This window comes from Equus caballus, chromosome 2, assembly GCF_041296265.1.
Source record: "Equus caballus isolate H_3958 breed thoroughbred chromosome 2, TB-T2T, whole genome shotgun sequence".
Taxonomy (NCBI): Eukaryota; Metazoa; Chordata; class Mammalia; order Perissodactyla; family Equidae; genus Equus; species Equus caballus.
Window position 1 is genome coordinate 39,627,182 of NC_091685.1, and position 238,391 is coordinate 39,865,572.

Sequence of the window (238,391 nt, forward strand, 5' to 3'; positions counted from 1 at the left end):
CTGACCGTTTTGCAGATCAGGAAACCCGAGTCGGCAAGAAAAATGGAAGGAGGCGAGCGAGAGCTGGCTGCGGGGTTACGGCCAGCGCCCCATGCCAACACACAAAGGCCGCCAGCCTCCCAGGATTCCCGCTTTGGTTTTTACTCTCCTGGAAGACACCCAAAGAAAGGGGAACCTAGACCGACTGGCTCCCGGCCTCCCGCTGTGATATCAGCCAAGACCCAGAACTCTGCCCTTTCTGAGAAAACCCATCCGACGGCTTCCTGGCTCCCAGCAAGCGCTGCCCGCTTCCCTGGCCTCTCTCTGAAATGGCCAAAACAGCCGCGGCTGAGCTAACAGCAGGATGTTCATTGTTCTAATAGGAGGAAAAGAGAAACAAATGTGGACTGATGTTCGTACGATAAACCTAGTGCCTTACAATGGCCCCGCAGCCCTGGGGAGCTGGCCCACTGGCCTCCCGCTCGCCTCCTTGGTCTCTCCACCCTGCTCACTTCTCCCCCAGGGGCTGTGCTTCCTGAGTCTCACGGCCAGGAGCCTTCCTGCCTCAGTCCCTGGCCTTCCCGGAATGCTCTGCCCCCAGGTCCCCACCTCGGCCACTTGTTACTCAGGTTGAGCTCACAGGGCACCTCCTCAGAGAAGCCGTCCCTGACCACCCGGCGAGAGGCAACCCTGTCCTCCAGACACTCTGCCACAGCCCCCTGATGGGGCTTCTGGCAGCACAGAGCACGATCTGACTCTGGACGGAGCTTGTTCACTGATTTGCTTATGCACCACCGTCGGCTCACTCACTGCACACAGGACCCCTGAGAGCACGTCTGTCTGAGCCGGGTGCGTCCTCGGCAGCCAGACTTGGGCCTGGCTCACCAGAGGTGTTTTGGGAAGGGAGGAAGAAAGGAGGGAGGGAGGGAAGCAAAAAGGAGGGAGGGAGGGAAGGAGGTCAGTCAAGAAAGATCTTGAGCAGCATTGCAGTGCAGCCTGGAATGCACTAGAACCAGGAGCAGGATGTCCCCTGCAGACGAACCACACAGCCCTTCACAAACGCCCAGTTACAGACATCTAACAAACAGCCGGTCCCATGGCTGTGACTTGAGGGGCTCTCCGGGGTACCCCACAGAGCAAGAAGGGGTCTGTCCACTGTGGGGTTCCCACAGCACCTTGTCCCCAAGGGAAGAGGCCAGGTCCCGGGAGAGCCAGCAAGCCCTGGTCAACCTTACCAGCGCGGATGCAGGCTTTGCTGGGCCAGCCCCAGAACCAGCCACCAATGACAATGTTGATTCCTGGGAAAAAGTGTTCAAGCTCAGTGCCCTTTCGAAGGTTCCCCATTTGTAAGTCGGAGGGGGCTGAATTTTGCAGGCCTAGGAAGGGCTTGCTTTGGGCAAGTGGCTGCGAGGGTGGACCGAGGACAGAAGCTGCCATGTGGCAAGCACAAGGCACACGTCAGGTGGCACCTTAGGGAACCTCATGACCCTGTCAGATAGGGACTGATATTCCCATTTCACAGCCCAGGAAACTGAGCTTTAGGGAGATCAAGGCACATAACCAAGACTGGCCAACTGGTAAGCAGCAGAGCTGGATTCGAACTCAAGTCTGACCCCAGAACCCATCCCCACCGCATGCTGCTACTGTCCTGTCTGGCCTGCAGAGAGTGGCCAGCAGGCCCCGCTGCCCTGCGCTTTGCTCACACCCACTGGAGACCTGCTCCTCTGGGTCAGCCTGGGCACGGTCCCAGGGCTAGGGGCCTGGGGGAAGGTGCTGGAGCCCAAGGTGGGCTTGGTCAGCTTCTCCGTGGGCCCAAGGAGCTGCCCTTGAAGCCTCTGACTCCTCACCTTGGCTTCCAGTCACGCCTTATGCACATTTAAGGTGTCTCCCTGTGCTGCCTGGGAATGTGGTCCCTCCCACCCCCACCTGCCCCACTGTTCTCTTTCCAGGACACGGAAGATATAGGAGGTGGTGGAGGAGCGAAGGCACCCAAGAAATTGCAGCCCAGAGCTGCCTCTCGCCTCTGCACAGATTTTCGTTTCTCTTCGGCCCAACGAACCTGGCGCCTATGGGACAGAGAGGACCCAGACACGGTCCTGGGTCGTTAGGATCTCACTGCTGGGGAGGAGGGGAAGAGAGACAGGCTGTAAAGACTCAGTTTCTTGTTCCATTTTAGGGAGTGGCCCTGGTCTTAGAGGTTCTAAGGACCTAGAATATTCTGCAACCTAATAGGAGGAAAAGAGAAACAAATGTGGACTGATGTTCGTACGATAAACCTAGTGCCTTACAATGGCCCCGCAGCCCTGGGGAGCTGCCTTGGGCAACAAGGGGTTTTCTCTGAACGCAACAGCTCCCGTAGGACACAGCACTATGTCACTCCGTGACTACAAGTGTTGAGGAAGAGAGGTGTGCCTGCCTTGGGGAGGGTTCCTCACAGCCTGGGAACTGCTACTCTGAGTGACCTTGTCCTCTGCTCATCTGGACGTCAAAATGGCCAGAGGTTGAAAAGGGACCCCTCAACACTGGGCAGGGCAGGGACATTCGCCCTGGCTCCTGGACCGATCAAGTGGCAGGTGTGACTGGCTCCAGGTGGGGCTGACTATGAGGTCTGGGCATGAGCTGGAGTCCCAGGGTGGGGTGGGCGAGGTCTGACCACAGCCCTCCTTCCTCCACTGCACAGGGGAGCCACAGTCAGAGGGGCTCTGGGCTGGCTGCCTGTGGTGGGGCGCAGGCCCCAAGCTATCCCTGAGGTGTGACAAGGAGGTAGGCTGGGCCCCTCACAACTCAGGCAGGAAGCCCCAGGCTCCCATTCACCCCCGTCCTCTCCTGCCCTCTGAGGCGGGGGCATTCACGCTGCTACTCTGTGACTCGTTTGCTGGGCCCAGAGCGAGACAAGCCACACGGAGGCCCGGGATTCCTTGCTGCAAAGACCCAAAGGGAGCCTTGTGACAAGAGCAGCTTTATTCTGAGCATGTCAAAGGGCAGGCCTTGGACCAGAATGTGAGAGTTACACGGAGAAAACATCCGCCTCGGGTGTTGAGGAAGAACTTCCAGCAGTGGGACGGGCCGCCCCGGCAGGTAGTGGGCTCGCTGTCCCCAGAGGCTGGCTGCCCAGGGGTCTGGAGCAGCAGGTTGAAGGGGGAGCCCCTGTCCTGGAAGGAGAGACTGCTCAGACCCTTCGATGCAGAGGTCCCCAAATCTCAAATCTCTGAGTTTCCATAGCCTTACACTTCATTTTTAAGGGACCTTATGAATTTTTAAAGGATCAAAAGTTTTGTGAAGGACCCCTGGGCAAGGGTGTGCCTCACTTCACGAAACATGGGTCAATATCCTCAAGTCAGGGCTGCCTGAGCCCCCTCAGCAGGTGCGTGGCATCCCCGGGCACCCTACAGCTGAGGCTTGGGCCCGGAGCCTGGCGCACCGTCCTTGCACAAGGCATTTCTGCAAACACTGCCCATTCACGTACACTTCTTCAGGTTCGGTGTAACTGCTTCTTACGGTGTCCCAGCCTCCAACTTTCCCCAAAATATCTGAGCAGTTTCAGAAACTACCCTGTGATTCCTGACTCAGCCCCAACTTCCTCCAGAGAGCGAGCAGGCCGGGGAGCGAGCGGAGGCTTCCCAGGCTCGGCTCCCAGCGGGTAATTCCAGGAGCCTCCGGGCACCCTGTGGCTCAGTGCCCTGGGCTGCGGTGAGCTTGTCATCTGCCCACATGTCCCTTTCCAAGACCACTTGTTTGTTGAGAGAGTCTGAAAGCCCTGAGGGGAGAAGCCAGCAGATGACGTTGGGGTAGCTCACTCCTTAGTGTGAAAGGCAAACTCCTGAAATCCAGAGTGAGTGACCGAACACTTTCTCTTTCCCGACAGTCCAGAATAAGGCAGAACATCCAGGTGAAACTGCATTGCTTTTTGACATCTGCGTTCCAACTTCGGCTGCTGAGCAGCTGGAGGCAGAGGGCAGGGCCAGGTGCCAGGGGGTCTGCAAGGGCAGCAGATCTGGTGAAGACGCTTCTTTACTTCCCAGGACAGGGCTGGTGGTGCTCACAGAGCCGGCAAGGGCCAGCAAGGGCCCAGGGTTCCCCTTCTCCACGCTGGGCGGAAGCCCCAGGGCAAAGCAGAGCAGGCCCTTCTCCAGACAGCAGCCAGGGGCACAGGGTCTCCGGCCGGGGCGGGCGCTGCAGCCACTGAGGTCTGCAGACACCTGGGTCCTGAGATGCCTCCTGCTGCAGGGACTGGTGGGGACATTCTGAGATGACTGAGTCAATCCTAGGCCCTGGGCCCACCGTGGGGGCTGCAGAACAGGAGGGTCCCCCTCAGCCCAAGTGGGGCTGGAGGCCAGGCCGGGCGCTTACCTCGGCACAGAGCCCAGTGCAGCGGCTGCAGCCAAGACAGGCCCAGCCAACAATGCCCCATCCCTCAACTTCCCTTTTGACTCAGGAGAAACAACCACAGGCGCTGGCTCAGTGCCCACAGGGGTCCACACTTACAGTACCTGGGGGCTGCTGGCACGGCAGCAAGGCCCAGTGGGTGTCACTCCTGAGGCCCAGGGCCAGGGGAGAGGGCAGGGGGTATGGCCTCCTGGCCTCTGCCTCAGGTGGGCTCTGGCCCTGCTGGCGTGTTGATGCCCAGGGCTCTGGGAGCATCTTCTGGGCAGTAGCAGAAGGCGGGGTGCCCAGTCCCTGCCATCCATCCGTTGCTCAACAGATATCTCCGTTCAGATCCAGCCCCTTGGTTGGCTCTACCGTGCAAGCCTGGGCTTGCCAAGGGGTGGGGTTGGGGGCAGCTGGGTGAGGATGCAAGTAGAGACCACCAGAACCCCTCCTGCGTTGACAGGCTGGTTGACCACTGGATGCCAGAACCTAAGTTCAGGCCAGATGGGCCTCTGCTACAAGCTTGGTGCCACCAGTGCCACCCTGGCCTCCCAGGGGACACTCAGCTGCCCTCTCAGCCCCAGCCCAAGCCAGGCCTCATTTCCCAGAGGCGGTTGTGGGCAAGGGGTCCTCCTTCCCTTCCTCCTCCACCGAGAACATGACGTCCCCGCAGCTGCCCAGGGGTGGTTCGGTCTCCTGCTCGGGGTAGTGGGGAGCATGGTCCACTTCCAGATCCTCCTCGAACTCGGGCCCCGCTGGCCCCACCAGGCCCCGGCCCTCAGGCACCTCGGTCTTCACGGTCCCCACAATCACTGTGTCGGCCTTCATGATGTAGATTTTCTCTGCAAAGCAAAAGGATGGGTGAGGTGAGAAGACCAGAGCCCCGGCCGGAGGGAAGCAAGGAGGCAGGTGGGTGTTCAAGCCTGAGCTGTGCTCCTCCTGCTGTGTGGCCTCAGGCAGAAGACACAACCTCTCTGATGCACAGTAAGCCTCACCAGTCTTAGGTGTCCTGAGGCTCAAAGGAGATAAAACAGCCAGGACCTGCATGCTGAGCAGTCAAGGACTGGCCCACTTGCTGCTTATGGGAGACGCTTGTGCTTTTCTTGGCACTTCCACGGGGATGGCGTAGTGAAGGAGAGAAGAGGATTGGGAGAGAAAGGAAGCCACGAGGGGAAAGCAGATGAAGACGGAGCACAGCAGCAGCAGGGGGCACAGCAGAGGTCAGCCTGCGTTGGACGCTGTTCCAGACTCTTCCACACGCCAGCTCCTGAATCCTCACATCACTTCTGCAGGGTGAGCAGTCTACTGTCATCGCCAGAGAGGTGAAACGACCTGCCCCAGGTCCCCAGGTAGTCAGCAAAAACCCCCAAAGCAGCTCCCGCCCCTCCTGGCCGCCCTTTCCGCTCCTATCCTCGTGCCTAAAGCAGAAACGGGGGACCAACGTGTCCCAGTGTGCCCGGGACGCTCCTGGTTTTGGTCCTGAGACCCAGGAGCCTCTTGGGTCCAGGCAAACCCAGACAGTGAGTCACACCCTACAGAGACCTCACCCTGACATCATCACCAGCAGCCTGTGGTTCGGACAGCTTTGCTAGGGGCCAGTATATTTTGGTGCTTGTTGCTTGTGCCCATCTCCCACCGGAGGCCTTCACAGCTGCGGCTGCCTAGCACATAGTAGGATCACTTGGCTATATGGTTTGGATGAATGACCAGCCCAGCTCATTAGAAGCGGGATCCCCCAGGGTCCTCACCACCGTCGCTTTTGGAGGCTTCGGAGACTCAGGGGCGTTAAGAGAGCTACCCAAGAAGCTGGGAAGTGGGAAGCCAGGCCTTCACCTAGGTCAGCTGACTCCAAGCACCCCGCTTCCCAGCTTCTGATGGCCTCAAGCTCAGAGCAGGGTCCCAGCTCCCAGCTGCTTGGCCCCAGGGCTCTGGAGGCTGAATGGGGAAGCTCAAGAGGAACTGAGAGCTGGGAGGGAGCAGGGAGCTCGGGATCCCTGCATCTCTGGGTATCCCGGTGACATCCCTCTGCTTCAGGAACCCCCGAAAGATGCTCAGGGCCCCTGTACCCTCACCCCATTGCACAATGCCCGCTCTTCTCTCCTGGTTTTTATACCCCAAGGAAACAGAGAATTGTTCAAAACAGCAGCAAGAACTAGATGGAAAAGCTAAGAGAGTGAGACTAGCTGTGGGCTGGGCCCTGCCACACCCCAGAAGGGAGAACAGGGCCTCGGGTCCCAGCCACGCGCCCTCCATCAAGGCTTGCAGGCCCCTTGTCCTGCAAACCTGACCAGAGGGGCTGGCAAAAGATGGGGGCCAGAGGTGGTGAGAGACAGGGGACCCCAGGAGGTGAGAGAGAGTGCAGAGGAGGCCAGACAGGGCTCGAGGAGACGAGAGAAAGGCATCGAGGAGAAGCGGAAGAGAGGCGCGGGTGGGTTTGCCCAGGGAGAATAAGCCAAAGCTGGGCCAGGATATTACCCCCTCACATCCCTCAGGTCCTGATCCCTCTGGCTCAGACCCCCATCACAGGGCTGCCCACTGATGTGGGCTCAGCTAGCCAAGGAGTCAAAAGAAAGATTTCTTGGACTCTCAAGGTCTAGCAGTAGTGCTCCTTTATTCAGAGAACAGCATGGGGACAGGACCCATGGGCAGTAAGAGCTGCAAACATGGGTTGAGAGTAGGGCTAAATTTAAGGCATAGGTGTGTGAGTTATCTTTTTACAAGACAAAGGAAAGATTATGTAAAAAAGTCATTAAAATGACAGTGTAGGTGGGGTCTGGTTATTGGGTGGCCCTATAACTTTAGATAAGAATCAGATCGGATCAGTTCAGGACTTCCTGTGCTTCCCAGAGGATGATACAGATCGGTATGTAGGGCAGGACGCCTTGGGCTTCTCCCTGGGGCAGCCTTGATCCTCATCACCCACCTCCCAGCTTGGAGGGGGAGGGTTTCCCAGAAGCTGCTTGGACTTCTTGCCCCACCCAGGGCTCCAGAATCCAGGGACATTGTCTTGGGGAGGTGGGAGGTGAAGGCGGGGGAGAGAATAGAGGGGGAAGTGGAGGGGAAGGTGGGGGAAGGGGCTCCCCCTGCCTGGTGCCCTGGGGAAGAGGCATGAAGCTCAGGTTGCAGTTTGGTCCCCCTTGGGAACTGGACTCCTCTGGGGTGGTGTCAGGAGGACAAAGAGCCCAAGAGAACCTCCAAGGCCTTCCCTCCCCACCACGTGGCTCATGCAAGGCTCCCAGGCCGGCTGGCTCCTGGCAGGCTGCCCACGCCCAGCCAGCCGTCCTGGGTGCCTGCTACCTCCCTCCATCCTCCCCTCCACCACTCCCGGAGCCCCACCCCACAGTTCCAGGCCCCCAGCAAGGACTCAAAGGCTCAGATTAGAATTTAGGAAATTTGAAGGAGACGCCTTTGGCAGTATTTCCCAAAATACATTCTTTTCGAATGAAACTTGCTGAAAGCTACAGTTCCAAAAGTTTCAGCTTGGTATGAAAGACTCTGCCCCAAAAAGCTCTACCCACCAATGCCTGCCATAGAAAGCGGTAGAACAATTACAAATGCCTCTTTGGTATTATCCCAGTGGTGGTTAACCCTCCAGAGAAGACAGAGATGGAGCCTGCTGAAGTCCCGCCACCACGGAGCTCACAGCCAGGCGAGGGCGGGGTGGGGTAGAGGGACGGCTGCACATACAGCTACACTGCGGGGTGCTGAGGACACTGGGTCTGGGAGGCCTAAAGTCCTGGGGCGGGAGGAGCACAGCAGAGGGACATGGGTCTAGATAGGAGAGTGGAGAGGGCAGGGAAGCCTTCCTGGAGGAGGAGGCAGATAAGCCAGATGGGCAGTACAGATTCAAGGGGGTGGTTCCCCAGGTGAGGAAGCAGCTCCCACAGAGAAACTCAGAAGTGAGACAGAGGGCTCCGTAAATTGAGGAAACGGCAATAGAGTGGGAGGAGCAGAGCTGTGGGTCGGGAGGCAGGTGAGTCCCAGGAGGAGGCAGCTCGTGACCGGCCTTGAAGGCTGGAATAAGAACCCTGGGACTCATCCCGAAGGTCAGAGGGCCCCCGGGGGGTGTGAGACGGAGGGGTCTACATTTCGCTTGAAGCACGCTGCCGGTACCGGGGTGGCGAGAAGTAGGAGAGGAGCAGGCAGACCAGAGGGAGGCCAGGCAGAAGGCTCATCTGGGTTGGAAGGCGGTTGCAGTTCGTGGGCGGCGCTGGCCTCCCGGCCTCCGAGCCTCCGCAGGGGCCGGGTGGCGGTGTGGACAAACCAAAGGTTTGGGGGTCCAGCAGATGTGGGGTCGAGTCCCCGCTCTGCCACTCAGGAGCTGGGTGATGGGGAAAATCACTCCGGCCGCTGAGCCGCAGTTACTCCAATTGTAAAAAGGAGAGGGAGGCACCGTGCTCAGAAGGCTGGGTGACAGTGGGAGGCGACGTGTGCAGGGTGCCCGGAATGCATCAGACAAGTGGCAGGTCTTATGGTCACTGGCACGTCTTCTTCCTGTCCCCCTCGGGGGCTCTTTTTTGGGTGCTGGGGGTGGCACTCACTTTTTTACTTTAATAACAGCAGGCACTAGGCAGGGGGAGACCCTTCTTCCCCACCCCTCGCCCCACCAAGACTATTTCATGAGCATATTTTATGAATTCTCAGAATGGCCCTAAAAAGTACTCCTGCTATTCCTATTTTACAGAAATTTAAACCGGGTAAGGAGGTGGTGCAAGCTGCGTGACGCACCTCGTGTGGCTTACCGCCTTCACCAGCAGCACCTCCGGCTCATGAGGGCCCAGGGAGAGGCGGGGGAGAGACCCTGCCGGCCCAGGGTCTCTGGTTCCCGTTGGGGGTCCCAGCACCCACCCCCACCCTGCCCCCTTGGCCCTGACCTCCCCGGGATCCCCCCCCAGACGCCAACTCACCGATCCTGTTATTAGTATGCTCCGTGGTCACCCGGGGCTCGGGAGGGCCCGTGGGGGACGAGGGCCTGCTGGCGGGACTGGCCTCCAGCAGCCTCAGGGTCTCCTGGCCGGCGGCCCCCACACTGGGGCAGGTCTCCACAGCCGGGGAGGGGGAGCTCATTAGCCCCAGCTCAGCCATGCCTGGTTCTGCCAGCGACACGCTCCTCCTCAGCTCCTGTGGGCACAGGGGACAGCGCACTGATGCAGGTGCCCCAGCCTCCCCGAGTCTCAGAGGGCGAGGCCCTGTGTCTTCACCTCTGCAGACCTCGGTGGGGCTCCCTCTGCTTTAAAGCTGCCACACGCCGCCCCAGGCTTCTCAGCCTTGATGACCTGGCACACCTGTGTGTCACTGTGGGTGAAGCCAAGTTGCTCTAAACTTGGACTAAATAATGAGGAGAGCAGCCTGCACCTCCTACGGTACTCACCATGTGTGTGGCCCTTGACGTATGTTAATCCTCATAACCACCCTATGAGGTGGCTAACGTTAGCACCCTCTCCTCTTTACAGATCGGGAAACTGAGGCACAGAGGGGTCAAGTAACTTGCTCGTCCTGTCAGCTCCGGAAGGCAAGCCCCCTGCGCTCATCCCCCGTGCTGCCCCGGGAGATTGCGCACAGAGCAGGGTGCCAGGCCAAGCCCAGTGAGGACCTGGTCTATGGGCCCTCGGCCCGGGTGGGCACAGGATCAGGGGTGATGCTTGCAAAGCCCCCGGCCCAGCGCCTGCGCACAAGAAGCACTTCATAAAAGAAGACGGTGTTCTTACCGGGAGGGTAACCGTTCAGAGCACACAACCCAGGGCTTGAATCCTAGCTGATCTACTTTCCAGCAGTGGAACCACCTTTCCTGTCTGGGCCTCCATTTCCTCTTTTATCTGGGAGACAACAGGACCAACCTCTGAGGGCTGAAGGGACTACTCAGGATAACTTTGAGAAAGCACGAGGCAGGTGCCCGGCTCGTGGTTCAGTGCTCCACACATGACAGCTACATTTGAAAGATTCGGGCTACTGATTTGCTGGCCCAGCTGTGAGGACAAACCTCATGGAGGAGTGAAGGAGAAAAGAGGAAACAAACACAGCCCTCCTTGGACCACACCTGGCACTCAGTGGCCCAAAACAAACCCACGGTCTGGCAGGCCCTTCTGGAAGTCCCCGGCGGGATGAGCCAGGAGCCAGAGGCGCTGTGGGGGTGGGGCTCCGCATCCTTGGCCAGGGCCCGGCTGAGGCCCCACTGCGCTCTCAAAGTTCCCTGCATGGGGCAGCGCGCACCCCAGGCGCCGCCCTAAAGGGGAACGACCCACCCACAGCTCTCAGGCCAGCAGATCTGTTAGGGAAGGAGCCAGATTTAGGGGTGCAAAGCTGGGGCAGGGAGAAGGGAGGGGCTCCTTACCGGTGATTTCCTTCTGGGCCTGGAATCTGCAAAAAGAAAAAGAGCAGAGATGTCACCAAGGAGGGTCTGGCAGCTGCTGGGTCCTGCTCCACCCGCCATGTGGAGGTAGCCGGTGCTCAGTCAGGCCCCCGGTCTGGAGAACCATCGACGGGATTCAGGGTCGGCACCCACCCACAGGCCCAGGGCTCACTTCCCAGTGCTCACTTCTCCAGTGGCAGTCGAAGAATTGGAACCACCTCTCCCGCAGCCCCTTAGCCAATCAGCATCCTGGACCCCCTCCAACCCCCCCCCCCCCCCCCCGACACAGACACAGACACACAACGAGTGGTTCAGGAGAGGCACGCGCCCCAACTGGAGCCAAGGAGGCTTTGGCTGGGTCACAAGTTGGTCTGTGGCTGCTGCCACCACCCCTGTAGCCCCAGGGTCTGGAGAGCCTAGAACTCCCCCAAACGCTGTGCGAAACTCACATGGAGGACCTCATGGCAGGGTGACAGAGGGTGGGTGACGGACCCTGAGGACGTTTTCTGAACCCTGCACCGGACATGCCCGAAGCCAGTGGATGCTGCCGCCCTTCTGGCTCAGGCCGGTCTCAGTTCAGTTTCTATTACCTGTGCCTGGAAGAGCCCAGGTGACCGCCTTCAAGGCCAGCTGCTCACCTGTCATCCCACTCCTGCAATCCCACCCTTTGGTGGCTCAGGAGGTGCTGAAGACATGATTCTTAGGGCACAACCTTTATCTTCTCATCCCAAACCTCCACCCTCCACTCCATGTTTTCCCTCATATTAAATAGGGTGCCAGGTCATGGCTGAGCATGCATTGACATTTACCCATGGCCCACTGGCCATCTGCAAAAGCTGGGGACAGTGCCCAGGCATCTGGTCTACCCCAGGCCCATCAACTCCCAGGCCAGACTATCCTGTAGGGACGCATGGCCTTCACAACCCCGCATGGGCCCTCCACAGAGACCGGGAATGCATTGCTGTTCGCTGTGCACGCCTGAGCGAGAAATCTGCTACGACGATGCCAGCGTGCCAGCTAAGCCTCCTCCAGAACTCTCTCTGATTTCAGCAGTTCTGGGAGCCCCAGCCCTGAATCCCAGCTGAAATACTTGCTGGAGGCTGAGCCTACGATCAGACGGGCAGTTTGAGCACACCGTGCGCACACTAGGTCAGCCTGGGGAACACTCTTACGTGTACCTTTTAAATGACGTCAGCAGGTAGAAAGTGTCCAGTGGGGAAATGGACCGGAATGATGGTCAAAAGAAGCACGTGTGTAAAATGACACCAATTCCTGATTTAACAAAGGCACCGAGTTTACTTAATCTGAGAACTGCTATTCCCAGCAGAGCAGTCACCTCAGGAGGCTGTGGTCCAGCCCCGCCAAGCGGCCACTGTCCAGGCCACTGTCCATTGCCCAAGCCACTGCTTTGAGGAATGCTCTCTGGCCAGAGGCACATTCTTTTAAATGATGTCAGTAAAGCCAAATCTTTGACCTTTGAAAGTGATTTTGAGTTTCCGTAAACAGCCAATGTGATTTGGCGCCAAGCCACTGGGGTGGCCAGGAGGGAAAAAAAGTGTGTGACAAAGTAACAAGACAAAATAAATAAAAACGTTAAAACTCAGACTTGGAGAGGACGTAGGTAAACAGGAAGCCAGCTGCTCATGCCCTGTGGACTGCTTCCCTCTTTCTCCAGAACTAGCTGGCAATGAAACCCCACATCCTTTGACCTGGTAATCCCGCTTCCGGGACACACCCTCAGGAAACAAACCGAGAGATAACCAGATAACCAGACCACGCACAGTCGTGGTATTTGTAATAACCCCAAACTGAAAACAAGCCAGATGCCAAACAATGAGGCAGCTTAGTGGTCTTGGAGGGAAGGCCTTCCTGGCAGAAAACCCCAGCATGACACTCCTCCCCCTCTCCCTGCCTCAGTCCTCCTCTCTGCAGAAGGGGATGGATCGTGCCAACTTTGGAGGCTTTTTATGGATATTAAGTGAGATCTCGAAAGTGAAGGTGCCCAGGGATCAACTACACTGAGAGCATGTACCCTAGATGTGACGGGATGAAAATGACACTGTCCTGTGTGCTCTTCCTCCCCAAACCCCTAACCCCAATCCACGAGACACACTCCAGTGGAGGGGCGTCCGACAACACAGCTGACCAGCTCTCCCCAAAACTGAAAGGCCATCCAAAGCAAGGAAAGTCAGAAGCTGTCGCAGCCCAGAGGAGCCGAAGGAGACACGAGGACTGAATGTCATGTGTCCTGGAGGGGACCCTGGACTGGCCGAAGGACATCAGGTAAGACAAGTAAATCTGCATAGAGGATGGGCTCTAGTTAACAGGATTGTATCAATATTGGTTCATTTATTGTGACAAATGCGCCATACTAATGTAAGACGTTAATAATGGAGGAAGCGGGGTGTGGAGTAGAGGGGAACTCTCTGTAGTATCTTCTCAAATTCTAAGTCTAAAACTGTTCTGAAAAGTGAAGTCTACTGAAAAGAATTTTTTTTTCCTGAGGAAGATTAGCCCGAGCTAACTGCTGCCAATCCTCCTCTTTTTGCTGAGGAAGACTGGCCCTGAGCTAACATCCGTGCCCATCTTCCTCTACTTTATATGTGGGATGCCTGCCACAGCATGGCGTGCCAAGCAGTGCCACATCCACATCCGGGATCTGAACCAGTGAACCCTGGGCCGCCAAAGCGGAAGGTGCGAACTTAACCACTGCACCACCAGGCCGGCCCCCTGAAAATTTTTAAACATTAAAATATTAAATAGGGAGGGTGCCCAGGATGCTGCCTGGCACGTAGTGGGTCCCGGGACGTTAACGTGGCTTGGTGCTCTGTCACATCAAGAAACAATCAGCATTCGATACTGACTCTCAGAATCAAGCATAAACTAACATAAAGGGGAACAGGCAGAATCCAGGAGGTCCCCACATCTGCCTGCAGCCGGGTTCCAGCCCACATGTGAACTTGCTAAAGACCCAGGACAAACTGCGCCAAGACCAGGGGTCAAATTTCATACGTACTTCTCCCTTAAAAATGTGGCTTCAGTCCACAGTCTTCATTTACTGATTTCCTTCTTTTTGGAATAACTACAATCTTCTCATGAACGTGTCCGGCATTGCAGGACAAGAGTCCCAGGACACGCTGGGCATCTGTGGTCCCCCTGGGACGAGTACACAGTAGCCGAGGGCTACTCTGAGGGCCGCTGGAGCTGAGCACGTGAGCTAAGCTCTCAGGCCCTTCCACCCCGTCACTCTCCCCTTGCAGCCCACCCCACTCTGGCCCCGGATCCCAGCTGCCCTGGGAAGCGGAACAGACTCAAGGAAGGAGTCTGGGGGCCGGCCCGGTGGCGCAGTGGTTAAGTGTGCATGTTCCGCTTCTCGGTGGCCCAGGGTTCGCCAGTTCGGATCCCGGGTGCAGACATGGCACCGCTTGGCAAGTCATGCTGTGGTAGGTGTCCCACATATAAAGTAGAGGAAGATGGGCATGGATGTTAGCTCAGGGCCAGTCTTCCTCAGCAAAAAGAGGAGGATTGGCAGTAGTTAGCTCAGGGCTAATCCTCCTCAAAAAAAAAAAAAAGGAACGAGTCTGGCACAGACGCTCAGCCAGGCTTGGCAACAGACACCCTTAGATTCAAATCCTGGTCTCCTTGGAGAGATGGCCAATCCCAGGGCCGGGACAGGAAGGTAGGAGCTAAGCTGGGAACATCTTAGAATAAAGAAGTGCTGAAAACACAAAAGGGTGGGGACAGAAAGACAGGGGAGCCAGCTTGAAGGGGCTCCTACTGGCCTAACTTGGGACACTTTGAATATCAAATTAAATAATGATGGCAGCAGAATAAAAGAGGAATCCGTGAGTCCATACAGGTAAAAATACATAAATGAACAAAAGGAAAGTTTGACGAGGAACCAGTGACTCACAAAGCCTCAAAGTACCGCCTCTCAAAATCTTTAGCAATTACCAAGGAGAAAAGAACCACTGCACGGTGGAAAAGCCTGCAAATGCCACCTTGAGCACCTGCTCGAGGTACACACACCAGGAGAGGGACAAAATGAAACCTGGGAGGATGGGCGCCATGAGCAGAGCTCACTCAGCATCACTCCTGGGATCTTCCCACCGAGGATGCACGATTTACCCCCGTCACGAGAAAGCATCAGACAAACCAAGGTGAGGGACAGCCACGGAATCGCTGGTGGAAACTTCAAAGGTGGCAAGGCCACGAAAAGGAAGGAAAAGTCGGAGGAACTGACCCAGGTTGAAGGAGACAAGAGACAGGACAGCCAAATGTAACACGACCCGGATTCTTTTGCTATAAAGGACATTATTGGGGTAAATGAAGAAACTCGAACAGGGTCTGAGAATCCGTTGGTGGTAATGCATCAATGTGAATTCTCTGATTCTGATAGTTCTACTACACTCGTGTAAAAATACGCCCTTGTTTGTATGAAATACTCGCTGAAGAACGGGAGATGACAAGGCATCGAGTCAGTAACTGACTCTCGAATGGTTCAGGAAAAATAAGTCCTTCGTACTGTACTTGTCACTTTTCTGTAAGTTTGAAATCACTTCAAAACAACAAATCTTTTTTCAACTTAAACCTGCCTGAAGTAACACAAAGTCATGACTATAAATAGTGGCACCAAAATGAAGGATTAAAGGAATTTCAGTGAGTGGTTCTCAACCGGGAGCGACTTCCCCCAGGGGACAGTCAGCCATGTCTGGAGACTTTTGGTTCTCGCAACGGAGAGGTGCTACTCATATCTGACGGGTCTACAGACCAGGGAAACTGCTAAACAACCTACAGGGTGCAGCACAGCCCCGCAGCAAAGAATGGTCCAGTCCCAAATGTCAATGGAGCCGAGGGCGAGACCTTTATAGAAAAACCTCACCACCATCAATGACGACAAAGCCTGGTCACACTGCTTATCAACCAAGTGGCCTTAAACAAGTTCCTTCTTCCTGTGCCTCTGGCTCCTCATCTATGAGATGGGATAACAGCAGGTGTCTCACAAGGCCACTGGGAGGAGTCAAATGAGCACATGCACGTGCTTTGCAAATGCCCACCACTAAGGACGCACACCATAAGCCAAGCCAATTCAAGAGAGGGTTGGGGAGCATCTCATGGGCACCTGCCCCATCTCTGATGCGCGGCTTAATGCACCGTGTGCTCCCCCAGCCCTAGAGTTCTAAGGCGGGGAGGGTGGGGCGCACATTCCCATCCTGCTCATGTTTAGCCCCTTCGAGCAACCGACACTGATCTGAAAGCTCGGAAGAGCAAGGACAGTTTCCGTACCCAGCCCAGAGCCACCAGGAAGCACTCAGTGAATGCTCTTTTCCCCTCCAGCACCCACTGCCCTGGAGGGAAGGCCGCATTCACCCGCTCAGTCCGTCCCCATCCCATGTGCTGCATGCTGATCCTGGCATCACCTTCCTTCCACCTCGGGCCTGGGAACCAGATCCCCAGGGACCCACAGGAAGCCAGAGGGCCAGAAACAGCCCCAAACAGGATGGCTGCCACGGAGTCCCAGGGCTGGGTTCCTTGTAGGTCTGGCTTCTCAAGGGAAGATGCTTTTTTTTCTCTCTCTCTCTTTTTTTTTGTGACAAAACTGCCATCACGAAGGTTTGAAGAAAAAAATAAACTGACGGCAATGGAAACTCTAATACTAGAAAAATGTCAAGAAAGCAAAGTGAGTTTCAATGAGACGTTGAGCCTGACAGCTCATGGAAAAAGGCTTGAAACTGTCAAAACACAAAAACCCCCCTTGCCAAGGGAACACAAGCACCTGCTTGTGAAACTCATTGAGTTCAAAACACGCCTCGGGGCACTGTGTTTTTGTGCCCAAGTCAAAAGTCAGGCTTCTGCAAGTCTCTCCAAGGGTCCCGGGGAGATCCGGGGTCAGAGGCCATGATCTGGCCTGAGGCTGACCGCTGGGCTCCTGGGTGGGCATCGGGTGGGCGGGTCGGTAGACAAAGCTTGGAGGGAGGCAGGAAGAGGGGAGAGGACTGAGCCCTCTGCAAACAAAACCTGCAATCTCAGGGACCAGTGCCTGAGCCTGCTGGTGGCACAGGCTGTGCGGCCCTAGGTCAGTCACTGACCTTTCTGAGCCTTGCCCCCTCCTGATGGAAGGAAGAGCATCAGCCTGCTTCCCCTGGGGTTCCCAGGTCAGTGAGACCCTCCAGGGGAGCCTGGTTTGAAACTAGAAAGGGAAGCTCAGACCATTCGTGTTCACTCCTTCCCCTGTGGTCAGGGCCCAGCACACAGCAGCTGCTCAATCAATGCTTGCAGCGTGCTGAGGAAGACCTTGCCCTGCCTTGAAAGGGACTGCACAGCAGAGAGAAGACATTTGGTACAAGATGGCTGGGACCTCCCCCCCATGACCAGGGGAGGGTGGGAAGGGATCTGCTGCCTGGAAGGGTGGGAAGGATCAGGCACTCTGGAAGGCTGCCTGGAAGAGCTGACAGGGATCAGAGAGCAAGAACAGGGAGGGGTTCAGAACAACTTAGAATGCAGGAAGTCCTGGCATTTCTGGTGAGGAAAAGGCCCCAGACACAGGCCGGCCTGTCAGGAAACAGCAGCCACAGTTCACCGCGTGCTTCCCGCGTGCAGGCACCGTGCACGGCGCGTAACAGGCCCCATCTCAGCTGATCCACATGCCCACCCTCTGACTTAGGTCTCACTGTCTCCACTTCACAGCTGAGGACACTGAGACACGGAGGAAGTAAGTGGCTCACCCAAAGTCACGTAGCTCGGAAGCGGTGGAACCAGGATTCCAGGCCCATCCGCCTGCCCTACTGGCCCCCTGCCCATCGGCCGCAGCAGAGAGAGGGGGTGAGGAGGGGCAGGGAAGAAGGAAAGGGGGCTTGGGAAGGAGGGAAAGAGGAAGGGAAGGCATCAGGAGGCCTCTCCTGGGGGCCCCATGGCGGAAGGAGTGGAGACGGGCGGATTGAGAAGCCTCCATCCAAAGGCTGTTCAGGGAGTGTCAGGTCACATCACAGTCCCACTTCAGATGAGGTGGTAGAGAGAGGAGAAACCACACAGAGGGAGCCCCAGACCCAGGGCCCAGAGCTGCTGCACGTCCGTGTGGCCCAAGCAGCCCCTGTGGACATCTGGACACTCACCCACTAACCCAGGCTCCAGCTTGGGCCGGAAGGTCCGGACCGGGTAGCACAGGTGGAGCTCTGAAACGACAGCGGGGGAGGGCTGGAGGGGCGGCCTCGGAGCAAGGCAGGGCGGGACCAGGCCAGGCGCCCTCCACAAGGTCCCAAAGTCACATCCACTCACTCTGCCGAATCCACTTCCTGCAGGCCCTCCGGTGGCACAGGAGGAAGGAGCTGGAGCCGACGACCACCACCAGCGTCATGATCACCCAGAAGAGCACAGGTCCTGGAACACAGAGGCGGCCCTGCACTCTGCGCCCTGAGGCCGGTGGCCCCCAAAGTCTGCACCGTGGCAGTGAGCCTGGGGCACCGCTGCAACCAGACAGGGCAGCCCTGGCCCAGACCACCTCCTCCTTCTCATGGGACACAGACTCCATTGTGGCTGCCAGGACCTGGTCCTCTCCCACGCCAGGACAGAAACCCAGACCCTGCATCTGTCCCGTCCAGCCCTCCCTCACCTGGCTCCAGGAAGCCCCTCGGGGAGGCTAAATGGTGGAGAGAAGAGCAAACCGTTTCTAGAGGTTGAGAAATTGAAGAGTCAAAGAGCCAGGATGAAGAAGGAATCGAAGCCCAGAAGAACAACGTCTGGGGACCGCGGAGGAGGGCACGGGAGATGCGCAGCCCGGGCGGCTGGCGGGTAGAGCAGCGAGGAGGCTGAAGTGCGAGTCCAGCCGGGAGCACGGGGTCTGCTCCGCACATAAACACACCTGGCAAGTGTTCCCTGAATGAGTGAACCAACAGCTCTAAGCCGTGGGCACCATTACCACGTCCATTTTACAAAGGAGGGAAACCAAGGCTTGCAAAGGTTGAGTAACTCAACTTTTAAATGGCAGAATCTGGGCTTAGGCCAGGCCAAGGCACTCCAGCGCCCACATGCTTAGACGCTCTCCAGCTATATTTCTTTACATCGTAGTACTTTACTTGCCTCCTTTTTCCCTTTTGTCACTTTTGAAGATCATGTATCTAGTAATTGTTTTTAAAGTCCACTTTTAGATATTACAACAGTAATATGTGCCAGATAAGTGCTTCTCAAACTTTAATATGCATATGAGTCTCCTGGGGACCATGTCAGCACGCAGTTTCTGACTCAGTAGGGCCCAGGTGGGGCCCATCGTTTGTTTTTCTAACAAGTTGCTGATGCCACACAACCCTGGCCCCACTTTGAGAACCGCTGGCCTGAGAACTACCACCACCTAGTGTCCGATCCTAGAACTGCAGATCCTAAAATGAACTGGGCTTGGAGCGAAGGTACGAGGAGCAGGGAAATGGGGGGGGCCACATGCTATGGCTGCTCACCACCCCGCAGGGTACAGGCTATCACAATTCTATTGGTGAGAAAATGAGGCTCAAAGAATTAAGCACCCAGTCAAAGTCATGAATTCATTCACCAAATACTTTCTGAGTAGCAATTATGGGCCAAGAAGACAAGGCTGTGAACAAAATGCCTGCTCACAGGAATTAAGGAGAATCAGCAGCAATGACAGAGCTGCAGACCCAGCTCAAGTCGCTGGAAACCTGGGGTCAACCTTGGTCCCCTCCCCCATCCAGTGGTTGCCCCAGGGGAGAAGGCTCCCTCCTCTGACCCCCTGGGAGGAAGGCCCTGCCTCCTGGGGGGTAATCATTACCTGAAACCAGCATGGGCTTTCCGGTGGAGGAGAAAGAGATGGGAGCACTCGTCAGGATGGAGGCGTCCCCCCAGGCGTGGGTAATGCCCCCTCCACGCCCCATGCTGGTCTGGGGGTCTGCCAGGGAAGGGGTGGAGCTGCCGGGAGAGAAGCCAGAGGTAAGACTGATGATGAGAAGGAAGAGGGGAAGTGTGTGCTCAGGAGTCATTTCCTTCCTAAGAGACGGTGTAGACAGGGCCTGAGTCCCCAGGTCCTCCGGCCAGTCTCTGCCTTGAGGGCAGGGGCTGGATTTCTAGGCCTCCTGGCTTTCCAGGGGGGCCAGCACTGAGCTCAGCACACATTCTCCAGATGCCTTTCAGGCTTGGCACAGAGATCCAGCCCAGGCCCCACCCCTACCCCAGCCTAGCTGCCCCACAGGCATCCCCTGGGCACGGCTGGCCAGATGGAGAGAAGGGGCCGGGGAGTCACCTGGCAGACGCCTCTCTGTCCTCTGGGTTGGTGCTGCAGTTAGGGTGGGATCCCGGGGGAGGCGGGTTGTCCGTGGTGTCCCTCTCAGCCGCACCTGCAGGGAGTGGTCTTAGAATCGGTGTCAAGGAGCCTTACCCATCAGGCACTGGCGACTTCCAGGGATGCAGCACCATGGGGCCAGAAGGACATTGCAGCCGGGAGACCCACATTTGTGTCCTGGCTCTGTCCCCTCCCTTCCTCTCTCCCTCCCTCCTTCCTTCCTTCCCTCCATGCGACAACTTTTATTGAGCGCCTGCTATGTACAGGGACTGTGCAGGGAGCTGGGACATGGTAGTGAGCAAAACAGACAAGATCCCTGCCCTCTGCCCCTCACAGACGTGACTCAGGAGTCACACGAAGGCACGTGGGGTCCCCGTAAAGGGGGACTCAACCTCCTGGCCTGGGAGGGGATAGCTGGGATGGGAGTGCAGATGGGGGTTTTGAAGCAGAGGAAATAGAAAGTGGGAAGGCCCAGAGGCGGGGGAGGCAGGAGAGCGACTGGCCCCGCAGCACTATTCCTAGTCATCAAAGACGTGGAAACAACCCAGATGTCCATCAACTGGCAAACAAATAAACAAAATGCAGTCTCTCTGTCCGCTGGAATGTCGTTTGCCAATAAAAGGAACACAGCTCTAATCCACTCGACAGCAAGGATGAACCTCAGACGCATAATGCTCAGTGACAGAAGCCCGTGGAGAACAACACATCTTCTGGAAAAGTCCAGAAAACACTGCTCTAGAGGAACAGAAAGTAGATTAGCGGTTGTCCAGGCTGGGGATGGGCGTGGGGGTTCACCACCAACGGGCACAAGGTTCCTCAGATCGTGGTGATAGTTTCACAACATTGTAAATTTCTTAAGCATCACTGAAGAGTACACTTAAAAGTAGCAGATTTTTTGGTAAATAAAATCATACCTCGATGAAGCTGTTTTGTAAAATTGGGTCTTTCTCCCCAAAGTGATGATCTTAATTAGCAATGGGATGGGATCGCTGATAGACTGCATGACGGTTCCAACCCCTCGCCCTGCCTCACGTCTACACCCTTTGCCAGGTGACTGCAGCTCCTCCAGGTCGAGGCAGGTGTCTGTGGCCCTGTCCCATTCTTGGCCGTGTGACTTGTCCAGTCAGTGGAATGGGCCGGAAGTGACAGCGTGCCTGTTCCCAGCCTGGCCCTTCAGAGGTTCCACTCGCCCCTTTCCACGCTTCCACCATTACGGTAAGGAGATTGGGCCCTGGGTGGGTAGTCAGCTCCTGCTGGTCCCAGAAGTAGGAGAAACATGCAGAACAAACCCAAACCAAACCTTCAAGCCCAGGCGAGATGGCAGAGCCGCCGCTGAGCCATGAAGGAGTGAGAGGCAAGCCCTGACAAGTCGAGGCTGCTTGTAACGCGCTCTTCCTGCCGCTACAGTTGGCTGAGATCACCAGATTTGTGTTTCAAAAGGTCAAAGTGGAGAGGCTGCTCCTCACCTCCAGCAACTGTGCTCGCACAGGAGGGTGGCCTGGTGACTCTAGACCTTCTGATTTTATTTAAGAGAAGACAGATAAATAAATATAAATAAATACATTTCAGTATCTCCTGATATTTAAACGTAGCCTCAGGGCTTTTGTTCCTCCCCAAAGCCCCATGGTTGGTTGTATATTACAGTCGTAAGTCGTTCTAGTCCTCCCGTGTGAGCCGCCGCCACGGCATGGCCACTGACAGACAGGTGGCGTGGTTCCGAGACCGGGAAGCGAACCCCAGTGGCCAAAGCGGTGAGAGGGCTGAACTTTAACCACTATGCCATCAGGGGTGGCCCTAGCCTCAATTTTTAAAGTTCCTTTCTTTTGAAACCAGCTTTATTGAGGCATAATTTATATAGAAGAAAATGTCCCCCGAGTGTACAGTTTGAAGAGTTTTGAAGAATGCGTCCTTTCATGTAACTGACTCCGTGCCAGATCTGGAACACTCCCACCACCCCAGAAAGTTCGCCAGTGCCCGTCCGCAGTCAGTCCTCCCCCCACACCCAGGCAGCCGCCGATCTGCTCTATGTCACCATACAGATTAGTTTGCCTGTTCTAGAATGCACTACACGGAATCAGTCAGCGTGTGCCCTTTGGCGTCTGGCTTCTTTCACTCGGCATCATGTTTCTGAGATTCATTCATGCTGCACGTATCAACAGTTCATTCCGTTTTATTTTTTATTTTTATTTTTTATTCTATCTTTTTATTGCTGAGTAGAGGTCCACTATATACATGGACCACTATTTATTTATCCACTCACCAGCTGATGGACATTTGGGCTGTTTACAGTTTGAAGCTATCACGAATAAGGCAGCTCTGGGTATTCTTGTACAAGTCTTTGTGAGGACCTCTAATTTCATTTCTTTTGAGAACCTAGGAGGCGGAAGGCTGTGTCACTGTGCTGACCAGACAGAATGTCTTTGTGGACCAGTTCAAACCAGCCACCTCTTTTTACAGATGGAGAGAACCACAGAGCGAGAGCTAAAGCTGGAAGGCAGGGCTCCTGAGTCCCAGCCCAGAGCATTCTCCATTGGCCCACACCGCCTCCTGCCTGGGGACGGAGCACTTTCTTACAAGCTTATGATTAGCTGCTTTTCCAGGGCAGAAAAAATTGGCCCACATTTGAAGTAGGTCGTGCCCAGCCAGTATCCCTCTGTGCCCCCACGTCCTTGGCGATGGCACCCCTTCTCTGATTTGGTACAAAGCAAACCCCCGTCCATACACACCTCCCTCTCATGATGCCTCTCAGATTTTTCCTGAAACACTCTGAAGAGAAAGTGAGACCAGGATGAATTTCCTTCTTGGATTTGTAGGGTCTTGAGGAACCATGCTCTTTGGGGGGGCAGGGAGGGTCTCCAAATAGAGCTGTGTCTTTCCACATGGCCACTAGACTATTCCCTGAGTTAGTTGAAGCCTGGAGGCCTTAGGCTATGAGCAAGATGACCAGATTTGTTAGGATAATTTCTATTTACTTGCAAATCAGTATTTGAATTCATATTTGAAAGGTCGTTGAGTTTTGAGAGTGTCGACTTGGAGAGGACTGGAGGAGCTCCTGTGCTCAAAAATACTCCCCGTGGCTACACCCCAGTAGCACTGGGAGGAGAGAGCCCGCTGGCCTCTCTCCGACAGCCTCAGGTCTGCGCTGCTGCTGGAGCCCCTCTGGAGCCCAGCGACAGACCTGCCGCCCCTCCTGAGCAGAGAGGTGCGCCCAGCACTCCGTGGGTGCCTCTCATCCCCTCTCTGGGCACCACGCCTCACCCGTGACCCTCCTCCTTCCTCCCTGCGTTAGGGACTCTCCTCTTTCCTTCCTCCTTTAAGGAGGAAGGTGAGCAGAAGGCATTGTTTAGCAGCCCCCCCTCCCCCCCTGCCGCTGTGAGGCTGCCTGTGTTCTCCAGTAAGGGCCCACTGAAGAAGAAAAAAAGACCCTACCCACTCTTAGTCCCAACTTAGAAACTAAAAAAAGATATTATTTACTAGACTAGGATATTTCTTTTTAAATCCAAACACCTGGTCCTTGGCCACTTAAAGGAGAATGGTCTCAGCATCAGGGTCGAATGGATTCTCTTTTTGCACATCCAGCAATTGCTTACAATCAGATAAATTTTCATCTTCACATTTGCACTGTAAACTTCTTGTCAGCTTTTTATTTTCCCCAGAGTTCTCAATTGCCTTTCTTTTTCTTCTTAATAAAAAAATAATGTGCCTTCAACATATCCTCAAGTTTTTCAACTCTACTACGCATGAAATTTACTGCATTCTTCCTTTTATTCCTGCAAACACTCGGAGGGGCCGGCCCTGTGGCCAAGTGGTTGAGTTCACGCACTCCGCTTCGGTGGCCCGGGATTTCGCCAGTTCAGATTCTGGGTGGGGACATGGCACCGCTCATCAAGCCACGCTGAGGCAGCATCCCACATGCCACGACTAGAAGGACCCACAACTAAAATATATAACTATGTGCTGGCGGGCTTCAGGGAGAAGAAGAAGGGGGAAAAAATGATTGGCAACAGATGTTAGCTCAGGTGCCAATCTTCAAAATAGCCAGTTCCCTGGAACTCTCTCTTCCTGCTCTGAGCTTTGTCTGTTGCACAGCTGTCATTCTGGGACTTCCTTCCTTGCTCTTCTAGGATAGAGCCTGTTTTCTAGATCCCATGGCTGCTGCTTTTTTGTTTTTTGCCCCTCATTTAACTAGATTACATCTTCAAGTAACTTTCTAAGAGAGGAGACATGGGGAAAAGCTTTCTGCCCTTTCATGTCTGAAAATGTTTTTATTCTACTTTCAAACTTACTTGTGTTTTAGCTGAGTAAAAAATTCTAGGTTTAGAACTAAGAAGGAGCTGGCACGGTCCAACAGAGAATGCTCTGGGCTGGGACTCAGGGCCTGTGGTTCTCTCCATCTGTAAAACGAGGCGGCTGGATCGGATCACAGGGAGCCAGCTTTGAATTGGCCCTCCGAGACATTCTTGCGGCTGGCACAGTGACCCGGTCGTCTCTCTCCTAGTATTTACTCATGAAAAATGAAAATGTACGTCTACACAAAGACCGGGACAAGAACATCTGTAGCAGCTTTATTCATAATAGCTCCAAACTGGAAACAACCGAAGCATACGTCAGCTGGTGACCGGATAGACAAATGGTGTGCCATCTACCACGTCTAGGTGGGGGTGATTTTCATTCATCCTGCTTTGCTCTTGCTGGGTCCTTTCAACCTGAAGTCTCACATCTTTCAGGTCAGGCACGTGGGAAAGTTGGGGCACCACCGTGCGTGCAAGGTGTGGACCACACAGCGCCCATGTCGAGAGGGCCGTGAGAAACGGAGGGCAGGACACCAAGGCTGGTGGGACGCCACGGTGGTCACTAGGCCTTGGCTGGGCTGTGAGCTTGCCAGAGGACCGCCTACTCCGGGAACACTGCAGGGACAGGCACCACCTCATGTCCCCACCACATGCCCTGCTGAGAGACTCTGCAGCAGGGGCAAGAAAAAGCACGAGCAACCAAGACAAGCCTCCTTCCTCCAGCAAAGCTTAACGTCACGCTCCCAAGGAGAAACGCTCACAGAGTCGATCCTTGACGCTCAGCAGGTCCGGAAAGCTCAGCGGGCAGCTGGGAGGCAACAGAGGGGCAACAAGCACGCTTCCCAAAGCCTTTTCTTGTCCTTGATTCTCTACTGTTTCCTTTGCATAGCATTCTGTTCTCACTTTGAGGATGTCACAACTTCTTGAATTTTACCGCGGACGCTAATTTAATTTTTTGAAGTTCTCTTCTGTTCCTGATTTATCACTGCTTCATCTGCGGCAAGTTCTTCTGTTTGTGTATCTCGTTATTCTCCTTCCTACTGCTGGCTTTCCTTACAAGTCTGAAGATCTTTACTATTCATTCCTATTTATTTTAAAAAAGGACTGTGCTGAATATTCCAATAGCTGGCGGGGTTCCTTCTGCTGTGTGTCAGTGAGTCCTTTCACGATGGGTCTCTTCTCTGAGGAGGAGGTCTGGCTGGGGACCCGGCCGAGGTTAGGGAAGGTGAGCTGGCATCTTCACTTTAGGGTGGCTTAGCAGGGGCAGCCTCCTGACGGGGCTTCCTCCCAAATTCCCAAACAAAGAGGCTTTACCCCAGAGGGGCAGCGCCACGCTGGGAGCCCTGGCTTTCCCTGGACAATCCTTCAGGGTCTTTAGCCAGAAACTTGATTCTCTTCCCCAGGGGATAAAAACGCAGGCGCCATCTGTTTAGACCGGTCAGTGCCCAGGGACACCACCGTTACAGATTGTTAATTTTTATTTTCAAGACGTTGTTGCAGCCCACTGCACTGCCTGATTCCCCACGTCGCTCCCATCCTTCGTTTCCCTTGTCTGCTCGGAGCCTACGGCCTCTCTGGGGGTCTTCTGAGCAAGTTATTCACTTTTCCCGCAGCCCCCCTGGAGTGAACTCTGGGGTGAGCGTTCCTCCACTTGGTTTCATTTGCTATCACCTTCCATCTGTTTTCTACCTTCTAGAAATTAGTTGAAATCTCTCGTCAACTGATGAACTCTTTTCCTTTTTCTCCCCTACTGTCACAGGTTTATACTCTCCTGCATTCTGGCAAATGTGCACCATCTTGAGTTGGAAGCTTCCTCATAAACTTTGTGTTGATCTATCTTGAGTCAAGGAAACAGCCTTGCAAACAAGTTAAGATTTTACCAGCCCAACAATTTGAGGAAGAAGAATTAAAAAGGAAAAAAAAGGAATCATCAGGACCTTTTACTAAAATGCCAAATTCGGATTTTATTCCACTTTCTGGATCTAACCAAAGCCAAACCTGACCTGGTTAACAGCTGGGGTTGAAGGTCCTTTGTCCGGTTGGCAGGGGGAGAGGTACCCTGTAGGGAAACAGACCTCAGCCCCTTGGTTGGGGGTGCAGACCACTTACCCTGGAGTTTGGTGACCATCCCTGGTGGGCAGATGGGGCGGGCAACGCAGCGGGCACAGGAGTTGGTGGCTGATGTGGCACAGAACATGCCAGGTCGACACTCACACACACGGGAGGAGTTCCAAGTGCAAGGTGTCTTCTCCACGAGATCATCTAAGGGACACAGAGAAGGGTCAGGGGAAGGATCCAGCACAGCAAGGGTGGGGGGACCAGAGAGCCCCCAGGGGGGAGAGAAGTATTTGCCCCGGAGCAAATGCTCATTCAACTATTCTGCTGAGCGACCTTTTGGCATGTTCAAAATATTTACACTGAGTGAAAGAAAGCTGACAAAAAAGGAGTGTATACTATATAGTTCCAGTTATAGAAAATGCAAACTACTCCATAGTGACAGAGAGCAGAGTGATTGCCTGGAAATGGGAGCAGGGGTGGGGTCTGGTGGGAGGCATGGTAGGGAGCACAAGACAACTTTTGGGGTGATGGATAATTCATTGTCTTGATTATGGTGATGGTTTCACAGCTACATACATATGTCTAAACTTATCAAATTGCACACTCTATTTTTTTATTTATTTATTTTTTTTGGTGAGGAAGATTAGCCCTGAGCTAACACCTGTGCCAGTCTTCCTCTGTTTTGTATGTGGGACGCCACCACAGCCTGGCTTGATGAGCAGCGCGTAGCTCTGTGCCCGGGATCCAAATCTGCAAACCCAGGGCCACTGAAGCAGAGCGCACGAACTCAACCACTATGCCACTGGGCCGGCCCAAACTGCATACTTTAAATGTGTGCATTTTATTTTATTATTATTTTTTTAAGATTTTATTTTTCCTTTTTCTCCCCAAAGCCCCCGGGACATAGTTGTATATTTTTAGCTGTGGGTCCTTCTAGTTGTGGCACGTGGGACGCCACCTCAGCATGGCTTGACGAGCAGTGCCATGTCCACACCCAGGATCTGAACCGGCGAAACCCTGGGCCACCAAAGCAGAGCGCACAAACTCAACCACGCGGTCATGGGGCCGGCCCCTAAACATGTGCATTTTATTATATGTCAATTGTATCTCAATAAAGCTGTTAAAAGAAAATTATCCAGAGGCCGGCTCCAAGGCTGAGCGGTTAAGTTTGCACGCTCCGCTTCAGTGGCTCAGGGGTTTGCCGGTTTGGATCCTGGGCGTGGACATGGCACCACTCACCAGGCCATGCTGAGGTGGCATCCCACATGCCACAACTAGAAGGACCTGAAACTAGAATATACAGCTATGTACTGGGGGTTTTGGGGGAGAAGAAGAAGATGAGAAGAAAAAAATATTGGCAACAGATAGTAGCTCAGGGCCAATCTTAAAAAAAAAACAAAAAAGAAAGAAAATTATCCAGAGGACAGGGGTGAGTGGGCGTGGGTACAGATGAACCAAGACTGGCCATGACTTGACAATTCTTCAAAACTGGGTGATGGTCCCTAATCATTGATCCTCTCTCCTTCTGAATATGTTTGAAATTTTCAAGGACAAAAATGTTTTTTTTCAAAATCAAAAAATAAAATCTTAGAGATTTTGTCAAAGAAAATGTATACAATGCACTTACATTTGTTTGGGAATATTTTGCATCTCTATTTATGGGTGAATAGAATTACTGCATCAGTAGATTAGACAAATGTGACAACTGAGCTCAATAAGGACACTTCTGGGCAGGACAGGAGACTTAGAGACCTCGTGTGAGAATGATAAGGGACCACAGTCTCTTCCTGCAACCTCCAGAGAGAGCGGGGCCTGGGGAGGATTTGGAGAATTTGTGCAGAGGACAAGCGTGGGCTCAGCGATGAGTGAGATGACGTGGGACAAAGACAGCCAGTGTCATTACTACAGCCATCATGATAATCAAGTGTGTGCAGGGCAGTATTCTTAGCACTCAGCCCAGATTAACCTGGTTTAACCTGTTCAATTCCTACAAGGACTCTCTGAGATAGCACTGTTATTATGCCCATTTTACAGATGAGGAAACTGAGGCACAGAGAGATTAAGAAACTTGCTTGAGTTTATAAGCTACCAAGTGGTGGAGCCAAGATTTGAACCCAGGCACCTGAGCTCCAGAGCCCATGCTCCTAGGCACTGTCATCCACTCCACGGCCTCGTGGGGCTTCACTTATGAGAGTTGAAGGAATTCTTGGGCCCAAAGCCATCTGTTGTTTCTCCATCTGACATGGCAGCTGTGACGGATTATATTTTTCCAGAAATGGCCACAGCAATATTTCTGGCCCCATCTGCTCTTCCAGAGCTCTGCCACTTATGCATCAAGGAGCATGATTTTCCCCTCCCTTGACTCAAGTGGGACTTGACTGCCTCAACAGGGAGAGAGCAATGGAAGCTACGCTGTGTGACTTCCGAGGCCAGATCATAAAAAGGGATGTGGCTCCCTACCGCCCCCATCCTTAGAATCCAGCCAGCAAGCTGTGAGGAAGCCCAAAGGAAGCCATGCAGAGACGGACACAGAGAGGAGCTGAGGTGGCAGCCAGCAGCTGGCACTGCCCCCTAGACACGTGGATGAATTAGCTTTCAGATAGTCCAGCCTCCAGCCTTTGAGTTTCCAGCTGAGATTTCCAACGTGGAAGAGACAAGCCATCCCCACACTGTCCTGAATTCTGACCCACAGAATCCACGAGTACAAGGAACGGCTTGTTTTTTGCCACTAAGTTTTGAGAAAATTTGCTACGTGGCCTTAGTAACCGAAACAGTGGCCCCCAGTGACAACAAACGGCGTTCTTTTCTGTTTGGCCTCCCTCGACTCTAGACAAGGAGACAGAATCATGCATTCCTCCCAAGGCCTCTGTGAGTGGGCTGGGGTGCTGACGCCACTGCAGCCCTGGCCTGGCAGCTCCCCTGCCTCGCGTGGCCTCTCGGATGTCACAGGGCAGTGGCTGGTGCTGCTGGGCTGCAGGGAGCCGGCCGCAGGGAAAGCACGGACAGGACGTCATCCTGCGGTGCACACAGCAGTCACTCAGTAAGTGTTTGTCGGGAGCAGAGGAGTGACCAGAGCTGGGACCTGGCAGCAGATGCCCTGGGTTCAAACCCCGGTCCTGCCACTCGTGAGGGCTTGTGGCCTCTGGAAGTCCCCCGACTTCCCAAAGCCTCACATTCCTCTTCTGTGAAATGGGGGCGATCCCAGTTGGTGCTTTGTGGGGTACTTAGCAAAAATAATGGGGCACGTTTGAAACAGGGAGGTGATTAACAAATGTTTCCTTGCAGGAAAGAGTGAGCGAGTGGAAGCTCTCTGAAAAGGGGTCGCCACCGTCAAAACCCACAGTCGTGAGCGGGAGTCACTAGAAGCTGACGGCTCAGAAACACCAGAGAGGTGAACCAGGCTCCCGAGGGCTGAGCAGTCCAGGACCAGACCCGGGGCTCCCCACCCCCAATTCCCAACCTCGCCTCCAAGACCCTCCCTGCTCCCTGGAGGGAGCCCGTGGAGGGAGGACGAGGCCCCTACCTCCTGCGCAGCTCACACAGGCCGTGCAGCGGCCGTCCCTCTCCAGGTAGTAGTCGGGCTCACACTGCTTCCTGCAGTCGGCGGACCCCTGAGGGCACGGCTGCTGTGGGGTCGGCCCTGGGAAAAGAAGCAGAGAAGCTTCAGGCCAGGCCACCCTGGCAGAGGACTCACCTCCCCCCAGAGTGCTGAAGCCCCAGCTCCACGGCCAGCTCCCAAACTCTGCACACGTCAGATCAGTCCTTCAGAGGGCATCCTGAGGCTCAGAGAGGGGAGGAATGTGTCTAAGGCCACACAGGAGATGAGCACTAAGTGCCTCCCCTTATGGCCCCTCCCCTCCAGGATCCACCATCTCGGACGCTACAGCCTTCTCCCCAGTCTCACTGCTCTGTCACCACCCTCCTCAGAAATTTGGTGGCCCCTCCTTCTTTGGGATCAACAACGAGGTAAGGATGCCTACTCTCACAGCTTCTCTTGAGCATGGTCCTGGGGATCCCAGCCAATGCAGTATGGCAAGAAAAAGAAATGAAAGTGGTAAGAGCAGAAAGGAAGGTGTCAAGCCATTATAGACAGGTGATGCCACTGAGCACACAGATAATCCAAACGAGTCTGCAGATACATGACGAGAACGAATAAGGGAGTTTAGCGATGTAGCTGGATATAATATTACTATATCAAAATCAACTGAATGTCTATATATTTGGGTTGAACCATATGAAACTGCTGTTTTCATAGGTCAGACAAATATTGGTAATTTCACATGGTTCAAAATAATACTAACAACAAAGAGTTAGAACACGAAATATTGAAAAAGATACCATGTACATCATCATCAGACACATCAAACACCTAGAAATCTATCACAGAGATGTAAATATCTCTACACAGAAAACAATGAAACGTTATTGGGAGAATTCAGAGGGCCTAAATAAACGCAGGGCCACACCCTATACTCAATTCTGCGAAGATGTGGGTTCTCTCCACACTGATCCAGAGATTCAATACGATCCCAATCAGAACCCAACAGGACATTTTGTGGAAGATTAGCCCTGAGCTAACTACTGCCAATCCTCCTCTTTTTGCTGAGGAAGACTGGCCGTGAGCTAACATCTGTGCCCATCTTCCTCTACTTTATATGTGGGACGCCTGCCACAGCATGGCTTGACAAGTGGTGCCATGTCTGCACCCAGGATTCGAACTGGCAAACCCTGGGCCACCGAGAAGCAGAACATGCGAACTTAACTGCTGCGCCACCGGGCTGGCCCCATATTTTGTAGAATTTGAAAAACTGATTCTAAAATGTATTTGGAAACGCAAATTACCAAGAACAGCCAATACACCATTGAAGAAGAAAGTTGGAGACACTGCTCAACCATCCATCAAGATTTACTGAAAAACTGTAGTAAATAAGACAGGATGGTATTCACCCAGAATAGACAAAAAGAACACAGAGTCCAGAATCAGACCCGTCCACACATGGACCTTTGATTTACAGCAAAGAAGGCAGGCAACACAGTGGGGAAGACAGTTTGTTTGATGATGGTGTTGATTCAGCCGGATATCCACGAAGACACCTTGAATACAACCCCTGCCTCAAACCATACACAGAAGGCAAGGAGCACGGCAGACGGAAACGTGAAAGGCAAAACAATAATGATCCCAGAAAACAAATGCAGGATGTCTCTGAGACTGCGGTGGTGGAAAAGACGTACAAGCAGAACGTGAAAAGCACTAGTTATAAAGGAAAAAGATGAATCAGTTTGAATACGTTAAAATTAAGCACATCTCTTCACCAGAAGACACCAGAGACAGAAGGAGAAGGCAAGACACAGGGTTGGAGAAGATATTTGAACACAGGGCTCAAACCCAGAGTTACAAGAAGTCCCACAAATCAACTTAAAAAAAAGACCAAGAGAAATGAAAACATACCTTCACACAAAGACTTGTTTCTCATTATCCATTATACCCCAAAAGTGGAAAAACTCAAATGTCCAAAAACTGTTTGGATAAACTAAGTGTGGTGTAGCTATACAATGGAAGGCTATTCAGTAATAAACACGAGAGAACTGACAGCCCCAATCCGTTGCCATGGGAACCAGGAGGGCATCCATCGGCACCTGCAGAGGCCCAGCTGCTCTGCGCAAGCCTCACATGCCCCACGCCTGCCTCAGTGGCTGGCACACAGGAGGCACTCAAAACCATCTTAAATGAGTGAGTCTTTCCATTCTCTACTCCAGCCCTCAATGCCTTCAGCCCCGGAGACCCCAAGACCCTCTTCTCTCCGCACTTGGAAAGGCCACACACAGGTTGCCCACCAGTCAGACCCCGCCGGGCTGGGAGAGAGCTCACAGCTTCTCTGGAGAAATTACCTAGATCTGGACTGGGCTTCCCCACGGAGGAGGGGGAGTTGGGAGCCCTCGTCATCTTGGAATCTTCTTCCGGGGTGCCCCCTCCAAGCAGCATGGTCCTGGCATCGGAACGTGCTGGGGAGGTCAGGGCGGGCTTGGCCTGCAGGGTGCTGTCGCTAGGAGAGAAGCCAGAGATGGGACTGATGATTCTCCTGACGGGTCAGGGAGGTCTGCACTCAGGGATAACGGTTTCTATGGAGAAGGGGTCCCCACATCTTCTGCCCACAGCCCCTGGCAGGCCCACTGTCTGCTCCTGGGAGCAAGGGCCAGGTCTCCCACATGCTCAGGGCAGGCTGGACACAAAGTAGGACCTCAAATGATTTGTGGGCTTGGGTAGAGAGGCACCCTGGAGTCCTGACACCCTGGTCTAAACCCCACCGGCACCCCCAGCCCAGCCGTGCCCTGGGCGTCTCGTGGGTGGGAGAGCCCCATGCTAAGGTCAGTGGGATGGGAGGGCCCGGAGTCACCTGGCGGGTGCCTCGCAGTCCTCTGGGCTGGTGCTGCAGTCAGGGCTAGCCCTCGGGGAAGGTGGCTCACAGATGGTGTCCTTCTCCGCTGTGCCTGCAGGGGAAACGGCACTGTCCTCAGACTTTGTATGGAGGAGTCCAAAGACTCCAGGAACAGACCTTTTACCACCACAAACCAGAGTCGGGGACAGCTGCTTGGAAAGCACAGTGGCCATCTGGTGTCTGTGCCTGCCCAGCATCCATTTCCCTTTGGGGTAAAGCAGCCAGGCTTCCCCTGGGAAATTGCTCTCCCCAGTCTCAGTATCTGTGGTTAAGGGCTGGGACTGACTGACCCTCCCTTCCAGGAGGAGCCATGGAACCAGACTGGACCAATCAATCCAATTCATTCCTCTGGCCAGGATGGACTGGTTTAGGGATGAGCACATGGCCCAAGCACACCTATGAGAGGCCACATAGGGGAGTAGAGATGAGAGATAGGAGAAGATGGTGCTCCTGGATCCAGCCATGCCTGAAGCTACAAAGAGCTCTCCCCAGACTTCTCAGTTACATGAGCCAAGAAATTTGAGATTCTGTTACTTATAACCCAAAGAGTCCTGATGAATACTGACTGGAAGCAGAGCAGAGAGGAAAACACACAGTGCCTTCCATCCAGTGCACCTGAGTTTGCCTGCCACCTCCAACACGTCCTAGCTGCGCCAGGCACGCCAAATGATTATACTAACACTCTCTCCCCATGGTTGTTAGGATAAACAGTGTCCCTAACGTGCCTATCACACTGTGTGACATACAGTAAATCCCCAATAAATAGCATGTCCTTTTCCCTATCTGGACTCCTATCGCATTGCTTAGAAAGTGACCACAGGTGTGGGGTCACAATCTGAAGGTCTCAGTGGAGGCAGGTACATGCGAGGCTGACTTATCTTGTCAGGTGACAAGACCTGGGTGTGACGTTCAAACCCTGGCTCAGATAGTCTCTGCTCTGTGGTCTTGAGCAACTCACCTGCCCTCTCTGGACCTCAACTTCCGCACTTGTAAAACGGGGCTAAAACATTCTGCCCAATGGAGCGAGAGAACTTCAGGAGACAAAGCCTACAGAGCTCCTGGCGTGGGGCTTCACTAGGAGCTGAATCTGAGCAGAAACTCCTTTCCATTGTACAGCTGGAGAGGTGAGGCCCTGAGAGATGCCCCCTGGGAGGGGCCACAGGGGGTCTAGAGGCAGCCAGGGTCTGGCGGCCACAGTTGGAGTGCTTCGAAGGCAGAGCAGTCCAACAGAAATATGATGGGAATCACACGTCACTTAAAATTTTCTAGCAGCCACATTAAAAAAAAAGGAGAAAGAAACACGTGAAAATAATTTAAATAATCTATTTCGTTAACCAAATGTATCTAAAATATTGTGCCAGCAGGTAATCAATATAAAAAATGAGATGTTTTATATTCTTTTTTATAATAAGTACTGGAAATCCAGTGCCTGCTCTACACGACAGGGGATCGCAACACGGCTGGACACGCATTAGCGCTCAGTGGCCACAAGGGGCCGGTGGTACCATCCTGGGCAGCACAGGTCTGCGGGCAGCAAAGAGAGGCCTCTGGCGCCGCCATGTGGCAGCTGCAGGAACACCACCGAGAGAGCCTCGCCCGCGGGAGCTGACCCGGCTGGTCCACGGGGCCCGGCTGGAAGAACTGAATTCAAGGCTGCTTTTCACAGAGATGCAAGAGTTTCTGAGCTGGAAGGGCCCCCAGAGGCTTCTAGTCGCACCTCCTCATTTTACAGATGGGGGCACTGAGGCCCAGAGAGGGACGGGAACACGTCCCACAGAAGCAAAGCCATACAGAAGCCCAGGTGTCTGATGCCCGGTCCAGAGCACTTCCCACTCCACCACCTGCCCCTGCTTGTAGGGGGCGGACTCGGCGTGTCCCCTAGCAGAGTGTTTTGCATGCCCCCCCCCGCCCCAGTTCCGATCTCCCTGTCTGGTGCCCCCATGTCACTCAACAAGCACGTCTGGAGAGCAGATGCTGTGCCTGGCATCTGGCTGGGCAGTGGGGAGGCGACCGTGAGCACCCCGGGCATGGTCTCGGCCCTTGCAAAGCCATGGCCCAGGGAGGGAGACGAGCACTGATCAAACCAGGGTGACACAAACACAGGGATCGATGCTCATGGAGGACACCGTGCAATAAGCCATCACAATGGAGAGGTGACCCGGTGAGAGGTCGGGGGGCCTGACCCAAAGAAGCGATGTTTGGACAGAGAGCTCACGGCTGGGTGGAGTTAACTAAGTGAGCGGGGAGGGAAGGGTGTCCCAGACAGAGGGAACAGCACGTGCAAAGGCCTGAGAGAGGGGAGAAGCTCGCACGTCCACAGAATTGAAGGCAGCGCAGACCAGGAGGGACCCGCAGGAGGGGCTGCGGCTGCAGCTGCGGCTGGAGGAGGAGGGGCCGCCATGCGGGGTCGGGTTAAGGATCACGTCCCGGAGACCCTGCTTCCGGGAGGACGTACTGGACGCACTTTCCCCAGGCCTTCCACCGAGTGCAGCCAAGGCCCGGGACGCTGTGTAGACAGGAGACTCTGAAGGCAGGGAGCAGACGGCGGACGGGCGAGGGGCCCTGGGGCCTGAGGAATGACACAGTGGCAGGTCCCCTGGGGTTTCTCCTTCCTTCGCATGTCCCAGACTTGGAGCCCAATAAGCCGGCAACCCAGAAATGCCAAAGGGCGCAGACTTAAAAGAAGAGGCCCCCCGACCTGCGCTCCTTTGCCAACACGTCGTTATCGGTAGACTAACGAGAGATACTGATGTGTTGTAGCAGGTGTGTGTGTGCGAGTGTGTGTGTGTGTGAGAGAGAGAGAGAGGGGAGGGGGCAGTCAGATTCGGTTTTGCAAGGGTGGCTCTGGCTGTCTGCCACAGGGGAGGAACTGAGGGTGGGGAATGGAAGAGAAAATTGGGAGGCAAAATCTGTGGGACCAAGGGATGGGCTGGCTGTGGGGGAAGGTAGGGGGGTGGGAGGGTGGGGCTTTGGAAAAGGACCAGGTTGGGGAAGGGGTCATGGGCTCGGTGTTGGCTCTTTTCTCCCCAGTGGTCGTGGCTCCCTCTGAGCCCGTCTCACCCCTTTCCCATGTCCCCTGTGTGGCTGTGGCACCTCTTCTGGGCTGCGGTCTAAAGCTCCCCAACTCCCCATTCCTCACTTCTGAAAGGCACTCTTGATGTCACCCACCAGGATCTGTGGCCCTTATCTCTTCTCTGGTCACTGGCCTTCCTTGTACTGTCAGAAAATTAGAAGCCCAGAGAGGGTAAGGAACTTGCCTGAGGTCACACAGCAAGCTGGAAAAGAAACCCAAGTTTCTCAGTCTTGAGCCTGGTGCCCAATCTCTTGGCTCCTCTAACTCCCAATGCCTCGATTGTGAAACAGGGAAACCAGCCCTAATCTCCCGGGAAACTCCCAGGTCAGAGACTCGAGGTTTCCTTCTTGCTTACTGGGCATCAGAGAAGTGCTTCAAGCCCCAAACCAACCCAAGACCTCTTCCAGCCAGCCCTGTGCCTTGGGCCACCAGGGTCTCTGTCAGCCTGGGACACAAGGCATGGGGAAGGGCAGCAGGGGACTCTGGGGGCCTCGTGCATCCATGGCATCATGGAGAAAGCAGACAGGATCCATCCAACAGGAAGGAGGACGTGGGAGGTTGGAAGTCACTTGGAGGTCTACATGGGGTGTGGCATCAGCACGGGTCTTGGTCCCGAGCTGAGGGTGGAGACACTTACCCTGGAACTTGACAATCATCCCTGGTGGGCAGTCGGAGTGGGGGAAGCAGCGGGCACAGGAGTTGGTGGCTGACGTGGCACAGAACATGCCAGCCCGGCACTCGCAGACACGGGGGGAGTTCCATGAACACGGCTTCTTCTCCACGAGGTCATCTAAGGGACACAGCGAAGGGTCACAGGGGACAGAGGGAGGGCGAGGCAAGGGTCCGGAGAACCCCCAGGGACGGGTGGTCCAGCATGTGAGAGAGGATGCTGCTGTGACCTTCCGCCACACACAGAGGCGGCATGCACAGCCCTTTTTTCCAGAGCGTTCCTGAGATGAGGGCGAGAGGGCAGGCCAGTCCACAAGGCTGCCTGCACCTCCCACCCCTCGCCCTGGAGAGCACTAAAATGGTATTAAGAATAGATTACGTCCCAATTTTTAAATGGGCAAAAAAGACATGGACGGACATTAAATGCCTATTTCTAACTGAAAGAAGCCACTCTGGAAAGGCTCCATACTGTGATTCCAACTTCGTGACACTCTGGAAAAGACAGAACTGTAGAGACGGTCAAAAGACCTGCAGGTACCGGGGACGGGCGGTGGGAGAGGGTGAACAGGCGGAGCACAGAGGACTTTGAGGGCAGTGACTATTCCGTATGGTACTGCGACGGTGGATCCACAACATTATACATTTGTCCACAACCACAGAATGCACAACACAAAGAGTGAACCTCACTGTAAACTAGGACCTTTAGCTAATAACATCCCAGTATTGGCTCCTCAGCAGTAACGATGGACCACACCGATGCCAGATGTTAACAACAGAGGAAACGGTGGAGAGGGGTGGAGGAGAGGGGGCAGACGGGAACTTTGTACTTTCAGCTCAATCCTCCTATAAATCTGAAACTGCTCTTAAGAAAAAGTCTATTAAGTATTTCTTTTAATGGGCAAAGGATTTGAGAAGACTCTTCTCCAGAGAAGATATACAAATGGCCAGTAAACACAGGAAAAGATGCTCAACATCATTAGTCGTTAGGGAAATGCAAATCAAAACCACATTGAGATACCACTTCATATCCACTAGGACAACTGGAATCAAAAAGACAGACAAGGGGCCGGCCCGGTGGCGCAGCGGTTAAATTCACATGTTCCGCTTCTCAGCGGCCCAGGGTTCGCCGGTTCAGATCCCGGGTGCGGACATGGCACCGCTTGGCAAACGCCACGCTGTGGCAGGCGTCCCACATATAAAGTAGAGGAAGATGCGCACGGATGTTAGCTCAGGGCCAGTCTTCCTCAGCAAAAAGAGGAGGACTGGCAGTAGTTAGCTCAGGACTAGTCTTCCTCAAAAAAAATTTAAAAAAGACAGACAAGTGTTGGCGAGGATGTGGAGAAACTAAAATCCTCGTCCCCTGCTGGTGGGAACGTAAATCAGCAGAGTGCTGTGGAAACCAGTTTGGCAATTCCTCAAACAGTTAAACACAGATTTGCTATACGATCCAGCAATTCCACTCCTGGGTATAGACCCGAGAGAAGTGGAAACATACGTCCACACAAAAACATGGACATGAATGTTGACAGCAGCATTATTCATAACAGCCAAAAAGTAGGAATAACTCCAATGTCCCCCAACTGAAGAAAGGATAAACAAAGTGTGTCATACCCATCCAACGCCAACTAGCAACTAGTCAGCCATAGAAAGGAATGAAGTGCTGACACACTCTACAACATGGAAAAACCCGAAAACACTATGCAAAGAGAAAGAAGCCAGACACTAAAAGCCACACACCACATGATTCCCTTTATATGAAATGTCCAAAGTAGGCAAATCCATAGAGACGAAAAGTAGATTCGTGATTGCCAGGGGAGGGAGGGGGGCAGAACTGGGAGGTAAGGGGTTTCTTTTGGGGGAGGTGGAAATGTTCTGGAATCAGACAGTGGTGGTGGTTGCACATTGTGAATATAATAAAACCACTGCGCTGTATACTTTAAAAGGTGAATTTATCTCAATAGAAAAAGAGTCAGTGGTAAAAATAAGCAAATAATTAAAGCAAACATCCCTGGAAACAACAAGGGGCATCCTCGGTCAGCCCGAAATGATGAGGACCTCCTGAAATAGGGAAGGAAGGTGGGATTGGATGGAAAAAGGAGACCACAGCCCAAAATATACTCAAGAGGATTATGCCGGGAGAGGCTGTGGGGCGCTCCAGTCTCCGAGTGGGCGTGTGGCAGGGGCGGGCCCCCGGAATCCGAGAGAGTGCAGCGGGAGCCTCAGCGTGACTCATTCTCCCCCCACTTCCCATGCACTTACGCCACAGAGCTAGAAGCCAGGCATCTCTCCAAAGAGACGCTCGGGCTGCGCGGTGCCCCAGGGCTGGGCATAGCTGGGAGGAAGGGACCCTAGAGACCCAGAGGCCAGCCACCAGCAGACCCTGCCCGGCAGCCCGCCCACCCACTTAGCCCCACCCCCCTGGGAAGTGGGTTTCACAAGACCCACTTGCAGACCCCCCCGAGTCATCAGACACGTGTGCCGAACTTGAAGTCACCACACATGAGAGAGAACTGGCACCAAGAAAAAAGAGCCCTAAACCCAAAAAGAACCAACACTGGAGGAAGCAGATAAAAAAGAAAAAGAACAAGCCTTCAGAATCCATTATTATATATTATTACGTATTAATTATAATATTCCCAGAAATGCAAAAGGAAATTACAGCTCTAAAAAGGGATCCCCTGGAGCACAATGCTGTGTTCATCAATTCCTGTTTCACACGGGCTCAGAGAAAGACTACATTTCCCAGCCTCCCTTGCACTTGAGTTGGGGTCATGTGATTGGTTTCTGGCCAATGGGAGGTGGGCAGAAATGTCAAAAGGCTCTCCTAGGCCTGGCTCCCCCGCAATCATCTCAGGTGACTGACCTTTCTCTCTTCCTTGCTGTAGTGACCCCAGTGCAGCCCCTAACTCTCACCTGCACCCCAGACGCTGTACTGAGGCGAGAATAAGATCTGGAGAATTCTCAAAAATCTAGAGAGAGGCAGACGAGGGCAGTGAGTAGCCATGCCTGGAAAACTCAAGAAAAAAGCCTCAAAGTGCAGCCGGTCCACCATCTCAGGCAGAGGTGGAGATGGCTGCCTGGATCGGCCAACTTCTGGAAGCAGGGCCAAGCTGTGGAAGGGAGCAGAGGCGCCAGGAGGGGTGTCCACGCCCTCCTCTGCTGGACTCTCTGACCAAGGGGATGCAGCTTCCTGCCCCCAAGGACGACACCCATCTCTGCCTGCCCCCAGGCCCGCAGCCTCCGAAAGTGACTTTCAAAAGTAACACTCAGGATTCCTCAAAAAATTAAACAGAATTGCCACATGATCCAGCAGTTGTGCTGCTGAGTATGTATCCAAAAGAAATGAAAGCAGCGACTGAACAGACGTTTGTACACCCGTGTTCACAGCAGCATATTCACAACAGCTAGAGGTGGGGGCAACCAAGTGTCCACAGACATGAATGGATAAACAAAATGTGGTCGATCCATCCAATGGAACATTATCCAGCCTTAAAAAGGAAGGAAATTCTGACACATGCTACATCGTGGATGTAGCTTGAAGACATCATGCTAAGTGAAACAAGCCAGTCACAAAAGGATAAATATCATATGATCCCACTTATATGAACTTCCTAAGTAGTGAAATTCATAGAGACAGAGAGCAGAACAAGGGTTGCCAAAGGCTGGAGAGTAGGGGCTGGAACGAGAGCTAGCGTTTGATGGGGACAGAGCTGGATGACGGCAATGGGTACCTGAAAATGTGAATGTACTTAATGCCACTGAACAGTACATGCAAAAATGATAAATTTTATGTTATGTATATTTTACCACATCTTTTTAAGAAAGTCACACTCGGTCCCCAGCTGAAGCTCTGAGCTGACAAGACAATCTAGAGCCCAGTGAGGTGGGGCAGGTGTGAAGGAGAAGTCACTCATACCGGATCAGGGCCGAAAGAGGGCAGGGCCAGGACTGCCGCCCCTGCTGTGCTGGCGCAAGGAGGAAGAGCTAACATCCCAACTCTGCAGACACACTACGCAGGGGAGAAGGGAGGCGGGAGGGAGAAGACGAAAGAAAGAGAACAAGAAAGATCTAAAGAAAAGATAGGAATATGTATAGTTTGCAAAGACAAAGAACCCAGCCTAAAACAAACAGAAGCGATCCCAGGACTGCTTCACAGTATAAAGGTAATTAATAAGAATATAAATTCAATAAAGGAAGAGCCCAAAGAAAAGACGGTTTTTGTTTTGTTTTTTTAAGATTGGCACCTGGGCTAACAACTGTTGCCAATCTTTTTTTTTTTTTTTCTGCTTTATCTCCCCAAACCCCCCCTGTACACAGTTGTATATCTTAGTTGCAGGTCCTTCTAGTTGTAGGATGTGGGATGCCACCTCAACATGGCCTGACGAGCAGTGCCATGTCCATGTCCAGGATCCGAACCCTGGGCCGCCGCAGCGGAGCATGTGAACTTAACCACTCGGCCACGGAGCCAGCCCCAGAAAAGACGGTTTTAATAAACGATGAGATAAGAAGGAAGACTGCAGAGCTACAGGAAGCCAACTAAGATGCAGAGCACCGCTATGAGAAAGCCAGGAAATAATTTAGCAGTGTCCTGGGGCCGCTGGTGATACCTGGGAGGCAAGAAACAGAAGAGATGGGACAGAAAATTGAGTTAATAGCATGGAGAAAAGATTGAGAAAATACCAGTGAGTGTACGGTAAACAGACAAAGAAATTAATGCAATTTAAGATGACAGACAAGGAAGAAAGGCAAAGACCATCAAACATAAGGATAACTGGAGTCCACAAGTTGATGCTGAGATACAGACATTTAGCAGAGAGAAAAATCTATGTCAGTTTCCCTGAATGGAAGGAAGATAGAAAAGGCCTCCCAGATACCAGGAAGAGCTGTTTGCAAACAATTACTATCAAGGCACACTCTGGTTACGTTTTTGATCCTTAAGGGTAAAGAAAGGATCGTTCTTGCCGTCACCGACAAAGGGGAAAAGAGAAAGCTGATAGCAGACCCCTCCACAGCAAGTCTCATCCCGAGAAGACAGCGCACCAAGGCCCACAGAGTTCTAGAGAAAAGACACCCCAGGAATGAGATTATACCTGCCCACGCTGTCAGTCAGGTATAAAGCCAACAGACATTCGCAAACATGAAGCAAGCCCAGGGCCGTGCAAAGATGAGGCCTGCCTGAAAAATCCACATGACAGAGAACTCTAAACAATCCAGCGATAAATCTAAAAGAAAACTTCAGGAACAGAGAAGCTGAGGTAAACGTACTCAGAGCACACAATAGATAAATTTAAACAGCAAAGTGAAGCTAACATGCCACGGGACTTAGGGCTACAGGAAAGACTACAAACATCCTAGACAATGACAAGGTAACAATAATGTGGGCAAGAGAATGGGAGGTGGGCGGGCTGATGACTTCACTTTTCACTACCGGGAGTCACGCTACTCTGTGGTCCCCCAAAACTGGAACAAGTGGAATGTGACTTTACCACAAGGGAAAGCCGTTCCCTAAATGACCCTAACCGCTTATTGATTTTCATAACCTCTTTTCTTAATTTAGAGGGTTTTTTTAAGGAACTAGTTTCTTGTGATAGTTTAATTTCTTCACTTTAGTTTCTTCTTCCTCTGATCCATTTGAATAAAATTAAATGTAATCATTTCAATGTCATAAATCGTATGATCTCATCCTCCTAAAAATCATTTCTTTCCATGCGTGTATAGTCTGTCTGGCTACTAACCTACCATCCTTCTCTCTAGAGGTACAGAGACGTGTCAGTCAGTCACTGATATGGGAGGGGCAGAGCTGGCTTTCTTCCTTATCCTTCTGTATTGTTTGATTTTTTTTTTTTTTTCCTGCTGAGGAAGATTGGCCCTTAGCTAACATCTGTTGACAATCTTCCTCTTTTTGCTCAAGGAAGATACACCCTGAGCTAACAACTGTGCCAATCTTCCTCTATTTTGTATGTGGGTTGTCGCCACAGCATGGCCACCAATGAGTGGTATAGGTTTGCACCTGGGAACCGAACCCTGGCCTCCAAAGCAGAGCTCACTGAACTTAACCGCTAGGCTATGGAGCCAGCTCCAAAATGCTGTCAATTTTAAAAATTTAAAGATATACCAGAGAAATGCTAACACAGACAAAGAGGAATGGCAATATTAATATCAAACAATAATGGAATGAAAGCCAACACATTATAAGGCACAAAGAGGTATATTTCATGTTAATAAAAGGTCCAACCCACCAAGAAAACATAATATTCATGAACACTGTCCCTAATAACATAGCTTTGACATATATAAAGCAAAAATAGGTAGAACACAATGAAAATCTGATGGAAAATGAGCATATTGGGAGACAGATTTTAACACATCTATCTCAGAAATGAGCCTTTGTGAAAGTGACAAAAATAAATAAGGATGTGTATTACTTAAATAACACAATTAACAAGTTTGATCTAATAGGTATATATAGAATTTTGTATGCAACAAACAGAATATACATTTTTCCCCCAAACGCATGCAACATGCTAAAAAATACGGAAAGTTATTAGGCCACAAGAAATCTCAACAAATTTCCCCACCCCACACCCCAAAAAACCCACACAAAAGCAAAACAAACACCAGACAGCGCACAAACCACATTCACTAACCATAATAAGAAATTCACAATAGAAGCGCTTATTGAAACCGTTCTGGAAGTGCTGCGGTCTTAGGGAAACAACACAGCTCTTGGGGTCAGACTATCAGCTCAAACTCCAGTTCTGCCACTTACCGGAGTTTTGTAACTTTGGAAAGGCCCTTACCCTCCCTAAGCTTCAATTTCCTCACCACAAAGCAGGGATAAGAAAAGAATCTTCCCCAGGGGTTTTGTGAAGATTAAACTCAATACATGAGTCCCTCCCTTGAGGAAACACGTTAACCACGTCTCTCTAAAAAGTACGGATGCAAAAGACCAAGGCTGCTATCAATTCACAAATCCAGAGGGGGAAACTGAGGCACCAGGGGGCCTATTCAGAGTACCGCCACCAAATCTTGATGCTCCCTACCTTCCAGACTCTCTGCCTGTCCCCTGAGGAGCCCCTGCCTGGAATGAGCCCGTGGAGAGAGGACCAGGCGCTTACCTCCCGCGCAGCTCACACAGGCCGTGCAGCGGCCATGGGCGCTCAGGTAGTAATCGGGCTCACACTGCTTCGGGCAGTCAGATGAATTCTGCGGGCACAGCGGCTGCGGGGTCGGCCCTGGGAAAAGAGGCAGAGAAGCTCCAGGCCAGGCCACCTCAGCAAAGGCCTCAACGCCCCACCCTCCACCTCTCATCCCTGCAGCCCTTCCCAGATCCACCCCTAAACCCCCCCAAACGTGTTAGCCCAGCTGTTGTGTTCTAGATGGAGGCACTGACACCCACGAGGGCACCTGGCAGGTGGGAGAAGCAGCACAGGGTGAGGCGCACAGAGAAGGAGCTGGGCCTGGGATTCCGGGGCTGCCACGTGCCAACTGCGTGGCCCTGGGCAAGTGACAATGACCTCATGGGCACCGTTAAGTTAATAACAGGATCTGCCTCCTAGGGTCGTCGACAGGATTAAAGAGATTGTGAGGAAACACGTGTGAGGTGTGACAGCAGTTCCCGGCACGTAGCAAGTGCCAGAGGAGCACTGGTTACCATTCCCGCACGAGTCCACTTTCACTGCAGGAACTGGGGAGCCTCATGGGGCGGACTGAGAAGCACCAAATCTCCCAGCAGCCGGTGACGCCCAAACTCGACAGGGATGGGACCGACTGTATGCGGCAAAAGGGTAGGGGGCATCCCGGATGTCGGCAGGGACGTTCACCCGCCCCCCTCCACTCCGCCTAGTGATGGTTTAGTCAGGACACCTCCCACAGCCGGCTTCCGGGAGGAGCACATGACCCAGGCTGGCCAATCAGAATACCTCATCCTCCTGGATGGGCACATGACCCAGACAGGCCAATCAGAGCACATGTTCCTCACCACTGTGATTGGCTCAGGGGCACATGACCCCGGCCAGCCAATGAGTGCATCTCTGAGAGTTTCATAAAAGCCCCCCGGGCAAAAGCCCCTGTCTACTGATGGATTTCCAGGTGAAAGGACGAGGCGAGCCCGGAGCTGCCATGTGGCTGCGCAGCGTGGGCAGGGGCCGCCTGAGAAGACGGCGATGAGATGGGAGAGACACGGACTCCTGAGGACGTCACTTCACGTGAACTGATGGCACCATGGACTTCTCCATTATCGAGCCAATTATTTCTCTTTTTCTTGTTTGGGCCTAAGTGAGTTAGGCTTCTGTTAGTTACAACCAAAAGAATCTACACCCAGAGTGCTCAACATTTCACGTGCCTTTTAGTCAGTCCAGGGAAGCCTTTGGCCGCTGCCCAGAATCATGTCTTTAAGTGCATTAAATAAAATACCTAGGATTCCAAAGGAATCCAGCCATGTTGAAATCTGGCTGTCAAAGCATTAAACGAAATAATTTAAGATACAGTAATATATGTGACACGTTGTAAACCCATTAAATAAGGTCTAATAAGTCCCACAGTTTCAGAGTAGTGATGAGCATAAACAGTATTTTGTGATATTTGCAGCAAGGGTAGTACAGTTGTAATACAATATGAGAATATCTGATTTCTGCTGACGGAAAAGCTGCAGGTACTGTGTTACTACCGTACTTTGTTGCCTTAATTCATAAAGCGAATTTTAGTTAGAAGCTAATGAAAATAAGTGAACTCATTCGGGCGCACAGCACCCCTGAAGTCTACCTGTGGACCCTTGGGGGTCCATGGACCCCAAGGTAAGAGCCCTGCTCTAGAATAACATGCAAGGACCTCTCAAAAATACTAGCTTGATCGCTGGCACCTTCTAGCTCAGAAAACTTCAGCAGGTCCCCAGAGGTCGTTCAGAGGGTAAATCTCATCCCATCACCTTGTCTAAAACTTTCAAAGGCTTCTCACAGCTCCCAGGATAGAGGCCTAAGTCCTTACCACGGTTAAGGAGGTTCTGCCCATCTATATCCCCCTTGCTATCTAATCTCTAGCCACACTGGAGTCTCCCTGTTCCCTAAAGGGGCCATGCTCCCTTCTGCCCCAGGGCCTTTGCACAGCTGGTCCTGTGCCAGGAATACTCCTCTCCACTTTCCCCTAGTAAATTCCCACTCAGCCTTCATATCATAGTCGAGGCATCACTTCCTCAGCAACTTGGTCAGGACCCCTGTTATAAACCGTCAGAGACCCATGCACCTCGCCCTCCCACACCTAACTCTGTTGCAATCTCACATTTATTTGTGGGATAAATTGTGCTAGTGTTTGAATTTCCTACATGAATGTCAGCTCCTCAAGGATAGACTTTTCCATTTCTGCTCACCAATGATTCCCCTGTCACAGGGTCTGGCACATAGTGATCAATACATGTTCTGGGCACCAAATCGATACAGACTCCTCAGCCTGGCATTCCCAGGCCTCTCTCTGTCTCCAGACTCCCAGTTTGGCATTAGTGTCCATCAATCACTTCGTGCACCCTCTGTTTCAGCTGGCCTGGGCTTCTCGGTCTTTCCTCTGGCACTCCTCCTAGGTCCTAGAATGTTGCGATGGGTTGAATTATGTCCCGCAAAAAGATATGCTGAAGTCTCAACCCCCAGGATCTCAGAATGTGGTCTTATTTGGAGAGAGGGTCCTCGCAGAGGTAATCAAGTTAAAATGGAGTCATTAGGGTGAGCCCTAAGTCAATATGACTGGCATCTTGAGCAAAAGGGGAAATTGGATACAGAAACAGACGTGCACACAGGGAACCGGCCATGTGAAGCCTGGAGTCGTGCCGCCACAAGCCCAGAAGCAGCCAGAAGCTGGGAGAGGGGCCCAAGAGCCCTGCCGACACGTTGATCTTGGACTTCTGGCCTCCGGAACCGTGAGAAAGAAATTTCTGTTCTTTAAGCTGCTCAGTTTGTGGCACTTTGTTGACGGCAGCCCAAGGACACTAAGACAGACGCTCTTGTCCAGGTTGAGGTGCCCTCCATCCCCACTGGCACCCGCCGGGAAGCCCTTATGTCCAGTCAGGTCAGGCTGAAATACCCTCCCTTCATGGAACTTTCCTGATCATCTGACTCGTCCGCATCCCCTCTCTGGGTCCCTTTAAAATCACCCCTCAGCGCAGGGGGTGAAAGTTAGAAACCCTCTCCTGCAGAAAAGACAGTCAAGGGCTCCAAGTGCTGATTCACTGGTGGACTGTTTTTTCACTCAACTCACATTCCTGACCAGCTCTTCTGCACCGGGCGCGGCCTTAGAGACTGAAGGAGTGGAGTCCCTGCTCCCACGGAGTTACACGTACGGAAGAGGGACAAGCAAGGGAGAGAGCAACGAGCAAGTTGTTTTCCACTGTGGATACAAACTGAAGAAAAGGAAGCAGGAGCTACAGAGCGAAAGGCAGTGGGGCGTGGAGTGGGAGCTCCGTAGAGCGGGGTCGGAGGCCCCTGAGTCAGAAGGGCTGGAGGAGGCAGCCAGGCAGAGGGAAGGGCCAGTGCCAGGGCCCTGAGGAGGGACCAGGTGGCTTGTGCAAAGAGCAGAAAGGCCCCGGGGCTGGCGCAGAGGTAGCAAAAGCATGTGACTGTTTATTCTAGTTTCTTTTTCCCACTTTCCACAGAGATCTTCTCCACTGAGTATCACTTTCATAATCAGAAACAAAAACGGTCAAGAACGGCTCTGGAGCTGGGTGGTGTTCTTAGAATCGTTCCCATGTGTCCTTCCACCCTGCTCTGCCTCCAGCCACATTCCACTCCCCGTCTCTGATCAGCCCTCTTCCAGATGTTCTCCAAGTCTGTGAGAACATTCCCGGCGGCCTCTCACCTCTGGCTCATTGCCAGGGCGGTCAGGCCACCCGGCCCCAGAAACTCCCCTCACCGAGTCTGGGCCGCCAGCCCCTCCAGCCTCCCCTCCCACGCTCCCCCTCCACACCCTGTGCTCTGGCCCCGTGGATTCCCTCCCAGTCCCTGAGCGGCCATCCCTGCTCACTCTAGGCCTCGGCATATTCTGTGACCTCGATCCAGAGCACACCCTCCCCCACTTTGGCCAGGCCAACCCCTGTTCATTCTCAGGACCCCTTTAGATGCCACCTCCTCAAGGAAGGCCCCCTGAACCCTCCGACCAGGTCAGGTCCCCCAGGAGCGTGTTCCCACGGCTCCCAGCAGCCCCTCCCCAGATTCCCACAGCCTGTTGCAGCAGACGTGCTTTGGAAGGGCTTTCCAGCCCACAGGGTGCCCTTCTTGGGGAATCGCTTATCCCGCCCCTGGCCCTCCAGCGTGCTCCAGGGCCGTTCTGGCCTTGGGGAACCAGAACAGCGGTGGACATCTGGATTCATCTGAGTCATCAGATGCTTTCTTCTTGTTTTGGGACTGGGGCTGGAAGATGTTTGTCAAGCGTCCCTCCCGTTGTCCTGAAGGAGAACTGCAGACGGGGGAGGGAGCTGTGGGCCAGCCAAGCTTGGCCAAGGGCAGGACGGCCAGCGGAGGCCTCCCCTCCTCCTTCCTGCTCACAGCCCTCGGAGAAAGCCTCAGCTCCTGGGACAAGACGGGATAGACCCGCCACAAACCAGCCAGGCTCTCTGCCCAGCACAGGGCCAGGCTTCACATCGTCCCCCGACACCTGGGCAGGGCCCCCACACCCGCAGGGGAGCCCCCACCTATGAGGAGCGAGTCCTGCACCCAGGGGAGGGGGGTCGAGGAAGCAGCATGCAGAAGAGGAAGCGAGTGTAGCCCCGACTCGGCTCTTCACTGGCATGCTCTCCTGCCTCCCCAAATCTGGTCAGTTGGTTGAGTGGGATGGCTACGTACGAGCCCCACCTGAGCCACTTGCTAGCACGTGACCACAGGAAAACCCCTGAACCCCGCCACGTCCAGGTCTCCGCTCTGGTTTCCTGTCCGGGTTCCACGAGCTGATTTAGGTAAAGGGCTCAGCACTGTGGCTGGCAGGGGGGTGCTCCACCAATGTTAAGCCTTGCCGTTGTTATGAAACAGTGAGTGAGCTCCCCGTCACTGAGGGTGTGTAAGCAGAGGGCTGGGGATCAGCTGTCAAGGATGCAAGAAAGGGCATTACAGGCCTGGGTGAGAGGAGGAACCGATGACATCTAAACTTCTCAATCTCAAAGGTCTCCATTTCCTTCCTCCACCAAGCCGCCCCCATACAAAGCCTGCCACACAGCTGAGCGCTGATTGCAGAGGGCGGGCAAAATGTCAGTAATTTCCCCGAGAGACGGAGGAAGGGGTTTTTGTGGGTTTTTCATTTTTCCTCTCTTTCTTGCCCGGAAGCACGGGGTCAATAAAACTCCAGTATAAGGCCCGCCCACCACACCAGCAGGAGCCCTCAGCCAACCCCAGTCACTGGGCCTTGGAGAGGGACCCCCCTCTTCCCAAGTCACAGCATCTAAGTGGAGGGAGCCTGGGACCAGGATGTCACGTTCTCTCCAAGCACTCCCGCTAGGGCCCCACCAGAGGACATGGGGAGGAAGTGTCTTTCTCCCCGTGGCTTGGATTGGGGGTCCCAAGGAAAGTCACGGAGCACTGTGGGCCACACCACTCCAGAACACTGACCGCAGTGGGCCTGGGGAGAAGCACTGTGCACCAGCCACATAGCACTGGGCTGGTGAGGGAGGGCTTCACGGAGGAAGGGGTGCCGGCATTGCAGCAGGTGGAGATGGTGGGGGAGGGTGTCCCAGCTGCAGACAGAGGCCCAGAGACTTGAAAGCGCACAGTAGGTTCACAGGACACAAAGCACAGCAGTTCCTGGAGAAAGGCGAAGGGAGAAAAAGCTGGAAAGGTGACAAGCGACCTCACCAGAGGAACAAGCAGTAAATGACTGTTGGACGGCTGGGTGCAAGAGTGGATGAGAACGGGATGGGGGAGGGTGGCCAGATGGATGGGGACGGACGGGACGGGGATGGTGCCAGGCACTGAACTGTGCCCCCCCCCAGATGCATATGTTGAAACCCTGACCCCTAATGTGACTGTATTTGGAGACAAGGCATTTAGGAGGTAATTAAGCATAAATCAGGTCATAAGGGTGGAGCCCTGATCTGATAGGATCGCTGGCCTTGCAAGGAGATGTCTCTCTCAGCCATGAGAAGGCGGCTGGCTGCAAGCCAAGAAGAGATTTCTCACCAGAAACCAAACCCCGCTGGCATCTCGACCTTGGACTTTCTAGACTCCAGAATGGGAGGAAACAGATGTTGTTCGAGCCCCCAGTCTGTGGTGGTGGTTATGGCAGCCCACGCGGACGGAGACAGATGGGTAGATGGATGCGGGCTGGAGCGGGGAAGAGGGGACTGGACGGGGAAGGAGGGGCATGGAGAGGGGGGAGGGATGGAGGGGAAGGACGGGAATGGAGAGGGGGGGAGAGGGCTGGGAGGAGACGGGAGGGGCCTGTTAGGCGCTGGAACCCCAGGCAGTGAAGAAAGCACAGAGACCCCCCAATAGACACTTTAAAACCAACACTGAACCACAAAATAAAGGTGACAAAGTCCAGCCAAGTTCTACTTTTCCCCTACAGTGATGACTTTGAACCATTTTTGGAAATAGAAGATATCAAATCCTCTCCCAAAATGTTTCTCTCGGTCCCCTGCTGGCCTGAGCGTGGGCTCCGTCTGCCTTGTGGTCTGGAACAGGCTGAGCTGGGTTCTCGCCCAGCTCCGGCCACATACCCTTGGTGACTTTGTGCATCATGGCCTGTCACCAGCCTCCAGACAGCAATGCTGGGAGCCTTAGGGATGGGTAGCTGGGCCGCCTGCCCATCCTGAAGACCCGCGCCCACTTCCAAAGGCCCAGCACGATGAACCAGCCACGCACAGTCCTCACACCCTCCGCTGGCATAACTAAGCTCCTTCTTCCCCCAGGGGTCACCGTCTCCGGAGGTCAGAGACCACAGTTCAGTTTGATCTCATGCCCCACCCAGCTAAGGCCACTGGATGAGCCTTGGGACTTTCAGTAACAACCACAGAGGATGGCAGTGCCCCATGAGCCTGTGTTGGGGGCTCAACTCCTCCGGCCTGAGCATCATCTGTGAAGTGAAAAGAACAAGGCTCACCCTTGTTCTGGAAGGACTTCCTGACAATCTACTCGAGCTGATCTTTGGGCTGGGGGTGGGCGAGCCTTCTAGGAAGTGAGCTCTGGGCTGAGGCTGGTCCCCGAGAGATCTGCAGTCCAGGTGGCCCTGGAATAAATGCGTGTTCTGGGCCTGAGAAGGGAAGGCATGCAAAGGGCTTGTAGGCCCAGAAGTGAGGGCGGCCAGCAGGGGATCAGAGACCAGGCTCCGGGGTCACAGAACCTGCGCTCCAGCCCCAGCCAGCTGGGTGACCTTGGGCAAGTTATGTAAGCTTGCAGCACCCCAAAAGCCTCATCTGCAAAAGGACACTCACAAGGGACAGCTGGGAGGGTCCGAGCAGAGGAGGCAATGCAGGAGAAGGTCTCAGACCAGCGCGTCTACAGCAAGTGTCCGGTGAGGGGCAGCCGTTAGTTACAAACAGAAACTCACAGAGGGCGGCCTTAGCGGACCTAGAGCCAATGTGACAGTGACGATGTTGGCTCCTGCCTTTCCCGCTCACCAGTCGCCCAGAGTGTTGTAACTTGAGGACAAAACCTCACCCTTGTCGCACCCCCAGCACCCCTACTCACCCCCAGGGCAGCGGTAGCAGCACTTGCCGGCAGCCTCGTCGTGGTAGCGGCTGGGGTCTCCAGCACAGGGGTCCGTGGGGGCTTGACCCTGGAGGGTGGGACAAACTGGTGAGGCCAGGCGGGTCCCAGACACCCATCCTCCCTCCTGCCCCTCAGTCCCAGGAGGCCTGGTCTCCACTCGCTGAGACTGAGCCTCGTGTCACAGGAGAGACTCAGGACGGAAGCTCCTGATGTCACATGTCCCTCCAACCCGCTCCGCCGTCGGGCTCCCCTGGCAGGTGATGGCAACTGCAGCCTCCACAACTCAGGCCCAGACCCTGGGGCCTCCCTTGACTCTCTCCTTCTGTCATGCTCACATCCAACCCATCAACAAATTCTCTCAGCCTCTTTGGACCCATATCCCCGCCTCCTCCGCCTGGTCCCAGCCCCGATCCCCTCTCCCTTGGATTAATTCAGTTGCCTCCTACCTCGCCTCTGGCATGGACCCAGCAATGAGGATTTCTGGGAAACTTGTTTGTTGATGTCTAATAGATCTCAAGTGTATACCCACTGAATTTTTACAGGGTGAACACATCTTGCAACCAGCATCCAGATCAAGAAACAGGACCTTGCTGGCACCCCAGCACCCTCCCTCGTGGCCCTTCCCATGCACTACCCATGAAAGGACCCAGCTGACTTCACACCACAGATTCGCCTTGTCTGCTTTTGAACTTGACACACGTAGAATCATACACTCCGTTCTCTTGCAACTGTCTTCTTTAACTCAACACTGCTTGGTGAGAATCATCCACATTGTTGCAAATAGTACCCGTTCACTCAATTCCTTCCCTTGCAGTATGGCATCGCATGAATATGCACAATTTATTTATCTATTCTACTCCTGATGGACCTTTGGGCTGTTTCTACTTCTTGATCATTATGAATAGTGCAGCTAGGGCTGTTCCTGTCCATATATTTTGGTGCACAAGTGTACACATTCCTGTTGGATGTATACCCATGAGTGGAATTGCTGCGTCATAAAGGATGTGCTTGCTTAGCTGTGATAGATTCTCCATACAGTTTCCTAAACTGTGCTAATGGACACTTCCCAGCAGTGTCTGAGGGTTCCGATTGCTCCACATCCTTGTCAACACTTGGCATTGTCAGTTTTTAAAATTTTAGCCATTTTGGTGAGTGTGGAGTGGTAGTTCATTGTGTCTTTTACTTGCATTTCTCTGATGAGTAATGATGTTGGGTACCTTTTCCCATGTTTTTTAGCCATTTGGATGTTCTCTCTTGTAAGATGCCTGTTCAGGTCTTTTGCCTATTTTTTAAAAAAAATTGGATGGTCTGACTTTTCTCGTTGATGTGTGGGAGTTCTTTATATATTCTGGATAGGAGCCCTTTCTTGAGTAAATGTGCTGCAAATACCTTCTCCCATCCTAGGGCTTGCCTTTCCACTTTCTTAGTGGAGTCTTTTGATGAACAGAAGTTCTTAGTTTTAATGAAATACAATTTATCAATCTTTTCTTTTATGGTTTATGTCCTATTTAAACACTATTTGCCCCCCCACTGTCATTGAGATATCCTCCCACATTACTTTCTAGAGAATGTCGCTTCACCTGTCATATTTGGGTTTCATTTTGGTGCATGGTGTGAAGTAGGGGTCAAGACACGATCTCTCCAGGAATATGCATTTTTAACAAGCCCCCCCCACACACACACATTTCCAGGCCTCTTTGGAAGTTAAGCCCCTTTGTTACAGGGGGTTCAAGAGAGGAAAGTCTCCTGGGATCGTGGAAAGGAACTTCGTCCTTCCTGGGAGAAAGAAATCGGAGCAGGGAGCAGGTTTCCTGGCAGACCTCTGACACGGAGCTCCAGGAAGGGGCGGGGGAGAGGAAGGAGGGAGCTGTGCCCACCTCTGTATCTCCAGCATCGAGATGGTGCCAGGAGACAGGAGGTGGGAGGCAGCCACTTGTGGGATGAATGGGGTAGAGGCTTTCTTGGTTGGTGGGAGGAAGCAGAAGCCATTTATCACCCCCACCCCCTGCCCCGAGGAGGCGCCTGGCCGGCCTAAGGGGCTTTGCTACTCTTCTCTCCACTCAAGGAAACAGGGAAAATTAATACACAAACCCTCCGTCCCGGTCAGAGAGCAGCAGGAGGCCCGTGTGGCTAGAAGGTGGATGCAGGCAGTATCGGTTACATCCTTCTTTTTTCCTTTTTTTGCACATCTGAAACTTCCCCATGTAAATTTGAAATAATAAATATAACCTGACATTAGCACGACACCCATCCCATGGCACTGTGTGTCTCCTTTCTCACTTAATCCAGAGCCGGGCCTCGAGGACATTCTCCTTGCCAGCCGCCGCCCAGCCTCCTCCCTCCAGCAGGCTCTCATTCTTCTCCAGGAAACCAGGGTGCTCCCGGGAGCCTCTCCAGGGGCAGAGAGCTGCCAGGACAGCCTGAGGTTGTCCCTGACCTGCAGCATGTCACCGGATGAGCTCAGAAGCCTAAGGGAGGATGAGCTGAGGGTGCCAGTTCACCCCTGCCAGGCCTGCTGCGTGTGGGGAAAATTCTCGTCTTGGCCTGAGTGTTCCCCTTCTGGCCTGCCTGCATCTCACTGATGGCTACAGACGTGAGGGTGCCGCGCGCGGACCCAAACCCTGCTCCCTCTGCCAGGGCCTGGGGGTGCAGCTGAAGGGAGCTTACCCTTCCCCTCCTGCCACCACACCCTGGACAGTGGAGGGGTGGGAGGTGCAGAGAAGGATAGGGAGCCCATGGTACTGCGTATCACTCCCCCTGAGTCACACATCTCCTCCTTTATGCCACCCCCAGCCCTTTGGGGCCAGATCACCACCCCATGTTATAGATCAGGAAACTGCAGTTCAGAGAGGTGCAGTCACCTACCCAAGGTCACACAGCAACTAAGCCAGAGAGGAGATTTGAGCTTCACTGTATCCCCAGTTCTCTCCCCCTCTCTGGGCTGGGGGCTGCCCATCTGTAAAATAAAAAAGGTCCAGGGTGCTGAGAAGGACACCATATCACATCCGTGGTTTTCCTACCAAAAGTCCACAAGCTGAATCAAATCATGAGGAAACGTCAGATAAACCCAAACTGAAGGACTTTCTACAAACAGTGGGTCTGGGCTCTTTAAACATGCCAGTGCATGAAGACAAAGAAGAGCTGTGGAATGTCCCAGAATAAAGGAGAGGAGAGAGACTTGAGCAGCGGATGGTGTCTGGCCTGGACCCTGCAGCGCGGTGGGAAGGAGACCGCTGAGACAGCTGCTGAGGTTGAACACGGACGTTGTGTTCCACCGTGTCTATCCACGGGGAACGCATGAACCGGACACTTGTTTCTCCAAGAGGCGTCCTGTGGTAAAAGAAAGGTGCTGGAGGATTTAGGGGTGACGGATCAAAACGTCTGCAAGTCATTTGCAAGCGGTCCAGCAAAAGAAGATTAATAATAGTAATAATATGTGTACACGTAGAGAGAGAGGAATAAAGCGATGGTACAAATCGCAGCCGTAGGTAACCCCCTCCAGGACGCGTAGGCGCTCGGGAAGGACCCGCAGCTTTTCAACAAGTCTGTGTAAGTCCGCGGCCTGGCACCAGGGGGCGCTGTCCTCCCGCTGTCCGGAGGGCCGGCGGGGTCTCCGCCAGGCGTCCAGCGCGAGCCCATCGGAGCCCCAGGGGGGCAGGAATAGAGGACCTGGGGGCTCCGTTCCCGCGCGGAGCTGATGGGGGAAGGGGCTAGCCCCGCTAATCCCGTGGAGGCGCTGGACCCCCGCTGCCCCCAGCCGTCTGCAGAGCTGTAGGTGGAGTCCTCGTCTGGCACAGCTCAGCCCCACCCCCCAGCGCCCGCCGCAGACGCCCCAGGCGCCGTGGATGACCTTCTCTGGTAGAGACGCTGGGGAATTTTTTTCTTTTTCTTGCCTATGATGTCAGCGTTTTAGAAGCGCCCAGAAAATGGGGTCAAAGCGATGCACACATGTTGTTGAAGTAACGACAGCAGTTACTGAACCCAACAGCCCTGTGAGACCCTACTGCCGTGGAAACCGGTCTCTGAGAGGCGAGAGACCTGCCCGAGATCACGCCGGCGGCCGGTCAGGCTGAGTCCAGGTCAGCTGACTCTTGTCGCTACAGGAGGGCATCAAGCACCCACTGTGCACAGAGAGCTGAATGCTCCTGGAACTATTGCTCCATGGGGGGGGACAACCCCGCCTTCCCAGGGTATTCCCAACCTATAACCTAGGGAGAGGTGGCATTGGGGCCCTGAGCTTCACCTTTGCTGCACTATCTGTGGTCCCCAAAAGATGGCCCTGTCTCAGGCCCCAGGCAGAGCCCTCACCCTCCACCCCATTCATTGCTCTCCCTCTGCCATCTTCCATTCACCCCACTGCCCCTCGACCCCCTGGCCCACCCACACAGGCCCTCGCCTCTCCCAGCTCCTGGCAGAGAAGGCAGCCTCGGTGTCCACAGCAGCCCCAAGAGATCTGACCCTCTCAATAGCCAGGGGCCTACCAAGTCCCTCTGGCCGTGGGCCAAGACCCTGGACAGTCCATCAGCTCTTGCTGCCCCGGGGGAAGGGGGAGAGACTGCTGGGCTGTGCTCTGGCCCCTGCCTGGGAGGGACAGGGGTCAGGAAGGGGAGAGTGGGAGGGGGAAGCCCGAGGACCAGGAGGGGGGCTTTTGGGTGGGGTTTCCCGCAGGTTCGAGGCAGAGCGAGGTGTCCACAGGGTGATGAGCTGTGCAACCAAAGGCCCATGGCCCAGGCTTAGTGGCATCAAGATAAAGAGAGAGTGGCCTGAAAACCGTCCCATTTCTCAACCTCTCTATTTTCAGGTTGGTTTGGTTTTCCCTGCAAAACCTGGTAAATTTCACTTTCAAAAAGCCCCACCTGGTTTCGGCTCATAGAGGGACCAGAAGCCAGGTGGCACCTGCAGGAGGACAGTCTAGAGCTGGGGGTCTCCGGGGAGAGTCAGATCAAAAGCAAAATACCCTAAAGGGCCAGAGCTGGGAGGCGTGCCCCACCCCACCCCGGGGATCCGCCTCTCTGTTACTCAAGGCGAGGTGCCTGGGCTAGCAGCATCGGCACCACTTGGGAACACGCTCAAAATGCAGAATCCCAGGCCCCACACTAGACCTACTGTCTATCTCACTTTACAGACAGGGAAACTGAGGCACAGAGAGGTTAAGAAACTTGCCTAAAGTCACAAGCTAGGCAGGGTTACAGACTGGATTGGCCTGAGCCATCTCGCGCAGGCTCTCACCCACCAGGCTTTGCATGGTTAGTCCTGTCTGTTTAAACACCAGTTCTACCCTCACCCCCACCAGCTCTTCCTCACCCCTCCCACCCACCCCCGCCGTCTAGACTTGACAGCGGCCACCGAAGGGTCTCCTCACATCCACCGCATCCCTCATGTCCCACTCCGTGCAGATGCCAGAGGGAGCTTTTCAAAACACAGATCTGGTCTCCTCCCCCCACTTGCTGAGGACACTCAGATGGCTTCCGACTAAACTGTGAGTAAAGCCCAGTCCTCACAGTAGCCCGAGAGACCCTGCCCGGCCGGCCCTGGACCATCTGGCCTGTGCATCCTCACCCACCAGCCTTCTTTCCATTCCCACTTGCACCCCATTCCCCACTCGCGCGCGCTCCCTCCCTCCCTCCAGCAGCCTTGAGCACGCTCTTCCCCCGACCGCCCCATTCCCCACCCCAACTCATCCTTCGGACCTCACTCATGTGTGCCACTTCCCAGGGACCCCTCGCGGGTCACCCCCATCCAGGTCAGGTCTGAGCAGGCTAAAATGAAGGTGTGGGCAGGGCTGCGTCCTTGCTGGAGGCTCTAGGGCAGAACTCATTTCCCTGCGGGTGAGACTGAGGTCCCATCTCTTTGCTGACCGTCGGCTAAGGTTGTTGCCAGCTTCCAGAGGCTGCTGCCCTCCTTGGCTCGCGTTGCCGGGCTCACGGCCCCCTTCCTCCCTCTGCAAAGCCCACAACAGTGGGTGGAGGTTGTCTCTCATCACGTCTCCCTCTTCTTTTGTATCATCTCTCTCTAACGCCGCCAGGAAAGTTCTCTGCACATAAGGACTAGTAAGGACAGTGGGCGCACCTGGATGGTCCAGGCTGCTCTCCCTATCTAAAGGCCTGTGCCCTTAATCACACCTACAAAGTCCCCTTTTCCTTGGGAGGTGACGTATTCACAGGTACCAGGGACTAGGATGTGGACATTTTAAGGGACCATTGTTCTGCTGACCACAGCTCTACTTGTAAGTAACCACTAGGCTATTCTGCCCTCCGGCTGCGCTTCATCATCTCCTAGTCCTAGAGATGGACATTGGAATCCTGCTCTCCACCCCAAGCACTCACCTGAGCTCCAGACCGAGAGACCACCTGAAATGGAAGTCATCCTCCACCCGGCCGACCTTAGACGCACCCACAGGCACACAGTCCATCCCTGGCTGCGGGCTGCATCCCTCTGGGCTGCCACGCCCAAGGGCAGGAGCCAGGTGGAGCTTCCCACCTCTGGGCTCCAGGGAGCTGAGGGGGAGTGCGCATAGCTCTGTGCAGCCCGGCTGTGTGGCTGGAGATGAAACCCAAAGACAGTGGACGTAGAAAGAGCCATGGAGGATGCAGCCAGGAGCCCCGGCTGGAGGGAGCCCCGGGAACAGCGAGCACCTTCTCTAAGATGATGTTTACAAGAACAGTAGCCATCCTCACAGAGTACCTCCCACGTGGGGTGGAAGAAGGAGGTGAGAAGGGGTCTGTGCTCAGCAGAAGAGTCCCCTCCAAAGATGTCCACGTCCTAATGCTCAGAACCTATGACTACGTCACTTTACGTGGCAAAGGTGGCATTAAGACTGCTCATCAGAACCTTGAGAGGCGAAGTGATCCTGGATGATGCAGATGGTCCCAGTGTCATCACAAGGGGCCTTAAAAGTGCAAGAGAGAGAGAGAAGAGTCCAACTCAGAGAGAGAGATGCGACCACGATGGAAGCAGGATCAGAGAGATGCTACACAGCTGGCGTGAAAATGGAGGAAGGGGCCACGAGCCAAGGAATGCAGGAGGCATCTAGAAGCTGGAAAGGCAAGGGAATGGGTTTTCCCCTGAGCCTCCAGTGGAGCACAGCCCTGCCCTCGCCTTGATCCCAGCCCAGTGACAACCATTGTGGACTTAGGGACTACCGAACTGAAAGATAATAATTTGTGTTGTTTTAGGCCACTAAGGTGAGTAATGACAGCCACTATAGGAAACTAAAACAGGGTCCCAGCTGAGAAGACAAAGAATAAACCTGAGTCCCCTCCACCACGCGCTCCCTGAAGGCCCGGTACGAACCAGGCGCTGGGCCAGAGGCTGGGGACGACAGAGACGCCGATGCTAGACAGCTGAGCCTCGTGAAGACAGCTCCCAGAGCAGGCGGACAGAGACACTAAATAACAATCTGTGGAAGAAAGGAAGGAAGGAAGGGGAACCTCGCAGGCGAGATCACAGAAATACATGAGTCGATAATGCAAAGCAGAGTAACAAAAGCAGAAAATGAGAAGGAGCTTGGATTCATGATGGCTTCTCGGAGGAGGAGCACTTCTGTTGATCCTGGAAGGATGGCTAGGATCTCGACAGAAGGAAGTGAGGGGAGGGCATCCCAGGACAGAGCAGAGGTCCAGAGGCAGGAATTCAGGGGTTTGATGGGCTGGACAGCGGGAGATGAGGCCCAGGACTCACGGCCAGCCAGGCTGCACTTACTTGCCATTTCCCACACCGTGCTCCAGCAACTGCTGGTTCAGCAGGATGCCAACAGGTGCCAAACAAAACAAGACACAAGCAAAGAACCACAGGATTCCACTTGAGAGGTTTTCGTTTTAAGTTCTAGGGCCCCTCAGAGCCTTCGAGGTGCTTACTCCCTCACTGATTCTCCAAAGAAAGTCGGGGAACAGAGAGACAAGATATTTCTTAAATTCAGTTGGCCATGGAACCGTTTCCTCATGGAACTACTATTCCACGGGAATGACTTTGGAAAATGTTGCCTTTGGCAATGGGGAGCCACTAAAGGTTGTAGAGCAACTAATATGAGAGGAGATGGATGGGATGGAGGCGAGTACGTCAATATTATCGAGGTCTGGCCTCGAGTGCAAGTTCTGCAGCTGCTCACTCCTCATTCCCACAGACGCCCCTCCTGCCCCACAGAAAGCCCAGGCTGGCTGCAGGGGCCAGCTGTTCCGATTCCAGTCTTCCCGAAAGCTCTGGGGCTGCAGCAGATGTCCGAGCTGCACATTCAGCTCACTTCAGACGTGGTAAAGTCCCGTCCCTGCCCCCAGAATAACAGAGCCCAGCAGCCACAGCCACCAAGGGACCCCTGCGGCTGCTGGGGAAAATTGGATGGTATTAAGAATAAGGAGACCCCCAGGTACTCGGGCCTTCTGTCTCCTCTTGGAGGTGCCTTGGACTCCTCCAGAGCGTCAGCCCACTTGCTGGAAGGGGCCGGGTGTTTCCTTGACATCTCCATCCTCCCGGCCCACACGTCGGGGAGGCAGGGGCCCAGCCCCCGGACTGTTTGGACAGAGAACTCGTGGCCCCCTCTCCTGACTCGGTAGCAGAGGGAGCACGCGTCCCGGGTGGGAAGGTGATGGTTCGCCTTGGGACTCTCCTGGTCCTGGAGGATTGGAACCGGTGCAAGAGACTGTGCAGCCCCCGAGCGCAGGAACCGCATCTGCAGGCCGCAGGCGATGGAATGAAGAGGTAGACGATGCCTCCCGCAGTTCTCAGGCCCCTGGGGGCCCAGAGACCCTGCGTGACACCTGCTGACGGAGCTTCAAGAGCAAGCGCCAGGCGGCCCCAACCCCTCGCTGACGTGCTGTTTGAATGGACATTGGTGAGGACTTGGCACCAGCCATGGGGCAGTGTCTGTTGTCACAAACTCTGCAGCCTGGCCGCCTCTTCTGCCCTCTCTGTAAGGCCCCTGCACCAACCCAGGTTTGGGTGACGACGGGCCCTTGTGGGCTCCCGCAGGCCTGGGACAGTTCCGCACGCAGTCCTGGTCACGCTCTCTTCCATGTCCCTTTCCCATCTGCCGCCTTGAGCACAAGGAATGTAACTGGTTCACCTTCATCCTGCATCCACACTGCCTCGCATACAACAGGCACTTAATAATGGCTTACCTTTACACGGCACTCGCCATGTACCAGCTGTTCTCAGCACTTTTCACACATTATCCCTTATAATCCTTCCAACAGCCCCACCAGGCAGCAACTATTAGTATCCCTATTCTATGGATGGGGAAACTGAGGCACAGAGAAGTGACTTAACTTGCCCAAGAGCACGAGGGTGTACACCTGGCAGGCTGGCCAAAAAGCCGTTGCGCTCGCTTACCCATGATGCTGCAGTGTCTCCCACAAAAGACTCGACAAAGGCAGTGGGCCAGAGTCGGCAGGAGGAAGCGTGTGGTGGGTGGAGGGACAGCCCCCGAGATGTCCACCTCCTGACCCCTGGAACTTGTGAAGATGTCACCTTACATGGCAAAAGGGACTCTGCCAATGTGACTAAGTTTAGGATCTTGAGATGGGGAGATTATCCCGGATTATCCATGTGGACCCCGATTTGGTCACAGGGGCCCTTAGTAGAGGGAGGTAGGAGGGGCAGAGTCAGAGAGGAGATGTGACAACAGAAGCATAGGTCAGAGTGACTTGGGGCCATGAGCCAAAGAATGCAGGCAGCCTCTAGAAGCTGGAAAAGTCCAGGGAAAATTTCCCAGAACGTCCAGAGGAATGCAGCCCAGCTGACCGGTTGTAGATTTCTGACCTCCAGAGCTACAAGATCATAAATTTGTGCTGTGTCAAGCCACCAAATTAGTGATAATCTGTTACGGTAGCAAGAGAGAACTAATATAAAATGTAACCAGGAGGAATGGAAGAGCCTACCTTTGGGTTGGAATGAATCAACAGGATAATGTCCTGACTAAAAAAACATGGGGCTTGGGCCACATCAAATGAAGTAAGGTGGCTCCAGCGAGGGAGGTGTTGATGCTCCTTGGCCAGAAAGCACCAGAAATTCTGCAGTCACTTCTGGTACCAGAGACCCACATCCGGGGCCCAAGCCCAGTAGAGAGCTCCAGACTCCAACACGCAACCCCCACTGACACTTGAACTTGGGCAAAACAGAATGCATGCTTTTCTCCCAAACATCTATCTGCCTGTGCCCAGTTTTCCCATCTCTGTAAATGACCCCACCGTTCAATCAGATGCAGAGCCCCCAAATCTGGACAGGATCCCCGATTCCCGTCTTGCTCTCTGCACTCACACCCCGTCCATCCGCAGGTCCTGTTGATTCTAGCTCCAAAGTACATTCCTGTCTCCACGTGCCCCTGTCTGGACCCCGTCAATAGCCTGGCCTCCTGCTCCCATCCTGCCTGCTCCCGCCACCCCCCAGCAGACAGAAGGACCTTTAAAACGGATCAGGTGATGTCGCTCCCATGCCCAAACCCTCTGGCCGCAGTCCACAAAGGTCCGTGCCATCCCCTACTTCCCCGCTTCCCTCTCGTACCCCTCCCGCCTTGCCCTCTCCCCCTGGCCACACGGGCCTCCTTCCTGTTTCTCCAGCTCCTCAGGGCCCCAGCTGCTCTCCTGCTAACCTCCCCTTCGTTCCTCTGTATGTGGCCACCTCCCAGAGAACAGGCCGTCCCGTTTTCCCACCTAGGAAGTCGCCTGTCCCTCTCACACCAGCTAGGTACAATCCTCTCCACTGTAAGAGTCAACATGGCAGGTGTCAGTTCCCTGAGGCTGGCAATGAAGGTACCTGCAGCATCCAGAACGCTCCCTGGCACACAGGAGGTGCCTGGTAAATGTTTGTGGAATGAATGAATTGGTAAGAACAGGCTTCGAGCCCTTGCCACAAGACAAATATACGTTGGAGGCCCTGGGTGGTATGAGTGGCCGGGAGACTCCAGGGAGACCCAGGTGACAGTCTTTACATCACCGGGAGGTGTTTCTGAGGAGGTTGGAGGTGCCCCAGTCCCAGAACTAGGACCGATGGGTAGAAGCTTCCAGGAGAGAGACTGCACTGCATCACAAGGACTTCTAAACATCAGAGCTAACCCAGGGAGGCATGAGCTGCCTCGGGAGGTGGTGAGCACCCTGTCCGCAGAGGCTTACAAGCAGAGGCTGAGTGATTACCTGGAATGAAAACCCCTGGAGTGGTGCCTGGCACAGAGCAGCTGCTCCTTTGAGACGTTCTGAATGAATGAATGCACGAGTTAATGAATGAATACTTGGATGAATGTCCCTGAAGACTTAGGCACTCAGTGAGTAACTGGACTGAGTGGGTACAAAAAGTCCCTCCCCACTGCTGAGGCCACTGAGAACGCCCAGTGGTTTTTGACCATAGGCAGCAAAGATTCCAGAATGAGGTCTTCCTACTCCGCCCTGGAGGGGCGGGGAGGAGGGAAGCTGATGAACTGGTGTTGCCCAGAGCTGCCTTTTTTTTTTACACTCTGTCCATCGGGCCTGGGGCTCTGGTCCTGCTCTATTCCTGACCGGTCCTGGGACTGTGGGCAGGACCCACCCCCGCCTCCGAGTCTCCACACCCTCATCTGGAAAATGGGGACCCGGATCCCAGTCACACACCCCAGGGTCAATGCATGAGCCGGACGAGGCCACGCTGGCCCAGGCTGGGCTGAACTAACCATGTGTACCAAGGACCCCCAGCCACCCGGGGCTCCCCGAGCCCAGACACAGGCATCCCTCGGCTCCGTTTGCCTCCTGACGATGTTCCTGAGGTGAAGTGGGGCGTTGGGGAAGGTGCCTATGAGCCTAAGGATGAATCACAATCAAGTCAAGAAACAAGTCTAGGTCAGATATGAGTGGGAGCAGAGGCAGAAACTTACAGTAAATGCTACCTTCTTCCAGCACTGACTGCTCTCAAACTGAGTAATGCCCCCCCACCCCACCGCACTCTCCTGGCCGCCTGCGAGGAAGAGGAGGCCTTGATGAAGACCAGCCAGCACCTCCCGCCCCCTTCGCATCCAGGGCCCCTCTCTCCAGGTCCCCTCGTCCTGGTGCATAGGGTGGAATTCTGCCTCCGTGCGGGATTGGAACAATCCTGGATAAGCCCCGTTTTCCAAGAAACCGGAAAGTCCTTCCTGTCCTCCTGCCCGTGCCCAAATTCCACCATTAGCACTGCACTCTGTGGGGTCACTAGCTCGGGGGAGGAGGACACATAGGGCTTATTTGTCACCCCAGCAAAGATTCATCCTTGGGAACCTGCCCGCAGGAGCCATAACTCAGAGCAGAAGTCTACATCTGGCTGGAGGAACACAGAGCTGGAAGGGCGGGGGGAGGGTAGAAGTGGAAGGGAGGCTTGGAGCCCTCGCCCTGGCCTGGAAGATGGTGACTGGGAGGACTCAGTCTGCAGAGCTCGGCGGGGAAAGGCCTTGGGCCTCCCTGTCCCGCCACCTCCCCCCAGGGGGCCTAGATGAAAAGATGGAGGATGGAGGGAGTAACCCTTCTCTCAGAGTAATCCTGGGTCACATTATAAAATCCACTCTTGCATCAGAGGCCAGATCCCTTTCTCAGGAGATAAGACACAGCAAGAAAGCATTCTTGCCTCAGGGCGCCAACCACAAAATGATGGTGTCTCCTAAACTCACAGGGTGATGAAGAAAGGATTTCAAATTGAAGGCCTGGTTTTGGATGTGTTTGTTTGCTTGTTTTTAATAAGGAACTTTCCAGATCTTTACTGGGATAGCAGAAGTGGAAGAAGGCTCGTGGGGTAAAAGGGGGGACCGAGCTGGCAGGCAGACTCCTGCCAAGAAACGACCCGGTGCCTGAGCCCACGTGACGCTCAGCCTCTCTGGTAGGCGGGAGATGCAAATTAAGACAACAAGGCTATGGCCCTTTTCACGGGTCACAGTGACAAAAATAAAAACTCCGATAAGATCAGAAGTCGGTTAGGATGTGGGGAAGTTGCTACTCTCATGCATTGCGGGTGGGAGGGTAAATGTCCAGCCATGCTGGAAGGCAAGCTGGCAGCGTGTTTTAATTTGAATGCATTTCCCCCCTGCACCTTGATATTCTCTTCTCAGCTTCTTCTCTGGGAAAGCAGCACCCACATCCCCCAAAGCATCCATACAGAGCTGCACATTTCGACAGCAAACAAACAACAGAAGGAAACTGATCACCCATTCATCAGAGACATAAAGAAATAAACCCTGGAAACTCCCATCTGGGGAAACATTATATAGCATTCGTAAAGGTAAGTGAGGGATCTGCAAGCATCAACACGGGAAGTTCTCCAAGACATAGTGCAGACATTGCAAAAGCCATCGGAGACTGTACGTGCCATATAGGTTAGTATGGTACAGTATGTGGAAAACCCTAGCTATTTCTACAAAATCAGTATAAATGTGGACGTGCATTTATAAAGGCCTGCAAAGGAAACACCAAAGCAATAAGGGCAGCCACATCTTCAAAGGAATCAGGATGAGGAGGTGTCCAAAGATTTAGCTTTGTCTGCAGGATTTCGATTTTTTGCGTTGAGGATATGTTCCACGTGTAATTAAGTACATATTGCTTTTTCATTTGAAGAGGGGCTGCACTCGACAGAAAGGAAGTACGTGCGCTCCAGCTGCTGCACACTGGCCCCTTCACATGCCTGCCTTCCCTTGGTCTCCCCAAGACCTTGGTACCCTGCCCAAACTCTCATCCTCTCCCGGGTCATCAGCAGAGGGCTTGGAGGGCTGGGGGGAGGGGGTCCCTAGCCAGGGTCATGTAACACTGTCAGCTGCCTCCACGGCCCTGTGTGTGGGGTGGGGGGGGGGGTCTCACATCATCCCATTGAAGATGGAAGGGGACATCAGCTTGTACCCACCCACCCAGACCCTCCTCCCCCTTCCCTAAGGTCGAGATGAATAGGACTGAACTCCACAGTGTGGGTCCCCCTTCCTGTAGATTAAAGGGGGTGGGCTCTGCCCCTCCCCTAGAAGCCTACCGTCCCTGCCTTTGCCCTCTGTACCGATATTCAGCAGGCACTCACGGGCGCCTACTGGGTTCTACAATGGGTATCATGGTTTCCCCTTTGGACTCTGCGCCCCGTGCTGATACAGCAGACACATCTGATTCATCTGAGTTCTTCCCATCCCGTGCCTACTTTGGTGCTGGCCACTGGTGAGTGCTCAATTTTCCTGAAGCAGTCCCCAGATTTGGTTCTGGGGCTTTCCACAACAGATGTCAGTCCCTCTACCCAACCTTCTTCCAGAGGCAGACACTCACCGCGTGCTCCAGGGCATGAAACCCGCGTGATGGTTGGCTGGACAGGGACGGGGGAAGCTAACCTGGCTGATCCAGCACCTTCACCCTGCTTCTCCTCCACACCCAACTCTCTCTCCCTGGCTGGATCCTTAGGTGGTCAGGGGCCAGCCTAGGGACCAGGGGCAAGATGCTGGGAGAGACTAACACCAACCTCCTCTGGCCAAGGGAGATGTCCCCTGGCCTGGAAGAGACGCGAGCATCAGGGAGAATGCACACAGAGGGCAGGCATTCACTAAAGGAGGCCCACCTGGCCTGCCCAGGACGCCCACCTCAAACAGCCGCACTCCTGCAGGCAGTCCCCTCTGCTCAGTTAACCGTGAATGAATGAATAATCCTAGCATTCTGCGAGGGCGGGGCGGGGGCACCCCACTAGCCCATCAGCCAACCTCCCACCTGTGAATACTTGCATATTCGGCTCCCCCTGCTTGCCACCTGCACTCTCTCACTCCAGCCGGGCAGGGAATGAAGCACGGAGCGTCCCTGTTCTCCATGCGCGGGACACTGTCCGGGGCTCAGAGCGGCCGTGGGAAGGAGCGGGCTCTGGGCAGTGGGCTCCTGTCACCCCCTTACCTGCGGGAGGGCTTGGAGCACCCCCAGGAGCAGCAGTCCCAGCGCGGCGCGGAGGGAGCGCATCCCGGCCGGCCAGCGCGGAGGGGTGGGTTCGCAGCCGGCGCCCACCTATGCGGCCTGGGAAGCGCGCTGCGCCCACGTGCGGTGCCCGCCTGGCCCAGGGCCGCGCGTGGGTAGACCTCAGGCGCCGGCAGACCTCCCTCGGCGCACCTCGTGGCACCAACCGCACGCTGCGAAGTCACTTCAAAAGTGGCCGCTCCGAGGGTTCAGCCTGGTTCTTCCCTTCCCCCACCCCCCCAGGCGCGCTGAGTACCCAGAACTGTTTCCAGGACCGCGGGTACTAGCAGCCAAGAAAACAAGAGGGGACAAACACGTGCGGCGATGACTCAGGACAAGCCACACTCCCCTTTTGCTGTTTGAATGGCCCGCCCCGGATTTAACAGAAGGGGTCGTCCCCAGCTCCAAGGAGTTGCCGCCCCGCCCAGCCGGGCTGAGGAGCGGGAAGGCAGCTCGAGCTGCTAGTGTGAGACTGGCAGGCTCCAGCGGGTCCCAACGGCCCTACGCCACCCCCACCCCAGGGAAGGGAGAGACCTGAGTAGGCTCCTGCTCCTGACCCTGTGATCAACCCACATGGTCTCTCCTGCCCTGGAGACTCTTGGGAAGGGACAGCTGGAGTCAGGAGGCTGCAGAGAAAGCCACCAACCACTCACTCCCATTCATAAATATTTGCTGTAAAATGAATCAGTAGACGGATGATAGATGGATGGCTGGGTGGACGGATGGAAGGGTGGGTGGGAGGGGGAGCCGACAGATGAAGGGATGGATAGGCTGGTGGATGGGGGCTAGATGACAGATGGGTGGCTGGATGGATATGCAGGTGGATGCGTGGACAGGTGGGGGGGTGGGTGGACAGGTGGATGGACTGACTATTCCAAGGACTGATGAACAGAAGAATAGAACATTTTGTCATCAATCTACAGATATTTCCCTGCCCCCTGAGAGTTTTCTGCCTAGAGGAGGAGCCTAGCACTCTTACCTAAAAGAAGGAAACTATATAAGACCCGTTTGAGTGAAGTTCTCTTCTGTAGGAGGAGGATTTCTCCTTCCAGTGCTTCTCCATCCATGGGTTCTCTGCTCCTTTCATTCTGCATTCCATATGTATCTACTGAGCAGCCACCGCGTAGGCTGCAGGTCAAGGGTTCATTTGCTGTCTTCTATTTGTATTTTTCAGATGTGGAAACTGAGAAACAGGCAGCCAGTCCCAGACGCTCTGGTGAAAGATGGCCAATCGTTTTATCTGAGCCCAGAATAGCCCAACGAGCCTCAGGATTCTGCAGGTCGGTCTATCCCAGAAGGTGTAAGGCCCCATCTTCCAGGAATACCTCCATCTCCCAGGCCCACCAGCAAGAGTCTCCCTTCAGGATCTTCCCAACAAAGTCTCCATAACTGACCACCGCCCACCCAACCCTCCTTGAGTTCCTGGATTCAACTTGGAAAAAGCGCCCGTGTGGTTCAGCCTCCCTGGACACCCACTTCAGGGCTCTCCCCTGGGTTCCCAGACCCGGTGTCCTGGGATGTTTCCGCTGGGACTATGTTAAACAATTAAGTTATTATGGACGTGACCCCCTGTGATGTTCACAGAACCAGACAGGCGCAGGAGCCATCCGGGATGCCTGCTTCCCAGTCTAGAGCTTTCTATGAGAGAATTGCTGTTGCTCTGAATGCATAAATGCTTACTAAACACACACGCACAACCAAACAACATCAAAACAGCTGACACAAGGGGAAATACAAATTTACATTAACTATAAGTTTTAAAAGTTCCACCTTTCTAGGGGCCAGCCTAGTGGCATAGTGGTTAAGTTCGTGTGCTCCACTTTGGCGGCCCAGGGTTCACAGGCTGGGATCCCAGGCGTGGACCTACACACTGCTGGTCAAGCTATGCTGTGGTGGTGTCCCACGTACTAAATAGAGGAAGATTAACACAGATGTTAGCTCAGCAACAGTCTTCCTCACCAAAAAAAAAGTTCCACCTTTCTAGCAATTGAAGAGATGCAAATTAAAGCAAGCTTTGATACCTTTTTAGACTCATTAAGTCATCAGGGGTTTTTTTTTTTCTTTATAAAAACAATTTTGGTAAAATCCAGCTCAAAATTTGTGGTGAAACTGGAATACGCACTCACACTCTACTGGTAAATGTTACAACCTTTTTTTCAGAAAGCGATATGGCAATTCTTAGCAAAAGTCCCCCAGCAAAAAATGTTTACAACTTGTGGCTCAGTAATTTCACCCTAGTAAAGAATAACTAAGGAAATAGTTCAAATGAAAAAAGAAAAGTATAAATACAGTAATGTTTCCTAAACATTATTTCAAAACTTTGGAAATACCCTAAGAATCACAACAACAGGGACTGGTTAAGTAAATTGTGGTACATCCATTAATGGAATACTACACATCCATCAAAAATGATCGTTACAGTGATGCTGTGAAAACCTGTCTCTCCCTCCCATCCTTCCCCTCTGTGGGCTTCTCAAGGGACCCTCCACCAAGCCGCCTCTGCGTAGAAGCCGTGCAGAGGTGGGTGGGGGTGGGGTGGGAGAGGTTCTCATCTCCTGAAAAATGATATTATTTGCTTAACGGTAATAATAGCTGCCTTTGAGTGTTTACTTCGTGCTAAGAGTTTTCACACGTTGGTTCCTTGAATCCTCAGGGAAACCCCATGAAGAAGATTCTAGTTTTGTGCCCACGCTGCAGGCGAGGAACTGAGGCACAGAACAGTGAATCAGAACCAGCCAGGCTTCGGGTTCGCCAGAGCCGGTGGTGCTCAAGGCCCTTCCCAGCCCGGCTGGGTCCCGGTCCTGGTGGCTGGCTGCACTTTGGGCCCCTCCCCGTTTCCCACGCGCCCGCCACCCACGTGCCGCCATCTCCCCTCCGTGTGTTTGCCGGTGGTGGCCCTCCACTTGGAAGTCTCCCCGGACTCCTCCTGCTTATCTTCGTAACCTGCTCCAATGGCACCTCCTCTTTGTCCCTTTCCTGGCACTGTCCCCTCCCCCCAGCCATCTTCCCAGTCAGAGAGGCCGTTTCTGTCGGTTTTTGGCACCTCAATTCTAGAACTGGTCTCACCGCGTCATGCCTGTAATGACTGGCTCGCGTATCCATGTGCCCAGGAGGCTGGGGCTCCCGGGGAGCCGGGACGCCCGGGGCCTGAGCCGGTGCCCCGCGGCCGAGAGGGGGCGCTGTCTGCGCCGGGCAGGGAGCCGCACCCCGGGGAGCCGGGCTGCTGCTGCAGCAATTGCCGCAGCCCGGGAGCGGGGCAGCTCGGCGACTCTGCAGAGCAGGCGTGGACGCAGCCGCTCGGCTCTCTGCAGCCTTCGGGCGCCTCGTGAAGCCCCTGAACGCGTGTGAAAGTGCTTTGAAGAGCCGGAGGGGAAGTCCCGGGGCCCCCGCGAGGCCCGGCAGCGAGCCCTGTTGTGGGATCGCGGGGGGCCCGAGCGAGCTGCGGCGGCCAGGCCCCCGGCTTGCAGGAGGGAGGCGGCCGGGCGCGCGTGCCGCCCGCTCCGCTCGGCTCGGCGAGGGGGCGGGAGGCGGCGGCAAGAAGCCCTCGGGAGGGAACTGGGAACCTGTGTCACCAAAGGGATGCTGAGCAAGACGCAGCGTTCCGACTTGGTTGAGGAAATTCAGGGACTTCCCCAACAGCTGGGAACCTCAGCCCCAAGTGGCCCCAAAATACCCTCGGCGAATAAAGGGATTCTTTCTGCCCCAGGCAGCGGCAGGCAGGTAGGAGGCTGGAAACTGGAGGGGGAAGGCCGCTCCGAGCCTGTCTCCTCAGATTGGCAAAGGTGCTTTTCTGAGCATCTTTCTCGAGAGCCTCCTGAAGGCAGGACTCTTCGTTTGGGGGCCTCTCTGGCTGGACCTCCACGTAGGGCTGCCTCCAGCTCAAGCCGCAGAGCTCTCCCCATCTCGAGGCCCAGGATAGGAGCTGGATCCCGGCAGCTTGGCCCCTCCCAGGGTGGTGAGAAGCCACCACTGAGGGCTAGGGGCAGGGATATCACTCCTCAGAGTTTCAAAGGAACAAATACTAGGTGAACCCCAGCAACGCACCCACAAGTGGGATACCCGGGCATTGAATCCTGGCAACAAGATTTCAAGTCAGTATTGCTATCCCCACTTCACAGATGAACACACTGAGGCTCAGAGTAGTTAAGTGTCTTGCCTGAGGTCACACAGCTTGAGAGTGGCAGGGCTGGGATTTGGCTCCAAACCTGTCTGACTTTCAAGCCTCAGCTGCCTTCTCTTCTCTCTTTAGGCACCTGTTGCCCTTGCTTTCCCCAGGAGAAAGAGCACTCATGTGGGAATCCTGGTCCGGCCATGAGACTGTAGGCAAGTCATTTCTTTTCTCCAAGTGTATTAGTTATCTGTTGCTGTGTCACTCAAAACTTAGCAGCTTAAAGCAACAGTAAACATTGTATCACTGTTTCTGTGCATCAGCAGTTCAGGAGAAAATGGACAGGTGATTCTGGCTCCGGGTCTCTCATGAGGTTGCACTCAAGATGTCAGCTGGGGCTGCAGTTATCCGAAGACTTGACTGGGGCTGGAGGACCTGTGTCCAAAACGAGCCACTCACATGGCTCTTGGGCAGAAGGCGTCAGTCCCACGGGGCTGCTGGAATGTCCTCATGACATGGCGGCTGGCTTCCTCCAGAGCAAGTGATCCCAGGAGAGCAAGATGGGAGCCATATTATCTTTTATGATCTAGTGTCAGAAGTCACTCTTCATCATTTCCAAGCTAGTCTCTTGGCCACACGGGCTGGCTCTCCCCATTGGGAGGGACTGCACAGTTGAGCAAATGCCAGGAGGCAGGCGGGGATCTTAGGGAGCATGTTTCCTTGTCCTCCAGATGTGGATTTTAACACTGCCAGGCAGCCTCCTGAGGGTTGCCATGAGCCCTGAACAAAACCGTGCACCTAGAAAGCTCTTTGGAATGCAAGGGAAGGCATGTAAAGGGCTTGCCTGCCCCCTGCCCCCCTCCCTCTGGGTCCCCAGGCCCCTGTGTGCCCCCAGACCTCTCCACTCAGGACTACAGCTGAACTGCTCATGGCCCGATGTTCCCCTTCCAGGGGACAAGTTGACCAAGGCATTCACCGTTCCAGCCAAGAGATGACTCATGCAGGTGTTTCGGGCACTGTGGCCGGCCGCCAGGTGAGAACCTTGGGGGTCAGAGGTCTTTCCTGGCCCCTCTGGTTTTGCTAGACGGGTGGCCATCTCCAGTGCCTCAGCACAGGCCATCTTCCTGGGCACACAGCTGCCGGAGGAATGCTTCCCCGGACCTCTGGCACCCAGGTCTGGGCTCAGTCTTGGCTCCAACTTGATAGGTGGCAGCTCGAGGCGTGGGAAGCTAGGCAGAGGGTCGGGAGCCCAGTTTCGAGCTCAGGTCTGCATCTAGCCGCGTGACTTCCCCTCTCCCAGCCTCTGCACCTTTGTTTGTACAATGAGGGGCTGGGATTCAATGATCTGCTTAAAAGTCCCCTTGTTCTGAGGCTCCAGAGAGAGTGAGGGAGATAGGAAGCCTGGGTCCCATCTGGGCCTGGGGCTTCTGCCGGACACTTCCTGCTCCATCTTCTAAGCTGACATAGACCCTAGAACCAGACATCCCGGGTCAAATCCTGTCTCTGCCACTTAGTAGCTGTGTGGCTTTAAGCAAGTTACTCACCCTCTCTGAGCCTCAATTTCTTCATCCATAACAATGGAGCGATGATATCTACTGTGAAGGGTGATATCGAGGATTAAACAGGTTAGTGTAGCTGCACCATGGGGATGCCCTGCTCTCACAGCCCGAGCCCCAGGAGGCTGTTAATCCTCATGAGCTCCTGGGACTGGTAGCCGGGAGGAGTTCCCGCTGTTCTTTCCAGTGTCTGACATTTCCTTCCACCTTCCAGAGAGATGGAGGAGGAAGCTAAGAGCAGAGAGGGGAAGAGACTTGGCCAAGGCCTACAGCATGGTGGGGATGACCCCGTGGGCCGAAACTCCCTGCCACGGAGTCCCCGTCTCCCCGAGACCTTCCTGCTCAGCAGGGCCGTTGTGAATGGGGTGAGTCATTTAGACGCAGGAAACCAAGCCTGGTCCAGTATTAATCACGGAATCCGAGGCATTGGGTGCAAAAAGGAAACAGAAGCAACCGATGGTGGCTGTGAGGGTGCCCAGGGGCGTGCCGTGCCGGGAGGTCCCCATCGTGCGGCCCGACAGGAGGGCCTGGGGCAGCCCCTCAGGAAGGAGAGGGTCCCTCCCCACAGCGCCGTTTCTGTCCCCAGGAGCCTCACTCCCTTCCAAGGAGCACTGTCCCCATCCTACAGATGCAAAAATCAAGGCCAGGGTCTGTCAGCTTCTTGGGAGGAAAAGAATGTGCCCAGGGCAGGGATTTTGCATGTCGCATTCAGTGCCCGCACAAGGTAGGCATCCAGTGAAAATGCAGAATGAGTGACTCACAGTGTTTACAGGGCCCCTGGTACACTAGGCCCGCAAACTGGTGATTTTTTTAAAAGCCCATGGGAAAATGGGCGCTCAGGGAAGTTGCACGCCCAAGCCACCCAGTTAGCAAGTTCTGCAGCCACGATTCAAGCCTGAGTTTGTGATTTGAGGGTGAGCCGCTCCCTTGAGGGTGGTGGTTGCCTTTGCTGTCACTTGTGTCCCCAAGTCCTGCTGTCCTGAGGCCAAGGGGCAGCCCACACCCCTGGTCGCCTGGAACCTACTCTCGGCTCTCAGAGCTGTTTGTTGTGAAGGAATATGCTCCAAGGGATTGGTTTTGTGTTCCTGTCATCCCTCCCTCCCTCCCCATGTGGGCCGGGTCTCGGGCAGTCAGGCCAGGGGAGGCTCCCAAGGACCAGCCCTGGAGGATTTGAGGGGGCCAGAGGCGCTTGTCCTCAGATCATGACTTACAACTCAGAACGTTCAAGAAGCCAGCTTCCAGGCCGGCCCTAGTGGTTAAGTTCGATGCACTCCGCTTCAGTGGCCAGGGTTTAGTTCCTGGGCGTGGACCTACACCACTTGTCTGTCAGTGGCCATGCTGTGGTGGTGGCCCACATACAGAAACAGGAAGATTGGCAACAGATGTTAGCTCAGGGCGAATCTTCTTCAGCAAAAAAAAAAAAAAATAGAAGAAGCAGCAGCAGCCAGCTTCTCTTTCCTGAAGGCTGAGAACTTAGAGCCCCGAGGAGAGACTGATTGAGTCTCCATCCACCAGGCCCCTCTGCCTGAGATTCCACCGTTACTCACTACAACCCAGAGGGGTTGAGATATTGAAGGCCCCAGTTAAAATGTAAATCATTTCTGAGGGAAACCACTTATTTACTAAGTCATTAGCGGGTGTCACCGCCCCACACGGGCTGGTTTCTCAGAAGAGCCTCCATGAGGCACAGGGCCCGAGGGTCTGATGGCCGAGTGCAACGTGGCTGCTCGTTCCCCGTCAAGAGTGTGTCGAGGAAGCTCCTTAGATTCAGACCCGAGCTTCTTGCCTCGGCCAAAAAGGCCCCCAGGTGGGGCTCCTGCCCTCACCACCTTGTCCCCTGCCCCACTCCCCACTGGCCTCCTTTCTGCTCCTGAGGCCACCAAGCTTGTCCCTGCCACAGGGCCTCTGCACAGGCCAGTCCCTCTGCCTGAAACCCTATTTCCCCAGCTCCTCAAATGCTGCCCCTGCGAGGGGACTTTTGGGGTGACGGCTGTGTTCATTGTCCTGGTCGTGGTGATGGATGCGCATGTGTGCCCAAACTTATCAGATTGCACACCTTCCGTAGGTGGAGTCTATCACATGTCAATCACTCCTCAGTAAAGCTGCACAAACACAAACTTATCAATGCTGCCCCTTCTCACCCTTCAGGTCTTGGCTTGCATGACACCTCCTCAGAGAGGCCTTCCCTGACCACCATGCAGATGTCGCCACTCTGTCACCTCGTCCTGTTTGTGCTCTTCAAAGGACCCATCAGGCCACCATCTGAAACTATTAATTTGCCAGTAGCCCGACTTTCCCTGTGGGAGGGAACCCACGGGAGCAGGACTGTCCCTCCACTGATGCGAGCAGGGCTGGGCTTCCTGCATGTCTTCTGGACGACTGAGTGACGAGGCCAGGGCCCTGGGAGGCACAGTGCACATCAGCTCTGTCTCCCACGGACCTCCAGGGGCAGGTGTGGAGGCTGAGAAGGGCAGACCCTGTTCTGAAAGTGAGGCCCCGAGCAGAGCCGCTGCCCTCGTGTCCGCTTCATCATCCACGCTGTCATCACAGGCAGGAGGGGGGCCATGCTCCCAGCCAGGAGGGACCCTGCTCCCAGCAGGTGCTGCCCATAGGTGTGTGGAGTTCATTCAGAAAATCCTTCTGGGGTTTTTCCTCCGGGTCCCTCCAAGCTGCTAGGGGTGGGTCAGCCCTGCCCCCGGACCTTCCCTCCCTCCAAGTAGGAGCCATGAGGCCTTGAGGCCTGGTGGGGCCTGGGGCTCTCCAGGCATGCAATCCTGGAGATCTGGGGAAACTATGGCATGGCCCCAACTTGGGCCTCAGCTAGGTCTGGAGACTCATGGGGTCCCCACTGGAGCTGGGACCGTGGTCCGGGCTAAGAAAAAGCCAGCAGTTATCATCCACAACCCCGGCTACTCTTGTTAGCCAGCTTCTGGTTTGCATTAGAAGCTGGCCAAGGGTGTGAGAGCTGAGGGGCATCTGGGGAGCATGAGTCCCCGCCTCACCCCACGAGTCCCCTCCTCAGCCAGTTTATACTGACCCTGAGGCCAAAGTCATCCAGCAAGTTAGTGCGAGGACAGCCCCCGCCCCCCCCCCCCCCCCCCGCCCCAGGCTTCTGAGCCCCCACCCAGCCCCTTTGCCACCACCGGCTTTATCAGGCTGATTGGCTGCTTCAGATCATCCGCCTTCTCCAGGAGAGCAAAGGCTTCAGCCCAGAGTTTCAGAGCCTGGCAAGGGAGGCGGCAGGGAGCCAGAGGGTCGGCCTGGCTGGGCCTGTAAGACTGTGGAATGTCAGGGGTCGGGGGGCAGTTGGCCCATTTAAATGCTGCATGCACGAATGCACGCACACACACGTCTGTGCCAGCACACTCACACCACCCAGCCCAGCACCTGCCAGCCCAAACACCCAGGGCAGCTTATCCACCACTGCCTGGAAACGGCCCTGTTGGCTGGCCAGAGATACCGGGGAAATAAACGCCTGGGCAAGGATAAGAAACGGGGGTGTTGGCTGCCCTGTGCTCCACTCCTGGGAGGCTTGGTGCTGGGGGCTGACACTTGCATTTCAAATGCTCACTAGTTGGCTGCAAGGTCCCAGAAGCAGCAGCCTGTCCTTGTGTTTCCTTGAGGCCTGAAGTCCGGTCACTTGCTGGCATCCCACTCTGGTCCTTGGTAGCAGACAGAGCAGCCACTGCCCTGGCCTGGGGGGGGACCCTGCACAAGGACCAGGTGCCTTTGTGAGCCATGGCCTTCCAGCTCTGTAGGAGCCAAGAAACTGCAGGCACCTACAGGTACCCATGGCCACCACTGTGTTCCCAGCCCTGAAGCCCCTTCCTTTCTGAGCTCCAGGGGCCAACCCATGGCCATCCAGGCTGGCATGCCATGTCAAGGAGCGCTGGGTACCCACCGAGACCTGGAACTCCGCCAGGCCTGCTTCCCGTGGGACCTACCCGTACTGCACATCTCATGCGGAGGAACAAGGATGCTCGGATAAGAGAAACACACCTCCACCTGTTTGAGGAGTGAGCGACGGGAACGGTTATTCGTTCATTCATTCAACAAACAGTTACTACAGGTGTGCGGGTACCAGGTTCCGGCTAGGTGCTGGGGATCAGTGGACCCAAGAGTCAAAAATCCCTGCCTTTGAAGAGTTTCCATTCTGGTGAGGGGAAGGCAGATGACAAATAAAATAAGCGAGTGAAGTAGAGCATGTGTTAGAAAGGGAGAGGTGCGAGAGAGGAAAACAGGGCAAGAGAAGGGAGGTGGGGTGTGCTGGGTGGAGGGGTACAAATTTAAATAAAATGATCAGGAGAGGCCTCACAGAGAAAGTGACTTTTGAGCAAAACATGAAGAAAGAGGGGGAGTGAGGGAGCCCGGCAGACAGAGAGGGGAGCACAGAACAGCCAGTGCAAAGGCCCTGAGTGGGGAGTAAGTCAGCCTGGACGGCTGGCAGGGCTCAGGTCGGAGGAGGATGGAGGGTCATGCGGGGCCTGTGGTCACTGTAAGGGCTTTGGCTTTTACCCTGAATGAAATGGGGGCCACTCGAGAGCTAAGAGCAGAGGAGAAGCACGACCCGACCCGGGTTTTTCCAGGATCATGCTGGCTGCTGCATTGAAAATAGATGGCTTGGGGGTAGGGGGAGAGATGGCAGCAGGGGGACTGGTAGGAAGCTGACTACAGAATTCAGGGGAGAGGTGATTGAGGCTGGGACCAGGAGGGAGCAGTGTGGGAGATGAGAAGGGGCCAGACTCTGGGTGAACTTTGAAGGTAGAACCCACGGGATTTGCTGACAGAGGCGCCTACGATGACTCAAGGGCTTGGGCCTGGGAAATGGAGGGATGGACTTGCCTTCAGCTGGGATGGGAGGATGGGGTGATTAATTAATCTCCCATTGGTGGCCATTAGGAGGGAGGGCAGGGGCTGCAAAGCACATGGCGAGGGCCACATAGCCAGAGTGTGAGAGAGTGGGCGTGGTGGTCAGAGAGGGCTTCCCTGAGGAGGCGACATTTAAGCTGAGACCCAGTGGAAGAGCAGACCGGGGTAAAAGGATGAGAACCGGCTGCTGGGAAGCCTTGATGAGGGCAGCTGGGGGGAAGTTCCAGCGGCCCCCAGGGGCCCGAGCATTGCTGAGGGCGAGGAGAGCTCCAGAGTAGGCCCCGCGGTGGGCAGAGCCGTCCGGCTGCTTACTCAGCACCCAGGAGGAAGGAGGCCTGGCCCTCGAGCAGCCCAATCAGACTGAGAAATGGAGATGGGTAATAAATAGCCACAGATGAGTCATCTCAAGCCCCGATTCTGAGCCTGTCTTGCAGCTCCCCCCGGCCTGCATCCCTCCCGGGAGGGGCCCCTGATTTCAGAATGACCAGGTCCGGCTGAGCTCAGCCCCCGGGGCCCCAGCCAGGAGCTCACCCCTGCAAAAGCCCAGGTGGCCGGGCAGCCTCTGCTTAGCAGCTGGTCCTCATCGCTCCCCAGGCCTCAGATAAAAATAAACAGCACGCAGAAAGCCTTTTTCGTGTGATTGGTGCTTCCAATTTTTAAAAAAGAAGAGCCTTGTACTAATAAAATGTAACTGGAGGTATCCAGGGGTTGCTAAAAAGAAAAAAAAGCATGTGGAAAAGTCTGACCAAGGTGGGTTCAAATCTGACCTCTGTCACTGCTGAGCAACTTGGAGCAAGCTGGTTAACCTCTCTGGGCCTCTGTTTCACCCACTTCACAGGGTTGTGCGAAGATTAAAGAAGGTGATAAACCTTAGCACGGTGCTGGGTACACAGGAAGCTGTCAAGCACTCACTGTGGGCTACTACAGGGACGGGGAGCTATTCCAGACAGGTGGCCGCTGGTCAGGGCCCGGTCGCACGACAGACGAGGCTGCCGTTCTCCCTGTGGGCCCCCAGGTCCCACTTGCCCCTGGAGTCTCAGGACCCCTGCTGGAAGGCCGTTCTGTCTAGTTTCTTCAGGGCCTTAGTCCCCAGGGCTTGGCACAAATGATCTGTGCTGAATTTGTGAATAGAGCCGTCCTGAGCTGACGATAATAGTAATCGCCAAGCAGACAGCGTGGCTGCCACACTTCTGTAGGCTCAGTGGCTAAGGAGACAGGAGCCCAGAGGGATGGAAATGGTTTACTGCTCCAGGCGCCCCGATGGTGACACGCAGGGGCCCTGGCGAACACAGCTGAGTCACAGTTTAGGAGACCCCCAACCTCACAGGGCAACCTGCTCAACCTTTGCCCCAAGAAGACACCATGTCTGTCACCCTGGAAAGGAAGCAGGTCTCCGTGGCGGGGGAGAGATGGTAAATAGGCCTCTTCTCTGACGCATAGGGAGACAGCACCTCCAGCTCCTAAGGCTGTTTCCTGTGCAAACATCCTTGAGGAGATCGTCCAGGACAAAAGCTGACCTGAGACGTGTGAAACAGGAGGGCGAAGGATCTCCCGACGGTGACTCGGTGACTGACAGCGCACAGCCAGCGATGGCTCTCTGAGCCCAAGTTTGCGTTTCTATCACCGCTGTGACAAGATGGCGCAGACTGGGGCCTAAAGAACGGGAGTTTCTTGTCCCACAGGTCTGGAGGTGGGCAGTCCAGGGTCAAGGTGCCGGCAGGCTGAGCGTCCCCTGAGGTTTAGCTTCTGTTCCCTTGGCGTGCAGGTGGCTGCCTTCGCGCTGCATCCTTGCATGGCCTCTCCTCCGGGTGTGCGCCTCCCTGGGGTCCTTTCCTCTTCTCTCAAGGACACCAGTCCTGTTGGATTTGGGCCCACTCTCCTGGCCTCATGTAACCTTATTGCCTCCTCAAAGGGCCTGTGTCTGGCTGCACACCCGGCTGCTCCAGCCGCGCAGGGTAGGTTGCAGAGAGACCAAAAAACACCCAAAGATGGCAGGCGAGAGGTAAGGTTTGCCACCAAACCTGCCACCCCTGCTCCCGGGGGTGTCCAGGAGCGGCCAGCGGGCACAGCTGAGCCCCTGCACCTGCTGCCGTGGACGGGGCGGGGGTTGCTTATGTATGCGGGGAACAAAGGCTACGCGCTTGTCAAGAGGGACTGTCCTGGCGTGGCCAGCATCCCGGGGATCAGTGGCTCACGTAGAAGGGCTCCGCGTTCCCTCAGATTGTTCCGTGCTTTGAGAGAAATAGTTACGGTACCGGGTGGTTGGCGTCCTGCCCAGAAGGGGCCAGGAGGACACTTGGTTAAGACCGCGCGTGTGGCTGGTGCCGGGCAAGTGTGACTTTACAGCCTGTCCCCAAACACAGTCACGTTAGGGTTAGGACTTCGCCGTCCGGATTTGGGGGAACACAGCTCAGCTGACAGCAACCCTCGTCTGCGCGAGCTCGTGCATCCTCCCCCGCACCCAGGGACGCACTGTGATAGCCAATTTATAAACGTGAAGTGGAGTTGGGAGGTGAGCTGTCCAACATCACATCAGAAAAAGGAACAAAAGCACAATTTCCTGCTACTCCACTGAATGACACGCTTCTCCGTGCCCCTCCCCCCAGCTCCAAAATAACCTGCAAAGGAAGAGGGAGTCTTGGGGTTTGGGGTCTGAAAAGTCTGGAAGCAGGAAGAGGCTGCTTTCTCCCAGGGATCCTTCTAGACTTCCCATCCTTAAGAGCTCTGAGTACATGAGGGCACGGGGTGCCCTGCCCGGGGTTACTCCACTAGCCATGGCAAAGGAAGTGGGTGGAATGCCAGCCTGGAGCCCCCCAGGCGTGACAGCTGGAAGAGGGGCAGCACATCTGGGGCCGGCAGGTGTCAGCACCCCAGGGAAAGCTCTGTGATCAGCTGGTGACCCCGAGTCCCCTGACGGGGCCCTAGCTATGACGTGGGGATTCTCTTTGCCCAAACACCTCTCAAATGGCTCACAGAAACTCCCAGCTGTGCTCTTGGGGTCTGTCCACAACCCCAGCCCCCATGCTGACATCACTTCTCATCCTCACACCTCCTTCTTCTCTACCTTCCATCTCCCAAATGGCTGGACAGTGGCAGGGCTGACGAGCAGGGCCTTCCTGGGCCTGTCCCCCGAGAGTGGACACCTTGCAGAGGCAGGAGGTGGCCCGGGAGGTGTGGGGTTTGAGCTATAGCGCCAGCACTGCCAAAACCACAAGAGAGATTGAAAAAGTCCTCCCCAGTCAGAATGAGAAGTGAGACAGAGAAATTGAGTGAGAAGATCTCGGTGAAAGAAAAGCCAGGCGTCAGCTTCCATGAAAGAAACGCCACCGTGTGGGTGTGGAATGACTCAGTGCTGGGGCCACAGAGGCCATGACAGGCCTTCCTGCAGCACGTGTGTGTGTGCGAGTGTGCACCCATGTGAGGAAGGGTGAGTGTGAGGATGTGTGCCCACAAGTGTGTGAGGGTGTGTGTGTGAGTGCAAGAGGGGTGACCCTCATGATTATGTGTGTGCACATGGATGTATGAGGGTGTGTATGAGAGAGATTGTGTGCGTGCAAGTAGGTGAGGGTGTATGGGAGAGGTGTGCACTCGAGGCTGTATGTGCGTGCATAGGTGTGTACATGTGCACGTGTGTAAGGGGGTGTGTGGTCAGCACGGCAGCAAGGACCTGCCCCGATGTCACCATGCCCTGGGCAGGAACGCCCCCATAACCCAGGGAGGGAAGAACAGCCCAGGCCAGGGGGCGACTTGCCAGCGGCACCCGGAGTAGGGACCACAGACAGGGCCCAGGCTTTGCTCCTGTTCCCCGCTGAGCTGCCTCCCAAGGAAGACAGGAGTGCAACCCAAAGCTGGCCCCAGGAGGAAAGAAATGCCAGGATGGTTGTCCCTGAGGGTGCATGGTGGAGGTTAGAACTGTGGACTCTGGAGTTCTTGGGGGTCTCAGTTCAAATCCCGGTTTGGTCACAGGCTAGCTGTGTGGCCTTAGGCAAGTCACTCAACCTCTCTCTGCCTCAATTTCTCCACCTGTAAAATGGCGATAATAACCTTACCTCACAGCGTGGTTTTGAGGACTCAGAGAGTTAAGAGCTGCAGAGCTCTTAGAACAGCACCTGGCACATAATAAGCGTGACATAAATCATCCTTGTCATTATCATGATGAGTGATATTGACCAGCAAGGAGCTCCCGGATTGAATAAGCCCTGGGGACAGATGAATCCCCAGGATGAAAAAAATCTCAAGATGCATCAGATGCTGGGATGACCAGACACCAAGAGGGGCGAGGCTGAGTCCCAGCTCGGTGGTGACCAGGAGCAGAGGTAGGTGCAGGTGGGGGCCCCGCCCCCAGTCCTGTCTGCCGCCCGCCCCCCTGATCCACCTGGGACCTCGTCTCCTCCCTGTGTCATCCGTGAGAGGCAGGTTTGGCTGAGAAGACAACCCGAATTTACAGGCAGTAAAGAAGAGGTCCAGGGGCCGGCCCCGTGGCTGAGCGGTTAAGTTCACGGGCCCCGCTTCGGCAGCCCGGGGTGTCGCCGGTTTGGATCCTGGGCGTGGACGTGGCACGGCTCGTCAGGCCACGCTGAGGCGGCATCCCACATAGCACACCAGAAGGATCCACAACTAAAAAAAATACACGACTATGTACTGGTGGGCTTCGGGGAGGAGAAGAAGAAAAAAAAGAAGATTGTCAACAGATGTTAGCTCAGGTGCCAATCTTTAAGAAACAAAAGAGGTCCAGGCCAGGGCAGCTTTGGGGTTCAGGGTTCATGGGTAGGGGGCCTGGACAGGTTCCCTCCCCGCAGCCCCCTTCCACCTCCTCAAGCCCCACAAAACTCTGGCACAAAGGGTGTATCCATCTGCTCGGGCTGCCATAACAAAATACTACATACTGAGGACAGAACGCAACTGTCTCCCAGTCCCAGAGGCTGGTCGTCTGAGGTCGAGGTGGGCTAGGTGAGGCCCTTGCGAGGCCTCTCCTCGGCCTGCAGACAGCTACCTTCTCACTCACTGGTCTTCCCTCTGATGCATGCATGTCTGTCCAAATGTCCCCTTTTTACAAGGACACCAGTCATACTGGATTATAAAGACCTCATTTTAACTTAACGGCCTTTTTTTTTGAGGAAGATTAGCCCTGAGCTAACATCTGCCACCAATCTTCCTCTTTTTTTTTGCTGAGGAAGACTGGCCCTGAGCTAACATCATGCCCATCTTCCTCTACTTTATATGTGGGGTGCCTACCACAGCATGGCTTGCCAAGTGGTGCCATGTCTGCACCTGGGATCCAAACTGGTGAACCATGGGCCACCAAAGCAGAACGTGCGCACTTAACTGCTGCACCACCGGGCTGGCCCCTAACGGCCTCTTTAAAGACCTTATCCCCTAATACTGTCACATTCCAAGGTATTTGGGTCAACATATGAATCTTGGGGGGACACACTCAGCCCATAACACTGAGGCTTTTGCTTTCCCACAAAAATGAATTCCTGAAGCTACGAACCAAATGGTGGGCTTGGGCAGGGTGGTGGGCATCACAGCCAGGTGCCCCCAGCTCCAGGCTGCACGCCCCCATCAGCGAGCATCCTGGGAGCTGTGTTAGTTTCCCACAGCCCCCATACAGCTACCAACACCCGGGAGCTGAAGGCCGCTGAGATTTATTCCCTCACAGTTCTAGAAGCTAGAAGTCCGAAGTCAGGGTTTGGGCAGGGTCAGCTCCTTCTAGAAGCTCTGCAGGAGAGCCGCTCCAAGCCTCCCTCCTGCGGGCGGCCCCAGCAGCTCTCTGCACTCCTTGGCTCATAGACGCATCGCTCCATCTCTGCCTCCGCTGTCACGTCCCCTCCGTGTGCCTGTGTGCCTCTCCTTTGCTATGTCTTAGGACACCAGGATCGGGTCGAAGGCCCTCCCGAATCCAGGAGGATCTCATCTCAAGATTCTCACCTTTGTTACCTCTGCAGAGACCCTCACTCCAAATAAGGCCACATTCTGATGTTCTGGCGGACGTATCTTTTGGGGCCACCACTGAACTCACTTTTTAAAAATTTTTTTTAAAGATTTTATTTTTCCTTTTTTCTCCCAACACCCCCCCCCCCCCGGTACATAGTTGTGTATTTTCAGCTGTGGGTCTTTCTAGTTGTGGCACATGGGATGCCACCTCAGCATGGCCTGATGAGCGGTAGCCATGTCTGTGCCCAGGATTCTAACTGGCGAAACCCTGGGCCGCCGAAGCAGAGCGCGTCAACTTAACCACTCAGTCACGGGGCCGGCCCCTGAACTCACTTCTTGAACCTGGAGGCGAGGCTGGCTCTCCCCAAAGCTGGTGGTCACAGAGTCCTTTGAGACCACCGACAAGCTGGGGCCTACAGAGATGAGCAGCAGCTGGGGGACCCCTACCATTCAGAAGGCCCCCCGCCCAGCAAGGCAAGAGCATCCAATGAGCCCACTGGACCCTGGTCAAGAGACACAGGAAGATGCAGGCCGCCAAGGTGGCCCAGAAGGGGATGGCTTCCCGCGGTGACGGTCGGGAGTACACGAGGCCAGGCGAGGGGACCAAGGAAGTTGGGCAGTCGGCCCTGAAGGAGGAGACGGCGGAGGCTGGCATAGGCCCACGCCCACAGCCCGCCTCCTCCCACGCTGTGTTACACACTGTCCTCCACCCCAGAGTTCGAACCCAAGGGCTCCTGGGAGGACCAGAGTGTTTCCAGGCCTCTGACCCGCCCACCCCAGCCCAGCCAGCCCACTCTCCCAGACGTGCAGGCCTACGGGGCCCCATCCAGCAGGCACACGGGGACAGAGTCCTTCCTCAATCATTTACTGCAGAAACTACCTAGAACTTTTCCTTTCACTCTCTCTCATTCCTCATTGTGTTTCAGAAGGTGAGGTCGCCTTCCCCCAAAAACAGGACCCCCATCTCTCAATACACACACGGGCCTTTGTTTTCAAAGAATAATATCGCATATTTGTTAAGGACTTCTAAATGCCAGTTGCTATGGTGAGCATTTCACTACCTGATCATCTCATTTAATCCTCAAAACACCACCATAAGGTAGATAGCATTATAATCTCCACTTTACATATGAGGAAACCGGGGTTCAGAGAGGCCCACTGACTTGCCCTGAACCCCAGGCCCGCAGCTCTAGGTCCACTGCTCTGCCCACATGGCTGGCACTGACCGCACACTGATCCGGGAGGTTGTACCTTCACGCTGCTTCTCCCTCGCCCAGCAGACTTTGGCCAGAGGATCCAAGGGAAGTCTGAGAACCAGGGAACCAGAATTTGTTCCCTGAGTGAGAAGGAGGGGCAGCTGGATCTCCCTCTGGGGTGGGGTTTTCTGATTCCCCCAGCCCTGGGGGCAAGAAGGATCCCCTGCACCAGACCTGAGACCTGGAAAATTCTCAGATCCCCCCTTCTCTCCCGACTGAGCACCCACCGTGTCCCAGCCCTGCCTGGCCAAGAACCGTCTCTTTGCCTTGGGAGCTGGGGCCTAGGGGCCCTGCCATAAAAGCGGGGTCTGAGGAGGGCAGAGGGTTTCTGTTGAATTTCAGAGGCCTTGTGGGGGCTTCTGGGGATGCAGAGAGAAGGCCTGTGGCCTCTAGCACAGACCAAGAGAGCCTCAGAGAGAGGACCCTGTGGTCAGGGCTCAGCTTGGTGCCACGACAGGGGGATGTCCCCAAAGGCCACGCACACCACCAGCAGGCACCCAGCCACTGAGGCCCAACCTCATGCCACCCCACTGGCCACGGCATGGTCCTGTGGGGCCCAGGCTCCCCTCACAACCTCCTGCACAGCCTTGCCCATCCATCCACATACCCCCAAGGCGCTGGCCACGGGGAGTGCCCTGGTCCCCCACACCCTGCTTGCTGGTCCCGCCCCTCCTCCTCCCCATGGGCAGAGCCTCCTCGCAACGAACCTGGTGGGGCACAGCTCTGCTCGCTGCACATACTCTCGTGACAGCTCCCCCCCCGACGGGCTGGGAGGGCGAGTCTTCTACCAGTTTACTTGATACTCTATTTCCAGAGAAAAGTGAGCAAGAGTGAACTCAGAGAGGGCAGGCCACTGCACACCCAGATGATGTTCATCTTATGATGGGGGCGGGGGCGGACAGGAACAGCTGCCCACAGTCCTGACCGACCTCTTCTCGGTCGGCCACGTGCAGGCCTCTGCCTGCCCGATCTGGCTTACCTCTCGCCGGCATGATCACCCTTTGCAGACGATGAAACAGAGAGGTTAGGTGATGTGCCCAAGGTCACACAGTCTGGAAGCAGCCAGTTGGTGGAGGAGGGGAGTTGGAACCCCGATCTCTATGAAGCCACACTCTGCACCCGTCCCCCGGATCAGGGATCCACGGCAGCTCCCCATTTGGGCCAGGAAGCTCAGGGCGAGCCTCGCACCAAGGCTGGCGCTGAGTAGGAACTTTCATCGCACCAAAATGTAAATTCTCAGAACGTCAGAACATTACATTCAAAAGGCATAGAGAGAAATAATTCTGGAAAATCCAGTGTTTTGTGTTTTCTGGGCCGTGCATGGCCCAACTTCCTGGGGACAGAGAGGAGATGGGTGGCCACTCACCCCCTCCAGGGAGAATCACGCTCCAAGATGCCAATCAGGAGATGCTTCTGTTCTCAGGGAAGTTGGCAGCGTCCCTGGGGAGGCAGCTAGTGTTTGTCAGTCTCCACACACTCCCATGGCACACCAAGGGCCTGGGACCCGTAGCTGTGGACATGAGTAGGAATTTTCCAGGATGGCGATGTCACAGTTGTCTCCTCTCATCCCAGAAGGCCAGACCCCCAGGATCTGCCCAAGACGTAGGACACCGTGATGCACTGAAAACCAGCATCAGCTGTAGCAGCGACGGCTCACCTGCCAGTGCCGAATTCCCAGGACACGCTCCCTTCAGCTCCCGGGGCTGTGTGGCCTCTGTCTTTCCAAGACCTGGGGACTCCTTCACTCAGTCATGCACCCAACATCTATTTAGGGAACATCTGTCACATGCCACGCGCTGCAATAGGGCACAGCTGAGGAGGAAACAGGCTCAGCCCCTGTCCTCAAGGATCGTGAGTGTAACGGAGGATGATGGGTAAGCAGAGGTGGGGCCTCAGACTTGGGGTGCCTTAGCCAGTTCTGTGGGATCAAGGCAGGCCTCTGAGGATCGCTCCAGACGGCCCCAAAGGGGCCACCATTGACACCACCGTTGAGATAGTCGGGGGATGCACAGAGCTCAGAAGTCAGTCTAGCTTACGACTTCCTGCAACGCATTAATTCTAGGATGCCCATTCTTTCACATTTTAACATCTCTGAAATGATCTCACAGCCCGGGGAGTGTCAGCCTTTAGCACCCTTTTTCCTGGTGGTCCAAAGTGAGGGTGAGTCTTGCGATCGATGGTGTCACCGGTTTGATGAAACAGCGTCTGGAGACCTTGGGTTGTGGGTTCCTGCACATGGAACTAATTGGAAGCAGGAAGCAAAAAGGCCAGAAACCTAAATTTTCAAAAGAATTGTCCTTCCAGAGAAAGCGCTTGCGTTGATGATTGAATGGACCCAGGGCTGTAGGCTGGCCTTTCATGGGAAAGAAACGTCGTTCGTGACTGTTGTGGTTCAAACTGTTGCTGTTCTGCATCAGCTGGATTCACAGGCTGATCTCAGCTGTAAATTTTGTAATTTTTGTTTGACAGAAGGCTTCCTGATTCTCTTCTTCCTCTGGCCAAAGAATTTCTGAGAAAACCACTGACTCTTACAGGCTCTTTACTTAAAATTGTGTGAAACAACAACAAAGCAAACAACCTGATTCAAAAATGGGCAAAGGACTTGAACACACATCTCTCCAAAGAAGATACACGAATGTCCTGTAAGCACATGAAAAGACGCTCAACATCACTATCATTAGGGAAACGCAAAGCAAAACCACTGCAAGAGGGCCAGCTCCGGTGGCCTAGTGGTTAAGGTCAGCGCACTCTGCTTCGGCAGCCCAGGTTTGGTTCCCAGACGCGGATCTACACCACTCGTCTGTCAGTGGCCATGCTGTGGTGGCAGCTCACATACCAAAAAAAAAGGAGGAAGATTGGCAGCAGATGTTAGCTCAGGGCAAATCTTCCTCAGAAGAAAAAAAGAAAACACCCTAAGATACCACTTCACACCTATTAGGATAGCTATTATCAAAAAAGCAGAAAATAAGTGTTGGTAAGAATGTGGAGAAACTGAAACCCTTTTACACTGCTGGCGGAATGGAAAACGGCACAGCTGCTATGGATACAGTATAGTGGCTTCCCCCAAAATTAAACAGAATTGCCATATATCCAGCAATTCCACTTATAGGTACATTCTCAAAAGAATTAAAAGCAGGGGGGCCAGCCCGGTGGTGCAGCGGTTAAGTGCGCACGTTCTGCTTCGGCAGCCTGGGATTTGCCAGTTCGGATCCTGGGTGCAGACATGGCACTGCTTGGCAAGCCATGCTATGGTAGGCGTCCCACATATAAAGTAGAGGAAGATGGGCACAGATGTTAGCTCAGGCCCAGTCTCCTCAGAAAAAAAGAGGAGGATTAGCAGCAGATGTTAGCTCAGGGCTAATCTTCCTCAAAAAAAAAAAAAAAAAAAGAATTGAAAGCAGGGACTCAAACAGATATTTGTTTACCCATGTTCACAGTAGCGTTACTCACAAGAACCAAAAGGTGGAAGCAACCCAAGTGTCCACTGACAATGAGTGAATCGACAAGATGTGGTCTATCCACACAGTGAAAAGGTATATACATCCAGCCTTAAAAAGGAAGGAAATTCTGACACCTTACAACATAAATGAACCTTGAGGACATTGTGCTAGATGAAATAAGCCAGTTATTTTATTTAATTCTTTTCTTCTCCCCAAGGCCCCCCAGTACATAGTTGTATATTTTCAGTTGTGGGTCCTTCTAGCTGTGGCATGTGGGATGCTGCCTCAACATGGCCTGAGTGGTGCCATGTCTGCGCCCAGGATCTGAACCGGCAAAACCCGGGGCCGCCGAACGGAGCATGGGAACCTAACCACTCGGCCACGGGGCTGGCCCCAAAATAAGCTCGTTATAAGAGACAAATACGGTCTGATTCCACCCATCTGAGGCACCAGGAGCAGTCAAATCCAGAGACAGAAAGCACGGTGGCGGCCAGGGCTGCGGGGAGGGGAACGGGCGGCGGTGTTTAACCGGCATGGAGTTCCGGTTTTGCAAGCTTAAAAATATTCTAGGATGGATGGTGGCGACTGTTGCACGACAATGTCAATAACACTGAACCGTCCACTTAAAAATCTTTTTAAAGGGTAAACTTTATGTCATGTGTATTTTGCACAATTAAAAATACATTTTAAAAAATTAATAAAAAAAAATTACATCCAGAAGGGACTTTGTGTCTCCAGGTCCTGGGATCCAGTGGCAAACCATGACCTGTGGCTGAGTCTGCCCACAGACGTGACAGTTTGAATCACAGAGGCCTTTGACCTTGACAGCCTCTGGAGGGGCCGTGTGCTCGCCAGGTGGCTCTGAGCCCCGCCACTCCCAGTCACCTTGCCCACCTGGCCACGGAAGGCATTTGGGGTTGGAACCCCAGATCAAGGGAGGGAAGACTTTCGGCAAGAATTCATAGTGCCTATCATTCGGCGAATGGCCCCTGCTGCCCAGGGCCTGGGGGCTCTGCGTGCCTGCCTCACAGGGACAGAGCTGGTAGAAGTCAGGTAACAGGGCGCAGAGGCCAGCAACGCTCAGCAAATATCCCATGAGCCCGCTCCACGTCCCAACCCCCTGCTGTCAGGCGGGACACCCATGTGACTAGTTCTGGCCAATGACTCATGAGCAGAAGTGACCTGTGTGTCATTTCCAGGCTAAAGCAACTGGTGACGTGCCCCATTGGGGAGCCTCTGTTAGCCTGGGCCCCCGAGAGACAATGTCAAAAGCAGAGGCCCCGTGGCCAAGTGGTTAAGTTGGCGCGCTCCGCTGCAGGCGGCCCAGGGTTTTGTTGGTTGAGTCCTGGGCGCGGACATGGCACTGCTCATCAAACCACGCTGAGGCAGCATCCCACATGCCACAACTAGAAGGACCACAATGAAGAATATACAACTATGTACTGGGGGGCTTTGGGGAGAAAAAGGAAAAAAATTTAAAAATCTAAAAAAAAAAAAAAGCAGAGACCCCATGTGACCCACAATGGATAGGTAGTGAGCAAGTCAGTGAGAAAGAAAGTCTTTATGTCAAACCACCGAGATTTGGGGGTTAATTTGTGACTGCAGCACAACCTCACTTATCCTGACTAATACATGTGCTGTGAACACGGAAGGAGAAAGATTTTCACAGCTCATAAGCTCCAGGTGGAAGCCACAGACCACAGCCCTACTTCCGCCCCTCCGAGCTGAGACACCGTAGAAAAAGCTCATGCCCTCTCTGGGCTTTGGTTCCCCATCTACCCCATTTTTATACCAGGAAAACAGGAATTTCATATTGTTTAACCCGGCGGGTGAGTGTGTGTGTGGCGGGGTGTGGGGCGGGGGGACAGGCACTGCTTATTAATCCAGCAGGGGAGATCTGGGCTCTCTGCCAACCTTGCCTCTGACTCACTGCCTGGTCCTCAGTTTCCCCATTGGTCCCTGCTGCAGCTCCAGACCCCCATGACTTCTAGGGCTGGGCTACAGAGGGGCGTGGAGGAGCCACCTGGTCCAGGGACTTCAAGAGAGCCCCTCTAGCAATGGACCCTGGTTTCAGGGACCAAGAAGGGGGAAGAAGCTCCCTCCCTCCCAGCGTCCACGGCCTCGGCCTCACCCACAGGGGACGGCCTGAGCCCCTGAGCCCCTCGCTGAGACGGTTTTTTAACACTGGCCTTGGCCTGTCTCGGGCCATCTACCCAGAGTTGGGAGATGCACAAAGAGCCACACACAGGCCACTGGAACCACCCCGCCCAGCACAGGTTGTCAGAAGTGTCTTTCCCCAGGTGAGGGGAGGGCAGGCTGAGGCCGGGGCACCTCCTGGGTACCGAGGGCATCAGCAGGACAGACCCAGCACACGTGGGAACCTGGAGCTGGAGAGAGCGCCAAGCTTTATTTACAAACATGTCACAGAATCCCCTCACCCCCCAGCCCAGAATCCCCCATCGCTGTCACTAGGAAAGAGCCAGACCTGGGCTCAGCCACCTGCCCAGCCTAGGAGGTGGGGCCGGAGTCCACTCCAGCTGAGGCCGGGCTGGGCGCCCCTGCCAGAGGGGAGAGGCTAGAGACGATGACAGAGGCACTGTCCTCTTCCAAGTGGCCAGTCCTCAGGGCTTCAGCCGGGGGGCGCAGGGTCAGGGGACCTGGGGTTCTGACCAGATCGGGGTGGCAGGTGGGACCCGCGTGGGCAGGGCCTGGATGGTGAACGAGGAGGTGTCAGAGGGGACCACTTTGGGAGCAGGTCACCCCCACTTCCAGCCTCATCCCCTTCTGGACCTTATAGTCTGGGTCACCTTCCTGGGTGGGATGCAGTAGCTGGCGGGGAGTAGTAGGCCCTGGAAGGATGCTTGGGGTCAGGGCTGGGGGGACGGGCCCCTGTGGAGAGACACTTTCAGGCTCTGCAGTACCCCCCCCAATCCTGCTCCCGGGGACTCTGCAGTCCGCAGGCCTGCTCCAAGGCCTCTGTCCCTCCCGGGGCAGCCTGGACCCTACCAGGCGGGAGGGGCTGGTGGCTGACAGCTTCCGGTGCTGGGCCTTGGCAGAGACACAGGACCAGAGATCCAGGCTCTTGGGGGCTGAGCTTTTCTCGGGCTTCGGCGGGAGAATGTCCCAGCCCAGCAGGCAGTGCTGTGGAGAGCAAGGGGTGAAGGCGCCTGGCCTGGGGCAGGGTCCCCCCACACTGGGCACACCCAGCAAGGGGCTGTGCCTCTCCTCTTGGACTGGCAGCATCTGCTAAGACGGGGCCATGTCCCCCATGAGGGTGGAGGTGCTCCCCAAACAGTCACGGTGTCCCCCAACACTGAGGCTCCCCCTGGGCAGAAGCCTTGTGTCCACCCATGGGTCACCCCTGGGCCTCCCTTTCCTACCCCTGCTGACCCATGTCCTGGGCCCTGAGTTAGAGGGGTGGAGGGGAGGCCGTGGACACTGCTGGAGCACTCCCTGTGTGCCAGGCTGTGCCCTATGCCCGACAGGCACTGACTCATTGAACTGCCCCACAAGCCAGAGTTAGGTGCGCTGTACCCATTTTACAGACGAGCAAACCAGGTTTCCTCTACATCCCTTCTCCTCTCTCTCCAGGCACAGCTCCCCCAGCCTCAACTGGGAGTGAGTGGGGTCCCCACTGACCCCCGTCCTACCCAGGAGACACCAAGGATGTCGCTATGGGAGCACCACGGCACCCTAAGGGGCTGGGTTCATGTCCCAGCTCTCCCACCTGGCTGACCTTGGACAAGTCACGTCCCCTCTGCCTCAGGCTCCGAATCTGTAAAGTGGGACCACAGCAGCACCCGTGCTCTCAGTTGCTGGGGGCTCCATGAGATAACCCTCTGAAGGACTGTGCATGAGGCACACACAAGCTCAGTGACCGGGGCCCATCCGTGTTGTGCCGACGTGCGGGCAACACTTATCCTGGAAGCCTCGGGGCCAGCGGGGTGCCCCACCTCCCTCGGGGAGCAAGCACAGCACAGTGATGGCAGTGACCCAGGCTGAACTCCAGAGCCTCGCCCTCCTTGAGCCCAGCCTCACTGTGTAGCCTTGGGACAGTCCCTGACCCTCTCTGGGCCTCAGGATCGATCTGGGGACCTGGGCCACACAGGGGGCAGCCCCACGTCCGTCCCCACCCAGGCCCCATGTAGCTGCTCACCCGGGGCAGGGCCAGCGTGTCGGAGGCGTCAAAACTCTTCCGCCGGTGGATACGGTACTGGTGTGGGGGGTCCAGGACGGACAGTGGGACGCTCACCCTGGGTTGGGGGACAGGGTGACAGGTTGGGGGCAATGCTGCTGGCGCCTCTCTCGCTGCGGGGCCACAGCCCCAGGCCCCTTTCCCTCCCTCAGAAGTGACGGGCCCCAGCCTCTGCTCCCCTCCTCAGCGGCTGCTGCCCCCATGGCTGCCCCTGGGGGGTGTCCTCCTTGCTCCGGCCACTCACCTGACCTGCGCTGGCTCCGCCAGGGTCTCAGGGCCCCGCTGGTCCCGTGGTGTCCTGCACAGGCGGCAGGGGGTGCCGGGATCTGAAGGCACCAGGAACAGGCGCCGGTTGACCCGGTAACAGTAGACGCCTGCGAGACCCGTGAGAAGCTCCTTCAGCCGGGGACCTGGAGCCCTGCGCCCCACTGCCTCAACCGGACAGGCCCGCCAGCCCCTCCACACCCCCGACGGCCACGCTCACAGCACACACGCAGGTACACACATGGAGTATGCTCACGTACATGCACTCACATACAAAAACACTGAGCACACCCTGCTACACGAGCATGACACACATGTGTGCACATACACACACCAGCATGTTCACATGTGCCAATGTTGTGTGTGCAAACACGAAGCAAGGCTTCCTACAGTCACATTCGAGGACACACGTGCACATGCCTCCATCTGAGATCACACACAGGCTGCACACAAACACCCCTCACCCACATGCATGTACACCTATGTACACACTGTAGGCTGCACATGCAAACCCACGGCAGACTCCGGTGCTCACGTGACTGAGCCGGCGGCCCGACAAGGATGACACGTGCAGAAAGGAGGGGGCGGGAGTGGGGGGCACGTGGGAAATGAGGCAGCTGGGAAGAGAATGAAGGCTGCTGGGGAGGGGTGAGGCGGGTAACAGGGTGGGCCCTAATCCCCACGAGGCCGGGCCTCAGCTCACCCCAACCCTGTCCGGGCCCCAGACCTCCCTCCCCAAGGACCCAACACCGCAGCTGCTGCCCCAGGACCTTGGCTGGGCCGTGGGGCGGCCCACGAGGGTTCACACTCACATTCATGGTCTCCCTTGACGCCACCGCCCTCGCGCAGGCCCAGGATCTGGGGTCTGTGAGGGCGAAAGCGGTGAGCGGGACAGGGTGACGGGTCCTGAGCCGCCCGCCCAGCCCTCGCCCGCCCCGCTCACTCGGGGTCGCTGCAAACACACTCCTCCTGGTTGGCTTCCCGGAACTTCTGCAGCTTAGAGAAGAAGGCCTCGGGCTTGCTGGTGACGGGAGAGCTGTTGTCCAGAGACCCTGCAGCGGCGAAGCCCCGGGAGCTGCTGTGTGGCCACTGGCCGAGGCCAAGAGTCCACCGCTCTGCCCCCACCGTGCCTCCTACAGACCCAGAGGGGGCCCTCCAGTCCCTGTGACTGCTGGCTCTGTCTCAGTGTCCGTCCACCCTGACACACATCCAGTCGTCCACACAAACCTATTTACAGAGCCCCTGCTACGGGCCAGACACTGTTCAATGTGCTGGGAAAGAGCAGTGACCCAGACAAGGCCCTTGCCCTTGTGAGGCTTACATTCCAACACGTGATAACAGACAAACTAGTCACCAGAGAAACCTGTGATACAACATTGAATGTGACACCGGCCAAGAAGTAAAAGAGAACAGAGTCCGGGAACCGAGCTTGATAGGGTGGGGCTGCCAGGGGAGGACTCTCTGAGGAGGAGACACCTGAGCAGAGACCTGATGAAGGAGGGAGGGAGACATGTGGACATTCCAGGCAGATGGAAGAGCAAGCGCAAACGCCCTGGGGCAGGTGCGCACTCGGTATGTTTGATGAACAGCCAGGAGGTGAAAGTGGCTGGAGGGGAGTGAGGGACGAGGGTGGGGGAGATGAAGCTAGGAAGCCAGCGGAGGGTTTGGAGACAAGGAGTGATGCAATCAGACTGGCCATGTATTTTCACAGGATTCTCCCTCTGGCTACTGCAAGGTGAGGGAAGCAGGGAGACGAGTTAGGAACTGCAGGCATCCCAGCAGAGGGAAGTAATCAGATTCTAGAAATATGTTGAAGGCAGGGCTAACAAGACACCCTAACAGACTGAAAGAGGAATATGCAAAAAGAAGAGGAAGCAAGGTTGATCCCAAGGTCATGGCCATTAACTCCATAACAGAGTCGCCATTTACAGAGACAAGAAAGTGCAGGAGGAGCAGGCACTGCGGAAATCAGGACCTTGATTTTGGCGGTGAGATGAACCTAAGACACGTGGGCGAGGTGGAGAAGACGAAGGCAGGTAGCCAAGTCTGGAACTTGGAGGAGCAGCGGGAGCCAGAGACCACGGCAAGCCTCGGCCCCGGGGTCAGAGCCGGAGGGCAGATGGAGGTGGATCGGCAGACCGAGCCTGGGGCCTCCGGGGTCGGGAGGTCGGAAGAAGGAAGAGGATCTGGCAGAGGAGACTGGAAGGAGCAGCCGGAGATGGGGGGGGGGGGGCCGCCCTGGAAGCTGGGTAAGGAGCCTCGGGGAGGCGGGCGGGCGCCGGGAAAAGGGGGCGCTGAGAACCGGGCCGGAGCCAGCCCCGCAGACGCACTGCTGACCCCAGTGAAGACGGGGTCAGGGGCTGAAGCCCGATGAAGAAAAAGTGGGGGAGAGAAACCGGAGACGGCGAGTGCACACAACCCTTGGAGGAGCTTCATTATAAAGAAAAGCAGAGGAAACGGGCAGTAATGAGAAGCAAAAGGGCTCCAGGGAGGACGGTGTCCTCGGGGCGGGAACTAACAGACGGCGCCACCCCGACTGGCTGTGACACGGGCTGTCTCCTCACTGTCTCTCGCCTGCACGTGGGGACAATGTGACCGCGGAGAGTAAAGGAGCAAGTGGATGAAGCCCCCGGAAGGCGCCACACACCGGCCCTCAGCAAAGCCATCCTCAGACCAGTGCAGGGCGCTGCCGGCCCTGGAGGAGGCGCAGGCAGGAGGGACACCCTGCGGGAGCCAAGAGGGGACCAGTGAGCGCACAATGGCAGGGACGGCGCAGGTGGAGCGCAGCTGGTCACCCGGGAAAGAAGCGGGAAGGATCAGCGGCTACGGTGGGCCAGGGCAGGCGCCGCCAGCTCCCAGCGACAGCGAGCGGACAGTGTGGGAAGTCACTGGACGGGGCCTGTGTCCTCCCCGCCCCTCGACTGGTCCCAGCCACCCCACGGAGCACCTGCCTTTGGGCAGTCACTCAACCTCTCTGTGCCTCAGTGTCCTCCTTCGTGAAGTGAACAGCACCAACCTCTCAGGTCGTTCACTCACTCATTCGACAAGTGTTGGTTGAGGGCCTACTATGTGGAGGCGCCATTCTAGGCTCAGGCTCGGGGAACTAGCACCGAACAGACAGCTGGGCGCGGCTCTAAGGGAGCTCATGTTCTACCGGAGGAGCCAGACAAGAAGCAAGCAAACACACCCGTTTCTGAGAACGAGGGATACGGAGAACAGAGCAATGGCTGCTGCCACAGGCAACGATGTAGGGAGAGGTGGCCCCACGACATTATGCTCACGGAAGGCCTATCATTCGAGCTGAGCCCTCAATGATGAAAAGGAACCAGCACGTGTGACCCTGGGAAAGTGCACTCCAGGCAAAAGGAACAGCAAGTGCAAAGGCCCCGAGGTGGCCATGAGCATCCAGGCTCCAGGAACAGCAAGGAGGCCAGCGAGGCTGGAGTGAAGAGCCAGGAGGCAGATAGTCAGGGGTCATGTCACCGAGCCAGTGGAGGCCAGGTCACGCCTCAGAAATCTGGATAAAGATTTTGGATTTGACTCTAAGTGCTAAGTACTCTGAGTGACATGATCTATTCCCACGTTTAAAAATTTCTTCCAGCTGCTGTGTCAAAAATGGACAGTAATTGAGGCAAAAGCGGCCAGAGGGAGACCAGCCAGGAGGCCACTGAGGTTGCTGGGGGGCGGGGGAGGGGAGACGGGCAATAAAATATAGAGATGATTCCCATACAGAGTTCTGCAGGGACTTGGCATACAATAAATGCTCACACTGTGGCAGTTCTCTCATTCATTCAACAAACGCTCGGTGAGCACTGTCTCTGTGCCTGTGACTGTGCCAGTGGCCGAGAGAGCAGACACGGTACCGAAGGTGCTCACTGCGGCGGGTGGAACAGACGGAGGAACAGCAGCACCTGGTGGGGGCTCCGGCAGGTGCGCAGGCAAGTTGGGCCCCCTCCTCTGCCCCCCCTCCCTGACCCCGGTTCCCGCGTGAGTTGCGGGCTCAGGGCCGCACCTGCAATCCAGTCGTAACCCAGGTACGGTCGGAGGCGCCAGATCCTCTCAGGTACTGGAGACTCCTTCTTGAAGGTCACTCTCGGCTGACGAGAGGGGTAGAGAGGGGCAAGGGCTAGGCCAGCAGGCCCGGCCCAAAGGAGGCCCCACCTTGGGGGAGAGAGGGGGGCCATTTCTTAACTACACCCTGACATGGGCCCCAGGGCTCAGCCGAGGGCGTGGGAGCCGGAAGACAAGAGTGTGGCCCCCCGCCCTTCTGTGTGTCACTGTGAACAAGTCCAGCCCCCGAGCCTCGGTCTTCCCATCCGTGTAATGGGGCTCATCACCTTCTTCCCAAAGTGCCGTCTGAGACACTGACGGCCACCACTGATCATGCACTTAGGCTGAACGGGACACGACTCCAGGTACCTCCCAGAAGCCTTTCACTCTGCAAGGGCGGCTGCCCATGAGTGCATTTGTCAGATAGGGAAACTGAGGCTCAAGGAAACCCTTATCAACAGATGCCCCACTCCAGTGTTACCTTGGGCAGCTTGCTTTGTTGATCCGGGGCGGACCTCATGGCCTGTGCCTCCTGGAGTAGACTGTCCAGCTCTGCCGACAGCTCTGGGTCATTCGAGTCTGAGGAGGCCGGCAAGGGTGCCGAGTGGGGCCTCAGTGGCCCCAGGGACTCCTGGTGTCGGCATTTGGTGGGTGGGGGAGAGCTCCCCCCAGAGCTGGCCCCGCCAGGCCAGGACATATCACAGGGGTCACCTTGCTGGGCATCCTGTGGACAGGAGGCTCTCGAGGCCATTGAGGACATCTCCTGAGAGGGTGGCGTCTCTGAGTCGTAGCTGCTGCTGGAGTCCAGGCTCGACTGGAACAGAGAGGCCAGGTCACCCAGGGGCGGCCCAGCCACCCGCTCAGCTGGTCTGCACTAGGCAGGAAGACCCGGTTCCTCATCCCTGCTCCAGCCTCCACTGGGCCTTCCCTCGCCGGGCCTCGGTTTTCTCATCATCAGTAAAGTGGGCGCGCTGCCCGGGATGCCGCTGGAGGCCTGGATTCCGGCCCAAGAGGCTGGCAGCCCCTTCCTCCCTCACGGGGACTCCTGAGGTGGGTGCTCACCGCGGAGGCTGCCTTGGCCACCGAGCGCCGCACGGCCTCCTGCCCGGCCCGCAGCTGCCTCAGGAGCTCCAGGCTGAGCTGCCGCAGCTGCCGCACGTCCTTGGTCTCCACCATCCCAGGCCCCTCGGTGGGAGTCGCTAACCCTGGGCTGCAGAGCACCCTCAGCGCTGGGTTCCAGGCCACCTCTTCTACCTGAAGCCAAGACAGCGTGACATGGAGCTGCGGAGGCCGCCCTGTGGAGCCAGAGGCGTGGGTTCGAATCCCCACTCTGATACTCCCTGACTGTGCAGCCTTGGGCAAGTTACTTAACCTCTCTGTGCCTCAGTTTCCTCATCTGCCAAACAGAGATGATAACAGTATCTCCCGCATAAGGCTGTTGTAAGGTTTAAAGGAGGTAGTGCACGTGAAGTCTTAGTACAGCGCCTGGCACACAGTGAGCATTCAATAAAAGTCTTCTACTGTCACACTGGCCCAGGGTGTGTGTTTGCTAACATGCCAGAAGAGAACAATCCCCCTTAACCACCTTAACTATGAAATTACACTATTTTAACTTGTAGAAAACAATTAGGGTGAGACTACAAATGTAAAGCATCACAACTTGTGAATCCAACCCAAACCCAGCTTCTGAACGTACTCTTCCCTCTCTCCTGTTCTCCCTTCCTCTTCCCTTTCTTTCTACAAATGAAGAAACCAAAGTTCAGAGAAGTTAAGCAACTTGCCCCAAGCCACACAGCTAGTAAGTGGCAAAGCCAGGATCTGAACCTGAATCTGCTCCAGGGTCCATGGTCAGGCCAGCCTTTCCCCCAGAAGTGAGGAGAGGGTCCTGGGAAGCTGCCTCCTCCTTCTCACAGCCTCCGGCCCCCCAGGGATCGAGGCTCAGGGACACACAGACGCCTCTGGCAGGGATTTCTGCAGGCTGGGGGAGGGGCTGCCCACTGCCCCCAGAGCCCCAGGCCCAGACCCCTCCGACCAGAAACGCAGTCTCCCTGGATACACACGACGCCTTTTTAACACTGGGTCCAATCGGACATCCTACTCAGAACCCCTGCCCCGCCCCCAGCCCCGCACCCACACTCGGCGCCTGCGGACCGCCCACCCCAGGGTCCCCGCCTCAGGGCCCGGCAGCAGGGGCTGAGGCAGAGAAGCCAGACTACACTGGACCCCTCACATATGCCCCGCATAAGGGGGGCAGTGGAGATGCGAGCACAGGCGACTCCGGGGGTGCGGACAAGGTGGGCAAACAGCCTGAAGCGCAGGACGGGAGTCCGGCACCCCCTCCCTTATCTGATCCAGCCACTCGGTCATACCTACAGTCCGACAGACAGGGTCTCCGTTTTCCGACCGGGTTAAAGGGAACAGCCGCGCTCCCTCCTCCGGCTCCGGCCGCGCTCGGGGAGGCTAAAAGCTGCGCAAATGCAACGGGAAGGCGACGTTCAAAAGAGAAACTGAGGCAGCAGGAGTGCAGAGGCAGCGCCGGGGGACGCAGGCCGGGCCCCGGGAAGGGGAGCCGCCTCCCGCTTCTTTCCCATCGCGGCTCCCGACCCCTCCGCGGGGGCGCACGCGGGGCCCCCAGCCGAGCCCTTCCTCCCGACCCCCGGCCCGTCGCTCCCGCACTCACCGCCCCGAAGCCCGGAAGCGCGCAGCCCGCGGTCGCCCCGCTGCCCGGAGTTCTGCCCGGAGTTCCGCCCTGCCCGCCCCGCGCGTCGCCGGCCGGGGGCGGGGCCAGAGCTGGCCGCCCTGATTGGTCAGATTCGGAGGGCCTCCGGGCGTTACTCCGCGGTCGGCAGCGGCAGTTTCAACACTGGGGAGGGGCTAACAGCGGGACTCAGCAGCTGATTGGTCAGCTTCGGAGGTCGTGTAGGGGCGGTCGATTTTCGGAATGGGGCGGGCCCCCGGAGGGCGGGCTCCGATTGGTCAGGACGGGGCCGCGGGCTACCCGCGTCCGGCGGCGGCAGTTTCAGAGTCTACGCGTGAGGCTGCTCCCAAGGAGGGGGATGCAGCTGTGGGATGCTTGGGGGGCCGGGGAGGTGGCGCCTGGCGACCCGTTCTTTCCTACTTGCTTTCAAGTTGTTAACGGGCCCACTTTGTGCCGAGAGGCACTGTACTAGGCACTGGGAGGCAGGGAAGGATTAAGAGGCGTCCCTGCCTGGAGGAGCGGGAGAGGAGGCAGTGGGGAAGAGATGAACACAGATGCCTTTAATCCAGTCTGTAAAATATGAGCAAATTTATATGGAGTGCCTTGTGTGCGCCAGGTATTTTCCATATACCAATGCATGCCAGCCTCCTAAATGTGCTTTAAGATGAGTATTATTGTCCCATTTTACAGACAAAACAAAAAATGAGGCCGTGAGAGATGAAGCGACTTGCCCAGAACATTTTCAAATCAATCAATGTAATTCCCAAATTAACAGATAAAAAGAAAGAAAAGTTATCTCAATAGATGCAGAAAAACCCACCAAGTCTCGTCCCTTTTTCTTAGTGGTTGGAAGTGGGAGTCATCTGTCTTTTACCTTAGAGAGATGTCCCAGCATCTGACACATTCCAGCGTTCCTTTCTGATTTTTAAAACTCTTCCAGCAAACTAGGGCTGGAAGGGAACTTCGTCATCCTAATAAAAGGCTACACCTACAGTTAACAGCATATTTTCTAACAAAAAACGATGCTCTCCCCCTAAGATCAGGAAAAGGTAAGGATGTCTGCTCTCAGCACTTCAACATTATACTAGAGTTCTTGCCAGTGCAATGAGGAAAGAAAAAGAAAGGCATCCAGATTGGAAAGGAAGATGTAAAACTGTCTTTATTCACAGCATGGTAATAGAAAATTTCATAGAATCTACAAGAAAGCTACTAGAATTGTTAATGAATTTTGCAGAGTTGCAGGATACAAGATCGATATATAAATCATTTGTATTTCTGCATATTAGCATTAGCAATCAAAACTTGAAATTTTTAAAATGCCATTTAAACCAGCATCAAGAAATACGAAAATGAAATACTTAGGGGTAAGTCTGACAAAAAATGTACAATACCTGCACATTAAAAATTATAAAATGTCGAGAGAAATTAAAGATTAAATAATTGGAGAGAGATACTGTGTTGATAGACTGAAAGACTCAAAATGTCTAAGATATCAATTCTCCCCCAGGTTGACCTGGAGACTCCATGCAATCCCAATCAAAATCCCAGGAAGTTTCTTTTTAAAAATGGACAATTTCTAAAACTCATATAGAAATGCAAAATACCTGGGTAGCCGAAACTATTTTGAAAACAAAGCACAAAATCAAATGACCTACACTGCCTGGTTCAAGACTGACTATAAAGCTACGAGAATCAAGGGAGTGTAGGACCGGCATCAAGCTGATCCAATGGATCAATGGAACACATAGAAAGTCCAGGAATAGTCTCCTGTGTATGTGATCACTTAATTTTTGACCAAGATGCAAAGGCAATTCACTGGAGAAAGGACAGTCTTTTCAGCAAATGCTGAGGGGACAATTAGATATCCATGTGCCGAAGGCACACACACCACAGAACAAAACAAATTGTTAAAAACACTCTATGTTTGTACCGGATGTAAAAATTAACTCAAAATGGATCATAGACCTAATTGTAAAACCTAAAACTATACAACTTCTAGAAGAAAACCTAGGAGAAAATCTTTATGACTTTCAATCAAGCAGAAATTTCTTAGGTATGACACCAAAAATACAATCTATAAAAGTAAAAATTGATAAATTGGACTTTACGAAAATTAATAACTTCTACTCTTTGAAAGACACTGGTAACAGAAGAACAAACCACAAGATTGAGAAAATATTTGCAGATCACATAGCTAATAAAGAATTTGTAGGGGCCGGGCCCTTGGCTGAGTGGTTAAAGTTCCACATGCTTTGCTTTGGTGGCCTAGGGTTCGTGGCTTTGGATCCCAGGCATGGACCTACACCACTCCTCACCCATACTGTGGAGGCATCCACATACAAAATAGAGAACTGCTGGCACAGATGTTAGCTCAGGGCTCATCTTCCTCAAGCAAAGAAAAAAAGAGGAAGATTGGCAATGGATGTTAGTTCTGGGCAAATCTTCCTCACCAAGAAAAAAAAAAAGTTAAGTATATGGTAGGGTTGGGGGAGGGCAAAAGGGGTAAAGGGGCACATATGTATGGAAACTAGATTTTTGGTGGTGAACACAATGCAGTCTATACAGAAGCTGAAATATAATGATGTACTCCTGAAATTTACCTAATGTTATAAACCAATGTGACCTCAATAAAAAAAAGGTTAAATATAAATTTACCATATGTTCCAGCAACTCCAATCTACCCAAGAGAAATGAAAACATATGTCCACACAAAGACTTGTGCAAGAATGTTCCTGATAACATTACTCATAATAGCCACAAAAAAAAATGGAAACAATCCAAATGTCCATCACCTCTTAAATGGATAAACTAAATGTGTTATCCATACAGTGGAAACTAACAGGCAACAAAAAGGAATAGAGTACTGATCCATGCTACAACATGGAGAAGCCTCGTGAACATGATGCTAAGCGAAGGAGCCACACATAGACCACATATTGTATGATTCCAATTACGTGAAATGCCCAGAAAAGGCAAATCTGTTCAGACAGAAAATAGGTTAGTGGTTCCTTGGGTCTGCAGCGGGACAGGGAGTTGCTGCAAATGGGCACAAGAGATCATTTTGGGGTGATAGAAAAGTCCTGGATTGTGGTGATGGCTGCACAGCTTTGTAAATTGCTAAAATGATTGAATTGTACACTTAAAATGAATGAATTTTATGGTTCGTAGATTACACCTCAATAAAGCTGTTTTGAAAACAAGTTAAACACACACTCACTGTATGAGCTGGTCATTCTACTCCTAGGCATGTATCCAAACGGAGGAAAACTGTCCAAAGACTTGTATATCCATGTTCATAGCAGCTATCTTATAAATACAATGTCCTTCAAGAGGTGAACGGATAAACAGATTGCAGTATGTCTGTACAATGGTTACTGCTCAGCAATGAAAATGCATAAACTATTGATGCACAAAATATGGATGCGTCTCAAAATAATTATGCCGAGCAGAAAAGAAAGAGTACGTGCCATATGCTTCCATCTCTGTAAAACCTTAGAAGGTGTAAACTACCGTCCTGCATCTTTTAATGACAGGGATATGTTCTGAGAAATGCGTCATTAGGCAATTTTGTCATCGAGGGAACATTAAAGTGTACTGAAGTGGAACAAAATTTGCCACTCCAAAATCTGTCTCTTTGACACAAGGATTATTTCAGGCTGATTATTTCTAAGAAACAAAAGACTCAGAAAATTTTTCTTGTTACCTCCTCCTTAACTGACTAAAAGAATTCAGACAGAGGCCAGCCTGGTGGCGCAGCGGTTAAGTGTGCACGTTCTGCTTCAGCAGCCTGGGGTTCGCTGGTTCGGATCCTGGGTGTAGACATGGCCCTGCTTGGCAAGCCATGCTGTGGTAGGCGTCCCACATATAGAGTAGAGGAAGATGGGCACAGTTGTTAGCTGAGGGCCAGTCTTCCTCAGCAAAAAGAGGAGGATTGGCAGCAGATGTTAGCTCAGGGCTAATCTTCCTCAAAAAAAAAAAAAATAATAATAATAATAAATAAAAAGAATTCAGACAAAAAAACCACCTCATGGGGCCGGCCTGGTGGTGTAGTGGTTAAGTTCACACACTTCGTGCTTCAGCAGCCTAGGGTTCCCTGGTTCAAATCCTGGGCGTGGACCTACACACCACTCATCAAGCCGTGCTGTGGAGGAATCCCACACACAAAATAGAGGAGGACTGGCACAGATGTTAGCTCAGCAACAATCTTCCTCACAAAAAAACGAAAACAAAAATCACCTTAGCGTCATATGAACTAGCTAGTGGACAGGAAGAGACCTAGAAAAGCCTGTTTGTTGGGCTCCCCTGTGTTCTTCTGTTTCTGTGCGGCTAAACAAACACTTGTTTTCCAAACATTTGCTCCTTTTCACTTACCTGAGTTGCCTTCCTTCCCTTTAAAGTCCCTGCCTCTCCCCAGCCCAACATGTTCTTTTGTCTTTAGCTGAGAATGGTATTTAAGGCGAGGGCTTTGGCCGTTTTGGTGAGCTACCCGGTTTTCCTGGGTTTCTCCCATGTCTAAGTGTTATTAAACTTTTGTTTGATTTTCTCCTGCTAATCTGTCTCACGTCAATTTAATTCTTCGACCAGCCGGAAGAGCCTAGAAGGGTAGAGGACAATTTCTTCCTCCTCTACAGCACTTACATGAACCTAGATGGTATAGCCTAGTACACACCAAGGCTACATGGTCCTAATCTTCTGGGAGCACCGTTGTACATGTGGTCTGTCCTTGACTGAAATGCCGTTGTGGTCTAGGACTGGAAGCTGTAGTGACAGAAAGCTCAGTGACTGCTTGGAGATGGGGTGGGAGGGAGGGACGACGAAGGGGTATGAGGAAACTTTGGAGCTTGATGGACACGCTCACTGTCTTGAATGTGGTGATGGTTTCACAGATGCACACATTTCCGAACTTAGCAAACTGTACACTTTAAACACGTGGCTCGTTGTATATAAATTATATCTCAATAAAGCTGTAAAAGGTGTGAAGCAAGTAGACAAACAAACAAGACCTTGTGTGCACTAGCTGGAAATGGACTGCTGTCACTCTTGTGTCATGACACCCTCTCAGGGGTGGCCCTGAAGGGCAAGGATGAAGCTCAGTGCTCCCAGTAGACAGCGCTGTGAGCTGTCCACTCAGTCACCCATTCCCAAGGAGGGATGGACGGTCTGAGGAAGACACACACAATCTCTTGGGTGTTGGCAAGTGACTTGGCTGGCGGTCAGGAGCCAAGAAGAAAAAGTTTGGAAGACTGGGGCCAAGGGGAATGGGGGAAAGGCAGGAAGATGAACCAACGATAAACAATGGAAGGGGGCACAAGGGAATAAGTCTCTGTGTCTCATGTTTCAAGTCCGTCGGAGAATGCCCACTGCGGGGGAGACGTCGACAACCAGCTGGAACAGATGACATGGCCGGTAGATGTCAGCCCCCTAGTGTGGGTGCAACTGGCTCGAGGACTGAGCAGCCAGGATGATGGCGTGAAGCGGCCTGGGCTCCTCTGCTGAAGACTCATGAACGTCTGGTCAGCCAATAGCAGGACTGAAGCTGAGCCTCAATATGCCACCTCCAAGAGACTGGCCAGCTACTGGTGGCAGGTCCCTTCCATCAGACCCTCTCCCCCCCTGGAGAGGAGCGATTGGTACTTACTGAACCCGACACTCCTCCAGTGATGGGCTCACCTGACCCACCGACGGGGCCTTACTGACACCACCATCTGAGCGCTTTAGATCGCCTGATGTAGTAACATGGCATGCCACACCACAGTGCCTCACACCAACGGACCCAGTTTTTGGCAAAACAGCCGGGACAACGGGCATCTGAGGAAAAGATCCCTTGATCTTACCAGGGACCCCAGCACCCAAGTGGCATGGTGGGCTAAAGGCTGAGCTCAGGGACCACACCCTACACTTCTGCTCTCCAGGAAGCTGACCATCTGCTGCCACGTCCCCTACGGCTGGAACGCATGGGTACAGGAAGCAGAGGGTGGAGCAGGGGCCCCTCTTCCCATTGCTTCTAGTGACCCACTTGCGGAATTTGTGCTTCCTGTCTCTCTGCCAGGTTGGAGGTTCCAGTGCCTCGGGGCGGGAAGCTTCTGCCAGGGGACACAATAGAGTCCCAGGGTCCCAGCAAACCTGGAAGATGTGACCATCACCTAGTCTTTGGGCCCCATCTGCTGGTGGACCAGCAGGCAAAGAGAGTTGCCACACTGCCGGGGGCAACAGCTTCCAATCCCCTTGAGGGGTCAGGGCTGCTGCTGCGCAGGGGACAGGGTTTGTGAGAACCCTCATGGGTGTCTCCACACCCACTGATAACAGTAAGTGGCAACTGTGGCCATCACAGCCCAACCAGGGGACGACAACCAAGGGCTCGGACAGAGAGATGAAGGTCTGGATCATCCCACCAGGAAACAACCAGAGCAGCCGCAGCACCGGACCTAGATAAGGAGAACCTAGAATGGGGGTGGATGAGGGACTGGCTCCAGCAGCAGGGCCTGCGGCCTGGGCCACTAATCCTCTGAGACAGAGACTGCAGGTCACCACCCTGAAGGGCGCTCTGCTCCATTGGACTGAGCCCTCCCCTCTGGGGGAAGCGGAGGGAAAGGCGAGAGCAGCTCTGAGTGGTGGGAGGGGTGGGCTGCTTCACACAAGCCTTCTGTTCCCCTCCAGACCCTCCGGGCCCCACTCGCCATTTCTTCCAGCTCTGCCGGGGCCGAGTGATCTGATGCAAGTGCAACCTGCCTGCACAACACCCCCCACTCCATCACCTCCACCGTCGACCATGGGCCCCAACTTGGCACCCTGGCATCTGTGTGCAACCTGGAAATGCAGAGTCAGTGCCCCCGAGGCGAATGCTCAACCAACAGGAAGAGGGAGACGGGACAAATTCTTGCCCCTCTCTCACCGAGAAATGGTGCTGAGACTCCTCTCCGTGGCTTCTAAGGGGCACAGTCTGTTGATTCTGCAGCCACAGTGAGCGGTGGCCGACTCCACCCTGCAGCCCCCTGCAGGCTACGCCTGCCTCCAACTTCTCTCTCTCTCTGCCTCGTTGCTCCTTTCTGAGGTTGTTCTGCAGGTAAAATGAGGGCACACAAGGCCTCTGCCTTAGGCTGCTTTCCGGGGAGCCCCGGCCAGGGCACCATCCACGTGCTGCCCTCCACTGGTTATCCCCTGGCCAGACTCCACCTGAGCCCCCAGTTCACATAACCAACTACCAAGAGCGACCTTGCATTGAACAGGCCCAGAGTGGAACTCATCTCCCCCAAACCTGCTCCACAGCAGCTTCCCCCATCGCACCATGTGCCCAGGACAAAACCCTGGAGCCACCCACGACTCAGCCGGTCTGTCGGCATGTGGCATCTACCTTCCAAAGGTCTCCAGAACCTGACCCCTTTTCACCACCTCCATCACAACCCCGGGTCCAAGGCATCACCCCTCTTCCCTAGAAGGTTGTACTTGCCTCCTGACTCTCTACTTCCATCCTTACTCTCTGTTGTCTACTCTCCACACAGCAGCCTGGGACCCCAGTGAGATGTAAGTCAGCTCTTGTCACTCCTCAGCTCAAAGCTCTCCAACAAAGTGGCCTGCAAGATCCCAATCCGCCCCCAGTTCCTTTTCACACCTTATGTCCCACTACTCTCCATCTCCCTCCCTCCGCTCCAGCCACACTATCTCATTTTGTTCCTTGAAGATATTGGGCATGCTTTCACCTCAGTGCCTTTGCACATGCTGTTCCCACTGCCTAGAATGCCTTGCCCCAGATATCCACAGGGCTTCATTCAAATGTTATCTTCTCAGTGAGGTCTCCCTGACCCTTGGCCTCATTCTCCCCCATAGGCCTTACCTGGTGACACACACTCTTCTACTCAATTGGTTTTGCCTGTTGTCTGCCTTCCCCCGCTAGCATACAAGCTCCATAATGGCAGGGACTTACATCCACCTTATTTGCTGCTGTATCTCCAATGCTTAGAACTGTGCTTAGTAGCACATAGTAGGCCCTCTTATATTTTGCTGAATTAATGAACTTCCTCATTTGTACAGAGAGGAAAACAGATCACTGAGTTTTTGAGAGGATTTGGGCTCATGCATAGAAATGTCTGACGCATGCCAAGCTCTCAGTAAGTCAGCTTTTCTAATGCCAGGCCCAAGTCTGACTCAGACAGAAACCCTGTCCTGGAGGACAGAGTGAACTTAGCTGACACCCAGGAGCGCTCGGCGCTTGGAACAGAGCCGTACATTCCTGGCTTTACACTCTTGGTGATTAAATGGGGACTCTGTTACTGGAAGCCAAAAGTCCCAGCCTGCTGGATTCCCCAGAACCCTCAGTGGGTGGATGAGGTAGGCTGAGAAACCACAGGAACAAGTCTGGCCTTGACTGGGAATAGAGCCCTGGGGATATTGAGCAGGCAAGAGGGGGTATCGCCCTTCTTCACACTACGGCTCATCGCCCAGGAGGAGCTGGTGAACAGTTTAGTGGGTTGCAAATAGCTCCTTAACGAGAAAATACTTGTGTGTTGCAGAAAAACGGTAATGGTCCATTTAAAATTTTTGGTTTCACTTACACATACATACGTGTGTGGACTGGATCACGACAGATTTCTAATTGTGGGTCAAGGTTAAACGGGTAAGTTTGAAAGCCACCAGGTTTGGGGAAATTAGGACTTGGGCTCCAACCCACGCTGAGATTTGAACCTCTGAAAGCCCCAGTGCCATGTCTGCCCATGGGAAGTTTCTAGTAGCGTTTGTTAGTTCTCTCCCCCAACGCTAGAGGGCTGATAAACGTGTGGACTGTGTTATCAGGACAGGATTCGTTAACTCAGCAAGTACTTATTGGCTTCTGATTCTGTGCCAGGCACTGGTCTAGATGCCGGGCACGTGTCAACAAACAGAACAGACAAAAACTCCAGCCCTTTCAGAGCCTGTGGTCCAGCAGGTGGAGCCCCAGAATAAACATCATCATGGTCAGAGGACGACTGAGAGGAAAACACGTCTGGGGTGGATGTTGCAGGGTGAGCGTACTCAGAAGCCCCAGGGAGTAGGGAAGCAGAGGGTTTTCACATAGGGTGCTCTGCGCAGACCCAGACACTTCAGCAGACTTGGGAGGTTAGTTAGCTGTGGCGACACCTGAAGAAAAGGCAGAGGGTCAGCCAGGACAAAGACTTAAGGAGGAGTGTGTTTAGCAGTTTTAAGGAATAGCAAGGGACCAGTGTGGCCAAAGCAGAGGGAGCCAGAGAGTGAGGGGCAGTTAGGGGCAGTGCAGACCCTGAAAGGCCACTGCCAGGACTTGGGTCTCGATTCTGGGTGGGAAGGGCAGTGCTTTGAGCACAGAAGTACGTGAGCTGAGTACTATTTCAAACCTATATCAAGGTCACTCTGGCTGCTGCCTTGAAACAAGCACAAGAGGGCAAGGGTGGGACAAGGGGCTGAGCCAGGGGCAGTAACCTTGATCGGAGCCGAGGCTATGATGGAGGCAGAAAGCCGTCAGGGTCTAGATATATTTTGAAGACAGAAACTGACAGGTTAGATGCAGCACGTGACAGTGGAGTCCAGGATGACGCTCCACATTTGTGGCCTGGGAAAGGGGACGGATGAGGTTGCCATCCAGCAAGAAGCAGAGGCCTCTGAAATGGACAAACGGCGCCAGCAGTGGCGGCACCAGAGTCCCGGGCCAGGGAAACTGACTAGTCACAACTGCAGGCAGGGCCCTTGAAAAAAAGAGAAAGAAAGAAAAGGTCACAACCAAGTTCTCAGAAAGCAAACTAGGGTGGACCAGTCTGAGTCATTACTTTTTAAGTGAAAAATGAATGGTTTAGAGTTATAGTGAAATCTGTAGAGAAATCACTCTAGATTTCCTGGTCCTTAAAGATCAGTTACGCCTTTTGTTCTTCTAAGAGTATCAGATTCCTTCCAAGAGTAAGAGAAACCCACAGGCAGATGACAGTGGAAACTTCCCCTAAACAAAGTGAAGGTCATTGCAAAATACAGCCTGCAGACTTGGTCTGTCAAAGAAAGTCCGCATAAGAAGAATAAATTGAGGAGATCCTACAAAGGCTTTCCAATTAGGTTTTATTTTAGTTTCCAATATTATCAGCAATGATACAGGAGTAATTCAGGCAAATATATCACCTTAAATACATCGGAGAAAAAACTGTGTCAAGCACGTCTTGCACTCCAGCAGATGAACATAAAAACAGAGAACAAAATTAGCAGCATTAAATTAAAGTGCTTTTTGCCTAACTTCTTTCAGAAATGGTCTCTCCCTCAGAGTTATAAATTTACCCTTACTTATTGTAAAGGAGCACAAAACTCCATTCATTGCCCAGGGGCTACATTTAAAAAATTCATATGTTTATATTCTAAATAATTTTTCCCCCAAAAAGCACAAAATTCATTGGAATTATGTAATGCTTATTTCTCCTGACACGCTGTGTGAGATGACTACCATCCAGGCCTGGCAAACGCTCAGAACATCCTCCCACCACACAGCGACCTTGGCAAAGTCCATCACTTTGTTTCACACAACGGGGCAGATGGTGTGAAGGACAAGCAGACGCCTGGAGAGGACGCCACCTGCGTGGCCACCCACCAGTGAGTAGAGGCCACCAACTCATTTCCCCGAAGCCGAAGGGCGGTGGATTCAAGAGTAGGACAAGCCCCGCCTCTCGGTCTGAGCCCCACCTCTTTCTGGGAGAGAGGTGCTGCTTGTTTCTAGGAAGTTCTCTGACCTGCTCTGCAAAATCTGTTACCCAAAGGCTGCTTGTCCCAGACAGTCAACGCCTAGGAGACAGAAACTTGCCCCCACTTCAACCAGTAACAACCCCCAAACTCAACAACGGGAAATACTTCTCAAAGTCAACATAAGGCCAAATGAGTGTCAGCTCGAGGCTCTGGGGACCGGGGTGGGTGAGAGGACAGATACGGGGCTGCCCACACTGTCTCCCTGCCAACTGCAGCATCACTGGCACAGGAGCCTTAATCCAGGGGACTGGTGGCCAAGGGCAGCTGGGGCCAAGGCGGGGGTGAGGAGTGGGGGCACGTCTCTTAAGGGATATAACAGGGATGCAATCGAGCTAGTGGGATGACAGCTCTCAGCCACCACGAGCCCCTCACAGAGCGAGGTCAAACGGAGGACCCTGTTCTGTGTTGACTCCACATTCTCCAGCCATCTCGGCCCCCTCCCCTCAGCCTGCCACCATCTTTCCTTCTACCACGTCCTTTATCAATCTGGACCAAACCATCTTTCACTAATAATAAAACCAGACTACATAGGCCAAGGACCAAAACGAGAACAAGGGACACAATGAAGAGAAGGGAGACAAGTCCCTCTTTGTCACAGTAAGGGCCACCCGCCCCTCCACACACCATCTCCCCTAAGCTATTCTCACTACTGCAGTTACCTCTGTACCATCTCTCCTACCCTTTGTGGCATAGGACCTGCCTCAGCCGAGAACCCGAGGCATCCTGAGCCCTACCACAAAGACATGTCGGGAAGGCTCTGTAAACAGGATGAAGCAGGAAAGCTGAAGAAAACTGATACACAAGCCACAAGTCCTTCTGGGATGGACTCAGCCTTTCTGGGACTACCTCTGGTGCAATCCAGAAGAAAATCCAACCACGCCCTAAGGAGGCCTTTCTCGAGGGCAGGCTGGGGGCAAGGAGGGCAGGTGTGCATGGGTGGGCGTTAGTGTTGGCCAGAGGAGGAGGGGTCTGCCTGATACCCTTAAAGGCTCCAGTCAGGCATTCGGCAATGCTGGCAGATCCCACGACCTTATCAAGCAACCAGATGATTCTCAATCAAGCGAGCCTGACAAGGTAGGGAAAAGACTCGACTTAACTCCCTGGTACCATGCTGTCCATAGTCATTGTTTAAAAAAAGTCTCCTTTAGGGGTATGAGCCAGAAAATCCTCCTTCAACATCAGGGAAAGGAGGGGAAAATAACTAGCGTTTAAGGGCTCAAAACAGTATGAGACAGTGGGTGCTTTCAATTCTCACAGTGGCGGCAACCGACAGGAACTGCACGGGGCGCTGGTGGGAGGCCCCGCGCACCGGCGGCCGCGCCCCTCTCCCCGCAGGCTCCGCTCCTGGCCGCCCACTATCTGCTGGGCTGCAGGTACTGGTGCGTGAACATGTTGAGTTCGCTGTCCAACCAGCCCGCTTTATTCCTGCAGAGAAACGGTTATTGTGTGATGGTAACAGCTGATAATAGGTAACGTTCGCATTATTACGCCAAGCACTGTGCTAAGAATACTGGACGTGTGGTCTCACTTACTCCCCTGATAACCCCCATTTTACAGAGGAGGAAAACAAGGCCCTGAGAGCTTAAATAACTTCCTCCAGTCACACTAGATTAATCAGTGGTGGAGCTGAAAGGCAGGCTTTTCTGACCCTCCAGCCCGGTTTCTGCTTCACCCTGGGACCACGGACAAGCCTCTGAACTGTCAGACCAGTTTTCCTGCCTGTCAAGCAAGGGGTTGGGCTGCTGACACTCGGCCCTTTTCAGATTCACCCCGTCCCTGTGGCTGACGAGGAGCACGGACACCCCTCCAACCCGAGATTTCCCAGGAGAGGAGCCGTGTGTAAGGCCCTAGAAAATGGCTGTCCCAGGAAGGTGGGAAGGAGGGCAGATCTGCAGCCAGGGAAAGGAAGGGAAGGGAAAGTCCACTCCTCAGCTGAGGGGCTGGAGCAGCTGCCCTCGGACGCAGCTCCCCTTTGGTGCTGACGTCAGGGGCGGGGGCAGGAAGCACAGGGTCCCCGTGTACTGATGTTATCTCAGCTGAGTGGGCCGAGGACTTTTACACTCTGCTGGGTGGCTGCGTCATGAAATCTTACTCCACTCCACAGATGAAAACAAGGAGACACAGGAAAGCTCAGTGATTTCCCAGAACAGGAGCGCCTGGACCAGGAACAGGACACCCAGCTCCAAGACGGTACTCTCTCCTGCAAACTCGGAGTTTCAACAGGGACCCAGGCAGATCTGGGCTCCAATCTGGCCTCTGGCAGTCACTTGCTGCCTAACCAGCTTCCCTGTGGGCAAAAACGCTGGTATGCCTCTTTCTCTGAGCTCAGAGAGAAATGGAGTAAGACGTGTATGGTAGGTCTAGCCAGTGTCCCCGGCACACGGTAGACAACAAAGGACAACCAGTGTGCAGAGTGTCAGAGGGCGCCGGGGCTGAGCGCACCTGGATTCTTCTAGTCCTGGCTCGACCATCTACTGTGGGATTCCAGACAAGCTACTCAACTTCTGCAGGCCCCAACTTTCCTTTTTATAAAACGGAGGTGATGATATGACCCTGAAGGGATGCTGAGGGTTGAGAGGAACATCTTGTGTCAAGGGCCCAAGACACTGCGATGAAGGAGGTGTGTGAGCTGCGACCTCACAGCACCGCTCTGCCTGGTCCTCTGCTGCCACCACGCCCCTGATGCGAGCGCCCTGAGGGCAGTGACCATTTCGTTGAACCTCCAATGCTGGCACTACACCTGGTATCCAGCGGGTGCTTGGCAAACACCTACCACAAGAGTGAGCTAAATCCCCACCAGAGAGATTGGTGTCCGTGCCCAAGACACAGACAAGCAACTGAGCTCCCACCATGCCTGGGCCGCACCCCAGAGCCCAGCGCCCCCGCCGCCCAGGCCAGCCTCACCTGAGCAGCTTTGCTTTGCTCTGAAGCGAGTCAAGAACCTCAATTTTCTTGTTCATGGCGGCAATTTCCTGCTCCAGGTTCTCCCGGGTGACATCGACTTGCTGGCACAGATGAGCAAAGGTCCCAGACAGTTCCCTGAGTGGGAGAGAGTCGGACCAACCATGCAGCTGTTTTGCAGAACACCATCGGTGGCTAAATCCAACCCAGAGCAGGGCAGTCGCAGCCCATCTGTCCCCTGCTGGTGGCTCGGCCCTGTGCCAGTCCTGGTTTGGCAGAATCTTCTCTACCCTTGCTGAGACCACAGACATCACAACCACCACACATACTCAGCAACACCAGAGTGTGAGAACCAGGAGCACAGAACAGTGTGCACTGGCTTGGGCACAAGAGACCAAGATTCAGATCCTGGCTCTGCTGCTCATCAGCTGAGTGACAGGGGACAAGTGACTACTCCTCAAGTTTCCATGCCCTCATTTTGAGAAAGGAGATGCCCATAAAAACACGTCTACCTCAAAGGGTTGGAGAAGAAAAAGAAAAATTAGGAGCAAAATGCCTAGCAAAGAGCCTGCCACAGCAGCAGAAGGCAGGGAGCTGCCATTCACCCCACACCACCCAGATCACGGATCCACTCCCACCTGACCCAAGCCGTGCCATGAAGAAGGGGCTGTGGTTTAGAATTTCAAAGCTATAGCCACACCCAAACCCTGCAGGGCAACCTTTAAAAAATCCTACACGTAATGTCCCTTGTCTTCCCATGTCTCATGTCTTCCTTCCCTGGGAGAGCAGAGGCCTACTTGGTTCCAGCAGAGGACATAGGTGTCTCTGGAGAGACGCCTCTCCCCAACCCTGGCCTCAAGCTGGCACTACACAGCTGAAGAGCAGGGTCAGACGATGCTCAAGGCCCAATGGCTTCCAGGCCAGGTAAGGAGGGAACCTCCAGGGAAGTCCTGAACCCCAGGAGCCAACGCTGGCCCCTTGGGTTAATGGGGACACTCACTGCTGGACTTGGTGGCTGCAGTTGGAGCCGGTGTAGCTGATGATGAGCTGAAGCTTCTCACTGGCGTACTCCACAAACTGGCGCTTGAAGGCCCTCTCCTTGGCCTTGGTGGTCCAGGTCAGACGCTCGTAGACATAGAGGAGGCCATAGAGCCCAAAGGAGAGGGCAATGAGCCGCCAGCCCACGGCCTTCCACACCTGCAGAGGCACAGCGGTCAGCCAGCACAGCCTCTCTGCCATCCCAGTGCTCATCCCTTCAGCCTGTTGCTGCCAGGACCGGCCTGAGATCCCCAGCCAAGGAGCCATTGTGTTTCTACTCAGAACACCTTTGATCCCACTGAGGCCAGAAGGGCAGGGACTGTCTCGAGTTTGGAAATGAGGGAAACTTAGTGCTGGCTCCATGATGGGGCGAGGACCAGAAGCACAGATCCAGGCACACAGAATTCTTAAAGCAACACCCGTGCTGCTGACACTGACAACAAGCAGGATTCCGCACAGCACTCCTCAGCAGATGGCTTCTTTTGGTCTGGGGTGGAATACTGTGGTTCAGGGCAGTGTGGTCATACTCAGAGCACGGGACTCAGAGCTGGAAATCGAGGCGCCAGTGCTGCCTGCCATCCTGGCTGTGTGACCTTCGGCAAGTTTCTGTACACCTGCTTCCTTATAAAATGGGCATAATGGTCTCCACCCAATTCACAGGGTTGTTTGGGTAAACTGAGATATTGTAAAAGGGCTACATAACCACCGAGTGTCAGCGTCTCCAGTAATTACCCTCTGCCAGGTCACCATCTATGAAAAATGAACTAGAGCATGACCCATCTGCAAACACGCAGGGAGAGGGGCCTCGGCTCTGTGCCCCCCTAGTCGCACAAGTGGAGAACGCAATTCCTCACAGTCTGTTACAGTCACGTTCTGCCACCACGGCACAACTCAAGCATCCATGATAGAGAACGTGCCCACATCCTCGAGAGAATCCGAGGCCTAAATGACTCCGGCTGCAGGGTGTCTTGAGTCAGGATGTGGGGAGCACCTCATTATCAAGAAGGCAGCCTGCGACCTCAGGCCTTGGGGTGGGAGGAAAGGGCCACAAAACCAGGAGATGGAGAGACGAGGGTTCAAGGCCCCCCTGGCTCTTTCGTCTTAAACCCCTGTACGTTTTGCTCTCAGTTTCCTCACCTACAAATGAGAAACTCCTGGTCAAGCCCAGCTCTCTAGAACCCAGGTTTATCAATTTCTCAGGTCACTTCCCTATCCATCATGTAGTACAGGCCCTACAGGGAAAAGAACACGGCCTTAGAGTCAGACGGGGCCAGAGTTCAAATCCCAGCTGTGTCTTTGGCAAACCAAACCTACATTTTCCTCATCTGTAAAATGGGAACAGTGCTCTCAACATCATGTTAGTTGAGTGGGACTTACATAAGTCAATCAATATATGTTCAAGGGCTAAGGCTGCAAAGCTCCCCATGAGACCACAGTGAAGAGATGGATGTGGAAACGCTGTGCGCGCTGAGGAGTGCTGGGCCAACGCAGGGACCACCACCAGAAGTGTGCCCTTCAGTCCCCACTCGCCTGCCCTTCACCCCCCCCCGCCCACTTCCCGAGCAGGGTTTGTCACTGACCACTCCTCCAACCACCAGAATGCCCATGGAGGTCCTGGACGTCAGGGAGGCCAGGCCAGTGACCATGGAAACCATGAGCTCTTCTTGGGTGAGGGAGCCCTGTGGCAGGGGGGGCATGCTGGGGTTGGCCGGCGTCAGAGGGACAGGACGCTGCACCTGAAGAAAGAAATGAGGGGAAGGGTTAAGAAGAATGTGCCAAGTCTCTTATACAAGCCTCAAGTGACCCTCGAGGCTAGGAGTCCTGGAATGGGAACACAGAGAACAGCTCTTCAATTTCCAAAAGCAAAATGAGGGAAATTGAGTTTTGCAAGTAGCAGAGAAGGATTTAAGCTTCATAACAGACGTGCCAGCCCAATGGTAAGCATTGTGGGATGCTACAAAATATGAGCAGTGGCCATCCTGGAACGCTTCAGCACAGTTCACCAAGTGCGCCAAGAGTCGTACATACAATAACTCAAGCTGCACAGAGTCGGGTGTTTTAAAATCTGAATTTTAAAAGGGTGCTATATGGATATATATGTCATCTATATTTAATATATAGAGATAAATATAGATTAAATATAATAATATTTAATATTTACTTTAACATATATTGGAAAGTAATATAGCTATTATTTGTGATTTCACAAATATTAGTGCCCAGGATAAGGCAAAAACCTCGACTGTGGTGTGCCATGTGGCGGCACACATGCCACGGCTGTCGGCCTCAGGGAACCCCTTTCCGAGTGGTTCATGTGTGCGGAGGCGGGGAGCAGACTGACCTCCCGCGAGGCCCAAGGGGGAGGGACTCTGCTTGCCTGGTCATTGTAGCCCATCAAGGCCCGGCGGCTGTTCTTGGGGCCCAGGAACCTGTTCACCAGCATGGTCCACCCAAGGGAAAAATGGAACTCGATGTCCTCCTGAAAGTCAGCACACAGCTTGTCACAGTTCAGGTCATAGCTGAGGGAGAAGCATTGCCGGGGGACCAGCATGTCTATCTGACTCCGCACAGACACAGGAAGGAGGGGTTTCAAACCATCTGTCAGGAACAAAAACAAGGAGAAAGCACATCAGCTCAGCCCCACGCCAGACCAGTGCCAAGTCAGCCACCACCAAGGATGCAGATGGTTCTGCCCCGAAACCAGGCCTGGACGAGCAGGCCTGTGGGGCTGCGAGTGCCTCACTCAGGGCAGGCAGGCCAGCTCTCCCCAGGGGTATGCAGACGAGGCTCCAGACCTGCTGACATTTAAGCCTCATGTGGATTTAAGGAGCAGGCCAAACTCAGCCTACGATAGTCCCACGTGGTAACAACACGGCTCCTGGAGTCTACGCGTGGGATGAACTCACAACACATACCCAGAACCTGAGGGCATTGAGTCAACTCACCATTTGGGCAGCCCAGAGCCTCAAGTCCCGAGTCCCCTGTGCCACTGACCTATCATCTCCTGCTGCATGGTCTGCAGGGAGCTGGTGATGGCCGTGGAGCAGCGGTCGGACATATTTCGGCCCAGTCCTTCCTCTATATGGCGGTGCAGTTCCTGCAACCAGAAGAGAGAAGTTAAGGGAAGCAGCACGCCCCGTTGGGAGTTCCTTCTGGAAAGCCAACGGACAAGGAAATCTGAGGCTGGTCAGCCCCGCCCACCAGGGGACTGCGGAAGGCTGCGTGAAACCTGGGTCTCGTCTCCCTGGCTGAGGGGCCCTGACACAGACCAGTGGGGGCTGAATCGCTGTCTGCTCGGTGATTCCATCCAGGAGCCAAAAGCGATTAAGAGGGGCCCCTGCCCAGGGCACCTGCTGCTTAACAACTCACATTCTTATAAACTTTGAGGACTACTGGAGAAGGGTGGAAATCCATCTGGTACTCGTCCACAAGCACAGAGAGGCGCCTGATCTCCTCGGCCATCGCCGTGGACACCTACAGCAGAAGGAAGCACGCGGTTAAGCACCAATAATAATGTGGTTCAGTTTTGCAGCACCAGGAGAGTCTGAGAGACTCCAACAGACGGTGTAGCCTTCCCCTCAACCCAGAGTCTCCTCAGCTGATCTGTGGAGTTAAAGCTTCTGAGGCAGAAGGGACATCAGAGACTGGGACCAAACTCTGATCTACGACGTGGAGAAGGAGGTCCAGAGGGTGACTTGCCCAGGGTCACACAAAGGAACAAGGAACCCAAGGGAGGCTCCATTCTCACATCAGGGCCCCCGCTACTTTCCCGGAGGCTGAGAAGCGCCCCGACGAGGGTGTCTGCTTTTCACTTTTGCATCACGCTGGACTCGACTCTGAGTCCCAATCGCCCCAAGTGCTTCCTTCCGCTTCTCACCTGCCGCTCGACTTCCTCCGTAATCTGCTTGATCCGCAGCTTGTAGTCCTGCGCCAAGAGCTCCAGCTGTTTGTCAATAAACCTCAGCCGCTCCTGCCGCTCCTCACGCATTTCCAGGCAGTAAACCCTGAGAGAAAGGGCGCTGGTTACAAGACCCAGGTCCCCACGGACTAAGCAGAGGAGCAAGAGGGGACGCCAGAAAGCCTGCGTGGGCCCCAGCTGTGATCCTGGCCGTGGCGAACCCAGGGGGTCTTGGCAGCTTCTCACATATGCCCAGAGGTGTGCCCTTCCCCGTCCCAGGTTGGGGGAGAGGTGGTGCCAACCGCTCGCCCTTAGGTCTTCCATTTGGAAGATGTGGTGGTGACAGAGGCAGAGGGTACTTTCGGGGGGTTTAGAACAAGCTCTGCCAATTAATGTAGGGGAAAAAGCTCAACCTTACTAGTAATCAGGAAAATGGAGCAAGGAAGAGCCACTACTCTGTGCAGCATCCTGGCGAGGCTCAGTGAGTCTGCAGCAGTGGCGAGGGCCGGGGAAGGAGCACCACACATCCGGCGGTGGGACCACGAATGGCTCAGATGTTTCAGAAAGCAACAGAGTGAAATGGGCAAAACTGAAAGCGCATTTCCTCTAAGACGAACAGTGCCACCTCCAGGAATCAATCCCAGAAAGACTCTGACAAATGTGCACAAGGGGACACGGAAACTGGTGTCCCCTGCAGCAGGGTTTGCAATAGCAAAAAAATGAAATCTAAAATCAGTGGGAAAAGGAGAAATATTTACAGAGTATATATACGGAATATATCCAGGAATATAATGGAATCCTCCATAGCAGTTAACAGTCATAAACTCCAACTACATGTATCAACGAGGAAAAAGGGCAAAGATGATGCCGAGGGGAAAGGAAAGCCAGGCGCAGGAGCACGCGCAGTGCGGTGCCGGAGCGGCACAGTCAAAGCACGCACAAAGCTACAACGTGCAGGTAAGTCTTCAGGATTTAAGTCCTTTTTAAAATGGGTGACAGGACTACACGCCACATTCATGATCACAGCTGCCTCTGAGGAGGGCGCAGAGTGCCACTGGGACAGAAGCTGAAGAATCAAAGGGTCTTTAACATTTTTTTCTGTCTTTTTTTAACTTAAATATAGAGCAAAAACTGTCAATTCTGTGTGGTAGAAGCAAGGCGTTTTTACATTATTCTCCGTATTTTCCTACAGTTTAATTTCTCCAAAAACAGTTATTTTTAAAAAATGTGTTCCACTTTATGCTCTGAGAATGGCTGCAGTGCAGCACTGGGCTGAGGCCTCCAACGCGGGCTTGTGCGGGTGGCTTTTCAGGGAACCACCCTGCACAGGCCAGGTGGGACAGCCAGCCAATGGCCCTCCTCACCAGTGGCTCCACGTGGATCTAACGTGGCCTGGTGGGAACTCAGAGACCCAGCTCTGCCAGGGGGGCTCTGACCCTGGGCACATCCCAGGCAGGGGCAAGGCTATCACTGCCCAGCGCTCCCCTCCACCTGCCCACAGTCTCGGGTTCTTACCGCTGCTCCTGCGCCGCGATGTGCAGAGAGTCCATGATGAGGCGGACTGCCTCTGCAATCTGCTTGGCCCGAACCGTGTGCTGCTCAAACTTGGTCTTCACCGCAGACTGGGAGATGCACTCCTGGAACAGACAAGAGGCACTGAGGGAGGCAAAGGCCACCAGGGGACCCCAGCCAAGGGCCAGGCTCACTGCCAGGGACACGGCCAGTGACAGCTGGGGAGCACAGAATCACCAGATATCATAATCAAAGGACTCACTTCAAACCTCCTCTCAAAATTCTGAAACTCGAACATCCTCACTTGAAAGCCTTCTGCAAGAGCGCCCCCTAGGAGAATTGCACAGCATTAGTCTGGAAATAACTTGGCAGTGAAGGAAAATGGTGAGATCCCCCAAAACCGAGCCGACTGGGCACTTGGCCAAACACTGGCTGGGAAGCAAAGAGCTTCTCACTCAAGGCTCTTCTCATCATCTCAATCCCAGAACTACTTTCTACCAGGTGACTTAGCATGATACCAAACGTCTCAAATCAGGGACAAGAAAGAAGTCCGTTCCATCATCACCTCCTTCTGGCATGCCCTGGGCCTTCTGGATCCTGGCATTGAGCACCTCCTTGGCAGACACAAAGAAGATGCGGTCTCCAGCCTGGCCTCGATCCACTACGCCCAGCTCATCCACCAGGAAGCCGGTACAACGCTCCATGTGCTGCCGCCGCACCTGGAACCAAGCAGATGGGGGCACGTGGCTAGGTGGGATGTGGGGGGGCCCTCCTGATGGAGCCCACAGCCCCCAACTGCCTCTTTTCTAAAAGACAGGTGATACATCCACAGGGTTCAGTATTCACAAGGTGTAAACACACACAGAGAGCAAACCATCACCCACCATCTCTGTTCTCTATCCACCAAGCTCCCCAGAATCAATGTCATGGGGGTTTCTTGGGGTAGAGCCCGGCAAAGATACTTTATGCATATGCAAGCAGAAATGCTTAAACATGCCCCAAACTGCCTCTTGTTAGAGCCTATATAATGTCTCACTTTGCTGCCCCAGAAGGAAAGAAACCTAAACCTGGGCTCTACACTAACAAGCCCATCCTCCCAGGAACTCATTTATAAAATGAGCGGGGCCACCAGACAATCCTTTAGCTCTGAAGCCCCAGGTTCTACCGTTAGAACTTACAAATGGTAACAGCCTGTTGTGGACAGCTGCCATATGCCAGGCGCTTTTCTCAATTCTAACAGAGTTCATCCTCTCAACAACTCTATCTATTACACCCATCTCACAGGTGAGGAAATCGAATTTCCAGAACAGTTAAGAATCTACCAAAGTTACACTGCTCAGTGTGAGCCTGCCGACTGTACACTTTACCATCCAATAGTACCAATCATTTACTCCTTTTTCTTTCATTTCATACAGAAAAAGTTAAAAATTGTGAGTTGTCAGTAAGAACAAACTATTCTCTGCTCCTCTTTTAAGCTTCTTTCCTGGATGTCTTCTGAAAGCCAAGCCTGTTCTATAATGACTAGTTCTTTTTTTTTTTTTTTAAGATTTTATTTTTTCTTTTTCTCCCCAAAGCCCCCGGTACATAGTTGTGTATTTTTAGTTGTGTGTCCTTCTAGTTATGGCACGTGGGATGCTGCCTCAGCGTGGCCTGATGAGCGGTGCCATGTCCGTGCCCAGGATTTGAAGCGGAGTGCACAAACTTAACCACTTGGCCATGGGGCCGGCCCCTGCCTAGTTCTTCATGAACCAAAGTGAGCACTGGCCCCACACAGGGTGCAGCTACTGTGGCGGGGATGCTTTTCAGACCTGGAAGAAAGCCTCTCAAAGAGCAGAGGGCTCTGGGAAAGTGAATGGGAGAAGTGAAGAGAGTTTGTAAAGCCACCAGAAGACACCACAGAGACCCCAGGGAACACTCGGGAAATCTTTGGCGATAAAATTCATTCAGGGAAGTCATAGACCTCACATGGCCTGGGAGCGCAGGAAGCGGCCGCAGGAGGACGCCACTCACAGGGGTGCCATTCCCCAAACCCCTGAATGAAGCGGCACCAACCTCCTCCATGTACTCGGGCTCTGAGGCGGACGCATCCCAGCGGTTGTTCAGGATGAAGATGTTTGGGCGGGACAGGCGCTCGCTCACCTTGTGGAAGAACTGCTTTTCCTGGACAAGGGGAGGGGCCTCAGCGCAGGCGGGGCGGCGCCGGCCAGGGCCCCAGGAGTGCGGGGAGGGGCCTCAGCGCAGGCGGGGCGGCGCCGGCCAGGGCCCCAGGAGTGCGGGGAGGGGCCTCAGCGCAGGCGGGGCGGCGCCGGCCAGGGCCCCAGGAGTGCGGGGAGAGGCCTCAGCGCAGGCGGGGCGGCGCCGGCCAGGGCCCCAGGAGTGCGGGGAGAGGCCTCAGCGCAGGCGGGGCGGCGCCGGCCAGGGCCCCAGGAGTGCGGGGAGAGGCCTCAGCGCAGGCGGGGCGGCGCCGGCCAGGGCCCCAGGAGTGCGGGGAGAGGCCTCAGCGCAGGCGGGGCGGCGCCGGCCAGGGCCCCAGGAGTGCGGGGAGAGGCCTCAGCGCAGGCGGGGCGGCGCCGGCCAGGGCCCCAGGAGTGCGGGGAGAGGCCTCAGCGCAGGCGGGGCGGCGCCGGCCAGGGCCCCAGGAGTGCGGGGAGAGGCCTCAGCGCAGGCGGGGCGGCGCCGGCCAGGGCCCCAGGAGTGCGGGGAGAGGCCTCAGCGCAGGCGGGGCGGCGCCGGCCAGGGCCCCAGGAGTGCGGGGAGAGGCCTCAGCGCAGGCGGGGCGGCGCCGGCCAGGGCCCCAGGAGTGCGGGGAGAGGCCTCAGCGCAGGCGGGGCGGCGCCGGCCAGGGCCCCAGGAGTGCGGGGAGAGGCCTCAGCGCAGGCGGGGCGGCGCCGGCCAGGGCCCCAGGAGTGCGGGGAGAGGCCTCAGCGCAGGCGGGGCGGCGCCGGCCAGGGCCCCAGGAGTGCGGGGAGAGGCCTCAGCGCAGGCGGGGCGGCGCCGGCCAGGGCCCCAGGAGTGCGGGGAGAGGCCTCAGCGCAGGCGGGGCGGTGCCGGCCAGGGCCCCAGGAGTGTGGGGAAAGGCGGAGGAGGGGTTACCGTCTGCATCAGGGTGGACTCCGAGTTGGCCACCAGCACAAACACATCAGCGTCCAGGCAAAACTTGTCAATCCAGCTGTCCAGCTCTGTGGTGACATCGATGCCAGGGCTAGGTGACAGGCAAACCATCATCAGACACACAGAGCACGGGCCCTAGCTTTCCTGCTCTGACAGACCTGAGGCGGCCAGGCAAGGGAGGAAAGCTAGAGATGGGACAGAAATCAGGCCTGGTCCTTATTGGAGGAAATCTTAGTTTTCATTTCATAAGCTTCCACATTGCGTGAAAATGAGTTTTTTGCGACATCCATCTACCACTTTTATAAAAACATAATGATTTGTCATTTTACTTTGAGGATACACAATTAAGGTGAAGTTTTGTATTTATGTGAGCCCAGGAAGCACTGCAGTACTGTATTTCTTGGTATAACTTGTCCACAAAGCAGGGCAAAGTGCTCCTTCAAGAGAAGTAAAATCTAACCCGTACCCCACAGAGCCCCCCACCACAGGCTCCCACCCCTAACACACAGACTAACACTGGACTGAGGCTGAGAACCTTCCCACTTTCGAGCATCCCTCCTACCCCTCCACAGTGTCCTCAGACCATCACTGGGACATCTTCAGGGCACTGATGCCCATGGGTAGAGTACAGACCCTGGAGGAAACCCAAGAGGCAGGAGGATTTGGTTGAGCCAGACTGAAAGGAAGTAACACTTAATCAGAGCAACCACAGGGCCTCGGGGACCCTGGTCTGGATGATCCAGAAACGGAAACCTGGTGCCCGCCCAATCTGGACCTCTGAGGGAGGCACCCTCCCTCTTACCTGTCCATCAGCACGAGGTCATCCTTCAGCAGTGGGCACTTGGAGTTGGGCCACATCACACTCACCAGACTGCCAGCGTGCAGCTGCTCGTCCTGGTGGAGGGCGTGCGCCAGCTGGTTCACAGTCTGATGGGGAGGAGGGAAAGAAAGATCACGGCTGAAGGAGAGCCACCAGCCAGGAGACTGGGCCACGGCACAGTGGCCTGAGACTGCTGCCCAGTGTGCTACTCCTTTTTCTTTCATTTCACATATAAAAAGTCAAGAGCTGGGTGGGAGCTGTAAATAAGAACCAACTATTCTTCGCTCCTCCTTTAAGCTTCTTTCTTGGATGTCATCCTAAAGCCCAGGGTGTTCTCCCTTAATTCTTTATGAACCAAAATGAGCATATGGCCCCAAACAATAATGCAACTGGCTCTCAGAAAAATCAAAATGTGCAAGCCCCTAGCTGACATGTCAGAATCACAGAGCAAATGCACGAATCACTCTCTGGCAACACCTCAAAAAAGAACGAGGCACATACTCTCTTCATTGCCAAGAGAAGTCAGATGGCCTGCTTGGCACACGCAAAGAAGTGAAGACTCCAGATTGTTTCAGACCCTCCCTGAAGCTCTCGCTGGGCTAGAACAGGGCTTCCTGTACCCCACTGCAGGGGCACTGCCCTCTCCCGTCGGTCCCGTCATAATGGACCCGACCCAGACAGCTGAAAGCTGGGCCAGAAGGCTACACGGGCATGGTCCTGCCACAGCGCCCTCACCTTGACGCTCTTCTTCTCCTCCGAGCCCTCCGTGAGGAGGAAGGCCTCGTGGCCATCTGTGCCCTCTACCCGCAAGAAGCAATTGGTGGTGTGACCAATCCCAGAGGGCAGAACTTTGTCCCAGAGCATGGCATTGATCACGGTGCTCTTCCCATTGCTCGTCCTATGAGAAAATACCGGCTGTCAGTGAAGCTACCAACATCCGAGTTTTAGGCTTTCCCAACAAAGTAACCAGCCTGGAAGTCCAAAGGCTTGTTCTCTGCAGTGACACCAGTGCCCGGACAGGCAGAGTGGACACTCTGAGTTCATGAAAATGGATGGACAAACACCACTGGCCCGTGACTGTGATGTGCTCCCGGTTCATCACTGCAAAGGAACCTATAAGGGGCTCACACAGTGCAGCGCCAGCATGCAGACACTTAACCTGTCCTCAGGTAAGCCCGGCCCGACCGCAAGCCTCCCAGCATCGCTGTGGAGACCACCTGTCTCCAAAGGATAACCCCCTCCTCTACTTGAAACCACTGCCTCACCCCCAGGGGTGTCATCCTCAGTCTATGGGACCTCAGCTGAATGACCCCAAATGACCCCAATGTCCTGGGTTTTGCACAAAAGGCCTGTACTGCTGCTCTTCTTCCGTCATGCTCCTCCTCACCAGACCAGAACCAGCTGGTCACTGCTGGCTACCGGAGAGATTACTGTCGCCCTCCTGCCCCTTTCTGTATCCCGGTTCTCGAAAAACAGCTCTACTCAGTTGACTCACCAAGATGGGGGCCACACCTCTGAGGCAAGGACGAAGAAAGGACAGCCAGAGGAGCTGAGAGCCACACCTGAGGTCACAGATCACTAAGGGTGGGACTCAAAGCAGAGTGCCTACTCCTCAGGCTACCACAGTGTGCACAGCACCCAACCTGTCCACAGGCCTTTTTCCCCTCTACCGGATTTTAATTTTTTTAAAGGTGCTGTAGTATAATAAGAAACACATTTGGTCTTTGTCCCCAGTTTCTGGCACAGAGCTCCTAAAACTCCTGGCATTTCCTGAGTGATGGGAGTGTCTGTTGTCATTTATAAGGAGCCCATCTTGAGCACACTTGTTTACGCTGCTGAGGTGGCTCAAGGTGAGGCCCCAAGACAGTCTCAGGAAGGGCTGGTCACCAGAAAGACCAAGTGATTACTGGCCTGGAACTTTCAGCTCCACCTCCAACCTCTGGGAAAAGGCAGAAGGGGGCTGTGGATTAAGCTCCATAAGAACTTCTAAACAATGAGATTTGATGAGCTTCACGCACATGCCTGGAGGGTGGTGCATTCCCAGTCCCAGCGGGGACAGAAGGTCCTGCACTCAGGACCCTCCCAGACCTCACCCTGCATACCTCTTCATCTGGCTGTTTGTGTATCCTTTATCACATCCCTTATCACATCCCTTATCATACACTGGTCAACGTCAGTAAATGCTTCCCTGAGCTTTGGGAGCCACTCCAGCAAATCAATCCAACTTGAGGGGGGGTCACGGGAATCTGTGATTTAGGGTCAGTTGGTCAGAAGCACAGGTTTCCAAATGGCGTCTGAAGTGGGGGCACGCTTGTGGCAGTGTGGGGTCTGACACTACCTCTAGCTAGACAGTGCAGAATTGAGTTCAATCTGTAGGTCACACAGTCAGTGTCCACTGAGAACTGCTTACTGATGTGGAAAACACTCCAGAGATGCCTACTAGACCTCAAAGTGGACTAAGGAGATCTGATGGCTAAAACTATAAATCTTAGGAAAAAACATAGGGGAAAAGCCTTGTGACATTGGATATGGCAATTTCTTGGGTGTGACACCAAAAGTATAAAGACAAAATGGACTATATCAAAATAAAAAACCTCTGTGCAAAGGACACAGTCAACAGAGTGAAAAGGCAACCCACAGAATGAGAGAAAATATTTACAAATCATGTGTCTGATAAGGGATTAATATCCAGAATACATAAAGAATTCCCACAAGTCAACAACAACAACTTAATTTAGAAATGGGCAAAAGACTTGAACAGACATTTCTCCAAAGATGTAAGAATGGTCAATAAGCACATGAGAAGATGCTCGTCACTAATCATTAGGGAAAAGCAAACCAAAACTACAATGAGATACCACTTCATACCCACTAGGACGGCTACTACCAAAGAAACAGAAAACAAGTGTTGGGAGGGTGTGGAGAAATTGGAACCCTGTACACTGCTGATGGGAATATAAAATGGTACCGTAGATATGGAAAACGATACGGTGGTTCCTCACAAAACTAAAAATAAAATTACCATATGATCCAGCATTTCCACTTCTGAGCATATATCCCAAAGAACTGAAAGTAGGGTCTTGAACAGATATTTTTATACCCATGTTCACAGCAGCATTATTCCTAATAGCCAAAAAGTGGAAGCAACCCAAGTGTCAATCATGGATGCATGGATAAACAAGACACAGTATCTACACAGAAAGGAATACCATTCAGCCTTAAAAAGGAAGAGGATTCTGATAGACACTACAACATGGATGAACCTTGAGGACGTGATGCTAAGTGAAATAAGCCAGTCACAGAAGGACAAATGCCGTATGATTCCACTCATACAAGGTCCCTAGGGCAGTCAGATCCACAGAGACAGAAATAGAATGGTGGCTGCCGGGGGGAGAAGGGAACAAGAGTGGTGTTTAACAGGTAGAGTGTCAGTTCTGCAAGGTGAAGAAGTCCTGCAGACGGATGGTGGCAATGGCTGCACGACAACGCGAATGTATTTAGGACTCCTGAACTGCACCCTTAAGAATGGTTAACAACGGTAAATTTTCTGTTACGTGTATTTTACCACAGTTAAAAATTAGAACAACAAAGAAGCAGAGCAATGAACTCTGAGGCAGGCCAGCTGCGCCCTGCCTTGGGGCTCAGACCGTGATCCTGTACAAAGCACTCCCTCCCAGCCGGGAAGAAAGAAGGTGTGAGGGCTCCAAGGACTCACCGGCCAAAAAAAGCCACTTTCATGTGCCGCCGGGCCAGCACCTCGCTGATGCCCCTGACTTTGGACAGGTAACCTTTGACATCCAGGACCTGTTCTTCTGTCGTAACGGGATCCAATTCCGCATTCCTGTAGGTGTCTGGAGGTGGAGATTGAAAAAGGGGCACCACATGGTCAAAGGAGTTCCACAGTCACAAGTCCGGAGGGGACAGAATCCACCACGGGGGCCCCCTGCTATGGCCGCGCTGAAGGTTCAGACTCCCCACTGAGGGGCCTGTCGCGCAGCCGGTAAGAACAGACTTGGGAGCAACTGCCTGGGTTCCCGTACAGGGAGTGCTGGTGCCTGCCTCTTCCCAGCTTTGTGACCTCAGGCTAACGAAGCTTTCTGCACCTTAGTTTCCTCACCCTTGAAATGGAGATAACAACAGTACCCACCTCGCGTGATGCTGCAAGGATTAAATGAACTAAAACAAACAGTGCTAAGAATGGTGGCTGGGACACATGAGTTCTTGAATGTTAACTGCCATCATTTACTTATATGTTTTTTACTAAAATACTTACAAAGTTCTCACTACATACCAGGCACTGTTCTGATCACTTTTCAAACACGGCCTTATATAATCCTTGTCATTTACCACGAACAGCGTTAGTAAACAGCAGAGCTGGCATCGGCAGCAGGCAGCCTGGTTCCAGAGTCCGGGCTCATAAGCACCCTGTGCACCTTCCCAGGGCTGTTCCTGACCTGGCCCCGCCTACTGCTCCCACTGGGTCTCTTGCCACCCTGCTGCCTCCCATGCCACCTCACCACATCCCCACACCGCCACGCTGCCTCACCATTACTCTGGGCTTTGCTCAATCCTGCCCTGAACCTCCCCTCCCCACTCAAAGAACTGATGCACTACCTTTGGGTGCTCTGGCCCATTCCATTCAGCCGAAGGTCTAGCTTGGACTGCACAGCCCCCAGGAAGCCTTCCCTGACTCCCCCCAACCTCAGTCAGGTCCCCTTGTTTGTGCTCCCACAGCACCCTATACTTCTGCTATCTTAGCACTGACCTCACCATAGTGTAACTGCCTAGCTCACCTGTCTGCATCATCCACCACGTGAGGGCCCAGCTGTCCAATGCCAGCACCCAGTGCTCAGCAGGTGCACAAAGCTTGCTAAGCGAATAGACAACGGGATCACTGCACTGCTTTTTCCCAGCGCCCTTCACAGGCAGATGGAAAACAAATTACGACAGAGGGGAGCTACTGAGCAAGATCCTGCCCCCATCTCATCTAGTTATGTTTATGTCCCCCCATGTGATGGTACATGGTGTGATGATGTGATGGTATATGGAGGTGAGGCCTTTGGGAGGTGCTTAGGTCATGACGGTGGAGCCCTCACGACTGGGATTAGTGCTCTTATAAAAGGGATCCCAGAGAGCTAGCCAGCCCCTTCTGCCATGTGATTGCATGTGATGTTACAGAGAAAAGACATCAGTCCAGGGAGCCGGCCATCACCAGACATCGAATCTGCTGGTGCCTTGACCCTGCACTTTCCAGCCTCCAGAACTGTGAGAAATAAATTTCTGTTGTTTATAAGGCACCCAGTCTATGGTATTTCTGTCACAACAGCCCAAACAGACTAAGACACTAGTGAACCACTGGGCTGACAGGCCCCAGCACCGAGCACTCCCACAGCATCTGGAGCATCAGTGGCATTCCAGTGACTGCCCAGTGAGCTTCCCCTGCAGCTGGTGCCATGAAAGGAAGTGATCAAACCAACAAGGCCTCCCCACATCCGCTGGTCACACACACCCCACCCACCAACATTCCTCCCTTATGTGGGCATGGCCTTTGGAATGCACCGCAAAGGAAGCTGGGAGCCTGTAGCTACATTTAAAAGAAACAGCCAGTAGACAGGCAAGCTCTCATTACCTGCCCTTAAGACAACACTCCCAAGGCAGTAACCATCCTCTCCCCCAGCCAGCGCAATCCCCAACACATCTCAGGATCACTCTAGCTCTTTCCCTTCCAGTCCAGCAATAAGAGAGACCTCATACTACTTTCATAAAAAAGAGAAGTCAAAACACCCATTCCTGAGGCCATCACATAAACACCTTCATTAAACATGAATTCACCCATAGCACCATCTGAGTAAGTGACTCAGAACATCACAGAGAGTTAGTGTGGGCTCTGGGAGGACAGTGGCCTAGTCTGCGCCATCTCTGCATGCACAGAACCAGGCGCACCACAGCTACTGCTAAATAAATGGGCAACGAAGTAGACTAACGTCAACCACCAATCGTACAACTTTAACATCCAGATTTGTTTTTTTTTTTTTTTAAAGATTTTATTTTTCCTTTTTCTCCCCAAAGCCCCCAGATACACAGTTATATATTTTTAGTTGTGGGTCCTTCTAGTTGTGGCATGTGGGATGCCACCTCAGCATGGCTTGATGAGCGGTGCCATGTCTGCACCCAGGATTTGAACTAGCGAAACCCTGGGCCATCGAAGCAGAGCATGAGAACTTATCTACTAGGCCACAGGGCCGGCCCCCATCCAGATTTTTAAATTTAAAAAATATTTAGGGAACAAATTCTCTTGCATCAAGCACCATGCTAAGGGCAAGGCATAAAGAGCCCACTCTTCGTCTCAGTCTGTTCGGGCTGCTGTAACAAAATACCACAGAATGAGTGGCTTACACACAACAGAAAGGTACTGCTCACACTTCTCGTGGCTGCAAGTCTCAGATCACAGTGCCTGCCTGATTGGGTGAGGGCCCTCTTCCAGCTTGCAGACTTCTCATTGTTTCCTCACATGGCTGAAGGGGGCTAGGGAGCTCTGTGGGGTCTGTTTTATAAGAACACTAATCTCATTCATGAGGGCTCCACCCTCATGACCTAATCACCTCCCAAAGGCCCCGCCTCCTAACACCATCACACTGGACCTGAGAATTCCAACATGTGAATTTGGGGGGACGCAAACATTCAGACCACAGTGCTGGACACATTCCCTTTCTTTAAAGAGAACCTTAAGTAGCAGCCCGACGTGTACACCACCAGAAGCCCAGCCACTTGAGCGGAGAGAAGCGTGTCCCTGGGGCATTTCCACTGAACTCCTAGGGTTCTACAGACTAGAATTTGAAAACCCCTTGTCTTACCTAAGCCCCTCTTTCAAAAATGAGGAAACCAAGTGAAGACTCAGCTACTGGGTCTTCACTAACAATCGCAGGACCTGGAGCCAAGGTGCACCCTCTAGAAAGGAAGCCTGAGAAAGTCAGCGGCACCATACTGAGTGGGGCCCCAGGAACCAATCCTTCCCTGCTGACAGGGCAGGGCCCAGAGGTTGGGCTCAAATTAGTAACTAGTGGAAAAGGGGCTGGTGACGCAAGTTTCCTATCTGTAATCCTGTCATCTAAAAATATCAGAGAGAAAGGACACCCGGGTCAGGGACAATCAACACCCAGACAGTGCCTGGTATTAATGGTGGCCAGAACCAGGCCAAGGAAAACACCTGGGCTTTGGACTCAGAGACATCTGGGTAGAGCCCTGATGTGTCACTTACAATCTCCAAGGCTCAACCTGCTTATCGTCTAATCGGGATAAGATTCACCCATCCCTTGTGATTAAATGAAACAGATTATAAGGAATTCTTAAATGGCAGGTTCCTCATTTTCCTGGCCTAATCGCCCTGGAGCCCAATTCCATGTGATTCCGAGAGCAGAGCACTGCTGAAGGTGACAACCCATCTGGCAGACCAAGGGCAGGGCTGGACCTCCTCACCCCAAATCCTGCACGGAAATATGGAAACTGGTAGGAGTGGGCCTGGCTGAGCAGGTTGCCTATCTTACCTTCGAGGAAGGTGGCGCTCTCCTGGATGTAGGCTCCCAGCTGCTCAAAAATGCCATTGATCTTCTTCTTGGCAGTGACAAAGTGCTTGAGCGGGGATGCATTCACCTCAGCCATGTGTCTCTTATCCTTCTTGACTGTGACGATGGAGTTGCATCGAGGGAAGAGCACGGACATTGCGCTGCAAGAGAAGATACCGTGAGTGCACCCAGGAGCACCCAGCTCGGGAGGCTCTGCTGGGGTAGGGCAGGGAGCAGCGGGGTGATGGGACCAGCTCTGTCCATCAAGAAGACAGGACCCTCCAGACTAGATCAGGGACAGAGAGAGGAGAACCAGCATCTCAAGAGGAAGAAGGGACCTCTCAGGACACTTGCACCAGTCTCCCTGTCTCAGGGTGAGGTCTCCGACGCTATGCCGAGTTTAGGCCTAGCACCGGCCGCTCCTCGCCTGCTGAACAGTGACAGGCCCTGCCTTCCACTCAGACACGCAGGAATCACGAGGTGACACAGAGAAGCCCTCCTGAATCTTAGAGAGAAAAGCGTGACAGAAATCTCGTTTCCTAACATCACCCACCTGAGAAAAAGCACTGAATACTGAAAGCAGACTGACGCTCAAGGTCAGTGACTCCCACCACCTGCCCCTGGCCACTCCGCTATTCAGTGCCCAGTAGCCCTAATTCCTAACAGATTTTGTTTTTTTTGTTTTTATTTTGGGGGACGGGTGGACAAGGAAGGGTGATCCTCAAATCAAAGACGTCTACTTCTACAATTTATTTAAAAACATTTGTCTTGGGGCCGGCCTGGTGGTGCAGCGGTTAAGCGCACGTGTTCTGCTTCGGAGGCCCTGGGTTCGCTGGTTCAGATTCCGGGTGCAGACATGGCACCGCTTGGCAAGCCATGCTGTGGTAGGCATCCCACATATAAAGTAGAGGAAGATGGGCACGGATGTTAGCTCAGGGCCGGTCTTCCTCAGCAAAAAGAGGAGGACTGGCAGTAGTTAGCTCAGGGCTAATCTTCCTCAAAAAAAAATTAAAAAAAAAATTTGTCTCTTGGGGCTGGCCCCGTGGCCGAGTGGTTAAGTTCGCGCGCTCCGCTGCAGGCGGCCCAGTGTTTCTTCGGTTCGAATCCTGGGCGCGGACATGGCACTGCTCGTCAGACCACGCTGAGGCAGCGTCCCACATGCCACAACTAGAGGAACCCACAACGAAGAATACACAACTATGTACCGGGGGGCTTTGGGGAGTAAAAGGAAAAAATAAAAAAATCTTTAAAAAAAAAAAAAATTTGTCTCTTGCATTATAAATGTGTGCACTGTAAAAAATGTGGAAACTAAAAGAAAAAATAAATCCATAGCCCCCCACCACTCTGTGATAAGCACTGTGACGTCTGTTTATCACCCCAGTCTGTTTTTGCGTGGGTAGCTCTCTTGCTCTCAATCCCACACATCTTTGTAGCCTACTTTTCTCACATAACAACAGCTCGTCAGGGGCTGTGAGCTTTAAGTCCAAAGTACTAGAGATCTTTGGTCAAAGTCAAAAGAGGCAGACAGACCAGAGAAGGTGGCACCCAGAGGCGGCTGGGAACCCCTGGTCCCAAGAGTGCATGCTCCTCAGAGTTCCCACCACGCACAGAACCATCTCTGCAGCAGAGCCGCCAGGTCCCGGGACGTCAGAAGAAAGAAAGCACCCCCGAGGAGGAGGGGGAGCGTGCACAGCTGTGTGGGCCTTGCTCTGTCCTCTCCAGTACCCTGCAAATTTCTGTCAGCCACTCCCTCCCCAGACAGCCTAATCCCAGCTGTCCACCAGACCCAGCACTCGCTCTGTCTGGGAACGGAGAAGGCACTGCTCATAAGCGAACATGCAGGAGAGACTTCCAAAGGGTACCCAAGGGTATTGAGCAAGTTCCTGAGAAGCAGGAAGAACAGCTGGAAACAGTGCGTCGTAACTGAAGTGGCCCCTAGGAACTAACCATCTCAAAGAGTGGGCAGAAAGACAGACAGACTCACGGGGAAATGGGAACCCACAGGTTTTGCCTAAACCTATGTATTATTTTGTGATGTTAATAATTTCTAGGGAGATGGGAGGGAGAAGTGACAGATGTCCATTTCTGCCTTCCTCTATGAAACGCCACAGCCGTGAGAGATTTTCTTAGCGCAGAGGCCACATGTCAAGGGCTTAAATGAGAAAGACAGCAGAGCTCTGAGAAGGGGAACTGGGAAGAAAATACTGCCGGCTCCTCCAAAGAAGAGAAGGAGAGGGCACTGAAATCCGGCTTACCGTGGCCCAGCAGGTAAGACCCTTCGAGAGATAGGGGATGGGCATAAGCAGAAGAGGAGAGCCACCGAAAGGAGAAGAAAAGGGGCCTGGGATGAGGCGTGAAGGAGCGTTATAGACGATAGATTCTGGAATCAGACAGCACTGGGATCAAATTGTCATTGTACTATTTCTGGGCTGTATAAACTTGAGCAAGTTATTTAACCTCAGAGCCTGAGATTCTTCATGTGTACAACGAGGTGATACCACACAGACTGAGAAGATGACACAGTACAAGCTCAAAGGTAGCTTTACATGTTATAAAGCAACAACAGTAAACCAGCAAGATGAAGACTCTCCCCACGGACACCCAGCCTTCGGGGAAGGGCAGAGGCAACTCCACCAACACAGCCACAGCTCCTCTACCCCGGCATGTGGATCAAGTCAACAGGTGTGCTCAGGGGTGAGGAGCAGCAGCGCCCGGCCCCAGAAATGACTTGCTCGCAGGCAGCAAGTTCCCTGAGATCAGCCGAGCTTTCAGACGCAAGTGCTTTCAAGTTCTGGTCATTGTTTGCAAGCCCAAAGGAAACGAAACCAAAAGCGTTAGTGTTCAGTAAGTGCAAGAATCGAAGGCATGCACGCTAGTAAAAACTGAGTGGGTCAAGGTCATGAGGTCTGCTCGGAGTTCAGCCGGTCCAGGAGCCCACCTGCTCTCACCATTCCCCACCCGGCAGCTGCATGCCCCAAACCTCTCACCTGGAACCTAGCGCCAACCCCTCTGAGCTCTGTCTGATTTCTCTGGCTCTGTCAATTCCCAAGCTGAGAGTCAGTGTTTGTGTTGCACATGCTGCTCTCAGTCTGGAATCTTCTTTCTTTTCACCCATTTGGCGTACTCCTACTGTCCTCCTGGACCCAACGCTAGTGTCAGCCCCCCTGTGAAGCCTTCCCTGACGTCTCCATAGAGGACATGCAAGCATTCCAGACTTGTGGGGTTTTTTATCACACTTTATCTCCCCATCTAGTCTATGAGCTTCTAGAAAGCTAGTGTCTGACACAGAGCAGTGACCTATTTCCATTTCTGCTTTCCCCCTCCACAACTGTGAGACATGGTTTGACTGAGTGAATGCCCCTAAGGAGAGGACTTTCTTACCCTGCCATCCTGGGAATACACAAACCTAGTTTTCTCTTAAAAAGCAACTTTTGGCTAAGCGTCTGTTTCTTAGTATTTGGAGCTCAGTAAGTCAAGAGAGTTGAAAAAACTTTTCAGATTCCAGGATTTAATCCTTCTAAAGAGCAAGCTGGATGTACATATGTGCACAAATGGACCAAAGTTGCAAAATACACGCACACAAGCCAGGACAGAGGCCCCACTATCTCCAGGCTTCACCGGCTGGCTTCCTCCCTACAGAGTGGCGGGAAGCAGCTGGTTCCTGCTCCTCCTCTGGAAAGCTCTGATATCCTTATTTCACTGCAAGGCTCACCGCAGGCACATGGGGCCAGAGCCCAGCTCCAATATCAGCCATACACTAAGCAGCATGCTTTGAGTTGTAGCTTCTGACTGCCACAAACCGCTCTTGAAGTTATGGTTTCAGAGAGTTTACGGCAGTATTTCCAAAGTGTGGTCACCAGGACTCTAGCACAGCCAATGTTCCATGTAAAAAGGGTTCCACTGTAGAATCAATTTGTAAAACACTATATGCTATGTTCCCCCTCCAGTGGAGCACATGAGCAAAGTAAAGACTTTTGGGGGGGAAGGAAGACCTGTTGTAAAGACACTAGTTTAAATGTATTTAATGCACCATTTTGCAAATTTACCTGACAAAATGTAACATTTTTTAAAATCCTGAGGATCACACTTTAGGAAAAGCCTCATTCATCCTGGTAGTCTCCCACTCCCACCCCAAAAAAGTGCTAGGGGCGCAGTATTAACAGACATTAACCTAAGACCAGAAGCAAACCCAATTCTAAATGGAAACTGCTATCAGCACTCCAAGGTGATCAAAAGCTTTGCCTCAACCTAGGCTATTAGTGGAGGAGGATTAGGTGTCTTGGGAGTAGGGAGAGCAGTAGCAAAATTCACTGCAAGGTGTATTTGGATCCCAAGCACAGTCCCTGATCCACACCACCTCCTTACCCAGTTTTACGCACAGCAACTCCTAGCAGGGAAAATAAAATGGATCCACGGATTGTCTGCTGGCACAACTGGAACAGAGGAGAAGCTGAGAAATTGAAACAAAAGAGTATACAGGATAAAGGGGCAGAGCAAACTTAGTAGAGCTGTGATAAGGAGCCAACTTCTGCTGGGCAGAGGGGGGAAGGGAGGAGCCAGCACAGCAGAGAACAAATGAGGGAGATAAGAGATGAATTCTTCAGGGAGCCCAGAGATCCCACCACTTTCTGAACTGTCAACCTTTAAACAGGCCCTCAGCAACTGCGAAATCCTCCACGGAAGCAGAAAAGAGACACAGGTTTTTTTCCAACACAGTCTGGAAAACTCCAGCTCTGTGCAAAGATGACCCCATCCAAGAGACTTGCCATTGGATGGCCAGCAGAGCACATCCCTTTTCACTCAACCCAGATCCAGGGCACCAGATGTCACAGCCACCACTTACTTTTTGGATGGTGAGAAATCTTCACAGGGGTGGCATCATGGACATGGCCGGAATCAAAAAGCCAAAAAGAATTTGAGTTCTCCTCTGTCCCGTCTCAGCTTGAAGTTGGCTACTAATTGTGTTCACTCCACCAATTCTGACTTATGGAGGAAAAAAAAGGGGACACATCAACAAGCAGCAAAAAAACTGGTGTGCCAAACATGTCTAATCAGGTGTAAAAGCCAAACAAACTCATCCCTGAGGGAAGCTTAGTCACTGAGGTACTGGGGTGGTACGTGAGGAAGTGCCCTGGGGAGAAAAACAACACACGGCTGTGGAGCCAACCCTGGGTGTGCATGAACACATGTTCAGCCATGTGCTGGTGAGTGGCCGGGGTAAAGACACATCCAGAGGGGCAAGAGGAGGGAGCAGAACCAGGACAAGGACTGGGCTTGGGGACTGTGGAACTGAGGACTAGAGACGGAGGGTGGGGATGAGGAAGAGAAGTGGAAATTATTGAAAGCCTATGTGTGCCAGATGCTGTAGACAGTATCTTACTTATTTCTCAATTCTATGGTGCACAGGCTTGGAATACTTAAAAGACTGATCAACTGCCAGTTAAGCGGCCAGGCTGGCAACTGAGATACCACCTCTCTGTGACTGCAAAGCTCACTTGTTTTCAATTACGTGAAGCTGCCTTACTCCACCCCTGGGGGTGGGAAGGAGCGATATCAGAGCCCTTTCTGGGAGGAGAGAAAGTGCGTGGAGAAATTAAAGAAATAGGGCAACGAAGGATTACAACAGAGGGGGATGGGCAGTTCAGGCTTCACCCATCCAAACAGCTAATTATTCGGTATTTTCTGTGTGCTGTCTCTGTGCGCTAAGCGCTTCAGTTAGGAATGGATAAAAACAGTCCCTGCCCTCAAGGGGCTTACTGCCCGGTGCGAAGTCAAACTAGCAAACAGATAAGAACAGTAAGTACGAGAGCAGTAAGTGCCCAAAGTGGGGGAGGTCAGCGCAGAGCGCTATGGTGGTGAACGTGGGCATCTATGATGTGCGGAGTGAATGCTGGCAAATACGGAGGACGCGATGAGAAACGGGAAAAGCAGGGGTGGAATGTGGCCGGGGAGACGGGGAAGGCGGGGGCGACCAGGAGCCTCAGGGGACCCCACTCCCAGGCCCGATTCCCGCGTCCCGCCCCCTCCTCTCAGGGCCGCGGAGGGCCGGGCGACGAGACCGGTGCGTGGGCACGCCCGCCTGCCCGGATCTCGAGCCCGCGAGGCCCCAGCGTGCCACCGGCACACGCCGGGCTGCTCGGGACTCGTGGGGCTGGGCCGGGCCGGGCCTGTCCCCACCACCCCGGAGCGTTCGCCCTCTCACCTTCACCTTCCCGGCCTCGCCGCGGCCATCATACCCCCGACGTCACCAGGGAGCGCCACCCTGGGGAGAGGCGGGAGGGGGAGGGAGGACACACGCCTCCAGCCGCCGCAGGTGTGCCGCTGTGGCCCGGGTGAGTCGGTGGACTCGGAGCTCAGCTAGTTCGACCCTACTGCTACTAATGGGTCAAAGGTCTGCTGGCTTATCGCCTAAAGGGCGTCTCATTGCGTTCGTTTACCGCCGTGGCGTCCCAAGCCGATGACGTAACCTCGGGGGCTCCCACTGCATCATGGGGGCTGTAGTTCCGCCGGCCTCCCGTCAGGGCTGGGCTGGGCGGAGCATCGAGCTGTCAAGAGGCAAAAAAAAAAAAAAATAAGGGCGTGGATTAGAGGTTCCTGCTCCTTCGTTTGTTGCCCCAGAACCTGACTCCAAAGCCCCGCCAGCTCTGGTATCCAAGGTTGCGTTTTGCAGTTTTAGAGGAGAGCTTTCAAGAGGAAGCCAGGAAGCAAGCTGGGGCCTGCTGCCCTTCAATTGACTTTGAGGAAGTAAGAACAGCAACAACGGTCAGTGAGCAGGGTACCTAGCATACATCATTTTATTTAACCTTCACAACAGTCCCGGGAGGCTCAGAGGGGAGATTACCCCAGCTCACATGTGGCAGATCACTAGGTCTCATTATGTGCCAGGCACTAGGAGACAGCAATAAACAGGTCTCCTGATGGTCAGCCACAGCAGGGGGGGCTCCAAGGCTGGCCTCTCCTGTAGGCAGCCCCCAGCCCTGCGTGGCTACGGAGCCCCGGAAACTTGGCTCGTGCTCACTGAGATGTGCTGTAAGACAGTAAGAAAAAAGAATGTAAACTATCTCATTAATATTTTTGTATTGATTGTGTTAAAGTGGATAAATTGAGTTAAATAAAAAATATTACCTAAAATTAAGTTCACCTGTTTCTTTTTACTGTTTAAAATGTGGCTTCTGAAAAAATCTAAAATTACGTAAGCGGCTCGCTGAGATACTGTGGCTTATAATAAATACATATTTGGTCTTCATTCACTGTTCCTGTGAATGTGAAACAGCACATAAAACGTTGACCAGCTTAAACTAGTTTTGCTTCCTTAAAACAGATTGTTGATTAATCAAACCTAGCTCAATAATAGGGACAGCACTGCACATGCGCCAGGTGGGAACCCATAGCCCCAGGATGACCCCAGAACCAAGAATCTTCAGAAATGTTGTTGCTGGAAGCAAGAAGTCCTTCAATAAAGAAGATCTGGCTTCCAGCAGCCCAAGTAACTTGATGACTGATTCAAGACTAGCCAATCAGCTTACATGGCCCCAGCTGCAGCTTCGTATCCCCTAACTCCTTAAATTTCTCCCTGAACCTCGGATCCGGGAGACAGATTTGAGAGCTTTGCCTCCTCTCTCCCTGCTGGTCGACCTTGCAATAAAGCTCTTTCTTTTCTCAAGATCTGGTGCCATGGTATTGGCTTTTATGAGTATCAGGCAGTGAGCCCTTGCCTGTAACAAAAGGAGTGCCTTTGTTATTTGTAACAAGCCCCTTTCAACCACACCTGAGTTTATGTTAATAAGGTAACTTTTTAAAGCAACTAAGGATGGGGGCTGGTTGCCAAGGGAATCAACAGTGTGATTGGAGGGTTGGAACTTTCACCTTCACCACCTCCTCAGCCTCCTGGGAGGGGAAAGGGGCTGGAGATTGACTTGATCACAATGGCCGATGATTTAATCCATCATGCCTACATAATGAAACCTCTGTAACCATCCCTGAGAGCTTCCTGGCTGGTGAACATGTAGAAATTCAGTGAAGGTGGCAGGCCCAGAGAGAGCATGGAAGCCCCTCGCCCCTTCCCACATACCCTGCCCTCTACATCTCTTCCATCCAGCCGTTCCTAAATTGTATCCTTTTACAATGAGCTGATAATCCAGTAAGTAAACTGTTTTCCTGAATTCCGTGAGCCACTCTAGTAAACCAGTGGAACCAGAGGAAGGGGCTGTGGGAATCTCCAATTTATAACTGGTCAGTCAGAAGCATAGGTGACAATCTGGACTGGCGATTGGTGTTTAAGGTGGGGGGAGGGACAGTCTTGTAAGACTGAGCTCTTACCTGTGGGGTCTGACGATGTCTCCAGGTAGATCGTGTCAGAATTGAGCTAAATTTGTAGGAAACACTTTCAGTGTCACTGAGAATTGAATTGCTTGGTATGGGAAAAAACCCACACATTTGGTGACCAGAAGTGGAATATTGTGTGGAGTGTAAAGGAAAACGATAGTTTTTCTCTAGAGTCACATTATATTTCTACCAGACAGCATTGCTCTATAACCATGGTAGAATCTTGCCACAAATACCTCAAGAGGCAAGTCAATACCCATGGGCCGGCCAGCTTATCAGTTCCTAGAGAGGTTGGTCAGACAGAGGGGACCTGCCTGGACTGCCGAGGGAACTAGTAGCCTTGTGTCCTGAGAGTCAGACTCCAGACTGTAGGATGCACCCAGACGCTGCCTCAGGGTATGGCCAGGCCTCTGGGACGTGGCACACACCAGAGCCTGTTACTCACTGCCTCCTCCAAGCTCCCTAACCTCCCGAAGGAAGGGGACCGTCAATTCTCTCAGGGCAGGAAGCGAGTTCCATTTCCTTTCCCTTCTTTGGCAGAATCTTGCCCAGATCAGGTGGAGGCCTGGAAGTTCTCCCTCCTGAACATCTGTGCTGTCCATTTGCTCCTGCAAGTTCTGGCCCGGGCCCTGGCCACTTGCCTGGACTGCTGCAGGAGCCTGCCAATCCACTCCCGGCCTTCTAGTCTGGCCCTCCACCCAGCACCCGGGGTTTCTCTGACACACAGCTTCGAGCCCTCAGTGAGTGACCAGACTCCCTCAGTCAGCTGATGGTGTTATTGCGGAGGGTGCAGAGCAGGGCTGGGGTACAACTGCAGGACACCATTTTTTCTACATGACCTATTTCTATTTTGATGGGCTTTTTCACGGTGGATGGGAATTGCATTTGTAATCAGAAAAAGGTAACAGTTACAAACAACCCTAAGACACAGACACGCTTGTGTGTGCACAGATCAGCTCAGAAAGGACACCCAGGAAACAGATGAGGTATGATTGCTTCTGGGGAGAACTGGGCAGCCAGGGGTGAGCGATGGGAAAGGGGTTAAGATTTGTGCTGTTCAGAGTTTACTGTGGGCCAATTTAAAAATCAAAAACTTAAAATTTTCTTTAGAATGCAATTGTAAAACCCCTGAAGGACTCCAATTAAATGAAGTCCCACTCTGCTTAGCCTGAGAAAACGGGCTTTTACAATCTGACCCCTCCACCCCACCCACACCAGCCAACCTGCTCTGATCCCACCTGTCTGCGCCCTGCTGGCTCCAGGCACCTGCCCCGGAGAGTCTATCTGCCTACTAGAAACCAGCTCCCTCCAGGGCCCACCGTAAACAGCATCTGCTACCAGGCTGCTTGGTCTTGGCACCACTGATATTGGGGGCTGGGTAGTTCTCTGTTGGGGGAGGGGAGGTGGGTCATGTGCCTTGTAGGATGTTTAGGAGCATCCCTGGTGTCTACTCACTAGTACTAATAGTATTCCACCCCTCACCCCCTGGTTGTGACAACCAGAAATGCCTTCAGACATTGTCAAATGTCCCCGGAAGGCAAAGTCACCCTCCACTGAGAAGCTTGTGTTACACAAGCCGGCTGGCCCCTCCTGCTCCCCACAGCAGTTCTTACAGCCATTGTGCATGTATCACACTGGTCCTTTCTGTCCCTACTGCTGACTATAGGGTGCCTGGGGGGCCGAGACCAGCTTCCTGCGGAAATCATATTCAAATCCCAGTCCCTACCACTTATTTGTTGCTTCACCTTAGGCCAACTGGTTGGCCTCTCTGAGCCCGTTTCCTCATCTATAAAAAGGACATAATAGCCCCCATCCCAGAGGGCTGTGTGCTGAGTGCCTGACATGAACAATGCCCAGCCTACAGCAAAGGATGGAGAGATGTGAGCTCTTATTAGTAATAAATGCCCTGACGTGCTATAAGAGTCTGTCCAGGGTATGGCGGGGGCACCAGAGGTCTCTGTTCTCTGATGTTCATGTTCACAGGAAGGGGGGTCAGCAAAGGCTTCAGAGAGGAGGTGACCCCTTATGCAGACCTTGAGATAGGAAGATACCCCAGGCAGCCAGAGCCTGCTCACAGTAAGGATTTACGGAATATACAGATGCCACGGAGATCACGTGTGACACAAGTCACCAGGTCTGCTGACACACCCTTTCTTGCCAACCATGTGCTCTTACAGCCTCTCCCTGCAGACATGGCCCCGACACGCGCCTATATGCCCACCCAAGCATCTCCCACGCAGTGGTTTGGATGGCCTTTAATAGAAACTCCCTTGTTTCTGACTGTCCGTCCCTCTCTCCGGAGGCATCCGGAACAGGATGACGCAGTGCAGTGTGTGGACATATCACTCCCCTCCCGCCAGCAAGGGTCAAGTAGAGGATGGAGCTGTGGCATCGATGCCTTTCCTGTCTCCCAGGAGGCTTTCCGAGTCACCGTCTCCAGGCGACAATGTTTTGCTCTCATGACAGGAGCCATGGAGGAAGGGGCTTCAGCAGGCCCAGGATCAGGGAGGGGACTTGAGTCTCATCCAGGTCTCTGTGTCTACCCTGAAGCTTGAAGCAGAAGTTCCCGGGTGGCAGCCCCGCCTGGGAGCTCTGGGGCATGGCTTCTGGCCCCTAGAGTCTCTCTGGGCAGCTGGGTAAGCCCGGTTCTGCTCAGGTCTGGGCCCATGGAAGAGGCAGAGGAAGAGGGACCGGGCTTTTCAGGAGAACAGGTGGGAGAGGATGAGCTGTTACAAGGCAGTGAGCGTGGACCCCATCTCCCGGGGTGGGGAGCAGAACACCAGGAAAGCCCCAGCCAAGGAGGTGTGCTCTGCCTCTGGCCTGCGGCCCAGTCTCTCCGATGGCGGCTCCGAAAGCAATGGGAGGTCAAGAGCCCGGAGGCTGGACCAGGTTCCCTGGGACCCCAAGGCCCCAGAGGCTGCTGGGCAGTGGTTGTTGGCAACGAGGAAAAGGTCCGAAGTGGCCAGGCTTGGCCGATTAGGGATCGACGAAGGAGACCGCGATGTAGCGGGTGCCCTTGGTGGTGGGGAGTCCCTCGTGGTAGTGCGTGAGTCGTCCGGGGTGCATGAGGGTCCAGCCCTTCCGTGGGGCTCGGATGGAGCAGTTGTAACGCAGGAACCGACAGCCCCCGCCCTGGGAGACAGGAAGTGTCAGTTTCCCAACAGGAAGCGTCAGTTTCCCCAAGAGGAAGCTGGGCCCTTCCCCTAGTACCCCCCATTCTCCCATCTGAGCCACCCCAGCCAAGCAGCCCTTGTGCCTTGTGGAGTGACAGCTATAAGCTGCCTAGGGAAGACACCCAGCAAAGACCCAGGGGTCAAGAGCGCTGGCCTTGGAGTCAGGCAGCCCTGGGCAATGTCAGCTACACCTTTTACCAACTTTGTGAGCAACCTCAGCCTCAGTTTCCCTTTCTGGAAAATGGGCACCAGATTGTGAGAATTAAATGAGATGATACAAGTAAGAGCTTAGGGCTTCTCAACCTTAGCACTCTGGATATTCTGGGCCAGAAAGTTCTTTTATTTTATTTTATTTTATTTTATTTCTTGAGGAAGATTAGCCCTGAGCTAACATCTGCTGCCAATCCTCCTCTTTTTGTTGAGGAAGACTGGCCCTGAGCTAACATCCGTGCCCATCTTCCTCTACTTTATATGTGGGACGCCTATCACAGCATGGCTTGACAAGTGGTGCCATGTCCGCACCCGGGATCCGAACCGGAGAACCCCGGGCTGCCAAAGCAGAACATGCGAACTTAACCACTGCACCACCAGACCGGCCCCTCTTTTTTTACATTGTGGTAAAATCCACGTAACATAAACTTTACCATCATAACCATTTTTAAGCGCACAGTTCATTGGGATAAGTACATTCAGACTGCCGTACAGCCATCACCACCACGGGCCAGATAACTCTTTCTTATGGGGGGCTGTCCCGGCACCCCTGGCCTCTATGCACTAGATGCCAGTAACACTCCCATAGTTGTGACAACCGAAAACTCTTTAGATATTACTAACGTCTGTCCCTGGGGGGTCGAAACTGTTTCCTATGAGAACTCCCGGCACGCTGTAAACTCTCAAACAATGACAGCTGTTTTTATGGGTGTCCTTCACAGAGCCTGGCCCAGGACCGAGGCCCACAAACCTCAGAAAATAGTAGTTTAAGAAGTGAATGAATGAACGAATGGCTGGCTCCCTAAAGGATCACGCCTAGAGGCCTCACTTGGGGCACCGAGGCCCCCAGAACTGCTCCCTCCCTGCTCTCCTGACTTTCTGGTTTCCCCAGCTCTCCCCTCCAGCCACAAGCCTTGGCCCACCCTGGACTCACCTCGTCCACCCCGCCATTCCCAAAGCAGCCCTCTTACTTCCAAGAATGATGAGAACCCTAAACTCCTGCTTACTAACAGCCATCATTCCTCAAGCACTTACGGTGGGTCCCTGTAAGCCAGTACCTGGATGAGCTCATTTAATTCTCACAAGGTTACAGAGGGAACTCTAAGTTTTCCCATCTAAGAGGAGGAAACTGAGAGGCTAAGAAACGTGCCTGAGGCCAGAGAGCTGGTAAGGGCGGAGGCAGGACCCAGGCCCGCGCCTCCTGGGCCTGTGCTCTCTGTCATGTCCAAAGGCCCCTGCCTCCTGCCAACTTGTTCTCTGAACCACCCCTTCCAGGAAGCCTTCCCCACTGCCAGCACCCTTTCTCTCTGGTGCTCTGGCATGGACGTACCCTGGGCCCCTCTGCCTCCACCACCCCGTTGGCTGCTCACCAGGCAGCCCTGCCACCTGCCCGCCCCCGGCGCACCTCGTAATCCACCCCGACCCGGTTCAGGGCGATGTTGACAGTGAAGGTGGAGGCATCGTGGTGGGGCATCAGCGAGGGCTGCTCGTCAGGCTTGTAGCGGACAACAAAGGCCAGGTCGAACTGGGCCTGCGTCACGGAGGAGGACAGCAGAACGGGCATTAGAGAGAGGCCGCCCAAGGCCAGGAAGGCAGGGCGGACAGGGGGCCTCGTCCAGTCGGCTGCAGTGTTGGCTCCCTGAGGGCAGGCTTGTTTACTCTGTGTTCTCCGGTGCCTGGAACACTGCCTGGCACAGGGAAGGCTCTCAATCAAAACGTGGGAGGGAGGGAAGGACAGAAGGGGGAGAAGGAAGAGAAGGAAAGGGAAAGAAGGGGAGGAAGCGGAGGAAAGGAGAAGAGAGAAGCAAGAGCAGGGGAGGAACGAATCTAGTCCTCACAACCCTTTTTGGCAACCATCTAGGCTGCTGGTTCCTTGAAGGCAGGGCCCAGGCACACTCAAGGCAGGTGTTTGAGGAAACCATGTGAACGAGGAAGTGACTGAGTGAGAGAAGGAGTGTGAAAGCCAACAAGGCAGTCAACAGATGTGTGAGTGATGCAGCCAATGGGAAACTGAGGGCAGGAGCGGGCATGCTGGCCAGCTGGCTGGGGGCTCGCTTGGTGAGCTGGCATCCGCGTCACTGAGGACATGGAGGGAAGAGTCAAAGGGGTGATGTCAGAGGCCAGGGCAGAGTGGCCTCCGCCTGCCCCAGACTCTTCCTTCAGAGGCCCCGCCCCCAGGGGAGACTTCACTCCTGCCCGGAGACCAAAAATATTCAGGCCTCGGCCCCAGCAGGGAATGCCTCTCTCTCCTTTCCCCGTTTCCTCTCCGCAGTCTCTCCACCCCCTGCCCTCGCCCTGCCTGCACCCCGGGCGTGCCCACCCTGGTGTAGTAGCCTGGATACAGCTTCTCTGTCATGGGGGCGATGTACTCCACCAGGAACTTGTGCCACTCCCGCTCAAAGCTGATCTGGTTCATGTGGATGTCGATGGTCGGCACATTTTCGTAGCCACCCTGGATGCGGTTGTCCTGGAAGTGACCAAGGAGAGTGCAGTAAGCAGAATGCTAACATGGCCCCCTGCCCTGGTTCCCACTGCCTGGGGTTCAGACCCTGTCCCATCCCCTCCCCTTGCCGTGTGAATGTGACGGGATGAGGTGAGGTTACAGGGCAAAGGTGAAGGGTTTTGCAGATAGCATTAAGGTAACTAGTCAGTTGAGTCTGGCTGAGTCAAAAGGAGGATTATCCTGGGGGAGCCCTTCAAATGAGGGTCCTGAAGAGAGAGACTCAGTCTCCTGCTGGCCCAGAAGAGGCAAATGGCCTTGACTTCTACAGATGCAAGGAGATGAATTCTGCCACACGAGCTTAGAACAGGACCCCGAGCGTCAAGGAGACCCCAACCTGGCTGGCACCTTGATTGCAGCCATGAGAGACCCTGAGCACAGGACCCAGATAAACCACATCCGGACTCCCGACCCCCAGAAACCCAGAGATACTAAATGGGTGTTGTTTTACACCGTTGTTTTGTGGTAATTTGTTACACAGCACAGAAAACCAATGCGGAGGGCCCCAGGTCAGCTGAGGCACTGGAGTCCAGGGCTGGCCCGCTCACTGGAGCACAAGGCCTAACAGACCCCCGAATGCAGGGGCTACGCCAGTCACCGGGTTCTGGAGAAAGCACATGGATCAGGCAGGGAGCCAGAACCACAGGTTAGTCCAGCTGCCAGCTCAAAGGTCAGCCGGTCTCTGAGGCACACAGGCCCAGGGGCTCATGTGCCTTTAAAAATGGTTCCCGAACTTTCCAAGATGAGTGCAGACACGGGATTCCTCCTTCAGAGAATGCACAGCCTCTCACGTCCACCGTAACACCCACCTCTGCCATCTGGTGAACTTGGCACTGACGTCACTCCCTAATTCTCCCTCAGCCCACACTTGCTCACTCCTCCCCCATTCCACGCCCCATCTGGGGAAGGAAGCTCTATCATTCTAGTAACAAACCAGGAATTGGGAGCCTAGCAAGTTAAAATTAAGTCAGCTCAAAGTCACCCAGCAGAGGCCGGCCCAGTGGCACAGCAGTTAAGTGCGCACATTCTGCTTCAGCAGCCCAGGGTTTACCGGTTCAGATCCCGGGTACGGACATGGCACCGCTTGGCAAGCCATGCTGTTGTAGGCATCCCACATATAAAGTAGAGGAAGATGGGCATGAATGTTAGCTCAGGGCCAGTCTTCCTCAGCAAAAAAAAAAAATAATAATAATAATAATAAGAGGAGGATTGACAGCAGATGTTAGCTTAGGGATAATCTTCCTCAAAAAAAAAAAGTCACCCGGCAGGAATGGCAGTTGGAGACCAACACTCCATCCCATCTCTCAATCCCTCCACCTCTAAGTACCTGCAGGCAACCCTGCCAGCACCCCATCTAAAGAGTCCCAGAGAAGCTGGCCAGCTTGCCAGGAAAAGAGCCCAGAGGGCGGGCACGAGCAGCCCCGGCCCCGGCGTCTGGCCCACCTTATTGTCTCCCAGAGACCACTGGCCGTAGTGCTCCATCTCCTCCACCAGCTCGTCACAGGCCGTCTCCGTGAAGATGGGGAACCAGTAGACATCCGGGCAAGGCTGGGGAGGATCGGGACTCAGCCACAGGGGTCCGCAGGGCCACCACCACATCCTCCCTCTGCTCCCACGGCCCTGTGCACAACCCGCCACAGACAAGGCCCCTCGTGTGGTCCATTCCTTGCCCCACACCCCGGTGTGTGAGCCCTCCAAGCGTCCCCACGAGTGTCCCCATGGAGCAGGGGCTCAGTGAGCTGCTGATGGGAGAAGGAAGCAGAGCCCAGAGCTGCCCTTCTCAGCCGAGGTCACAGAGCTCCCAGTGCCAGGGTCGGGAGAGGGACATGCGTGTCAAGGGAGGAGAGGTCCCAGGCTCCAGGGGAGCAGAGGAGCACCCGCTTCTCCGCCTGGCCCACGGCCCGCAGCCGAGACCACATTTGGGGATGTTTGCCTTCTTCCTGCCTGGGCCAGGGAAGAAGCCTGGGACCTGGCAGGCTCCAGCTGGAGAGCACCAGCAGGAGGAGGGGGCATCCCTCGGCCCATTCTCTCACCCCAAGCGCTGCCGGAGTACAGAAAGGCACCTCCCCTCTCCCACAGGTCAGCAGATTTCCTTCCTCCACCCTCCACACCTGCAGCAGGTGCAGGGGGCAAATCCAGTAGCTTTGGTCCCAGAGGGCGCCCAGCCCTTACCATCTCCACCAGCTTCCCCGCCAGGGCCCTGGTGTAGTTCTCATGGATGTACTTCTCCTTCCAGTCCTGTAGGGAGGGGGAAGCGGGCTGGGGTCCTCAGGCCTGGCCTGGGCCAGCTGGGGCTCACCCCTTGCTCAACTCCACGGATGCTCCAAGACGGGCTCCTCCCCCCAGGCCCTGTGCAACGTGAGTGAACGTGTGCGTGCCCGGGGGAGCCTGCATGCATCCACGCCCACTGGGCGCATGTGCGTTGTTTGAGTGCACAAGTGTGCCCACAGGAGCTGGTACTTGCACAAGTCAGTGCATGTGCGCACGTGTGTGCATGTGTGTACCGGTCTGCGTGCACTTATGTGCATGTGCCCGCTCAGCCACAAGCTTGCAATGTCTAGGAACGCTGTCACAATTTTCTCCTCCTCTGAGCATCGCAGCACCCTCAGAGGCGAGTCAGGCTGGGATAGTATACCCATTTCACAGCTAAGATAACTGAGGCCCCAAAGCTTGAGAGGCTCAACTAAGTCACAGCTGACAGGCCACAGACCTAGGCCTCTGACTCCTGGTCCCTGCTCCACTAGATGGGGCTGCCTCTCAAGACGCCCTCCTCTCTGGACCCAAATCCTGCCCATAAGCCCCCTGGGACAGAGGGAGGCAGGTGGCCCACAGGGTCCCAGCCACTGTCAGACCCTGAGATGGAGGCACCTCAAGCCGCAGGATCGCTGGGGTCCCTGCCCGCCCCCCAGGGCCTCACCTCGGGGTTGCTAAACACCTCCCAGAGGTCGTTGTGGAGGTGGGTGGTCTGGTAGCTGTCCAGGGAGAGCAGGTGGCCGAAGGTGTGCCGGTTGGTCAGGAACATGAACACATCCTGGGGAGAGCAGGCATATGCAAGAGACCCTCCCCTTCCCTCCCTTCCCCTCCCCTCACCAGGAAGGGGCACGCCTGCAGCCCCCTCTGCCCACCAGGTTCAAGTCCACACGATCTGGGAACCGAGTGCAGGTCACCCCACCTCCCCAGCGCCCACCCAGGCCTGACACTGGAGTCGCAATCAGGGAAGGCTTCCTGGAGGACTGAACAGGACTGAAAGAATGAATGTGTAAAAGAAAAGGATGCTGTTCTAATCCTGAGGTTTTGGGCATAGGGAAAAACACCATCCTGCTGTCACATTTAAAAAATAGCCACAAAAAAACCTGGGTGGAGCCCTGGGAGAGGGCAAGGGTATCCCTTGGACATGTTACTTGGAGTATGTTTAGGTGGGAAGTTTAGTTTTCTTTAGGCTCTCTCAGAAATGTAAATAAAATAGGGTCCGGCCCCATGGCTGAGTGGTTAAATCTGCACGCTCCACGTTGGCAGCCCAGGGTTCGCTGGTTCGGATCCTGGCATGGACCTAGCACCACTCATCAAGCCATGCTGTGGGGGCGTCTCATACAGAAAAACTAGAATGACCTACAACTAGGATATGCAATATGTATCGGGGCTTTGAGGAGAAAAAAAACTTTTTCTAATAAAAATAAATAAATAAATAAAATAGACGGTAAAAAACTAGCTCTGCTACGATGATCCCCACAGACCACAGGGACCAGCTCTCATGCCCCAAGTGTGCCCACGGGGCCCTGGCAGCCTTTGAGCAGCCCCGTGGGAATCTCAGAAGCGCCAGGGCCTGAGGCTCCCCATCAATGGGGCCTCCTCTGACCACCCCGCCCAGGCTGACCTGCTGCCGGATATTGGCACAGAAGGCCATGTCGGCATCCAGCTTGCTGTGGTGGAACAGATCTGTCTGCTGCAGCTCAGCCCGCAGGGCACTGCCCTTGATCAGGTAAATGTTCGAGATGTAGGGCACGTTCCAGACGCCACTGAGGGATAGAAAAGAAGATGGAGGGGGCCACAGGCAGTGGCAAGGGGTCACAAACTGGGGGTCAGGGGCCAGGGGAAGGGAAAGCCACAGGCTGGGAGGGCACAAGAGTGCAGCTCTGATTCCCCTACCCTGGCCACATGGGCTCAGGATACTTGTCAGGAAGTCCTTCTGGGTGTCTGACTACAGTCTTCCTTGATCAAGGTTCAGAAGGAATTTGAGGGCAACAAGGGCAGGGATCCTGGGGAGGGTGGTGCTGCAAGGCCAGGAGGACAAACGAAAGTGCCCCCCATGCTGGGGGTACTCACACACGCCGCCCCTGCACAATGTCCACGTAGTCCTCGGAGCGGGCGTAGTAGCCATCTGCACTCATTGCCCCCCAGAAGTTCGACCACAGCCTCCCGTGGCGGGTCATCAACGGGGCGATGACATTCCTGAGGAAGGGAGCCCTCAGTGGGAGTCCTTCTGCCCCCTGGGAGCGTGGGGCAGATCTAACCAGCAACCGGGAAGGGGAGGGGGAGGCCTTTCCACCTGCAGGCACCTCCCCAGGGCAGGGCCTGGACGGGGGTCTGGCCTATCTAGCACCTACCCCCTCCCACAGGGCAGCCAGGAACAGAGGGGTGGGAGGGGGCGGTTTGGGGGCTGGTAGCAGTGGGGTGGGGAACATTTGAGACCAAGACACCGTTGCAAGGCTGGGGCAAGCCCAGGGTAACAGGTGAGGAGGAGGAGGACGAGGAGATGGGGGGAGGGAAGGAGGCAGGGGAGGGGCTGCAGTCCATGCCCAGGCTGATCATGCGCAGCGCTGGGCTGGGAGCCCTGGCTCTGAGGGTCTCTCTGCCACCTGCAGCAGCCCACCCCCAGCCTCACTTGTTCTGCTCAATCAGCAGTCGCAGGGTCTTGGGCTCGGTCAGGGCCACGTCGGCATCCACACTGAAGTAGTAGGTGCAGCCACGGTCCTGCCGGCACAGGTCCCTGCAGGGTGGGGGACGCTGGGTGAGTGGGATCCCGGAGCCACCCTGTGGCTGCACTCTCACCGCTGCCCACATCTGCGACCACCACGCACCGGCCGAGGGTCTTCAGAGAGCTGGTCAGCCCGGGTGCAGGTTGGGACCAGCAGCCTTGAAGGTCCCTCCCGTCTCTGAGACCCAAACCCTGGGCCACCAAGCTCTTGAGACGAAAGCCCAGAGCTTGGCAACTGGTGTCAAGAGCCCTGAAAACGCTGGTCCTGGGGAGCCCGACCCCCACTGCCCAGGGCTCGGGTAACCGGTTCTGCCTTTGTGGAGGACAGCTTGGTAACTTGTACCAAAAGCTTGAAAACGTCTGTTCTTTCTGTTTATCTGGTCCAGGGCTCAGCAAACCACAGTCCATGGCCCAAATCCACCGCACTGCCTGGTTTCATACTACTCTTGAGCTAAGAACGGTTTTACATTTTTAAATGTTTGGGGAAAAAAATCAAAATTTATTATGCGAAAATCATAAGAAATTCAAACTTCAGTGTCCATAAATAAAATGCTGTTGGAGGCCAGCCACGCTCATTCGTGCTACAACAGCAGAGTTGAGCAGCTGCGGCAAGGCCCACAAAACCGATTTACACCGATTTACTATCTAAACCTTTAGAGGAAGTTTGCCAACCTCCGATCTGGACTGTCCAATGCTTCCACAGTCAACACAAGTTATTCATCTGTTTGATTTAGTAAAAAAGGAAAAAAATCAGGGGCTGGCCCCGTGGCCGAGTGGTTAAGTTCACACGCTCTGCTTTGGCGGCCCAGGGTTTTGCCAGTTCAATCCTAGGTGTGAACGTGGCACCGCTCACCAAGCCACGATGAGGTGGCATCCCACAGGCCACAACTAGAAGGACCCACAAATAAAATATACACAACTATGTACCGGGGGACTTTGGGGAGAAAAAGGAAAAATAAAATCTTTAAAAAAGAGAAAAAAGGAAAAAAAATCAGAGAGTGTTCCTCAAATTCTCAGCAGTTATCTACTTCTGGCTCTCCAGTCCTTCCTCCTTCTCTGATTTCCTTCCTGAACCCAAACGACGCTGCTCAGCCCCACCCAGGAGCCCCTACGTTGGCAGGACAGAGACTGTTTCCCCTTTTGATAGATGGTAACGCTGAGGCCCAGAGAGGGGCAGGAACTTGCTGGAGACGACACAGCCTTCTGAACTCTTGTCTCCCAGCCTGGCGCTGCTCCGCCCACCTCCGTCAGCAGAGAACCACGGTGCCCTGGCCCCCAACTCACGCGCCCATGTTCCTGGCATCGGCGTTTGCCACCCGAACCTCGGGGCCCACCAGTTTCACAGACTTGTACTCGCCGCCATGCTCTGCCAGGAACTGCTCCACCTGAGCCTTGTGGTGCTGCTCCTGCGGGGGTGAGGGGACGGGAGGATGAGGACGAGGACAGAAGATCCAAGCCAGGGACCACAGCACCTTCTGCCCTGCAGGCTGCTCTCCTGCATTCCTGGCACATCCCTGGCCATCTGCTTTCCCATCTCCAGAACTTTACCCCTGCCAGACCTTCTGCTTGGAGTGCCCTTCTCTGCCCATCCTTTGACCACCCTCCCCTGATGAGGCCAGGCCCACAGGCCTCTTAAGAGCCTCTGTCACCAGGAGAGCATCCCCCACCCGCAGGTCCCACATCCAGAGTCACTGATCCTGATGGTCTGGGATGTAGCCCAGGGATCTGCTCTGTCACAAAACACTCCAGGTGATCCTTGGACTGTGCTTTGACAAACAGTCCATACCCAGGGCCCCTTGCCTGGGGAAGCAGAAAGAGCAGGGTCTTTAGAACCAAACCCACGGTTTAGAGCAAAGGCCGGCCTTGCTATGATTAGCTGTGTGACCTTGGTCAAGTCACTTCACCTGTCTCGGCTTCAGTCTCCTCCCTGGTAAAACGGGACGGTGATCATGCCTCCCACACAGAGTCCCCGTAAGGAGTCAACAAGTCAGACGGAGCACACAGTAGGTCCTCAGACATGGCCTGTGACACCTCTCTTTCTACAGATAATTCATAAGCATGCTGTTTGATATCTCCAGGGAAGTTGGAGGCCCCCAGGAGAGCCTACATCCTTTTCCTGTTTCCATGCGGCACGTTGCACAGTTGAGTGAATGTCTGTGACACAGACAGAGAGCTGAGCCGAGTGTGGGCCGTGGGTGCGTGGGGGTGGGGTGCAGACCGCAGGGCTGAGAGGTCTCAGAAAGGGACGAGCTGAGATGGGGCAGCTGAGAAGACGTTCGGGAAGCCCAGGAGCCTTGAGCACAGGCAGCATTCGGAGAGTGCCTCTGGCATCCCAGCTGGGGAAACCAGGATGAGTAAAAGCTGAGAGGTGGGACTTTGTGGGGCTGGGAGGGAGAGGCAGGAAAGGGAGGGAGCCAGGAATGCAGATTCCAGGCCTGCTCCCCACGGAGCGGTGGTCCCAGGCCCTCCTCGATTCCCCAGAAGGTCCTCAAGGAATGAAACCAATCTGACTATCACCAGATCAAATTAGGAAGGACTGATTGGGCCAGGGAGGGAAACAATAACGACAATGGCTAAGAGCACCTCCCACGTGTCTCCTATGCACCAGGCACTCCTCTGTGCACTTCACACGTCAACTCGTTTAACCCCTGCAGCAATTCTGTGTGGTTGGTACTGTTGGATCCCTATTCAATTGATGAGAAAACTGAAGCACAGAGAGGCTGAGTAACATGCCCAAGATCACCCAGCTAATATAAGCAGTAGCATGGGAATTCAAACCCAGCCAGAGTCAACAGGAATTTGGGGACACAGCCCACTGCCCACTTCCATTTGCCCCAGACAGCCCTGGTTCAGCCAGTTCCTCAGGAACTCAGGCCACCTCACGAGGCTGGACCCTTGACCCAAGCCACACAGCAACCCCAACAAGTGCCTGCCACTCACATGGTTATGAATAAAAAGCCGCAGCTGTTTCCGGGGGTAGTGCAGGCGCAGAAGCCGCTGGAAGAACAGGGACAGGAACGGCGTGGGCTGCTCGATGAACACGCCGACCAAGACCACAGGCAGAGCTTCATCCTGCAGGGGGAGGGGCGGCACAGGAGTCAGGCCATGGCAGCCCCTGCTGGGCCCCGAGGATGGCCCGAGGGATCAAGAGCCAGAGGCAGAGGCGTGTGGACTAGCAGGAAAGGGGCCTGGCCTGGGGAGCGCCAAGCAGGATGTGCAGGTAGACAGAGGCAGGGACTGGCAGGGGAGCAGCAGGAGGATGTCCTTGCTGGGGATGGGGAGCAGCATGAGCCCAAACTTGGAGTGACAGATGGCATGCTGTCCAGAGAGCTTGGCTGGCATGGGGTTTGGAGTGGGCCATGAATGAGGAGTAAGGCTCATGGGATGGGGAGGGGGCTGTAGGGAAGCCTGAAGGCCCAGGCAGAAGAAACCGGAACTTGGGCACCTGGGGGAAGTTGGAGCCATGTGGAGTCTGAGAAGGCTTCCAGGAGGAGGCGCCTGGGTGAGGAGGAGGAAGGAACCCCAAACAGGGAGGTGACCCCTTTATCTCCCACCGAAGACAACACAGTCTCTTCCAGAATCGCCCACCCTCCCCCACTCCAGGGGACGGAGCGCCCCGTGTCCGGCAGCCTTACCCCAATGCCCTTGAGGCTGCGCAGGCCCTCGTCACACACCGTGCAGCCCGTCTCGAAGGTCCAGAAGCGAGGGATATAGTTGCCCAGGTAGTTCAGCTGCAGCTGTCGGAGATGAGGGGTCTGAGAGGAGCTGGGCCAGGCCCACCCACCCACAACCATGGAGTCACATCTCTCTGGGCCCTAGTGGGGCACATCCCAGCCCTCTGCCACCCTAAGGGGGCAGGAATGTGCCGGTATTTTGGGCGGGTCTTGGAGAGCAGGTTCGTCTCCCTGGAGATGACCGAAGCTGCTCTGAGGGAGGACCGACCCAGTGCTCTAGCACTTCTTCATCCCCGGATCTCCTGGGAGCTGGTAAAATGCAGATTCCGGGGCCCCACCCCCTCCGAGAGTCCAACTGAGCAGCAGCTCTTAGATGGGGCCAGGAAATGTGCATTTTGAACAAGCCCCGCTTCCTCCCCGGTCCACGCGATTCTGACACGGGTGGTTGAGCACCACACTCAGAGACGTGCTGTGAGCCGGGGGCCAGTTCCCCAGGGCTGGCCAGCACCGCAGCCCCTTCTGTAGCTTCAGGAGCGTGGGGACCAGCCTGTCCTGCTCCTGACTGATTACGCCTCAGGCCCTGTGCAAATGCTCAATAAATGTTTGTTGAATGAACAAATGCATCTGCCCTAGGGTGATGAAGTATGGATGCTTTGGGGCAGCTCAGCCCAGGCCTGGATGGGGACAGTGGCCCTCTATGTGTCTTGTGGTCCAGCATGGATGGACAGGGCATCACCGACCACCACAGTAAGGAAAGAAGACGCCACACTGAACTCAGACATGAGCTCAGGGGCAGCAAGCTCACAGTGGGGCCCAGGTGGTTGGCCCTGACCCCAGGAGAAGCTGTGGGGTCACAGTGAGAGCAGAATCGGGGCCCTGGTGTCCCTCCCTCTCTCCCTGCTGGCTGGGGCCCCTCCCTACCTTGGTGGGCCCATTGCCATGAATCAGGACGGGGAGGGTGTCGTAGGCCAGGTTCCGCGCCCTCACATGGCCCATTTCAAACTTGAGCACGACCTCATCTGGGGGTCAGAAAGCACAGATCTGTCCAGCATCAGGCCCAGGCACCAAACTCTGGGGCTGATGGGCTGGGCTCGAATCCTAGCTCTCCCGCAGTGAGCAGGGGGTGGCCCCGGGCTAGTCACTCCACCTCTCTGAGCCTCAGTTCCTCCTCTGTAAAATGGGGGTAAGAATGGGAGGATTCCGTGTCCAGCAGGCACCCAGCACCACGCCCGGTACACGTGAGCATGGAATCCACGGCAACCCCTATTCTTTATTGTGACGACTTCTTAGAGCCGGAAGCAGGGGAGGGGAGAAAGTGAAGACCTGAAACACCCCAGCTCCAGACACAGCTCAGGAAGCCCCGCGGCCAGGTGCTGGGAGGGGCCTGCTCTGACAGGTGTGCAGACCAGCAGGGAGAACAGCCAGCCAGCCGGAGGGCCTGGGCGGGGCAGGGAGAGATCCTGTCCTGGCGAGAGAGACCTGCAGCGCGTCCTACCGCCCGAGCTCCGACCTGGTTAGTCTGCACACAAGACAACGGGTCGGAAGCTGCCTTGTCCGACAGTTATAAAATGCACAGGGGCCTTATCTTCTCAGAGGCCTGAGAAGATGCTGAGGAGGGGGGCCTTTGTGGTGGGTGGTTATACGAGGGGAGCCCCTCTGTGCAAGCTCCTGGCCTACCCAAGGGGTGATCTGGATCCAGCTTCTTAACCTCGGTTCACGAACTCCCAGAAACCACAGGCAGAAGGCTGCGAGGTTTCTGCACCTTCCTGGGAGAGGGGCCACAGCTTTTATCAGATTCTCAAAGGGGTTCATTCACCCCATAAAATCACCACGCAATGATCTAATCCAACTTCTCTTTGCTTAAGATGGGAAAACTGAGGCTCGAGGGGGATGTGTGACTTGCCTGAGGTCACCCACCAAGATAGCGGCAATGTCATCAGCAGCCACAGACTTGGGGCCAGCCCAAGGGCTTTTGTGGTTTCAAAACCAAGCAGCCTCTCACTTCTCAAGTCGTCCATCAGCTCCCTGCCAGCTCCGTCCCCACCCCCAGCCCAGGAAGCCTGCACCCGGCAGGTGGGACGGCAGGGCAAGGAGGAGAAGCAGGCTCACCTTAAGGACCAGGGATGCAGGGCAGGAGTCGTGCACCTGCTGTGTGCATCCCCCAGCTCCGCCAGGCTGAGCGGCTGCCTCCCTGCCCCTAGCTCTGTGGACCGACCTCGTGGGCCTCCTTTCGCCACTCCCAGAGAGACACAGCTCTGCCCCAGGACATCCCAAAGGTCCCAGGGGACCAGGCGATGGGGCGGGGGACCTCCCAGCACCATGGCCAGAGAGGAACCAGCCCGCTCTCCTCCTTGGCTCAGGCCCTGCCAGGAATCCCCTCGTCTCCTCCTCACCTCACCCTCTCAGGATCCCCTCCCCACAGGGCTGCTCACCTAAGGCTCCAACCAGGTTCTGGAAGATACGGCAGCGGTGGTCCAGGGTGATGTTGATCCGCTCCTGCAGGAAAGAGAGCAACAGGCTGCAGCATGGACATGGCTCCATCACAGCCAGTGTGGCCAGCCTGCCTCCCACCTCTGCCAGTTCCCCTCCTGACACGTGCCGGCCCTGTCATATCAGGGCAGCTGGCAGCCCTGGGGAGGTCGGCCAGTGGCCAAGCCCCTGGGATCTACTGGTCTCGTGGCTCCATTCAGAGAGAACCAGGGACTCTCAGAACTAGAAGGAATTTAAGGAAACAGCTGGTTCCACAATAACAAGGACCATGATAATAACAAACACCCATCTAGCACTTGCTGTGAATCAATCACTATTTTAAATATTTTATATATATAAATTAAATTAATCTGCACAACATCCCTATGAAAAAGTACTACTGTTATCGCATTTTACAGATTAAAAAACAAGGCATAAAGAGGTTGGGTAACTTGCCCAAGGTCACACAGCTAGTAATTGACTAAACTGGCATTTGAACCCAGGTAGCCTGGCCCTGACGTTCCTGTTCACAGCACAATGCTGTCTGTCTCTTCAAGATTTGACTGTGTCTGGTGGAACCCTAGGCCAGGCTGAGGAAGGGCAAGTGGCACTCTAGGCTTGGCCCTTATTCCATAGAGACGAGCTCCACTTTTCTGTTTTAGAACCTGGGCTTCTGCAAGTGATGTCGCTGGAGGCAAAGGGGAAGGAGGAAGGAATGAATTAACAAAAACATCAAGTTCATAGTTTCCACTGCACGAGTCCAACCACTTCATTTCATCATTTCGTGGATGATAAAAACCAAGGCCCAGAGAGGAGAAGTGATTTACCCTAGGTCACACAGCACAGCATGGATGGGGGTGGGGGGGTAAGTAGGGCAGAATCCAGGAATCCTGGCCTCCAAGGACTCCCCAGATTTCCTGCCTGCCCAGAGGACACTGGCTGGGTCTGGGGCCACACTGGCCTGGTTCTGCCACCTCCACTCCCCTCGATGATCCCTGTTTCAAGATGGGCTCCGAAGCCTGTCAGGCTCTCCGAAGCCCCCCAGGGCAGGTGGAAGGGGCAACTCAGCCTGTCGGTTCCTTTCATCACCATCACCACCATCTGACACGAGGTTATAAATCCCTGTCTCCCCTACTTGGGGGTCCCTGAGGGCAGAGAACCCAACTGTCTGGTTTTCTGCCACATCCCCGCCCTGCACGTGACAGTGTCTTCAACACAGCAGGCTCTCAACAAATATCCACGGAATAAATGAGTGAATCGACGGATGGATAAACACGGGTGTCAGGCCCAACCCGGGGGTTCAGGCCTCAGGGCGGCAGCTCCCAGTGCAGCCTGGCCCGTGGGACCAGCATTCCAGCCCCGCCTGCCGCCTCTTACCCTCTTCTCTGGGTCCAAGAAGATCTTGGTATAAAACAGCTGGTCACTGTCGCTGTCCTGGCCCTCCCACTCGGCCACCAGTTTGCTGAGGTTGGGGGCATAACCGATGAAGCCTGGGGGTTGGCAGGGGACAGGAAGAGACAGACACTCAGCTTTGAGCCTCTAAGCCAGGGCTCTCTTCCCAGCCTCCCCTCTCACCCACCTCCCACTCCTTCACCAACAAGCCCTGCCTCCTCTCAGAAGTCCTCCTAGATTGAGGGGAGGTGATGTCCACAGACCGGAAACGGCCCGGCAGTTAATGCCACTTGGTGATGAGTTCCCACTGAGCCCAGAGAGAAAGATCGATGGTGTCCACCGAACGGCACCAGCTCAGGTGCTGGGTACCACAAGGCGGTAAATGAATGATTAGACCAGGAGCCCCAGCAGAGCAGAGCTGGGGGGGGAAAGGCTTGGAGCTCCTTTTCTGCAGTCATCTGGGAAACTCGGCCCAGAGAAGGGCAGAGGCTAGGTCAAGGTCACACAGCGCATGGGGGCTTCCAGGGAACAGCCCACACAGCTCCCTGGCTGGAACGCAGACTCCCGGCCATCTGGATGAGCTGACTCTCCTGGCCAAAGTGGAAAAGTGGCTGCCAGGGGTGGATCCCCCTTCCAGGGCTGGACGGACAAATCCAGAATAGAATATGGATTTTATTCCTCATGCAACGGGGAGCCATTGAGAGATGTGAGTGGATTCCCATCTGGCTGCTGGCGGAGAACGGACTGGAAGGGGGTGAGGGTAGAGGCTGGCAGAGCAGTTCCGAGACCACTGCAGGCGGCCAGGAGCCTGGTGCAGTGGGTGTGGATGTGAGATCTCTCAGGTGGAGTGGTGTGACTCACCAGCAGTCTGAGGTGGGGGAGGGCAAGGGAGGAACCAGGGTGACTCCAGTCCTGCCCCAGGGGACAGTGGCTGTTCATGACATGAGGAAGACTGCAGGGGAGCAGGCTTAGTGGTAAAGAGTCAGGGGTTCTACTCAGGATGGCCAGGTTGGGGACCTGTGAGACATGCGCATGGGGTGCCAACCAAGGGGGATCCTCACAACGGCAGCGGAGGGACCCGCTGGAGCCCACCATACACTCCGGCCCCGCTCTTCACCTCCAGAGCCCAGGAACCTCTTGCCATCGGACACCACCGGGTACTTGGCCTCCAGCCTGCGGTCGGGGTAGATGAGCTCCTCGGCCGAGAAGACCACCTGGCTCCTGGCCTGCCGGAACTTCTTCAGGAGCTCTCGGGGCCCCGAGGCAAATACCACATCATAGCTGTGGCCAGAGCCAAGCCAGGAGAAGACAGGGCAGGGCAGAGGGGAGCCGGGTGGGAGAGCGAGGTGGACAGAAGATGGGGCAGGGCGGAGGGGAGCCGGGGGAAGATGGGGCAGGGGGAGGAAAGCCGGGGGACAGCAGAGCAGGGCAGAGGGGGTCAGAGGGAAGATGGGGCAGCATAGAGGGGGCAGGGGGACAGCCAGGCAGAGAGAAGATGGGGCAGGGCGGGGGAAGATGGGGCAGGGGAGAGGAGAGCAGGGGGAAGAGGAGGCAGGGCGGAGGGGAGCCGGGGGAAGATGGGGCAGGCGGAGGAGGGCAGGGGCAAGATGGGGCGGGGGGAGGGGAGCAGAGCACAGGCAGGACGGGATTCGGATCAAGGCTCTCATAAATCCCCCTCCCCCCACCATCTGGGGACTGGATCTGCCCCACCGTTTCTGGCCCTGCCCGCCATGTTCCCACTCCCACCATGGGCAGAGAGAGGTCCCCATAACCCGTGCCCTTCTCCCGCTAAAGCATGGCTCGCCACCCCTGGGCAGGTCCTCTGCCCATCTTTCCAGCAAGAGTGGGAATGGGCTGCACCAGAGGGTCTTTCCTGGCATCCAGAGACCCCTAACACTGGGCAACCTTAGCTAGAGTGACCACCCCTTATCCCTGATGTCCTGGGAGGGCCTCATTCTAGAATATTCTTCTATCTTCCCACTGAGGGCCCCGCCCAGAAAGCCGCCAGGCACCCACCTGTCTGTGAAGAGAATGACCAGGTTCTCTTTGTCTGCATGCTTCTCCAGAGCTTTCTTCAGCAGCCGAACCTTCAGCCCGCCGCCCGCTGACGTCTCCTTGTCCCCGTCCCAGTCCTCCCCCAGGCCCAGCGCCTGCAGAGAAAGCACCCTTAATGTGGGCTTCTGCGAAAGAACTAGCTAGCCAGCCAAATCCCCCCACCGGGCAGTGGGCATCTCTGCTTCTGTCTGTCTAGCATCTCCTCCCCTTCCCCGTGGGGAAACCATTCCACCACCGGGCTTAGAGATGGAAAGGCAAGCCCTTACCATGCTGCTGAACCTCTAGATCCAGCTATGCCTGAAGCCACCCTCTGCTTCAACCTTCATTCATGTGAGCTAATACACTTTTCTCCTGGCTTAATGTCACTAGTCCGCAAGCTGTCCAGCCAATGCCATGGTCTGTCTTGTCCATCACTCTATCCCCAGTGCCTGCCACAGTGCCTGACACGAGGGGGCACTCAGCACACCCAGCTGAATGGAGGATCGTCTCCCTGCAGGGCCCAGCCCCATGGACTGCATGCAGAGGACAACAAGCCTGTGCCACCAACTGGGTATTAGCCCATGTCTTTAGAGCAGCGTTTAGACAGGCAAGATCTCCATTCCAAAATCCCCTGGGGGGACGTGTGGAAATGCAGATTCCCCAGCCCTGCCCTCTAATCCAGCCACACCCCCCCAGGGGAGTGGCAGGCACACTAACGTGAGGACCACCACATGCCTCCCCAGCCTCACTTTCCCACACTCTCCATCGCCAGCACCTCCTGGACTCTGCTTATGTTCTTTCCCGTCACGCTTTTCCTAACCCATCTTCATCCTTCAGGCTCCAGAAGCTTTCCCTGTGGCCCCAAGTCAGTCTGGGAAGGGCGGACACCCAGCTCCTGAACTCTCCCACCGCCCGTCAGCTGTGTCTGGCCGCCCCCCGCCCCCCGGGGGGGCCTCACCTGGATCTTGTAGTTGAAGAACTGGGCTGAGCGCTTGAAGCGTCGGAACCCCTCGGACTCCTTCGTGGCCACCGTGAGGACTAAGAGGTTGTCTGGGGACAGAGACAGCGTGGTGAATGGGAATGGAGGATGAGGAGGGGTGTCCCGGTGACCCGTCAAGTCCCGGCAGGATGTGTCTTTGCATCAACCCGTTATAGACAAGGGCCCAGGGCCCAGGGCGGGATGGCTGCACCTAAGATCACTCAGCTAAGGACAGAGCTGGGACACAAGCTGGGTCTCCCCATCCCCCTCCAGGGCTCCATCCAGCTGGCAACTGACGGACACAACAGGAAGCATCCAGAGCAGAGGTGTCTGCACCTTGCGTTGGGGGACTGGGTCTCCCTGGATCTAGGGGGCTCGCACAGGGTGGTGGGAAGGGTTCACTCTGAGTGCTGAACACCAGGAGGACCTCTCTGGTCAATGTCGGACAGTAGCCCAGAGACCACCACCACTTTCCACGCCCGCACTCAGGGCAGACATTGCTCATCAATCCCAGCAGACTTTCTTGCTGAGCCTCACTCGGCCTTGGATTCTCCCAACAGCGTGAGAACCATTGAGAGCCAGCGAGGAGCAGAAAACGACTTGAAATTCCAGCCTTTGCCCACCTTTTTGACAAGGGACTTCTTTTGGGCTCGGTAGCGTGGCTTCACCTCTGCAACAGAACCTGCTGGAAACAACTCCCCAGACAGCATCTCTGGGAGCCGTGGGGAAGCCCCTCCCAGGCCGCACTTTGAGGCTGTGCTTCTTGAGAAGTGAAGGCTCTGTAGCTGGCCTGCCTGGTCGGGATCCTAGCTCTGCTCCTTACCAGCTGTGTGATCTCAGGCAAGTCCCTGACCTTTCTGAGCTTCAGTCTCCCCTTCATAAAACAGGGATAAGAACAGTCACTCCTTACCAAGGCTGCTGGACTAATTAAAGGAGATCCCTGCTGGGATGCTGGCACACGCTAAGAGCTTTTACTGGTGCTGATTAGTGAGAGGCAAACACCTTGCTCTTGGCATTCAAGGCCCTCACTCATCAGCCCGCCGACATACTCATTCCCTCCACTGAGCAGGCCCTTCTCTAGGCAGGAGTCCCACCTTGCTGGGCTCCCCTCTCCTGCCAGGGCTCCCGCCCTCTGCCCTTTCACTAACCTTCCTCCAGGTCCCAGGGCCAGTGACAGGGACACCTCCTCTCTGCCGCCACCTCTATGAAGCCTTCTCAGATTTCTCCTGACCTCTCTCCTGCCCTCAGAGGCAGGGCCCCACTTTGCAGCTCTGCATCACTGTTTTACTGGTTGAGCTTTACTTCCCTGGGATCCAGGATTGAGCACTTTTTAGGGCGAACAGACCCAGCCTGGGGCCAGGCCAGCACAGGCAGGTAAGGCCCTCCCACACCCCCACCGAGGATGTCAGGAGAAGCCTGAGCTAAAAGAACAAAGGGGTCCGGCCTGGCAGAGCCAACTGAGCAGAGGGGCAGGCTGCTGGCCTCAGAGCAGGGGGCTGGCGCCAGGCAGCCGAGCAGAGATTGGCAGGAATCCACTGGGGGTGGGCCAGGGACCTGGAGCAGAGGAGGGTGGATTCACCAGGCAGGTGTGGAGAGGGGAGGCCTCACCACTGGACCCTGGGGAGCGGGAAAGAGGGGCGCTGCTCACACTTGGGGAAGGGCTCCCCCAACTCCTGCCAGGATGGTTACGTCTCCCTCTCCAAGAGGAGAGCCAGAGCTGCCCGCTCTGAGGCCCTCTTGTCACAGACAGGGGCTGCCGGGGACAGGAAGAGTGTCACATTTCATGATGGAAAATGCCAGCGTGTGTGTCCGTGTAGGATTCTGGATTCTGGATTGGATGGGGCTCCTGAAGTCAGGCAGCGGGAAGCAGGCAGGGGAATGGCGGGGGGAGTGTCTCGAGGCCCCTTTCTCGAGCTACTGCTTCTGAACAACAGTAAACGGTGGCTCACCTTTGTTGAACACCATCAGCATGCCAGGCTCTGTTCTCAGCAATTGACACACACTAACCCCCCACTTTACAGTTAGGAACCAAGGCTCAGACGGGGTGAGTAACTTGCCCAAGGGAGCTAGGAAGCGGCAGCGCCAGGATCGGACACAGATGCCGAGACCCGGAGTCCCATCTCTTAACCTCTGCACGCACTGCCCAGCCTGGGCCAGCGGCCAGGCCGTCTGTCTCCATCCGTCTAGCTGAGGGGGGGGGGGGAGGACTCTCCCCACACCCCACCTTCCTCCCGCCCAGCCTGTCTCTTCTCTGTTGTTCCGGTTGCTGCCACGTGCCCCACTGCAGCCTTATCCAATCCTGGGTTCCTTGGCCCACACAGCACCGCTCCCTGGCCGAGGATCTTAGGAGATCACCCAGTCCACGGGGCCCCAAACCAGCCTGCACATCAGCATCATAAGGGAGGCCGTGAAATCCAGACTCCGGGCCCCGGGACAGGGGTCTGAGATGGGCCCAGGGGTCTGGATCTTTACTTCCCAGGTGATTCTGACGTCAGCCGCATTTGGAAACCTCTAATCCAACCATGCCCTGGTCCTGACTCTGGGCCCCAAAGCAGGGGCCTGGGAGTGGTTCACAGCAAGGGAACTCAAGGCAGGCCCCTCTTGCAAGGGACCCTGGCATCATCTCTGAACACCCCCACGAAAGAGCCTCAGTGAACCCAGCCTGCACCCCATTCCTTTGTCCTCCCTGCAAAACTTGCTCCTTCCCCCAGAGAGGCCCCAGTCCACCTCCTCCAGGAAGCCCTCCTTAATCTCATCCCTTATCCGGGCATTCCTCGGCAGTCCTCATGCAGTCTCGGTGTGCCCGGCAGGCGATGTACAGTACAAAGCTGCTCCTCTCCCCTTGCCAGGCCCCCAGCTTTACTTCCTTGGTCTCCCTCCCCTCACCGTGGCTGGGACTGAGTGTGACTTGGGCCTGGTGCACACTGCCTGGCCTTGGGAGCACCGTGGGAAGGTGATCCAGAAGCGGTGCCACCGGCTGAGCCCTCACTAGATGCCATGCGCTGCGCGAGGCATGTTACATTCCTACCGCATTTAAGTATCCACACCCCACGTTGCAGGTGACATCTCCATCCCCCCTTCTACGGGTGAGGAAACTGAGGCACAGAGAGGCGAACTAACCTGCCTAAGGTCACAGAACCTCGAAGCGAGAAGGGAACGAGCTGGAATTCCCCAGGCCCATGCTCCTACCCTCACGGTCCCCTGTCCGACACCCTGGAACGCTGGGACTCCCGGCCGCCTCCTCTCAGGCCTCCCAACGTGGGCACTCAGCTCCAGTCACGCGGTGAGGACTCGCCTCAGCCCACCAGGCCGGGCCAGAGCTCTGGGCAAGCCACAGGTGACAACGTGGAGGAAGTGGTTTCCGAGCACCAGGGCCCTGCTCCCTGCTTTGTCCCATCCAGCAGGGCCCCCTCGGGCTGGGGGCAGGGCTCTCGGCCCTCCTGACCCGCTGCCCAAAGTCCAGCAGTGGTTTCCCCAGATGGACAACCTGTGATCCAGGGTCAACAGAGATAACGAGCGACAGCAGAGGGGAGCGGCACAGACAGATTGCTGGGCACTCGCATTCTGAGCCTCTCTGTGCCTCTGTTTCCCCATCTGTAAAATGGGAGCAGTAACAACAATAACATTACCTCCCTCAAGACACTCTTGTGAGGATTAAATGAGCTAACGTCCTTCACGTGCCTAACACAGTACCTGGCCATGTGGCCAAACGGGTTCTTGTCATAGGGAGCCTCCCCGAAGAGAGGGGGCTGTGGAGGCAGGTGCTGCCCTGGGGGTCGGGGATGGAGAGGAGCTGCCTTCCTGAGCAAGAATGATGCGAAGAGGCTGAGCTAGGGGGCTTGCAGGGAGTGCGGACACCCCCCCGGGGTCCTAAGAGAAGGCTGAGAACTCAAGCCTGGGTCGGCTGTGCTCTGGCTGATGTCCCCTCTGCCCCAAGCAGAGCCAGCCCGGGCAAGGGGGTGAATGGTCAGTGTGCGGCCTCGGCTCTCAAGGCATCGTCATGACACACATCATGACACACCCAGTCCGCTCTCTGGGGACGTGGGAATGAATGGAGCTCCTCCCCCATCCTCCAGGCCCACCTGGGGCTGGAACAGAAGCCAGAAACGGAGTCCAGTAGAATGGCAGGTGTGGATCCCAGTGTCCAGGAGGCAGCCTTGCCACCCCAGCGTATGGCCTCATTTCTGCCGCTTTAGGGTCTCCTCAGAGCCCCCCTCCCAACACACACACATCCAGCTGGGCTTCCCTGACTCCTGGGACACTTTCATTTCCTGCTGTGGAACAGCAGGACCTGGCACCGCCCCCCCCCCCCAAGCCCAGCTGACATCCCTGGAGCCTCGGATTTCAGCACCGTCAGCTCCGGCTGGTCCTTCCCTCCCCATGGCCATCCCATGGCCTGCAGGGAAAGGTGTGAGCCCAGGGAGAGTGCGGGGATCAGCTAGAAGCCTCTGCAAGAGGGAGAAAGGACCAGGGCCCCTGGACTCGCCTGCCCCCTCAGCTCTATGGAAACGTGCTTATTTGGATGTTGTTCTGTTGAAGCCTTTTCCATCCCCCACACTGGTCTGGGGGCTCCCCCAGGACACGCCAATGCCTCCCTCCTCAGGCACAGGGCTCTCTGGGAGCAGAGGGTTGTGTCTCCCCCACCAGACTGGGCGTCCACTGAGGTGAGGAGCTCCATGTCCCCCCCTCAGATTGGGAGCTCCCTGAAAGTGAAAACTCCATCTTTCTCCCCATGTGCCAAATTCACAGGTGTTGAGGTGCGGAGGCGGATAAGCTGCTGAGAGTATCTCCACCTTCCAGACTCCCCAAGACCCCATAGCAAATCCCCTGCCCCACTTCAGGCCCCGCTGTGCCCCTATCCCTGCGCCTGCCCCAGTGGAATGTTCCTCAGCAGCTGCCCCATCCCAGCCACCTGGTGCTGGACTGGGCATCTGGCCCAGCCGGGGGAAGGGAGGAGCTGACACCAGTCAGTGGGCAGCTTGCGCAAGGCCTGCTGGAAAAACTACTATCCCACTCTGTCCTCCTAGCCAGCAGGCTGAGGGTCCCACCTCAGCAGGGTCTGGGAGTTGAGCAGGTTCCCCCAGGCAGCGTCTCCAGGCAATAGCTCCCCCATCCAGAAGTGGGGATCATAGGAAGGAACAGAGGGTCTGACTCCCAGTCAATGATGCTACCTCCAACCACCTGTGGCAACCTGAGACCAGGTGTTCAACTTTTCGGGGCCTCAGTCTTCCCATCTGCAAAATGGAGCTAGTGATTGCTCATTCATCAAAAGGTCTGAAAGGAGCAAGAGCAGCACAGGGCCTCAACTTGCGGGGAGCCTGCCATTAGCCCCACACCTGGGACCCGCTGTCTCCTGTGCCCCAGTCAACGATCTACTGTCTACTGGGTGCTTCACCCGGATTATCTCAGCAACATCTTGAATCCTGAACCCTCCGTAGGGGCTGCCTTGTGTCTGCTTGGCCCCCTCCCATTACGTGCTGGGAGTCAGAGCACCTGAAACCTTGTCATCAGCTTAGTCCCTCCCTGACTCACCTCTGTGGGCTTCATCATGGGCAGCTGGAGTTTCTCTCGTGGGATGGTCTGGGGTGGAGGCAGCCCACATCAGCAGAAGCAGGGGAAAGAGAGGCCCAGGGAAAAAGGCTATTACAGGGATCCCAGCTCCTGGCCAGGGAGTGGACCTAGCCCACAGGCCCTTTGCACACACCACCAGCCCAGCCCAGGGCTCAGCACCTCCCTCACTGGATTTTTTGACCTGTCTTACTGCCCTGCTGAGATACTCCAGGGAAGCTGGCAGCACTGGGCCAGGAAATGCCTTTATGAGCCAGGCAACGAGCTGAAGCCTCGCCAACAGGCCTCATCCCTCGGATCCTTGTAAGACCTCTAGGAGTGGGGGTTCGTGCCCCATTTGGCAGGCTGGAACACCAAGCCTCATGAAGATTAAGCACCACCAGCGTTACCAGTGAGAGGTGTGTGGCCTTGGGCACAACCCAGCACACAGGAGGTACTCAGAAATGGGGGTTCCCATCCCTTCTCCAGGCCCGAGGGTCTGTTATACTGCCACCCTGCCCCCTTGGGCCCCCAGGTTCTCCCAGAGGGTGGGCCGAGGGAAGAGGGTGCCATGGGAGGTGTGGCCAGCTCAGCTCTGCTTTGCTAGGATTGCCACAGTCTATGTCCTCCATGGGACTCTCAGGTGCTCGGCGGGCAGCCCTGGAGGTGGCCCAGGGAGGGCTAGGGAGGACAGAAGCACCCATCAGGGTAGCGGGGCACACTTTGAAATCCAATCTGCCTTGAAGATGTAGCAGGAGCACCAGACCCGGAGTCCAGCAGACCTCGGACCAACCCCTCCATGGCTGGACAACCCTGGGCAGTGACTGAACCTGTCTGGGCCTCAGTTTCCTCGTGTGCAACCTGGAAAGAGTAAGACCCACCTGGCAGGGGCAGAGCGGACCACAGAGGACACAGGTGAAAGTGCAGAGGGCTCTGCAATGGGAGCCACCCCTGCCACCTCCACCCCTGACCCCGCACAGCAGCGGGTCACCCCACGGTTGTGAGGCCTAGTGGTTCTGAGCTGGGTTCTGGAAGCAGACACACCTGGTGTCGATCCTGGTTCCAAGGCCCACAAACTGTGTGACTTGGGCAAACGAATCAACTCTGGTGCCTTAGCTTGCCCAGCCGAAAAATGGGTTTAATGGAAGAACGCACTTCCCAGGGTTGCGGTCATGCTTCGCTGATGCCTGGCCCCTCCTAAGCGCTTCCCAAGCGGTAGCCATTGCCGTTATTATTATGAGTGCTCTTATTATTTGACCCTCTTGGTGCTGAACAGGACTTGGGCTGCCCCTCCCCTCCCAGCTGCGCGAATGTGGGAACGGCAACCCCAAGAGGGGAAGTCATCTGTCCAAGTCACCAGCGACTCGGCGTCAAGCAGCCGGAACCCAGACTTCCTCGGAAGCCCAGGCCTCCAGTACAGACCGGTCCTTAGGGAGGCAGCCCCTGGACCAGCCCTCCCGCCCCGATCCCCTCCCGTCCTCGTGCCCGCTCCCGCTCCCGCCCCCGGCCCCGGCCCCAGGCCCTCACCCTCCGGCTTGGCGTCGCCCTTCGCTTCGGCCAGGAGCAGCCAGCCCAGCGGGGCCAGGAGCAGCAGAGGCCGCATGGCCGAGGTCTGGGGACGTCCGGGCAGCCAGCAGCGCTGGCAGGCTGGAAACTTCGCGACGCGGCCGGCAGTCCCGCTGCCACGCACTGAGCCCGCCCCGGGGGCGGTGTCGCCCCGCCCCTCTCGACCCTCCCGGCCGCGCTCCCGGGGGGAAGGGTTTTCCGGCAGACTTGCCGGGACCGAGGCCTCTCCGAGCGGGGCGGCTCCCTCCGCCTGGCCCTGCGGCTCCCGGGTCCTCCCGCCGCCCGCCCTCCTCGCGGCTTCCCGAGGGGGCTTCCCCGCCACCAGGCAGAGCGGGCCGAGGGGGCGAGGCAACGCTTTCTGTACGCCAGGCTCCGCGCGAGGCCTGGGGGTGTCAATCACCGTGAGCCTCAGCTTCGTCGCTTGAAAAGTGGGGGTTGTAAGAGCATCTGGTCACCGGGTCTTGCTCGGGTTAATGACATTGTTACCTGTAGCCCACTTAGAACAGCCCTTAGGATTTCATTAGTTCTTCCCCAAACCCATAGGCGGGAGGTCTGAGCCCGGATTGGGCAGCGGCGGGCAGTAGTGTATTCGGAGGCACCCACACTCCTGCCCACACCCTCCTGGCTGCTGGAAATGCAGAGAGCGCCTCACCATCTCCCAAAAAGGGAATCACTTCATCCGCCTGGATGTCCCTGGGAGGCCAGCGGAACCTCGGAGCCAAGGACCGTCTTGCACCTGAGGTCACAGTTGTTGAATGAATGAAACTGTTAAGAGCCTCTTCACAGCCTTGGGTCTTCTCAAAGCCCAACATCTCGAGGGTCTCTAGAACAGGGGCTCCTGGAGCAGACATCAGCCAGGGGCATCCATCTATGGGAAAACCCTTCCCTTCTTTGGGAGAGCCCCTCAGAGTGAGGGAGCCTCTTTCTAGAGGAATAGGCTCGAGAGGAATGAGCCTAGGTGCGACCTGGGTGGTCAGGGGTCCTCCCACAGAGGCAAAGGGCAGAGGGAAGAGGAATGTCACCACGTGGATGAACCACATAGAGCAGGCCATGCATAGGTGCTGGGGAAAGAGAAACCCTAAGACTGCTTGGCAAGGGAAATATACCACCGATGCAATGTTAACTGGAAAAAACAGTATATACAGTGTGACCCACTCAGTAAAAATATGTTCTTTTTTTGTTGTTTTTTTTTTCCTCAGGAAGATTAGCCATGAGCTAACATCTGCTGCCAATCCTCCTCCTCTTTTTGCTGAGGAAAACTGGCCCTGAGCTAACATCCATGCCCATCTTCCTCTACTTTATATGTGGGACGCCTGCCACAGCATGGCTTGCCAAGCAGTGCAATGTCCGCACCCAGCATCTGAACCGGAGAACCCCAGGCCACCGAAGCAGAACGTGTGTACTTAACCACCGCGCCACCAGGCCGGCCCCTAAAAATATATTCTTAAAGAGACAATGCTAAAAGAAAATGACAGCCAAATAGTTACAATGATCATTTCCAGGTTGTAGGACTATAGTATTATATACATATTTTTACATATATTATTGCCAGGTAGTTTTTATTTTCTAATTGATATTTTTCATTGCTTTTAGGATTTTTTACAATGAATATATACTATTTGTACAAACCAAATAAAATCAGCACGTTATTTTTAGAAGATAGATTCAATCCCTGGGAACCTGGGAAACTGTCTCATTATACAGAGATTTACTCACTGTACAGATGGTAGAAGTGAGGCCCAGAGGGACCCAGCATCAAGTCCAAGGTCACAGGGCAAGTACAAGGAAGAGGCCTGAGTGCAATCAAGGCCCCAGCCACCCAACTGGGACCAGGGCAGGGAGTTGCTACATACAGCTGGGGACAGGACTTGGTGCCAGAATCCACCGGATGTTTTCGAATTCAGGAGGATGCAGACTGAAATTCCAGATCCTTCCAGGAGGAAATGGAGGGATGAGCAGAGGGGTGGAGAATGAGCATATGGGGGCTGGCTCAATTTTCAAAGCTCTGTCTCATTCCATGTTCAAAACAAGGGTTCAAGTTAGGTAATATGGCCCCCATTTTCGAAATGAGGAAACTGGGGCTCAGAGAAGTGAAGCAGCCTGCTCCATGTCACACAGCTGATGTGGGACCACAGGAGGGGAGGCACGGCTCTAACTCCCCATTCAATGGGGCCCAAGGAGAATCTCGATGGTGACATACTGTGGACAGAAAAAATCCTTGAAAAGTGGGGTTCCCATGGCCCAAGTCCCCAGAGTCAAATTACAAATCAAGAGGGGGAATCAATCTTGCAGGCTGCTGTCCTCCCCTGGAGAAAAGATTCACCCTGGGGAAGCCTGCCCTTCACGCCTTTGGTATCTATTTCCTCCTCCCTCCATTAAATTGCTGGAACTTGAACCCAGTCCAAACTTCATCCAAAAGGAGGGCCTGTCCCTTTAACCAGTGGTGGCTGCCGCCCAGATGTTACTCCTGGTACGTGCAGCACGTGTTGGGCACAGTTAAAGGCGCAGGACTCTGCTTTCCTGGGAAGGTGCAGAAAGGACAGCTGGCCTGGAGGGCAGTTGTCCGGGGCCACAGGAGGCTTTTCTCTCTTTCCTGTTCTTTTATCCATTTCCTTTCTTGGCCGGAGGAAGAGCAACGGCCTCGGTAGGTGGACAGCCACACTGTGCTGCTCAGCCCTTCCCTCTTTCCACCCGTCAGCTAGTCCCACTGGCACTTGGCCCCTTTAATGCTAACACTTCTACTACTACTAATAGAATTTCCAAGCCGTTCCCTTAAGTGAAAAAAGCAAGACGCGAGTGTACATCATATGCTACAGTTTCTGAGAAAGGGAAAATGTAGATATATGTCTATATGTCTATACATCTGTAGGCGAATAGAATATCTGGAAAAGTACCCAAGGAATGGTAGCAGAGGTCGCATCTGGGGAAAGGAACAGACTGGCTGGGGCCAGGAGAGAGGAAGACCTAACTGTCAATCTCCAATCTTTAGGGCACATTTTGAATTTTGTGTCATGTACATGTGTTTCTTGTTTCCTAGTAAAAATCAATTAAATAGTGAATGGTTATTTTAAGCCAGGCACTATGCTAAATGCATCACGTGCTTCTTAGAGCAATCCTATTCTGTCTCACGATCCCCATTTTATTTTATTTATTTTATTTATTTTTTGAGGAAGATTAGCCCTGAGCTGACTACTGCCAATCCTCCTCTTTTTGCTGAGGAAGACTGGCCCTGAGCTAACATCCATGCTCACCTTCCTCTACTTTATATGGGGGACGCCTACCATAGGATGGTTTGAACCGGCGAACCTGGGGCCACCAAGAAGCGCAACGTGTGCACTTAACCGCTGTGCCACCAGGCTGGCCCCTGATCCCCATTTTATTGATGGAGAAACTGAGGCCGGGGAAGTCAGTTGACATCTACCAAGGAGTAAGGCCAAGATTCAAAACTCAAGCGGTCCTTACTCTTGACCCCCTGGCTTTCTTGTGGCTCTGTTGCTGACCCTTGGCTGTCAGTCCCCTCCCCCTGGGGTATTTGAAAATGGCAAAAAAAAAATGGTATTTGAAAAGGAAGTTAAGAGCATGAATAATGAGTTTTCCCTTTGACCTAGGAATCTGCTTCCAGGAATCACCCTCACAGAAATATTCACGCAAGTGGGCTAAGATATTCGTCTGTTACATGAAAGTTTGTAAGAGCAAAAATAATTCTGTGGGTTTCCACTAACTGAGCACTTACTGTGTGTCATGTGCCTTGTGCGTTACCTGTATTAACATGCGAGGCAGGTTCTCTGATCATCCCCATTTCACAGGTGGGATCAAGCCTGGTCCCGTCCTTGGCTCTCCCCTCACTGTGCCTCCCAAATATTTCCGCCTCCCTGAAAGGGTTGGGTGGGTCCTCTCTCTCTAATTGTCGCTCATAGATTCCTGTGTATCCACAAACATATTTTGTGGGGTTTGTAAATTCCCAATGGAAATTAAGAATTTTGTGTTTGTGTTTTGATAATAACCTTAAAAACAAAAATGTAAGCAAACAGTAGGATCACCTGGACAGGCATCTTTTCACAGGGGCTGGCCCTCGAAATTAACAGACACATCTGTGTCTGCTCTCAGCCCACAGGAAGCCACCTCAAATGACCGTTTTAATTTTCAACAACTGGGAACCACTGTCTGCCTTTGGAATGTCCCGAAACCAAAGTAGAAACAATCACCCCATTGTCCGCCCCTGGGCTCATGTTGAATTCTCCCCCCAGAAACAAAAGCAAAATTTCTCTTTTGCATTGATGATTCACAATTTAAAGCCGTTTTCAAAGTATGAGACTTTAGTGTCCTATGCTGTTTAGGAAGTTAAAACTCAGGGTTGGGGCTGGCCCGGTGGCGCAGCGGTTAAGTGGCACGTTCCGCTTAGGTGGCCTAGGGTTTGCCGGTTTGGATCCCAGGTATGGACATGGCACCGCTTGGCAAGCCATGCTGTGGTAGGCGTCCCACATATAAAGTAGAGGAAGATGGGCACGGATGTTAGCTCAGGGCCAGTCTTCCTCAGCGAAAAGAGGAGGATTGGCAGCAGATTTTAGCTCAGGGCTAATCTTCCTCAAAAAAGCTCTGTTAAGAGTGGTCAACACTGAGCTGGCCCTGTGGCTGAGTGGTTAAGTTCTCGCACTGTGCTTCAGAGGCCAAGGTTTCTCTGGTTCCGATCCTGGGCGCAGACATGGCACCGCTCATCAGGCCACGATGAGGCAGCGTCCCACACAGCACAACCAGAGGCACTCACAACTAGAATCTACAACTATATACTGGGGGGCTTTGGGGAGAATAATTAAAAAAATAAAATAAAAAAGAGGTCAACAAAACACATCCTAGGAAGTCTGGTTTATAGCGGTTACTTTTTTTTTTTTTGTATTTTTCTGTACTAAGTTTTTTGCAGTGAGGATCATCATTTTTATAGAAAAAAGTTTTTTTATTATTTTTTAAAAATCTTAGGGCTGTTGAATCCATCAGTAGCAAACGGGGCCCAGCACGTGTTCAGTTTGGCTGGCCGGGTGTTTTCTCTAGGAGTGAGTTGGGCGCTTCCAGTCCTCCCCAGATCCCCGGCCTCCCTCGCACCTCACTCTATAGGTCCCGAAGGCGACCCAGCCCCTCCCCAGATCCCGTCCCTCCCTCGCCGTGGCTCGGCCTCCTTCCCTCTGGCCCGCCCCCTCTCCGCTTCCCGCCCGCTCCTTTTCCATCTGTCGCAAAAGACTCGGCAGCGCTTGACGGCCGGCGTCGTTTGACGGCTGGGGGCAACCAAGAGGGAGGAGGAAGCGGCGGTGGCAGCTGCTGCGGCGGCTGCGACGGAGGCCGGCGTGGTCGCTGCGGGCCGGGCCGGGGAGTGAGGCGCGGGCGGCCGGGCCGGTGGGCTGGGCGGCGGGCCCGGCGGCCGCCCCCTCGCCGCGCCTGCGCCTGGCGGCCCGATGTGGCTGCAGCAGCGGCTGAAGGGACTGCCGGGACTGCTGTCGAGCAGCTGGGCCCGCCGCCTGCTCGGCCTCCTCGGCCTCCTGCTGCTGCTGCTGTGGCTCGCGGGCTCCGGGGCGCGGCGGGCGGCGGGCGGCCTGCACCTGCTGCCCTGGGCCCGCGGTGAGCCGGGCGCCGCCGAGCCCGCTGCCTGCCTGGAGGCGGCCACCCGCGCCTGGCGCGGCCTGCGGGAGCGCGGCGAGGCTGTACCGCTGGGCCCTGGAGTGCCGGCCCTGGTGGCCAACGGCCTCCTCGCCCTGGACGTGGCTGCCAACCGGCTGTGGGTGACCCCCGGGGAGCGGGAGCCCGCCGTGGCGCCGGACTTCTTGCCCTTCGTGCAGCTGCGCCCGCTGAGCGCGCTTTCCGAAGCTGGAGAGTCGGTGCTATTGCTGCGGGAGGGGCTGCTGCGCCGGGTGCGTTGCCTGCAGCTCGGGACCCCAGGTCCCGGCCCTGCGGCCGCCGTCGCCGGACCCGCCTCAGCCTCCGGCCTTGTCACGGGATCCGGCCGCGACTGCGTGCTGCTGCAAGAGGACTTTCTGGCGCACCGGGGCCGACCCCACGTCTACCTGCAGCGCATCCAGCTCAACAACCCCACGGAGCGCGTGGCCGCGCTGCAGACTGTGGGGCCCACTGCCGGCCCGCCCCCCAGGGCCTTCACCAGTACCCTGGAGAAGGTCGGAGACCATCAGTTCCTCCTCTACTCGGGCCGGTCTCCCCCCGTTGCCACGGGGCTGGTGCACCTGGTGGTGGTAGCTGCCAAGAAGTTAGTGAACCGGCTCCAAGTGGCTCCCAAGACGCAGCTGGACGAGACGGTGCTGTGGGTGGTGCATGTCTCAGGCCCCGTTAACCCCCAGGTGCTCAAAAGCAAAGCAGCCAAGGAGCTCAAGGTGCTCCAGGACTTGGCACGGAAGGAAATGCTGGAGCTCTTGGAGATGCCGGCAGCCGAGCTACTTCATGACCACCAGCGCCTCTGGGCTCAGCTCTTCAGCCCAGGTGAGGCCTGGCCAGTGCTTGTCCACAGTCCACACTTTGCACAGGGTGAATAGGGTCCACCCCGGAGGTGCCCCTCCAGAGTCTGCAGAGGTGACCCTGAAGGGGAGTAGTGGGTTGGTTGACACTTGGGCTTGGCGTTTGACTGGGGCTGACTCTGCTCCACCACTCAGTGTGGGTGACCTTGGACAGTCCCCTGATCTCCCTGGGCTCATATTCAGTAATAACAGTAGCACCTACAACAGAGGGCTTTTATGAGATTGTAATGAAAGAACGAGCGAAAAGGGCAGGTCTTATTTGTTTCTGTAGGCGGGGCCTGGCTTGAGCAGAGTGGTTTTTCCGGTCAGTGTGTGGGAGATAAACCAGCAGGCAGAGAGAGGCCTGGCCGGTGCCCAGATTCTTTCCTCAGTTCCCCACAGGCTGGCTGGTGCTGAGCGTGGGCTTCACGGCGTGACTCCTGCTAGGCTGCCCTGTGTCCTGACTTGTGGCTGCAGCTTTGTCACCGGGAGGGAGTGGAATCTCTTCCTCAGCAGGTGGAATGCTCCTGTCTGATGAAAACTTCTTTCCCCCTACTGACTGACTGAGAAAAGGAAGCCCTAATCTAGATGAGGGGGATTTTGGTTTCCAGGGTTCTAGGTTTCTGAGTCCTTGTATTTAGTTGCTCAGAGTCTTAATTCCTTCAACAAGTGTTTGTTGAATGCTTCTGCCAGGGACTCCGTATGAGTGATGTGCATGTGGACAGAACAAAGTTCCTGTTCTCGTGGTGCTGGCTTAAATTCTCTATGGGAGGAAGACAGACATCAGGAGAGTGAAATTTTGAATAAGTAAGCAAGATAGCTTTTTAGAATAAAAAGTCCCCTGGAGAAAAGTTAAAAATACATGATTGAGGGGCTGCCCCGTGGCCAAGTGGTTAAGTTCACGCGCTCTGCTTCAGCAGCTCAGGGTTTCGCCGGTTTGGATCCTGGGCGCGGACATGGCACTGCTCATCAGGCCACACTGAGGCAGCATCCCACATGTCAGAACTAGAGGGACCCACAACTGAAATATACAACTATGTACTGGGGGACTTTGGGGAGAAAAAGGAAAAAAAAATGTGATTGAGGGTGACAGGGGTGGGGGTGGGGTCCCTATTTAGCCCCGGTTGTCAGGGAGGCCTCTCTGAGGAGGAAACACTGAAGCTGAGACCTGAATAGCAAGAAGCAGTGAGCCATGTGATGGTCTGGAGGGAGGCAGCCAGGCAGAGGCCCTGAGGCAGGAGCGGGTGTGGCTGAGTGGCCAGTGTGGCCGTGGTAGCCAGCCAGGGAGGGTGGTGGTGCCAGATCCTTGAGGGCCTTGTAGGCCTCGTTGGGGACGGGGAATTTGATTCTAAGTGGGATGGAAGCGGGGCAGAGGCACTAGCTGATGCACATGTCTGAAGATCCCACTGCTGTTAGAGCATAGGCTACAGGTGCCAGAGAGGAGCACGGAAACTGGAGAAGAGGTTTTCGCAGGAGCCCGGGGCAGAGAGGAGGGCGGCTGGCACCAGAGCTGTGGGCATGGAGACAGAAGTGGATGGGTTCTGATACTTTTGGAAGTGGAGCCACCCAGACTTTCCACAGACTGGCTGTGGGGCGTGAGAACTTGAGGTGACTCGTGAACTTAGGGGGAGAGCTTGAGCAGGTGTCTGGGGAGGGGTTGGTTTGAGGTTGGAAGAATTCAAACCATGTCAGGTTCAACACGCCTGTCAGATGGCCAGTGGAGACACCAAGAGGGTGGTCAGCTGTTTGAGTCTAGAGTTCATCCCGATTCGGAGATCCTGTGTCCAGGTGTTATTTAACACTACAGAACTTGAGAGAGAGATGACAGAGAGGAGAGGCAGCCCAAGACTGGCCAGGGCATTGGTGACAGTGTTCCGGTGTGGGGGAACTGGACTTTTCACCTGGCACCAGGTCCTGGCTAGGTCAGTGTTCTTCCGGGCTCTGGCAGGAGGCCCCACTGCCTTTTAACAGGATCTTAGGTTTCGGGCCCACAGGGCTCTGGTGAGGAGGCCAGGCAAGATGACTTTTGCCCTTACTCGAGGGAGACAAACTGCCGTTTCACCCCAAGGGACAAAAACTTTGTGTCTCTGCTGCTCTTGATCTCTGTTTCATAATCTCAGCATCCCGGCCATGCCTTTCTTCCTTAACGTGCAGCCTTTATGGTGTTACAGGAGTGGAAATGAAGAAGATCACGGATGCCCACACCCCATCTGGCCTGACCGTGAACCTGACGCTGTACTATATGCTCTCCTGCTCACCAGCCCCGCTGCTCAGCCCCAACCTGAGCCACAGGGAGCGAGAGCAGATGGAGTCGACGCTCAACTACGAAGATCACTGCTTCAGTGGCCACGCCACCATGCACGCCGAGAGCCTCTGGCCGGGCCAGCTGTCCTCCGTCCAGCAGATCCTGCAGCTCTGTGACCTGTGGAAGCTGACGCTGCAGAAGCGCGGCTGCAAGGGGCTGGTGAAGGTGGGCGCCCCAGGCATCCTGCAGGGCATGGTGCTCAGCTTCGGTGGGCTGCAGTTCACCGAGAACCACCTCCAGTTCCAGGCCGACCCTGACGTGTTACACAACAGCTACGCCTTGCACGGCATCCGCTACAAGAATGACCACATCAACCTGGCCGTGCTTGTGGACACTGAGGGCAAGCCATACCTGCACGTGTCCGTGGAGTCCCGCGGCCAGCCGATCAAGATCTACGCCTGTGAGGCGGGCTGCCTGGACGAGCCCGTGGAGCTGACCTCGGCGCCCCAGGGCCACGTCTTCTCGGTCATGGTGACGCAGCCCATCACGCCCCTGCTCTACATCTCCACCGACCTCATGCACCTGCAGGACCTGCGGCACACGCTGCATCTCAAGGCCATCTTGGCCCACGACGAGCACATGGCCCAGCAGGACCCCGGGCTTCCCTTCCTCTTCTGGTTCAGCGTGGCTTCCCTCATCACCCTCTTCCACCTCTTCCTCTTCAAGCTCATCTACAACGAGTACTGTGGGCCCGGGGCCAAGCCCTTCTTCAGGAGCAAGGTATGAAGCCCCTGTGTCTTCAGAGCCTGAGGGCCCGGCCGCGTGTTCTGTCCTGAGTCTGGGACGTGTGAGGCCTGGGTGGCGATGCTCCCAGCCCTGAGCACAGAGAGAGGAGCGGGTGTGTTCTGAGAGGACGCCATAGGAAGGGGCAGCTCTGGAAATCCAGGTGTGAATGGATGGGTTTGCTGGCCTCCCACGGCCGCGGGCGGTCCCCTCCTTAACCCAGTGAAGGTCACACTTCAAAGTAACTGCCACAAACCCCTAGATGGCCCTGAAGCCTCTGTCTAAGCGCTGGTGGGACCGCCGCCCTCACCCTGAGGGTCTGTTCACTGCAGTTCCCAGGTCAGTCCCTCACTGGGGGCACACGGGGGTCATCTTGTCAGCACAGGGCGAGATTCTTCCCCTCCTGTTTCCTGAAACATCTTTGCCCCCAGGAAGCTGTGACTTTGATCACGGTCGCTGTGGGACTCCCATCTGGGATGTGTCTTGGGGATCAGAACTGGTGTCTCGGGGAGGCCACCTTTCCTGCCTGCTGCCCAGTCTCCTGTGCTTCCTCACTGCCAGGACCTCCAGGAGGAGGACCGGGGGGAGTCCGTGGTGGGTGGTCCCAGGAGAGAGCGCTGCAGAGGAGCCGGGCTTGTCTCCCTCTCCTCCTCTGTCAGACATCAGACGTGGCGAGGAGAGAGCTGTATTTAAGCCCTGGGTCTGTGCTCCCCGTAGTCTCGGGAGAAAGGGCTCTTCACCTCCCCAGAGGGCTTTGCGACTTCTGGTGTCTAGTTTCTGGCTGGAGGGCAGGACTCGGAGAAGGAAGGAGCAGTGGACTTGAAGGAGTGGGGGAAGGACGGGAGGCAGGTCTGGGCTCCTCAAGCTTGAAGGACAAGTGGAAAGTCAGATCAGAAAGAAACGTGCAGGCAGCTGTCCCAGTTGGCCATCTCTTGACCAGCGGGGCTGGAGCAGGCGCTCCGTGTGCCCACACGGGCTTTGCAGCCTCTGTTAGCAGGCGGGCTGCTTTTCCCTGCTGGCTGCTGGGCTTCTCCGCTCTTAATCTGGCACACATCCAGCCACCCCTGCTCCCCACCTCATCTGGGGGACAAGCCAAACTGCCACCATGGGGTACTGCCCCATGTCCCTCAGTTTACTCGTGCTCGATCTGGGCCCCCCAGAGCAGAGCCCAGGGAACACCCTGCGTCAGTCCGAGGAGGTCCCCAGGCCACTCAGTCCACAGTAGTGCTAGCACGTCCCTGGGCCAGGAGCTGTCTGCAAGGCCGGATCCGAGCCTGGGTGGGTGCTGCCAGGGTTGTCTCCACCACCTGCTTCCCCCATGTTTCTGGAGCTGTCCACAGCGTTGGCGGCGAGCATAACAACTTGTTCTGTTAATTGAACAGGAAGATCCCAGTGTCTGAGTGAACCAACAGTCCTGCTCTCAGCCACCATTTGCACAAGACGCCCAGCACTGAGGGTCCTGCTGCCGCGAACAAGGGGTCCTTTGAAAGCACCCACCCTTTTGTGCCTTGTTGGGGACACCAGTGATGCAGAAGTGCGTGTGGATGTTCAGGAGTTTGCACTGGGGAGCGGGAGGGCCGGGGCCAGTGGACTTTTTGTAAGCTTTGACTCAATAAAATGAACCTATATGGAAAATACTTGAAATTGAACTCACTCCTTCTACTTTCCCCCTTTCTTCTGTCCCAGGAAATAGACCCTCTTTTGAAAAGACTCTTGTGTAGGAGAAATTGTGTTCTTTTCTAATTTAATGTGTTCTTTCTGGAATGAATTTTTAATTTATTTCTGTTGAGATTTTGCTGGAGGGCTTCTGCATCCACCGTAGACAGTGGGTCTTGCGGTGACTTCCAACCTGTGCCACCTCAGCGCTCAGAGGCCATGGCCCCGGATCCTTTGCACTTCCTCTCTTTCTCGTCGTGAGCCTGTGGAGACTGTGCTTTTGTGCGTCTGGGCTTTGCGGGAGGTGTTGAACTTTCTAGGGATTGACGATTGTTGGGTTTTGAAATACCAAAGCTTTTTTTTGTTCTGTTTTTAAATAAATCTCTTTCAAACTTCCATGACCGGTTTGTGTGTGGTTGAAACCTCTGGAGATGTCATTTCTCCCTCCGTCACCAGACTCTTGGGCAGTGTCTGAAGCAGAAGGGACAAACCCCTGGCCCCGCTGTGAGGATGGTCATTCTTTCCCACAGCTTCTCCTCTTCCGAGGAGTCCACTCAGAAGATGTGGAAGTGGCGCCCTTTCTGCTCACCTGGGGGTTCGCAGGGTAGCCCGGCCGAGTGAGGAGCATGCCCCTGGCCCCCTCTGTGCCACAGTGCCGTCTCCCCCTGCCTGCCCGGAATAGCCTAGATGTGCCTGCCTGGGTTTGGCTGGCCATAGGACGGGCCACAGGAAAAAGCCCTGAGTAGGCTTTCTGCCGGCTGTTCGCTGAAGCTGAGCTCTGAGCCCTGCCTTTGTAGGGAAGAGAAGGGAGCTGGGCCTGGGACCAAAAAGGGACGGAGCTGGGCGCAGCAGTCCAGCTGGGGCGGCCGTCATCCTCAGTGCTGTGCTGCTTTCCCTGGGTCCCAGATGAGCATTTTAAGCAGCATGACTCACCAAGAACCTGGGTTGCTTGCCAAGGAGCCGAGTGGCCCAAACAGATGGCCAGGAGAAGAAGTAAACAAGTGTCTCCAGCTCGGCTACAAGTGGCCCAGCCTTTCCAGCCACTTCAGTCCTGTGCACCTTCCGCTTCTGCCCTGGATGGCGCAGAGCTCGGAAATGCCTGCTCCTCCCAGCCATTGGCCGGCTTGTCCATTTTGGGGAGCAGGAACCTCTTGGGGTGCAGTTGGGTGTGGTTTACAGCGTGACATGCTCTCCAGTCACTGCATTAACCTGGAAGGTGCTTGACAACAAGAGCCACACTTCATAGTCCCCACTCTGTTTAACTTGGAACCGGGCACAGTGTCCACTCCCATAAATGTAAAAATGAACCCACGTACCTGGTGCCCTGGAAATACCCACTGAACGACTAGAATTTCAACAAACTAGTCCTCGTGAATTACAGCTCTCATTTAAGTGAGCACGAGTGTTAGGTATCTTACATGAACCCGGCCTCTGGGGGGAGGTGGTTGCTGCGGGTTAAGATCCCAATTTGAGAGATGAGGAACCGACCTCAGACAGTGAATAATTTGTCCAAGGCCACGTAGCCAGTGAGTGCCACTGAGTGCCAGCCGAGTGCCGGGCTGGAATGCAAACTCAGGCTCAGCCTCTCTGAGCCCCTACATGGTTCCCTTTCTCCCCATACCCTTCCTCTGATGGCTTCTGAGAGATGGGATGGGGATAAAGCGTTTTCTCTTCTGCTCAGAGATGGCGTTGGCAGTGTCCGCTGTGAACCTCTGCGGTGCCTCCCATTCGGCCACCCTCGCAGAGAGGAAAGGCCAGCGGGCGCCAGCTGGGAGCAGCCAGGCACTCATCCAGTGGGTCCTTCGCAGTCCAGTGGCACACTGGGAGGAGCTTTCTTAGCCTCTTGGCTAGACGCACAAAGAGGCTTTGTCAAGTTGCTTTCTCGGGGGCAGAAACCTGATATGGAAAATTTTATTGCATGCTACCCCGCGCTTCCCAGTAGCTGAAACGTTGGTTTGGAAACGCATTAACTCCCTGGAAGCCTACCCACACCGCATCCCCTCGGCTCCACCTGTGGCCTCTCAGCCCACCCTTTCCTCCTGCCTCGGGTGCAGCCGCAGCTCGGCGCAGGCGGACGACCCCGACAGCATCTGCCTCAGCTTCACTCTTCCCTTCAGGAAGCTGCTCACGCTCAGCGCCCGTGCAGCCTGGAAGCAGGTGAAGAACACCACTCCGGGCGGCCCTTTCCCCATGGGAGACGGAGCCAGCGGGCCATGCTCGCCTGGGCTGACCCTGGGGTGGAAAATTCTGAGAGCCACTCTCTGCCATTCCTCAGACGGCCCCAGGGATCAGGGCCCCACTGCCACGTGGGGAAGGCGTCCGTAAGGCAGCCTGGGTTTGGTGGTCCCTCCCTCCGCTTTGCCCAGCGCCGTCTCCCACTCCTGTCCCTGGGATCTGCACTCCAGTTCCCGCCTGGGTTGGAGGCACCCACCACAGGCCCGCAGCGCCTCTGGACGACGTTCCCAGAGGAGGTTGGAGTCTCCCAGAGGCATCGTCATGACTGGACGTTTGTGTCCCCCAGATTCGTATGTTGAAATCCAAACCCCGCCGTGATGGTGTTGGGAGGTGGGGCCTTCGGGAGGTGATTAGGTCGTGACGGGGGAGCCCTCCTGAATGGGGTCAGTACCCTAAGGAAGGAGACCCCCCAGAGCTTCCCCGTCCTTTTTCTGCCACGTGAGGACAGAGTGAGAAGATAGCGCCTGCACCCTGGAAGGGGGCTCTCACCAGAACCCGCCGTGCTGGCACCCGATCTCGGACCTCCAGCCCCCAGATCTGTGAGACACATATTCCTGTTGCTTAGGAGCCCCCAGTCCATGATATTCTTATCGGAGCTCAAACACACTGGGACGGGCGTGTTCTCCGGGTGGAGGAGTGGAAGTCTGCAGGGGTGATAACGGACAAGAACACAGAGATTCATAGGCTCTTGGATGAAGAAGGAACCTTACGCTCTTCTGGCTTGTGTTGGTAATCTGCTTCAAGGGACCTGTGAAGCCCTGGAATGTGAAATGTACTTCCTCCTTCTTTCTCACGAGGAGGTTCTGCAGCTCTCCTCGGAGTCTCGAAAGGCTGCCTGACTGTAAAAACCTTAAGAACAAGACAAGCTGCACTTTGGGTCTTGCTTTAGGGACCCCTCCCTGAGCAGCAGCAGCGGTCTGAGCTTCTGCGTCTGGTTAGGGGTCTGGCGATCGGGCGGATCACCCCTCTTGCTGTGGGACAGCTGTCGTCCCCGCAGAAGGGAGGTTCAGAGAGGGTGGGACCATAGCAGCTGCTGGGCGCTGGCCGAGCACACAGCCTCACCCTGAGCAAGCCACCTACCGTGACACTCCTGGGTCCTGGGAGCCTCTGTTGTAGACTTTGGCCAATGGAAGCCTCCGATAAATCATTTGGTTCAGGAAATGTTCATTGGGAATCTTCTAGCAGGCCATGCATCTGGCCTTGGGTGACAAAGGGGGAAAGGTTACATTTGATGAACATCTGCTCTGTGCTTGGCACTTGCCCATCGGGTTCAGTTCTGTGAAGGCAGTGGTTCTATCTGTCTTGTCACCTCTGGATGGCCAGAGACTAGCACAATGCCTGGCACAGGGTAGATGTTCAAAGAATGCTTGCTGAATTGCATTTGTAGGCATTATGTCCTTTAATCCTTCTGTCTCAGTGAAACTTCTGAGGTTGCAAGTCACAGAAAACTTAATTATAACTGGCTTAAACAAAAGGAAAAGTATTGGTTCACATAACAGTATAGTCCAGTGGGAGCTTCAGGAATGGCTTGATCAAGGACTCAAGTGTTTCAGTAGGACTCATCTCTTAGCTCTGCTTCCTGTAGATTACCTTCCATCCTCAGACTGGCTACCCGTGTAGTAAAAAAATGGCCACAGTTATCACAAGCCTGATGCCCTCCTAAACAGGCCAGCAGAGTCTGAGTCCCAGTGCTCCTATCCACAGTGCCGAGGTTCACTCTGATGGGACAGCCCATCCCTGAGCCAGTCACTGTGGTCAGGTGCGAGGGCTATGTTGGTCAGGTTAGGCCAGTCAGGCTACGTCCTCAGAGCTGGGCATGGAACCAACCTCAAACCACTGAACAGAGAATACCAGGAGAGGGGTTGCCCCCCAAAGGAAACTGGGGGTGCTCTTATCAGGAAGGAGGGGGAGTAGATGCTCGGCAGCAAATTGCAGGTCTTCGGTATTCCCTGCCAGGTTTCATTCCCATTTTACAGATGAGGAAAGTGGGGCCTCCAAGATGACGGGGCACTAGGCCAAAGTCACACAGTTTGTAGAGTCTGGGATGTGCTCCCAGGTCTGTCCAGCTTCCAAACTAGATGCTCCCACTACCGGCCCCAGTCATGGGGACACGTTTTGGACATAGCCGCTTACCTATTCGCCTAGAAGCTGCACCAATTTTTTCTGGGCAGGGACGTTGTTGCTTTTTCATCCAGGTGTCTCTCCGGGCAGGACAGGCCTGGGGAGTCTCCGAAGGGACGGACAGGACACATGGTGGACTGTACCTACCCCCGAGCCCATTTATCCGATGTGGGGTTCTCGGCCCCTCTATTGACCAAATCCCCTTTAGCAATCTTTTTGGCTGGGAAGGGGGAACAACACAGATACAGTGCCTGATCTCACGGAATGCATAGTCTAAAGGAGAGACGGAGGGATAAGAAACTGGACCGCAAGGGGCTGGCCCCGTGATGCAGTGGTTAAGTGCACACGTTCCACTTCTCAGCAGCCTGGGGTTCGCCCATTCGGATCCCGGGTGCGGACATGGCACCGTTCGGCAAGCCATGCTGTGGCAGGCGTCCCACATATAAAGTAGAGGAAGATGGGCATGATGTGAGCTCAAGGCCAGTCTTCCTCAGCAAAAAGAGGAGGGTTGGCAGCGTATGTTAGCTCAGGGCTAGTCTTCCTCAAAAAAAGAAAAGAAAAACTGGACAGCTAGACTGTGATGGGGGCTGTGGGAGCACCTCTAACCTCCACCAGAGGGTCGGGGACAGCTTCCTGGAGGAGGCGGAAACCCGCGAGCAATTGCCTCTTCTGACGGCTGCACTGTCGCTCAGCAGGTCGGGCTCGGGTGTGCGCAGGGCGCCCCTTCCGAGCTGGCCTGTCCCTCCCGGCTCTCCGTCGGGCCGGAGGACAACGCGCTCGCGCCACACGGCGCCCGAGGTGGGCCGAGCCGCGCGCCGCGGGCCGGAGCGGGCCGGGGGTCGTCCGCACGGCCGCTTCCCACCCGTAGGCAGGCGGCAAACCGACTCCATCCCCGGGGCTGGCTCGGCGCCGAGAGCCCACGGGTTGCGAGAGCAACGGCGACGCCGGGGCGGCCGTCACGAGCGCCGGGAAAGCGCGAGACCTGCGGGGCGCGCCCGCGAGAGCGAGAAGGGACCGGAAGCGCGTACGCGGTCGAACGCAGAGAAACAAACTCAGAAATGAACCTCACACCGTCGGGAGAATAGCTGCGACAATCAGGCATGAAAAAAAAGGGAACATAGAAAAAAAACACACGAAAGAAACAAACTAGACTATCTTTAAACACGGTTATTAGCCTTACTGAAAGCAAGGCCTCAAAAAATTGGCTAAAAACTCAGAATTGTTCCTCTCCACGGAAATCTTTAGTAAAAGGCGAAAGATTTATGCGATCTGAAGAGAAACTAGAGTATACCGTCCTTTACCCGCACACATTCCTCGGGTAACTGTTACCCCTAACACTGTAATGGTGACTATTTACCCGAAAGAACTGGTGACTTCTGTCTTTTCCACAGACAATTCTGTGAGAACAGGCTTATTTTTGGGAAAAAATAGTTCGAAACAAAAAGGAGAATCTAGTCATCTTTATGTCGTAAATGGCCCTATGTGCAATGCATTGTGGGTATGCAAACGAGGTCTCGGCCGTCGCTCTCCGGTTTCCGGAAATACCTTAAATAGTCCGCTCGTTTTCCCGCTGGGATGGGGACTACCACCAGGGGGCAGAGTGGAGGCCAGACTGGCAGAATACAGACCTGAGCCTGGTCCAACCGGTAAAGTCTGTCTTATAATTCGCACTCCAAGTGAAAATTTCTTTTGGACTTAAATAAAATAAAATAATAAAATAAAAACAAAGTTGGAAAATAATTATCTTCATTCATTCATTCAACACATACTTATTGAGCACCGCGTTAAACCCTGTGCTCGGCTCCAGGATCAGAGAGAAATCCCTAAAATGTCATCTTCAAGGCTCACGCTATGCCGTGGGTAAGCCAGGTGTGTGTGATGCGCACTGATAACAGAATGCTTGTGACATCTGCCCAGATTACAGGACCAGCATTGCAGGACGTGAGGCATCCAAGGCAGGAGGCACAGGGCTGACAGGGTAAGCAGTCAGATGGCCTTCAATGTCCAGCCAAGAGCTTGGACATCCCTTGAGGGTGCTGAGGAGGTACTGAAGAGTTTAAAAGAATAAGGTGATCAGATTGGTAGATTGGCATCACCCGAGTACCAGTTAGGGGTGCAGATTCTTGGGTCCCACTCCAGACCTACTGGAGCTGAAACCCTGCGGGGGATGCCGGGGGGCGGGGCAGCAGCTGGGTTTTAATGAGTCCTCCAGGTGATTCTGAAGCAGGCTAGGCCAAGAACCACTGTTGGACCTCCATTCTGGTGAAAATGTGGCGACTATAGGAGACAAGAAGGTTTGGGGAGGTGAATTAGGAAGCTGAGCATTTAAGCCAGCAGAGCTACACGGTGGCCAGGAGGCGCAGGGCGCGGGCAAGGCCTGGGACAGGGTGGGAAGTGAGGAGAGAAAAAGGCTAGGTAGATATTTAGGGGATGGGGGCATACAGGGGGCGGTGCAGCCAGAGAAGCAGGTGAAGGAGCCTAGGAAGATGACGGAGAGGCGGGGGGAAAACCAGGAGTGGGGCCACGCTGAAATCAAGGGCAGGAGAAGGGAGGGTGCTAACCATCCACGAGAGGTCACGTACGCCGGGGACCGCAGAGGCCAGTGGCTGTCCTGGCAGGGAAGTCGCTGACCTTGGCCAGAGGGGTTTCCAGGGAGCGGGGGTGATGAAGCCCCACTGCGGGGCGTTGATGAGGGAAGGAGTGGGGGTGCCGAGGGGAGGCTCAAGACAAACCAGCCGGGCGGCGTGTGAAGTTATAGGAGGCCTTGTCTTTCTTTGATATGAGGAAAGTGTCAAAGGGGTTTGACCATCGCTGGGGGAAGCAGTGCAGGGGAGAGCATGAAGATGCAGGAGGGGGGGAACACGCAAGAGCTAGGGGTAGGATGGGAAATGGGGTGGGGCCGGCTGACTTCGGGTAGAGGAAGGGCCCCAACTCCGTGAAGCGGGAGAGGGGGGGAGGGGGCTGCACGTGGTCGTCAACTCCAGTGATGCTGGTTGGTGGAGCGCCATCCCGCATGCTGTCGCTCTCGGCTGCGCCTTCTTCTCCCTCGATCTCCCGTCATCTTCCTCAGCTCGGAAGACCCCGCCCTTCGCCCCAGCTGCTGAACTGCTGGAAAAATCGGAGGATTGAGCAAACCTCGGAGGAGGGCCTCAACATTTTCTCGCGTTTCTCTGATTGGCTCCATTTCCCACTCCCAAGATGTCCCTTTAAACTTTCTCCCCTTACCTCGATGCTCCTGCTCCCTGACTCGCTCTCAGGCCAGGCCCTCCCAAGGGACTTCACTGAGAGAGCAGAAGCCCTTCCCGCCCCAAATCTACCAGCCTGCCGGCATCTGCCCCTGCTTCTGCCCTCCTCCGGTGGAAGGCTGACCCTCGACCTGGGTTTTGTGCCCCACCCCACAGAGACTCTGCCTCTCCCACATGGCCCCCAGCGGCACCATCTCGCTCCCCACCCACTGGCTCATCCCCCTGGACCGACAGGTGGGCTTCTTATCTCCCCATGTGAAGGAGGGAGGGGACGGAAAGGGAACCCCAGACCCGATCACCCTTTCCTCTTATGGAGTGTAATGATCAACCACAACAAAGGAAAAAACTTTACTTTGTATTTCTGTTTTGGAAAAAAATCTGTCAGAAATTGCTTTATTAAAAACAAACTTAGGCCACTTCACACCTACTAGGATGGCTGAATAATCATAATCATGATAAAAATAAAAAGAAAAATGGCAAGTATTGGCAAGGATGCGGAGAAATTGGAACCTTGCACCCTGTTGGTGGGACTGTCAATGGCGGAGCCGCTGTCTGAAACCGTTTGTTGCCTCCTCAAACAGTTAAACACAGAATTATCTTATGACCCAGCAGCTACTCCCCTAAGTGTATGCCCCAGAGATCTGGGAACAGGGACTCCAACAGACACCTGTACTTGAATGTTCACAGTGACATTGTTCACAGTGACATTATTTGCAAGACCTGAAAGGTGGAAACAACCCAAATGTCCATTGGTAGTCAATGGAGAAACACAACGTGGTATAGCTGTATAATGGAATATTATCCAGCCCTAAAAAGGAATGAGATTCTGGGGTCGGCCCCGTGGCTGAATGGTTAAGTCCTTGCGCTCTGCTGTGGCGGCCCAGGGTTTTGCTGGTTCGGATCCTGGGCACGGACGTGGCACTGCTCGTCAGGCCATGCTGAGGCAGCATCCCACATACCACAACTAGAAGGACCCACAACTAAAAATACACAGCTATGTACCGGGGGGGGGGGGCTTTGGGGAGAAGAAGAAGAAAAAAGGAAGAAAATTGGCAACAGATGTTAGCTCAGGTGCCAATCTTTTTTGTTGTTGTTGGTGGTGAGAAAGATCTTTAAAAAAAAAAAAGGAATGAGATTCTGACACATGCTACAACATGGACGAATCTTGGAAACATCATACTAAGTGAAAAAAGCCAGACTCAAAAAGATATATATTGGGGCCGGCCTGGTGGCGCAGCAGTTAAGTGCGCACGTTCTGCTTCAGTAGCCTGGGGTTCGCCGGTTTGGATCCCGGGTGCAGACATGGCACCGCTTGGCACGCCATGCTGTGGTAGGCGTCCCACATATAAAGTAGAGGAAGATGAGCACGGATGTTAGCTCAGGGCCAGTCTTCCTCAGCAAAAAGAGGAGGACTGGCAGTAGTTAGCTCAGGGCTAATCTTCCTCAAAAAAAAAATTTTTTAAGTATACAATAAAATATCGTTAACCACAGGCACAATGTTGTACAGCAGGTCTCCAGGACTCGTTCATTTCACATAATTGAAATTTTATGCCCATTGAACAGCTCTCAATTTCCCCCTTGCCCCAGTCCCTGGAAACCACCCTTCTACTCTCTGCTTCCATGAATTTGGCTACATTAGATACTTCACATAAGAGGATTCATGTAATATTCGTTTTTCTGTAACTGACTTATTTCCCTTAGCATAATGTCCTCAAGGTTCAGCCATGTTGTCACATTTAGCAGGATTTCCTTCTTTTTTTTTTTTTAAAGATTTTTATTTTTTTTCCTTTTTCTCCCCAAAGCCCCCCAGTACATAGTTGTATATTCTTCGTTGTGGGTCCTTCTAGTTGTGGCATGTGGGATGCCGCCCCAGCGTGGCTTGACGAGTAGTGCCATGTCCGCGCCCAGGATTCGAACCAACGAAACACTGGGCTGCCTGCAGCGGAGCGCGTGAACACAACCACTCGGCCACGGGGCCAGCCCCAGGATTTCCTTCTTTTTTAAGACTGACTAATATCCCATTGTATGGATATACCACATTTTCTTTATCTATTCATCCATCAATGGGCATTTGTGTTGTTTCCTCATCTTGGCTATTGTGAATAATGCTGCAATGAACATGGTAGGGCACATGTCTCTTGATTTCAACTCTTGGGGTTAAGTATCCAGAAGTGGGATTGCTGGATCGTATGGGAGTCCTGCTTTTTAATTTTTTAAGGAACCTCCATCCTGTTTTCCACAGTGGTGGCACCATTTTACATTTCCATCAACAGAGTACAAAGGTTCCAATTTTTCCTCACCAACATTTATCTTTTGTCTTTTTGATAATAGCCATCCCAACAGGTATGAAGTGACATCTCATTGTGGTTTTGATGTGCATTTCCTTGATGATTAGTGATGCTGAGCACCCTTTCATGTACCTGTTGGCCATTGGTATGTCTTTGGAGAAATGTCTATTCAAGTCCTTTGCCCATTTTTGGATCTTTCTCTCTTTTTTTTTTTTTTTGCCACTGAGTCTTAAGAGTTCCTTATACATTTTGGATACTGATCCCTTATCACATAGATGGTTTGCAAATATTTTCTCCCATTTGTAAGTTGTCTTTTCCCCATTGACTGTTTCCTTTGCTGTGCAGAAACTTTTTAGTTCCATACAGCTCTCCTTGTCTACTTTTGCTTTTGTTGCCAGTGGAGCTGTCTGTCTTCTTACTCATGTGTTTTAAGACTTCTTTGTCCTTTATCAGATGTCTCTTTTGCAAATGTTTTCTCCCAGTCTGTGGCTTGTCTCCTCATTCTCTTGATGGTAATGTGTTTTTAATTTCAGATTCCACTTTTTCATTGCTGGTATATAGGAAAGCAATTGACTTTTGCATATTAACCTTGTATCTTGCAACCTTGTTATAAAGGCTTTTCAGTTCCAGGTTTTTTTGTTTCTTTGTTTGTTTTTGTCAATTCTTTTGGGTTTTCTACATAGATAATCATGTCATCTGTGAGCAAAGTTTTATTTCTTCCTTCACAATCTATATACCTTTTATTTCCTTTTCTTGTCTTATTGCACTAGCCAAGACTCGCAGCACAATGTTAAAAAGCAGTGGTGAGAGGGGACATCCTTGCCTTGGTCCTGATCTTAGTGGGAAAGCTTTGTGTCTTACCATTAAATGTGATGTTAGCTATTGTTTTTTTAATAGCTGTTCTTTATCAAGTTGAGGAAGTTCCCCTCCATTCCTAGTTTTATATTATATTCCTAGTTTTATATTATAAAAACTCCTGAGAGTTTTTATAATGAATGAATGTTGGATTTTGACGTCACTGTAGTTCTTATGAACATTAAAAGGATAATAAAGGAATATTATGAATAACTGTATGGTCACAAATTTAATAACCTAGATTAAGGGGATCTATTCCTTGAAAGACACAATCTGCCAAACTCACACAAGAAGAAATACACAATGTGAACAGGCCTATATCTATTAAACAAATTCAATCAATAATTAATAACCTTCCAAAACAGAGAGCACAAAGCCCAGATGAGTTCACTGGTGACTTCTACCGAACATTTAAGGAACAAATTATACTTACTCTCTACAATCTCCTTCAGAGATTGCTTCAGAGGATAGAAGCAGAGAGAATTCTTCCTAACTCGCTCTATGAGGTTAGAATTATCCTAATACCAAAACCAGACAAAGACATTACAAGAAAAGAAAACTACAGACAAATATCTCTCATGAACATAGATGCAAAAATCCTCAAGAAAATGTTAGCAAATTGAATCCATTAACATATAAAAAGAATTATACACCACAACCAAGTGGGATTTATCCCAGGTATGGTTCAATATTCAAAAATTAATTAATGTAATCCATCACATCAACAATACATCATCACATCAACAGCTAAAGAAGAAAATCACTTCATCATATCAATAGTTGCAGAAAAAGCACTTGAACAGAGATGTGAAGTACCTCACTCAAGCTCACACAGCCAACAACTGGTTGAGAAAATGGGCTATTGGGAAAGCACACTACTGGCACAAAAATCACAGATGACAATCCTCAGAAAAAGAGACCCAAAACAGACCCTGGTATATATAAGAATTTGATTTTAAAAATAAATATGGCACCAAAAGTCTGTGGGGAATGGACGGTTTGCTCAGTGAACAAACTGGGGCAACTATTTAACAGTTTTGACAAACATTAAGTTCTAGTTTTCCCTGAACCAAACACAAAATAAAAACTCCCAAAAGATTCAGGAGTTAAATACGTAAATTCCATGCCTATGTAAATGCACACGAACATATAAGAAAATACAGACAAATATCTGATCTTGAGAGAACATTCTAAGCCAAAAGGATGTATAAACATATTTGATATATATATATTTTTAAAGATTTTATTTTTTCCTCTTTCTCCCCAAAGCCCCCGGTACACAGTTGTGTATTCTTCGCTGTGGGTCCCTCTAGTTGTGGCACGTGGGACGCTGCCCCGGTGTGGCCCAATGAGCAGCGCCATGTCCGCGTCCAGGACTCGAGCCAACGAAACACTGGGCCGCCTGCAGCGGAGCGCGCGAACTTAACCACTCAGCCACGGGGCCAGCCCCCATATTTGATATTTTTAAATTTTTATTTTTATTCTTCTCCCCAAAGCCCCCCAGTACATAGCTGTATGTCCTAGCTGTGAGTGCCTCTGGTTGTGTGACATTTTTAAATTCTGTATGTTAAAAATAATAAAGCAAAAATGTGAAAATCAAACTAGAAACAAACTTGCAATAAATATACCAAGGGGTTAATACTGTACTCTATAAAAAGCACTTACAAATTAATAAGATAAAAACTAAAGCTGCAATAGAAAATAATTGACCATAGAGAAGAATGATTTCCAGAAGAAATATGCTTATTTGATAAACATGTGCAAACACGTTTTGCCTTACCAGTATTTAGAGGAATCCACATATAAGCAACTCTGAAATGCCACATCTCATCCTTTAAATCAACAAATACCCCTTAAAAAATTATAATACTCAGAGATGGCCATGGTCTAGTGAAACAGGAACTCAGATACTGCAGGTAGAAATAAAAATGAGTACAATCTACAAATGACTAGAGCCTTAAAAGAGTATTTTAAAAGTTCATATACTTCCAGTCAACAATTTCACATTTGGGAGTATATTCTAAGGAAATAGATACGTAGAAAAATATTTGTGTGCAAAAAGTGAACTTTTTATAAGGAAAGTAAAAATTGGAAACTATATGAACATCTAGCAATAGACAACTAACTAAATTGTGGTAACTCAATGAAATGGAATATTTTGAAGCCATTAAAATATTTTTCTCCAGGGGCTGGCCCCGTGGCCAAGTGATTAAGTTCATGCGCTCCGCTTCAGTGGCCCAGGGTTTCGCCAGTTAGGATCCTGGGCGCGGACATGGCACTGCTCATCAGGCTGTCCCACATGCCACAACTACAAGGACCCACAACTAAAATATACAACTATGTACTGGGGGGATTTGGGGAGAAAAAGCAATAAAAAAAATTCTTTTTCCTCCAAAGACTGTATAATGACATATGAATACGTTTACAATTAATTAAGTAAAAAAGAAAGATATAAAAGTATAAAGATATTCCGATTAGGTAGGAAAAAAGATGTATGTGCATATAAAAGGCTTGAGAGTAAATATTGAAATATTAACGGTGATAAACAATTTATTCTCAATGATAAACAAGAATTATTTCTATAATCAGAAAAAGAAGGCTGCTTGAGGTTGAAAAAACTTATGTCTCCCCAAAGACAGTGAGGGGCAGAGTTGGGGGGCAGCGTAGAGCATAAGTCAAAGGTGTGAATAACGATCAGTGGGCCAGCCCGTGTTGTCTGCTCAGAGAGGAACCCAGAAAGCAATAGCGACAATTTTAGGGAACAGAAAGCAGGTTTGATCAGCCAAGGACGAACTGAGAGAAGAGCTGTGAGCTCAGTGCTGGTCTGAGCCCTTGAAACAAATCCTACATGGGGGCCTTCCTGGGGAGATGGTGTCGGGGTGGGGGAGGGCCTCAGGGAGCCCAGAGCTGAGACCTTGGCCGGTCCAGTCGTGGGTGCCGCGTCCAGCACCTCGGACAGGGGCCACCCTCGGATCAAGGCACATCCTCATGCTTCCCGGGCCAGCCGACAGCCGACAGCCGGGAAGGGTTTTAGGTCTGGAGTCGGGGCAGGAGAGGACCTGGTTCCCCCACCACGCTTGGCCCAGCCTAGACAGAAGCGAGGGGCTCCACTGCCCGCAGGGGAGGGGCGGGGAAAGAAGGGAAGAGCCGAGGGGACAGCAGGGGCACCACAAGGGGAAGCCGAGGCCAGAGCAGGTGAGAGGACAGAGTCCCTGAGCCACCAAACGCCCGGTCCTCTCCAGAGACGTCCCCTTTCCAAGCGCATCCCCGACCAGCTTCCACGCTCTCCCGAGCTTCCTTCGCCCCACAGCGCTCCGAGCCGGAACCTGGACCAGGACACCCCCTCAGTCCGCCCTCCCACAGGCCAGCTGCAGGTAGTTAGATGCAGCCCTCGCCCCAGGCGGCCCCTAAATCGCCGGCGTAACTCAAGTCTCTGGCCTGAACGTTGCGCAGCCGGGTGTGGGCGCCCCGGGCTGGCGGGCGCGCTCCTTCCTCCGCTCTCGCGCTCGGTCGGGCGCCCCGCTGCGCTTCTCCTACTTGAGCTTAGCCGACTGGGCATCCCGGAGAAGGCGGTTTCCTTCACCTCCTCTGCGTCCCCATTCCCCGCCCCCCCTCCAACTCCCACCTACTAACCCGGTTAACTCTCCATCATCCACTGGTCAGAGTGGGCAAAACAAAAACCTCGGGGAATTTAAATCATGTCGCCTTTGCTGGCGAGGGCACATCTGACTACAGTAGATTTACTTTCCTATTTATATTTGGTTTAGCGATGAATAAGAGAATTCCTCTGCGTTTCTCAGAAGATGCTTCAAGAGGGAATAAGATCTAATACCGGGGGGGCTGGCCCAGTGGCGCAGCGGTTAAGTTTGCACGATCTGCTTCTCGGTGGCCCCGGGTTCGCCGGCCCGGATCCCGGGTGCAGACATGGCACCGCTTGGCAAAAGCCATGCTGTGGTAGGCGTCCCACATATAAAGTGGAGGAAGATGGGCATGGATGTTAGCTCAGGGCCAGCCTTCCTCAGCAAAAAGAGGAGGATTGACAGCAGATGTTAGCTCAGGACTAATCTTCCTCAAAAAAAAAAAAAAAAAAGAGCTAATACTGGAATTACCACATCAATGTTAGCTGTCAAGTTGTCTTAACTCCTTTAAACAACCCTAGGAGTTTGGCATTATCACTACCATCCTCACTTTACAAATGAGGACACTGAGGCACAGAGCACTGATGGCCCACAGCTGGTAAGTGGCAGAGCCTGGTTTTGAACCCAGGAGTCTGTCTTCAGAGTCCATGCCCCTAACCATAACACTATACTGCCTCATTCACAATCTAATGATTCCCATTTACTGAGCCCCTCCCATGGGCCAAGGGCTTTACACATATCCTTTCCCTATATTGTCACATCTCAATGTGATAAATGCTATCATTTGGGGTTTGCAGATGAAAAGATATAACCTGGCCAGAGCCACCACCGTGGATAGATTCCCGGGCCCATAACCCCTGCTGGCTCCCGTGTGGGATCCTGACTTTCCCATGAATCCTTGCTGTAGAGAATGGCACAGGTGAATCAAAGCTGAAACTCCTCCACATTCACATAAAACTTAAAAATAATCTAAAAGGTTTCACTTCTGCTTCTTCTGTCCCTAAGTCCCTGGGGGGCACGATGGACAAAGTCGCTCCTCTTGGGCTCTCCAGCCACAGCCCAATCCAGTGGAGCACTGGAATGGGAGTCTGGACCCACAGTTTCCAGTCCCAGGCCTGCCTATAATTTGCAGGGCGGCCTAGGGCAAACTTTCCTGCTCCTCGTTGGGCCTCAGGCTCCCCATTTGTGAAGGGGGTTGGGCCTGTGAGGTCGTGTACAGCCTCCTGTCTCCCGTCCCCCCCCCCCACCCCCACCCCGTGACCATCTTCTCTGACGTCGTGGGCCGCCTGCACACCGCTGCAGCTGGTGCAGACGCTCAACAACCTGTGGGCCTGAGGGCGGGGCCTGAGCCTGAGCGCGGGTCAGGGGCCGGGCTAGGGGACTGGGTGGGGCTGAAGCTCTGTTCGGAGGCGGGGCTGAAGGCGGGGCCAGGGGCCCGGGCTGGGCTGGGGACCAAAGCCTCAGCAGCACCTCCTGCCTGCCCTGTCCTCTCGCAGGTGGAGACCATAGGGGATGCGTACACGTCGGTGAGCGGGCTGCCTGAGAGAACCCGGGAGAGACATGCCGACAAGATCACCAGGACCTGGACCAGGACCTGGACCTGGTGGCCGCCGTGTCCCACAGGCCACGCGAGAGGCTGGAGGTGACGGCGGGCATCCACACCCGTGGGGCGGAGGGCGAGGGCCTGGGGCGCGAGGTGGGGAACGCTGGCAGGCGGCTTTCCTGACAGTGTAAGAGACATTGGTGCCAACACTCCCCGAGGTGCTCGGAGGTCTGGGGCCCTTCGCTCGGACCCCAGCCGGCCCGCCTCACATCCCGGCTCGGGCCACGTGGCCCTGCCTCCTTCCCACGTGCCCGCACCTGCCCCGCACCTGCCCCGCACCTACCCCGCAGCCGCCGCGCCTCGCTTCTCCCCGCCTCCGGCTGCTCCTGCGGTCCTTAGATTTCAGCGGTGGAAGAACCACTTTAAGTCACGTGCTATGGACCCCCGGGAAGTTTATTTCTCCTCTGAGCCGCAGTCTGCTCTTCTGGGATAAAAATGCCCGATCCACAGGTCTGATGTTGAGATTAGACGAGAAAAGTCGTCCAAAGCTCCCAGCAGAGTCTCACGCAGAGCAGACTCTCAGTCCACGGCAGGGGTGCCCACGGCTCCCCGGGTCGTTCTCTGGCTTGACCTGTCCACTCCCACCCACCACTCGCTTGCCCCCCAGCTCTCCCCCCCCCGCCCTAAGCTGCGTGGCCCTGTCTTCCTCTCCGGGGAGACAGAACTTAAACACAAGCAGGCAGTCTCCATCCGCCTTCTCACCCGCTCTGCCTATTCTGATCTGCGCTGCCGCTACTGCCAGAAAAATCTCTCCTGAGACCCCTTTTGCCCCCGGGGGCTTCCACATGCGCACCCGGCAAACCCCAGCCTTCTCCTCCATCCGGCCTCTTCGCTGCGAATGTGTGGCACCGTGTGCCCTTCCCCAAACCAGCCTGCTCCAGGTCCTGCCTGCTCCCTCTGCTCTCCCCTCTCATAATGCCCCTCCTGTGCCTCTCTCATATTTAAATTCCACCCTTCCCCTGAAGCTCAGCTCAATGCCTCCTCCCCCAGGAAGCCTTCCTTGGCACTGCAGCTGAGGTGGTCTTTTTCATGAACCGTGTTTGGCGTGGAGCATCAGCTCAACCACAAGCCACACCTGCACGAGAGACGGTGCCTGTGAGATTGCATTTCAAGGGGAAATCAAGGTCAAGGTGAGGGTTTGCTGTGGGCAAAAAGCAAGACCTACGTTGACTGTGGGGTCCTCATCTTTGATAGAGAATTCTGCTGGAAGGTTCTAGAAGCATTTGGGGGTCATTTGAAGGGTACACCCTCATACTTTGACTTCTTCCTTGGTTTTCTTACCCCAGGGGTTGGAGCTAATTCTTTTTCAGAAGGGAGTTGTCAAGCTGTCGCCTCGCTCTGCTGTTTCACAGTCCTCTGTAACCTGCGGAGTACGTCGTGGGATCCCAGTGGAACCTCCATTTCTATCAACGCCCTCCAGCCGGCACCACCAGGGGCACAGCCGGGTTGAACAGGCTGGGTTTCCTCCTCGCTGCAGAGGATGAGAAAGCACCCCATGGGGACAGGGGCGTTTCAGTAGGAGAGTGTAGAAAAGACTTAGAGGACTCAGGCTTAACTTGGGTGATTTGGGGGAAAGTCTAAGGAAGTGGGGCTTTGCTCTGGGTTGGGTGCTGTCAGAGAGCAGGGACGATTCAATGATTCCGTATCTCAACACATTTTCTCTGTAGGGAGGGAGACCGAAGCGAGGCCAAAGCTATAACTGGTGAAGAAATAGCAGTCACTCATGAGCTGGGAGAGGGGATGTTTGTATTTGCGGCTTGGACAATATTCCTGCTTTGTCTATGTTCAGACATGATTACGGGGGATCTTTTTGGTGTTGAGCCACGTGGTCACAGAGTGGCCTTGTCTGACACTGATGTTCCGTGACATTATGTTCAACAGGAGAGCACCAGAGCCCAGCCGTGAGTGCCCAGTCAGCTCCCGAAGGTCGGGGGCTGCATTTCTCTTTCTCAGCCATGATTCCTTCTCTTGTCATCACCCTAGTTGGCTCAGCCTATGTGCCTACAAAACCCAGCCAGGGCAGCCCAGAAAACTAGGTTGGATTAATAACACAAGACAAGAACAGTTGGGATGGACAGTTGGCTGCACACATAGTAACAGGTTACCCAGACGAATCTAGAAGACTCTGGGATCATTTGTGGCCCTGGATCATCCATGCCATCCCTTCCCATGCTTGGTGAGGACCTCTGAGAGGCTGCTGTGGGTCATTCATTGGTTCCATGAATGTTTCCTGAGCGTCTGCCCTGTTCTGATCCATGAGGTAGCCCAGGGGGTGGGAGACGTGGTCTTGCCCCCAGGAAGCAGTCCGATGCTTCTCCTCCCAGAAGCTGACGGAATGGGCAGTCAATGAGTCGGTCAGTGTGGCCTTGGTCCCCCCTCTCAGGGCATAGGGAAGATGAAAACGTACTGGCTCCTTGGGAACAACCATTATGGCGTCCAGGATGACAGCCTCATGTCACTGGAGGCCAGCCCAAGCCCAGATTCAAGCCCCTCAGGCCCACCCAGCCCCTGGTCAGCGGGTAAGGAGAGGAGGCAGGGGGATCAGGAGGGAGAGGGGCTGGAAGCAACTGCCACCAAGAAAGGGGCAGAGAGTGGGAGGAAGGGAAGCTCCTTTGGACATTAGAGTGGAGAGGGTGCCAATGTCACTACAAGACATACTCTGACCCTGGGCTTGGAGAAGAAAGTGGGGAGGAGAAGGTGGGCACCATTTATAGGTACCATGGTTCTACCAAATAGTAGTGGAAACCCAGTTCAAGCTGGGCTTAAGCATAATGGGGGATTTATTGGCTCATGTTAATGAGAAGTGTTACATGGGTTCAGGTATAGCTGGATCCAGGGGTTCAAGTGCTGTCATTAGGATTCTGCATCTCTCCGTCCCCTGGATACGCTTCCATTGTGAGGGCTTCCTGTGCATGTGGCTTACTCCATGAGGGAGGAAAATGGCTTCCTGAGAGCCTTTGATCCCATTTCATCCCAGTGGACAGAGGCTGTCTCTTGCCCAGGCGTCTCAGCAAAAGTTCCATCTCTGTGGCCTGGCCTGGAAAGAAGGTGTTTCCTTCCTGGAAAGAAGGTGTCAGAGTGGTTAGCATCACCCAAACCGTAGAGACAGGAGTGGGGGGGGGGGGAGGTCTCCTGGAAGGAAAAGTGAAGCATACTTGTTAAAATGGATGGTGGACAAGAAAAACGTGGTGGCTACGGCTGTGAGAGATGGAGAGTCTCTAGGTACCTGTCCGCTTCAGGTCGATTCTGTGATTGCCTTATTTGCGTGTCCCGCAGGAATCCTGACCTCAGGCACAAATGTGTCCGTGTGAGTTCGCTTGCTCATCCCCTTGTGCCAAGTGAGAGTTACAAGCAGCCTACATACGACTCTATCCCAGCGCGTCTCTGACTTTCACGCCCACCTCCTTCCTGGACCGGATGTGGTCTGCCTGGAATGAGCTCCTGGAGTTCCCTGTGTCTCTGTGGCAACATCTCCTGTTTAATCTTAGGGTAATGTGTCTCCCCTGTGTGACTAAGGGATTCGGTGTGTCCTGAGCCCCCCTGAGTCACTAGAGTCCGTTATTGTGTCTGCCTGGTGTGGAATTCCATAAACAATGGGATTTAATATGATTCTTGTGGTTAATTCCAATGCAGTATTTTCAGAACATCAGGATCAGCGTTGAGCGTCTGCACAGAGTTAATTTCCGTAATGGGACAGCTCCTAGATTTTACTCCCTAGAGTGTGAGCTATGCCAAGGCAGGGATTTTAGGTTGGTTTGTTTGCTGATACGTCCCAAGCGCCTAGAACAGTGCCTGTTCTAATAGAGCTCACAATAAGTGCTCAAAAAATGTTTTTCCAACGTATGAGTCTACTGTCTGTTAGCGGTTTATTTTCTCAGAAATAGAGATAATGTCCTCATATTTTAAAATATCTCCTCTTTCAAATCTCATGACCTGTTGGATCAAGTCAGCTAAGCTTGACACTAATTCACTATGACTTTTCTTCAATACTAATTAATATTATCAGGCTTGAGTTATTGCCCAAGTAGTACCTCTTGCCTACTCTGGGGATGGACTTTTTCCTCCACAAATGTTTGAGTTTTGATATGTGGCCCTTCCTCTTGAGAAACAATGTTGGTAGGGAAATGAGTGTACACTGGCGTCTTGGTTTTGCCTTATAGACAAGTATGAATTGTGTGAACCATGGCAAGTCCTTCCTACTTCCCCACCGTTGGCCAACCAGTAGCTTTGTCCATTTCTCACCACAGAGACTAAATTCTTCACTGATGGGGTCAAAATTTCTTCCCAGGTGTTGGTTCACCTGGTCCTTGATAGTAACCATGGAACCCTTTGGAGGGCCCTGGGATGTGACAGAATGGTTGTTGAGAATGGCCTTTGTTGCCTTAGTTGATTGGGTAAAGGACTCAGAGAATACTGGTTGAGTTGATATGGACTCCTCTCAGCAGTGGCAGTCACAGCCTCTCTAAAGATCTGAAGCTACAGGAAGAGGACCTCAGAAAAGTCCCTGCTCTTCAGACAAGACACAAAGTGAGCCTAGAGCAGGAGGTACAAACCCATGTGACCTGAGAGGACAAAGACTGAACTGGAGCGAGTGGATCCCCCTGCGGGAATCATTGGCAGCTCCCTGCAGCTGGTTGAGACCATGCAGAAAGAGGGACCCAGGGCTGCCAGAGAAGCCAGGGATCTAGAATCTTATATAAAATTTCCAGATTTTTAAGTGTTGAGAATTAATTTAAAACTGAAAAACAAGATCGGACTGCCAATTTGTCATCTCTGGCATAACTGGGTGATGATAATGACACTAGCTAGCGTTTAGGTGTCCTTGCTGTAAGCCAGGTGCTGAGGAATGCTTTGTGATCCTTTGCTCCCCTGACAACCCTATGAGGTAGATGGAGAGCTGTCGTTCACTACATTTCATGTCAAACAATATAAAATACAAAATCGACAAACTGGAATCTAATCAGTCTTGCAGATCAGTGTCTAGTTTACAGGAAGTTTAGAGGATATTGGCACAAGTTAAGTTTAGAGGGAGAAGTACGTACCATGAGGGAAAAAATCAGACAAATTTAGGATGAGGGACATTCCTTAGGACAACTGACCCAGTCCTTCAAAAATCAATCACACACACATGTGCATAGACGCACACACAAGGTGTCAGGGAGCAAGAGCTGTTCAGATTAAAAGGGACTAAACAACCATAATTACCAAACGCAATGTGAGGATCCTTTTTGGATCTTGATTTGAACTAACGAGTGATAAGAAGCCATTTTGGAGGCAAGTGGGGAACTTTGAATATAGACTGACAGTCTTCTCATCAGAAACAACAGAGGCTAGAAGACAGTGGAATGACCGCCTTTAAGGTGCTGGGGAAAAAAACTGTTAATGCAGAATTCTGTATTCAGCTAAGATAGCCTTCAAATATGAGAGTGAAATAAAGACTATTTCAGACAGAAAGAAGAGTTGAGAAAATCTGTCTTCAGCAGAACTGCATGACCAGATATGCTGAAGGAAGTACTTTAATTTGAAAGGAAATGATGCAAAGGGGGAAACTGATGTCCATGAGGGCATGGAAGGCACCAGAAAGGGTAAATGCATGGCTAAAAGTAAAACTAACTTTTATTTTCTTAATGTTTTTAACAGGTAACTGTTTAAAGCACAAATAATTATTTCGTATTTGGGAGTTTGTAACCTAGGTGGAAGTGAAATATATAACATTCATAGCACCAAGAAGGAGGTTAAATGGAATTATGCTGTCTTAATGTATTTACCTTTTACCTGAAGTGGTAAAATATTAATCCTAGGTCTGGAAACTTAACAGTGTATATTATAATCTCTAGAGCAGTATAAAAAGGCATAGCTAAAAAATGAATAAAGGCAACAAAATGGAATATAAAGTTATTCAGTTAGCCTAAAAGAAGTCAGGAAAGGAGTAACAAAGAGGAAGAAGAATAAATAGAAAATAGGAAGATGATAGACACACCCAACCGTATCAATAATTACACTAAATGTAAATGAACGAAATCTTCTAATTAAAGGCCAGAGGTTATCCAGTAGGGTCAAAACAACAAGACTCAACCATGTGCTGCTACAAGCCACACATTTTAATATAAAGACACAAATAGGTTGGCAGTAAGAATAGAAAATCATATACCACATCCTAGCAATCATTATAAAATTTGTGTGGTTATGTTAATATCAAACCATATAGGCTTTAAGACAAGGAATGTTACCAGGGGTAAATAAGGACATTTCATAATGATGAAAGGGAGATTTCATTGGAAAGACATACCAATCCTACGTGATTATTCACCTAATAATGGACTTTCAAAATGCAATGAAGCAAAAACGGACAGACTAAAGGGAAAACACAAAAATCTTACAGAATATGTTGTTTGACCAGAAAAGAGTTGAATTAGAAATAAAAAAAAATGAGTCGTCTAGAAAAGCCCTATATGCTTGATAATTAAACAACACTCTTCTAAATAATCCATGGTCCAAAGGAGAAATCAAAAGAGAAATTAGGAGCTATTTTAAACTCAATGATAATAAAAAACGAATGCATCAAAAATTGTGAGATTCAGCTAAAGTAGTCCTTAGAAGGAAGTCTGCAGTTTTAAATGAAAGATTTAAAAATAAATATTCTGAGTTTCTACCTTAATAAGCTAGAAAAAGAAGAGCAAATTAACCCCAAAGCAGGGATAAAAATGGATCATAAACCTAAACATAAAAGCTATAATCATAAAGCTTCTAAAAGAAAACATAAGAGAGTATCTTTGTAAGCTTGCAGGAGACAAAATTTAATTACAGAGAACAGCAAAAAGCATTACATATAATAGAAAATTGATAATTTGCATTCCAGCAACAGTAAAAACTGCTCATTAAGTCAACGTAAATGAAAGCAAAAAAATGAAAAACAAGCTACAGACTGGGAGATAATATTCACAATATACACATCTGGCAAAAGGACTTGTACGCAGAATATACAAGCAAATCCTACAAATCCATTAATAAAAAGAGAACCCAAGAAAAAATGGGCAAAAACCTGAATGGACACTTCCCAAAAGAAGATATATGAATGCCCAATAAGCACATAAAAAGTGCTTAACATAATTTCTCAGCAGGAAAATGGAAACTAAAACCACAACAAAAGACCACTCTCTAGAAGAGCTAAAATTAAAAAGGTTGAGTTCTGCAAATGTTGGTGAAGATGTGTGGCATTGGCTAAAGTAAAGCTGTTTATGTTAAAGCTCTCCACAACCTACAGTAATTAAAACAGTGTGGTTTGGGTGCAAGGATAGATAAATAGACAAATGGAAAAAAGTAGAAAGTCCAGAAGTAGAGGCATGCATTTATAGTCACCTGGTGAACAACAACCACACGTGTTAGTCAACTACAGCATTTTTAAGTAGATGGTGCTGTCTCAACTGGATATCCAAATGGAGAAAAAGAACCTTGACACCTTACACCATATATGCAGACCAATTCCGAGTAGATCATAGACCCAAATGTGAAAGATTAAGCAACACCTCTTCTAAAAGATAAACCAAGAGAGTATTTCTGATCTTGAGGGATTTCTTAAATAGGAGTCTAAAAACACTTTTCCATAAAGGGAAAGACTAATGAATGGGGTTACATTAAAATTAAGATCTGCTAAGACACCATTAAGAAAGTTAAAATGTAAGTCGCCGAGTGGGAAAAGATATTTGCAATACATATATGGGACAAAGGATTTCTATCCAGAATGTATAAAGAACTACCAATCAATAAGAAAATGGCAATCTACTAGAAAACTGGGCAAAACTTGAAAGGCATTTCACAAAAGAGGAGATGCGAATGGCTGATAAGCATATGAAAAGTGGTCAGTATTATTAGTCGTCAGGGATATGCAAACTAAGACCACAATGAGATACCATTATGCACCCACCAGAGTGGATAAAATATTTAAAAATGACAATGCCAGGTGTTGGTGAGAATGTGGAGCGACTGGAACTCTCATACGCGGCAGGTGAGAGTGTCAATTGATGCAACCTCTTTGAAACCCTCTGTGGAAGCATCTACTGAAGCTGAACACGCACACACCCTATGATCCAGCAATTCCACTCCTAGGTGCATAACCAGAAAAATAAGTATGTGTATATATGTACCAAAACACATGGACAAGAATTTCCACGGCAGAATTATAACAGATAACAACCCAAACGTCCACCAACATTACAGTGGACGAATTGTGGCTCATTCATACATATAAACAGCAACGAGGAAGGCAGAACCACAGCACACACACACACACGTACACACACGACTATGTGGATGAATCTTACAAACTTGATCTCAAGAACAAGAAGGGTACAAAAGAGTACGTACTGAGTGACTCCATCTTATAAATTGCCCGAACAGGCAAAACTTATCACCGATGATAGAAGTCAGAACGGTGGTTACCCTTGGTGGGAACGTGGGGGGTATGAGGGAGGTTTTGGGGGGCTGAGAATGTTCTGTACCTTGATCTGTCTGGTTCACTGTAAAAATCCATCAAGCTGTACGCTTTGTGCCTGTTTCTATCAATAAGAACATTTTCTGTGTGTGTAACGCTTTAATGAAAGAAAAAGATTGGGTGAAACAAATATGGCAAAATGATGATGACGGATTTATGGGGGTTCTTATACTGTTTTCTCAACTTTTATGATGTTTGACATTTTTTATAATAAAAGAACACAATGTAACAACCATATGGCACTGTTGCCAGTCAGAATTGGCGCTGTGCCAGCTGGAAGACCAGGCGCACTGGGTAGGTGCTATCACGATCTCTATATCACAGATGCAGAAAGTGGGGCTCAGAGAGGTTAAGTAACTTGCTCAAGATCACACTGCTGATGGGTGATGTCCAGGACAGGCAGTCTGGCCCCAGGGCTGCCGGCTTAACTACTCCATGATGCTTCTCCCTTTGTGGCCTACTCAGCAGAAGGTGGTCAGCAGGACTGGGTCCTGGGGACCGCTATCTGGACTGAGGGCTGTGGACGCTGATGTTCCCCTCTGAGTGGAGGCCTCCCTCCCACCCTCACTGATCAGTCAGACTCAACGAGAGCCTGAGTGTAGTGTCCTGGGCATAAGATTTGGCAGAAAGGACACACTCAATAGATGTTAGCTGTGGGGCACAGCCCCAGATCTGCTCCTCTTTTCCTCCCTCCAGCTGAGCTGCCCACTTCTCCAGGGTTCCTGGGGCCACTGTCTCCCAGGCCCTCCTCAGCGCAGGCGGGTGGGTCGTTAGGCTGGGAGAGGGAACATAGGGGAGGTGTATAGTGGCAGCGGCCACAGGCTCCTGATGGTCAAGATTGTTGTGAAAATTTTGGGCTGATCAGAAATAGAGATGACATGAGGCCGCAGCTGGCCTCTCTGATCGTTCTCTCTGAACTCAAACAGCCGGGGCATTGTGCAGAAAATTGCCTTGTTCCACGCTACAGCAATTAGCCAGCCTTCCTCCCAGCCTGGCTCTTGGCAGCAGACACGCCTTCATCCATTTGTCCATTCATCCTGTCATCCATCCATCCATCCATCCATCCACCCATCCATCCTGTCATCCATCCATCCATCCATCCATCCTGTCATCCATCCTGTCATCCATCCATCCATCCATCCATCCATCCATCCATCCATCCTGTCATCCATCCATCCATCCATCCATCCATCCACCCATCCATCCTGTCATCCATCCGTCCATCTATCCATCCATCCATCCATCCGTCCGTCCTGCTTTGAGCCTTCCAGCTGCAACTTTCTAAGGTTCTGGCAGGAAGAATACCCACGCCTTTTGTAGGGTCAAGTTTAGGAGCTAACCTCCTGAGAGGCAGCCTGGCCTGTGCCCCTGCCCTCCGTTGTCTCACCCCCACCCTTTCCTGTGGCCGGTGATGACTTACTCTGGGGATGCAGGGTCCACTGGAAATGCTCCTGCTGTGTGTCCAGCAGGTGGCAGTGAAGGCTCTCTCTTCACCTGGGTGACACTGCCGGCTCTCTCCTCGCTGGCCAGACTGAGAATACAGAGCAGCGGCTCAGCCTGAGGCCAGCAGGCGAGGCAAGGGAACTCTTGCAGGAGATCCTGGTCCCTGTGTTGGCACTCCTAGACTGTGAAGGAGCGCCTGTCCCCCTCCTGTCTGGGATCAGCTGCATAGTGATCAGAGCCAACCTTACTCTGTCTTCCCTGAGAGTCGTGCCTGGTGCACTGAAAAGGGCATAGACCTTACAGTGACACAGACCTCAGTTCAAATCCCAGCTCTGCCTATTGAGGGCTATGTGACCTTGGGCAAGTTGCTTCATCTCTCTGAGCCTGTTGGCTCACCAGTAAAATGGGGTAATGATGCCTAATGCCCAGGTTAGCGTCAGGGTTCAATGAGTCAGCATGTAAAAGCACCAAGTCGTAATAGGTGGCCCGCGAGTGTTGGTTCCCTCCCCCTCCCCAGGCCTGGTGTGGGCGGCCTGTCAGCAGCCAGAGCCCAGCGTGGGCCTGTATTTCTGACGCCCTCTGTACCATTCCCTGAGTAAGAACAGAATTGGGCTCCTGGTAAGACAGAACTGAGGGGACGGGGCAAGGAAAGACCCAGAAACTCCTTCCTCCAGCCCAGTAACAGCCACACTGGTGTCCGCCCCGCGGGGCACTCGGGGACATTGCCCGATTTTCCAGTGTCTCCTGCATCTTTCACAACAGGGCTGCAGGGAAAGTTCCACTTGACTTCAGAAATAATTGGTTTTCTAGAAAAAGGCTGGCAAGGCAGACATCATAATATTCATAAGTTAAAACATATAAAAGATCTGAGATTTTAAACAAACAACAAAACCCAGTCCTGGTGGTGGGAGGGGGCTTCAGTTTAGTTCCGTTGGAAAGGCCGGGTCTAGACGGCCCAACCGGCAAACAGGTGGGTGGTTGGGGCATCAGTTTCTGAGCAGGGCTGGCAGAACATCCCGGGCTGGCCGGAGCCTCCAGCGGGGAAAGCGACTGGACCCGAGACAGGACCCGCACCCCAGAAGCAGCCATTAAGCCAGGGGAGGGGTGGGCAGCAGGCCCCAGAGTTAAGTCAGGGGAGGCACTAAGCAGGTGCTTCCAAGGTGTGTGTGTGTCCTGGGCGTTCAGAGGCTGGAGCCTCCTGCATTGGTGGGTTGAACTGGTGGCGGAGGGGTGTCTTTGGTCCTAAGTGGCTTCCCTTGGGTCTCCTTTAGGGCACGAGGAATGCTGGATAGTCTCAAAGGGAGGGTCCTCGGCAGCCCAGTTCGCTCCTGTCCTGGAGGCATCTCGGCTGCCCTTCCCCCGCCGGGGATCTCCGATCTCAGGGCTGTGGACTCCCGAGGGGCAGGCAAGCCCCAGTGATGCGAGGACCTTCTGGAGGGTGAGGAGCCCGACAGGTGAGACACAGGAAGCCCTCGGCTGGGGAGGGGGTCTTGGAGGTAGGGCAGGTCTCAGCCTGGGGCTCCTGAGATTGACACTGGAATCTGTCCATCAGCGACGCCCTGGCCATCACCTGACCTTTCTTTTTGGCATTCCACCAGCCAGGCCTGCGGAGGGTGGGGGCTGTCTCGGGAGCTGCAAAAATCTTCACGTCACATGCCCCATCAGCACCTCAGCAACCTTATCTCCACCCTTAGCTTTTCTCAGGGTGCTGAGAGCAGGGAGCTGGGAGTTCGGGTACCAGGGTGGGGTTGGCTCTCCCGGTGCAAAACTGCAGACAGTGGCTCCCATTCCTGCAGGCAGCCCCACCCCTTCCCTCACCACACAGCCTCGCCGTGGCTGAGCGGAAGGAGCACCCCTTCGGAATCAGAGGGACCTGAGTTGAAGTCCCTTCTCTGCCTCTGCTGTGTGACACTTGCAAAGTACTCCACGCATCTGGGCCTCAGTTTTCCTAATCTGTAGGATGAACACAGCAGACCTGCCTAGTCTGCTCACAGGGTCAGGGTGACAATTCTACAAGACAACGTGCTTTGTAAAAAAGAAAAGCATCATCTCACAGCAGATGCTGTCCCCTAGCCCTCTCCACAGCTGGGTACCTCCTGCAGACGCGTTTTGCTAAAAATTTTTAACAGTAAAAGAAATATTTTAAAAATTTTGACCAAGAATAAAAAATCAGACTTCTGCAGAAGATTTCGAATTGACTTGTGCACCTGACAATACCGGTACGTTGCCCCCAGACGGCACTCAGACCCGCTGAGCTGCTCCCTTCAGACAAGGTCCCCAGGTCCCCACAGCCCTCCGCATGCCCTGCGACGTCCCCATACCTGGGCCCAAGGTCAGATGCTGTTTGTCACCTGGTTGCTTCGCCCCTTGCACTACTTACCTGGCGCCTCTGAGGGGTTGAGTTTGCAGCCCCTGTGTCACCCACATGGGAAGTGCAGTGTTAGCTTCAGTCCCTCTGGTCATTTCAAGGCTTGGCACCCCTTCCGGCCGTGGAAAAGTCCCCCTCTTCTTCCGCTGCTCCCTCTAGCCTGGCGCCTGTGCCCACCCTCCTGCCACCAAGCACCGACTCTGGCGGTGGCAGTGACCAGGAAGGTGGCCGGTCTCCGGCTCCTTTCAGAAGAGTGGCTCTTTATCCACTCCGATGATAAATTGCATTTTCCTGTCCTGACAGCCAAAGGCTCGGATGAACCTAGACAGTTTGGGGCCTTGGAGGAGCTGCCCGAGACCCCGATGCTCTTCCCGGGCCGTCTGACTGAGTGCACTGCCGGGTCCCATCCATCCTGTCTGTACCTTCCCTCCCCCAACCCTGGCACCGACGAGCGTGGGCAGCGTGATCCGACTCCCGGGTTGTAGGCCAGGAGACCATCACAGGAGCCAGGCCCCAGGGCCCCAGGAGGGAGCTCCCGCCACGCACAATCCCTCTGGGGAGCCCCTGGATGTGGGGTTTGGGCTCTGATTGCAGCAGGAGGAGGCCCGGGAGGGCCCACTCTACCTTTTCCCCTTTGTGACATGTCCATCTCCCAGCAGGACTATGAGTCCCGATGGGCAGTGTCCCTGGGGGCCTCCTGAATCTGCTTCCCAGCCACCAATCACTGGGCCTGCTGGTGGCCCCTTTAGAAAGGTTTTCTGCCGCTGAGCACAGGGCCGGTGAGGGAAAGGGCTGCTGGCCAAGCCTTTCCAGGCCGGGATGTACATGCCCGGCTGTTTCCTGGGATCACCTTCTTTGTCTGGGTGTAGGACAACACACGACTGTCTCAGACACATCACTTCTCACGGGAGCCACACCCTCCTTCCAGGAATGCCACCTACATCCTAGGACTTTGGAGCTGGGTGTCTTCATCCACCACTAGTGTTCTGTGTAACCTCAGGCAAGTGGGACAACCCCTCTGGCCTGCGTACTTACGAGGTCTAGAAGAATCTGAAATGGAGTACTCCAAAGAAGGGACTGGACAGAGGCCGTGGAGAGAGGGCTGCATGAGGATCGTGGGCAACCCCATGCGGACAGCGAAGCAGAGGCTGCGGGTCAAATTTCCTGAGTTCACATCCCAGTTCCACCCCTTGGTGACTCCACAACCTGGGGGAACAATAAAGTTCTCATCTCAGAGGATGCCTGCGAGGAGTAAATGAAGTTGTGCGCGAGAAGCTCCTGGCACCATGGTCAATGCTCAGAGAAGCTTAGCAATTGTTATTATCAATACCACAATGAGACAGAACCTGCAAAATGGAACACAGCGGCTGCCCTGGGGCATGGTGTCAGCCGACCCAGGATTCCTATAGTAGAGGCTGGGCTTAGGCGGGCCGGATGTCCAGTGGGGTGGGGACCTGGATGAGAGTCACAGGCGTATGTGCCGCCCTGAGCTGGCAGACGACATGGGGGAGGCAGGATGAGCTCCGGCGGCTGCTGTTGCTATGGGACCCCGGCCTGGTGGGCCATGCGCTGCCCTCTCCCGAGCTGAGTCCTCTGGGTCTGGTCACACGGAACACGCGGCAGGGACACGGGTCCCTCCACCGAAACCCATACAAGGATGTGGGCCTGTGCTCACCAGTTCGGATCATGGGGACGCAGGGGGTTCACCTTCTCCAAGGAAGGGGCAGGGACAAGAGGGAAAACAGGGAGCTATTTTGAGAAGGTGTCGAAGGCTGGGACACTAAAATTAGACCTTTCGTTCCTAAAAAGACATTGGCGCCAACCAAGGCCTGGAGAGGGGCTCTTCAGCGTGGAATGTGGCCCCAGGACGGGCTCCCGCGGGCCTGGGCAGTGAGGTCAGCCTGCAGGACCAATGGGACTGCCCAGTGGCTGGTGGTCATGGGCCCCTCTCCCCACCGGCCCCGCCCATGAAATTCTGGAGCTGGTTCCAGCCCTTCCTGCCTGCGCCAGGCAAGCGGGAAGGCGAGGGCCGGAGCTGCCCATTCCCGGTGCCGCCTGACCTTCCCGCTGCATTTGGCCTTTTTTGACTGTCCCTTTGTCTCCTGTGCTTTCTGCCTCATTCCGGGGTGTGCGCCCAAAAGGAGGGGGATGCTCAGAAGCAGTGGCCGTCTTGGATCCTGGAGCTCCCGGGGCCGGGCTGCGAGTGTGAGCCAGTGAGGGGCCAGCTGTCCCAGCCCAGAAGTCCCCCCAAGGTCCAGCCTGACTGCCTCTCTGCCCATGCTCCAGCCACACACTGTTCTCCAACATGCCAATTTCTTTGGCCAAGGCCTGCCCACCTGCTGCCCTCTCCTCCTTGCTCAGCTGAGCCCCACTCACTCAGCGTCAACGTCACTTCCTCAGAATGGCCTGCCCAGGCCAACCTCAGGCCAATTCTCCTTCTCCCTGTGTCCGTAGGACCCTTTGCTACCACTCGTCACCTGTATGTGTGGTCCCCATTAGGATGGGAGCTTTGTGTACACTGCCGCTGGCCACTCGCCATTCTACCTCCAGGGTTTGGCACATAGTAGGTACTCGAAAACACGTGTTGAGTGACCTGAGGTGTAACCCAACAGGGCACTGCCCTGGTCATGCTTGGGCAATGGGGTCTAGAAATCCGGGCTGGTGGCTGTGCCCCTCTGTAAACGGGCTGCCTGGGCAAACAAGGATTAGACCACTACAGGAGGCAGGACGGGGACGTGGAGGGCGCAGCTAGAAAGGGCCTGGGGCCCTTGTCCACAGTGCTGACCCACAAGGGGACTCGTCGCTTACTGGCCAGCCCTAGTGGGCTCCCATTCCTGTGCTTTCTCTGTAGCCGGGATTCCTGGAGACTTTGAAAGACTAGGAGGCTGCCGGAATTCTCGAAACAAGTAGAGGGAAGCCCTGAGGGAAATGATGTGTGTGTCTTCCCCAAAGCCTGGTGAGCTTGGTTCCCTCTGAACCCCAGACTGTCTCCCTGGGAGTCGCTGGGATGTGAGGACTGATGGCTCAGAGCCTGTGGGGGCTCAGAGCCAGGCCCAAGGCGTCTCCTATCCCCAGGCCTCCTGTCGCACACTTAGAAGACACGAGAAACACTCAGAAAATGTGGTTCAGTTGTTGAGCTATATTCAACTTGGCTTTAGCTGGGTCGCTCCCGGCTCTTTCTAAGATACGTGTGTCTCGGGAGTCCTGGCTTATGTCCGCTGCCTGGTTTTTACCATCACCCTCATTTCATGCTCAGACTTTATGTTACATGATTACGCTATTTGGTCTATATGTGTTCATATAGAATTGTCACTAAGGTAATTTGATTTAGTACTTGAATAGCTTGGTAATTCAAGTGAAAAAGGAGAGAGACGCAAAATACTGGACGCATTATCAGGCACAGACATGGATGCACTTGTGTGTGGATGAGGTGTCCGTGGAAGGAGATGTCAGAAGTGGATGGGTGCATGTTGGGAGGGGAGCAGCCTGAGGGATGTGGTCCGCATGGGCGCGCCCTTTCCAGAAGTTCAATTTCCTTTTCATTACCGTGAGCATGTGTTACTCTTTCTCAAAAAATAAAATTAAAGAAAACCAAAGGCTGGTCACCTGCCACCCCCTCCCCCTAGCCTGCACGTGCACGTTTTTATGATGTGGCTCAAGGCTTTCTCTTCTGTTACTTTTTGATCACTGATTTCTGGGTTTTGGGAGAAAACTTTGTGAGATCTGGCCTTTGTAATGAATAACATAGCAAAGCAAAATACAACAAAAAAAATGTATTGGTTTTTCCCTCCTTCTTCACGACAAATTCCTTGAGGGCAGGGACATTTTGGGGTCCCCTCTGCCCAGCAGAGTGTCAGGCTCGTGGTTGGTGTTACTGACGCTTGCTGAGCCCCAGGGAGTTGGGGAAGACCCAGCCTGTCTCTCAGAAGCAGGAGGGCCCGGAGGAGCTCTTAGGGGCGCCCGTCCTGGGCCGCTCTCCCTTCCCTGAGAGGTTCTCCAGCTCTCCTACCGGGAACAGATGCTGGTGTGTTGGTGGAAGTGGCCCCAGGCTCGGCTGGCGGTGCCTGCAGGGATTGGGATGGGAGGACCTCAGTGCCTCGTGCGGGACCTCGGTTATTCTGCACTGGGCAAAGACGTCCTGTGTGATGGCAGCTCAGGCTCTCATCACGCTTGCACACGCGCACACTCCCCTTGGGCCGGCACGGGGTTGAAGAATTCCCGGAACGTGGCGGAGCTGCTGACAGCACTTCATGCTCGGCGTGTGATCACCCATGTGACTTCCTCCGGGAACCGTGTGAATAAAGCGTGGGGGGCGGGCCCCGGCACCCCTCTCCTGAATCTCCCAGGTCTTCTTAGCTCCAGGTCTGAGAAACATGGCAGGGCTGGAAAACAGTACAGGGGGCCCCCAGAGATGAAAGTCAACGATCGTCGTTAGCCGCCCCCCCATCAATCTTCCTGGGACCAGAAGATGGAGTCATAATAAGAGTAATAATCATAACAGCTAGTTATTGAGGGGATAGAGTGTGCCAAGAATTGTGCTGAGCAGTTTATAGGCATCATGTCACTTAACTTCCTGAGAACCTGTGAGGTAGACACTCGTGTTCCACCCATTTTACAGCCCGGGGAACCCGAGGCTGGAAGATCCTGAGTGATTCGCCTAAAGTCACACAACTGGTGGGTGGTAGAAACGGGCTTTGAACCCAAGTCTGTCATTCGGACCTCCAGGGTCCAGGTTCTACTCCTAATGACTCACTAACTATCTGTGTGGCTCAGCCAAATTATTCGTTACGGTAAAAGCACTGCACTGCACAGCCTGGGATGGTGCTTGCCTATACGGATTAAGTGTGTTATTTAGCAGCATTATTTTAGGTCTTATGAGCAGCAACAAATGAAGCTTCTGGAAGCTGAGTCCTTACTTGAAGCGACCTGTTGAGTGTTAGGATTCCTGCCCCAGAAGGAATGACAGAAGTGTGGGCAGAGGCTGCCTGGAGCGGGAAGGGCTGAGCTCCACCTGGAGCCCACCCCAGGGGCTGGGCGGCTGTGTGAGCTTGCTGGGCTCTTACAGGACCACAGACTGGGGGGCTCGAACAGCAGGACTTCCCGTCTCCCAGTCTGGAGACGGGAAGTCCAAGATCAAGGTGTCAGCAGGGTCGGTTTCTTCTGAGGATGTGAGGGAGCACCTGCTGCGTCTCCCCCAGCTGCTGGCTGTCTACTGGCTGTCTTTGGGGCTCCTTGGTTTGTACAAGCATCACCCTCACTACTGGCTTTATGTTCATATGTGTGCATGTCTCTGTGTCCCAATTTCCCCTTTTTATAAGGATGACAATCATCTTGGATTAGGACCCACCCTAATGACCTCATTTAAATTTGATTAGCTCTGTGAAGACCCTATTTCCAAATAAGGTAATTCTGAGGTCCTGGGGTCTGGGGCTTCCACACGACCATAATGGTGACCTTGGGTAAGTCAGTTAACAGCACTGAGCCCCAGTTTTCTTGGCTGTAAAATGGGCTTGGTGACAATCCCCTCCTCCCCGAGGTGTGTATGCAAACACCGAGAGGAACAACAACACTTGGCATGGTGCCTGGCTCATGGTTGGCACGGGGAAGACAGTAGCTCTTATTTCCGTGTCATTCCTGGGATGACCTTGGCCAAGGGGCTGCAGCATCAAGAAGTACCTGCATTTGATCCCTGAGGGAAGGGAAGGGCCTGGCTGGGCCCCTGGGGAGCTGGCCTGGGGAGATGCTGGCATGGTCTGGCCTTTCCCGAGCCATGTGGAGCTGAGGGTGGCCTCTGGTCCACGCCCAGGCCCCCAGGAGTGCTTAGACTTGGCTTTTCATCTGCGGGTGGTGCGTTTGGAGGCCTCACCTTCAGGCTTGCTCCTGTGTTGTCCAGCTCGAGGTTTCTCAGCCTCAGCCCTGTTGCCATTTGGGGCCAGATGCTTCTTTGTTGGGGGGCTGCCCTGTGCAGTGTAGGATATTTGGCGGTTCCTGGCCTCCCCCTGCTCCCTAGTTGTGACAACCAGTAATGTGTTGGGCGTTGCCAAATGTCTCCCAGGGGTCAAGATCACACCCCTGGTCTAGCTGGCTGCTGTAGGAAGGGCTAGGATGCTGCCTCCATGGATGAATCTGGAAATAGGGGCCTGAACAGCAGTCTCTGTCACGGTGGACCTACCCCAAGTCCTGAATGAACTGCCCTCCCCAATCCTGAGGCTGCAGGCCTGGCTCCCTGGGGTCATCTCAAGGTGACTGTGGCCTGGCCTAGGCACGGTGGCCAGGGCTTGGCTGAAAACAGGCAGCCGGAAGCCCAGAGCAGGGGTGGGCTCGGGGAGGCCAGGCCAGGAGCAGGTGTGGACACGGTGCTGACAGGCCCAACTTATCAGGACCAGAGGCCCAGGCTCCAGACGAGCAGGTCGTGGGGCTTTATCAGCCGTGAGAGTGACAGAGTTTGCAACCATCCCGCTGGCCTGGGTGCTGACAGCAGAGCCGGGCCCAGGGCCTGCGGGTGCCCACCGCCGGCGGAGGCGTGTTGCTGGGAAGAGGAGAGGCTGGCGGGGAGAGGAGAGAGAGACGGAGATGAGCGTGGGCTTGCTTTTTTCCCGCTCTTCTTTCCTTCAAAGATTTAAAAATGTGTTTAGTTTCAAAGTTGATGATTGTTTACCGCAACAGGTTAAATTATTTTAAAGGGGGTGGGGAGTGCTGGGGTGTGCATTAGCGGGAGAAGGGAGGGGGTGGGTGAGAAAGGGAACACACCAGGAGCGAAATTCCTCCCGGACCTGTTTCTGTGGGTTTCCTCCTCCCCTCGCTGTTAGTGTCCCTCAACTACTGGAACAAATTACCACAAACTTACTGCCTTCAACAACAGAACTCCCCCACTTCTGGAGGCCAGAGGTCCAAAATCAGCATGACTGGGCTGACAGGTCGGAGGCCACGCTCCCTCGGGTGGCTCTGGGGAGAGTCCGTCCCCACATCTTCAGGCTCGTGTTGACTGCATCTCTCCCAGCTCTGCCCCTGTGGATCAGGAGCCTGGGAGGGGTTCAGCTGCGTGATCCTGGGGCAGCGTGTCGTTTCGCAGGTGATCACTGTCAGGGTGTCCACAGGGGCTGCAATCTCTGAAGGCGTGACTGGGGCTGGTGGATCAGTTTTCCTGGCCCCCAAAATGGGTGCAACTGATTTCTTGGTGGGAGTTATGCACACTAACTATCTCTTGTATAGTTATATAGCGTAATAATGGGCATGATTGCTAATTTGGATGGAGCGCTTACTTGCGCCAGGCCCTGTGATAAATGCCTTACATATATCATTTCATCTAGTCTTTCTCCCCCTGGTGGGTGCGGTTATTACAGGTGAGGCATTGAGAGGCCACAGTAGCTTGCCCAAGGTACACAGCTGGCATTCAGTGATCAGCTGCTGTGCAACAAATCAGCCCAAAACTTAGCGGCTGAAAACAACAACAGTGATCACTTTATTCTGTCTCGTGATTTCCGTGGGCAGGAAGCTTGGGACGGTCTGTGGGGTTTCTGGCTCAGGGTCTTCTGTGCCGCTGCAGGGGGCTGGCCAGACATTTCTCTCCCTTCCTGTGGCCTCAGGGCTTCTCCAGGTGGCTAGTTTGGGCTTCCTCGCAGCATGGCGGCCTCAGGGCTGTCGGCCTCCTTCCGCGGCGGCCCAGTGCTCTGACACAAGTGTTCTGGTGAGGAGCACAAACTTCTTCGGCCTTTATGACTTAGCCTGAGAACCCACAGAGTGTTACTTCTGCCATAGTCACAAACCCGTCCAGATTCAAGAGGAGGGAATGTGGACCCACTTTTTGATGGGAGGAGAGTCAAAGCCCCGTTGTAGGAAGAGTATTGGGTGGGAGATCTTGTGGCCGTCCTTGGAGATTCATCTGCCTCAGCTAGTAAGAGGGGGACTGACATCTGAACCCAGGCGAGCTGACTCCAGGACCCCAATCTCTGCCTTGCTGCACAGTGTTGCCCCATTAAGGTCTCAGTTCCCCAGAGACCTGAGGCATAGACCTTAGGACGTGAGAGGCCCAGGCCAAAGACGCTTCGCAAACACAGGATGCCTGTGTTCTTTCCTGCGGCTGCCGTAATGAAGCACCACACTGGGGGTGGCGGCTGGGAGTCTGAGATCAAGGTGCTGGCAGGGCCGTGCTCCCTCTGAAGGCTCCGGGGGGAGGATCCTTTCTTGCCTCTTCCAGCTTCCGGTGGCTGCCAGCAATCCTTGGAGTTCCTCGGCTTGTTGACACATCGCTCCAACCTCTGCCTCCGTTTTTATGTGCCTTTCCTCCCGTGTGTCTGTCTGTACCTGCGTCTTTGCTCTCCCTATAAGGACTCCAGTCCCATTGGATTTAGGGCCCACTCTACTCCAGTATGACTTCATCTCAACTAATTACATCTGCAAAGACAATACTTCCAACTAAGGTCACATTGTGGTGTTCTGGGTGGATGTGGATTTGAGGGGACACCAGTACACTTGGGACAATGCCCCTTTCTGATTTTCCTGTCACACCCCCGCTACTGTCCCAGTTCCTCACATTGTCCCACACAGCCTTTTAAATGAGGGAGAACGGCCCCAGGTCCCCCATGTCCAGGAGGATGCAGCTCGACCTCTGAGCCCGCGGGGGATGGCCACCTTCACTGGGCAGTAACGTCAGGGGAGAAGAGCTGGCCAGTGGCCTTCGGAGCCTTGCCAGGCCATCCCCACTTCCTGTGGTGGGCCTGTCACAGGGCTTGCTTCGCAAGCACTCAGCCCAGCTTCTGTGCTGACCCTCGCCAAGCACAGACTGTCCTCTAACAGCTCTATTAATATCCCTCATGTGAACATTCTGGGACGGCCATTCATGAGCTCGTCCCCACGTGTGCCCCCCACTCCAAGCCATTCATGAGTGTGGCCCTCTAGGCCTGGCTGGCTCCCCGCTCCTGCGCCCTCTCTCTGTTCTCTGCTCCTTCCCTGCCTCCCCTACTCCATTCCCAGAGTGTCTGCAGGATCTCAGCCACCATGCGCTTATTCTTCGCAGGGACCCCCACTGACATAGAGGCAGCTGTGTTCACAGCATAGTCTGAACGAACACTGTCTGCCTGGAGACGTGCTCTGCACAGCCCTTCCCAGCGACTGCAGCGTGGATGGCGCCCCAGGAGGCGTGCAAGCCACCGTGGAAGGCACTCACTGTGCTGTGTGTAAGATCCACTTTTTCACAGGCATCCCCACAACTTCCATGAGCATCCCTGACTCCATTCGCCTAACCCTCATGACAAAGACTGAACTGCCACAGTCCTGCCGGAGGGCCGGCTGCTCATCAGCATGGAGGTCCGCGGACACGCTCAAAGCCTTTAATTTGGTCAAGCTCACTCGCGGGCATCTATCCTGAGTACAATATTTAAAACAGTGGTTCTCAGTCAGGTGCATTTTTGCCCCCAGGGGGTATCTGGCAATATCTGGAGGCTTTTTTGGTTGTCGCAATTTGGGCGAGGGGATGCTACCAGCACGTAGGGTAGAGGCCAGGGAGGCTGCTAAGCATCTAGAACAAAGGCGGGGGTACAGATGGAAGAATTACACCTGTGGAAGGAGAGGAAGTTTAAAATATCAAAAGACTACTTTGTAGACCTCTATGCACCTTAATGTGAAAACCTAGACCAAACAGATGAATTCTTAGGGAAATACAGCTTTCCAAAATTAACTGCAACTGAGATAAAATGAAAATTTAAATAGACCTATTTCTGTAGAAGAGGCAGAAAAAGTTTTCCACAAACTATGCCTGCAAAAAAAAAAAACCCAAAAGGAAACAAACAAAAATCCAGTCTCAGATAGTTTCATGGGGAAATCCTCCCACAGCTGTAAAGCCAAGGTATTCCCACCCTCCATTGTTGCAGAACATAGAAAATTAAGGAATGTTGTCCAATTTTTTTATTGACATAATTCATCTCCCGTGTTTTAACCATACTTTTAGTATATTCACAGGGTTGTGCAACCATCATGACTGATTCCAGAGCATTTTTATCACCCCCAAAAGCAGCTCTGTACCTATGAGCAGCCATTCCCCGTTCCTCCTTTCCCTCCAGCCTCTGGCAACCACTAATCGGCCTTCTGTCTCCTTGGCTTTGCCTATTCTGAACGTTTCGCATAAATAGAATCATACAACACGTGGTCTTTTGTGTCTGGCTTCTTTCACTCAGCATAATGTTTTCAAGGTTCATCTGTGTTGTAGCGTGGATCAGCACTTTATCCTTTTCATGGCTAAGTACTATTCCATTGTGTGCATATGCCATATTTTGTTTATTCGTTCATCAGCTGATGCACATGTGAGTTGTGTCCACTTTTTAGCTATAATAAATAATGCTGCTATGAGCATTTGTGGACAAGTTTTTGCATGGACCCATATTTTCATCTTTCCTGGGTACATACTTAGGAGTGGGCTCACTGAGTCACATGGTAATTCTGTGCTAAATGTTTTGAGGAACTGCCAAAGTGCTTTCCACAGCAGCCCCACCAATTCCTATTCTCGTTAGCAGTGTCTGAGGACCCCAATTTCTCCACATCCTCTCCAACACTTATTTTCCTTTTTTTTAAAATTATAGCCATCTTAGCGTATAGAGTGGTATCTCATTGTGGTTTTGATTTGCATGTCCCTAATGACTAATGACGTCGAGCATCTTTTCATGCTTATTGGCCAATTGTATATCTTCTCTGGAGAAATGTCTGTTCAAATCCTGTGCCCATTTTTAAAGTTGGGCTATTTGTGTTTTTATTGTTCAACTGTAAGAGTTCTTTAAATATTCTGGACACAACAGATATATGATTTGCAAGTATTTTCAAATATGAGTTGCATTTTCATTTTCTTCATAGTGTCATTTGATGCACAAAAGTTTTAATTTTGATGAAGTCTAACTCATCTATTTTTTTCTTCAGTTGCCTGTGCTTTATGTGTCATATTCTGACTAAGCCAAGAGAAAACAAATATGCCAAAAATGGTTTTATCTGAGTGACGGGTATATGGGAGTTCTCTGAATTATTCTTGGGACTTTTCCGTAAACAAATATAGCATATGCACACAATGGAATATTACTTAGCCATGAAAAGGATAAAGTGCTGATCCACACTACAACACAGATGAACCTTGAAAACATTATGCTGAGTGAAAGAAGCCAGACACAAAAGACCACGTGTAGTATGATTCTACAGTAGTTAAAAGTAAAAAGCGTCTGGCCCCTAGAAAGCCTTCAGTCACTAGGGGTGTGGGTGTCACCCTGTGTGATGTCCTTTGTATGCTCTCGTCCACCCAGACCCTACAACGACCCTATACCCAGATACCCACCTTATACCCAACTCACAGTTGAATCAATTGAAACACTGACTTCCTGTGTGGCCCTGGACAGGGACCCTTATCTCCTCAGGCCTCTGTTTTCCAATCTGTAAAAAGGCAGAGGACCAGAGGCCGTGTTTTCCAGGATGAGGGCTGAAACGCCCTGGGGAGACAGGGAGAAGGAAGGGAAACCCAGGGGGTCCGAGGCTGGTCCAAGCAGAGCAGCCCTGTGCTTATCCTTCTTACCCGTGGGGCTGTGGGTTAGTGTTGTGACGTAAATATTCTGCTGCTAAAACAGCAAAGTCAACCCCGGGTGAAATTCGCACCCTATGTGCCTCTCAGGGCTCTTCCATCCATCCCTAAAAACCTGGGGTGGGGTTAAGGGAGGCAGGCGCCTAGACTTCATCCCACCCACCCCTCTTTATTCAGCTCTCACCCGCTGATGTTTCCTCTGCCCAGTGGGAGTGGAACCGATTCCCAGCCAAGAAGGTGACTGCCCAGGGCAGTGCTCCATCGCCCGTGAGCTGAGAGTCTGCGGAAGAGCAAACTCTGCCCGGACCTGACGCCGGAAGAGAAAGGCCACCAAGCGCGAAGCAGAAATTAAGCTGCTTGACTACAAGACTTTCAGAGGACGCCGGCATGCCAAAGGGGCCACCCAGGGACAAGGGCCAGCCACACTCTGCACACAGTTCGTTTAACAAGTGTCTGGTGGTGAAGAGTCAAGTCCTAAAGCGACAGATCTCCAGGGAAAGATTCCACAGACCCTCCCGCAAGGATAGGATGGAGGTTCCAAGTCCCTGAGTCTAAGAAGGCTCTAAGCCGCCAAGATTTCTGAGAGCTCAGTCCCTGTCAGGCGCTGTCCCAAGCGCTGGACGAGGGTTAATTCCTGTAATCCTCACAAAAGACCGTATTGTTCCCATTTTACTTACGGGGGAACAGCGGCACAGAGAGGTTCGGTAACTTGCCTGAGGAGGCACAGCTGGTAGCTGGCAACTTTCAGGGAGGGTTGGTGCTGGAAATCTCACCCATCCCTTGGGCTTGGGCGGGGAGACTGAGCCTCGGGAGCGGATGCAGCTTTCACGGAGCAGGGAGCTCAGTGACGGAGGCAGGCTGTGCTCTTTTCCCTGACACCGGAGGAGGGATGGTGTTGGGGGGAGCAGACGTGGGTGCGGGGGGCCTGCGGAGCGATGACGACCCCAAGTCGGGGAGGGAGCGGGCCTGCGCGGCTGCAGCTGCATCCGTTCAGTAACTGGCTGCTGGGCAGGAGGTCTGTGCCGCCTCGCTGCTGGTACGCCCCTCTCTCTCGGCCAAGTGTCGGGCTGTCGCCGCCCGGGGCGGCCCAAGGTGGTCAGACGCGCAGTGTCAGCGCCCTTGAAGGCAGGCAGCGGGGTCTGGCGCAGCAAAGGCGGGCGGTGAGAACCTGAGCCCAGCAACGTGGAAGGAGGATGCTAATGCAAGTTGGGAAATGCCCCTCGCCCTGGATCCTGCCTCCAGGTACCTTCGGACAAAAGACCCCTCTATGAGGGAGAAGCGCGGACAATCCTTACCTTCCCCTCCGCATCTGGGGGCCCAGATTTAGCACATAAAAATATAGGACATCCAGTTAAATTTGAATTTCAGACAAGCAAGGATTGATTCTTTTAGTTTCTCAGCCCCAGCTTACTCATCATAGATGTGCCCTCGTGAAATGCTCTCCTAGAAGATCCCTGAGCACAGGGCCTGGCTCCAGGTGCATGCTCGTTAATTCTCTCTGTCTCTGGGCCAATCCGGGTAGGAGGAGATGTTTAATTAGGGCATCCCAGCCCATGGGAACAGACTCTCCCAGCTGAGGAGGCGGTGGGGGGCAAGCCTTCCAGGTTAGCTCCTCCCTGCGAGGTCAGCTGCTTTCGCCGAATCACCCAGTGTGGGCCATGGAGCATCTCTCCTAGGGCTCCCCTACGTAGTTCTGTTTCCACTGGAGCGCAAACCAGACCTTTAGCTGGTGGCCCCGAACCATCTAAACCAGACTTATGATGGGTCAAGCCGGTGCCCCCCGACCCATGGAGATTAAGAGCGGCTTCCCCTGAGGTCTGGCCCCTACCCACCATGGGACGCTGGGCTCAGACTCCATCTCCCTCCTGCACTGGCAGCATCAGAGAACGATTGTCACCCCCATTTCCAGGCTCTGGGCTCTGAGCTGAGATGTGCCTTGGCCTCTTCTCCGGCAGGAAGGAGGTGAGATTCCTGGACCAGGAGGACCTCGGGAAGGAACCTCCTCCAGGGGCGGAGGGACCACTTTCTCATGGTGTCTCTGGTATGGCAGTCACAGGCTACACAAATGCCTGACTGGCTGTGGGGCCTGACCTGCGTGTCCTTAGCCCTGCTTCTTAAGGAGCCCCCTTCAGCCTGGCGACGGGGCAGGGCTGGCTGCCTAATTAGATGATAAGCATCTTGAAGGCTGGCTTTGGACCTTCTAATTCCTCCATCTCTCCCTACCGTCCCAGGAGAGAGCCCTGCAGGGTGTGGATTCTGGGGTGTCTCTCCTCCTTCCTCCTGCATCTCTCCCACCTCCTGATCCATGCCTGCTGTTTGGATTTGAAGAAAATCCTGCTTCTAATTCTCTCTCCGGCTCCAACAGCTTTTTGGAAAGTTATCAGGCACGTTTTCTGCTTCCCGTCTGACCACGGGGGATTAACTCTCATTGCAAGAGGAGGGAGTGAAATTAGACAGCATTCAGTTCTTTTGTCTGCAAAGGCTCTAGACCTTGGACTGTTACCAAGGGCTGAGATGTCTTGGCCTCAAGAAACGTTTCTAAGAAAAAGGCATGCAGGTTCTTCTGGGAACTGTGTCAGTTAGGAATCTTTGGCATGGAAGTGACAGAAATCTAACTTAAATTGGTCAAAGCGAAAAAGGGGGGGGGCAGATTTATTGGCTCACATAAGTGAAAAATCCAAAGTAGATTGACTTCAGGCACTGCTGGATCCAGGGGCCCCAGTGATGTCACCGGGACATCAGCTACGGGGACAATATGAGTCCAGTCCTTTCCGGGGGTGTGGGAAAGATAAGGTGACCCTTTCAGAGTTCCTTTTTTAAACGTCAGCCCGTTAGTTCATTTGGCTTATACATATTAATAAGGACCATGGTAAGATCAGATCAATTGTGTCCCCTCAAGGCCACCAATGTACCTCAGAAAGAAAAGAGAGAGTGTTCTATAAAGTGTCTGTAGCCTTATGAAGGCTGACCATTCTTCCAGGAAGAGAACATCTCATGCGGCACTGCTCTCAGAGCTCCTTTTCCTTATGAAGTTACGGCAATGGGAGGGAGGGTGAGAGAGAGGGAGAGAGATCGAGAGACAGACAGACAGACAGACAGGCAGACAGGCAGACAGACAGACAGAGGAGACTATTACCCCACAACACAGGGGCAGCCCCTCCGCCACACTCAGATGCTCCAGATATTGCTGGGGAGGCTGGACATGGGGTGGGAAGAGCTAATAGCGATTTCCTTCCAGGCTGCCAAGCTCCGACCTCCCTTTGTTAACGTCAGTCTAGAGATTCACTTCAAAAGCAGAGAATATCGACACACTCAGGCTGGTTTCCAAAGCACCCCTGACACACACACACATGCGTGCACGTGCATGCGATGCCTGCCACAGCTGTGAAGGGTCTGATGGCCCCTCTGCAGATGGTGTCTGCCTTTTGGAGGAGGCCTAAGGGTCACAGAAGATGAGGCACTATGAGGGGCTGGCAGCTGGCAAGCAGACCTAACCATGAACTAGGGGCGGCTGACTACAGCAGGGCGTTCGAGCCTAGGAGAAATCCTGGTCTGATTTCTTCATTCTACACGAGGAGAAACGGAGTTCCAGAGCAGAAATATGACTTGCACAAAGCCACACAGGGAGTCAGTGCACCCACCACCTGCTGACTGCCTGCACAGTGCTCTCTGCTTCCTCCTTCCCCTTTCCCCACGTGCCCAGTGCTCTCATGCTGCCCCATGGCTGCCCAGGACTGGACTGGAGATTAGAGCAGGATGGGGGAGCTCGGCACATCTGTGGCCGAGCCGTGCTTCCTGACTGGACCCAACTGCCCCCAACTTTTCCTTTCCTGCATTTTCTTCCTTCTGCCAAGAGCCCAGGGGCTATAGACCGAATGCTTGTGTCCCGTCAAGATCCCTATGTTGAAACCCATTCCTGCAATGTGATGGTTTTTGGAGGTGGGCCTTTGGGAGGTGATTAAGTCATGAAGGCAGAGCCCCCATGAATGGGATTAGTGCCCTCATAAAAGAGACCCAGAGAGCTCCCTTGTCCCTTCTACCATGTGAGGACACAGTGAGAAGATGGCCACTTATAAACCAGGAAGTGGGCCCTCCCCAGACACCAAATCTGCAGAACTGTGAGAAATAAATCCTTGTTGTTTAAGCCACTCAGTCATAAATAACAGAGCACCCAGAACTCACTACCATGTTGGTGATCACGTCATCCTGGGGGGCCTGCAATCGCGTCTATCTTTCTCCTGCACTGTACGCTCCTCAAGGGCAGGATTCATCGTGTCCATTGTGTCTTCCCACCTCCTAGCAGAAAGCTTAGTTTTACCTGCACAGTCCCGTTTCATCCTCACAGCAACCCTGTGAGCTAGACCCGAAACCACGTGAAGAGAGAGGAAGTAACCGCCCGAGGCCACATAAGTGGTAAATGTGGAGGTGGGGTCGAATCCAGGCAGTCTGATTCCACAATCTGGACTCCAGCCCACTGAGACCCCAGGCCTTCAACGAAGGTTTGTTGAATGAATTAAGAGTCTTCTTTCTTTCTCTGTAGCCAGCACCCAGCACCCAGCACCTAGGGCTTGACATAGAGAAAACCAGGACTGCGACCACCACCACCCTTCGTGAGGACTGACTAAGAGCCAGGCACTGTGCCCCGCATTTTACATACACTGTTTTAGTTTCGTATTGCTACTGAAACAAATTGTCACAAACTTAGTGGCTTCAAATAACACAAATTAATTTTCCTACAATTCTGGAGATGAGAAGGCAGAAGTATGTTCCATTGGGCTAAAATCAAGGTGCTGGCAGGAGGCCTGTGCTCCTTCCAGAGTCTCTAGGGAAGAAGCCACTTCTTTGCCTTTTCCAGCTTCTGGAGACCAATGACAGTCCTTGGCTCGTGGCCTCTTCCTTCCTCTTAGACGATGCCAGCAGGGTCGCATCTTCTCTCCTCTCTGACCCCTGTTTCCGTCCTTCCGTTTCTCTCTCTATCCTTGACCCTCCTGCCTCTCTCTTATAAGGACCCTTGTGGCTACATGGGGTCCTCCTGGGTAAGCCAGGCTAATGTCCCCACTTCCAGATCCTTAACTTAATCACACCTGCAAAGCCCTTTTTACCATGTAAAGTATCATACTCGTAGGTCCTGGGGACTAGGATACGGACATCTTTGAGGGGCTATTATTCAGCCGACTACATATATCATCTCATTTAATCCTTGGGTGGTAATGCTGTGGCATAGACGGTATGATTAGCTCCATTTAATAGAAGTGGAAAGTGCATGGCAGACAGTAGGCACTCAGTAAATGTTTGTGGGAATAATCTGGCACAGGAGCTGATTGATGATATATTGTCCTTCCCTGGACAGAAGGCCCTGGAGGAGGTATTCAGTCTTGCATCTTCCCTAAAGTCTACTCCCACAATTCCCCCTGCTGGGGGCAGGTGGAGGCTCTGTCAGAGGGCTTAGCACTTACCTCTTTCCCCAGTGAGATCACAATCTCCTTCATGCACATGCGCACACTCACACACACACTGCCCCAGCTTCGAGAATCTTCCCAGGACTGGCATCTTTACACAGCCCTTACCCCTCCCCGATCTGCATCTGCAAAATGCTCATTCCAGCCATACTTGACACCCTTCCTCTTGCACACACAGCCACCAGACTTGCACATCCCTCACAGCACAGCTCCCTGTAACTTCAGAGATGATTAATCTAAAGTTCTTTTAGTAGAAACACCTGGCAATCACTCTGGCAATGATCAGAAGTTTCAGGTTTGAAAACAGACTGCCTGGGTTGGAATCCAGACTTGTCAGTTGTGTGACCTTAAGAGAGCAGACTAAGCTCAGTTTCCTCATCTGAAAAATGAGGGATGAGAACACTTTCTCACTCCATATCTGGCAGATGCTATTTTTTTAAGTTAACATTGGCTTAGAGGTCACAGCTTCTGCCCCTTGCTTCCCCTTTTCCATTTATGTGATAAACTTATCTCCCTTCCTGGACAACCCTGCTCCCTCATCCTGCTGCTTGTTAGCACGTTATCTGGAAGGAGTGGTGACATTGGTCGTGGACACTTTATTTAATCTGCTGTGTCTCTCCCCAGGGCCATTTTTTTTTTTTTTGGAGCTTCATTTGTAATCACAGATGGGAGGTCCAGACCGTCTGCTAATGGGAATTAGATCCTGGATGATCAGATAAGGGGAGAGTACTCTTCACATCTGTTGTGTCCCACCAGATGGATAACCATCTCCCAGTCATCCTTGCTTCTTCCGTCTGCGTTGGCTTGGTGGGGGAGAGAAGGTGTTGGCACCTGGAGGAGATTCGATAGAAGGCATTCCTGGATGACTTCATCCCTAGGCCTTGCCTCTCAAAATTCCTGCCAAATCAGTTCTACCCTTTAAGGGATGGAAGCGGGGTCGGCATTCCAGAAGTTCCTTGTCACACCCAGGCTTTTAATCAGGTGACATTGGAGAATTAGCATCCTAGTGTAGGGGCTTGTGAGAGGATGGGGAGGGGTCTTAGACGTCTCCCGCCCCTGCCCCACGCTTGTCTTTCTGGCTGGACCTGCGTTGAGGGGAGCAAGACCTCTTGCGCAGAGTTTGCTCAGACAGATCAGAACCACGGACAGCGGCCAGTGGCCCGGGAGGCCGGCCGGGGAGAGTCACGGGCGGCGCCGAGCCGCAGGAGGGGAGGGAAGACGCGCGCGCTGGTGGGGTGTTGCCTGGGGCTGTTCTCGCTCTGAGTCACCCCGTGCGTCCTGCACTTGCGTCGGGCCTCGGAACGCTGGAGCTCTCCCTGCCCTCTCCAGGAATGGTTGCGGGTGGGGAGGAAAGGGGAAAGCGCCACGCTAAGACCCCGGGATTTTTGCAGGAAAGGAGGAAGCAGGAGGCGAGGGACCTGTTGGTGTCCCCCGCGTGCTCCCGCCCCCCGCCAGACCCATTTCTATACAAGGCCTGCTCTCCCCAGCCTCCACCCCGGGCGAGGACTGGTCGCAGGCGCGGAGGGGTGCATTCCCCCACCCTGAGCTCAGCGGGCCGGAATGCGGCCGATAAATCAGAGATAACCTCGGATGGCCGGTCCGGCCCGGCTCCCAGGCCCGGGATAAAAGCCCGCGGTTGCCCGAGGATCCAGGAGAGCCCCCGCGGGCCGGGAGGAGGTGAGACGTGAACCCGGACGTAGCACAGTAGCAGCGGCCGCAACATCTGCCCGCCTCTCCAGCGACATGGACCTGCAGATGGCGCTGCCCCGGGCACTCCTGCTCCTCCTGTTCTTGCACCTGTCGCCGCTGGGAGGTCGTTCCTACCCACTGGGCGGCCTCGGCCCCGCCTCGGAACAGTCCGGAATACAGGTTAGTGCTGAGGGACTGCATAAACTCGGGCCGCTGGGAGGGGGCCGGCAGCAGTAAGAACCTGTCCCCATCTACCGTCCTGAATGGTCCCCACCCTCCCTTGGGAATTAGTGATAAGGGAATAGGAAAGCGATGAGATTGGGTGCCAGGACCCTGTCCCCAAGGCAGGGTGCCATCAAGGGTAGCTGGGGGTTCCTGAAGCTTGGGCTCCCCCACCCAATGCAGGAGCTGCTGGACCGTTTGGGAGACTCCGTCTTGGAGCCGCAGGCAGAGCGGATGACCCTGGAGCCCCTCCAGCAGGACCGTGGCCCCGCAGAAGCCTCGGAGACCCGGGGGGCAGCCCCTACGGGTGTCCTTGGGCCCCGCACGAAGGTCCTCCAGGCCCTGCGGGGACTACGCAGCCCCAAGATGATGCGCAACTCGGGCTGCTTCGGGCGGAGGCTAGACCGGATCGGCTCCTTCAGTGGCCTGGGCTGCAATGGTGAGCACCCACCCCCGTTCCCACTGTGTTCCACCATTAGAGTCACTCCTGGGTTTGATGTCTCTGGTGACCACACTCTGAGGGAAGGACACCTGGACATTACTGCCTCTTGCTGACAGTCTTCAGGGCCAAGGAGTGCCTTTCTGGAAATATTAAATGTGGATGCCATTCATCACCATGCCCATGAGTCCCCACCCACCTTCTATCCACTCTCTGCCTCTTAGCAAAAGGGGCAGAATTGCCCTAGGGTGGGAATCCAGTCATTGTCTGGCAGTCCCTCCTTGGAGCAGAAAGAGTCCTAAATGTTTTTCTCCTGGTTTCCCCTAAGCTGTCCGTAACTGCAAAGGCAGAGGGCAGGATCATCAGGGAATCAGTAATCCCCAGTTTACAGATGAGGAAACTGAGGTGCAGAGAAATGGATTATTCTAAAGTCTCAAACGTCTGGATCAGCTGAGGGTGGGGGCGTGGTGGCAGGGATGGCACACAGTGAGGACAAGCTCAGATCCTGCCTCAGTCTTCCGCCCTAACCATCATCATCCTCTCCCCCTCCCCCCACAGTGCTGAGGAGGTATTAAGAGGAAGTCCTGGCCGCAGACAACCGCATCTGACTCTCCATCAACCCCCTGATCCCCTCTGAAGCAACTCCTATTTATTTATTTGTATTTATTTATTTATTTAGATTGTTTTATATAAGATGGCTCTTACCTTTGAGCACAAATTTGCTGTGGTGAAATAAAATCAATGTTATGGCTCTTTCTTTTGAAACTGATTTGTCTCTGTGCATTAAAAATAATCCATCATTAAAAAAAACCCAAGCGAAAAACCCAAACCTTGTGTTTTCTTGATGGTCCCGAAGGTGTATTAAGACACCATTAAGGGTGGAGAAGGGATGTGGTCTCAAGGGCTAGTCAAGTGGCAGGTGGACGGCTTTCTTTTCTTTAAGGGTTTTTCATGCTCTGAAATGTCTATAAATACTCGAGCACTTGAGACACTTGCAGAAGCTACTTTTCAAAGCCCGGCAGCTTCTCCCTGGGAGTGGAGCAGTCCCTGATGAATTCGTGCAACGTGAGGGTGTGTGTCGAAGTGTCTGCCCGCCTGGTCTTCCCTCTGCCTGGAATTCTGCCCTTATGGGCATTCTCCCTGGTCTTTGTGGTTTCCAGAAGATTCAAGCTAAAAAATCTCAGAGATTGGGAGCAGCGAGTGTGTGTGTATGTGTGTGTGTGTGTGTGTGTGTGTTACACACTGGCTCATGTGCTTTCCTGAATGGCAGTGATCCCGCCATCCTGCCCTAACCCTTAGCTTCAAGCCTTCAATTTCTGATGTCATCCTGGAAAAGACCCTTTGAGTTCAATAGCATTTTCATTTCCGGAGCACGTGAGTTTAGAAGTATCTGACAGAAGGCTAAGCATTTCAGGGTGCCCCTCCTCTGGGGCCCCACGTCTCCACTTCCTCTCTGCCCTAGAGAGAGAGGCCCCTCATTCTAAGGCAGAAAAGGAGACAACCACCAGAATCCTACTGTGTTGCCTTGACCAGCAGGGAGTCCTGGCGGGGGTCACTGCCCTCTCCTCTACGGGCCCCCCTCCCCAGGCATCCTGTGTTCTCTGCCTCCCAGACCACACAACCCAGCTTTTAGGCTCCCCGGCCTCAGCTCATGCAGTTCCCTTTGCGCAGAATGCCTTCTATGATCCTAGCTCAGCAGAAGGGACGGGGTTATTATCATCCCCATTTTACGGATGAGAAACCCAAGACCCAGAAAAACACAGCATTCTCCTGGACAGTGTACGGCCACCAAGGGCCAGTGCTGGGGTGGAGTGGAGACCCCAGGGACTCTGGAGCCTGCGCTCCTGGCCTTGACCTGCACTCTCACGGCCTTTCTGCTGTTCCCCTCCAACATCTCTGAGAGACGGGAACCAGGAGTGGGGGGGGGGGGGTCTTTGCATCATTTCTCATTTTAACCGAGTGTACTTCACGGGTTACGGATGCCTAATGAGATCAACTAAGATTTTAAAAGTGAGGTTTCAGGAGCAACTTATTTTCTGACAAAACTGTGAGCCAGCTTTGCCTAATGTTTCTGACCCAGGGAGGGCAATGAGTCATTCGAATTGTTAGCATTTATAAAGGCCTCCTTATGCACCAGGCACAGTCCTGTTAACTTACATAGTCCTCATCACAACTCTGTGAAGTAAGAATTCTTATTATCTCCCATTTTTCAGATGGGGAAACTGAGGCACAGAGAGATGATAACTCGCTCAGGGTCACGCAGTTAGTAAATGGCAGAGACCGGATTCAGCTTGGCCCCAGCACCCAGGCCTCAAACCACTGCACCACCTGGCCTCTCCCAAGTCAGTGAATTAGGCTCGCTGGTGGGATGGAAGGTTCTCCTCCTAAGGGCATCACTCAGTTCAACATTTGGTGCCACTGCCTGTTGGCCACCTTTCCCCTCTGCTCAGGTCATGAAGACAGACCCCTTTCCAGAACACCCCCTCCCCCAATCCAGCCAGCACTTCAGAATCTTCCAGGTGAGTCTGGCTCATCCATAAATCCGGCTCGGCTGGTGGAGTCTGCACATTTGGTACATCCTGTTACTTAGGCCTTTTCTCCAAGCAAAGGTCCAGGAAAGAGAACCCCAAAGTGAACTGCAAAGGAGCTAAATGCGACTGTGGAGGGTGGGGAGTGGTGGCCTGATGGGCCCAGGGAGTGACATCTCGCTGACCTCCCCTCATGTTTGGTGTTTGTGGGCAGCATGGCAGCACAGGCACTGTCTCTGGATGCCCTTGAAAACCAGCCCTCCCTAAGCTGTGACCCTGGCCCCTTCAAATAGCCCCCTTGTAGCTACAGCCATGGCCTTGACCTCCCTGACCTCCCTATTATCAACCCCCGCCCCCCAACAAAGCTGCCAGACTGTCTGTCTCCATGGCTGCTTGGCCCTGCCATCTTCCCAGAGAGAAAAGTTGTGAAAACAGACCCCAGGAGGTCTGGGCATGGCTTCAGAGCTGGAAGGAGTTTCAGTAGAGGGTTGGCTGGCTTTGCTGGGCCTCAAGTGTTGAGGTTACAGAAGTCAGGACATTATTGAGCCTGAATGCTTCATCTCATGTGGCCGATTCTGCACCTGTGACATTCCCAAGGAATGCTGAGACCCTCTCCATCCCTCTTGTGGCAGCTTTGACCCTTCTGAGAATGATTTGTGGCAAGAAAAAAATGCGCTTCTCTTCCCGCAGAGGCAGGTCTAAACAAAATCATGAACTTGGCCATTTGTGCCTGTTGTAGTTCTCAGCCTTCTTTGCTGTCTCTTTAGGATTTTTCAGGCACTGCCTTAGTTTTTTTTGAGGAAGATTAGCCCTGAGCTAACTACTGCCAATCCTCCTCTTTTTTTTTTTTTGCTGAGGAAGACTGGCCCTGAGCTAACATCCGCAGGCACTGCCTTAGTTTTAATAATCAGTGCTATTCCACTAAGTAACCTGTTTCTCTCCTGGGGTCAGGAGCCAGCCCCATACAGATGCCTGGACATCCTGGAGCGTTTCTAAAACCAAACTCGGCACCTGCCCTGGGACACTGGCTCCCGCTCTCGTGCCCCCTGCTCTCCTGTCTCCAGTGCTGCTGAGCACAGCCCCTGCCCTTGAGGCTTCAGTGCACACAAGCCCCACTTCCACCCAGCAGCACCACACTTTCCTGCCCGAGGACTCTCTCTGGCAGCTGGAGCCCAGTTGGCTCCCTTCGGGGCAGGCAGGAAGTGCTGGGGAACTGACATCAACCAGGAGCGGGAGTTGGCACTTAAAGACCCCAGTGCTCTCGATTCACAGCTGGTGCGTATCTTACACTGGTTCCCGGAGTTCTTTGTCGGGGGGGGGGGGGGTGCGGATTAAGCTTCAAATGCCCCTGCTGGTCACTGACTTCATTCTCTCCCTGGTCACTTTCACTCTCCTGCCCATGTTCCCTGGGATTGTCTTCAAAATAAACTACCTATGCTTGAATCCTCGTCTCACGTTCAGGAGATCCCACACTAAGACACTCCCAAACGATTGAACCTTCTCCCGGGGCTCCGCCCTCGATGACTAGAGCGCTTGGAATCTTCTTGGACGCCATTCTCTGGCTGGACCACCCAGGCAGGCACCATGTCCACTCCTTCTTCCTTCCTAGCACTTCCTGCACCCAAGCCTTCACCTCCACTCCTGGTTTAGAGCCTCACCACTCATGCCGACATTGGCACCACCTTCCTGACTGGCCTCCCCGCGCCAGCCTCCCTGACCCTGTTCTTCCTGCGTCAGAGAGGGCAAGGTGTGGTGGTGGACACTCAGGTATGTATCGTGGGGGTGGGGGGGGGGCGTGGTACGAGAGGCACTGAAGGCAAACCCACTGATTTAATCATTCGGAAAATATTTTCTAAAGAATCAGCATGTGCCAGTTCTGCGCTCAGTCTGGGATACAGCTGTGCCTCCCACCTGCTCAGTCTGCGCTTCTGGTCTCCTGGAAAATGCAGCCTTAGCAACGGCTGACCTGGTTCTCAGGGCTGCTATCTGACCCCGTCTCCACCTCCATGTACTAACCACCCCTCCCCGCCGACCACTGCACCACCCCCCGACCAAGCAGGATCAACTGGCAAGGAGAGATTGCTAAGCCAGTCCATGGGTTCCACGGGTGGACTGGACCGAGGAGTCTCTGGTTTCCCCGGCCACTGTGTGAAGGAACTGGGTAACACGGCCCAGAAGCGCAGGGGAGTTCGTGGCCCTAGGTAGGAGTGGGGTGAGGGTGGGGCCGGCACTTTGAGCAGTGAGAGACAAGACGTGGAAAGGAGCCTACAGACAAAGTGCTTGTTACAAGTTCAGTTATGTCCCCCTAAAAGATATGTTGAAGTCTAAACCCCCAGAACCTCAGAATGTGACCACTGGAAACAGGGTCGTTAGTTAAGATGAGGTCATACTGGGGCAGGGTGGGCTACTAATCCCAAAGACTGGTGTCCTTACAAGAAGAGGAGAGAGAAGCATGGAGAGGGAAGGCAGCCGGGTGATGACAGAGGCAGAGATTGGCGTGATGCATCTGTAAGCCAAGGAATGCCAAGGATTGCCGGCAGCTACCGGAAGCTGGAAGAGGCCAGGAGGGATGCGCACACAGGCTTCAGAGAGAGTGTGGCCATGGGACACCTTGATTTCGGACTTCCAGCCTCCAGAACCGTGAGACAATACATCTGTGTCATTTTAAGCCCCCCAGTTTGTGGCACTTTGTTGCAGCATCCTTAGGGATCCAATGTGGTGCCCTCATCTTTTTCTCTCCTCACACACTGTTCCAAGGTGCCAGGCTCCATGAAGCTCTCTGGAGACGTCCAGCATGACCAACCAACCACTAAGGTATTTTTGCAACGGTGTGGCCAGCTTGGTAACCTATTACTTTATATTTGCTCTCCTCTTTCCTTGCCTGCAGTGGGCAGCCTCTGAGACGGCCTCCAGTGATCCCCATCTCCTGGTACTCATGCCCTTGGGTTATCCCCGCCTTCTGGCTGTGGGCTGGACCCAGTGACTCACTTCTGATGAACACAGTACAACAAAAATGATGGGATGCAACTTCCAAGATGAGATTCCAAGGAGACTGTGCTTTACACAATCTCTCTACCTAACGGCAGTCAGTTGTATCTCTATGGAGAGGCCCTCGTGGAAAGGAACTGACATCTCCAGCCAACAGTCAGTGGGGACCCGAGGCTTGCCAACAGACACAGAAGTGAGCTTGAAAGCAGATCCCCCAGCCAAGCCTTGAGATGACTGCAGCCCAGGCAACAGCTGAATTGCAGCCTCTGAGAGCGCTGAGCAAAGGGCACTCAGCGAAGCAGGGCCAGATTCCTGATCAGAGAAACTATTGATAATATCGGTGTATTGTTTTAAGTTGCTGAGGTTTGGGGCAATTTGTTACACAGCAGTAGTTAACTAATACACTATCTCACTTCCCTTTTCCCTCACTCTTGCTTCCCTTGAACTGGAAACCCCATACAGCTTTAGCAACTGAACTTTTGCCTTGGGCCTTGTTTTCTAGGGAACCTGCCCCCAACTTCCAGTCCAGTGACCTCCAAATTGTACCAAAGAAACAGAACATCGTTTTCAAAGTCAGAAACAATCGTCCCTAAATATGCACCAGTGTCCTATGAGTTTCTCCCTACCGGGGCTTCTGCTTTAGACCATTTATGTCTGACAGATTGTACCATGAATGTGGTGGGGTTTTCATATCAGTTCTGCACATGTGTGACATTGCTGGGGCCTCGTGGCTCCCCGAAGCAGCCCCCAGCATTCCCATTGAGGGTCGTGAAACCAAAGTGGGCTGGAAACTGGAGACACCCCAACTCTGGATTCTCTCACCCATCTGCAATGTTCATTCCACTACATGACTAAGATGACTTCTTTCTAGTCATAATAAAGGCTTTTGGTTTTTCAGTTGGTGGGAGCAGTGTGGGTCGGGGGTGGATCTGGCCTTTCGTGCTTTTTGCTTTTCTTCTCTCTCACTCCTGCAGGCTGGCTTCTAAACACCCCTTTAAATGTTAACTCCTCCACATACATCCCGAAGTTGAGCAGGGGCTTGGAAATGAAGAGGAACTTTACGTCAAGCCATTTTCAGTTTCAGGCTCAAATCCAAGGCTTCAGTGGGATTTGGGGTAATGAGCGTGTTTGGGGGTTGTCTGTCTTCACTGCGTCCCGTTAGTGCAGGAGGCGGTTTGGTCCTGCACAAAGTCCTCAGGGCAGCAAAACTGAATGTTCTTTTTCTTGCCACCTCCCTCCCCCCAATTCTGCAAACAAAAAACAAAAACCTCCCTGGCTAATGGAAGAGACTCAACAAACAACACTCATGGCCACTCCAGGTTCCCTCTGGAAGAGGGAAAGTGACTTTAATGAAAGGAGGTGGGCAGATTCTGAAATCCTCTTTCTGGAACCTTGGTCAGGACTTCTGCTTCTCCTTGGGCCACTTACAGACTTCACGTGGCTCAGGACGGAGGAGCAGCATCGGCTCTCAGAGGCAAGCCACTGTAGGGGCCATGGGGCCACGATGCCCTTCCAGAAGGCTTCGCCTGCATCAAAGGCCTGTCTCCAAGGGCGTCTCCAGGAAACAGGCTGTGTGACGCACGCAGCAAAGAGCATCAGTTCCCCTCAGTGTGGCTGCTCACTGACTTCTCTTCGCTAATAATAACCCTGCCAACTGAGCAATTAAGCTGTGAGCACGTTCCAGGGACTCATCAGGATACGCTGGTTCTTTGCCCCCAGAGCTCCTACTCAGAAACGCACCCATCTTGGATTTCAAGTTGAGTTTGGCTGACCCAGTCAGTGACTGAAAAGGGCTCCTCTCTCATTCTTAGAATAAAATCACCCTGGATACCTCTCATGACCCCTGGCCACGTTCTGCCCGGATTTCCTGCCCTCTTGCTGTATAAGAGCCTCTCTGCCTGATCAGCCAAGGAGTGCGCTCAGCTAGGGAGCGGTCAGGCCAGGGCGAGTTGGACATTCCACACGCATTTCCTGGGCTTCCACAGAGTAGACTGGAACGTGTTAGGTGCGTCCATAGGTCACGGGGCTTGGAGGTAGCATTTTCCTTGAGGCACTCTACACATACCCAGACCTGTCAAGCACATGAAGCGGCAGCGCCAGGGCAGGGGGAAGGAGAAGGAGCTGCTCAGAGGCAACGTGAGGGATCAGGAACAGGGCAGTGTTAAACCGGGGACTGCACCGGAGGGCTTGGTAAAGAACCATCATGCTAAGCAGCAGCAGAGTCTGTGAAATCGGTGAAGAACATGCGTGTTGGTGTCAGATCTGCGGCTCAAGTCCTGGTTGTGCCTCTTAGGAGCTGAGTGACCTTGGGCAAGTGACAGAGCGCTCAGTCTCACTCTGTCCCTCTGTAAATGGGGACACCACCACCCGCCTCCTGGGGGTGTGATGAAAATGAACTAATCCACATAAAGCTCTCAGCACAGTGTCCAGCATGTTACAGCTGACCCAGAAAGGCAACAATTACCGCCCTGCAATTATACAGCGCTTCACACTTCAAAACGCGTCCGCAGAATCGCAGCTCTCCTGAGCCTCAGGACAACCTTGAGAGGTGGGCGGGGCACGTTTTCACATTTTCCTCATTTTACAGATGAGGAAACTAAGGCCCCAGGCAGCTTGGTTTGCTTGGGGTTACCATGCAGGTCTCTCATCCCTTCAAACGGAGTGTCTTCTCCCCGGCGGACGCTGTGCTGAATAGTGCGTGAAGGCTGAGTTCAGTGCTTAGCGAACGGAGGCCACTCGTTCAATGTGGCCTCGCTGCCTGTTACTTCTCTTTTGGGGACCAGGAAAATGGAGACATTAAGGGGAACCATTTGTGCCACATTCGCCTCCCACCTCACTCCATCAGCCAACTGGCCGTGGGAGCTTTCCTGGGAAGGGTGGGGGCATCACAAGCTTCGGACTCAGAGCCTGAACTTCCATAAGCAACAAGTTGAAGAAATGAAAATGTCGCATCCTGTCAGCGCCCACCTCCCTCAACACCTTGGAGGGCGGCCCTGGGGAGGGGGGCCGAAGGAGGAGGAGCTCTGCAGAGGAACGATTGTGCTCCCAAAACTTTCCTTGGCGCTTATATTTAGGAGCTGAATTCTTGGGTCATTCATCACTTTTGGTTCCAGGCTGACTCAGTACTCGAAAAACTAACGCCCTCTTCACCTGACCACAGAGGGCGACTGCCAGGAGCGAGGCCAGCTTGGTGTAGAGAGAGTCAGATGTGAGGCCAGCTCGAGCATCTGGACTAATTTGTCCCGAGCTGCCGGCTGCCTGCCATTTCCTCCTCTCCCACCCTTATTTGGAGGCCCTGACAGCTGAGCCACAAACCAACGGGGGAGCTGGGCGCCGGCCAACCGCCACCCTCTGCTTCGGCCAACCGTCACCCTCTGCTTCCCTGCATGAGTTCCGTTGCCGAGGAGAAAGGAGCCCGAGGCATCGCTGTGAGATAACCAAGGACTCTTTTTTGCTCTTCTCACACCTTTGAAGTGGGAACCTCTTGAGGCAAATCAACAAGAATGTGGCTCTTGCAGCCGAGGGTCCCGGAGGTTGTTGGGGCTGCTCAAGGCGGAGGGGCTGTGACAAGTTCCGCTGGACTGATAACTTTAAAAGGGCATCTTCTGCTGGCTCCTCACTCAGCTGCTTTATCGCTGCAAGTGACAGAATGGGGAGGGTTCCATCCCTCTTGCGTTCTCGGAGAGCTGGGGGGCTATAAAAAGAGGAGGCGCAGGGCAGCTGGGAGACAGAGACAGACGAACGCCAAGAGAGGGAAACCAGGGAGGAGAGGGAAGAGGCAGCAAGCACCAGACCTCCTTGACCGACGCCAGCATGGGCTCCTTCTCCACCATCATGGCGAGCTTCCTCCTCTTTCTGGCATTTCAGCTCCAAGGGCAAACCAGAGCTAACCCCGTGTATGGCTCTGTGTCCAACGGAGACCTGATGGATTTCAAGGTAGGGCTGGGAAAGAGGGCAGGCTGGGACCAGCGGGCTTTATGACACTGGGCTGGTTAGTGAGACCTCTCCCTTTCCTTGTGTTTTCCTTTTGTAAAGAATTTGCTGGATCGTTTGGAGGACAAGATGCCTTTAGAAGATGAGGTGATGCCCCCACAAGTACTAAGTGATCAGAGTGAGGAAGAGAGGGCAGCTCTCAGCCCCCTCCCTGAGGTGCCTCCCTGGACCGGGGAGGTCAATCCAGCCCAGAGAGATGGGGGTGCCCTTGGGCGGGGCTCCTGGGACTCCTCCGACAGATCTGCCCTCCTGAAAAGCAAGCTGAGGGCACTGCTCGCTGCTCCTCGGAGCCTACGGAGGTCCAGCTGCTTCGGGGGCAGGATGGACAGGATTGGAGCCCAGAGTGGACTGGGCTGCAACAGCTTCCGGGTAAGAGGAGCTGGGGATGGAGTGGGGTGGGGAGGAAGGAAGTTGTGGTTTTGTTGAGGCTGAAACCTTGTCAAAGAATACCACCAGGGGACGCCTTCTGCAGGAAGGGACCAAAGGGACCAGCATAGCAGCTTACTCTCTTTGAAATTTCTGCCCCAACTTGATGGGTGCGCCATGAGTCTTGGGACAATGACATTATCCTCAGCTACAGGCTACTGAGAAAATGCTAAGAATAAAAAGTTATGCCATGAGCACTGGGAACTTCAAATGTTCACAGGGCTAGTCGCCTTCCTACTGCTGATTGGCAGTTGATGTTCCTCTCCGGATTCTAAACGTCAGATCCCAAAGCATTTAAATTGATGAAGGTTGATCTTTGAGCTTCTAAGGAGCAACTTGTGTACCAGTTACTCAGGGGGTTGTCAGGCTGGAGTAGGGGCTGTGGGAAGTGAGCACAGTCCTATGAAGTTGACTTTTCCAGTACAGCCAGGTCACCAAGTCAAACATGTCTGTGTTCTCTTTGTAGTACCGAAGATAACAGCCAGGGAGGACAAGGACAAGGCCAGGCCCTGGGCAGACTGCGAGAGACCCTATCCCCTGGGGTCTCTCACTCAACTTTGTTCCATCTCATTGCTCTCAAGCTGAGTGGTGACGAGCACTCTATCCAAGCTGCAGCCTCCTGTCAACATTTCTCACATTTTATTCTAAATGTAGATAAAGTGGCTTAATTGTGGCTTCCCCAGCTCTCCCATCCCATGCATTAAATTTTAGGGTAGACCCTCACCCATTACTGAAAGCGGTTTGAAAAATGAATAAACTTCAGCACCACGGACAGAAGCCGAAGGCTCGGGTTGGAGTCCTTTCTTTTGCTTCCCGGGGAAGAGAATTCAGCCTGATTTTCATTTTACCTATTGTCCGAGAGAAGAATGTTCACTTTCTTTCTTTCTCCTTATTAAAAACAATAAAATTTATTTTTTGGAGTTTTGGGTTCCCAGAAAAATTAAGCAGAAAGTACATAGCTTTCCCATAAACTCCCTGCCCCCAACACGCGCACAGCCTCCCCACCATCAACATCCCCGGCAGACGACACATTTGTTACAGTCTATGAACCTGTAGGGGTGCATCATCGTTGCCCAAAGTCCGTCTTCACCCTGGGGCTCACTCTCGGCGCTGTACGTCCCATGGGTTTGGACAAATTCTTCCTCCTTTCATTCCTCCCTCCTTCCTTTTTTGGGGCTGCGGGTGGGGCTCACACTGCAGCTCTCCATCTGCTCTGACTCTCCCTCCAGCCTCGTCACGGATCCTAAAAAAGCCCCAGGAGACCGAAAGGGCATTATTTTTATTCAGATTTGCTCACGTTCAGGGCACTTATTTATTGAAAAGAAAACTTACAAACATCTGGGGTTTTTTTTCCTCTGGTTATAGCTAATGTAGCTTGTACTCAATAGGCAATCTTTACACACCTAGTATTTTTCAGCTTCAGGTTTTATTTTAGAAGCAATTTATAAAATGAGGACACTAACAAAATTTCCTCTGACATATTTAGAGAGAGTTTGCTGCTGAAACTGAGTGAATCACACGTTTGGTTTTAAGAAGGGTAGGCAGAATATTTGGGGTTAAAAGCTGAGCAAAGTGAAGACACAGATGTTGGCTATGCTGACAAACTCCAAGTTTATGTGCCTTTGGGGCACTAATGCAAGTTTTAAAAAGACACCAGCTTCCTCTCATTCACGTCCAAGGTGCCTGACGTGTCAATTTTATCGCGGTGAGAGCCAGTGGAGAAGATGCGGTTTCTCTGCGTCAGCTTCTGAAAAGGTTGCTGCCCTAAGCAGAAACTACCAGGCACTAAGCTCATCCATCACAGGGAGCGGTACCCTGACCTATCTTCCCCCTCACACACCTCTCTCTCCCTATCAGACTCTATGATGCTCCTCCACCACGCCCGCACCTGCCTGCTCACTTCTCCGTCTTTATTTATGCCGTTCCTTCCACCTGGAATGCCCTTTATCCGGTGCTACTGAGAACATTCTACTCATTCCTCAAGGCTCATTGAGAATGCCACTTCTTCCCAAAGCCCTCCCTGATACCACGTGCCCGGTGCAAACTCAGCTCTTCACCAGCAGCCTTCTGTATGTAACTATTCTGACACAATTCGCGCTGGTATGCGGTTGTGTCTGTGTCCCCAGACTGCAAGCTCCTTGAGGGAAACACCCCCTCAGCACCCCTGCAGCACAAGGCACAGTCAATGCTTTATAAATGTTGGTCAAATTGTCTTGGTCTTGTACAGAAACTGAAGAAAGTGGTAGTAACGTAGCAATTTGCTCCTTGTAGAGGGGAGGGGAGGCCAGGAGTGAACTGACGTTTAGGGAGTGGAGGTGGGGAGGAACTCTGATCTAACGACCTCAATGGAAATGTTCCTACGTGGACTTCAAACGCAGAAGGGTGGAAAACCAAGAAGCAGAGAAGGGCCAACAAGGACAAGGGTCGAGAGACAGGAAGAAGCTTCCTGAGGCCCAGCTCTGGGGGAGTGGGAGTTGCTAGGAAGGGAAGACCCCTCAACCTGGCACACTCCTGCCTTGTCACTATCACACAGTGGGTTCTCACTGCATGGAATCGACTGAAAGAGCCAAATACACACAAAATGCCCCTGGGACTTGGAGAAGACTTGGGGTTCAGGGAGGGGCCGGAATTGACTGAGACCATTTCTACCAGCAACTTGAAGCAGATCAACTAGAGACACAGAAAGTCCCATTTCTGGCAAAACACGAAGAGAGCAGAAACCAACGACAGACGGCACCGACGGAAGCCAGCCCCATGTCCAAATATCCACAGGCTCAGCAGCGGT

At 54.0% G+C, this 238,391-nt stretch overlaps 7 protein-coding genes, 2 long non-coding RNA genes and 1 other non-coding gene across 36 annotated transcripts; 4 read left to right on the forward strand and 6 right to left on the reverse strand.

The window, feature by feature from the left end:
• Nucleotides 1-2,920: 2,920 nt before the first annotated feature.
• TNFRSF8 (TNF receptor superfamily member 8) lies at nucleotides 2,921-66,520 on the reverse strand. Of its 4 annotated transcripts, XM_023635762.2 has the most exons (15): nucleotides 66,009-66,391; nucleotides 51,163-51,250; nucleotides 43,627-43,743; nucleotides 36,477-36,629; nucleotides 32,725-32,818; nucleotides 32,219-32,373; nucleotides 29,853-29,969; nucleotides 26,381-26,533; nucleotides 19,941-20,034; nucleotides 19,473-19,609; nucleotides 17,972-18,073; nucleotides 17,809-17,868; nucleotides 10,679-10,704; nucleotides 9,255-9,468; nucleotides 2,921-5,189 (listed from the first exon to the last, which is right to left on the reverse strand). In XM_023635762.2, the coding sequence occupies exons 1-15, from the start codon at nucleotides 66,069-66,071 to the stop codon at nucleotides 4,945-4,947; spliced, it is 1,818 nt and encodes a 605-aa protein (XP_023491530.2). In that variant the 5' UTR covers nucleotides 66,072-66,391; the 3' UTR covers nucleotides 2,921-4,944. The 4 variants fall into 4 exon arrangements, with proteins under 4 accessions (XP_023491530.2, XP_005607572.2, XP_070109343.1 ...); XM_005607515.4 differs by lacking the exons at nucleotides 51,163-51,250; nucleotides 66,009-66,391 and adding an exon at nucleotides 44,163-44,415; XM_070253242.1 differs by lacking the exons at nucleotides 51,163-51,250; nucleotides 66,009-66,391 and adding an exon at nucleotides 43,916-44,401.
• On the forward strand, nucleotides 12,607-20,902 carry LOC138921076 (uncharacterized). The gene is made up of 2 exons (XR_011433337.1): nucleotides 12,607-12,979; nucleotides 17,995-20,902. It is a non-coding gene; the product is annotated as an uncharacterized lncRNA (long non-coding RNA).
• A 16,110-nt stretch (nucleotides 66,521-82,630) lies between the features above and the next one.
• Nucleotides 82,631-98,545, reverse strand: MIIP (migration and invasion inhibitory protein). 14 transcript variants are annotated; one of them, XM_070253284.1, is made up of 12 exons: nucleotides 98,421-98,520; nucleotides 98,110-98,207; nucleotides 96,803-97,035; nucleotides 96,222-96,554; nucleotides 95,703-95,787; nucleotides 92,634-92,742; nucleotides 92,503-92,555; nucleotides 91,671-91,800; nucleotides 91,388-91,484; nucleotides 90,238-90,372; nucleotides 90,022-90,080; nucleotides 89,620-89,939 (listed from the first exon to the last, which is right to left on the reverse strand). In XM_070253284.1, the coding sequence occupies exons 3-12, from the start codon at nucleotides 96,914-96,916 to the stop codon at nucleotides 89,861-89,863; spliced, it is 1,194 nt and encodes a 397-aa protein (XP_070109385.1). In that variant the 5' UTR covers nucleotides 96,917-97,035; nucleotides 98,110-98,207; nucleotides 98,421-98,520; the 3' UTR covers nucleotides 89,620-89,860. The 14 variants fall into 14 exon arrangements, with proteins under 14 accessions (XP_070109429.1, XP_070109422.1, XP_070109385.1 ...); XM_070253273.1 differs by having other exon boundaries at nucleotides 90,022-90,120; XM_070253278.1 differs by having other exon boundaries at nucleotides 96,803-96,994; nucleotides 98,421-98,517.
• A 9,929-nt stretch (nucleotides 98,546-108,474) lies between these two features.
• On the reverse strand, nucleotides 108,475-137,665 carry MFN2 (mitofusin 2). Of its 8 annotated transcripts, none has more exons than XM_070253341.1 (20): nucleotides 137,532-137,665; nucleotides 136,208-136,550; nucleotides 134,849-134,988; nucleotides 129,988-130,166; nucleotides 126,159-126,294; nucleotides 123,179-123,341; nucleotides 122,426-122,550; nucleotides 121,606-121,714; nucleotides 120,565-120,672; nucleotides 119,078-119,231; nucleotides 118,775-118,842; nucleotides 118,516-118,637; nucleotides 116,980-117,106; nucleotides 116,472-116,576; nucleotides 116,097-116,199; nucleotides 115,480-115,700; nucleotides 114,683-114,838; nucleotides 113,065-113,261; nucleotides 112,068-112,202; nucleotides 108,475-110,588 (listed from the first exon to the last, which is right to left on the reverse strand). In XM_070253341.1, the coding sequence occupies exons 4-20, from the start codon at nucleotides 130,160-130,162 to the stop codon at nucleotides 110,519-110,521; spliced, it is 2,274 nt and encodes a 757-aa protein (XP_070109442.1). In that variant the 5' UTR covers nucleotides 130,163-130,166; nucleotides 134,849-134,988; nucleotides 136,208-136,550; nucleotides 137,532-137,665; the 3' UTR covers nucleotides 108,475-110,518. The 8 variants fall into 8 exon arrangements, with proteins under 8 accessions (XP_070109442.1, XP_070109453.1, XP_070109443.1 ...); XM_070253352.1 differs by lacking the exon at nucleotides 137,532-137,665 and adding an exon at nucleotides 136,785-136,832 and having other exon boundaries at nucleotides 134,849-134,984; XM_070253342.1 differs by lacking the exon at nucleotides 137,532-137,665 and adding an exon at nucleotides 136,785-136,817.
• Nucleotides 137,666-140,570: 2,905 nt separating this feature from the next.
• Nucleotides 140,571-167,196, reverse strand: PLOD1 (procollagen-lysine,2-oxoglutarate 5-dioxygenase 1). 4 transcript variants are annotated; one of them, XR_011433361.1, is made up of 20 exons: nucleotides 166,811-166,986; nucleotides 165,269-165,316; nucleotides 159,716-159,807; nucleotides 158,740-158,873; nucleotides 157,841-158,004; nucleotides 156,709-156,821; nucleotides 155,295-155,358; nucleotides 153,784-153,881; nucleotides 152,824-152,925; nucleotides 152,129-152,260; nucleotides 150,473-150,594; nucleotides 149,096-149,200; nucleotides 148,537-148,662; nucleotides 148,088-148,229; nucleotides 147,131-147,244; nucleotides 146,386-146,451; nucleotides 145,657-145,761; nucleotides 144,034-144,180; nucleotides 143,119-143,401; nucleotides 140,571-141,462 (listed from the first exon to the last, which is right to left on the reverse strand). XR_011433361.1 is itself a non-coding variant. In XM_005607521.4 (20 exons), the coding sequence occupies exons 1-20, from the start codon at nucleotides 166,884-166,886 to the stop codon at nucleotides 141,307-141,309; spliced, it is 2,232 nt and encodes a 743-aa protein (XP_005607578.1). In that variant the 5' UTR covers nucleotides 166,887-167,082; the 3' UTR covers nucleotides 140,571-141,306. The 4 variants fall into 4 exon arrangements, 2 of the variants coding, with proteins under 2 accessions (XP_005607578.1, XP_001491381.1); XM_005607521.4 differs by having other exon boundaries at nucleotides 143,119-143,244; nucleotides 166,811-167,082; XR_011433364.1 differs by lacking the exon at nucleotides 165,269-165,316 and having other exon boundaries at nucleotides 166,811-167,196.
• Nucleotides 167,197-172,121: 4,925 nt separating this feature from the next.
• KIAA2013 lies at nucleotides 172,122-178,420 on the forward strand. The gene is made up of 3 exons (XM_023635777.2): nucleotides 172,122-173,326; nucleotides 175,512-176,365; nucleotides 177,751-178,420. Exons 1-3 carry the CDS (start codon nucleotides 172,294-172,296, stop codon nucleotides 177,766-177,768), a joined length of 1,905 nt encoding a protein of 634 aa, XP_023491545.2. The 5' UTR covers nucleotides 172,122-172,293; the 3' UTR covers nucleotides 177,769-178,420.
• Nucleotides 178,421-183,552: 5,132 nt separating this feature from the next.
• LOC111772620 (U5 spliceosomal RNA) lies at nucleotides 183,553-183,669 on the reverse strand. The gene has a single exon (XR_002806624.1). It is a non-coding gene; the product is annotated as a U5 spliceosomal RNA (small nuclear RNA).
• Nucleotides 183,670-196,771: 13,102 nt separating this feature from the next.
• LOC106782818 (uncharacterized) lies at nucleotides 196,772-208,019 on the reverse strand. Its single transcript, XR_001380156.3, has 3 exons — nucleotides 207,658-208,019; nucleotides 207,347-207,517; nucleotides 196,772-197,068 (listed from the first exon to the last, which is right to left on the reverse strand). It is a non-coding gene; the product is annotated as an uncharacterized lncRNA (long non-coding RNA).
• A 16,588-nt stretch (nucleotides 208,020-224,607) lies between these two features.
• NPPB (natriuretic peptide B) lies at nucleotides 224,608-226,436 on the forward strand. The gene is made up of 3 exons (XM_005607522.4): nucleotides 224,608-225,190; nucleotides 225,416-225,671; nucleotides 226,230-226,436. Exons 1-3 carry the CDS (start codon nucleotides 225,065-225,067, stop codon nucleotides 226,244-226,246), a joined length of 399 nt encoding a protein of 132 aa, XP_005607579.1. The 5' UTR covers nucleotides 224,608-225,064; the 3' UTR covers nucleotides 226,247-226,436.
• Nucleotides 226,437-235,000: 8,564 nt separating this feature from the next.
• Nucleotides 235,001-236,383, forward strand: NPPA (natriuretic peptide A). The gene is given in 3 exon segments (NM_001082501.2): nucleotides 235,001-235,123; nucleotides 235,223-235,549; nucleotides 236,073-236,383. Coding segments are annotated over 3 exon segments (462 nt in total). The 3' UTR covers nucleotides 236,085-236,383.
• The last annotated feature ends 2,008 nt before the right edge of the window (nucleotides 236,384-238,391 follow it).

Excerpts from the sequence above, each read along its gene's own strand:
- TNFRSF8 (XM_023635762.2), bottom strand. The coding sequence starts at position 66,071 with ATGCGCTCCCTCCGCGCCGCGCTGGGACTGCTGCTCCTGGGGGTGCTC. Across the intron at positions 29,970-32,218 it reads GAAGCCCAGTCCAGATCTAG|GGCCGACCCCACAGCAGCCG; the intron begins GTAATTTCTCCA and ends TTCTTTTCCCAG. Across the intron at positions 9,469-10,678 it reads GGCCCAGAAGGAAATCACCG|GAGCTGAGGAGGAGCGTGTC; the intron begins GTAAGGAGCCCC and ends CTGTGCCCACAG.
- MIIP (XM_070253265.1), bottom strand. The coding sequence starts at position 96,916 with ATGGTGGAGACCAAGGACGTGCGGCAGCTGCGGCAGCTCAGCCTGGAG. Across the intron at positions 96,555-96,802 it reads TGGCCAAGGCAGCCTCCGCG|TCGAGCCTGGACTCCAGCAG; the intron begins GTGAGCACCCAC and ends TCTCTGTTCCAG. Across the intron at positions 91,485-91,670 it reads GCGGAGCCAGCGCAGGTCAG|GGTGAGCGTCCCACTGTCCG; the intron begins GTGAGTGGCCGG and ends CCCCCAACCCAG.
- MFN2 (XM_070253341.1), bottom strand. The coding sequence starts at position 130,162 with ATGTCCGTGCTCTTCCCTCGATGCAACTCCATCGTCACAGTCAAGAAG. Across the intron at positions 121,715-122,425 it reads GACCTCGTGCTGATGGACAG|CCCTGGCATCGATGTCACCA; the intron begins GTAAGAGGGAGG and ends CCTGTCACCTAG. Across the intron at positions 110,589-112,067 it reads AGCAAAGCAAAGCTGCTCAG|GAATAAAGCGGGCTGGTTGG; the intron begins GTGAGGCTGGCC and ends GTTTCTCTGCAG.
- PLOD1 (XM_005607521.4), bottom strand. The coding sequence starts at position 166,886 with ATGCGGCCTCTGCTGCTCCTGGCCCCGCTGGGCTGGCTGCTCCTGGCC. Across the intron at positions 150,595-152,128 it reads GGCTTTTTATTCATAACCAT|GAGCAGCACCACAAGGCTCA; the intron begins GTGAGTGGCAGG and ends TCACCCCCGCAG. Across the intron at positions 146,452-147,130 it reads AGGTGTTTAGCAACCCCGAG|GACTGGAAGGAGAAGTACAT; the intron begins GTGAGGCCCTGG and ends CCCTCCCTACAG.
- KIAA2013 (XM_023635777.2), top strand. The coding sequence starts at position 172,294 with ATGTGGCTGCAGCAGCGGCTGAAGGGACTGCCGGGACTGCTGTCGAGC. Across the intron at positions 173,327-175,511 it reads GGCTCAGCTCTTCAGCCCAG|GAGTGGAAATGAAGAAGATC; the intron begins GTGAGGCCTGGC and ends ATGGTGTTACAG.
- NPPB (XM_005607522.4), top strand. The coding sequence starts at position 225,065 with ATGGACCTGCAGATGGCGCTGCCCCGGGCACTCCTGCTCCTCCTGTTC. Across the intron at positions 225,191-225,415 it reads CGGAACAGTCCGGAATACAG|GAGCTGCTGGACCGTTTGGG; the intron begins GTTAGTGCTGAG and ends CACCCAATGCAG.